The sequence below is a fragment of the Sparus aurata genome, chromosome 20 (assembly GCF_900880675.1).
Source record: "Sparus aurata chromosome 20, fSpaAur1.1, whole genome shotgun sequence".
NCBI classification, from domain to species: domain Eukaryota; kingdom Metazoa; phylum Chordata; class Actinopteri; order Spariformes; family Sparidae; genus Sparus; species Sparus aurata.
The window spans coordinates 6,399,770-6,622,434 of NC_044206.1; the positions used below are offsets into that span (position 1 = coordinate 6,399,770).

At 41.7% G+C, this 222,665-nt stretch overlaps 16 protein-coding genes, 1 long non-coding RNA gene, 2 other non-coding genes and 1 pseudogene across 35 annotated transcripts; 12 read left to right on the forward strand and 8 right to left on the reverse strand.

Moving 5' to 3' along the window:
* Positions 1 to 279: 279 nt before the first annotated feature.
* On the reverse strand, positions 280 to 42,861 carry spag9b (sperm associated antigen 9b). 4 transcript variants are annotated; one of them, XM_030399770.1, is made up of 30 exons: positions 42,562 to 42,861; positions 32,852 to 32,972; positions 29,920 to 29,990; positions 27,359 to 27,456; positions 21,717 to 21,864; positions 18,283 to 18,700; positions 18,073 to 18,163; positions 17,367 to 17,491; positions 15,990 to 16,047; positions 15,636 to 15,788; positions 15,484 to 15,541; positions 15,131 to 15,261; positions 14,717 to 14,773; positions 14,594 to 14,596; positions 13,401 to 13,580; positions 12,422 to 12,551; positions 12,212 to 12,301; positions 11,876 to 12,037; positions 9,992 to 10,163; positions 9,636 to 9,845; positions 8,053 to 8,209; positions 7,589 to 7,717; positions 7,426 to 7,506; positions 7,267 to 7,334; positions 7,023 to 7,171; positions 5,958 to 6,129; positions 5,751 to 5,864; positions 5,222 to 5,401; positions 4,037 to 4,168; positions 280 to 3,946 (listed from the first exon to the last, which is right to left on the reverse strand). In XM_030399770.1, exons 1-30 carry the CDS (start codon positions 42,859 to 42,861, stop codon positions 3,837 to 3,839), a joined length of 4,068 nt encoding a protein of 1,355 aa, XP_030255630.1. In that variant the 3' UTR covers positions 280 to 3,836. The 4 variants fall into 4 exon arrangements, with proteins under 4 accessions (XP_030255630.1, XP_030255632.1, XP_030255631.1 ...); XM_030399772.1 differs by lacking the exon at positions 14,594 to 14,596 and having other exon boundaries at positions 13,401 to 13,574; XM_030399771.1 differs by lacking the exon at positions 14,594 to 14,596.
* Positions 42,862 to 44,111: 1,250 nt separating this feature from the next.
* Positions 44,112 to 53,965, reverse strand: daglb (diacylglycerol lipase, beta). The gene is made up of 15 exons (XM_030400762.1): positions 53,346 to 53,965; positions 53,084 to 53,235; positions 52,064 to 52,238; positions 51,707 to 51,974; positions 51,433 to 51,555; positions 51,178 to 51,305; positions 50,326 to 50,452; positions 50,111 to 50,194; positions 49,358 to 49,435; positions 49,160 to 49,240; positions 48,703 to 48,830; positions 48,242 to 48,310; positions 47,705 to 47,777; positions 47,367 to 47,620; positions 44,112 to 45,162 (listed from the first exon to the last, which is right to left on the reverse strand). Exons 1-15 carry the CDS (start codon positions 53,438 to 53,440, stop codon positions 44,967 to 44,969), a joined length of 2,031 nt encoding a protein of 676 aa, XP_030256622.1. The 5' UTR covers positions 53,441 to 53,965; the 3' UTR covers positions 44,112 to 44,966.
* Positions 53,966 to 54,034: 69 nt separating this feature from the next.
* Positions 54,035 to 57,300, forward strand: mrpl58 (mitochondrial ribosomal protein L58). Its single transcript, XM_030400763.1, has 6 exons — positions 54,035 to 54,576; positions 55,826 to 55,850; positions 56,270 to 56,329; positions 56,491 to 56,573; positions 56,819 to 56,988; positions 57,087 to 57,300. The coding sequence occupies exons 1-6, from the start codon at positions 54,415 to 54,417 to the stop codon at positions 57,169 to 57,171; spliced, it is 585 nt and encodes a 194-aa protein (XP_030256623.1). The 5' UTR covers positions 54,035 to 54,414; the 3' UTR covers positions 57,172 to 57,300.
* trnaq-cug (transfer RNA glutamine (anticodon CUG)) lies at positions 54,174 to 54,245 on the forward strand. The gene has a single exon. It is a non-coding gene; the product is annotated as a tRNA-Gln (tRNA).
* A 1,357-nt stretch (positions 57,301 to 58,657) lies between the features above and the next one.
* Positions 58,658 to 58,730, reverse strand: trnar-ucg (transfer RNA arginine (anticodon UCG)). The gene has a single exon. It is a non-coding gene; the product is annotated as a tRNA-Arg (tRNA).
* A 243-nt stretch (positions 58,731 to 58,973) lies between these two features.
* LOC115571376 (cerebellar degeneration-related protein 2-like) lies at positions 58,974 to 71,605 on the reverse strand. The gene is made up of 6 exons (XM_030400761.1): positions 71,141 to 71,605; positions 64,008 to 64,120; positions 63,581 to 63,729; positions 63,331 to 63,495; positions 63,023 to 63,230; positions 58,974 to 62,410 (listed from the first exon to the last, which is right to left on the reverse strand). The coding sequence occupies exons 1-6, from the start codon at positions 71,217 to 71,219 to the stop codon at positions 61,634 to 61,636; spliced, it is 1,491 nt and encodes a 496-aa protein (XP_030256621.1). The 5' UTR covers positions 71,220 to 71,605; the 3' UTR covers positions 58,974 to 61,633.
* Positions 71,606 to 78,248: 6,643 nt separating this feature from the next.
* On the forward strand, positions 78,249 to 82,657 carry LOC115571183 (uncharacterized). Its single transcript, XR_003981883.1, has 4 exons — positions 78,249 to 78,269; positions 79,903 to 80,112; positions 82,001 to 82,128; positions 82,227 to 82,657. It is a non-coding gene; the product is annotated as an uncharacterized LOC115571183 (long non-coding RNA).
* Positions 82,658 to 84,728: 2,071 nt separating this feature from the next.
* sap30bp (SAP30 binding protein) lies at positions 84,729 to 102,618 on the forward strand. Of its 3 annotated transcripts, none has more exons than XM_030400329.1 (10): positions 84,729 to 84,869; positions 85,499 to 85,605; positions 87,532 to 87,576; positions 90,376 to 90,415; positions 94,389 to 94,477; positions 97,903 to 97,994; positions 98,105 to 98,217; positions 98,296 to 98,354; positions 99,091 to 99,181; positions 101,779 to 102,618. In XM_030400329.1, the coding sequence occupies exons 1-10, from the start codon at positions 84,776 to 84,778 to the stop codon at positions 101,958 to 101,960; spliced, it is 912 nt and encodes a 303-aa protein (XP_030256189.1). In that variant the 5' UTR covers positions 84,729 to 84,775; the 3' UTR covers positions 101,961 to 102,618. The 3 variants fall into 3 exon arrangements, with proteins under 3 accessions (XP_030256189.1, XP_030256190.1, XP_030256191.1); XM_030400330.1 differs by having other exon boundaries at positions 101,782 to 102,618; XM_030400331.1 differs by lacking the exons at positions 84,729 to 84,869; positions 85,499 to 85,605; positions 87,532 to 87,576 and adding an exon at positions 89,932 to 90,249.
* Positions 102,619 to 105,627: 3,009 nt separating this feature from the next.
* Positions 105,628 to 130,666, forward strand: itgb4 (integrin, beta 4). 3 transcript variants are annotated; one of them, XM_030400641.1, is made up of 42 exons: positions 105,628 to 105,786; positions 113,132 to 113,214; positions 113,677 to 113,759; positions 113,954 to 114,055; positions 114,178 to 114,382; positions 114,471 to 114,567; positions 114,698 to 114,869; positions 115,103 to 115,366; positions 115,476 to 115,565; positions 115,692 to 115,814; positions 116,529 to 116,696; positions 116,793 to 116,869; positions 117,007 to 117,215; positions 117,454 to 117,557; positions 117,650 to 117,745; positions 118,017 to 118,149; positions 118,278 to 118,403; positions 118,632 to 118,750; positions 118,844 to 118,877; positions 118,979 to 119,173; positions 119,265 to 119,368; positions 119,461 to 119,519; positions 119,654 to 119,677; positions 119,776 to 119,924; positions 120,023 to 120,202; positions 120,392 to 120,540; positions 121,020 to 121,227; positions 121,333 to 121,650; positions 121,835 to 122,007; positions 122,120 to 122,300; positions 123,070 to 123,207; positions 123,299 to 123,481; positions 123,564 to 123,692; positions 126,201 to 126,368; positions 126,460 to 126,606; positions 126,991 to 127,125; positions 127,478 to 127,627; positions 127,815 to 128,003; positions 128,137 to 128,292; positions 128,430 to 128,594; positions 128,903 to 129,022; positions 129,116 to 130,666. In XM_030400641.1, the coding sequence occupies exons 2-42, from the start codon at positions 113,139 to 113,141 to the stop codon at positions 129,244 to 129,246; spliced, it is 5,829 nt and encodes a 1,942-aa protein (XP_030256501.1). In that variant the 5' UTR covers positions 105,628 to 105,786; positions 113,132 to 113,138; the 3' UTR covers positions 129,247 to 130,666. The 3 variants fall into 3 exon arrangements, with proteins under 3 accessions (XP_030256501.1, XP_030256499.1, XP_030256500.1); XM_030400639.1 differs by lacking the exon at positions 105,628 to 105,786 and adding an exon at positions 105,821 to 105,840; XM_030400640.1 differs by lacking the exon at positions 105,628 to 105,786 and adding an exon at positions 110,493 to 110,870.
* Positions 130,667 to 130,740: 74 nt separating this feature from the next.
* LOC115571298 (butyrophilin subfamily 1 member A1) lies at positions 130,741 to 137,326 on the reverse strand. The gene is made up of 10 exons (XM_030400646.1): positions 137,156 to 137,326; positions 135,460 to 135,551; positions 135,250 to 135,348; positions 135,047 to 135,154; positions 134,356 to 134,514; positions 133,999 to 134,139; positions 133,622 to 133,673; positions 132,949 to 132,975; positions 132,323 to 132,349; positions 130,741 to 132,228 (listed from the first exon to the last, which is right to left on the reverse strand). Exons 2-10 carry the CDS (start codon positions 135,520 to 135,522, stop codon positions 131,669 to 131,671), a joined length of 1,236 nt encoding a protein of 411 aa, XP_030256506.1. The 5' UTR covers positions 135,523 to 135,551; positions 137,156 to 137,326; the 3' UTR covers positions 130,741 to 131,668.
* A 543-nt stretch (positions 137,327 to 137,869) lies between these two features.
* Positions 137,870 to 144,263, forward strand: LOC115571297 (uncharacterized). The gene is made up of 16 exons (XM_030400645.1): positions 137,870 to 138,165; positions 138,485 to 138,592; positions 139,286 to 139,361; positions 139,469 to 139,625; positions 139,785 to 139,830; positions 139,927 to 139,985; positions 140,193 to 140,228; positions 140,415 to 140,467; positions 140,570 to 140,702; positions 142,259 to 142,473; positions 142,572 to 142,617; positions 143,117 to 143,182; positions 143,290 to 143,349; positions 143,452 to 143,537; positions 143,988 to 144,082; positions 144,173 to 144,263. Exons 1-16 carry the CDS (start codon positions 138,129 to 138,131, stop codon positions 144,205 to 144,207), a joined length of 1,308 nt encoding a protein of 435 aa, XP_030256505.1. The 5' UTR covers positions 137,870 to 138,128; the 3' UTR covers positions 144,208 to 144,263.
* A 62-nt stretch (positions 144,264 to 144,325) lies between these two features.
* On the reverse strand, positions 144,326 to 146,497 carry LOC115571299 (histone H3.3). The gene is made up of 4 exons (XM_030400648.1): positions 146,341 to 146,497; positions 145,403 to 145,540; positions 145,140 to 145,293; positions 144,326 to 145,032 (listed from the first exon to the last, which is right to left on the reverse strand). The coding sequence occupies exons 2-4, from the start codon at positions 145,528 to 145,530 to the stop codon at positions 144,904 to 144,906; spliced, it is 411 nt and encodes a 136-aa protein (XP_030256508.1). The 5' UTR covers positions 145,531 to 145,540; positions 146,341 to 146,497; the 3' UTR covers positions 144,326 to 144,903.
* Positions 146,498 to 146,576: 79 nt separating this feature from the next.
* Positions 146,577 to 157,438, forward strand: unk (unk zinc finger). Of its 2 annotated transcripts, none has more exons than XR_003981899.1 (15): positions 146,577 to 146,963; positions 147,506 to 147,715; positions 149,224 to 149,400; positions 149,511 to 149,641; positions 151,563 to 151,698; positions 151,798 to 151,915; positions 152,007 to 152,091; positions 152,197 to 152,498; positions 152,622 to 152,687; positions 152,844 to 153,027; positions 153,113 to 153,214; positions 153,351 to 153,536; positions 153,617 to 153,802; positions 153,940 to 154,200; positions 154,503 to 154,667. XR_003981899.1 is itself a non-coding variant. In XM_030400644.1 (15 exons), exons 1-15 carry the CDS (start codon positions 146,815 to 146,817, stop codon positions 154,656 to 154,658), a joined length of 2,445 nt encoding a protein of 814 aa, XP_030256504.1. In that variant the 5' UTR covers positions 146,592 to 146,814; the 3' UTR covers positions 154,659 to 157,438. The 2 variants fall into 2 exon arrangements, 1 of the variants encoding a protein (XP_030256504.1); XM_030400644.1 differs by having other exon boundaries at positions 146,592 to 146,963; positions 153,617 to 153,798; positions 154,503 to 157,438.
* Positions 157,405 to 170,597, reverse strand: unc13d (unc-13 homolog D (C. elegans)). Of its 2 annotated transcripts, none has more exons than XM_030400642.1 (34): positions 170,461 to 170,597; positions 169,575 to 169,601; positions 168,153 to 168,209; positions 168,010 to 168,066; positions 167,821 to 167,928; positions 167,645 to 167,704; positions 167,039 to 167,105; positions 165,992 to 166,172; positions 165,864 to 165,908; positions 165,703 to 165,774; positions 165,553 to 165,622; positions 165,361 to 165,465; positions 165,046 to 165,138; positions 164,853 to 164,953; positions 164,202 to 164,319; positions 163,333 to 163,454; positions 163,153 to 163,243; positions 163,010 to 163,066; positions 162,789 to 162,886; positions 162,564 to 162,615; positions 162,327 to 162,457; positions 161,661 to 161,778; positions 161,404 to 161,556; positions 161,223 to 161,318; positions 160,932 to 161,138; positions 160,737 to 160,811; positions 160,577 to 160,656; positions 160,355 to 160,469; positions 159,025 to 159,096; positions 158,835 to 158,918; positions 158,637 to 158,757; positions 158,426 to 158,549; positions 158,061 to 158,278; positions 157,405 to 157,574 (listed from the first exon to the last, which is right to left on the reverse strand). In XM_030400642.1, the coding sequence occupies exons 1-34, from the start codon at positions 170,518 to 170,520 to the stop codon at positions 157,462 to 157,464; spliced, it is 3,348 nt and encodes a 1,115-aa protein (XP_030256502.1). In that variant the 5' UTR covers positions 170,521 to 170,597; the 3' UTR covers positions 157,405 to 157,461. The 2 variants fall into 2 exon arrangements, with proteins under 2 accessions (XP_030256502.1, XP_030256503.1); XM_030400643.1 differs by lacking the exon at positions 157,405 to 157,574 and adding an exon at positions 157,583 to 157,993 and having other exon boundaries at positions 158,031 to 158,278.
* A 2,748-nt stretch (positions 170,598 to 173,345) lies between these two features.
* On the forward strand, positions 173,346 to 182,334 carry wbp2 (WW domain binding protein 2). Its single transcript, XM_030400073.1, has 8 exons — positions 173,346 to 173,607; positions 174,754 to 174,862; positions 175,058 to 175,193; positions 177,107 to 177,199; positions 177,292 to 177,438; positions 179,235 to 179,357; positions 180,107 to 180,183; positions 180,924 to 182,334. Exons 1-8 carry the CDS (start codon positions 173,549 to 173,551, stop codon positions 180,969 to 180,971), a joined length of 792 nt encoding a protein of 263 aa, XP_030255933.1. The 5' UTR covers positions 173,346 to 173,548; the 3' UTR covers positions 180,972 to 182,334.
* trim65 (tripartite motif containing 65) lies at positions 182,324 to 190,990 on the reverse strand. Of its 2 annotated transcripts, XM_030400070.1 has the most exons (9): positions 190,976 to 190,990; positions 190,577 to 190,672; positions 189,681 to 190,132; positions 189,455 to 189,550; positions 188,440 to 188,670; positions 186,731 to 186,899; positions 186,525 to 186,614; positions 186,064 to 186,281; positions 182,324 to 185,333 (listed from the first exon to the last, which is right to left on the reverse strand). In XM_030400070.1, the coding sequence occupies exons 3-9, from the start codon at positions 190,107 to 190,109 to the stop codon at positions 185,025 to 185,027; spliced, it is 1,542 nt and encodes a 513-aa protein (XP_030255930.1). In that variant the 5' UTR covers positions 190,110 to 190,132; positions 190,577 to 190,672; positions 190,976 to 190,990; the 3' UTR covers positions 182,324 to 185,024. The 2 variants fall into 2 exon arrangements, with proteins under 2 accessions (XP_030255930.1, XP_030255931.1); XM_030400071.1 differs by lacking the exon at positions 190,976 to 190,990 and having other exon boundaries at positions 189,681 to 190,123; positions 190,577 to 190,653.
* Positions 190,991 to 191,034: 44 nt separating this feature from the next.
* mrpl38 (mitochondrial ribosomal protein L38) lies at positions 191,035 to 195,567 on the forward strand. Its single transcript, XM_030400072.1, has 9 exons — positions 191,035 to 191,170; positions 191,790 to 191,978; positions 192,110 to 192,241; positions 192,337 to 192,539; positions 192,758 to 192,830; positions 193,180 to 193,225; positions 193,916 to 194,074; positions 194,361 to 194,497; positions 194,655 to 195,567. Exons 1-9 carry the CDS (start codon positions 191,086 to 191,088, stop codon positions 194,789 to 194,791), a joined length of 1,161 nt encoding a protein of 386 aa, XP_030255932.1. The 5' UTR covers positions 191,035 to 191,085; the 3' UTR covers positions 194,792 to 195,567.
* A 3,016-nt stretch (positions 195,568 to 198,583) lies between these two features.
* LOC115571518 (putative nuclease HARBI1) lies at positions 198,584 to 199,735 on the forward strand (annotated as a pseudogene).
* A 5,888-nt stretch (positions 199,736 to 205,623) lies between these two features.
* Positions 205,624 to 207,894, forward strand: LOC115570714 (uncharacterized transmembrane protein DDB_G0289901-like). 4 transcript variants are annotated; one of them, XM_030399407.1, is made up of 5 exons: positions 205,624 to 205,780; positions 206,018 to 206,083; positions 206,156 to 206,242; positions 206,573 to 207,337; positions 207,380 to 207,894. In XM_030399407.1, exons 1-5 carry the CDS (start codon positions 205,726 to 205,728, stop codon positions 207,784 to 207,786), a joined length of 1,380 nt encoding a protein of 459 aa, XP_030255267.1. In that variant the 5' UTR covers positions 205,624 to 205,725; the 3' UTR covers positions 207,787 to 207,894. The 4 variants fall into 4 exon arrangements, with proteins under 4 accessions (XP_030255267.1, XP_030255266.1, XP_030255265.1 ...); XM_030399406.1 differs by having other exon boundaries at positions 206,573 to 207,063; positions 207,094 to 207,894; XM_030399405.1 differs by having other exon boundaries at positions 206,573 to 207,894.
* A 12,603-nt stretch (positions 207,895 to 220,497) lies between these two features.
* LOC115570798 (circumsporozoite protein-like) lies at positions 220,498 to 222,308 on the forward strand. Of its 4 annotated transcripts, none has more exons than XM_030399545.1 (5): positions 220,498 to 220,652; positions 220,873 to 220,929; positions 221,002 to 221,088; positions 221,513 to 222,045; positions 222,085 to 222,308. In XM_030399545.1, the coding sequence occupies exons 1-5, from the start codon at positions 220,598 to 220,600 to the stop codon at positions 222,151 to 222,153; spliced, it is 801 nt and encodes a 266-aa protein (XP_030255405.1). In that variant the 5' UTR covers positions 220,498 to 220,597; the 3' UTR covers positions 222,154 to 222,308. The 4 variants fall into 4 exon arrangements, with proteins under 4 accessions (XP_030255405.1, XP_030255406.1, XP_030255403.1 ...); XM_030399546.1 differs by having other exon boundaries at positions 221,513 to 221,635; positions 221,735 to 222,308; XM_030399543.1 differs by having other exon boundaries at positions 221,513 to 222,308.
* The last annotated feature ends 357 nt before the right edge of the window (positions 222,309 to 222,665 follow it).

A 222,665-nucleotide genomic window follows, 5' to 3' on the forward strand; every position in this document is an offset into this window, starting at 1 on the left:
AAAGGTCAGATTTTAAGTACAGCCCACGTCAAAAAGAGAAATCACAATTGGACTCATGCTCTCATTGCAGCAGTAAAGAGGAACCTGTAGGGCAGAACTTTGCCTGATTTCACCCTCATCTCACTGGTAGTGTTGATTTTAAAAACATGCCTTTAATGGGTCAGAGATTGTCTATCGTGGCGCCGCAAGGTCACAGTCAGCAAGACAAGCTTCACATCTGAAGTGAATCCCAAAACCTAAAAATAGAAGCTGTGGATCAATGAACATTAAAAGCAGACAAACCTTGCCCACAAAAGTTTTAATTGATTGTTAAAAAAAATAGGTAAGGCTATAGATGTTGCAGAAGTACAAGGTGGTGAGTGTACTGGCAACAGGGAAGAGAGGGAGTCCCCGCCAATCACATGTGTATGCAGATGAGAGGGATGATACCAGCCTTTGGAGAGAGCGTGACTCTCCATCATGCTGTGATGGGATGAAATTGCCCACTTGCTGACTTAAATTTCACTTTTTTCCTGCATTGGAGCTGAAGACTGAATGTCAGGGTCTGCGGACAGGCTGCAGGGCGTCTACTTAAAAACAAACAACCAAACGAACCAGTCACACACACACACACTCTTCTGCACTTGCAGACATAGTGCATAGCAGGATAAGGTTAACCCCGCCAAAACAGATTCATATCATTTCAACAGCTGTTTGTCAAAGCAATAACCCCAAACCATTTTCATGTTTCATACATATATAATCATATATATTTTCATATTCAATGTACAAAGATACATTCTGAATTGCAAAGGCTCAATCATTGTAAATAAATACTGCAATGGCTAAACTGCAATAACATTTCTCTCCCCTCCTGAAGAGAGGAGACACACGCATACATACTCACACACTCTGATGATGAGGACATGCCTCCTCTGATACTGTTCAATACAAAGTACTGGTATACAGAGACCAGACACACAGCCTTATATTATACCCAAAATGAACATAATGTGCACTGCACTCAGAGAGCAGTGTAAAAGAAATACAAAAAAGAAAAGTTAATAAGAAAGACTTTTGAACATTTTGATTTTCAGCATCATCTGAAATAATCAATTTGCTGAGAGAAGTGTGGCAAAACAAAACATGTTAACGTTTGAATTTTTACCTCTAAATGTCGAGGTAAGTAAATTAAAGTGGGATTATGAAATCCTTAGTGTGGCTGCTTTCCTCTCATAGTAACAGGTCAAGCACGTTCTCCTCTCTCATATGTAGAAAATATTACAATTTCCTAATATGAAAGTCTAAAAATATATCTCATCTATTAACCAGGATTTTCTGTTACAAAAACTTGCATGTTATCTGCATGGAGGCAGACTCCAACACGCTGCTAGAGAGTGCCATGTTAAAATGTGACACTAGAATCGTTTCAGCATGTAGCAAACTATCCATCGCATTCTTTAACCTTTGGTAGCCAACATCACATTCTTTCAAGAAAAAATAAATACTTTGTCACACCTGAAAAGCCTACAAGTTAGTCCTTTCAAACTTTGATACCGAAGGCATGTTTTTAAAGTGTCTACAAGCTGGGTGTGGGTGGACTGAGAGCAGAGGACTGACAGAATGCTGCATTAATGTTGGATTTAATACCAGTCTGTGGATTTTTCAGCATTCCACTCATAACTCACTCAAAGGAGGACAGATTTACAGTGTGTAGTGGTAGATGTAGCAGCTGCTGCATTACAAGTTTTGTGAATGGAATTTTGTCAGTGAGTTAGTTAGGCTCCAGTTTGCACTGCTCATGTTTTGTCGTTACATCCAAGTCACAAAGCTTACCATCTAATTTTCTGAAAAAAGCATTACCTGGTGATCTTTGAACAAGACTAACAGTATATATTTACATTTGCTGCTGTGCGAAGCTGTGTTCGTGCACAGTGGAGCTTATGGAAATGCGAGCCTGTTAGTGTTTAGCTGGCATAATGCTGCGTTCCAGATAACTTGAAACTCCAAAAGGTCTGACCTCCTACTGGTATTACTCCAAGTTGTAACCTCAGGGCAAATCCCTCTACCCCGACTTCGTATGGGAGCAGTTGTCTGACATCAAACAACAATGGCAGCAGCCATGGAGAGGTGGTAGAATGTATTTGTAGATGACTGTGATTGTATAGGTCTAGTGAATAGAATATGCAGATATGTTGGTAAGTAACAAAGTACAGTGAAGTAAAAATGTATCCACTTTTTTCCTAACACATATGATTCCTTGAATTACAGGTGTTACTTCCAGCATTACCAGAACCAGTGTTTTCATATTAACAGCACATGAATCCTCTTTCTTAGAGTGATTGGTAAGTTGCATCATACATTCAGAGATCTTGGTTGCTATCTTCATCGAGTAATACTACTAACACTATAATTATTGCTTAGCCCACTTAGCTAACGCTGCTAAAGAGCTGAAAGTGCCACTAGTGTGTCAGTTATTCTGATACTTCGTTAGCAGTGATCTCCACTGAGCACCGGAAGTATCAACCATAATCGCTTTCCCAGTCCGACTACTGACATTGACTGGAATGCAGCGTTAGGCACAGCAATGCTTTGGGCTGAATGCTAATGCTAACATGTGGACAATGAAAATACTGAGCAGGTATTTTGTTAACCATGTTCACTATCTAGGGTTAATGCTAACATTAGGGTTGGGGCTGATGGGAGTGTCATTAGTTTTACAGGTGTTTGGTCAGAAGTCTTGAATGAAAATCCATTTAGACCTGATGATGGCACTATAGGAAAGTTGGAGGATCACCAAATAGTATAATACATCCTGAGGGGGCCATAAATGTGATGGATGGTTAAAAACCCAGGAGGTATTTTAACAACTGCACTGAAGGTATTTCAAGAATTGGAAATGGTTCAATTTTTTTTTTTCTATTATGAAGCAGATGGAATATTTTTTCATTTAGATGGTTAGGAGAGGAGTCTTTAAGGATTTTGGGAACATATCCAGAACAATGGTAACAATCAATCTGGGTTTTCAAAAGATTGCCAGTTTTAGGAATCAGATTGCTTAGCTCTTTGACTGAAATGTAACAGTAATACATGCATGAGAGGCATAAACTGGAGCACAACATCTAGGCTATTATGATAAATATGGAGCCATCCTCTGCTCAAACAGATACCAACCACATGAATCTGATGAACTGCATTCAACTAAGAGAAAACTGGCGATCAATTAAATCTGACTTGCATACAATCAAAAGCGGAGTTCTCAAAGGATGAAAAACATGGAATCGGTCCAGAATCCCACATGACTTGCTTCCACATGGTTGCACCAGCCTTACATTATTGAATGGCAATAAGGGAGCTCACCGGTGATTATTTTCAGGTCTGACCAACTGATTTAGAATCAGGTCTAGTTCAGCATGGGCATACAATAAGTGAAGGGGAACTGGAAATGTATGGAGTAAAATTCATTGTATCTGCTGAGCAAATATAACAAACTAAAAGTTCTGTAGCCAATAACAGCTTTACCTCAAATAATATTAAAATGAAAGAGGCATAATAACAGATTGTAATTCAAATCCACAAAATATATATATAAAAAAAAGAACAAATAAGAGCAAACAACTTAGAATAAAACGATAACATGCAGTTGAATCTGTTTGCACTGCTCCAGTCCAGTTTACCACTGAGTAGCTCTCAGAGCAGTTTTTGCTTGTTTCACTCTTATTGTTCAGGTGTGAGGAAGAAAAAAAGTGCTGATCAAACTCGTGCCTGCAGAGGGAAGTCGTCCATCTGAACTCCTCCTGCATGGCAGCAGAGTTTAAAGAAAAAGGCAAATCAAACCCCGGGTCAGAGTTCAGTCCTCAGTCCTCGTTGGCCAGGACCTGCCAGACGATGAGGTGGCTGCGCTCGGCTTTACCCTGCAGTTTCATTGGGGGGTCCTCGCCTTCCTCCACCTCACCGTCCTCATCACCTAAACACACACAGAGACATCCTATTTGTCTCTAGGATCTGCTGCAGTGATTACAGGGATGTTTTTATCTATTACATGTAGCTAACTCACCCATCCTAAAGTCGATGTAGCCTTCTCCTCCACTCATCATCAACATGGACTTGGTTCCTTCCTGAGTTGTGGCATCTGTTGCCTTGTCACCTGCTGCCTCTCCTCCACAGGACACAGATGGAATAGCGTGACCTAAAAGCACAGAGCCATGAAACTGTGAATAACAGCAATTAAGTCCAGATTGTGTTTTTTTGGCACAGACCGTCTTTTCTGTGTACTGTATTTAATGATATCTCAGTTCTCTGGCACACTAGTTTTAATCTGCATTCCATGGTATGAGAAGCAAACCATTCCCCCCCCCCCCCCCCCCCCTAACATTTTATACATATATAGAAGGTCTCTGTTTACATGGATCCCATTAATCCACTAATAATCAGATTAATAGCCCAATCACAATAAAAACCGGCTCATGTAACCACCTCGGAGAAGACTGATCCGATCTGGCCTGATCAGATATCAAAAAGTGTATAAACCTGTGATAATCTGTTCAATGGAAAAATTTAGCTCTTAATCTGATAATTTCTCTGGTCAAAATAATTATGTTCTCTCCGCGTATGTGGCATAAGCAAAACAGAACTGGTCACTGGCCGATTCAACTTTTTCGTTGGAGATATTAACAGATGTATAGATTAAACGCCTTAATGGTCAGAAGGCTCGAAACCACTAGTTGTTCACACAACTGCTTCAAAAGATTAAGTCAGAAAACACTGAACCAGAAAAAAAATTACCTCATATATTGTTTGCAGTACATCTTGAAAAGTGTTAATTTCTTGGGGATTTGACCCTTCACAGTGAGTGGAAGCACTTTGTGCATATCAAAAAAGTTATATTCTGATTCAGTGCCTTCGGGCATATAAACACACATCTTACTGGATCACTTCCTTTAGAATCCATGAAAAGAGTTCCGTTGGAATCTCTAATAAGCGTCATCTCAAATGAAGACATATTCTTCATGTAATCACAGCAAGTGTTAACTCATTTGATATTACGCTAAAATCATTTTCATCACATATCGCAAGAGTACGTCAGTAACAACTAAATGGACAGCTTTTCACAACTATTCCTAAATGTTTTAAATGGAAAATAACATCCATCATGAAGGAAAGATGAGGTGCATCTAAAAAGTTTGCTAAAATCTTAAGAGTTGGAGAGCAAAGTTTAGAAATAACAACGTGGACTGTTTACCTGGGACAGCTGTGAAGAACTTGACAGCATCTCTGTGGCCATGGAAAGAGAGCTGAGCATGAATCATGGAGCAGTATGGAACAAATGTCCCAGCTGTCACTTTGTCACCGCTGTCATCCCCGTAGACACGAACTACACTTCCTGGTTGGTTGCTCGCTGTCTTGGCTACCTTGTTGGCAGCTGATGGAATGGAGGAAATATGAGAGAAACGATGGAGGCAAAACAAATTTTATAAACAAATAAATCAATTTCAAGACACAGAATGCTCTTTGTTTAATTAATCATGTTGAAGTGTAACTTATGCGATATGATTGTTGGATGTATTATAAGCATAATACCATCCAAAATTACAAAACCAAATATTCAGTATTAATATTCTGCAGTACTAACTTGTAGTGGGTGGATAGAAGAACATGAAGATAGGTGAAAACATTTCTCTACAGAACTGTGCAGTGTGAATGCGTGTCCCCAAATGAGTCTAACCCTCTAAAAAATGAATAAGGAGAAACATCTGTCAGTGTGAACTTACTCTCTGTCAGAGGGATGGAGATGATGACTCCATTGCCAGTGCCGATCCACAGACGATTACATGACACCATGAGAGCTGTGATCCTCACAAAAGAGAAGCCTAGTTTTCCTGTACCTGTAGAAAAAGGTATAAAGGACACATTCAAAACCAAATCTGAGTGTTTTGTGTGTGTATCCTTGAGGGTGAATACTTGTGTTATGAACGGACCCAGCATCTTGCTGACGTAAGGCTCAATGTCAACGTCCTGAAGGTGCTGGAAGGTGTGAGCATGGAACAGCCTGAGAGTGGAGTCCAGTCTGATGGACACCCAGATACCATCGCCATCCCACGCCAGCTGACGCACCTGGCTATCCTTACGAGGGTGGGCGTCAAATGACTTCTGCAAAAGGAAATGAGAATACGCAGATACGGACGAGTGTAAGAAGAGTGCAGGAGGAACAACATTATTATCAGGGCTGTCCAGTAAACCATGTTTAGTGCTTTGAAGCTTCAGTGACAATTTCCTGCAAATATTTTGAGCTTTGAGAAACCAAACTGACAGTCATTATTTATTTAAATGCTGAGATGAAACATCCACACGTTTAAAGTCTTAAAAGTCAACCTGAAAAGCAAGGGAGTGTTGAGCTTGCATACGGAGAGTCAAGCCTGCACTTGTCTTAGCCCCTGTAATCGTGGATTGCATTTGGAGCACAAAGTCTTCTTTGCTAAATATGGTTTTCCGCTTGAGGATACTGTTCTGTGCACTTATATCATGTGCAGGCACCTGTTTTTTTTTATGTTGGCTGGTGTTGAGGACTAATTAAAAGCCACAGAAGATTTCCATGTCTTGCTCCTTATTAGTCTTTTGCATTCCAGAAAAAAAACTTGGCAACAGTAAAAGTTTTGGGTCAGCCCTTATTACTATCACACTGTCAAGTGAAGTTGAGACAGAGCGAGGTTGAACAAAACTGTTTCCTGCCTCAATAAAACCTTGACAGTAATAAAATAATTCTGAATTTCTTTGCTTCTATTCTGCCTTTCTAAATGAATGGAGTTCAGCAATAACAACATGATGGGATGTATTTCAGGTGAGCTGTGGCCCACAGAGCAAAAACTTGCAAAATGGGAGCTTCTTAAAATCCCTAATAATCTGGGGGAGGTGAAGATATTGTGGAAACATTATGAGTATGTTATGGAAACAGATTTTTAAAAAAAGGGGGTTTGAGTCATGCAGAACTCTAAATTGGACACACTAATATGCATTCAAATCAATGAGTGAGGGATAAGTTCTACCTCTATCTTCATGGCTTTGGGCTGCACCACACAGATCTTGTTCCGGTAGCCACACCACACCTTGTCGTGTACTACTGTCATGCAGCGGATGGAGTGGTGTTGTCTCCCCAAGTCTAACAGGTGGTAGTTGGTCAAGTCCCACTGTCCATCTGACACAAACAAGAAGTCAAAGGTTAGATTTGCAGAAACATGCTACATCAGTTAGATTTGACTTGTTTATCTGAAGACACTTGTATTCCCTCACCTACTCCTCTGTGGAAAATGGCCAAAGTGCCATCAGAGAGACCCACCAATACACGCCCTTTCACATGCCTGTGGGACAGACACGAACATTTAAAAAAACCACATGCTGCATATATATAAAAAAAAGAGGAAGATCCATCATTAATTTCACTCTACTTACACTATGCCGAGCACAGCATCCTTCAGCTTTATAGAATGGAGGCACTTCTTCCACTGAGCCACAGATGAGTGCACATACACACTAGAATCACAAACTCAATCATTAGATTTCTCGAATTCTGGCCATATACATACAGTAAGTGAAATGCACATTCTACACTCACCATCCGTTCTGTGCTCCGAGCCACATGGTGGGCAGAACGCTGCTCATTTTCTGAGCCTCTTCCCTCATCAGGTCCTGCTCCTCTGCTGTGGGGTTTGAACTCACACCATCTTTTACTAGGTCACTCTCCCTGGTCATCAGAGACACACAAAAAGAGTGAATAAGTCCCAATCTGATGTCACCATACTCAGTCAATAAACAAGGAAACAAACAAGTGTAGCTCTTAGCCTTATAAAGAGTCAAAACACACACAGCCATCCAGTGATGTAACAAAGGTATTTGACATTAATTCAGTACAAAACTAATCTACAATCACACAATTATGTATTACATTATGTGGTTTACATCAATTAGATGTCGTTGCTCAGTGGGTTTGTTAATAGTTGTACTGATAAAATTGGCAATGTAGTGGAACAGACTGAATGGTAATAACGTTGTGTTGGGTAACGGGCCTCCTGATGTTACCTCTGAGAGTAGTTGGACAGAGCCTCTGCAGTCTGCTGAGCTCCCAGTGGATCAGTGAAGATGTGCTCTGTGTAGGCTTCCCTCAGGCTCTCCCTGTGGTCTTCAGGCCCTGCGCTGGCCTCTGTCGCCTCTGTTGCTTCTTCTGCTGGTCTGGAGTCTGTACAGAGAATCATTTTTACTGGATGTGCCAGAATATGAAGCATATCCTTCCCTCACTAAACCAGAGATTGTGACGCATGTCTCTTTCTTTTATGTGCTTTAGAACTGACAGTCATCACATCATCTTTTCCAATTTCACTTGATCACATGCCCAAATGAGGTTGAATGCATTTCTGCTTTATCAAAACATAGTCTGGGATTAGTCCCAACTGGCTTAAAGCTCTCAGAGTAACACATTTTTGGTTCTATTTTAAGGCTGGACTCGCATTGGATCAGGCATGATGGCATTCATTTTAATGAGGGCAGTGCATTTTGGCTATGGTGGTGCTGGCCGCTGGGGGCTCCAGAAAAAATGCAGCCCGTTATGAAATAGCTGAAGCCAACTCAACGTTTGGAGAATCGCAGCCCGACGTCACATTTCTGTGGCCCGTCACATAAACTGCCAATCAAACCTGCAGCATGAATGACTGAAACCACAGTGGATTGTAATGTAATGTGTTGTGTGTATTCAGTCAGTTTGGCATTTTGCACCACTTTAAGACAAGAGATCACTGAGTCATGACAGCAGATCAGAGGCAGAGCAGAAGGGTTCAGGAGCAGGGCACATTATTTAGCATGGCTAAATGCTCCAAAGGGTAAGCAACCGACATTTCACTGTGTAACATGATTTCATTTGTGATCACTCAGTTGGATCCTGTGCCCCAGTTTAAAACACACATTAATGATCTGCTTGGCATCCTGGTTGTTTACTTTTAATTTCAATCCATCGATGGGGAACCCTGCCTAATATTTTGCCAAACAGACTCGTTTGTCCTCAACACCTCACACACTTGGACCACAGACTGACACCCCTACACCGCCACACAACCAGAGTTCATGTGAATGTACCCCAAGGCCTTGAAGTAAGAGCTATATAGAAACGTTCTGAACTGAAGACTCCTCACTCTAATCTCTTTAATTTCTGATTTCTCTCTATTTTAGTTGAGTTAATGTTGTTGACTTATTCAACCAAAAGGCTAAATCGCAGCTTGTACACATCTCCCAACTGAAACTACAGTTTTTGAGGTGTGAAGTGGTGTTATGAGACACAGCGGTCTGGGGATGGCTGATCAGTATGCTAACTTCAGTGGACATCTCCTAAATACAATACATAAATGTTTTTGACAAAATATCAACACTGTTCTTTCTTCACATTCTGTTAATAATGTTTTAAACATTTTTCGGATGTTTTAAACTAAAATTCTGACCATAACTTACACGTGTATTTAATTTGTAAACAATCTTGAAAGTGGCTTATCAAAAACTCAAACCACTTATAGCCCAATGTGAATGGCTTATTAGTCAATAAGTCATAAATACAGGCCCTCATCACCAACAACAAATACGATTAGGTCTAATGAGATTATACTGTTAACATCTCTGACCAGTTTCTCCATCTTTTCCTGGACTGGTGGCTGTCTGAGGAACTGCTGCTGCCCCTTCAACTTCACAGCCAACAACAGTGATGCCTCCCAGCACGGCATCGCAACCTGTTGAGCTACTACTGGTTGGTTGTGAACTGCCATCTCCTGCAGGACCAGTCTCAGAGTTTGGAGCTACCTCCTCACCAGCAGGGTAGTCAGTCTCTCTAGCACCTGAACAAAGACAAATATAATCACAAGTAAGAAAACATTCAGTTCCTCATGACTGGTGCAATTCCACTGAATGTAAAACAAATGCTCTGCCCACAGACATCAGTAAAAAGATCCTACTTCATGTGCACATGTGTTCATTTGCTGACCTGGTACACTGGCGATGCATAGGACATGGGAATTGCACACAAAGAAGCTCTCCAGGATGTTTCCAGGCTGGTTGGCGTCAATCACGACAGCTTTAGTGGTGGCCTGGGTGCTGGTACAGATCCAAACCAGCGACGACATCTCTTCCTGCTGCCGCAACTCTTTCTGTTGATCCTGCAAACAAAACAAGACACTGAGATTGAGATTTTGTGCATATGTCATGAGTCTCAAACTCTGCCACTGCTGGTACCGTCATCTCACAGGAGGACGCCTACTTATATGTTGCGCTTTCTCACTCTTGTCAGTAAAGCTTAAAAAGGAGAGGACTTATACCTTTAGAAACTAGTGTTGTACTTGTTGTACAACGTTGTGTTGACGCTTCATACCAACATCAACTCGCACACACACGCATTAGTACAAAAATGTAACATATTAATGAGCTGATATTGTCTGCTTACGTTATCAGGTAAGTGTAAAGCTTATAAGCTTGTAAACGATTATAGCAACAAGCATCAGGCAAAAAGTCAACACTAAGCAAGCAATGATAAACATGATTTATGACAATCATTCTTGCAGAAGGAGTGGAAAAAAGTGTCCTGCAACTCGCACAGTGACATTACATCCAAAGCAGTCATAATTCTAATTTGTGAAATTAACATTTGGTTGATCCATGTTGATATAAAGACAGTAGGCATTCTACATGAATGACTGTTATCTTCAACCTTGGAGGCCAACTTACTGTGCGTGAGGGGCACTGTGATGCCACAAGTGTCAAATCAATGACAGTTGACAGATTTCCGTAGAGAAATTCATGATAATCAATAAGTATTCATAAAAGATCATCATAAATGTAAGGTATTTTATTACTGAAAATGTTGAATTAAAGTAAATTAACACAGATAATATAACACTGTTGATGCAAGGTTACTTTAGAAAAAGGAGTTTAAAGAATTAATATTTTAAGAAAAACTGACAGCTAGCCACACCCAGTGGATGTAAATGGTCACCTAGTGGGTGACAGGGAACACACATTAAATAATAACTGTCAAATCACATAGACATATATCCCAGGGGGGGGGCAGGGGAGCATGACCCCCTTCATCTTGGGAAAAATTTCACTGTAAATACAACTAACAGTGTTTGCAGTAGCAATGAAATTTTTCTTAGCTAGGACAATTGTCCCATACAAAACTGATTTTGGCCCTACATGTTAGAACTTTCAGATGAGTTTAAAAAGCTGGCTCATCACACCCCCTATGTACTGTACATGCAGCCCTTAAGCTGCTAGCAGATTGATAGAAACCTCCCAGATGTACTACTGAAAATGTACAAGAAAAATGTGTTACACCTCCGCTGCTACGGCTCCATCCTAAGGGAAACACTGTCTTGCAAGACACCTGGCAGACATCTGTACGCACTAGTTTTTTTAATAAATAATTGATTTACACCTTGAACTAGGCTTGTCCCAGTAGTCATTTCCGGCAGTTGGGCTTACCCCAACAACATTACTTTTAATTACAATTACTTGCAACACTAGTCCCAGACATATGTAAAATTGATCCACTGTCAAAAAATGCTGAAATTGAACACTGTTTTGCTCTGTGGAAGCATTTTGATGAACGACAATGGTACCAACTGAACACATATTTCCTGTGACAACTTTACTTCCAAATAAAAGTCAATTTGTTGATAATAATAATAATTTTGCAGGTCGAATTATATTATATTTTTGACATCAGGTTGCAGGCCGGGTGGAAAAGAGGGAGCCGGGAGTTTGAGACCCCTGTTGTATGTCAGTGTGTGTCTTCATAGCTCTAGGTACCATATGATTATTTCTATCACCTCATGGAATAAGACAATGAAACAACTAGAATCTGTGTGTCTACCTTAATTTCCTGATCCAGTTTATCAAGGCTGCTTTGAGACCCTATTTTCTTTTTAGGGCTCTCTGGTCCAGGCACATCACTGTAAAACACACTGGCTCCTACGATGGAACCTCCATCTCTGGTTTTACCTCCAGAAAGGTTCACACCAGCAGCACACCACAGCTAAAGACACAGTTAAAACAGTCAAATACAATAAGATATATCATTGCATCCCTCTAACATTGCTTAGACAAAGTACATAAAAGCTACCAACACCTTCAGTCAGAACATACCAACATTACTGTTCTCGTGTTGGTTAAAAGAATAGCAATTACACCAACAAGCTGGAGGAAATACCTTCATAGAAGCATCTTTTTCATCCAGTGGTCTGAGGAAGACAGGAACAGGTAGATTCTTCACCTTACCCTCTGCCTGACCACCATTGGCCTAGAAAAATAAAATAAAAACAGCACTACTGCATTACAACTTGTTTCAGTTATAGCTTTTGATCACAATATTTGAACGTTCATCTGAACACATCTTAAGTACCATCACTCATCTCCTTACTTTGTATTTCTTAGGCAGACTCCAGCCATAAGCCTGCACTCTGCCATCCTCCTTCTGGACGTGGGCTTTGACCTGCTGGTACTGAGCCCTCTTCTGCTCTCGCCTAGACACCACATTATCAGCTGCCACTCTGCAGGAAAGAACAGCAGCTCACTGACAAAGATGTCTGTTGTTGGATAGTCAGGCTTAAAAAATAAAACTTCAACTTAGACAGTTATGGTGAGCAGTTTTTTGAGTGGGTGCTTTCACACCTGTATTTTTGGTCAGGAAAGAATAAATTACCTTTAATTATTAATTAAAGGTGTTGACATTAAAGGTCCCACATTGTGGAAAGTGAGATTCCCATTTCTTATTTGATTGCACAGCATGTTTATATGCTATACTAATAATATTAAAAGTGTCAAAATGCTCAGTCTATGGAGAAATTCACCCAGCTTGTATTCAAAAACTGTGCCTGTAAAGAAGCAGTTAACATTTTGTAATGTTGTAATGTCACAACTATACAGCCACATCCTCAGGACAGCTATGGTTGCAAAAACATCAGCAGAGCTAATGCAGAAACCCAGTAGGCAGTGCCTGCTTATGCCTGTGAGAGTTGACCATTTTGAGTTGACCAAAATTAAAACAAAGTGTTACCGTGGTTTCTAGGTGATTTGAGAAGCTATGGACTGGGTTGTACATTGTTTACAGCCTACAGATTGTGAGGTCACAATTCTTAATAGTTTAGTTCGTTAGCTTTGGTTATATTTAGTTATGTGTATTGTAGCCTTTTAATTTAGGCTAAAAACACATATCTGCTGTCAAAAACTCCTGTTGGTGTGTCCACTGAGACCCAGCTTCTCATGCAATCTCTGGTTAAGCTGTTTTAAAGTTTAATTAAAGTCTCATATCCTTTTTAGAGGTGTAGATAGTTGACGAGTGGCCTGTTATTCCCAATCAATAGTGCCTCAGCATTACATGTTTTTACTGTCCGACTTACTCCTCATTGAGGAAATCAAAGGCTTTGCTCTTGTCAGTGGGCAGCTGCTGCAGGGTGCTGCTCCTCTTCTTGACGGATGGCTGAATCTGAGAGGTGGGTGCGTTGTACTTGACGTTCACCGGGGCTTCAGTTGCCGGCTTCTTGGCTGCTGCGCCCGACGAACTAAACAAACGGCTGAAACTGGAGGTGTAAGGATGGGGAAGTGGGGAGGAAAGAGAAAAAGAAAGCAGACGGACAAACATATAGAGGGGTGGACACAAGCAGTAGCTCCGGCAGCAGAGGAACATTTAAGGGTAAAGAGGTACCTTTCCCATGCCAACACACCATGCCAGCTTTCACACAGGTCGCAATTAGACATTGAATTCTAGACTCAATTGACCCGTCTTACAAAGAGCAATGCATCAGAGTAGCTGTCCTCCTACAGTGCTGCAGGGCAGGGTTAATATTGTACTTGACTAGGACATTAGTCAGCAACACAGAACACTGGACAAGAACGCTTCTTAATTGCACCTAACTCAGATCACACTGTGTTTATCACATTACACGTGTTTACATATACATACATATAGCAACACATGTTAAGCATGTCTCTAATGATTACTTAATCAGTCATCTATAACTTAAAGATAAGAAATAGGCTTTGGTAGTTCTATCTTTATGAGCATATTTGCGTTGTTTAACCAACACACTCCACCCATATTCCTAACTTCCCTCTCATCTCCATAGCACTGTTCCCAACACACCTCCTGCACACAGACACCACAACATCAGGTAGAATATAGAGGGACACACAGAAACAGGGCAGGAGAGATGGTAGATTTATCAGATTTTGCTTCTCTTACACACAGATGTCCCATTCTTGATGCCAAAAACCTGCCACCGAATGAATGTCCTTCAGTCCAAACCAAACTCATTCCTTATGACACTCAAGAAAGGAGAGCCGGGGTCACAACAACAAGTCAGATTTAATTCCTCTATTAAGGAAAGGGTTTTCTTCCAACCTCAGTTCTCTGAAATGTTTCACATTTTATGCATAATACATTATTCGAATAAAGAGTTAAAGACAGTTGTGGCAGCAAAGCAGCTCAGATCTGAGATCAGAGCTTCCTGGCTGGCTCTCCTTTGTTGTCATGATGAAAATAACAGAAGCCAAGTCAAGTTAGACACCGTTAACATGTCAACGATTTACCTACATGCTGGAGGAATCATCCATACAACATGGAATACAAAAGAAAAGCAAAACGAAACACATAAATAACAGTCCTTGTAGTCGGATGGTATCCAAGAGCTGAGGTGAAAAGAAAAGAGAAGCTTACAACTGCCAGAGGCTGGATTTCTTCTTCTCTGGAAGAGCTGGATTCTCCTTTGAGGCCCTGTAGAAGACAATTCACTTTTAATTAAACTGAATGTTTTAATAGGGTTTTTATAGACAAATCTTCGGTTTTCTGTGAAACATCAAACCACACTCTGACAGCTTTTATTGTACAGTATGTCTTTTGTGGACGCTCTGTGTGGATGTGTGTGTCAAGGATCAAGACACAGGAACCAGGGAATTATATTAAATTGCAGCTGTATTTCATGAACAAATCAAAGCACTGTGTAAAAAGTTTGACGATTGCCTATTTAAAATCATTTCTATCAGAAGGGACCACAGTTATATATTGTCTTCCGTTTCTTCAGCATTACTTCATATTGTCCACTTCTTGCAGCCTCTGTGCTTCCTGTCTTACCGGATCATCTCTGTCCATCTGACAGCCTCCTGCAGCTCCATCAGCCTCTCCTTGTACTGGTTCCTCTCCATCAAGACTCTGGCCATCTCCACCCTGGTGAAGCGCTTTCTCTGTGCTGTTGGCACATCGCTCTGCAGACATAAAACCAGTATGATATGCCTGTACCACTACTCAATACATGTGCATATTATACAGTACATTTAAAATTAGAATGAATCAGATTAATATGATGGCCATGAAGCTTTTAGAAAGGAAGCATTGCAATGGAAATATTAGTTATTTAAAACAGGTTCACTGTTAAGGTAGCATTCTCCTAATCCGATACACTCTCAGAAATTTAATCAAGGGCTTACATCATCCTCGTTGTCTTGCTTGACATTCTGTTTGGCCTCCTCAAGCTCAGTTCGAATCCTACAAGTGAGTAAACAAAGTCTTTAGCCTCCATCTTTCAACAGTATACACTTGATTCAATGTGTAGAGTGGCGGATAGTTAACAGTGACTCACTTCCTGAGTTCTTCTTCTAATTCTTTGTTCTTCTCCTCCAGTTTGGTCTTGGCCTGAGTGACAGCATCTAACTCACCTCGCAGGCCCTCCTTCTCGCATGTCAGTTCATCCATGCGTGCTATCAGGTCATTTTTCACCACATTCAAAGCGTTTCTAGAAACAAAAGAATACATGAACATTAACATTCTTCTAGTCTAAGATCCATATTAAACACAGGGTGGCAGCATCCTGTTTCATAATAATACGACAGGAAGGTTATTTATGTTTTGATGTATTCATGTACTAGTTAAATCCCCAGTGATTACATTAGAAAAAAAGATTAACTCTTCAGTAGTTTTACAAATTAGTACTAACTTGGTCTCCAGCAGCTGGGTGTTCTCATGGATAAGATGTTCGACTTCGCGACCCATACCTGAAAATGATCACCAATAATGAGAATACAAGATAAATGTTTCCTCTACTCATTTGCTCTGAATTGAAAGGGAAAAGGATAGAGATCTATCCTACATATTATCTTATTGTTCTCACAGTCTTACCGAGAAAGTTGTAGTCTGAGAGCCATGCAAGAGATGATGGAAGACTAAATAAGTTAAATGGTCTCATATGAATCACCAGTCTATTATGGTATTACCGCCCTTCACAACACAGTAGCACCACTCTAATCTACTCTGTACGTAAATAAAGAAGTCACAGAGGGAAATAAGCACAGAATTAGGAACACAAATGTTGAGAATAAGGAATTGGTAACAAGATCTGAGGGGAATTTATTGATACACACCGGAAAACTCATCTGCAAGGACGATAATGCTCAGCAGCCAGGAAAAAAAAAACAATTCAGAAAATACAGCAGGGGAAGAAAATTGTTGACTGTGTTGAGATTATAGCAGTGTTTCCACTATATGCATCTAGCAGCAGCGCACCTCTGCTGGCGATATGTGACCACCACTGCTGATTTTTTTTTTCTCCAAGAGGAGAGGCAAGGGCAAGGAAGGGGAGGAAAGGAGGGGGGGGAGGCAAGAGGAGAGAAGGAATTTTATCCATGCGTTTTATCTGTTACAGTCTATATTATTTGGCACTATGGACGCTTCATATAGCAGGTATCATGAGAGACTACCACTGAAAATGTTGTTAAATTCAAGTAAATTAGCACTTGATGATAAAACACTGCAGCGATGCAAGTTAATTCTAGAAAAACAGACAGTTGTATGAATAATCGTAAGAATGAGTGACAGTCAGTCGCTAGCATCCAATGGATGTATATGGTCACCTAGTGGGTGATAGTGGTCACACATAAACTAAAAATGGTTTGTTAAATCACACAGGTGTAAATCCCAGGGGGACAAGAGCCTCCTTCCTGGGAAAGTATGAATTCCCCCATAAACACAACTAGCAGTGTTTGCAGTTGCTATGCAGTTTTGCTTAGCTGCCAGGGTGTTCAGTGTTCATTGTTCTTCCAGCACTACATTTGGTTTTCCCTTCAGGAATTGAGAGAATATCATGTAATTATCCCCTCCAAAGCAGATCTTGTCCCTGCATTTTTTGGGGAATTTTCAGACGAGTGAAAAAAAAGAAATTTCACTATACTTTATGCACTTACAACCTTTATGCTGTTCGCAGACTGACAGAAACTTCTCTGACGCCGCACTTTGCCAACAACATCTCAACTGCTATAGCTCCACACTAGGGGAAACGCTGTATAGTATCAAGTAAGGAAAGAGTGAGGCATCTTACCCAGCAGGTCGGCTCCTTCGTCCATGTCTCCTATCATGTCATTTCCTGCAGACGACAGCTCCTCAAACAGAGACTCTGTGTTGCGATCAAATGCAAGATTCTCAATGCCACTTTTAGAAGGCGTGCTGCATGGACAGAGAAGATAGAGGGAGAAAGTGAAACAAGAGAGAAGGAGAAAATGATAATTATCATGGTGAATGAAGCATGTTATTGCAATATAACCATCCCCCCCACTAAATGTGAACATGGCTTTAAGCTAATTCTTTGAATGGATACCGATTGGATTTGGAATATAATGTGAAAAGGAATGCACACAATACACACAATGCCACACCTGGCACTTATCAGCGATTCAAACTAGAGACCCTCTCTACGTTTTTCTGCAGAGCATGCAATTATCAGTAGCCTAGAGGAGTAGAATGAGGGCATATTTTTCACTACTTATATGATTGCGTATGGGGTTGTTCTCTCAGTAGGATAACAATAAAAGAAAAAGATGCTAAAATGGTTTGCTAAATATACTTTGGCGTCTGTTTATAAACCTGAGCAGCCCGCCAAAGAAAAGTCTATGTGTAGGAAACACTGGCTTGTCATATGATTCAGTGAAACATCTACCTGCTTCCTCAAACACCACCTGCACTACATGCAACCGGGTGTCAATGTTACAAACTAATGATAATAAAATATCTATACATCAGTTCTGTACCTTGTTCCTCTGGGATCAAGGTCCATGTCCAGCTCTGGAGTGGATTCTATGATGGCCTGCACCTCAGACTTTTCCAGGTTGTCTGCTCCATCTAGTACAACCAGCAGAGACACCAAACAAAATAATGACTTCACTCAAACAGCAGGTAGTTGATGTCAAATTGCTACTTGTCTAGTATTAACATGATGGTGTTTTAACTGCATTACTGACCATCAGGACTCTGTTGTCCTTCCTGCACCGCTGTAATATTCTTACTGCTCTCTGGTTTCCCATTGTTTCTGTCCAGGTTCTTGTTGAGCCTGTCTGAAACTTCCTGCTCGTGCAGCGGCATATCCACAGACTCCATGGTGACATCAGAGGCTGCAGTAGATAGGGATGTGGCAGAGGCAGACCCAGCTCTGACAGCTGACACTCCATCGTGAGGAGATAGTGGTGTGGTGGACTGAGAGTTAGCATTGTATGTAGATGTGGGGGTGTTTTTAGAGCTGCCGCCCTGGGAGGACATGAGACTGTTGGATTTGGATCCTCCAGCTTGTGAAGACACAGGCGATCCACTTTTGGAGGCACTTCCCTGGGTGGCGGGAGAACTGGACTTGGAGCTTCCACAGTTCGAACTGGACAATTCATCCTGATGACGGAGAAAGAGAAAGGGACAGAGAGGTGAACAAGAACAACAAAAGATACAATTATGATCTTCAAGAAATCAACATTATATGTTTTTGTTGTTCAAAATCATGAACCTCTCGCATATTTGTAAATATACAAACCAAAGAAGTAAAAAAAAGAAGAAAAATGTTAGATTATCATAACTCTATTGCCAAAGTCAGCTAAAATATAATGAAAATATAAAACTAAAAATATATAAAGAAAAACATTATAAAGAAATAAGTGACAGAGCTGACCTTGATTTTGTAAACTCAATATCTTTATTTGAAGCTTTCAACTACGTCTTAAGTTCCATACGTACTGTAGATGACGTGACAACTGAGCAAATATAAGTGTTGGCTCAGTAAACAGTGAGATGACCTTGAATTAATGGTCTCCAAACTTCAAGACTCTTTCAGAAAATGACATTAGCACATACATTTACAATAACTTTAAATAAAATGAAGCCAAAAAGAATTGTTACACCTTGTTGTGCAGTTACAGCCAACACAAACACTAACCAAACCACAACATGCGAACAGGACACTCCATCTTTCACAAATATAATCCATTCTTCTGGTAATCCATAACCTTTTTAAGAGAAGTACATAACTCCTGACAGTTAAGAAGCTATAAAACCTTTTCCACAGGACGAAACACATTCTGTCTCAGCAGCATCAACTGTCACAGTAAGCCACTTACTCTAAAGTGAATGCAGTACATTGAATGTTATCAATTACACATGTGCTTTTCCTGCTATGACTCATTAAAAGGCTGTTTAATGAATGAATTTTGAGGCCAGGTGAAGATAAAGAAATTGAACAAGTCAGCATTATGTAGTTTCAATTTGATATGATGTATTTCCAGTATACTAGCATATGTCTAATCACACTGCAGCAAAGTCTGAAACAAAGCTACCAAGGAAGCCATGTTTGGTAGATGCTGTGGTAAGTTTCTCCTTGATTAACAGAGGCAGGTCTACTTGCTCCTGATCAGGATCCTGATTGGGGAAATTCTCCTATCAACTTGAACCTTCCACTCTAACTGGGGAGAACTGTTCATCTGTCTGAGGAATATTGAAGACCTTGCCCATTAATATTTCCTTAAAACCATTTAAAAGCAAACAAATAATCAAAACAAAGGCTTTATGTAAAATACAGATATGAATGGATGTTGCAGGAATGATCGGGATTTTCCATTAGAAGCTATACTGATTCCTTTATTCTAAAAGCTGAAGGACTGAACTATGTACTTAGCAGTATTTATGGCTTTTGCTGCTACACATGGTGACCTGGTTGACAAAGGCTTTCTGTGTAGGTAAATGAAAATGAACTGGATTTACAACAATACCCATCAAACACTCTAAGGTTTCATCAGCTCTAAGCAGCCCTTTGTAGCGGCTTCAGTCCTATAAATAGCACGGTGCCTGATGGGGGAGAAAAAATCAATCAGGACACCAACAAAGCATCAACACAGATCCCTAGATCACACTGACAATAGAGCCGAATTTAGGCTTTCACACATACTGAATAAGAAACTATTAGAAAAATTAAAGGCCATACTGTTGTTGTCTCCCAACATATGTCCCAAAACATATCTCTCTCAGCACTGATGGGAGTATTCTCTTTCACATCTTTTGCTGCAGTCACATATTTGCTGCTATCGTAGCACTGAGCAGACAATAGGGGGGAAGCTTCCCTCTGCTTCTACTCTGCTGATAATGGCTCTTCGCAAACTCTCTAAAAAGCACACACACACACACTCACACACACACACACTCACACTCACGCTGGCTCGCACACGCACACACGCACACACACACAGGGAGGGGATCATTGGCTGTAAATCTTTGGAGAATGTCAAGTCAGAGAACATAACACAACGGCACTGAAGGGCCTCTGCTCTGAGGGTGCCTGTGTGTGAGTATAAACTGAGTGAGTAACACCTACTGATTAAAGGTCAAGTATACAGCATTCAGTGTCACTAGATGTCCGGAAACAAATATAAGCTATGTAAAATTTTTGTTGAGTAAAAACGTCCTGACCAGATAGTGATGTCACCCTGTGTGGTGTTGGTGTTGGTGTTATTATTGAGCTTCTCTGTATTTTGTTTTGGATAGCAGGTCTGGCAATGCATGCATGTTGGCGCATATGAGATCCCGCCCCTCAGAGCTGTAGGACCAACCGGTTTAAAGATCTTGTTTTGGTTTTTTTTCACCCCTGGCGACAAACATCAGAGTCAAGACTACACTTGCCTCTCCTTCAGAAATCAGCCTGTTACTGAAGCAAATAATAGCCAATGTGTTAGTCCTCTAGCTTGCCCAATGTACATTTAACAGGGTCCACAAAAGTGGAACTTTATTCCTTTCTCTGTGCTGCTGATAAGGCTGAGGTAGAGAGGGTTATTTTGTGTTTTGTGGATATTTTAGGTCCCCCCCTCCCCCATCCATGCTCATCAAATGGGTTAAATGGTACACCTCAGCTGCCAGTTATGAAACACAAGTCCTGATAATGGGTCAAGATAAAGGTTACCAAAACTCAAATTACTATTTCTCACTGACCCTTTTCTAGTATAGTAACAGCAGATGAATACTTATTAGGCAGTCATTAATATTCATGATGGCGCTTTGCTTGCAGCATGGTTTCCAACAGCAACAATGTGAAGACACTCTGTCCTCTCCACCCTCCCTTGAGGTTACAGGCATGCCCCCAAATGGTACCACTTCCTCTGCTTGCTGGGCTCCAAGCCACCCCATTAAACAGCCTGATAAAAATTCTGGACACACTGAACAATCCTTTCTCTCAGAATAGAAATGTACTCTCTTTCTTTTGTGTTTGCGGGCATTGAACATTTGCATTTTGTTTCTCTTTTAAGTGAGCTGGGGATGATGTCACCAGTCTGGTCCGTGGGAAGCTTAACAGGCCAACTTCAGAATGTAACTTTACACTTCACAACTAGTGAAATAGAGAAGCCCTTTTTTTCTTCACAGTGAGTCATACCTTGAGGCTTGTGTTGGACATCGGATGGCTGAGGTTGTTGAATCTCCATGGCTCAGAAGGGGTGTCAACAGGTTCCCTCTGGACATCAAGGGTCATACCATCGGTCCCAGGAAGTTGGAATATTCCCATGGAGATGGGACGCTCCTTCCTGGAAACAGAGAGAAATGTATTGAAGCACGACTCAAACGGAAAAGGGCAATTCTGAAAGAAAGGTATAAACAAGTGTGTGAGAGATTAGCCTGTTGGTCAAGTCATTCTTACTTAATTATAGGAAAGACAAAACAAAACTCAACTCTGAGGCTATATTGAGGCACATTGATGCTTTGAGCTAAATGCTAACATCTGCATTTTAAGATGCTGATACTGGTATAATTTGAAGTAGCAGTGGTCAGGAGGACACTAGAGGAACAGTGAGGGGGATCACCAGTGAGTAGGATACATCCCATCTTGTAATAACACATAATTATTATGATATATAGTAATCATAATTAATTATAATAATCTTGTACATGTTGAGTTATGTCACGGGATACTAGGCTTGCCGCAGTAGTGTTCAGACATACACAAATCGCAAGTTGCGACTGCCGCCCACCATTGTTTTCATGTTCTAAAGAGAAATAAAAACCTGTTGATTTGAGCATGTCAGTGTTATCGTTCATCAAATAACAAACCTTTAATTGACAAGGAGCTAACTTTACCTTATTTATATTTTATAGCTCATCGGCTACAGTTGTTGGGGTCACTTAAAGGAAACTTTGATAGACCTGGTAACTCAAATCTGACATTAAAGATAAAAATCAGCGCTCTAAAGAAATTGAGCGTCAATGACGAATATCTTTACTTCAAAAATGTCCAGTGTAAATGGTAATGGCGCAAGAACATACGATTTAAACTGGATAGTAAAAACTGGGATATATTTCACACTACAAATTATATTGGACAGGTTTTCATTAGTTTGAATGTTGTGACCCCCTCTCTCATGTTGCGATGAGGTTTCTGGAGAGAAAGTGACACATAGTCGAATAGGCTACATTGTCAAGTGATGAAAAAAGTTTTGTGTAGCAGCCACAGTTCTTCAGTAATCCGGTTTAATCAGTTATGCTAGACAATCTGAGAAAAGACTTCACACAGAGGTGTTGTTGCAAAGACTCCCTCGAGACAGTTTGGCACTGAAGTATGGGAAGAGAAATAAAGCTGGTTGTCTCATAAACTCTATGGCCTCCCACCTATGAGCTCAGGCAATAACACAAATCCATTTGATGGATATGTACTCTGCCTGCTGAGACTCTTCACACACAGGCAGGGACACATCAGCATCTTCAGCTCTCACAATAACTCACAGACCAGCTCCCTTCTGCATGGGCAAGTTTATATTCTAACTTTCAAGCCATTTCTCAACAACTCTGAGCACTCAAGACTTTCAATATTCAGTAACACATTGAAATAAATACACTGCATCACACCTGCAGCAATTTCCCCTCCAGTGACTGGGTATGACAGAAATATTGTACATTGCAAGCCGAACAATGGCTGCCATGGTGAAAAGAGCAGCAGACAGGCAGCGGTGAAAAGCTGCAGCTCAAAAACAATGGACACACCACCATATTGAGAGGGTGAGGTCACACACAGGACACTGATGGTGACCAATGCTGCCTTTTGTTATTTGAACTGATGGGTGAGGGGAAAAAATCCAATGCTCAGTCATTCCTTCATTACCATTTCATCTCAGGAAAGATGTTAACTACTGTAAATGAGGAGAATAATCGCAAACAGGTATACAGTTGTTGTAGTCTTCTAGGTATGACTCTGCCATTTTTCCCCATCCTCACTTGACCTACTTTTAGTGTGCAGTCTCATACCATCTGACTGTAACACACCGACATGGCAGCAACACTGTGACTGCATGGCTACAGAAGACATAGATTACACCGGGTTTACAAACATAAAGACAATATACATACACATAGACATAATACCTGCTGGGTCTGGGTAAGGAGGGTAAGGAAGGCAGGGCAGGTAAGCCACCAGTAGAGACAGAGTAGTGAACTAGCAGCAGCACAGACAGAGAGACCAGTACAGCAGAGTTGATGACCACGGCTCCCCCTACAAAGCCAAAAACAAACAGCAGCATACACCCGGGGCTCATGGCCCCCCCAGATCATGGCCCAGTGCCTCAACGGGGACGTGGCCGTTGAGGGGGCACAGACGATGACTGCAGATGAGGTCAAAGCACCAAATTCACCTTGGCAGACCTCTGATCGGGCACCAACCACTTTAAGTTACATATAGCTGAGGGTAAAATGCTGTTTCCGTCCAGTCGAGAGTCAGCACCAGAGCAGTGGGTCTGTATACCGCAGCTGAATGGTGAGGCAGACAGAGAGTGGGGGCAGGTTAATCTGCCAGTAGCAGTCACAATAACAGTAATCCTGGTGGCTTCAGCAGCAGTGACTGATTAAAGCAGCAGCAACAGAGCGGCAGATCATCCAAATAGAGCAGGGAGAGGCTGGTGGCAGCAGCAGCGCCTCTCCCCAAGTGTCTTTCTCTGGCAGGTGATTCTGTTTGCCTTCCTCCTTCACTCTTCCTCTCCTCTGACGAGATGCGACGTAGCTGCCACTGCGCAGCCTGGAAAGCTCGGATGGTCTCTCACTCCGATAGCACCCACCACCCCTCCCTCTCTGCCTCACCGCATCTCCCTCTCTCTCTCTCTCTTTTGGATGCTGAGGCAGCTCGTTCCATATGCCTTTTCTCAGGCTGCAGCTTATTGGCTGCAAAACACGGAGACTGATCAAAAAACTGTGTGCGTATGTGTGAGTTAGTGAGGGAGGGAGGTTGACGGTATATCTGCATCAACCAGAGGGAAAGCGAGGGGCTAGTAAATACATTGGGCTACCCGAATGCACACCAGTACTCCAGTCCATGGTGCATTCGCATACATAGTACAGTGACATTCTATAAACACCCTAATCCCACCTGTTGGACTGTTTCATCTTATATAGTTTTACAACAGTAAATCTCAGCTATGTAAATGGTTATACAAAAACAGCAGTTGGAAGTTCACTCTTTTTGACAACAAGACTCAACAGTTAAGGGTGTCAAGATTCTACAAATCCAAGATTCTATCAGTTTTTTTATTCTAAACAGTACATTACAGTTTTAACCAAACAAAAATGTATAACTAGCATGGGTCAACAGGAGATGCATCTTCATTGTTTAGCAACCATTATTGTCAATGAAAATCTATATGTGACTCACTGACTTCTGCAATCTTGCGCACTCTCTGATTTCTCTCTCTCAGCCTCATGCGGCTCTCATCGCCACACCAACCCCCTTTCCTGCATAGATGGCAACAGCGCAAACACTTTAACAAGCCGCTTTCAATTAATAACGCCATGCTGTTACGAGTTTCTGTGTAGCTGGCTGCACTAACATTAAAGTAAAAAAGAGAATATCTGACTTATTTCCATGTCATGTCTTAAAAAGATTGAAATAGAAAGGCTGTACGGTTCCAGGTTATATGGTAAGCTATGGGAATCTGCAAATCTACACACTAATATGTGTGGCATACTTTTTTTTTTTTCTTTCAGTAAACGGCTAACTTAACTAACGCTATGCCTGATTAACTAGTTATACATTTTACACTAGCCCTTTCACACAGAGACGCTGCTTTATCTCCGCAGTGGAGGTTCGCCAATTCTCTGGCTTTGTTGGTTTACAGAGAATCAAGCAGCTTCCATGTAAAGCCGCACCAGTGTGTAATTCACGGACAGACGCTGTTTTTTTTATGTGACGACATTATTCTGGTAGGACAGACAAGATGACAGACACTTCTCTACGTATAACTGTGGTATTTTTTTCCTCATATAAGGTTCCAAAGACACTACTGTTGTTTGGTCATGGAACTTTGCTTTGTGGGTCAATTCTCTTTATTTTGTTGAGAGGCGGCTCTGTTTGGTTATCAGGCTGTAGATACCACGAGATGAACATGCCCCTGCTCTGCACTTATCCATTCATACAGGTACGCTTCACCTCTGCTGCGCCTCTTACAAAACTGAAGACTGCGATCAGAGGGCAGTATTGGACAATGTCTCTAGAAAATTGCATGGCAATCATTCAATAGTTGTCCGGACTTTTCAGTCAGGACCAAATTGGTTGACTAACTAAGTGACCAACAGACCGAAACAGAGCAGTGCTACTAGCTTAGCTTTAACATTTCCATCTTAAAGAAAAATGTTACCCCCCAAAAAAGGATGCACCGACTATTGAAAAGAACCAATTAATCAGAGAACAAATATCCACCTTATTCCTAGCCTCCATGCCTCAATTATGGGCACGACTTCTGGCACAGAGGAGGGATTTGTGTGTATAACAACTGTAGCTCTGGTATTTACCACAGAAAATTTTTATGGATAAAAAAACACAACATCAGGGATGGTAGGTTTTTTGGTCTGATTGGACATGGAGCTTTTTGACCACTGAACTAAACACTTTATATGTCATAAAGCAAACACTGCACATTAGGAAAAACCAACCTTTCCCAGCAATAAATGTGGTGAGGAAAGAATTATGCTGTGGAGGTGCTTTTCTGTGACCTTGGATTTTCCTCCATCATTTTTCAGTATTGTGATGAACCTTCTAATTAAACAGAATAAACACTAATGCTAGCTGACACAGAGGCCTCCACCAGTATCCTTGCAGAAACTACAGACTGAATGTAAAACAAATATTAAGGTTACCTTGTGGCTCCCTACAGCATAATCTGCTCTGAAAATGAGCAATCAGCCACAAAGCTCATCCTCCCATCAAGTAGATTAATCTGACGACAGCCAAACTACAGTCCTAACTGACATATTCCCAAGCATCCTGAAACGGTCTCAAGTAAATGCAATTTAATTGCATCTAGCTGTTTTTTTTTAAATGATGGTCCCTCTTCCATGGGCCCTCCGTCCTTTGTCTCATTAAAATTGCTTGTCAAAATCTTCACTTAAACCTTAATCATTACCTACAAACAGACAATGTATTCTTATTTTGTACAGTTCTCTTTTGCATTTAGATGATGTTGCTTTCCTTTTCCTGCATCTGATCTCTTCTCATTTTCTCTGCTGAGACAGGTTCTCTGACCCAGTTCTGCCTCTTCCCTGTAGGGAACATATATGTGTGGGAGTCGAGGAGGCTGCAGTGGTTAAAACTGTTTCAATACAAGGCTGCGGAGGAGAGTCACCTGGAGAATGACTCGCATACAGTACCTTGTCAACACTGTCACGTCTTGAACTCCAATACATAGTGCCCTATAAACTTAACTATTAACATGGTTATCTACAGGGTGAGACATTTGCATTTTTTTCAGTCTTGAAAGTCTTGAAAAATGCCAGCATAACTTTTCCAATAGTTTATTTTGTCCAACCAACAGTCCAAAACCCAAATAATCTCATACAGGAAAAAGAAAAACACATTTTTACTTGAAAATGACTCAAACGTTTCATTAATTTCAATTGCCTAATCGATTAGTAAACTAATTGTTACAGCATGTGGGTCAAGAAATAAATTCCCCACATAAATTCAACATAATTTGACACCTTTAAACTGCCCAGCTGCTGCTCCAAGGGCACCAATATCCCTTTTTAAAACCAAGAGATTAAACTCACCGTGTTCTGGCTGATGTGCTTGTATCCGAGGGCTCTGCTGCGGCCACTGCATGCTGGTGTTTAGTGCGCTCCAGATGTTCCATGTAGTTGTGGATCATCTGCAAATAACACACACAGAGTTATGGAATAAGCAAAAATAATATAGAGATAAAATAAGGAGAGTGCTGCTCTGCTGTAGATGCAAAGAATCAGGTGCTCTTCAAGGATGAGGACAATGGTTGAGCATAATAATGACTTTTCTTGTTGATGTACAACCATTTTGTAATCTGAAATTCTGTTTGCATATTTTATGAGCTGAATTAGAATATACTCCTGCATTTTATGTATTACACTCTTCAGAGACCCTCTACATCTAAAGAGACAAAAATAGAAAACAACATAAGTATGTTGCTACCAATTACAAAATATTTCACCGTAATTAGTCACTATGGTTAATCACAAATGAAGTATATTGTGTCCAGGCACAGCTGTGACAGTCAGATTCACAATGAAAGGTGTAGATGTCCCAGCAATGTGTCGGTGGCAGCTTTTATTAGACTTTGAGCTTCTCTATTCAGCATTATTCAGATCAACAGTCAGCAGCTGAAGCCCGACCGGCTTGTGTGGACACTGAGGCATCTGTGAGTGATGCATAATGCAAAACAGACCAAGGCAGATCAAAGGGACACAACAGATTTGGATGCTTGGAGACTAAACCATGTGTTCTTTATATTAAATCAACACATTTGATTTCCTTTTTTTGGAACCGTTTATATTCTTTCACACAAAAAAGTTCTTCTCTTTCTTATTTAACCTTAATGTCAATCACACTGTGTTCAGCCTTTACTGGAACAGCGTCAACCCAAAACACTTACAATTATCTTATTATTTTTCTGAAAATAATGCATGTTGAGTGGGCTGGCAACAAATACATGTGGTACGTTTCATGCTTGGTTCTGTATTAATCTGTTGACTCTCTATGGTTCTCTCTCTGAATTCTATACATCCTTTTTCGGATTTCATGTTTTTCCCTTTGCTTATTCAGAGCTCCCACTCTTTTCTACAGATATTTTTTCTAGGACTTTTCCAGGACATTTTCAGTGACGATCTACCTAATATAACAGACGGGGATTGTGCCAGTACACCAAAATGTTCCTTTCTGTTGAAGTCTGATTAAAAAGATGTGCTGTCTATGGCTACAACTAGGACTTCTTACATGCTTCGATAATATGACAGACAGATATTGGTTTTGGCATTTAACCTCAGCTTTCTTATTTCTCTTTCTCTCCTAGTTCTTTCTCTAAAAAAATAAAACTAGGCTAAAAAAACGGAATCTGGCACCTGCCTTTCTCAAAATAATTATGAGAATAATAATAAAATTCAGGAACATCAGTACACGGATCTATCTAAATGGCTATTACTCATGAAGTGTAACCAATCAAAACTGAAGGCCGTGTCAGACAGACAGGCTGCTTCGATCAGAGAGATCATCGCTGAACTTAAAATAAACATCACAATCTCATGATCTATTGCTGTGACGAATAGTAGGACCAATTTCTCTAAGTCATAACCTACAGGATTTCACACAATGGAGGCAAAAGCAACAATTTATGAATCTGCCAGAAGACTCTGTGCCACAGTGTTGCCTTTCGAGTAAAACAAAGAGCATATCTGTCTACTTTTCCACTTCAACTCTTCATCGACATTCAGCCAGTTATGAACATAAAAATAATGGTGTTAGAACTGTATTTAACAATGTGACAATTAAAAACTAAAGCTAGATATCAAAGTTAAAGTCCAATTTTGTAGCATTGTGGTATTAACTCCCACTGACTCTTTATCGGTTTATTACAACATACTTTAGCCACATTCCTAGTTATGTTAAGTGAAGTCTTATGCAAGTCTAAACACCACCCACTATATGAGACACCATTTAGCATTTCATACCATGATGCAGTCTTTTTAACCATAACAGTGCAGCACTGCATTTGAAGAGACGATGCTTGTGAAGTAAAAAAAAAAAAAAAAGCCAGTATCCAGCTAATGTTTGACTCGCATAGAGTTGGGCTGCCATTCATGGTTTTAACCTTGGCATCCCTTTCATAAACATATCAAAATGTCATTAATTACCAGGGCCCTGGTTCTACTGTCAGTCCCCCAAAGATGTCTTGGGCATAGATCAACAAAACATTGTGGTAGGTTGTTGCCTATTAAAAATCCGCTGAAGTCAACAGGAAAACGGGCTCATACTGTACATCCCTTGAGTCCCGTCTCAAGGGAGGGAAAGGAAAGAGAGATGCCACAGGTTCACAGATGGTTCTCTCAAGCTGTCCTGTCAATAAAGCCATAAAAAGGCAAAAGAAAAAGTTGGGAGATGGGCGAGGTGAACAGTGTGCCCCAGTTTTTGTCCATCAAGGTCTCTGTACTGAAACGTTATTATTAAAATTAATTCTTGGTTGCATGTGAGGTGAACAAGATGCCAGAGTTTTTGTCCTAGATAAGGTTAGGGTTAGTCATCGTATGTTAGTGAAAGCAATGTGTAGACGAACAACCTTACAATGAACTGGCCTAGACCAGCTTACCTCTGTGTGTCTCTGATGAAGGGCATTGTACTCCTTCTTGAGCTCTGCCTCTCTCTCCTCAAATCTGCTGACTGGATGAAAAACAGAACCAATGACTTAAAGTGCACAGGTGCACTGCAGCAAGATTTACTGATTACAACAAAACAATACTGCAATTGTTCTACATGAATGAACATAACATGGATCAAACTGTTTTCTATTGACAAATCAAATTAAATCAATTATTTCCACCTCACATTTTGTGTGATTTAATTATGTAATTATGCACGGTGTGGTAGTTGCTGTAATAACATCTTAATGCCAGAAGAGGGCCACCATGCATCGACAAACCCCTCTGGAGCCCTCACCAAGCACAGAGCCTCCAGAGGAGTATTTAACCTCTCTGAATCACAGCTGTGTAATCAAACTCTTATCACTGTCATTATTGTTTCAACCTATTTGGAAGACTACTATCAAACTTTCAATTTAATTTACAGCTGATCTGATTTAGAGAAGTATAATCATGTAAACATCTAATAGAGCAGCAACAATTACTTGATTAACGAAAATAAATATCTTTGGGTTATGAACAAAACAAAATAACTGAAGTCATCATCTTGAGCTTTCAGAAACATTGATCGATGCTTCTCACAATTTTAGGACATTTCACTGAACAAACAACAAATCAATGAATCAAGAAACCAACAGATATATTGTTTGACAATGAAAATAATCCTAGTTGAAGCCCTCCTTGGGTCTCACCTTATGGTGGTTTCAGAAGTTTATAAAATTACTTAAGATTAAGATTATGTAATAATTAAAGTTCAAGATGAAAAATAAAACCGCCTTCTTCAAGGCTTTAGACAAGTTAATCAGTTCACGTTTCATGTTTTCATATCCAACCAAAGGAAAAACACAGGTTGTAAAGAAACCACACACCTATTGTACAGAGCAACCACCAGTCTCAGTCAGCAACAATGATAATCAATTTTTTTGCAGTTGATAAAAGGTGGCATTGGTTCATAGTCAAAACAGTCCTACAGTGTTGGTGTCCATTTTCAGATGCCGACCAAGAAAAAGGAGAATAGTGGCACCTAATTCAGTGTGTTGATGAGACGGCTTAAACCTGATACTCGCATCAGTATTCAACTATAATTAATGCATTGTGTTGTATGCCTCTCACACCAATCATGTTGCTGGTCCAGAGCTGCAGCACTGAATATTGGTGGAGGCGTACAAATAATTTACAAATACTTCTATTTGTTGGATATCTGGATCACACTAATTTATTATTCTTACAGAATAAAGAAAAATATTAATTATTTTTGGATCTTGTGGAATATTGAACAAATAATGTTCAGGGCTAAAAATACCCCACTACCAGGAAACATTCAGATATTCTTCAAGGATCAGGATGGGGGAATATAATTTAAGGAGGAAATTTACCTTAACTAAAAAATTATAGTGTTCATACGGCAAGGAAAAGTATTGTATATCAATCTGGGGAGTGAAACTATGTAACAGTTTTGATGTGGCGCTTAAACAATGTACAAGCATAGAGCAGTTTAAAAATATGGTATAAAGACTTGATTTTCACGAAGCACAGAGATGGGCTTGACAATCACCAGGTGTTTACAGGTTACTTTATATCTATTCTTATGTTCTTCTACTTATGTTTATTCTATTCTGTGTGTATGAAAATAAGATATAATCAACATATTGTATATATCATATACAACAAGATAACTGGTAAATATGATTAAGACAAATATGATTTAAAAAATCATTAAAAAAATGAATTAGTACATCAGTAATTCAATTTTTTGTATGACAAAGATAAGTAAGTAATCAATATTATATTAAACCAAGTTTAAGAAAACTATAGTATAGATATAGGTTTAGACCATTAAGGTGGTTAATTATCATTCAATGGTTTATGGAAAAGGGCAGGGATTAAATACATTTATACTTTTTCCTCACCCCTTTACTAAGATGTAAACAAAGTCATCAAGTGTTTGACAGTTTATTCTGCTTTATGCTTTTCATTGTCCGTAAACATAATTTTTTTCTGTCTGTCCGTAATGCTTTTTATTTATTTTTTGTCATTTGTTATTGAACAATTTTTCTCGTCTGTCGTTTCTTGTTCTTTCCATATTGGAAATAAACATTTCAATTAATATTCCCATTTGAGAAGCTGAGAAATTGTTGCATAATTTTACCATTTTGCTTGATAAATGACAGAAACAATGAATTGATTACCTACGGTAATTGTTTCAGATAACTTTTTAGTCCATCCAATTAAGTCAAAATTACATTCAAATGAATACACATTCATAAACAGAAAATTCACTTGACAGTGTGTTTGCATTCATCAAAGTGTCCTTGGTTTTACAGAGCATGTCTGTGTGCGCTCTAATGGCATGATCAATCACACAGCTTGGTGATCCAACAGAAAAACGGGAAGTATCAAATAGAGGGAAATAAAAATAAATTGCTTGGCATGAATGAGGTGCATGTTATGGTCCAGCGGTGGAACAAACAAACAGTAACACACATAGTCAGTCGTAGTCAGTTGTGCACCTATCATGAAGTCTTCAAAGTCTTTTCTTTTTCAGAAAAAGACAGCGATCAATTACTTCTTTTTGCGACAAAAAGAAAATATGAATATTAAAAGGCAGGTCAGGACCGTAGCTCCCAAAAATTCTCATTTAGCAGACTTGGCAAGCAAACACTCATAGTATGCACTCTGGCACATCAGGCAAACACACAGTCACAAGACCTGTAAACTGTTGTTGCTGCTTAAAGGGCCTGCTTGTATGATGTATGTGTATGTGTATGTGTGTGTGTGTGTGTGTGTGTGTGTGTGTGTGTGTGTGTGTGTTAGACTTTCCAATAATAGAGCTAGTACAGTAAAACCTGTGCCTGTGACCGATGTACAATGCTAAGGACTTACTCTGATCTGCATAGTTTTTAGTTTTCAGCTCTAGCTGACGTGTCTGTGACTCCAACGTCACCAGTCGACACTGGAGCTCTTTCTTCTCACCATCCTGGGAGTCTTCAAAGGCGATATACCTCTGCAAATAAAGACAGGGAACAGAGAAAAGAGCTTTTTGTTTAGTGTTTCAGAACATCAGCATTGTGAACCTCACAGTGAGGGATTGAGGAGATCATGTGTCTATGACAGCAACATGTGACAGTCAGCTCTGATTGACCTCACTATCATCATCATCATCATCATCATCATCATCATGCATGACATCAAATCCATGTGATAAAGATCCTCTTGTGCCAACAGTGTTGATTCCAGTTAAAAATAAGAGTATACTGTATCTTTCTCCTGCCCATTGTGAAAGTCACCTTACCTCTCTGCACAACAGGTGCACAGCGGCAGTTTCCCCACCGCAAAAAAAAAAAAAAAGAATCAACAGCTACAGCCACAGCCTGCGTGTGGTGTGTTCTGTCTGTGTGTTTGCGTGCACACACACACACACACACACACACACACACACACACACAATTGCACGGGCAAGTCTGTAACACTAAACATAAGAGTTCCAAAACACTCTACAACCACTAACCCACCGTGCTGCCCAAATCTGATCCATTTAATGCTGGGTTAACCACTACTTTCTGATAGCAATTTGCACTTTGTTTTTGAATACATAGATGGATTTGATTAAACTTTCTTAATCGCTGAGGGAGAGCAGGTCGCTGAAGGGACACATCTTAAGATAAAGTAAGGAAAAACTAGAACAAAGTAAACGTGGATACTAACATAGCCTGTGAACACTGGAGGACACTAAAAATATCTGAAAAGACTGTGTGCATTTACAGTTGAAGTAAAGCCTACTGAGGCAAAAGTAAATTAAGTTCGTGAGGAACTTTAGATTTTTACTATATTTACAACCTTAGGTCTGCATGACAGCAAGCTAATGATTGCAAGTTAGCACTAAAACTCAATAATTTTGTAGGCATTTAGTATCTGACAACTAAAATTTTGGCCTGACGATGGCGCTAGACGGAATGTCAGGGAATAACCAAAGTTGAGCGCTGAAGGCAGCACAAGTTTCTCGACCAAATTTCATGGCTAATCTATCGATCAGTGTTGAAGACATGTCATATGGTGGTACTAGATTTAGAATCAGGGGATCATCAAAACCATAAAGCTATATCCTCCTCAGAGTTGACATTTAAGATGCTTTGACAAATACATGTGGTAACAGCTACAGCAAAAACAATGAAATCTGGCTAATAACTATACATGTTTGTGTTACTCTTTGGGGTAGCTGGTTGTGTTATTGGAATGTACTGATCAGCTGAGTCAAGATTAACATGCCATCTTGTGATGTGGGTGCTCAGTGGGTCAAGCCCTGGGCAGGGGGAAGATCATCTGCAAGGGCATGAAGATCACCTGTGCGCCCTGTTACAAGCAGCCTTTTCTTTCTACCCACGTCACACTGAGACTAGAGGTGTCTAACAAAGGTTATCTCAGGATGCTTTTTTGACCCTCGAGGCCCGTTTGTTTTTATTCTTAAAAAAAAAACCAAAAAAACAATTCAGGCATTGATGGCTGGAGATGTTTTTCAAACAGATTTTGCCTTATGATAGATTGCACTTTTTTCTCAAGGGTGCAAAATGGGGGTTATCTGGGATTTGGGTTCAGAGACTTACAGAGGGCCTAGTGGGGTCCAGAAAGCCCAGAGAGCATCATAGGAACAAAGGTAATAGCAGTAATGCAGCATTTTCAGTGTAATTCTACTAAGAGCCTTAACATAGCACTGGGCTAAACTACAGACGGAGTGTAAATAGTTGGAGTGCCCCCTACTCTGCAACTTTATAGAACACAAGGTAAATAGTTACTGGGTTTAATATCTGATCATTTTAACTGCCACCAGGAATAACATCTGAGGAGGTTGTATTCTCCTTAGATTTAGACCAATTGACTCTACTAAAAGACTAACTAATTGTATGGATGACTGTATCAACACATTCATTAGAATAACATCTTCCCTACATCCTCCTCCCTTACCCTGCTGCTCATCATATGACCTAGGAAAGAGGCTTGTGCATATGACAACGCTCCAGAGAATGAGTGTTCCAGTGTTTTTTTGTGTGCGCTCTTCCCTCTATGCTTCATGTATAATGCTCCCTTTGTCCCCGAGTGCCAACACACACTCACACACAAAACACATGTGGCTCCCACACAAGTGCGAACACATCCGCACAGACAGGGCACCACTGTATAGGCACTCAATTGACAGAGTAAAATTAACTCCTCTTAGTGTTTTGGCTGTGGGTTGCTACTGGGACATTTGGGAAAACAGGGGTGTGTAAGTAAGGCCCTTGTTCATCAGATGCAATAAACTGACAGAGGAACTACTTTATTGAGACTGTGAGGGTCAAGTCATTATAATGATATGGTTAACAATATGGATGTAACAATCCATGCAAACATTATAGGAACCTGTACAGTGTATCATGACACTCACAGCTGCTGATAAACATAATGGCTTTGTAACTGCGAGACTCTACATACAGGATGCTCTGAGAGACTGAGACACAGTGCTGATTTAAATTAGGGCTGGGCAGTATTGCCTTAAATAATTTTACAATATTTTTAGGCTAAAGCACTTCATAAATGCTTGGATTTAGCGACAAAATCAAATATCGTGACATTCTAGACCAAATACTTGTATACTCTTGTGGCCTAACACACGGTGGATTAACCAATCAGCACCTCTTGAAGAACCAGCGACAGCTTTGGGCATGGTTTAGGTGAGATGAAACTTGGAGAAGTGACTCTTTGTTTGAAATCAACAATGGAGGCTCCTCATGAGTTTAGGGTAGCTGTTTTGGCATCAGTTATTGCAGACCTGGGGCCTCACTTATAAAACTCTGTTGAGAAGAAGCACACAGTTTTGCAACGTAGCAAAAAAAGAAATTTTTGTACCACAAAAAATATTCTTATTTTATAAAACCTGGCATACGCCCAACAGTGTGCAATTTCTTGGAAATGTGCATACATTAATCAGCCCCTTATTCTGCCCCCTCCACATCCACGTTCAACCATAAATGGTCAATGCAAAGATCCTTATAAATGGAAATGGAGTGAAGCCACTGATCTATACAGTAAATCATCATGAGGAAGACATTTTATTTACTTTTTTATAGAAAATTAGGTGTTTCTAGGTGAGGTGAAGGTAATAAAACACTGTTAAAGTGGCATTAAATCAGGAGGACAACCTGAAGACAGTGAAAGGCCATGGATCCATAATTTAGCATCACGCAGAAGTGTCTGCGCAGTATTTATACATTTACAGCAATCAGACTGACTGCTTCACCAAAGTGATTGCGACAAGCAGTGGTCTTGCCCACCCTGAAATATCATTTAATAGTTTAATATGTGCACACTATTTATTTATAAATTCAGTTCTGTTACGGGGAATGTTGTGCATTACGATTAGGGCTCATAATAGGGATATGAAGTGCAATGATTGTATGGAGCTGTTAATAGCTTTATTTCCAGGCTCTGATAATTAATACAATCCATATGTGCAGGTGGTGCGGGTGCACCGGTTGATGTTCTTGAGTAGGCAGTGTGTATGGCAGCAACAGTACAGCACAGTCCCTTTTCACTGCAGCAAGTTAGCCACCGAACAGAGCGGTCCTCTCTGTGCACTCCAGGGGTCGTGAATATGATGGTGAGACAGTGCTGATCAAATTCTGATTGAAGATTTGAGTTGGCTTGTATCTTTCACAACGGAATGTTTTTAATGATCTAATCATCCTTCACTTCAAGCATAAGTACAACCAACTACTGTTTTTAATCATTATGCATAGACTAATGCCCTTCTGAGGGAACATTTTTTGTTGGTATTTTGTCAAAAGATCTCTGTTAATATCATGGGAGATCTGAAGTTGATCTTGTAACTTAATTAAACCACAGAAAATGTTTTCGTTCACAAGCTCTTCTTCTGAGAGAAGCAAATTTAATCAAGAATGAGGTTACATGATTGGTTGAAGGGAGTGAGTAATTCCTCAGTGGGTGGTGAGGCTCTTTATGCAATGGGAAACAGGCTAGCAGTTGGACTGGTGAGGATGTGGGGGCATAAAGGACCACTTTGTACAGGGGCAGAGGGGGAAGTAGTATATCAAACAAAATTGCTTTACGTTCTGAAACATATACATCATTAATCTGTACAATCTGGCTTCTATTTATGTTGAGATATTCCTCACTGGATAAGTGAAAACATTTTCCTTGGGATCACTACAATCATAGATGTTCATCCTCTGGGCACAATGAACACCTGTCTCAAATTTCATGGCAATCCCTGTGAAAGTTGTTTTTCACTAAGAGTAACAAATGTCAACCTCATATTGATTCAATTAGAAAAGCCAGTCGACTACAAAAGTCTGAATGATTCTGGACACCATGACTGTAAAAAATTTCACAGCAATCAATTCAAATTCTTGCACTCAACACTAACTTTGTTATCTCCAGAGGGACGATGCTAGCATGACTAAAATCTTTCTCATCCTTGAGCGATTATCTTGCTCATATCATAAGACTGTTTCAGCAGTTTACCATGTGCAAATGCAGTCTTTTAAACATTTCATGTTAATGATCCATGATGATCAATCAGCTGCAATTAAATGTGAATAGGCTGTGGTCTCTACCAGGTCAGCTGGCTACCTTGAGAGGACAAAAGAACTGTGGGAAGTGCTGTTTTTCCCCAAGAATTTCCTGCCATGCCTTTTCCTCTGCTGTGCTGAGATAAACCAGTGGAGTGAGTGGAGGTATTCCTCTGGGCTTGGAGCGGCAAAAAGCATGGCTTGGCTCATACAAAGTGTTTGTTTGGTAAGCTTAATCTGCTTCTTTGATTCGTGAGTAACTTGTTGCCAAAGTGAGCAGCTTAGTAACTGAGTCCTTGCCAGGCTACTTATTTGCCTCCATTGAGCAAGTAGTTGTGTTGGTGGAGTGTGCTGGTCACACCGAGTCAGCCAGGTGAGACCAGATCGATACCAAATTCCAGAGCTAACAAAACAGTTATTTTACATCTTGCCTACAGACCTTTTGAAAGTTATGTTAAATAAACACACACTATCTGGTAGTTGTTTAGGACCGAAATCTTGTGGTGCACAATGTTAAAGTTGTGGCTGGGGCAAGTGTGTCTTATCGCAAATAAATGAACAACCTGGCAAAATGTAAAAGCTGTGTGGTGTTGCAGAAAACCTGTCTGAAAGTTTTCTGAGATCTGGTTCCTATTGGAAAAAGACAGCTAATGTGGAAGACTACTTTCTCCAGTACTTCAATCAGGAAAGGAAGTTTTGAAATAGGTCTGAAATTGTTTGGTGTTCATGGATCAAGACTTTTTTTTTTTTTTAAATAGGGGTTGAACCACGGTGTGTTTAAGTTAATGTGGAACATTTCCAGTAGAAGAGAGAGCTTTTAGTAATATTTAGTATACTTGGACTAATTTCCCTCGGACGAAGGAAGCGTTTTCAGTGAATTAGTAGGAATAATATCAAATAGAAATAATATAGGCAGCTGGTGGTGGACTTCATGCAGGAAATTATTTTGTCAAGATGATGAAGGGAGATGGGAAGAAAATGATCAGTGGATTTGCAAAAGCCAGAGAGAGTGAAACTCTGTCTGATATTATCAAATATCTAGGAAGAGGGTTAATTATCAAGTTAACAGTGATGAAAAGGATTCTTGGGTTATGGCAGCTGCTTTTAATAAGTAGAAGTATTTTGTATTTTTGTTGTATTTTTTGTCAACATATCTCTGTAAATATGGGCGATGTCAATATAATGTAACATAACATCGCCACATAAAATGGTTTGCTCTTCTTCTGAGAGAGGCACATTGAATCAAGAATGAAGCTTCATGATTAGTTGAAGAGAGTTAGGCATTTCTCAGTGGTTGTTACTGCTCTGAATGGAAAACAGGATAGCAGTAGGACTGGTGATGACGCGAGAGCATAAAGGAACAACTTTGTACAGGGGCAGAGGAGAAGTAGTAGACAAAATTGCTTTATGTTCTGAAACACACACATCGTTCAAGTCAAAGTTAGTGAGGGAGAGACCAGACCTGGTTCCAGGTTGTGGTTATGACATGTGTTGGGCTCGGCAGCCCAGCAGGGCAGGGATTTTCATTTCCATAATTTTTCACTAACTAGGGAGGCAAAAGAGGGTTAACTTAATTGTTGTCATTTATATGTATGTGCATACATGTGCACTGTGTGTATATGAATTAAGACGTTGTTTGTGCAGATGCAGGTACATATGAGTCAACAACTGGTACACATGTTCCAAGTTTGAGTATATATATATGGATATGCATACTTGTACATATCCATATGATTAACTACCATACAAATGAAAATAATATACAACAGACCATAACATCACAAAGTAAAGTAAAAGTTAACTATTTCAAAAAGTATATAGGTGTATGCATACATGATCTTTCTGTCAACATAGACTTACTAAAAAAAGTTCACAAAAAACTTTTAAAGATGACCTATTTAAACAAATAAAATGAAACCCAAACATACACCTAATATCAGCAATAACATGTTCAAGCTAGTGTATTCATTTTTCAATCAGATATTAAGCATTTTTAAACATGTCCTGTCCTATATCTAATGCCATAGGCCAGTCTGAATAGCACGGCTGGTATGGTGAACAGTTCTGTTCATTAACCCCATCCTGACACGGTCATGACTTCCTACACCCATAAATGCCACATCCTGAAATGTAACTGTCCATTCAAGGTCCTACACTGACATGCACAGAGGCTGACCTCTCCTATAAAATAGAATGTAGAGTCAAAGAACGAAATCTGTGTCATCATCCCAGCATATGAATTACACTGGTCACACCAACATGACAGCTGCCAAGTGGCCTCAATGAGTGAAGAGCAATGGGATGCAGTATTTTACACACTGCAGCCAGAGGAACAAGATAAATGTAAGCCCATTACAAACCAGTGGATCTAGAAGTTTGGCAAAATGTTGCGACATGACAGAAATGATTAACATAGTGTGACCTATTGCGCATGTCATTCAACATTTAACTGACAAGTAAAATGTCAACAACTTGACAAATACTGAGGAGTGGCAAAAATGACATGTACAAGCATCACACCGGGTTTCACAATCCCTTCCCAGTCTAGAGCATGTTGGCCACCAATCTTTTTGCTAGGATTAAATGGATAAAGGCTGGGAAAAATAAGCCAGATTAAGTGCAAATCCCTGCAGTATTTCAGGGTTATTTAAGATGCTTCATTGAGGGGCTGCTTGCATTAGGAACAGAGAGGTTTAAGAAGGAGGAATTCTGTGGGTTTGAGCTTTACATGTACAATAACAAACCTCAATGCAATCCCTGAATAATAATGTGGCAGTACTATAGCTATTGCAATATCAATATAGTGACACACAAACTGTTTCTATTTAAAAAATTATAAGAACATTATAGATGATAGATTTTAACATACAATTATTTCAAAAATCTTGATATATGAACCTTTGTTAAGTTTTGGTTTTCATAGTGCTGTTTAAGTTATAAGATTTCATGTTGTTTGTTTTCTTATAAAGTCTGTTAAGTAGTTCTTGAAAATTCAATTCCTGTAACCAATATTGATCAAGGACTGAAAAGAACAAACCATGACCTCTGGGTCCTAGTGCATGAGCATGGTAGAATACATAATACACGTTACATTCAATCAGCAGTTTTCTTTGTGACTCATTTGTGATTTTTTTTCCTCTTGAGAACAGTTGTAACCAAATGATTCCTGGAATTTTGACTGCGCAGGGAGATAGTCAAATGACTGCAGCAGCAGTCATTCAACATAGTACATAGTAGTGAAAGAGCCACATTACAACACTAAATAAGCCATTAATATTTAGCTTAGTTAACCCTGAAACAAGTACGGGAACTATAACGTCAACTGGCAGCATTGTGTAAAATGTTCACTGATGGAAATTATTCTGGTCATTGAACTCCTGTGTTTTGTATAACTACACCACAGCTGTAGGTTTTATGATTACTTCAGAGATTTTCACATTCTAATTTTGGGGCATTTGTGTTTAAGAAATTCTTCTTATAGAGATATTCTTTCATCTTTATTTTTTACATGCATTGTTTTGTATCACAGACATGTTGCAGACAATCTCACTGTCACCTGCATCATCCAGAATGACCCTAACATTATGTTACTGTGGGCAACTTATTGTGATAACAGTAACAGAAGTGACTTGGCCTTTTGTAGAGAGTGCAACACATTACATTCTCACCCTGACCTGACAACAGATGGGAGGGAAGTGCACACACATACATACAGGAGCAAAGCTGAGAAATGGTTTGTGCTAACAGACTTCTAAAGCAAAATACATAACACTGTGGATCCTAATAGGGCTGACGGTAAAATGACGGCAGAAAAGCATGAAAAATGTCCATCATTGTTTTCCAAACCCCAAGATGAAATTCTTACACGTCTTGTTAGTTTCACAACCCAAAGAGATTCAGCTGACTGCCATAGAGGGGTAAAGAACCCAGCAAATGTTCACATTTAAGAAACTGGAATCAGATAATATATGACTTTGATAATTTAGTTTTACAACTAATAAAGTAACCCTTGCAGCTCTACAGCCTACAGCTTTTATCTCATCAGTGTGCCTGTTGTTACTATGGATTTAACACAGGCTTAGTGTCAAAAATTAATACTGGCCGACCACTGTGAAACAGTAGCCAGTTATGCAGCATCCTAAAAAGTCACATACAGTGCAGTAAAACAAAACTAGGACAAGCACTGACCTAATACTGGCGTAAACACACTGTTAAGTTTCACCCAGATTGTTGGTGCAGCACAAAAACACCTGCAAACATGTCACTTTCCAAACACAGACTGCTCCGTAGTGATTAAGTAATACTTGGGTTGAGTTAAATGAGGGGGCTGTGAGACAGTCATTAATCGTGAAGCTGAATGTGACCACTGACTGATTTGAATTTGTTGTAGGCAGGAGTCCGCAGCATCCTGATAAACAAATCACTGGGTGGTTTGCATAACTGATGCCTGACTGGAAATCAATGTTGTGGTCTTACAAGGTAAACCCCCCCGTGCTGCGTATTAAGCTTGATGCCGCATCAACTGCAACTGTGGGTCCCGAGAGTCGCTGGCCAAATAGTGTGTGTGTGTGTGTGTGTGTGTGTGTGTGTGTGTGTGTGCACAGGCGGTCTTTTTAAAACCTTTTTTCATGAATCTGCAACCCATCAAGCTGGTCTTCTTTTAACAGAGTTTAAACTTGGAGAGACGGTCTGCCAGCATTCCCTCAGTCTGGGGTATCTTGGCTCCAGCATAAACACTCGATAGCTGGCCGTGGCGGGTGTCAACAACCAGTTTATAAAGTGTAATTCTTCATCAAGCACTTGCTTTATGGGACTCTGCAACTACGCCGAATTAAATGATGGTTCATATACGTCATGGACAGTACTTATTCTTGAATACTGAAACGCGATATTTAGTTGATGGGCATCGCAACAGGGAATTGCCAGATTTTCGAATTGGGTTTGGCGTTTTATCTTTTTATACCAAGGCTACATGAAACGAGCTTCTAATCTATAATACGGGTTATGAATCAGTTTGGGAGTTAAACCCACCTCTTCTGCGTGTTTTCTCAGTGCCTTCTCTCGCTCATACTGGGTGACGAGCTGCTCGTTGTCCTCCTTCAGCAGCTCCAGCTCCACTTCGTGCTCCTGGTTGACAGCGAACACCGAGTCCAAGTTCTCCAATACGGCGACGACCAGCGGCATCAGCTCCTTCACTACGTCCTCGTCGTATTTCTCGATTAACCGTTCAAACTCGCGGTATATAGAACTGGCCAGCCCTGAGACCCGCTCTGACATCATGGTCGAGCTGCCAGAATCGTCCTGATACAGGACGACGTCGTCCAGCTCCATTTTCCTGCCTCCGCTTCCACTTATTTACCAGCTAACGTTAATGAGCTAGCGGCAAGCTTCAGCTGGCCAGAAGCTGTCCGCCTTGCTACTTTCAGCCCAACAAAGCGGTGTTCCTAAAACATAGCTTGAACGTTAGGTATTGTACAGAAGATACACTGTACTTCATAAACAAAGTCTATAATAAAAAGTCGTCTGGACGGCTGACTTTTTAAGCTTGCTAGCCTGGTAGCTAGCAGTCCTGAAAAGTCTTTACTTGGTTCCTGATTAGTTTCCCTGTCCAACAGATGAGCCCTTGCTGCCGCCTTCAAGTGCTGTCGGAAAGATGGCAATGAACACAATTAAACAACGTAGCACAGTAGTAAACACTGCAGAGACAACGTCAGATTTGATCCCACTGGTTACCGCATGTATAGAAAATGAGCTACCTTATTTCGGAAAATGACTTTTTTTAAAAAAACAAAAAGGCAAAAGGTGCAATCAAAGTGTAAGTTGAAATCGCTAGTGTTGAAAAAGAGTTTGAAGGCTACAGTACTAAAATATAACGGATGAGTGCTGATAATCAGAAGAAATTATCTCTTTAGTTCAAAATCTACAAGAATCATTTCTCCTGACCTTCTGCTATATAGTTGCTGTTGTGTGACGTTTAGAGGGCGGACAACCACCCGTATCATCTGATTACAAGAACAAACAGTTTATGTGTGGCTCGCTTAAGTTACAGCCGTAGGTGATGTGCACTTCTCATCGTTTATTTTCTACTTTTCACAGTCACATTTAGTTACCTTGCAAATGCATCAGATACTGGTTTACTGCATCTCTCTGTTTCATTCTAAAGCTACAGAACAAACAACGTGGCCACCGGTTTGTAAGCCTACAGCTCGATTTCACGTGTAAATTAATTAGTAGCAACACGTTGGTCAGTCAGCAGCAGCGCTTGGTTTGCCATGTCCGGATGTAGAGACATACGAGGATCACTTGAAGATGTCATGTGCTGGTGACGGGACGTCGCGGTTACGTCACATGCTAAACGGGGTTGATGTAGTATGGAGTAAAAACTGTGGCTAACACCGAGTCATCTGAATTATTTACACCCCTCCCATTGACTCATGTGGCTTTAGTCAAAAGACTCGTCCAACTTCCGAGCCTCCAACTGTCCTCAAAATTTGGTTTACTTGCATTCAGTTCAACAGGCTGCTGTTTCTGGGGTTATGCTTGTGTTCCTCCTATTTAAAAAGAAATCCAAGGATGAGCAGTGCGCTTCACAAAAAGCATTTATTTGCATCAAGGAGTCCAATCCATTGTACTGAGGATGGGAAACAATTATGCAGGCATCAGATGATTCTGACTGAACTTATTATTATACATTACCTGAATATTTTTTTTTTGATATCCATGGCAAGTAAACAGGTTCCCACAAAATGTACAAGTACAATCGATCTCCCTTTTTTGTATATCGTTGTTTGCCGAACACCATGCACTATTAAAACTGTATTGTAGGAAATGCAGAAGAAAACTTAATGTAAACACGCCGCACTCAGTCCTTTTCTGTAAACCAATTCTGTTCACTTGTTTGTCTGTAATGCATAGGCACTGTTCACCCTGATGTTTGAAAGACATTAAACACAAGACAGACTAACTACAGCCACAACACGATGAAGACTTAATGCTCCGGTCAACCCCTATATCCTCGCATCCTGGACCAGACTGCTCTTCAGTCCTCCCCACAGATGAGGAAGACAACATCGGCCGCTTCCAGGGACCGCCAGGCAGCCTCTGCCAGCCGTACAGCCCTCACACAAACATACAATGTAGAACACTGTCATAACAGTAAAACTTGCGGCACTGTCAAATATTGTACACATCGCACATTCAAAGATCACAGCATGTGGTTGCTCATGGAGTAACTCAAGAGTTGAGAAAAAAACAAAACAAAATACAGGAATTAAATAATTAAGAAAGTGCAATTTAACATAGTACTATTTGCTCCAACATTTGAAAGAAATGTCATTCATGGAGATCACAACAGGGAAATGTCTATGGTTTCATGTCTTCCATTACCATTACAATCCTTAGAGCACATTTGTAAAGAGTCAGTCTACGGTACATGTTCAGATAGTGTGGTGCTGGCTGTTGTTTGAAGACGATGGGCAGAGGGAGAAGGGCCTGTCGGTGGTAAGACTGCCGAGTGCTCCGAGCACAGCGTCAGGCATGTGATCCGCGAGCATCCTGGGACTGATCAAAATACTCCTGAAGGCCATTTCATTGGACCAGTCTGCACGGTACCGGACCTGGGAAAAACAAGACCTGAGGAGAAAAAGATAAGAGAGAGGTTTGGAGGCAAATCATACTTCTCATCTGAGGCCTCTTTTTTTGGGACTGACTGAACAATACACCACCTTGTCAGTCAGCTCTCCTTTCTCCAAGCTAAAAGTGAAATGTGACTCCTGTTACTGTGCTACGACTCTGCTGCTGGCCTGTTGCTGCACAGAGCAGACACCTCTGGTAGCTTCTAATCCCCATCAGACAATTAATTAAAAAAAAAAAAAACTAAATTATGATGGAAGTTGTGGGCATATAATGTAATCAGTGTAAAGAAGACCACCTTGTAACACTGGGAACATCAACAAGCCCAGTGCACTGTTAAAAATGTATGTGCATACAGATGTAGACTTCTGTTTGCATTTCATTTGTTAAATATGAAGACATTATTAGCCGAAGATTTCCACAAACTACTGAAAACTAATCATATGAAAGTGTATAGAAACTGCTGTTTTTGTTATATTATATATTATAGTGAAAATTACAAAAATTAAGTACATTTTCAAAAATAACTAAAAACTAAACTCGCTCGTCTGGTGCACACGGCCATGAAGGTGATTGAAAAAAGTGACTCTCAGACCTTGCAGTTCACTTATGAACAAACTGATCTTAGGCAAGCCCAGAGGATAGTGACTGACCCATCCCATATTCTTCATTTAGAATATAACCTCCTACCCTTGGGCAGACGATATAGAGTCCCTCACTGTAAACTCAACCGTTTTAAGAATTGATTTGTTCCAACCTCCGTCAAACTCCTAAATAATGCTGCTTGAGGCCAATACTTGTGCAATAATTTTTAGAGTGTTTTGATTATTTATTATGGTGATCTTTTAGCATGTATTACTTATGTATAGTGTATGTATGTGTTATGTTATGGGATATGTGCAATACTGTTATGTATTTGTCAGTGATGGTATGGCTGATGATGTATTGTTTGTTGTCATTGTGGCTGTCAAGGCATTTATGGCGCAGCTGTTGAGTCCAAGACAAATTTCCCTGAACGGGACAATAAAGTATATCGTATCGTATCGTATACAACAAAAACTGAACATTTTAACCTTCTTGAATGTAGGATTTATTTGCTGGACTGTTGTATTTAACCACACTACTTTCGGCTTGGTCTACCCAATAAAGTGTGTAAGTGTGCCAGCATCACAATAAAATCTGTAACTAGCCGGAATACTTAATGCTCCACTCCAGCCAATGTTGCTTCCTTCTCAATGGTTAACATTTTTTTTCAAACAGACAATTGGGTGTGGTTAATAATCCAAAGTTATCCATGGCCATAGCAACCAGTTTGCCAAGGAAGTTGAAATGGCAGTTAATGTGGAAGCACTGGGTGGAAGTTCTTGTTTGGGTATAAGCACTTAATAAACTTGCAGAGTGAAAGTGTAAACACTGAGTGAAATTGCAGAATTAGTTGATGTGGGAGTGCCTAAAAAGCTGGAAGTTTAGTTCAAGTTCCAGCACTGAAGAGAGTTAAACTGTGTTTAAACTGAAAGATGTTGAAGTGTCAAGTAGTGTAAGCCATGAACGCAATTGGAGTCTATTTTGTAAGTGCAAGAGCTGAACTTTTTTATTTGACAAAAACAAACTCAAAGAGGGTTTGAAGTGGTAGTTGATATACGCATTGAAATGAGCTGAGGCGTCAGTTGAAGAAAAAGTGATGAATGGAGTTGAAATATTAGTGCGTAAGGTACTACTGTCATGTACTCCAATATTTCCCACTGTCAGGTGTGACATATTGAGGCCTCTAGAGCGGTATAAATAAATTAGCCAAGTCGATTTATTGGCTAACATTAGCTCATTGCAGATAAACTGGCACTGCGGTATAAGCTTATCAGCTTATCAATGATAAGATATGAAAGTAAAGACATCCCAAAGTAAAGTAAGGTATTATGACAGTGTCACCATTCAATCGTTCACAGAGCAGAGTAGTGTCAATGTTTATGCTTCAACTGTAAAATTTCCTGGCCAGTAAATCTTTTAGTTGCAGCTGCTTTTTTTTTTTTTTTGAGGAACCTTATCAAAAACCATTATCAAAAATTGTTTGGGTTGTAAAGAAAATTAATAGCTCTCCCGATATCCTACTTCTACCTCAGCTACACTGCGCACATTTGTCCTACTCTGGTGCTCATAATTACATCAAATTTGTTGTGAAGTAAATGGAAACTGAACAGTAGACAGACCTCCGTGACGGCCCATCTTCTGTGATATGCAGAATGCGTCCGGGCAAAAACAGAGGCAAATGTGCGGCTGTGTGGGCAGGAGAGTCATCTGACGCCAGGCTCTGATAGGACGACGAGTGGCGAATCATCAGGGACTCTTCCCCGAGCAGCGGCTGGCTGAGCTCCTCCTCCCTCCTGTCATCCATCTCTGTGGGAAAGTCGTCCGGGTCTCCTCCAAACAGCTCGTACCAACACCCCTGCAGCAGGATGCGGTACTGGAAAATACAGAGAAAATGACTGTCTGACCTAAGATAATTACCAATGTTGTCAAGGTGTAAAACTATGTTGTTTTTTTTTACCTTTGACTTACTGCAGTTGGAAACTATCTTCAGAATCTTTCTCTTCAGATCCTCCATATTAGGCATGCTCAGTCTGTACAAACAGTAATAGCTGATTGATTAAATGCTGCCATGGGGGAACTAAACTTTAAAAGAACAGAGGGAAATGGAGCATGTGAGCTGCACTCATTATCTCCTTCTCTGTGAATGTAATAACAGGGCAGAGCCAAATATAGAAGGGCCATCACACACTAGTCTATAATAGTCTGTGCACCACATTCATATTAGCCATTTGAAGACAAGAGTCTACAGTGCTGCTAACACAAAGAAACATATCTGCCTTACATCATCCACAGTGAGTATTGCCACAACAAAACTAAACTGCTACAAAGATGTAAGTATTAATATACAGTTACATTTACTCATCAAGACATACTTGTTTAAAGGGGCATTGTGTAGTTTTGGAAAGAAGTTTTATCTCGGAATTTTAATATTTACAATATAATAATATGTTCTAATGGCTTTTAACAATTTACAGTACAAAAAACTTTGTCTTACCTGGGGACCAGATCCTTTCCAAGGACGACCGAGACCACAAAGTCCTTGGAGTAATCAGCTAAAGCTTTACTGTACATAACAGTCAAAAAACCCAGTTACAATGGAAGTTGTGGCCAATATTTGACAGTGCAGAAAGTATATGAACATCACATGTTTCAAGTTAGACCTGTAAAAAATACATTTGATAACAAGGCTCTGATGATGATATATGTCAAGACTGTTTCAAATATATTGCCCCTATGTAATACATACCATAACTTAAAATTGAATGACTCAAACATAAACATCTTTATCTTATGCTGGGTGCCAATGAACAAGAAAGGAAAAGACATTTTCAACCTGTACCTTAAATAAATGTCTTTTTTTAACTGTACACAAAAACTGACCACAGGAATCAGTCCATGTCTGTCCACTGTGAGCTGTTTGCACTTGGCACAGTGCTACTGTCCAGTTAGCCTTACCTCAAGAGTCCCCCTGGTGGAGAGAATGAGTAGCACTGCAGGGTGGGAAAGGAACTGCGCAGGAGGACGGCCAGCACTGAGGCTGTGCCTGCACCAAGACTGTGACCAGTGATGACCAGTTTATACTCCTAGAAATACACAAATGTGGAAACTCATTACCATTATATGCCAACAACATCACAACTGAATAATAATTACTTCAGGGAAGTAATTAAATAAATAATTACCACAAAAAACATATTCAGTCAACATAAAGTCAGCAATTAAAAGTTTCAAGTGGACATATTAGTGTTACCAATTAGCATCATCCCTGCCTGAACACTACCATCCATGTAAAACTTTCCCACTGATAATATATTGTTGCTTCAGATGTGCCAGCTATGATGGAATTACAGTGAAACACAGTTGAGTCTGCCTCAGCTGAAATGCAGTCCTTGACCTCTGTTACACTTCTTACCGGCGCAATGTTGAAAGCCTGGTTAAGGATGCCGTCGTTGATCAGCTTCTTGTAGATATAATTGGCCGCCTGGCAAATGCCCTGCAGTAAGAGACACATGCATGCATTGATCTCTTGGAAAATCAATAATCTTCCCCGAGAGTGGTGTAAACATCTACAAAGACAAGTTGAGAGTATTGAGTTTAAAAGGACAATGACCTTGTGAGCGTAGCAGGCTCCCGACACTCCTTCTACAGGCAGGTTCTCACATTCAGCAGACAAATCTGTCAGGACATCCTGGGGGACGAGATTCAGACACCATGTGAGACAGAATAGCCTGCAAATCTGATTACCCATGTATGAAACCAAATGTCAAAGTCAACAGTTTAAGGCTGCATGTAGAATATTACTTTGGTAGAGAACAAATTGTGCTCAGAATCAATGCCGGGGGGCAAGATTCAGACTTGTAGATGATCATACAAAAGGATCAGAATATGTTTCTTTCTTTCACCCTCACTGATTATGACTGTCACATGCGTTGATACACTCATTCAACGGCCCTCACTTGTGTATCACTGTCACTTCATACGCAAGTCTTCTATTTTGATACAAACGTTATTTTTAGTTCTTTCCAGGGGTGGCTCATGCCATTAGAAGAACGCCAACTGTGACCTATATCTCTCAGTCTCTTTCAACGCTCTCCTTTCAGTTATCAAGTCGTCCATAAAAAAACAGGGAAGTGATTCAAACAGTAAGCGGGAATGGAAGGAAAACAGCAAGCACTGCAAATTTACGGCATTTGAGCAGAATGACTGATGAAAATACTGACCAAAAAAAGAACAACAATCACATCTCTATTAAACATTTGGACAACAAGTGTCAGGTAATTCTTGCCTGGTGAATACAAAAACAGTTGTCTTTTCCCCAAAAAATCATATAAGAAAAAAAACATTTGTAAAAGGTGCAACTCACCTTCAGTGACAGTGTTCCTCTGACAGCCACCAGAACAGCCTCCCTCTTATGATCCAGAGCCACAAAGAAGGGGATCTCATAGATCTGCAACAAAAACAGTTTGAGTCACAGAGACTGTTGGACAGCTGCTGACCTCTAAGGAATACAACTGAGAAGATCTTAAAATATGAACGCAAAGGAGCACTCCTGACAGTGACAACTGATAAAATGCTTACCTGGTTGTGGAAGCTGACATAGATGAAGTCTCTGTACTGCAAACCGGTGCTGAGCAGGATGGATGAAAAGTGACAACCGAGGTGGTCTCCTCCGACGATGTCATACTCACCCGCTCGGCTCCTACAGCTGAGAAACACAGTTTGATTTGGGTGTGAACTTTAATAAACCAAAGGCAACAAAAGACAGCTGACCAAAGACAAAGATACTGTTGCAGTTCAGTAGCCGGACAAGACAAAGGCACTAAACTGTACACATAACCTCTATTTATACTTATGGTTTGCTTGTTCCAATTACTGATTTTATCCTTTTGGTTCTCACTATCATATTATTATTAAGGCTACATATTTGATAAGGCTCAATTGAGTAAAAATATCTAAGAATCAATTTCTATAATTTCTATATTTATTATTTTTCTTTGATGCTGAGATTATGTAAGTTGTAGGCCAAGTTATTTGCTGTCGTAAGAGCATCCAACCTTTGACATGACAAAATAATTTGTAGTGTACTGTTGATGCTTTTTGAGGCAGCCCACTTCTACCCTTAACAGCTGTTGAGCGACAGTTCTATGAAGGGTCAATGATAAGACATATAACTGAAAACCTATAATGATCAATTTGAGAATACGGGAATCGGAAATTAAATGCAATATTATTTTAAATATAAAACTGTAAATTACATGTATATAACATAAAAATAGTTTAAATGCGTAATTTAAATAAAAAGTGTTATCGCGTCAGTTTAATTGATATATTGCAATTAGCGCTTCTTTCTTGGACATTTTACTTGGGATGAGCTTTTATTTTGTAAACTGTCCCTTTAGACCAACTGACTCAGACAAGAGTGCATCTTACCAGTCTCCACTGAGCTTGCAGGGCGCTGTAAGCAGGTTGGAGTAAATGTACAACGGCCAGCCATAAGCTGCTGCAGCAAACTGCATGCAGTGAGCTGCTTTCTCCAACTCTGTCTCCAAATCCTCTCCCTTTAAACAGTTAAAGATATACAAAGCAGGCAAAAATATTGAAGAATTAGGTATTCAGACTTGCATGACTTTGATGGTTTTATTGGCTGGTTTGCCAATATTCCTGACTGCTCTGATGTTTACTTACGATGGGAGAGGAAGGGCTGTGATCAATTATGACCTCTGGGTCTCTGCTTTGCTCCATTTTATCCTGCTCCTGATGCAGGAGAGCTAAACCGGCTGCTATGTCACTTGGGACCAGGTCTGTGTCCTGAAACACACACACACACACAAGCATTATACCACTAGATAGTTCTTGTATATGTCACACTACAAACTTTGTTTTAGTTTATGATCTATGATCTTATCACAAACCCACAAACTGCCAGACTAAAAGCAAAGGAAGAGAAGGTGTCCCCTACAGAGAAGAATCTGGTGAAGAGCTGTGCGATGCTGGAGAACGCTGCACGGTGACTTTCGTCCTGCGGCAGACAGCAGCACAGGAGCCGCAGCCTGCTCTCCCACACTTTGACGGCCAGGGAGCGAGCTGTGAAGAGGAACTGGGCGCCCTCGTTGCTCTGCATATCTGGTACTCCCAGCGGCTCCATGGCAGCGGGCTGAGGACGGGGGTTGCCCAGCGGGTCGAACACAAATACCACGCCTACCCCGGTGAACAGCAGGATGATCCAGCTGTTGCGACACAAAAAGAAAAACGCCGGATCGAAAACAGGTTTTTGATAAATTACTAAACTGTGACTAAATAGCCTTACAGAACCTACCTGGCAACCACCGCTGCAATGACAGCACCCACTGTGGCAGGATCGCAGCCTTGACTGTCATCAGACACCCAGACAGCTCCCAAACAGGCCCAAACAAGCTCAGGAAGGTAGAGGAGAGCTCGCAGGTACACCAGTGCAGGGATAGAGCGCCGGGGGCCGGAGTTCGTAATGGTACCTGAGAAACAATCCCAGAAATTACAGTAATTAATAACAACATATAGCTTTGCTTTGCACTTGTGAAAGGGAAATGTTTAAGAAGCTGTAATACAGTAGTAGATTATGATGCCACAAAAAAATTATCCTCAGTTGAAGCCCGACGCCGAAATGCAAATTCTAAGTTGCCTCAGAATACTATCAACAGGTTGTCTCATTAAATTGCAAAATAACCAAAACACTGTATAAAATATGACACTGGATACTGTCCTATACTGTAAGCAGCGGTGTCACCTTCCTACCTTCCTTCCTTCCTTCCTTCCTTTCAACAGCTGGCTTTCCAACCATTCAACCTTTTGCGAGTTTATAACAGTTTTCAATATTAAGGATGGCAAATGTGCACATGCTGCTTTAATATTTTCATCGTCGACTCATCTGTCAGTTATTTTCTTAATTCAGCTGATCAGTTGTTTGGTCTTTTAAATGTCAGAAAATAGTGAAAAATGTCGATCAGTGTTTCTCAAAAGCTCTAGATGACTCCCTCAAATGTCTTGTTTTTGTCCACAACCCTAAACATATTCAGTTTACTGTGATTGGAAGAGTAAAGAACCCAGGACACCATCTAATTTAAGAGGCTAAAATCTAAAAAATAAATTACTCAATCCAATCAATCGACTGAATCAAAGCTGCTGTTGTGTAGGCAGCAACTGTCTTGCATTTTGCATGCAAACTGTATTTTAACACTTTGGCTGATGTGACCAAAAAGCCACCCACCACCACAAAACGTTATTCATGATCAGTCACAGACAATGTATTGCTTGCACCGAATTTTAAGTAGTATGTTAATTGATATTTGATTTGATTTACCTCGGGCACTGACATAGACAATAGCCAGTAGTGACAGGATGATGAGGGCCAGCACAACCAACAGTCCAACCAGATAGCTGTGAAGTACTCCTCTGCCATTACAGTCAAAATGACCCCTGTGGTAGGTGTACAGGATCATGGTGCCAATCCACCTGAGGAGAAAATAACAGTATGGACGATGAAAAGAGCAGTCAATGAATGTTATTATGTAGCTGGATGAGTCCACAGCGAGTAACTGCCATTTATGAAGGGAAAAACATACCAAAGTACACGGACAAATAGTTCGAAGCAGCCGGGGAAAACTAGGTCGTCACTGGCGATCCCCCACCGCCGACCAAACACCACGAGTCCGGGCATTTTGCAAGCTGACAAGCCCAAATATCTCTCTTGTGGCAATCTATCTTCTCACCACTAGAAAGTAGACAGGACTCTCTACAACAATGGATACTTCAAGCAATGCATGTCTTCACTGCCAAAGCAGCAGCTACAGTGGCTGAAAACGAGCCGGACCCGTTGTTGTCACATAGTAACGTATTACCCTGCGTTGCCTAATTAATTGCGATTGCCAAATGGTTTTGCCAGTGTTAGCTAACTACACGGTAACGTCAAGCTGAGTAATCAAGGAAATGTGTGCCCATCGACGCAACCTATCTCTCCGTTAGCCAGGAACGCCCAAGTAATAGACAGTGTTACGATATCTCAACACACAGCTTGACAAACACTAGGCATCACTGGTACCGTGAACGACAGCCGGTAGAATCATTGCGTGACAGTAAGCTAACGTTACTAACACTAAAGCTAGCTAAAAATACTCCGAACGATTTGAGCTGGTTTGTTTTGTTATGCTAGAACGAGCAGTGTCCGTCCGCTAATGGTACACTGTTGCAACAGAGGCTATTGTACAGGAGTTCCGGTATTTCTTTCTTCCACTAATAAAAGCGCCCCTCTTACCAAATATAACTTAGTACACGGCGTTTGCGAACTACACAGTTTACTTATTTTTGCTTGGATATATCGTTAACTAAATGGCAATTTGAGGTAGCTATGACGAAGACGTAATAGCCTCTAAAGTTTGGGAGCGACGTAACTGGGTTCCATGGTGTAATGGTTAGCACTCTGGACTCTGAATCCAGCGATCCGAGTTCAAATCTCGGTGGAACCTGTGTGATTGTTTTTCTTTTAAAACCATAGACAAAGGTATATTAATGTGGAACACTGCGCGCGCGTGTGAGTGCACTTGAGCAGTTAAGCCCATGTCAACGTGCACAGCTGACGAGCTGACGTAGTAACATCAACATTACGTCACGTGGCAAAAACAACGTCAGTCCAACATGGCGGCGCACATAGCACGACGTTCTTATTTATTTTGCTGTAGAGCAGTAGTAAATGTTATTTCACAGCATGTCAAACAAAGGAGTGTTGAAATAACAGACACACGCAACGCTCTGCATCCGAGAGCTGGTTACCGGACTCGAGGGACAGACAGCTCACAGGTTAGTTGCAGAACAACGAGGGCAGCTGTAATCCTAAAACGTTTCCCCTCTCATCCAAAAGGTTTTTCAGTTCAGTTCAGTGAACTGAAGGAGCCTCTTGGATGAGAGATTAAATGTCTTCAAGAAACTCAAACAAGTCCAGTTGCCTACGATATAGCAATTACACCATGACCTGGATGACTGACAACATTCATCAACACACTGCAGCCATATTTCCTAACAGCATGTAGGGGTTAAAGCCTTTATGTACTTGCCTTTCAATTCAAACATCTTTAAAAAGGTTATAACATTTAGCATAATAGCTTAGTAAGCGATCTAAGCTATTGGCTGTCCTTCCTTCCTGCTGCTGTCAGACTCTACAATCAGCACTGCTCCCAGTAGCATACATAACTTATTTCATATTTTTAATTTGCACTATCTGGCCATTTAAAAAAAAAAAAAAAAAAAAAAATGTGCTGCCAAACTGGTTATAACTCATGTTATTGTTAATTTTGTACAATATTATGTTTATTCTATTTCTTACCTTTTAATTGTATTGTTTATTTCTTACTATTGTTATTGTTTGTTTTTTAAATACTACTGTCCTTTGGCTGCTGTGGCGAACAAATGTCCCCGTTTGTGGGACAGTAAAGGAATACTGATTCTGATTCAGATTCTGAAAGCAAACCTACAGTACTCACTGTATTTTAACCAAGGCCTTTACTTTAACCTCATCTGGGTGAAGTTAGTCGCACTGAAATACTCGGTAAGACAAAGAAGCACTCCGTTTATTTGCGGATCCCACCTTTCAAATGGCAGCAACACCACACATTTGAAGATCAAAATGCCTAGGCTCTGGTCATGACTGGAGTAACAGAGAATGGTGGGATGATGGCATGTTATCCCAAGGAAACCTAAAAAAGGAGGAAGGGTCATTATGTCACCAAATTTCCTTTCGGGGCCAGGTCGTGGTGATGATGCCTCCAGAAAATGAAAGACCACACTTATGATATTGTGTTGATTTCAATACCTCTGCAGTCTGGCCCCAACGCCAGATTCAGCCACCACCATTCCTTGTATTATACTAGGATGTGCTTCCTTTAGATATAAGCAGTACTAAGCCATTACCTTTTCCAAATGACCTCCAGAGGTCATTGTTGTGGCAATGTGGTCAGATGTGTCAATGGACTTTCTGTGACATCCTCAAGCAAAGCAATACATTCATAAAATGGCTGATGATGTCTGATTTATCTAATGTTTTCTCTTTCAGGACACCAAGGTGCACATCCCAGTCGGTAACTATGCAAGTCTATGTTTGCCAAAGCAGAACTGGAAAGTATTTTCATTCCCGTTTTGTATGTTTCAATAATAATATACACTGCTCGAAAAAAATGAAGGGAACACTTAATCATCACAGTATAAACACCAAGTCAGTTAAACTTCAGGGATATCAATCTGTCAGTTAAGGAAGCACAAGTGATTGTGAGTCAGTTTCACGTCCTTTGGTGTAAATGAAAGTGACAACAGGTGCAATGGAGAGGCAGAAGCAAAACTATTTTGGTTGATCGACTGTTATTTTGTCCTCAACCAATTGTACAATGTAACTCAGTAAATATTTTCATCTTGAATAATTCGATCATCAAGATCTGATGTGTGGTTAAAGTGTTCCATTAATTTTTTTAAGCAATGTATTTCAACTCCTGTTGTCTTCTAGATCGTCTGACCGTGTCTTACAGCAGAAGCAGTGGTCCTGGCGGTCAGCACATCAATAAAGGTGGCCAAAGTTTAACTGTGTTATTCCAAAAAATGTTCCTCTGTTGAAAAGAGTATGTATTTTAAGTTGACAAGTGACTTCCGACATCTTGAACAAATAGTTCAGTCTGTTTTTTTCATTAACATTATATTCCTTTTCTTTAATGCCATCTCATTCCATAGTCAGCACAAAAGCAGAGGTCCGTTTCCATGTACACACCGCGGACTGGATCCCGGAAGATGTTCGACAGAAGATCTTTGAAAAGGTTTGCTTTTAAATGCTGTGGAATCAGGATAAAAGCCTGAATAGTTAAGTACAAGTACACAGTTGTTTTACTGTATTTCTTAACTTGACTATTTTATTGTTTTCTCCTCAAAAGCTGTTACATTGTCAACAGGAAAGCTGTACATTTCATATTTCAAGTTACCTCTGGATACGCTCATTTTTGTCCCCGTCCTCTTGAAACGTAGCCTAACCAACTGCACAATTTTCCTTTGCTTTGTGGCACAGAACAAAAACCGCATCAACAAGGCCGGAGAGCTGCTGGTGACCTCGGAGCTGACCAGGAGTCAGCAGAGAAACCTTTCCGATTGTATCCAGAAGATCTCTGCTATCATAGCTGAGGCCAGTGAGAAGCCACGTGAAGCGACAGCAGAAGACATAGCTCTCAGGGAGGACAGGTATAACGAGTAGAAGCTGCAGTAGAGCCCGATGTGTTTCTATCCATCTCGCTGATAAACGTGTGTTATGTGTGTCTGATGTGAAATGTGTTGTGCAGGTTAGAGAGAAGGAACAAGGAGCGACTCAACCAGAAGAAGATCCATTCAGCGGTCAAAAAGAGCAGACGAGTGGATTTTGACTGATTGATTGATTGTTACTTTTCTACCTCTTGTGATTGTATTGTCAATAATCATGTCTCAGTTGTGTGTGTAGTGTTTCTTATTTTGTCTTTGGTTTTCTGAAGAATAAACTTTTTACATTTTAACTAAATACACAAATCGGTGTAAGATGTTTTAAAGTTGAGCTCATAGGACTCATAGGATATTTATTATACTCTATCACCCACTTTATTTTTTATAGCTGTTATACCAAAAATTACAGAGACTGTGGTGGCAACATTTTTGCCCATATACCTATCCCTCAGTTATGTATGCAACGCATCCATAAATATACCGTACAAACCCACCTACTTCATGTATTTTTATATTTGTTCCTCTGCAGTATTTGTATAAAAGTAACAGAAACACTTTTATATGGCATTGTTTTGTTGCTTTTCATATGTACACATATTTTTTTCACCTATTTGTATTTATATTAGTATTGCAATGTAAAACCTCCTTGTATATGTGTGTACATAAATGTGCACATACAAGCAATCCTTTATTTGTAAAGTTGATTCTAATTCTAGGATTAACTTAAGTATTAGTTAAAGTGTGATGGAATCAATGACAGTGGCAATATTCCTATTCAGGTCACATAATACACTGGCGTTATACAGAAGATAATGACAAGAGGGGTAGAGAAGGACAAAATAGTGCAGGATTGAAGCAGTAATTGTAACTGTCAGTGTTACTTGTGAAAGGTTGTCATTATATTGACGGACAAAATGAAAAAAAAACATAGCAGAGGATGGTTTCGATCCATCGACCTCTGGGTTATGGGCCCAGCACGCTTCCGCTGCGCCACTCTGCTTCATGATATTGCCGATTCACTTAATCTGTAAATAAAGGGTTAATAGGACTTTTTGGAGAAACTGAGTTATTTTTGCCACATGAAGCGCACCGCTTGATTAAATTACAATAAAGATTAATACTCTCAAGTATACGCCATATTTATAATACCTCATCCTTGCCTTTAGACATCTCTTACAAGGAACTGAAGCCGTTAAGATAAATCGATACTTTCTCGAAAGTCGCCAGACCCCTTCAACAAAAATGGCTATTTTCCAACTTAGAACAAGGGAGTTGCTATTCTACGGCTGCCTCGATTAGTTCTATTGTTTCAGTTGAGTACCACGTAAAACACTAACAACATTCAAAAATCCAAAGCAACACTTCAAGTTTCGCAGTTGTTTAATGTGTTTGTAACATCACAACAACACAGATTGCAAATGCTACCCGTATCAACAGCTCTGTTCTTTCCCTAAGGTGTGTCCATTTCTGTGACTATTAAATGTAGCTACCATTAGCTATCCTAGCTACATTAGCTATCCTAGCTATGTTAGCACAATGATAGTGTTGGCTGGTTTAATAAAGATTCCAATCTAGATGATTCTCATGAGTGTTGCTTGCCAAAAAAAAAGCCATAGCTACCGTGTTAATCCGGCAAAAACCTGCTATCCGCAAAAGACGACCACGAAGGGACTCGAACCCTCAATCTTCTGATCCGAAGTCAGACGCCTTATCCATTAGGCCACGCGGTCGGATTGACTTCATGTGAACCACGATCTCTACATATACCTACAGTACAAACGAAAATGGCAAAAGTACATCTCTGGGTTGCTCCTCAGAGCTAGATCTGCTCCAACGTCACTTCGACATTTTGAATTGGCTGTTAATGTTGGTAAAAGTGTATGTATTCCATGGTTGTTATTTTGGTGGTTTATTTGAATTGCGTCTTTAATGTCTTGTTTTTCATTAAACACAGTAAACGCGACAACACAAGATGGCTTCTTTAAATGCTTTATTAACAAGGTTAAGCAGGTCTTAGTTCAATAATGATATGAACTAATACCAGGGCAGACTAAACTGTAATGCCAATATCTTATCTACTAATAATGCACACATTTAAACTGGTTAATATAAGTAACGAAAATTAAAGTTTTATTCTGACAATTTGTTAGTGACATGACTTATAGGCACTGAAAAAGTAAACGTACGCACGCAAAAATGTAAAAGAAAAAGCCAAGAAACATTCACGCAGAAATAAATAAACAGATACGGTTTCAGATGAGCTATTCTAAATATGCAAAAGATGAGGCATCAAACATTTTCAAGTGCAATAGGTAAGACATTACAGTACAAAAACCCCACGAGCCTTAAAATAAGATAACAGGCTCTGGATTGGCATGGTTTTGTCTAGGCTAATACATATTCCTCTCTCCTCATGCTAGAATCATTCTAATAGACATGAGCATTGACCTCAAATGCACTCCATACACCACAATTGCTGCAACAGTTAATTCACCTCGACTTCATAAAACAATTTCTCTCTGATTTCAATACCAGGTTATAGCCAGACATCCACCATCCCCTCCTTTTACACTCAATAGCCTCAAACACAAGTGTAGGGTCCCCCTGGTGCGAGCGGTGCCACGTGTGAAAGCTTTGCTATGTTTTCAACTTTGCTGAAGAGTCAGATATAAAAATTAGCTGTAATAACATTCATTATAACAAAGGTTTATACATAGAAGGTTCCCAGAAAAAAAGGCATAGGTAGGCTATATAATATTGTGAAAAAGGGTGCAATATGTTTGCAGGTTAGTTTTATAGTTTGGTAGTAAGACTGCTAGGTGTTAGACAAAGCCCTGGTTTGAAGCCTTACACTGGTTACAGTTTGACTATACAGTGTTTTTCTAGCTGTAATTAAAGAAAAATAGTCTCAACACTTGTATAAAAAAAAAAGCTTTGAAGAATATTTCATTCACCTGACCGGACCAATTTCTTTGAAAATGATCCACATCCCCGTGTGTTTTTTATGTCCATGCTGTCTCCATTCGGCGGCATTTTTAACAATCCAAATGTCAATCGAGAGGTATGCCTCTTTTGTGTCTTTTTTTGCCATTTGTTAAATAGACAAAATGATTCCCCCAGAAAACAGAAAAGCTTGTACTGTATATAGTATGGTGCAAAAACCAATTATTAGACATCTCAACATTTGTATATTCTGTATGATGAGCGTCCATAATGCCCAGAAAATTGTGAAAATAACAATCTGCAGAGATCGTCTTTTGCAAGACACCAGCTCAGCAGCTCTTCGGATCATCACTCCCACACATTCAGATCACAACAGGCACAACTATATAAACTAGAGTCTATATTGTAGATGCCACACACTACTATGAAATAATAATCCTTCCTATATCTCACTGAACAATGAATGGCAAATAAGGTAACACTTCTCATAAGAGAGATGAACCGACTTAACAGTGCAGGGAGAAGATATTTATTTTATGAATGTAAATTGAGTTTCCAGTCTGGGCTCCTTTCCTGAAGTTTAACAGTTAGCATCCTATTTTCACTTTAACTCCAAAGGCAACTGAGCACTGAGCAGCAAGTAAGTGTATTAGTTCCCCATTTCTCAACATTTTGCACAACAACCATATTTGCTTTCTTCTAACAGTTAGAAGAAAATGTCAATACCGCACTTCTAATTTATGCTAAATGAAAGGCTAACTTTAGTAGCAGCCAGTTAGCTTGCTGAGCTAAAGACAGACATGCAAAGAGCTAGCCTGGCTCTGCCCAAAGCCAGATACTATGCCACGCTAAACCTAGCTAATTAACATCGTATTTGTCTTGTTCGGTTAATTTATCAAAAAAACACAATTCGTCAATGGCAACAGCATCAGGCTAGCAGTTTTTCTGTTTTCAGTCGTTAAACTAAGCTAGGCTAACTGGCTGCTGGACCTGTGTGCTGGTCACAAACAGAGTAATGCAGATGTGAATCCAGACCAAAGGCTTATTTAAATTTTGAGCAGTGTTAATTTCTTTAGCGATATGGGATGGCATTTGATAGCACCTGGAGTTTAATTTAGAGACATACAGGACAGTGGCCTGAGAGGATCAATCTCACTTTTTTTTACTGCAATTATATAAATGTTAGTAGTCCATTATAATAAACCTTACAGCTACAGTTCATGTTACTATTAGATTTAGATTTCCACACGCTTTCATCAGAGATGCAAGTTTGTCAATGTTTTTTGTGAAGCTTTAACATTTAGTGCATTTGTGAGGCTCATGAGAGGCCTATTGCTTTTACTGTAGTATTGTGGTATATGCCTAATGTAGTAAGGCAGTGAAGCCAGTATATGTTTAGGATTACTAAATAAAAGGATGTGAGGGGGGTGAACTAGCTCTTAACGAACCACGGTTTACATATATATATGACTGAATTATGCTAATATTTAAAATAGATCACATGCTAATCAGATCCTCCTGTATGCAAGAAGGTTTTGCACTCTGTGTTGACTGCGACTGAGCTTCACTGTACTTGAATTTAGCAATTTTTGAAATAGCACCCTCTGTAAGAATTTTAACACCAAGCGTCTGCAAACACCAGTACACTAAAATAGCACACATTCATATTCTAGAGCCAATCAGTGCACCATTACTGTTTACTAGGTTTACTAGATTTGCCAGATTTGCCAGGCTTGCTAGCCTTAGCAGCTTTGGTAGCTTTGATGTCCATCTTGGTCTTCTGGATACGAGAGAAGATCTCCTTAAAAAGGGCTTTGTACTCTGGAGTGTTCTGTCCCAGCCTCTTATCCACTGCCTCCACCTGCTTGCTGATGCTCTCAATGGCCTCAGGGGTGGAGGGCGACTGGGTGGGCGTAGGAGGAGGCGCCGGAGTTGGCCCCATAGCACAGTCTTTCATGGATGGGTCCCGGGAAACGGGTCTGGAAGTCTGGACACCGGTGTGGCACAGGCTCTCCTCGTGGCGCCTACACTTCCCTAACAACTCCTCATATTTCTCTAGTAAGGCGTGGTACTGCTCATCCACCTCCCTGAGGATAGACATCCCCCGCTTCCTCACGCTGTTGGCGTGGAGAGCGTAGCTGCCTCTTCTGCGGCCAGACGCGTCACGGGCCACGATGGCGTTAAGCGCCGTGTCGCTGCAGCTTTTCCTCACAGGGCTGGAGTCGGGGAGAGCCTCTCCTCCAACACCTCTACCACCTTCACTTTCTTCCCTCACGCCTCCTCCTGTCTCGCCAACTTCCACTTCCAGGAAGGTGTCAGTCTCTGGGGTACTATTTAGGACGGTCTGGGTAAGAGTCACACCGTCGTCCTCGCTGCTCAGCAGCAAATTCCTGGCCCGACGTAGCTGCTGCAGCTCCTGCAGCTCCACCTCCAACTCCCGCACCCTGCCCTGGCAGCTCTCAGCATCCTAGGACCAAAGACAAAGAATTTTTTTAATGAGATCTGACCGTTCATTTGATTTTGATCACCGAATGCAACGTCCAATTCAAATTCAGAGGTGCAAGATCTTGCAAATACATCTCGTCAGTCTTCACGCTATGCAATAGCTATGCAATAGCTATGCAATAGTGGCCAAACACAGTGGTTTAATCAACCAGCGTCCTGGAAGAACTACTGTCAGCTATGAGTGTGGTTAAAGGTGCAACAACCAGTGAGAGAAGCATCTGTTCGTTCAAAGACAACGATGACAGCTCCTCGAGAGGTTAATGCAGCTGCTATAGCAGATAGACATAGAAGATGGCAGAAAGCTCTACTTTGGTAAGACTTTGATTTACCAATGGGCACTGCTGGTGGTAGTTTGTCCTACTGTTGATCATATGTACGGAGATAGACAGGCGGTTCGTCCAATCATCTGCCAAGTGTCTGCCCTTTTCCAAACAGACTCTAGGACGGCCTTCCCCGATCTTTCTGAATACAGAACCATCTGGAGCGTCTGGTTCCCATCCTAGGCCAAGGGCACTGCTGAGTGTTACACATATAATCCCACGGCTGTGATACTGTTTTCCTTTCTGGACCTTACCTGGACTCGAGTCTGCAGCCTGGAGAATTCAGCAATTAAGAGGTTGCACTCCCTCTCCACGCCCTCTCTACGCCCCCTCTCAGTCCGGACAGCCGCCCTCAGAGCCGACACCGCCTCTCTCAGGTGCTGGTTCTCCTCTTCCATTGGCGGAGGTTTTACATCCACGGAAAAGCTCTCCGCCCTGCCCACTACGAACTCATCCTCATACCTGGCAACATGACACACAAATTAGCGATGACTGGTAGCATACAGTATTTCACTGTCACCTGCTATCCTCTTTTAGAGACTATGGACAAAGAAAGAAGAACCTGGGTGCTGTGCACAGCTCCCTGAGGCAGGGGAAGGAGTGGATGGTCTTGCGTCTCTCCCTCTTCTCCCTCCTGACCCGGAGCTGCTCCATAGAGTGAAGCTGCTCCACCTGCCCTGAGAGAGACTCCACCTGGCTCTGCAAGGTGTCAATGGTCCCCGTTAACCTGGTCCAGGAAGAAGGGCACATGTTAAAGGATTTAAGGAGGAGGATGCGGGGGCAGAGAAAAGGAAAACTTTAGCCCCAGTCACCTCTCGATTTTCTGCTGTGAGGCCTTGCTGTCTATCACCAGAGTGTGGTTGGTGCGCTCCAGCTCTCTGGCGGTCCCGTCCAGCTGCTCGTACACTTTGGCGTGCTGCTCGTTCATGTCCCGCAGGACCTCCAGCTGCTTGGATAGGTACTAACGGACAAACACGTAGATATACACATACAATGTATACACACAGTCATACACAGCAGGACATTCCGATCTTTCACAGTACGACCCCTCGGCGGCTGTCCCAAGAATTTGGCTGTACTTTGTGTAACGCGATGAAGTGACCCAGAGTCAGCCACTAAATGGAACTTGAAATTTTGAGATGAGATTGTCAACTGCACTTCATTACATTTATGAATTTGGCTAATGGCTTGGATGAGAAAGAAACCCGCCTCGACACATTCGGCAGGACTCACTCATACCTCGATCTCCTGCACTTGCTCTTCATTAGTGATGTACATCTGCTGCAGGGAGTCCTCCAGCTCTTTGTTCCTCTCCAGCAGAGTCTTTCCCAGCTCAGCCGCCAAGTGGAGGTCTAGAAGATCAGACAGAAATTAAGAAAGGCGTGAAGAAAGTAAAGTCGCAAGTCCAGAAATAGCGACGGAGATGGAGACAAGCGAACGAGGAGCGGCGAAAGGTAAATGATGGCAGAATAAAAATAGGGGAGGAAGGACTGAGGGGGGAAAGTTTGGGGAATTTAATCTCGAAGAAAGAGATGTAACGCAGCCATGCAATTTAGATTAACCCACTGTGACAATTAATGGAGCGCTCGGTTCTATTTTAGACGAGGTTATAACAGGGTGTGGGACGGAATGATCAGAGGGCCTATCGTGTCGTCACAATATGCACTGGACCGGTTCAGTTATAGAGAGAGAGGAGCAGGAGGACAGAGGCAGCACTTCTCCCTGCAGGGCCTTTCCTCTCCGCCAAGAATGTCACAGATTGGTGCCGAGATTATTTTGAGAGACACCTCTCCACTGAGATAAGAACAGAAATGTGATTGAATTCGAGAAGCTGGGATGTAGGAGACTAAGGCAGGAAAATTCACATGTTAAACAAAAGTGCGTTGATGTTGAATATCTGCAGTCGATCACAAACACATACCGTGTTCGACACCAGCCGTCGCTTTAACCTTTATTTCACCATGCTGTCCTGTTTGTACTTGTGCTTCCAGACCTCTAAAAGTAAGACGAGTCACTGTCACCATTCGTTATTCTAACTGCGCTCTGACTCAGTGCTATTGACGGCCCACAGTGTTGGGCCTGAGTCAGCAAGACGTGGTTTGCGACCTTTCAGAGAGAAAGCAGAGGGCTAAACTGAGCAGCCAATAAAGTCATCTCTCATGCACTCCTGGCTCCGTCTTTAATAATTAATAGTTATCGCTGGGACGGATGCCAACTCCTGACCGGCATCACTGCAACATTTAGCTGTGCCATGGAGTATGCCATGAATGGAGTAAAAAGAGATGTAATGAGAATGTGCAGGTAGTGTAACAGAGGTAATCAGCCAGATAGTTGCACATCTTAGATTGAATCACTGTCAGATTTAGTGCCAAAAATACAGAGTCGATTAATTCATTACTTGATCAATAGAATGGATCAAAAACCATTTTGATAATCAATAAATTGTCGTACATCAAGCAAACATTTCCATCATTCTCCAGGTTCAAGTATTGATCGGTTGTTTTTCTCCGTTTCATGTCATTGTAAACTGAATATAAAACATTAATCATATTTGTCATCAGAATAATCATTATCATGCAACTCTGCTGTTCCCCTCAGCTCTATGGAGAGTTCTAGCATCTTATAGCTCATCGTTTTGGTTTTACAACCTGCAACTTGACTGCTTTGGTTCACTCTCAACAGTGTTATAGTTTCTCAAGTTGCAGGAAGCTGCGAAAAAGCTCCGATAAGTTCAGTCTACACTGGCTGCCTGTCCCTAAACAGCAGACAGACAAATTAGGGAGAGAGACAATATTGAAATATTAAATTCACCAGACAGCCAGAAACATGACTCGAAATTAATGCTAGTGTTGCTCCATATCTGCTGGATGTGTAGATAAGCTACTGAGTAAGTTGGTAACATGTCAAACTGTGTTTACAACTTGTTATGGCACCCTCCAGTGGCCAAAAACTATGGGACATAGGTTTAAAGCTCCCCAAAGAAATGCAATTATATAGTCAATTGGAATGATTATTAGCTCATAACAGATACACTGTACTGTTGGAAATATCTTTGCTGATAAGTAGCAAGAAATTACTGTAAAAAAAAAAAAAAAGCCAAAGTTTTGCAGTAATTTACAAATATTGCTGACAAGCCTTGATGTTAATTTCTTTTTATAAGCTACAATACTGAAATTAATATTTTGAATCCAATTTTATCCAATTTCAATATTGCTTTTAGCCTCATAAATCCATTGTAAGCTATCCCAAAGTCAGTGCATGTTTTGATATATTATGATGATGATGATGATGATGATGATGATGATGATGACGACAGAAATACATTTTTGCACTCAAAGTTAGCAGCTAGCTTATATAGCATTTGCATGTCTTCTTTCCAGAACTTAGCGGTGAAAACATTTTTTTGAAAATACATTGTTAATAGCACATTCACTCCATCAACTGTATAAGTTGTGTTTACGCTTGTTGCACTGCTCCCCAAGTGGCCATAACATGAACTAATGCTAGTTTAAAGTTGATATCTTTGAAAAACTTGGGTGTCTGTGATTTCATTTCTTATTTTCTTGAATAATAATCCCCAGATACACAAAAAAGTTCTTTGTTTGAAATAGGCTGAGGATGAACTGCATAGTAAAAATTGGCAGTGCTAGAAACAATGGCTAAACAGAAAGAAGGTCCACTTTTTCTTTAACGTAAACCAATCTAGTGTATTATCATGCACCAACATCGTTCTCTCAAGAACTAAAACAAATTGTAATAGCAGACTATATGGCTAAAGACTTCTGACAAGCTCTTTAAATCTCTGCCTTCATGGATATATCTGATGCATCTAGACCAAATTCCAGCAAGAAAACCAGACGACAGACACAGTGAATGGGGCTACTGTTTCAGTGTCCAGATTCAGATGTGGGTTTCTCTTTGGCAGCCACAGAGGGAATGTCAGCTCTCCACGGCCAAAAGCCTCAGTGACAGGAGATTACAGGAGGAGAAGGACGGCCAATCGACAGCCAACTCACTGCGCTAACTTAGCTGGTCAATACTTGCCACAGATCGCAGACCTGAGGCTTGACTCGCATAAGATGAAACCACTGAGGCCGGAACTGCATCGTAATCACATCATTTCTGACAGATACATTTCCTGCATGCTGCAGAAAACCGGCTGCAACCAGGCGGGAGTGTGTTGGCGTGTCCAAAGAATTTCTGCTGCACTTCTCACACAGTAATTATATCAATTCTGTAAGTGTCTTTGATGCAGTCAGACACTGAATCTGTGTTTTTTTTGGCAGCTCATGGACGTGTGCAACATGATGACAGGCATATTCAGTCCGTGTTGTATGTGGCGATCTCTTCCACAGCTAGTGTTGTTTTGATAGGTGAATGTCACCCGTGAGGTTTACAGGAATGTGGAAAACAAGACTTCTCCTCTTGCTCTTTTCCTGAGCTGCAGACTCGAATTCTTGACGAAAAAGGTTCAAGACGTATCCAGTGGCCATAAATACATTTGTATAGCAGACTCGAAAGTGACTGAGTGGAATGATTCGACAATACAAACACTTACTGTGCTGTAACATGAGCATGTAAACAGTCGAGGAGGCCTCTGATCACATGTACTGTAGGTCAAGCCAACAAGCCTTCAGTTTCAGCTGGTAGAGCCACGTATTTTCTACTGGCCTTGGGCCAGTGGAGGCTCTGGCTAACACACAATAGGCCCAAACAAAGACGCATCTAAATTAGGTGTCGGCAGCCCTCCTGTTTTTCAGCTTTGAGAATTACAATGTAAGCAGTAACTGAGTCATAACATCTCTTACATTCCACAGGGGAACTCTGCTTTCCAAGTTCCACATCTGCTAAATGTCCACGCAAATGAAGAGCTCCTTCTCAAATGACTTCAGGGAGGAGTTCAACTCCTTCATAAATAAGCTTATCAGCTCTCTTGCCAACAAGACTGATACCATTCTCATGTGTTCACACTATATTATGAATCTAAAGCCAGTTCCCTTATGTTCAATTAGTTTAGCCTAGTTTTGCTAAGCCTTAGCGCAAGGACTAAAAACCAGATGAAACAGTTATCCTGGTTTTCTCCAAGTGTAACAGAGTCCCCCCCCCCCTTTCTGGAACCTCTTCGACAACAAGACACCGTTAAGTAACTGCAGCTGGCCAAAACCAAGTGTGAACCCATTACAATCAGCACTACAGCCATGGCTGCATCGTTTTTTGCGGAGCCAGAAGTGACCATATTTGGATGAGAGGGTGGAGCTGCTGAAAATTCTGATAGTGATTCTATCTGGCTGGCTGTCAATTACAAAGTAGGAACATCCTTAACGCGAAAAATCTCGCCAAAATGCAACCTGGGCTTTTTTTGTGAATGTATATGACGACGGCTAGCGGAACAAGCTATTGCTAAGGTGAGTAGTTCAAAAAACTCAATGCTCGTGTACATGTGAAGAGACCCTGGACACTACAAGCAAAGTTTCATGTTGTGTCGAGCCTTCTTACTGTTTTAAAAATAGAGATTTTGATCCTAGCGTAAAAAGTGCCCGTAGCACTTCCACTGAAAATGAGTTTGAGCCGAAAACGAAAATACGGTAAATCTTGAAAAGTGCCTCTTTTGTCGTAGTTATGCTTTTACACAAAGGTTTGACTCATATACATTCATAAAAAAAGCCTAGGTCGCATTTTGGCGAGAGTTTTGCTTGAAGCTTACCCTGCTGAATCATCTATTTCACTCCGCATGTGATCATCATTTACTAAATGAGCATCATGCTGTATTGAAGAAGACTTGAAACTAGTGACTAAAACCATAAACTCATTAGGAAACTCTTTACTGAGGTAATAAAGTAGTAAGGTAAGAAGTGCGTTCATTTTCTCATAGGCATATATACAATCAGACCTCTTTTTGCAACCACTGAAGTTGCCGCCCCTGCTGGCCATTAGAAAGAATGCACGTTTAAGACACTTCTGAACCGGGTTAAGTTTTCAGACCCAGAAGCTCTGTCCATATATTTAACCGTTAATAAATTCAGACAGGGCGGCTGTGGATCAGGGGTAGAGCCAGCATCTGGTTACCGTCCGGAAGGTTGCTAGTTTTGATTCCGCTGGTCCCCTGGTGTCCTTGGGAAAGATACTGAACCCCAGACTGCTCCTGATGTGCTGGTCAGCACCCTGCATGGCAGCCACCGCCATGAATGTATGTATGAATTACTGCAAGGACAAAAGTGTCTGCTAATGGAAATCCTCTCATTTGAGAGTATATGGCACGTTTTCACTATTTTGGCTTGAAATAATTAAACTAAAAGTTAACTAAATTAAAAGTTTCTGACGATTTTTCTGTCGTCTAATTGAAGAATGTATTATTTGTTTCAGCTCTACACTATTTGGAGTAAAATCTATTAGTAATCTTTTAATTTCCCACATCTTTTTAAGATGAAACCTTGCAAAAGAGCCTTCTTCTCCCGCTGCAGTTCAGCCCTGACTGCCCAACCTGCCAGTGACTCCAGCGTGACAAGCAGGTACTGTACCGCCATGACAGCAGCGTCTCTTTTTGAAGGACTCGTGGCATCCTGAAATGTCACACCACAACATTTGAGCTCAGGTAGTCAGCACTATGAAGCAGAGCGCTGCTCTGAGAGTTGTGACATCATCTTTGCTCCATCAATTACATATGAAGACACTGCTCATTTATACACCGGCCATCTTGACTTGTAATGAATGCTTGTCCCCTCTGCTGCTGTGTCTCTGACTCTTTCCTCCTCTTTATTTTGAAGAAAAGAGTACTGAAGGTCCCTTTCTATCCTCAGGTCCACTCGTGTGTGACAGGAAAGAAGTCGTCTCATAAATCAATGACGCCATAACTGCAGGTACATGTATCCCTGTGTGTGCATGCATGTTTCTGGTCAAGTAAAATCCCTGCATCAGCACCATTTCACTTCTGAAAATGTACTATTATAATGACTTGCCAAGACGAGAAGTGATGGAGAAATGCCGAGAGACAGGAAGTGAAGCAAGTGGCGCAGAGAACAAAGAGGAGCCTTTGTAAGAACTGCATTCAGGAGCATGACAGTGATCCCACATTTTAAAAATATCCTGTTTTTTTTTAACTTTGTTTATCCAAGATTTTGAGATTATCTGCAGTACACTACATATTCTATTCGGTAATATGACTTGCACATGTTCTGAATGTAAAAAGTACATCTATTTTGATGTATTCAATTATCAGAACCATGAATGACTAACATGTACCTTCATAAATAGATGGAGGTTAATAAGCTGACTGTGAATTAGGTTTATTAGACAAAGACTGGACAGTGAGCCCTCCTGCTGGCTTGTTAATGCAGGATCTAAGCTGTACACCATCAGTATGACTGACTGTTGTAAAACTGAGAGATCTTTGTTCTGTTAATGTGATTTTATCTTATGGAAATATCTGGCATCGCTTCAACGCATAAGTATAAATCAAGCTTAGGGCTGCTAGCGGTTTTATTCTCCACCAATATTTAGACCCCCAAAAATTAGATTTGCATGACATTTTGGTGAGCACATTAGGGCAAGCAATTCATTTCTGTGCCTCTGTGCGAAACTACAATTTGTAGATATAAAGTAAAAAATCAGAAGGTGGGTAACCCTCAGCCTTTCACTCTCATCGACACATTTTTAAAGAGGTTTTTTTTGCTTTATCTCACACTACTGAATATTTTGGTGTTTCAGACTTTATGTCAGGTCAAGATTATGAAAAGGTGCACAGAGCCTGAGCCTTTCATTATAATTCGGTTCTGTGTTATTAAATGGTTACATTTCAATATTGAACAAACGGTCACATTATTCCAGGGCTGACGGTGACATCTTGAAGTTGTTGGGGATTATTCTTTTTATTTTTTCCCCCCACAACCCCATGATATTCAATGTTCACTTATATAAAGCTGACAAAAGTAGCAAATCCTCACATTTTAGAAGCTGCAAAATTACAAACCTTATGCATTTTGCCTCATTAATGACAACTGATGGTCCCAATTGAGGACAATTAGGCCTAATTTCCTGCCAAGCTGATCGATTAGTCGACTCATGATTAGACAAAACAGATCTTTGCTTCATAAACCACAGCGTGATCACACAGTGTCTGGTGCCATCTCCGGCCGCACAGGCCCTGCTTGGCATGCTTTCAATGCATTGTTGTCAAAGATGGTCGCCTGCTCCTCAGCTACTTTAACATGTTGGAATGATTGTTCTCAGTAAAGAATACTAAATGACATCTCTGTCGTGTCTTTACATGACAGAGAGCCTTTGTTTTGGGGGGGGAAGGCTAGCTGACCGGCCGGCGCCAGCAGCTGACGCTGGGGATGCTGCGAGGAGGGAGGATGGTGCCTGCCTGGTCTTACCCTGCTCCAGGTCCTGCTGGTCGTACCACGGCTCTTCCTCTTCGGTTACGAATTCCTCCATTTTCCCTGAGCTTAGCATGGGTGACCCCGGGAGAAACCGCAGAAACGAGCCCCTCTGTGAGAACAAAAGAGCTCCAGCCAGGCAGCAGGTCGCTCCTTCAAGTTGGAGTCCTCAGCCAGGGAGTGTTGTGTTGTGGCTCTCTACGTGTTTCCTCTTTCCTTCCTCTCTCATCTGTGCTCCCTCCGTCACTCCCACTTCTTCCTCTCATCCCCCCACCGCCCAGCAGCGGCCCGTCCCGGTGCTCAGAGCCGCTGCTCCTCCCGCTGCTACAGAGGAGCGTACAGACGTGGCAGAGGTGCTGCAATGACAGCACTTCCTTTATCAATGTTATCAGCAGCACCATGAGCAGCACGCTCACGGTGCATTTAGGTACCGCTCGTAAGACACAATACTAACGTCTTGTCCCGTTTCGACAAAGTGCGCCCTCTAGATTTGTGCACCTAAAGATGTCATGACATCATACATGTACAGTAGGCCCATTCATCGTAAATGCACATCTGTTAATATGTAACCCAGTACTGTATACCACAATGCTGAAATGCATAGACGAGGTCACGTGCCGATTTCACACAGAAGCGCTATAGCACTTTTAGCTTAGCAGCTATAGAGAAGATTTCTGCTTCAAAAAGGTGCAAGTAAAAGTCCCAAAATGTTTTATGGACCACAAAACGTCACCTGATTTTTCATCAGCATCTAGCTAAGTAGATAATGACTGAATTTTCATTTTGGGTGAACTCATCCTTTAAGTAATGTAGCATGTTGATAGGGGTGCCTAGGTTGCAAAGACAACCTGGTAGCTTCTCCGGAAACCTGGCTTCTTCCACTGTTATATACAAAATAAAAGAAGACACAGACTGATCATGTACAGCACATCTGTCTGTTGCAGTGATGCTGGGTTGTAAAGGTGGTGATTTTTTGTGTTGGGTATACGGGGGATGTGCTACTGCTGAAGCAAGTTTCTAAATGTCAAATAAGTTTAGTCGACATAAGTGCTTTCTCTGAAGGGAGAGTTGCAATATCAATACAAAAGGTCTGTACCATTTTGTGTACTAGCTACTTGAATATGTTCTGAAGGACTGCTGTTTCTTGAATCTGAAGCAATCACATGAGATTGTTGATCATAGGATGTGTGTGTAGGTACTTGACATGGGAGGAGCAGGACTTGATCACATCCTATTTAAGTGATCAGGTTCAGGTTTGACTTGTTTTTTATCCCTGTCAGTTCATGTTGCCTACCTTAATGTTTTACCTGTTTAAGTTAAGTTAGATTTAATGTTATTACATCCAGATATTTGCTCCCATATATATATATATATATATATATATATATATTTCATGCTGGTGGTATATTGTTAAGTGTTCGTTAATACAAAGTACAGCATTTTTTGTTTATACAAAATCTCCTTTTGATCAAGACTACATGAACCCCAATTCAAGTGGACCACTCCCGGTGTCTCATAGTGCCTGTAGTACACCCACAGTGTTCACCATTATTCTCAGAAATCGGTCCTTAATGATTATTTTACACATCCATATTTGTTCTTTGTGGAATTGCATCTATGTGTTACCCGGAATTATTTTGGTGTTTTTCGTACCTCCCAATAAATGAAACCACCTTCATTATGTCTCTTGTCTTGACAATTGCATGTCAGTTTTGTTTAAAGTTCATATAGGGATGGGTATCACTTGATATCATTTGTTTTCAAAAGTAGTGTAAATACAATACTTGAGTTTTCACTTGATATCAATACCAAACCATTGTTATGATAATTGATTATCAGGTGTTAAATGTGAAGGAGTTAAATGTTAAGTTAAAATCCGATTTTTTAAAAATTTGAATCAGGAACTGTCTACATAAAAACAGGACTACAAATCTGACATTTGTTTCCAGCTTTTCTCAGCATCACTCGATGCCACTGCTGGGAGTACCGTTGCCTTGAGTGGGTGTGTCAAGTAGCACCCACATGAATGCCGAACCCAAGGTTTCCCAGCAGAGCATTGCATTGCAATGAGATGATCAATTTTATTCACATCAGCTGTCTTTTCATGTTGTGGCTGATAAGTGTGTGTTCAAGGCTGGAAACAATGACTAGCAATGCATTTTATTGTGAATAAATGCATTAACAACAAGCCCTCCAAACCCATTGGGGAAAAAACATACTTTCCTTTTTCTCATCATCAGACTTAGTATAAAAGAAATGGAATTAAAGATTGAAATGAAAAAACCCAATATAGGGAGAGCAGAAAGCAGATAATTGGTATGCTGGTAGGATGCTGTTTTCTGGCCAAATGGTCAAAATACCCATTGAGTGAATCACTTTTATTATTCAGCTTCCACTGAATTTTTGGACATTCAGAATGACATGGCTTTCAGTGTTTTGCAAACCTCTAAGGTTGAGGAGTTTGTGAACAGCATTTATTGAGAGGAGTCTAATTCTCATTATTGACATGGATGGCATTATTGTAACCCCTGAGTTTAATAAAGAGCTAGAAAAGGCCATACAGTCACTTTAATACAATGTGACTCAAGTTAAGCAGAGTCCCTAGAAAAGCGAGAATCACCTTTTCCCCCACAAGATACTGCAGTTTTACCTGCAGTATGTAGCCTTTTATAACAAGAAAAGACAAGTTCTCACCCGTCTTATAATGATTTTTCTAACCTGTTAAAAAGGTATGACAAGTAATTGAAATTATTATTAGTAGTATTCAGGGAAAAAATCGTCATCAAACAGAAAACTAAAAATCTTAATTATTATAAAATTGGTGGCTATCAAAAAAAACTAATCCCTATCACTTTTAAACAATGAAATACTGAAAAAAACTATACTGAAAACAAAAAGGCATGGACAAGTCATTCGAGTCATCGTGTTTAAAGTCTTTAAATCAGTATCTTCGAGGTCGAGTCTCAAGTCACTTCTCAAGACCCAAATAAACTTGATTCAGAGTAACAATGAGCAGAACTCTGCTTCATAAGAAAATGTATCGGAAAGCATGACCTTATTTAAAGTGTGGCATAATTCCCTTTCAATTATGAAACAAAAAACAAAACCACAGCAAACCAAAGCCAGTTAAATAGACAGGACTGAAGGAGTGTTTTGTTTCTGCAATGTTAACTAAGGAGTAAATCAAATAAAGTATTCCAGCACCTACGACAATAAAAAAAAAAAAAACAGACGTCTGATATCATTGTCAAAAGAAACAGCTTCCTGAATCAATTGCACTGGAACACATCCATATTTAAACCCACGAGGACAGCATTTCATGACTGACAAGAGGTAAATGCATGAACTTATTTTGCTGCATCCACAGTGACAAGACACCTCTTACTTCATGTATTTCTTTCCTTTTCTTTCTCTAAGTACACAAGTCAGTTTTTCTCTACAAAGCATGATCTTTGCACATATTTCTTGCGAGGTAGATTACACACAAATGACAAGCAGACCTCAGTGCAGAGGTTTGCCTCAGTATTGCATGTATTGGGCTCAATGAGGCAGCAGATAAGGGATTAAGGGGTGCAGTGCTCTCTGTGTCTGACGTCGACAGAGGTCACAAGGTTGAGGCGCTATCATGTCACACACTGCCTAAAACAAATGGAGACCTGTCTCGACTGGTTATCATTCACAAGACCTTCCCACATCCTATCACGCAGGGGTCGACACAAATCACTCCCTTACTCATAAACCACTGACCTGTTGCATCAATGGCGATGACATCCCCACAATGAATCATTCTTGTCCCGTACAGCCACCAGAACAGAGATGACATGTTAATTCACAGGGAAGGTTGATGTGTGAACACTTTAAGGCTGAAAAGATACTTCCTAATGTAAGCTGCTTTGGACAAAAATGTCTGCTAAATGCCCTAAATGTGGATGTAAATGTCCTGTCATTGCTTTCAGGGGAACTGAAGCCTGTCTAGTCCATAATCCATGCCGTGAGGTCCTGGTCCATCTGCATTACCGAGTGGCTGGAAAGTGTCGAAAGCACAGGAGAAGTGATCCTGACAGTGTTGTGAGGTTTTTCCCGGTGTGTGTGTGTGTGTGTGTGTGTGTGTGTAAGGTCTGTGAAGCAGGCAGATGATGGCTTCCTCCGGGCCTAACTGAGGTCTTTTCGTGTTTACAATTGCCTGTGTTGTTTAATGGTAACATCAGCCGACTTCTATTAATGAGAGAAATGTTTATGTTTTGGAATGTAACCCATTAAAACCACACTTTTCTCTAAGACTGATTAAAGTACATATTTCACAACCATATAGCCACTAAATTTGCCCGCAAATGTAACGTGTACATAATAAAAGCATCTGTAGGCCACCATGCCCACGAGGAACTTCAAAACTCAACGCATGGTCATTTGCGTTGCTAAAAAGCACAAGACATCAATTCCTGTAGTGCCCAACTCAAACCATACAGTTGAACTATTGACGGATTGATGCGTGTCAGTAACACATCTCAATACTACCAGCTTGTGGCCAAAGTTTGTAACAGCGTGTGCGATATTCCCAGCCTGCTCACAGTTTCCTTGCATAGCAAACCACATCACACGCAAACAAAACAAAGAAGATATTTAATATTAAAATGTATTCTATATCTATCTATCTATCTATCTATCTATCTATCTATCTTGGAAAGTCCATATCTTCTGATGCTTAACCCTAACCCTACTGAAAAGATACACCAATTAAGACAAATATTTCAAAAATATTCAACAACAGACAGGGAGGAACAGCTTCATTTTTCTTTTGTTTCATTATTTTCTTCATGGGACCCTCTCCAAAGCACAGGAGACCCCCCACCTCTGACTTAGATGGAGGAGGACACCACGGGGGGGAAAATGAGCCTCCAATGGTTTTATCAGTAATGTCTGCTGTACGGCTTCACATGTATACACAGAGAATCGACGGCAAATGCATACGTGCGTCCTCTTGTGAAATATGGGAGTGAGCTGGCTGGACACCAGATGGACGCACGCACACACACACACACACACACACACACACACACACCACCCCCCTGCTCCTTTTAGGAGCCTTGTCTCCACGGTGACGGAAGACAAAAAAGGAGGCCTTGGCACAGCTGGTCTTCAACAACTAGAGACAGAGAGGGAGAAGGGAAAAAAAAAAACAGTGAATGGGTGTTCAGACGCACAGACAGGACAGAGGGTGAGGGGGAGTGGGAGACAGGCTCAGCAGCAGTGAACAAGTCGACTTGTGAGGGAGGAGGGAGAGAGAGGGTGAAAGAGGAGGAGAGGGAGGAGGTACGCAAACTACCCGAGAACTGGAGTTAGCAGTTAAAGAAAAGTAGGAGAGAACTGAACGCACGGAGAGGGAGGAACAGCAAGCAGTCTGCTGATCTGCTGGAAGGGGTCAAATTACCTCCAAACATCCAGAGCTGCTCTCTCAGTCAGAACCCGGAGCAGGCTAATCAGATGAAGAGCCCGCGACCACAAACAAACTTGAGAGAAAAAAAAAACGAATGAGAGCAGAGGGGTGGGGGGGGGGGAGGGTGGAGACGAGAAGCAGTAGTCTGTGAGGCATTTCGGGGATGGTTTTTATGTACAGCTGAGTGTGTTTTCTCCTCTCACAGAAGAGTTAACAAGTGGAAACAGTGACCCGGACAAAGTGAAGTCTCTGACATTCACTGCAGAGGTAAGAGCATGTTTTTGTTATTCATGTGTTACATGTCGGTATTTATGAAACTCAGTGTGATCTTTGAACTTGTTTGCGTTAAAATGGCTGTTGTAATGTAATGCAAGTAAAAAAAAAAAAACACAAAAAAACAATGTAGGTAATGAAATATTGATGAAGATTCTCAGTCACCCAGGTCATGTTCATTCCAAGTGCTATATCGTAGGCAACTGGACTTGTGTTTGAGTTACTTAAAGACGTTATTGTTTTCTTTACTACAATAAGGTTTCTGCAGCATGTTTTGGTCTCTGTGTTCTGTCAATTATGAAATATGACGTGGGAGTAGAGTGGAAGGAGGACAAAGACACGAGGAGACTGCAGAGATGTGAGGGTCAGCGGCAGAGGTCAGGCAGTCTTCAGACTAACTCTGGCAGGTGGTTGAGATCTTTCAGCTGGAGAGGCTTCCAAGACACAACAATGTCCACATCCATGAAAAATGTCTAGAATCAGACTGAGTTAAAGAACTACGTGCGTGGAAGTATTTCTCAACTACACAGTGATGCCAGGAAATTCGTTTCTTCCTGTGAGAGCTGCTGATTGTTGTTAATGTCTGAACCAAAACCCTGTCACAGTTTGCCAACCACAAAAAGACAAAAAAAAAAAAGCTTCGATCATTGTGAGACAGCAGTCTGGCACACATACACTTCCTGAACGAGTAAATAACATCAACAACTGTGTGAGCTAAAATCACTTGTTTCTGTTTAGCTAATAACAGTTTCCTTAGCCTTATATTGCCCACCAGTGTATTTATCATACCTGAATTTTGTTGCTTTTTTCTTCTTGTCACTAATTGTTCTTTTCAGAACCTGCCATATATGTTGTTTGCATTTACTGTAGCCATGTGTTATAATGTGTCCATGTTTACTGATTATTATACATTTATGTTAATGTTACTCGACTGCACGTGGACGTAAATTGAGAATGGAGTAGCCTTAAGTAAAGGCTAGTGTAGTATTGCATGGCATGGCATGGCATGGCTTGGCATGTACAGCACAGTACAATAAAGTACAGTACAGCACAGTACAGTACAGCATACTATAGTACAGTATAGCATGTATAGAATAGTATATGGTAGAATAGAATAGTAAAGTATAGTATGAAGAAGTATAACATAGGAAAATATAGTATAAAGCATAATAGAATATTGAAGTGTAGTATACAGTAGTGTAGAATGGTTAAGTATAGTATACAGTATTATCGAATAGTAAAGTATAGTATACAGTATTATAGAATATTAAAGTATCGTGTACAGTAGTATAGAATAGTAAAGTCTAGTATACAGTACAGTATGTAGTATAAAGCAGGATGAGCTGGTAGCCAAGCCAAAAGCAACATTCCCTTCCTTTTTAACTGTTGCCTAGCAACGCAAGCGCCAGGACGTCTGAGGTACGCTAGCCGCCGTCTCTCCTGATATTAGACAAAAGTTAGGTTAAAGTTAGCAATTTCAGCAAATGAGCAGCTGATATTTTTTAATGTATTTATGACATTTTTTTTTAAAAGTGTCCAGCCGTGTTATACCTGCTTTGCGTAGCAAGTGCTAGCAATAAATTGACGTCATACCAAGTGAAAGCTGTTTGAAGTAGACACGGCTAGCATTCAGCTAGCTTAGAGAGTTAATTTCAGTTAACGTTATTCATTGACTAGTGACCTTAAATCAATGTTTCCTTGCCTTGATTGATAGGCTAACCGAACACGAACGTTATTTTCATGTTAGTCGGTTACTCCACGATAGGCAGCAGCTAAATCCGACCATGACGGAGAAAGAAAATCAAAAATCGCCAGTTTAACCTAATGTTAACTACTTGAGTAATTGTAGCAATCACTAAACTGACATCTTAGATTTTGACTGGTGGCGTTCACATGGCATGGCATGTTTAAGCTGCCTTTCAACCACCAAATCGTAAAAGTATTTTATTATATTGATTTTAAAATAGGAGTGGATGGATTTAGAGATTTAGATTTAGAGTTCCATATAAAAACATTCAATTCAATATGATCTGTAGACTGTAAATGATCAAAATTAACCATAATTTCTATAACAAGCGTGTTCAACGACAGTGCTAAAACAACATATATAATTGTTAGTAGCTGTTAATTGATATTTTGTGATATACAAACTCACATTATCCAAAGACAGTGCATTATCTGCAGTTCTTAAGCTGTAACAGTAGGTTCTATGGCAAGGTTTGAGTGTTTATTTGTTTTTTTGTGTTAGATAATACATATTATATGATAATATATAGATAATATATTATGAAAACCATCAGCCTGAAAGGCATGATAAGTTGTTACTGCTTTCTTCTTTTACATGGCAGTATAGTGTAGCATATAGTGCACGATATAAGTGTGACCCTTGTTCCATTTTATCTGAAGTTGTAAATAAATCAATACAGATCCTGAATGTATTATTAAGTCACAAATGTCCATTTAGAGTGTTTCTCTCATGACTTGCTATCTTCAGTGTGCTGTTGTGTTGCCACTTCACAGCCCTGTGTCCTTTTCCCCCCCATGTTCAGCCTGTCTAGTAGCCTGTGGGATCTCACCCACACACAGCTGCTCCGAGCAATGATGACAGGCCTCAGAGTTGAAATGCCATGCCTGAAATAGTCTGCCTTGTTTATAATTAAACTGAACATGCAGGATGGTGCCTCCTGTGTGTGGATACAAATTTTGCCCAGGCTGGAGCAGGCACACACTCTGTGTCCGTAATCACACACAATATAGATACATGTTGTGTCCACACACACACCTACAAGTGCAGGAAGTTAATAGGGGAGCTAATTAGGGGTGCTGTTATATAATGACTACTCACAAAGCACATAGAGTATTTAGGGATAAAGGGTATATATGCTTAGCAGGCCTGCAGTGTAATTGCAGGGTGGAAGTATAAGACGTGAAGGGTGGAGCTGGAGATGAAAATAACTTTCTATCATTTCTACTTTCAGAACTTTTCCCCACGAGACAGCAAAACTTTTATTCATTCACTGCGTTATATATATTTTTTGTTTTTTTTTGTCAGGTGTAGCTGTGTGAGCTCTGTTTCCCCTCCTAAAAGCAAAGCCTGAGGCATTTTGTCATATCTCCCTGTGGGACTTGCATCTGAGAGTCAGAATGGATGTGAAAGAAGAGGTGCTGGATATTCTGCAGAAGGTGTGGACCAAACTGCAGGGTCTGCCACAGGCCACCCCTCTGGAAGTGGGAGCCTTCTCTGTGCTTGTCCTGTTTGTTGGTAAGTATCTGTTTGCGATAGGGTGGGACACAGACACGTTCATTGATGTTCAAACAACATAAAAACGAGAGCACGACTGATATATAAGCTGGCTGATATCATTGGCCAATCACAATTCAATCTGTGTCTGCGTATATGTTGCCCAATATGCGCCGATTTAAAAAGATTTATTTAAAGAGATTATAATGCAAAAAAAAAATAAAAAATGCTTGAGTAATTTATAATCCTGCACGTATAGCAAATGTGCTTGTGCATACATACATTTAGGCATTTGTCTACAAATAAAAACAACACTTTGCTGTGGCCCGCTGTCATTAAAGGGTAGCTACACCAATTTTACACGTTAAAGTGTGTTTACAGTTCTTAGGGAGTACTAGCAGCACTCGTAGTGAAAATCCTTTTGTGGCTGTAGAGGAAGCAGCGTGTTATCTGATGAATTCCCTCCAGTGATGTCACTCCGTAGCGAAAGGCCCACATGCGCTGAAAGTAATAACTTAACTTAATAATAACTAACTTGAACTCTGCCTCTTTCTTTACATCGCTTATGTTCTTCAAAAGGGCATGATGTGGAACAACAATTATTCTGTCCATAGACAGTAGTCCTATTAGTATTCTATATCGTGTTGGTTGAGGAAAGTCATCATATGGACACCGTTTTTGTGTAGACTTTGTTTTTTGTCATGTTGAGTAATAAATGTCAGTTCTTTACTCACTCAGTGCCTCAGCACCGGATAGTCAACCAAGCAAAGTTGTCCGCCTCCAGAAAGGCTGAAGGGAAGTGGACACGGTAGACTAGATGAGTCAGAACCCTTATGGTTGTGCAAGACATGGCAAGAAAGGTTTCGTTGCCAATACGCAATGCAAGTATTATGGAACTGGGATAGGTTTTCACAATAGCTGAATTTGGCCATTACTGATAAGAGATTTGGCAGCAGTGTGTCCTCAAAGGCTGCGGCAGTCTGCAGCACATCAGCTGTGAAAGCTCTCTCTCCCTCTCACTGTCTCTCCTTACATTTTTGCTTCCTTTTAGCTCCCTCCGAACAAGCACTGCGGCTGCAGAAAAGCAGCTGTGGTTACTGGGCCCTCATTTGATGCTTCAAAATTCAAACGTGCCTCAGAATGCTTTCGAAGCGTGTTCCGCCATTTAAAACAGTCGGCAGGAGTGTTAGACGCTTTCAGTGCATTTGGCCCTTAAGTTGCATTGCGGGTAATGTGGGAATCAGTCAGAAGAGACACGATGGGCATGACTTTCCAGAACACTCGCTCAGCATGAGTCTTTTCACCACATACCAAAATCACAGTCTCTTGTATTTGGATTTTTTTTTTTTTTTTTTTTATTCAGTTAGTTCCTTGCTTTACTTACATTGTGAAAGCCTTTATATCTGCTCTTTTATTGGCCGACAAGTATCAATTTAAAACCCGCAACAATTGATTCCTCTTGGGGGCCGCAGAACAAGCTATAAACACAGCTCAACAAATTCCCGAAGGAAATGTCTGTCTCTTTAGCTGCCAAGTGTGTCACTATGTCCACGATCATTGAAATGGGGAAAACAGAGTAAAGTCAGCTTATCAGAGCTTTGTGGCTGAAACCAACTACCTGCTGTGGCTGGAAGAATGGAGAAAGTGAACCAAAAAAGTCAAGTTGTGGGCTATAAACCAAAAGAAATAGCTGAAAGAGGTTAAAGCACTTCACAGAGCTGAGGGGAACTGCAGGATCAGGTGTTAGATCGCTTCACTGGTCAGTTAGTTCAACCAATGTTCAGATAGAAATATAGTTAAATGCAGCTTTAGATATGATACATAACTCTTTCCTTTAGCATGCGCTAATCCATCTCCCACCACTCTCCGCCCCGTGTCATCTGTCTGCTCCTCCTCTGTCTCCTCTCAGCCACGTTTCTCTTCATGATTGTGCTGTCCTGGATCCACTGCTGCTGCTGTGGAAAGCCAAAGTACCAGGTCTCCAGGGTGCAGCCTCTACAACCCATCTGAAGCTTAGACAGAGACCAGACTCCACAAGTAAACCAACATCCATCCTTTGTCTTCATGTGATGACCTGAATTCAATACACATGGTCTTTATTTACGGTTAAACGTGTATTTTCTTTTCTTCTTCAGGGTCTTCGAATCTCGGAGGGAATGATAAAAGGGGAATCATCAAGGAAAGGATGGCAACATACTTCCTTGATATTCCCAGTAATGAGATAAAGACTGGATCCACATCCAGACTGTCATGCCAGTGGAATCCATGTAAATCAGCAGAGTGGCACACATCATCAAGACTCATTACACGCCGTGACAATGAAACACTGTGCGGCAGCCTTTTCCAACAACAAAAACCTCACTGTGGAGGAATATAATTAAAGTTACAGTAAGAAAGCTGATTTTGTGTTTGAATGCCACAGTGGCTCCGTTATTATCAATGATCGGTTTGTTATCCTGTCGATATTCTTCAGGAATGTGAAAAAATACGTGGAAAATGTACTAACATTCCAACTTGTGTGCAGTGGACTCATACAGGTCCATGTTTTCAGCAGAGACTTGCTGGTGTAAAAAGACAGAGCGCCCTCTGCTGGCTCAGTGTAGACAATTTCTTTCTTTTCTTTTCTTTTTGTTTTTGCAAATTGTGCCAATAGAAAATATGAGCTGCTCATTGGAGTTACAAATGTATTCTCTTTGTATTTTAACATAGAGGGGTTTTTTTTGTGTGTGTGTCTTTTTACAGAGGCAGTGCCATATTTCCTTTGTGGATGTACCTGAAATGTAAAAAAATGTTCAATATATAAAAATAAAAAAAAATATACAACACTGACATATTTATTTTTATTTGCTCAAGTGGAAATTGCATCTGCAACAAAATGACAACGTTTATTTCTTCTTAAAATGCTTTTTTTCGAATGACATTTAGATTTTCAAGTTTAAAAAACAATTTTTGATAAAGTGGGCTTCCATTTGCGACAGTAAAACACTGCCCTAATGTTTGCACACCTTATCACCAGGTCTCTCCTTTGCCTCCAGCAGTCAATATTTTGAGTAAACATTAACCAGGAGCCGTTGCCTTCCTGTTGCTCCTGCCCATACAGAGCAACTGAGGTGTCACCTGAAATGCAAAATAGGAGCCACCGGAGTTACAGGAAGCCTCTTCTGTGGACATACTGAAAGTAAAGTGAAATGTTCGGGCTGTAGTCAAATAGCTCCAGGGTTGTAAGTGGATCAGAACAGGAGCTGAAAACCATTTGTTCTCACACACTCCAACATAACCGCACACTGTTGGGAGTCACTGAGCCGTGAGAGGATAATTCGGACATGGCCGTTGTCAGGTGAGTTCCTGAAGAGGAATGTTTCGGTGACAATGGATTTTAACATCAGCAGATTCATATGCCGTGCACTGATTAAAGCATGTTGGCTTTTCAAAATGTTTCAGAGCTCTTTCACCAGGAGATAACGTGGTTACATGGCTTCGAAAAGCTTTGTTTGTGACAACTAAAGGCGTGCGCTTACGTGATCTCATCAGTTTAATAATATTCCACCACTTGAGTTTTCGTCTGGTTCATCTCTCCATGTGCAGTGTACCAGAACTGCAAAAACCCGCGGGGCCACCGGAGGACTGGGTGGAATGGTTCCTGCATCGGGTGCATCAGGGTCCGTGGGCACTCGGTGGTCTTGTGGTCATAGGACTGTTCATGCTGCTAACTGTGTGTCTGATCCTCTTCGCTCTGTTGTATGGATGCTGCTGCAGCCCACAGGAACAGAAGAAAAAGAAGGCTGGGGTGATCTAAGCACGTATGAACGGGACTGACTCCTACTTATACTGTAAAAGGAATGTTGACAGGATGGAGAATTTGTGTACATTAAGCTGCCCATCTTAGGGTCATCTTTCCAGTGTAATGGATCACTGCTATATATCAAAACTTTTCTAATGTGTGACTTTTTTGGGGGGGCTGTTTTCCCTTTCTGTATATGTACTGCGTGACACCACAACAAACACCTTTATCAGATTTTATTTTCAAACTGGATTCAGTCATTGACTTGTAGTGCCTGATATGATTTTTAAATACTCAGCCCCTCTCTGTCAAACAAGTGTCCAAAATCTGCGATTATCTTGGATATTTTTTAAATTGTAAACACAATAAAGGTACTTTATGGAAAAACATACAAATCACTGAATGTAGCAGGAAGTCCAAGTGCATGTATAATGTGTTTTATTGTGTAGTTATTGCCTGGGTCACATTTAATTGCTGTTGAAACAAGTTTAGTACTACTAACTTATACGTAGTTATATATAGTTAAACTGCAAATCATTGAATCAGTATCCCTTCAACAGGAAACAGCCTGCGGTTTGTTTTTGAAGACACAACAGCAGTTGGACATAAAAAAAAGCACCACATTTTTGAAAATATGTTTTTTAAAGATATTAAAGCTGTTAAATTAAATTTTTTTTCTTCTCTTTACTCTTTCTGGTGGTGGGGGACAAGGCATTATCTTTTTTATTTGCATAATTGTTGTGTCGTGGGTGTCTAAAGACGTCTAAAATGGAGAACATGAGTACTTAAAGTTTTAAACCTCAGACTGGACTACATTGCCCGGTGCTACGCTGGTACACTGGCGCCTACAATTCTCCTGACGTTATCACTCTGCGACCAGTCGTTTATGCGACGTACACAGCAATGGCGAGCGGTAAAAAGAGTGCTCTGCTCTCCTCTTTGGCAGACTATGGAGACGATTCAGAGCCCGACTCTGAGCCCGAACAGGACGAGCCAGGTATGTGATAAATATGATCAAGTTTTTGGCTCTTAGAGGCTAAAAACGCTGACTGCTGCTTTGCGAATCTTAACCTTTACTTCCATGTGTTGGCTAACGCTAGCTTGTAGCTAACTAAGCTAACGTTAAGTTTACAGAAAATGTCCTAGATGTTAAACAAAAGCGCAAACATACAAAGTGCAAGTATGTAAAATTATTTCAGCAGTATCTTCTGGTTTGTGTTTTGGCCTTTTTGATGTTAGCCTAATAATATTGGCTATAGAAACGTTAAACGTCACAACAACAGAGGTCTTTTTGTTTTGCTGTAAAATGTGTCGTTTTCCTTTCGCCAATACGTCAGTGTAACGATAAAGTTAGGTCTTTTATTTTAAAACGGGAGTTGTTTAGCAGGGTGTCTGTATGCATAGATAAACTATATTCTTACTATATGCGTGTGTCTCTGTGGTTTCTTCCTGTATCACTGTTTCACTGTCATGTCTGACATGCATTAACTTACAGCTGATCATAAATAGAGACTTTGAGTCCCTCACCGTCAGTGCCGCTTGCTAGTGATCCCTTGTGCCTCCTCTAGTTATCTGACATATGTGTGGTGTACCTGTGTTCCTCTATCTTTTCTTGTCTGTCATTAGGGCGTGGAGGAGGTCTGGTCTATGGCTATGGTGATGACGACTTGACCCGCATTGAGGATCCAGATGACAAAGTGTCTGGAGATGAAGAGAGCGGGGAAAGCATCTCGGTCAGTATTTTGAGTTCTGAAGTTTTGAAAACGTGTTACCCACCAATGCTGTCGTGATCATGACAGCAGCTGCATCTTATTTGCGAAAAAAGCATCAGTACATGGTTGTTCTGATGTGGGTTGATTAGTGTTAGTACTGCAAAGTCTTAGTATTTTCTCGCTCAACATAGTCTTAATATAGGTAATTGCTGAAACAATAAATTGTATTAAAAATGCACTACTTAGGCTCTAATGCAGCATCCTTTGTCTGTCACCACCACGTTGTTTCACTCAATATCCTGTCCACATCACTATTTGATTAGTTACACATCACAAATAACAGCCGATCAACATCTGAATATGCAAATAACTTGTAAATTAAGTTATCAAATAAATATAGTCAACAGGAAGTATTAAGTTGCAGAAAATGGTAATACTAGACTAAAGCACCTCAAAAATGTACTTAAGGACAGTAAATTGTAGTTAGTTACATTCAACTGGTTAATTTCAACTTTGACACTAAGATTATTATTTTTCACTGCAAATGTGTATCTGTTCCAGTAACTTGTTATCGGTCTCGTTATCAGTCCTGAAAAACATATTGGTCCATCACTAATAGCTATTCTCTGCTATTACATTTAACCACGGGTACTACATGATATGAATAGCTTTACTTTTGGTGCAAAATTGACGTGTAAATTTACTAATGCTCATAGAACCAACAGATAATTGATGAGTAATAGATAATTAAAACAATGGTAAGTTGCATATTTTTGCTCAACTACCAAAACTCCTATGTCCAATGTAAAATACATTGTTATAACTTATCATAACATTTTGTACACAGTTTGCTCTAGATGGATATTTTTATATTTTGATCATGTCGTTTACATGTATGAAGAAGCAAACATTTATTATAATACTATGTATTGAATCGGATACAGCAACATAATTACCTCCTCAAAACCCATACAACTGAGTTAATGCATCCCCGACACATCGTCAACAACAATGAAATAAGGATACACTTATTATGAGGCTCTAACATCATCATGATAACATGCAGAGTGATGATGCTAACAGGGTCTGGGTCAACACAGATTAAGATCACAGTTTAGCTGATGGTGATGGGTTTTGTTTTGTTTTGTTTTTTTTGTTCGTTTTTGATTTTTTTTTTGTGCTAGAGAAACAAGTAAATGTTCAATATAATTTACCAATTAAATTGTCAACAAGGTGAATGAGGGCCTATACCAATTTTAAACTGTCATATTGGTGAATCCCCACAATAAAACATTATAATTGTCACACTTATTATAACACAATATTATCTGGTAACATTACAGTAAACTGGGGTTTAAGTTCTCTGATTACAAAGTATAGACTTTTACAGAGATGTACAAAACACTATATTCTATAATATGTTCTAATATTTAATACTACTATTTAATGGGCCACTTAACCAGGAAGTAACCGTGGAAGCCAGAAAACTTTTGTCGCCGTTTACGCTTGGCAAGCAGTTCTCATTGGTTTGATGGGCACCATCTTTTCATTTACCACTAAATGTCTACATCTGTCAAATGCTCTATGTACAGATTAAAATGCAGGTTTTCTGTTGAAAAACTTGGAAGTCTCAACTCCAAGCCAAGATGACCCAGATGACATTATTAGGGTTAGTTTTTCAGGCTTAAGAAACCTCCTGAAATAAAGTCTTGAGAAGAAATTTTCTCAATCTGTTTTACTAATTGAAACTTTGTAGTTGAAACTTGTTTCTAAAACACTTTGGAATGTTCCTTAGATAAAGACTTACTAGAACTAGTGTAAACCATCTAAAGGGGTGAACAGTTTTGCAGTCCTTCTCTGGGTCTCTATTGCTGCTTGGTCCCCCTCCCTGGTCTAACCTCTTTCTGATTTCTAAAGTGTTAACCTTCTGCATTTTTGTTTTTACAGGAAATGGACGAATCTGACGAGGAGAGGGACGCAGATGATGTTGAGGTATTTCAACACCCACCTTGTGTGGGATGGATAGGATTTGGAGAAGGGTCAAGCCTGATTAATTTATTCCCATATGTATTGTTACTAACTGCAAGGAACGGCACTTTTAAAGCTGCCACCAAATGCTACGAAGGAGCATGTTCACTAGATGGTGCTGTGGGTTTATATTTTTCAGATGATCGCTCAAAGAACAAACAAAGCACTTAATGTAGGTGAGATCGGGTCAGTGACTTGTACTTGTGTATGTATCATAGTCTGAAAAGTTATTTTTCTTGAAGTTTTGTCTCTTCAGTATGCAAGGTCATAAAGCAGAGTTAAAAGCGCTGCGACTGCAAAGATTTAATGATATGATGGTTGTAACACCGTGCGTCATGAGGTGAATTCCCACTAATCCACATGTGGAGCAATCTTCCCTTGAAGCGCCAACATTTCCAGGGAAGTCATCGAAGCGCTGCTGTTTGTAAGATGATATTCAGTAATCGTTGACTAAGTTACCCTCAGGGGTTGACTGACATGCTTCATAGGTACTGTAGCCTGGAGTAGCAGAAGTCCTATGTTTACTCTTATCTAAAAGTCCATGTACCATTTTAATCTTAATGGTAAGTGTTTTGGATCAGTTTCAGATATATTAGTTAACAAGACTGTGAAAGAATGTTTATATTGGATCACTTCTTCCTCCTATTTCATTATTATTCCTCACACTTATCTTATCTATTGGCTTTGAAGCAGCTGCGGGTTGCTGTTCTGATACAGTTAAGGCTAACTGGAGATAAGAAGGTTACCACACGATACTTGGGGCTTATTTTAGCGTTCGACATGAATGTTGTTGTTGTTTTTTTCACTAACCCCTGTACAAAGTGTTTCATTTATTACTGGTTATCAAATACCAACAAAGACTACAGTTAATTGTCATCTGTTTTGCAGACCAATAGCCACCCAACAATAACAAACTAAATTCCTGTTCCCAGTGTAATGTAGATAATATTTGCTAAACATTTTCACCTGTCACAGATTTTCTAGAGTGCCAGACTCATTTACTGCCATACATGACAAAAGCCAGAACCAGCAAATGGTCGTCATTTTTGCTTGCAACATGATGAATTAATTATCAAAATACTTAGCAATTCATTTTCATTTTTCAATTATTCGATCAAACAGTGCAGCTGTGATTGTTATTGTGATTGGCCGAGATACCCTGACTGTTCTTAGTGTATTCCAGATCCTATATTGCCCATAATGTAATAGGACAGCATTTTTTTTCATTAAATCCTCACTGCATGCTCAATGCACACCTTTTAGTCCCCACACCTCCAGTTTGTGAAGAAGACATAGAAATCTTCATCCATCCCCAGCAGAATTTGTGTTTTTTTTACAGTGCAGTGCTGAAAATGTGTGGTGCTGAAAATACGAATGGGAAGATTTGAACAGCTGTGCAATCTGATGCAATCTATTACAGCAGCAGTGCAATTAAATGTACCAAGATGTAAATAAGCTTTCTGTTTTTGTTAAGACTGTTAGATGGCTTTATGCCACTCTATGGTGACTATAATTTGTTGTGCTGTTAGAATGGACTGAATTACACTTTGTTTTTCTTTATGTTACAAGTCGCTGTGGCTCTGGTGTTTATGAAAGACAGAAGATGGTTAGATGATGTGTATGGTATATGCAGCGCCTGAGATGAGAAGAGGTTTGGTGGTACCCAAAGATTATTACCTTGATTTTAAGTCTTAGTTATTTTTATAGATTGGTCTTAAATCCAGTAAACAGTTGTTTTGTCATGGTTAAAATGTGAGCGAAAGCTTTGAAATGGTTCTCTGGAATCAACAATTTGATGACATTTAGGCTTTTTTTAGTAATGGCTAAATATCAGCTTTTTGATTCTACAAATGTGTTGTCACTGCCATCAGCCACGAACACATTCAGATGAACATCAGCAGTTTCCAGGGAAGCTAGCTGCTCCTTTTAACACCTGTGGTGTTTATGTGATCAACACAATGTTTTTGGTTTGATTATTCAAGACGGAGTTGGATTTCGATAAAGTCAACTTGAACTAGACCTAAATGAAAATATTTTTTTCATAAAAATCTTATCATTAAGGCTCAGGAGTGCAAGCTTCCTGTGAAGTGTGGCCAGATGAGAAAGAAACGTCAGATGTGGATCAGTGAAATGAAGAGCAGTTTATTGGTTCTGTCTCAAACAGCAGGTGCCAGGGGGCTCTGCTGTGCTTCCATGCCTTTCAGTCCACCCCCTCCTCCTCCTCCGCCTTGTGATTTGGCCAACTTGAGGACAATTCTTTGATGTGCCTGTGCAGTTGCTAGGTGACAGCATGATTCATGTGAATAACAGCACTGTTCCTTTGTACTGAACCTGTGTAATGCCCACAGTCCTGGCACAACGGGCGGCATATTTTAGAAGCTGTACAAGACTCCTCCTCCTGCTGAGCTCCAGCATTCACTGGAAACTGCCAAGATTTACTATTGTGGCTACTATTACTTCTTAGAAACTGATCAGCTTCTTTTCTGTGCAGACTGTAGCACTAGCACCTGTTTGATTTGGAGGTTTAGGGGACCAATGGAATGAAATGAAATGTATTTTTCTACACATCAGCACTGCCAGTTAATCTCACCAGCCCGCGTGCAATGCACTGCATTTAACTCCATCCAAGCTGGTGCTGTAAGAAATTCCCTACATCCGGGGTTGATGATTAGATTCTCCTGTTCAAAGGAGACCTAAATATCCCATGTGTCTCTCTCTTTCTTTCTTCTCCCTCTCTCTTCTCTTTTCTTCTTGTTTTTGCAGATCCCAGAAGCTGAAAAGAAGGACCCCAATGAGCTAGTCGGTGAGTTCACATACTTTTATGTTCACACATATGTTTGATCAAAAAGGAAAAAAAGCCCGGCTCTTGTCAAACCAAGAATTAATTTATGCTCCTGACAAGCTTGAACCCAACTGTTGTCCAAAAACTATTCAGAACCATACTGGAGAGCCAACCTGTTGCACTGGGTAAGATGTTCCTTAATTTATATGAAGGGCATTGTAGTTTACTTTGCATCAATCCCAGGTACAGCAGATACAGGGTATCTGCAGATTTTATAAAGTCTCTGCTCAAAAAAGGCCAAAAAATGTATTATAGTTAAGAAAAGTGTAGCATTACACACCAATTAACTGTAAAGGTGCTGTATTCATGCAACAACGGACTCTCCTGCAGGAGGCCTGAAGGTACTGACCTTCAGTCCTTCAGTTCACCCTTCAGTCGAGTAGAAAACACTTCAGCGAGCTACAACAGCTGGGAAGTATCAGTTTTGGCAAGAACATGAATACATTTAAAACTGGAGCCGGTTACATAGTATGTTAGTATTGGGAAAGTTTCACTTTCTCTGCCATTCTTATGCCACTAACTGACTAATGGCTTTATCAATACATCTGCCCAGTCTTTTGGAAGATTCCAGTCATAGGCAATGAGTGCTTGTCTTAATTACTTTTCCTTGTTATTGTGCTTCTTGGGTGTTGGTGCTGTAAACGTGTGACTCACTGACTAGACTCAAGTGAGTTATAAAGGCCTCTTTATCCACAGAGTGACTGATGGGTTATGAGGGTTTAACTCAGGGAGCTGGGAGTGAGTGATGACTGACCAGTACAGGTGTGTGAGTGTGCATCAGACAGGATGTGAGTGATACAGGTGGGTGCAGATGATGGCTCAGGTCACGCGGTGCATCACTCCATAATCATCTGAATGCAAAACAACACCTGCAACTGATAAGTTAGTTAATGATGTTCTGTAAAACTGATTATAATTAAAATAATGAGATGATTAGAAAAAATATTTTATTGTTGATAGGAATGTGTGAATGAATCCAAGTGGGAGATTTTAAATCTGACGTCTTAAACTGAATGAAAACGAAATTAGATATCGTACTAAAGTAAGAAGCCTTTCTTTGGACTTTCCTCTGACGTGCTCCATGGGAGGGATAGCAGAGTAAACTTGGTGGCTTCTGATAACATGTTTGCTTCCTCCATCATCCCCGCTTCCACTATTTGCTTTGTTTTGCTCACAAAAAGAAGTCAGAGAAGGAGAAGCGCTAGAGCATTTTCCAATTTTTCCGAACAGCCGCCATCACCATCAGCGTGCTGTAGTGGCAGAGTGAGTCATAGCCGGGGCCTGGACGTTTGACATTACTGCAGCGGAGCTCGGCTTCTCTGTCTTGTCTGTCAGTAAATGTCACAGTGCGTCTGGCAGAAGGCCGCCGTCAGCAGGCTGAAGACGGCTCTTTGTCCGCTCACAGAAGGGACACACATTGTCTGTCGGTCCAAAAAAGACCCTCAGGGCACAGATTGTGACTTTCTGTCTGGTTTTTCGGGGAGAACAGATGCTAATTTTGATGCCGAATATAATCTTCTCTCTGTCTGTCCATTACTGTCTCCATCTCCTTTGTGACAGTGCTCCTGTTATATGAGGATATCCTCTCACACTCTTCACGCGTTAATGAATTGATGTGAACAGGGATGTTTATTACACAGGCTTTCATTTATACACACTTCCAGAGTTTGTCCAACATCGCTCCACAATTATCAACTAAATCTCCTGTTGTCTAGAGAGGATTTGCAGGCTTCCACATTACTAACCAGCTGTCGCAATCTGTATTTGCCTGTGACTCGTGTGTTAGTGTGTGTGTGTGTGTCTGTGAGAGTCAAGTGGAATACTAAGTTCCTGTGACTCATCTGACTTGCCTTGTCAGGTTTTTTTTATTGTCAGAGGCTACAGTATTTTGAAATAGGCAGTGTGCAAACTACATGCTGTCAAAAAAGTGTGTGAGCCTGCATACATGCATGGTAATTTATGGTCTAGCCAACAAAGGCAACGCCCTGCTCATCGCTTCACGTGGTGGGGGAGGTAAACCAGAGTTATATCAGCGATAGAGTGGGAGGAGCTGCTCCTGCTTTGAACTCAGCAGAGAAAGTGGCAGGTTGGTGTCCACATGTGTGGAGCTGTCGTCCCACTTGATCAGCAGACCGAGGTAAACAGCAAAGATGGACAACATTTCCAACAGTCAACATTTTCAGAATTACAAAGACACGGGGGAAATCAGATACATATATGTCAGTTAGAGCTGTATCTAATGATCATTTTCATTTTCATGAATCTGCTGATTATTTCACGATTATTTCTTTAGTCTATAAAATCTGAAAAAGTTGTGATAAATGCTTATTTCAATTTCCCGGAGCCCATCGTGACCTAGTGTAAGCTTTAGTGTAAGTCAGTCATAATACAAGAGGACACACAGTTTACTGAAAACCAAAACAACATGTTTTCCTTACTGGACTTACCTGAGTGTTTGCTATTGAGTCCTTTTTTTTCATTATTTCAAATCAAGCCACATTTCTCAGTATTTCAGAAACACAGGCATCCACACAACTCTTTCCCAAATAAAATAGAATCTATGATATAAACAAGATCACAAGTTGGTGCAGACATTTGATGACAGCATTCAGTGATTGACAGTTTTCAATACTTGCTGCTACAGCCCCATTTCAGTCAGTAACAAAAGAGTATTAAGCAGATTTTGTTTATGTAAAATAAAAAAATAAATACTAATTTGATAAAGTTCTCAATTCTTGATGTCAGTGTCAAGTTGGGATTTATTGACAAATGATTCTGTGAAATGTTGGAAATTGTAAACTCAAGTGAAAGTGAATAATGTAGTTCAAGACCAAAACAAAACAAAATTCTAATTGCTGACACTCAGCAGTGAGTTACGTGACTATGGAATTTCCCTCCTATGTTTTTAAAGATAAAGTGTTCAGCAAAGCTCAGCTTAAAAGAAAGTGATCCTCTCCTGTCCAGTCAAGTTTCTTCTTGTCGACATGCTGCGGACGAGCTCCCGCGTTTGCACACTCGCATACACATACGCAGCATGCAGAACTCATTCAGAGTGCGATTGATAGCTCTGAGCTGTAAAGACTGTACGTCTGACACTGAAGGAATGCCTGGCCTGCAGTCAGAGAAAGCGGAGAGAGACAAGTCGAGCATGGAGAGGGAAAACAAGGGACGGGTCCAGAGGGAGGGGAGAGGAGCCTCCCTTCTCCTTACAAGCCCCAACAACAGCCACTCCCTGCCTGGGACGTGCACTCCTCATACCACACTGCCCTGTAAAAGCACTGGCACATGCGTAGGACCGTGATGAACAACAGGATGCTCAGGAATTCAACAGCAGCGTTTTCTTATCACACAGCGAGCCTTTGTTTCATCAAAGGAGGTCGCTCTCCAGTGCATATCCACATCCCACTGTCCTTATAACGCATCCTCTGTCCATTAGGGCCGCAACTGACAGCTGATTTCATGATCGAATAGGCTTCCGATTATTTATGACAAACGTATTAATTGTTGAGTCTATAAAAGGTAAAAGTAAATTCAAATAACATTTTTTTTTTAAAAAGTGAAAAATGCTGAATACAATCTCCTAAAGCCCAATTTCCCAGTCTTCATATTGATTTTTGTGTCCAACCAACAGTGGAAAAACCCCAAACAGTCTTGAGATTCTATGATAAACAAAAAAAAGAAAAACAGCAAACACTTACATTTAAGATGCTGGAACCATCAAATGTTTGACATTTTAGCTCGAAACAATCAGTTATCAAAATAGTTAGCGATTAACTTGGTTTCTCTTAAACGAACAGTTTTGGCTCTCCGGCTTGACTTTGTTTGTCTAACAAATGTTTCTCAGTTGATCCTTATTTGGCGTGTGAAGACCTGCGAGACCGAGCGCAGGGCAAACATACAAGTGCTCATGTTTACATTTCTGTCTCCTTGCCAGCTCTGTTCTCAGAGAAAGTGAGGAACATGTCACCTGATGAGATAAGGATCCCCCCTGAGCCCGCTGGACGCTGCTCGAGCCAACTACAGGTAGACACACCCCCAGTGATATACTGTATGAGCTGTCCTTGTTGCACACTACTTATCTCAACGCAATATATGCTGCCATTGTCTCGTGCAAGCAGTTTTTCACCGCTGAAGCCACAGTTACGTATGCTAATCAGACCGGAGAAGAAGAGTGTATGGGTATAACTGGAGTTGTGGGTTTTCTATGAGCTTTACAGAAAGTCCTGGTGTCTTGGGTTGTGTGTTGTGGCACGTCTTTAGGCATGTTTCATTTGCCGGATAAACGTTTTCCAGGTAGTAAAGTCATCCTGCTAAAAGATGAAGACTTGTCATTGGCTCCTAGAGGAATATGCTGGTTTTATAAGCAGACACACAGACGCACACACCCCTCTCTTTGGCATGTTTACAAGGGTTAGAGTCTAGAGTTCGAGATGAGGAGTTTAAGTTAGGAGAACTAAAATGTTTCTCGTCCAGAGAGTATTCATCTGGATGCATTCAAAATAACCTGTTATCCATGCCAAAAGAATCAGTTGGAAGTTTCCCTCCTTCCCTCTGGGGTTAGAAATAAATTCTGGTGGCTACATAAATTCTCCCCCTGTAATTAAACCAACACACAGTGTCATCTTCTATCAATTTACCATCACCGGCGCTGCTCTCTTTCTGTGTTGCTGCTGTGAATTTGTTGTATGCAACTGCATAAGGTTTTCTCTCAGAGGAGCTGAGGCAGGTCAGGACACAGCCCTGGTAAGTGAACAGCTCAGCAGTAATACCCGCTGGGCGGACACTCCCTCACCTATCAGATGAACAACTAATGAATCACCTTGACTCGAACACACTAGATATCCCTGCCTTGAGGTCATGGAGGAGCAGAAACAGATTCAGTCTTAGAAAATGCTCTTTGAAAAGGTTCCTCACAGGTAAATAATTTCACAAGTCTCCTGGAATGTTTCCACTTTATGAACGATTTCCAGACCACATTCTGCAATCATGGTCTTGAGATTAGGACACAAGTTCTAGCTCATGCTTTGAACAAGTCTCAAATGTGTCCGTAGACAAACAACAGAACTGGCTGTTTGTTTCAAAAATGACCCATGTTCATATTCACCTGACCTCAATGGCCTCATGTTGCCGTGTGTGACTCTTGTCCAAGAAAATGATGAAGTAGCTTGACACTATAACAGCATAGACCTCCTAGGACGGATGTACAAGTGGGTGGTTGGGTCAGCAGAGGACATGGGAGACCTCTGTTCACTTCCTGGTCACAATTAAAACAGCAGAGGCCAAGATATTCTGACTTTCAGTCTTTACTTTGGCTCAAGGCTCATTAACAGGCTCTATATTTCCCACAATGCCGCGCTTTTATCTTTAAACCCTTCCTGCTTGAAAAACATCTGCATCTGCGTATAAAACAGTCTTTCTGTTATAAAGGTTTATTCTACAAGCCAGAGTTGAGATAACCCTGATGTCATGATCATAATGAGGGTTATGGTGAAGACGGCATCAGGCAGATTTTCTCAGACTTCATTCAGCTCCATCAGACCAACAGAACACATTATACAGCTCTTGTAACAGAGGGAGTCTTTCTATAATAACTAAACTGAACTTGATGTGTAAAATCAGTGAAGTGCCCTTTAAGTAGTCAATCAGCAGAACGTTGATTGGCATCAGTTTTGATAATAGGCAAGTCAGTCCTTCCAGAGTATTTTTGTGATTGTTGCGGGCAAAAATCCTTGATTATGCGGCACGTTTTCTTTAAAATATGATCGAATATGCGGGATATTTATGCAACGAAATTGCAGGAACTTGCAAAAATTGTGGGAACTTGCAAAAGCTGCGGTTTGATGAAAAAGAGAAAAAAAAAGTGATTCCCCCAACACCCTGTTCTCACTAGGCTACTTCCTTAATGTAAAGAGTCATTTCTTATTACTCCCTATGATAAGCAGCATACTACATCACAGAAAGTGATGGAATATTTAAATTCTCATCTTGTTTTATTTCAGACCTTAATAAACACATGGCTCAAACTTACAAACATTGATGAGTCAAACAAGTTCTGTAGCTTTACAAAAGGAATATGCAACGACTTCTGTAAAAATGTATTAATGAAATATAAAAAAATAAAATGTGTTTAAAATTTACATACCACTAATATACCTACAACTGTAAAGTTTTTGAAATTAGTATGATTTTTTTGTTGGCAAATGAGACTGAGTTGCGGGCTTCATGATGGCTTCATCAGGGGGTTTGCAGCTTTTGATGATGTTCAAGTCACGTAATTACGTCACTTCATAACGTTCCCATGGCAACAGGGGAAAATGGCTGCTCTTGGGTGAAGTAAATGCAACATTTTTCAACTTTCTGCTAAGATATATGTGACTTTTTTGCAACGAAAATGCAGGGGATTATGAAATCATGCAAGCCCCGCATATTTTGCGCTGAAATCGGACTTTGGCTGATTTTGCATTGAATTATGCGATCGCATAATCGCGTTTTTCTGAAGGGACTGTCAAGTCATTTATCAACAGAAATGCCAGTCAAAGGTCTCAGCCAATTAAATGTAAGCATTTACTTTTTTGTTATATCATCGTACATTTTAGTTTGTATTGGTTCTTTACTGTAGAGTTGGAGTAAGTAAAAGATCCAGTCAAAACTAGCAATTTTAAAGAGTTTTAAATATATTTTAGTATTTTATGGTCTAAATTATTAATATCAACTTATTGTTAAATTCATAAATTATATATAGGTAACCAATGTGTAGCTGTTATAGAAAGGTTTCGCTTTCCTTAAAGGTACTCAGTGGACTGTTCGATCTGGACTGCTAGCAACCAAACGTAGATGTAAACAATACAGGTTTTAAAACATGAAATAATAAATACATTGCATTTGCCAATGTTGTCATAGCAGGCTTGTTAGACTTCAGGGATGCACAGGATGCATTTCATTTTGTTTTTAAGAAAGCTGAACAGGGCAGCTTTTAAATCGGGTAGTTTTTGCACCTAGAGTGAACCAAATCTCAGTCACAGTGGTGGCTGAGCAAAAAGCACTCATATCCGCAGTTCTTAATTGTCATTTTTAGTAGTTTAATACACTTGTGTTGGGTGGTTTTGGATGGACAAAGGAGTGATAGCTCATCATTTTTAGCAGCATTCCCTGCCCCCATCTTGTTCCATGTTAGCCCTCATTCAGCGCCTTAGGCTACATCTGCCAGCTCCCTGTGGCCCAGTCGAACGTGGTTGTCACATATTTCCCAAAGGTATCAGAGCCTTTATATACAATAGCTCAATTCACGCTGGCCCTTGCTGGAGCTGATCGTGTATAGGTTGTGTTTATTTATTCAGTGTGTCCTGCCAAATACAGAGCGTGGAGGAAGCTGAGTCAAAGCAGGAGGCGTTCATCTTACAGTGAGAGCTGACCCGCTGTCCTCCATTGATTTGTTTGTTTTGTAACAGGACAAGATCCACAAGCTGTATGAGAGGAAGCTCCATGGAGATTTTGACACAAACAGCCACATCCAGAAAAAGAAGGAATTTAGAAACCCAAGGTATGCAGCTCAGTCAAAGAATGCACCCAAACCAACACACATACGTAGTGTTTTTGACACATGATACCTCTCGGCGTAACATTCATATAGTTTTTTTTTCTTTCTCTTAGCATTTATGAGAAGCTCATTCAGTTCTGCAGTATCGATGAACTGGGAACTAACTACCCAAAAGATATGTTTGATCCTCATGGCTGGTCAGAGGACTCTTACTATGAAGCTTTGGGTAAGCTACTTTACTTCTTCTCCAAAGCTCTGTGAATAAAACCCAGCACTCATGAATGTTTCTGTCTCATCCTTCCAGCCAAAGCCCAGAAAGTAGAGATGGACAAGCTGGAAAAAGCCAAGAAGGAGCGGACAAAGGTGAGTCCAACAACAAAAAATAAGGTGGATTATACCGCTGTCAGTTTTGTTCTCTGTCTGCATCAGGGGCAAGTCTCCACCAGTTGTTGATCATTTCTACTTCACGTCCTCCATCAGACACGCAGAAACCAACACTGCCAAGTTCAGCTCCTGTAGCAGCTCAGGCCCAGCCCCGTGCAGCCTTACAGCTCAGCCATGCCCATTCGTGTAATGAAAAACACCTTCTTTTCTTTCTTTGCCAGCTAATTTTTCTTTTCCTATTTACCTCTGAAATAGTCATTGGGAGGGAGGTAGTGTGTCAGTGCGGGGACTGAAACATCACAGTCGTCTCCTAGAAACCCGCAGATGTAGTTAGAAAACAGTGTGATGCACGTTGCTGTCATCAACAGCCGCGTGATTCCAGTGCTTAGACTTAGAAACTGGACTTGAATGAACATGTACCTTACAGCTGCTCTATGATTCTCTACTGCAAAATGTATTCAGTGGTGTACAGCTGTTAACGTAACAGGAGTAAGATTCTGGGGTCAGAATGAAACCAGACGAGGGGGAATGTGTTACTTTCTTCCCCTCGCTCCACAAATTATGTCGATGTGCCCTTGAGCACCAGACGCCCCAGATCCTCCAGTAGAGCTTCAGGAGGGACCTGCAGCTGTAGATTGTGGTTGTTGACAATCAATGACACATCGGGCAGTCCCAGGAATTAAATGAGTGCTTTGATATTCTGTGTGTCTCATAGATTGAATTTGTCACGGGGACTAAGAAGGGCACCAACCCCTCTAACACAGCTGCCTCCACCACCAGCAGCACTACCACCACCACAGCCACAGGTAAACAGCTTCCGATGCAGCAGCTTACAACTTGAGCTCCTTTCAGAAACGCACCTCGCTCCATTAATGTCAGTTTTACAAGTGTAAAAATACTGTTACGAGTAAAAGTCCTACATTCAAAATCTTTAAAAGTAAATGTAAAAAAGTGCTAGCATCAAAATATACCTAAAGGTCATTTTGATAACATTTTGTATGTGGACAAATACTTTTTGAGAAATAAAACAACTATTGTAGAAAGATACAGAATAAAATTTCCATAAAAACATTATTATGACTGTTAATTAATATTTTTTTAAATGTGTTCTTCTAACAAGGTTAGCGGGCTAATAGCTTAACGCAGTTAGGATCACGTGATATCTGTGTTTCGTCGCGGATATAAAGTCTTTGTGGTCACCAGTTTATGGGGAAAAATATGACTGAGCATACTGCACTGAATAACTGTCCTTACATTAGCAATTTAAGGCTAACTAGCGTTAGCCTTCTTAACCTTAGCTGGCGTTAGCAAAGTTAGCATTAGCTAGCTAGCATTTGTAACATTAATATTTACTGCCGAGCGTTGGAATTGTAAGCTAGTGCAATAAAACTGGCAAACACTTGACCGGGTAGGTGATTCGAACAACAGCTGTGTTGTGACGTGAGTGGGGGAGATGGTTTGCAACATTTAGTAACTGAATGTTTGCAATAACACCTTTAAAACAAGAAGTACCCAGGGCCACAGTAGCTCAGCTGGTAGAGCAGGTGTCCCATGTAAAGAGGCTTTCTGTGGCCCTTTGCTGCATGTCATTCCCCTTCTCTCTCATCCCATTTACTGTCATTTCTCTGAACTGTCCTGTCAATCAAGCCATAAAAGGCTAAACAAATACTTTTAAATGTATTTTTTATTACTTTGAATTTCTTTGGATACTGCTGGGAAGTTTAATCTATAATTGTACGTCATTGTTTATTAGTGTATTATTTTGTATTAATAATCTAAATCTGTAAAGTCACGTGTAGGTTAAGTTATCAAATAAATGGAGTGAAGTAAAAAGTACAATATTTGCCTCTGAAATGTAGTGGAAAAGAAGTAAAGAGAAAATGGAAATACTCTAGTATAGGTACCTCAAATGTGTTCACAAGAGCAGAATATTGTAACGAATGTGTCCCTTATCCTGAACGAAAATTAGAAAAATAAAGTTGTGAAAGAGATTCGTCTCACGTCAGATCGGCCGCTAAAAGTGGGCTTCACTTTTTTCCCCACTGGTGGTGCAAAATTTCTGAATAATTGTTCAACCAACAGTTTCCCAAAATGTTCATTCCTGTCTTCTGAATGCTCACAAAATGAATGTCCAGCAGGCACCGTTTGAGTACAGGCTATGAAATATGCAGCAGAATTCAATGCTTTATAAAATACAATATGACATTGACGAGAAAAAGCTATTAGGAGGCTCAGCCAGGTGGAATAGACTAGTGAGCGATAAAGGCAACTTTCCTTTGAGCTCATGGTCATTAATGGAAAAAAAAACGGTCAACAATAACCGTTTAACTTTAAAAGCTTTAGCCAAAAATTCTGTTATTCTGCTCCATCAAGTCTGTGTGGTTGTGGTTTGATCAGATTTGTTCACAGTGGTTGAGCAGCACAAGCAAACAACTCCACATCTGTCATTACATTTCAATTTAATTGTAGTTAAACCGTGATTTGTGCATTGAAATGCATGACGTCTTCTTTATAAAGTGGAAAATTACCCATTCATGTAGGACCCCCACTGCCTCTAATTAAACGTTGATTGAGAGGACTTTCAGCCAGGGAGAAAAACAATCATTCAACTATAAAAAATCAATTATTTGGTAACATTATTTATTCATATGAATTGTACTCAAAATGCTATACCCATAATAATCCTGTCAAGTTTAAATGTAGCCTTTATATAGAGGTTATAGGACAGAGACCTGTGTTTGAATGCCAAAAAAGCTATGGATGGACAACGATGGATTAAAGGAGCTCTGTGGTGCACGCTTATAAACAAACAACCAAAAGTTATATTTACATAAAGTGTTTCTGACCAGAACATGTAGTATTTACCACGGATGTCTAATGATTGTATAGCCCATGAAAAAGTGCCTTATTGCATACATTCTTTCTAATGGCCAGCAGGGAGACACCACTGGTTTCAAAGAGAAGTCTGAGCACTAACAAAATATGTCCTCAAGTTTTAAGTCAGATTCAATCAAGATCCATCCTCTCATTCAGAAATGCTCCAAAAAAACAATATGTGACAGCCCTAATGCCAAACTCGAACCTTTAAAACGGTAGTTTGTTATCCAATAGTTAATGTCAGGGTGGGTTGACTCTTAATTAGCTTCATATTTGCGAGCTAGCAGTCCTCCTCTGTTGGTGCATTGCTTCATGTGTTGCTGCATTTCTGCCTCCAGCTGTTGCATGTGTGTGTATTATGTCCGTGCACTACACAAACAAAGCTAAAACAAAACAAAAACTCCACTGGGTGCCTTTTAACTAGTGATGTCAGGCCTCTCACCGGCATAGTGCCCCGCCTGTGCAGCTGGGGATTTAAGTCCCGAGCTCATATCACTCACTCCTCCCATATTTTCACTCTCGTCAGCAGAGGCTCAGAAGAGGAAAAGCAAGTGGGACTCTGCAATCCCTGTGACCCTGGCCCAGCCCACCATCATCACAACCACCGCGACCCTACCTGCCGTCGTCTCCGTGACGACCACGGCCAGCGGCACCAAGACCACTGTCATCTCTGCAGTAGGCACCATCCTTAAGAAAGCAAAGCAGTAAACACAGAGCGGGCACAATCATGTTTGTCTGTAAGAGTGAGCGATCGAAACATGACAGACGTGAAGCTGGAAGACCTGTGCTGTCCTGTCATTATACATGTAAAAAGATGCAGATAGAGGACAGATGAACTGACGGGGACACGATGTACTTTTTTTTTCTAGAACCAACCTAAAAATGTCCTCTGCTGCACATGGATCATGGACCGATCCAAAGACTTTACTGCCTTTTTTTTTCTCCTCCCTGGGATTGAATCTGCACTATCGCATCATAAAGCCAAACTGACGCTTTAGTAGAATACTCATAGATCCTCTGAAAATCTGAATGTGTGATGCTTGCAGATCTCATGCTGCTGAAACTTGCCTGTCACTCAAATGTTGGCAACATTAGTTCAAAACAGCTGAGGAAAAGAAGTGTACGGCAATGTCAATAAGAAAAAGGGAGAGATATCTGAAAATGTGTTTATTTTTGTATTCATAGTTCGGGGGCAGTATGTCCATGCCTGTAGCAGTTGTGTGATAGCTCGACATGTGCATCAGTTTTTTCAGCTTTTTCTTCCCCCCCTTCCTTGGCATATTGACGTCTCCATCGTAAGATTTTTTACACTTGTACATACATATTGATGATAAGGTGAATAAATGGATCAGATGTTGCCTTTTCAGATGGGTTATCTGTTTTTTTCTTTCCCACAAACCAACACACTGAGATCTCTACATATTGAAAGCAAACGCTTCTTCTGTGCATGTTTGTTATGGACGTTTAGCTCGGACGAGGACGAAATAGCTTCCACTGTTTCAGTTTTATCACCGCTTTAAATCTTTTTGGTTTACTTTACTATTTGAATTGGAACATCTGTTGAACACTATGCTCTGCTGACTGAAGACATTGCCCTAATATCGACTGAATAATTCCTTCTCTTGGTCATACACACACACACAAACACACACACACATACACACACACGGATAACGCATGCATCTGGGATACATGTGTTATCCAGGTGAAGTCCTGACAGATGCTCTTCATCAGCTCAGTCTTGACATCTGACTTATGTTTGCGTCAGGAGTTCGGCATACTTCTGAAGCAACACTCAGGGTAGAGCGGGCCAAAGGTCCCCGAAGTGAACTTGGAAAACAGTGAGTAGGGGTATAATTTTCTTTCTTCTTTACAGGCTGTCAATATTTATAACTTACCTTTCACACTGCAACATTATACATTTGGGTGCAGTCTTTTAACCAAGCTCTGAAAATGTTTCTTCCTTATACTGAAATTGTATTTATCTAAATGAAACCCTGTATTCTCAGAGATTAAGGTCCTGTAAAAGATGCATGATGGTCAGCAAAAAGCTAAGACTTGTTTGAAATAGAGAGATAAGAGATTATTGCATAGCCCACGGTCATTTATGACTTCCAGTTGAATAATACAGACATTTGGCCACCGAGTGGTTACAGTAGTCATGCATTTAGTACAGTAGATGAACAAATGTTCCTGTTCTTGTATTTCAACATGTTGCTGCAGAGCCTGGAATTCCAATAGACCATTAAAAGAAAGTGCTGAGGTGGCATTTTTTGGTTTCACACATCCTCTTCGCAGAACAATGAGTGTGCATCCATACATTATTGCCAGCAATTAGATGGTTCCTTTTACCTCTTAATGAACGCCCCCATTTTAAGGTTCTTTTTCCAAAACGACATACCGAAATTAAAAGCATGACAGCTCCCACATTGAGACTCGGGGATGTGCTTGGTGCCATTGGAAAGGTAACACCCTCAAGTTTTTTCTAGAAGCGTAAGTGGGATTCTATGACGTACTGACACAGAGTTACAGAGGTTGGGACACAGGTTTTGGTTTGCGTCCAATTCAAATGTCAATCAACTGACTAAGATATAAGGGTTCAGGTATGTCTATGGACACAATTAGGCCATAGCCACAGGTCTCAGCTTGCTACACTCAACATTTGAAGTCAAAAGACTAAAAATTAGATTTTTCACAATTTTTTTTCTAAAGTCATGTCTGTGCATTTTGCTTGGGTCCTTTCTTTCCAAGAGCGCCTACTGACATTCTAAGGTTTATAACTGGAGAACCCCTTTACCTAGAAACATAATCCTGGTCTCAAATGAAAGCTAAGACCCTGGGGTTTCTTGCTTGTTGACACTTGTAGCTTGTTTTGGGTAAAATAACATGGATATTCCCATTCTATGGACTCTTGGCGAACTATGAAAAAATATTGTGGCATGACGTAGCTGTGGAAAAAGGGAACACTCCGAAGGTATGTAGGCATTTTTGCTTCTTGCGGTAGAGAGATCTTTCTAATGTTGTGTCATGGTGAGTTTAGAAGGCTATTAAATGGTCTGGAAATAACTTTTTTCCTTTGTGTTTGGGCTTAAAATAATCACGACAGTCTCAGCTTTCCAACAGTGAGTATATACTGTTAAGATCAGATGCTTAAAACTATTAGCAAAAAAACCAATTAGTTTTTATGAAGGGTGTTCGTTTAGTGAAGGGTGTTCCTATGTTGGAACGGTGTTTCTTAAGGGGTTAAAGCATTGTTAGTTTCAGTAACATATATAAAAAAAGTGGCCTATGAAAACTGATGTATTTTTCTCTCAATTTTTATGTGTTAGTTATGGTAAATTACAACTATGTGGAGATGCTCAAATTGGCTATTGCATGTCGGTCAGGATACTCTGAAAACTGAAATGCAGAAGCTGTAGACATTCACTCGACGGCATTCAAAGTTATGTACGTCTGTACTAAAAGATGCTGCGTTGAATAACAGTAAGCTTTTTTTTTTTATTATTCCTCATTTCTACACGCTGGAGAGCAGCTGCTGTGGAAACATGATACAAAAAGTACGATAAGTTTTATAAACCGTAAACAGTGCACAAACAGAAACACTGTGTCCCTGGAGGGATGTTATGGAGATGAATCACCGCGATGAGATCCGCATCACTGCAGGGGCGCGTCAGTTCTCGCGGCACACCCAGTGTTCAACCTGCGCCGAACAGGTCGCAACATCCCCCTCAGCAGACTCCATCCATCCGCTATCGTCACACACATTTAACTCTGTGTGGGTGTTGATGTAACATTTATCAGAAACGTGAACAAAATTTGAGATTAGACCTGTAGGCGGTTGAGTCCATGGCATTGTTAACTCTACTGTAACGAGATACTTAATGAAAACTTTTATGACCTGTTGTCATTATCACCTTTGATTTACTACTTGTTTGTTATCGTACGGGCCTTTTTTAACCGAATTAAAACTTACAGATGGTTAACATTGCATTCTGTGGCATTCCAAAACATGGCACACCGTTACAATTGCTGTGATGATGACGATGTTCATTTTCACACACAACTCACACCAGCAAACACCCTGTTTACCTTTAATGGTATTTTTGTTATCAAGCCAGTTAAGGCTATACTTGGCATATTATTCAGTCTTTATCATTAGTCCATATATGAACTGCTCTACATGACTGGATAAAAAAGGGCACCGTTGTCCCATGTGCTGAGGGTCTGCATCACTCCAGCAGATTTATTGTCGGAAAAAAAAGAAAAAAGAGAGACGCCTTTATACTGCAGGCTCTGAATGAACTCACTGATCCAAAAAGAGCAGTTTTTGTCATGTAAATTGGCGAGCAGCTAGGCACAGACTGGACAGTGGGGCTGAGAGTGGAGACATTCTTGTCTGGCTCTCCCTCTGTATCTAAAGGCTGTGCGATTCTTCTTCCTTTGGATTGTTTTGGTTTCTCAGCAGTGCCCGCAGAGAGCAGCTCAGTGTTTTCTGCTAATGAGTCCAGTTCACCACGGCAGCACCTGGTTCACGGTAAGCAACGTCCTCCTTTACAACATCATAACGTCATAACATACTTTTAATGAGGTAAGTGCAAAGTATGCTACAGCTGCACAGTGATGTGTTTGTTTTGGTGTTCAACCGAAGAGTTTCAGGCTGTCAGTTAATAGTTTAATCTGACTTTCTACATGACTATAGAATTATTTCGTTGAGTAGCCGTTTTAAATGTGGTATTAGGTAAAGTAAGGAGGTAACTGTGGTCCTATACAGTATGTTTTCTGGATGTCCCACATAACAAATGTCAATTGTTTATGGTTGAGAATGAACCTTTTACTCCAAATCAGCATTTTTATAGCAGTCTTTTTATCAGAAACATTTTTATTTCAATCTACATACCTGCCTACAACCATCTTCCCCAACAAAATACAGAAAATACAATGATGACTGAGGACACTCAGGTGTATGTGGACAGCAGAGCCTTGACCTAAGGGGTTGGCCCTCCTGTCTTGCGTCATTGGTTTATGGAGAAATTGTTTTGTCTCCCCAATGTACAAAAAAAATATGCTTTCTTCAACTCCTCCAACTGCCCAACCTTCTCCTCATCTCTCGACAGTAGCATGTCTGCATTTGCGTATTATCACTTCAAACGCCGTGGATGCCTTTTGTAGGGTTTTTGTAATTTAATTTTACTTATCAATGACATGGAACTAATAAAAACAACATTGCAGACCGCCACTGTAAAAGTATGTAGGATTGGCCTTAGGAAAATGACAAAGGGCTCAAAATGTCAAATTCACAATCAGATCATCATCTGTAGGAAGCTGGAACAAGTCAGAGCCTTTAGGGCTCCACCTTGCAACCCCACAGGACTTAAGGGCCAACACTGCCATTGTGGAGTGCCATTTCAAAGTAAGAGTGTACGTGGTCTGCTAGGATCTATGATTTCCCAATAGAACACTGTGTTTGAATAGACGATGAACGTTATTCGCTTCACCTTTTAGTTCTTTTAATGTTGTGGCTGATCGGTGTACCTGTGCCTCTTCCCATAATGCTCACATTAGCTGCTAGGAGTCATTAACTGTGTTTGCCGAAAGCTCCAACAAGTAGAAAATTGTTTATTCCTTGCACCATAGACAGAAATGAATTCAGTAGGTGGGCCACTCCCTTCCAGCGCCTCCTCCACCAAGTGAAAGGGCTGTTTGGACTGGCATCACTGCAAAAGTTGTCAGCCAAGAAAGCAGAGAGGGGGGAAGAGTTGTTTCTGCGGAAGTTTTGCACTCATTGTGAAACTCTATTCAAACAGCGCCTATCAGGCAAGAAAGAATGCAACACAATGCAACAGTTATTGTTTAAGGTATGATAAAAGGGCTTCAGTCATGGAAAAGGGCGAATATCTAGAGGAAATGATATGAAACAAATAATGATAATTAATGTGAATCCTGACCTGAACCATGTCTACAATGTGCTAACCCCCCCCCAAAAAGGAATGTAGGAATATAAAAGGTCAAAAAAACAACATTCTTATTCCAAAGTCAGCCCGTTCTCACTCCCAGTGGTCTCAAGCTTGAAGCACCCCTCTAGTGCAATGGTATAAAAAGTTGGAGTCGGGGGTTGATGAGTTGTACCCATGACGTTCCCTCCGTAGACCGAGTTTGTGTCCCATTTGTGACCAAGATTCAAGAGTGATTTGTTGTTCGGTTGTGTAATTTAAGTAAGTTAACAACCTCAATGTCAAAACTTACGTAAGTTAGAAGACTGAACGTACCCATCTTAAACTAAAGTGTGACCCTAACCAAGTTGTTTCGTAGCCTAACTCAACCAAACTGCAACCATTCCTAATAACAATCATAAAGTCATAACATGATACATACAAACATTTCGTTGTGTATTGCTAATTAGACCAGACTGGACTGGACACGTGCAAAATGTGTGTGTTTAATGTGAGAATGTGTTGTCCAAAACAGATATCTGGGGATGATGGGACTTGCAAATAGGAATAACAGGCTCTCTGCGTGGGGTGTGTGTGCTGCCTATCAGTTTTCTTGGGTAAATTAGAATAAGAGCTGTGATGATTTATCGTTTAGTCAACATAAAAATCAATCAGCAGCTATTTGGATAATCGCATAATTGTTTTAGTGCATGCTCATGCAAACTTACCAAACATTTGTTGGTTCCAGTTTCTTTAAATGTAAGGATGTTATGCTTTTTTTACAGACATTATATTATGATATATAACATTATAAAGGACCATTGGTCGAACAAGGCATTTGGAAGTGATTGTCTCAGACTGTTAATCCTAACAGGCATTGTCACTATTGGTCTTTGCAGACAAAACAATCCAGCAAGAAAGTGAATATCAATCAATATCAATTCATTGGGATAGTTTAATTGTTACTTATTTAGTTTGTTTCTGTGATTTTACTTTAAGAATGTATATGCTTTATATCAATTTGGCAGAAATGTATCCAAAAGGAGGTTACTAAATAGCAGCTATCACAGCCAGAGAGAGGATGATGAATAGGCAAATGATTCACCACCTCACTATGTTGAGACGAATATAATTAAGAAGAAAGAATGCTGGATTAGGGCGTGTGTTTTGTAAATTTCTTATCCGAACATTTTTCGATAAAGAACAGCAAGCAATGATGCTGCAATTTAGGGGTTCAATGTCTTTCTCAAGGCCACTTTGACAGTACTCATGGTGGCTGATCAAAATCGGTAATCTGTATTAGTTGGTGGGTATTTAAAAGGGCCTAAGTAGAAGATTTGGAGTTGGAATTAAGGAAATATTTGTTGATCTTGTTTCAGTGCCATTGAAAAGAACTTTCCCTTAAAATCTGAATCTCTGAGACTGTCCTCACCCTAAAAATAACCTGAACATGGCACTATTGGTTGTCAAAAGACCAATGGTAAGTTTTCCTGAGAGGTGAGCCTTTGTGATTGTCAAAAAAGATGACTGTTGTGTCTTAGAGTCAAGGTGGACATGGATGTTTTTTATATTTACAAGATCTCTCAAAGCTGATTTAATCTATATTTTTACATTGAAGATATATCAAAAGACAATGTGTAATGTGAACATGGTCACTCATAGTAATGGACTTAAAAAAGATAATAACCCAACTCTGCACTTCCCCCCAAGCTAAATGGAGCGTTTTAGCCTCTTTCAACTCATTGTTTTGGTTTTTGTGATCTACATCTTTGTGGTTTTGATTCAGTCTCACTGCTTTCGTCACCCTTGTTTTCATCTGAAGCAGTCAAATAAGCCAGATATTGGTGGAAGAGCAGAACAGAACAAAGAGGGGAATGAATGTTGCTGTGGCTCTTCTCTAATGGAGCTACTGTCTGCCAATTCGTCTACCACAGCAACTTTACGAGGTGAAAATATGTCAGTGTTGAGTTCACAGCTGGTTGCGCTCTCCCTAATTGGCCAAAAGCGTTTTTTGACCTCAGGTTCAAGGAACCAAGTAGTGTCGGGAGTCTGAATCCAATACAACCTTGTGGTGACGTATCAGAAAACGCTCATTCTTTCGTAACAGTCATAGGGGTGATTTGTAAGAAGCTCACCAACCATGCACTGACGAGGCCAAATCAGAAAACGTTCACATATTGGCAGTGATGGAATGTAACCACGTATGTTAAAGTACAACACTGAGATGCTCTACTTATACTTTACTTGAGTAGTTCCATTTTCTACTATGCTATTTCTACTCTATTACATTCTGGAGGCAAATACTGTACTTTTTACTCGGCTACATTCATTTGATAACTTTAGCGACTAAGTTACTTTCAGTGATCGTGATCGTATTTCAAAAAGAACAAACAGATTCCATCAAGCAGAAAAATGCGGAATATCAGATCCAGTGATTATAATGGTATAGGTAAGATTATTGCGAAAAAAGTTACTTTATTACTCAAGTACTACTATTCATATAAGTGGCTAATATTAAATTTTTTAAAACTTTTATTTAAGTATGCCTATTTGACTTGACACAGTGGTAAGAGGACACTTAAACCTGTGGATCCTGTGGTCTCCACAGTGTAGTCCTTTTGTAAGCTCCTGTGTAAAAGGCCGTGAAAACACAATTAAACATAGCGAGCATGAGGAATGAATGCCGGGGTCACCGTGCCACCCTGGTTCTTCTGCTCAGGAATGCAGACTCCCGTATTGGTACTTTACATCTTCTACAGCGTACAGGAAGTGGCTTCCCCTCCAGAAAAGGAAGAAATACATGTGGCAATCATAATGATCACATAAAATGCTCAGCTAGTAAAAAAAAAAAAAAAAAATGTGCCCGTTGGTGTGAGCTCACGATTGTGTAAACACAAGAGTCACATAGCTGTTTCCCATAGCCTCCAGGCAAGTGTTCTGCTCCGTGTGCCACTCCCAGGAGCCTGGAAGGAGGCCATGGAAGGAGGGGCCTGATGTCCCTCTCTCAAGCCCACACAGGTGAACTCCTGCTGGGGTGGAATGCAGCAGGGAGGGGGCCTTGACACATAGAGGTGTGGAGCTTTTGATTTCAAACAGGGTGGGGAAGAGATGGAGGTACAGGAAGGGAGTTAACCCTCTCCGTCACAGCTTCTCACCTGGATAGGGAAGGGAGAGAGAGAGTGAGTGTGTGTGTGTGTGTGTGTGTGTGTGTGTGTGTATGTGTGTGTGTGTGTGTGTGTGTGTGTGTGTGTGTGTGTGCGTGCGTGCCTGTGCGCAGAAGCTAAAGGAGGGATCAAGTCACAGCACCAGCATTCATATCCACCCAGCCGCTCTGAGCCTCACTGTCTCTCATGACTCTCTCCTCTGCACACTTCAAAACTCTTGCACACACAGAGACACACACACACACACACCACAGAGTTTGAGGGACGAATAAGTCAATATTTGACCAGACTGAGCTGTACAGGAAGGAAGAAACAAAGGAGAGAAAAGAAAGAGTGGAAGTCTTCTCTCAGGAACATTGAAATTGGACACAAGGATTTGGAGGGTTTTTTTTTGTTTTTTTTTACAGGTGGATACAAACTTTTCCAAACCTCTTGGGCCAAACAAAGCAAACGGGGATCTTTGTTTTTTTTTCTTATTAAGTGTTGGACTTTTGGACTTGGACTGGGCGAGATCGCAGTAAGAGGTTTGTTTGATCATAATCTCTTTGTATTCAGTCATAAACTGCGTCTCCATTGTTTTTTTTTCAATGCCTGTCACCTGTTCGTCTCAGCCTGGCAACATTGACTGATTGTTCTGCTGGTTCATACTTTCGTGACTTTTGAGCAAGGTGAATAGCTCTAAAAGTGTGCGTTATGTAACGTTATATCTCACCATGTGGTTTCAGAATTGTATGCCAGGCTGAAGACTGAGCTGTGGACAGATTTGGATTTGGCTTAGCACTCGTTCTCTTATTTTCCTCTTCGTTTGTGAGTGATTGCCCACATCAGAGCAGAGACTACGATGCAGCACGGGTGAAAGAAACTGGATGTGAGAGCGGTGGCGATAGATTTCCTAGCGTTCCTGTCATTAAGTTTGCTATCGTCCACTGATTTAGACCTAATATAACCCTCAGAGCTGCTGCTATATTAGTTTGCCTTGTGTTATTTGGGCCTTTCAGGTGATAGCTTCGACAGCTGGAATTTTCCAGGTGTGTGAGGCTGCAAATTAACTCAGTGTCAAAGACAGGTCCACTGCCATGACCCCTCAGACTGTTATTAAAGACCTCCATCCCCTCACTGATGATGTCAGCGCAGGGGTCAGACCCACACCCAGCGGTGGTATGCTCACCTGGCAGGCACACTGCAGAGACAACAACTGTGGCTTTCAACCCCGGTGAAATGTCCCCTCACCGTCGCGCCACAACGTTATTCAGACAAAAGAAAGAGCAGCGTGAGTGACTCAGTTCTATTTTGGATCTCTCAAGCTGTAATTTGTGTCACCCAGTTTACTGTCAGTGTCATAAAAGCCTGCGTGCCTTTGATTTCATCTGAGATGTAGGAAAAACACAGAGCTTTTTCCTCCACTCAGCTCATATGCCGTGACTGATGGTCAAGTTTGGAGCATAAGAGCTGGTCTGTCCTGTCTTCTCCCTGACCCATCTCGGTCAGTGATTAATGTGCGCCTCACGGCATGAACCCGCACACACACCTGTATTCACATTTAGCTCACAGCGAGGTGCTAAGGTGCCATTCCCATGTGTTTTCAGACTGTGTTTTGAGCTTGGAAAGGTCATCCTCTCACCTCATGGAGAAATTCTTTCTTGCAGCTGTAAATCTTCAAAAGACAAATCATCATATTTTGTGCACTATGGTGACACATACAGTATTCAGTTTTACTGCCCACTGTGACAATTACTGAAGCATTTCATGCCACATAGTGGCCTTTGTTCACTCCCCACCTCCTGTCTTTAGTGGAGATTGTTTTTGTGGCTTCCTCTATATCAGATTGTCTTCTGTCCAAGATTCCAGCGTTGAATTATAAAGTGGTTTTATTTTGAAATCTACACAGCATGCTGCACAGAATATTTCCACCATTATTTACTTCTAATACACTGTGTCATGCCTTAGCATGCATATAAATATGATATGGCTCTGTCTGACCAAGGCTACCTGAGAATAGCAGGTGGTATACCACTTGGAAACTTTATGAAAAACGAGCTTGACCGCCTGCCACGGGCATAAATGATGTTTTTTCAAGTCAATTGCAGATCTTGGGGCTTTCTGAGACTTGGATTACACCTGACAAGCTGTTTTTTATTTTTTTTTCCAGCCTCTTTCTTTATGTTTTAAAGCAAGTCCCCATTTACTTCAGTTGTTTAGGAGAATGCTGTAACGCTGTTTCACTGTGAAGCGCCAGAAATGTTCTGTAGACTCTGCAACTTCACCTTCACTGTTCCATCTGTTTTTTTTGGATGAACTGTTCTTTTAATATGTGGTGCTCAAAACATTAGACAACCATAATCTAACGATTCCGTGCACAAATCTGTTTACCAATACCATATAACTGACTGAATGTTGTAGCCAGCGTTTGGCAGGGGGGAAAAAATGAATCCATTAACCTCCACTGTATCTCAAAACTTGAGTACCTAAACATTTGCGTGGCGAGATACCAGAGATGTTTGTGTTCCTTCGAGAGGTTTCTTTCTGCTTCGAACGCCTCTTAGTTTGCAGCTCTTTTCACAAACTGAGGCGAAGGTAAGGGGAGGAACCAGGCCTGTTAACTTTCCCCGGAGGCTTGACCGAGGGAAAGTACAGGTGGTTCGTGTTACAATGAAGTCTGCGGAGATGAAAGTCTCTCTCTCTCTCTCTGCCTTTTTTTCCCCTCCCTCGTTCTCTCTCTCTGCAACAGTGAGTCTCGCCTGCATGGCACATGTGCATTTATGAATACGCTTGTGTGTGTTTACAGGAGGGAGATGGGGAGATGGACGTTACATCTCTCAGTGGGGCTCGGGCTTCTAGCCGTCCTGTTGACCTGCTGTTATGCTGAAGGTGAGGAAGCCCAGAGTCATAATCAATGGGTTTTTTTTTTCACTTCAAGTAATTTGTTGACATATCATTTTGTGTGTTAATAGCCCATACAGGATACATCCCGATCAACATCTTACTTAGTTTTAGTTTCAGGGATTTCTCTTTAGTGCTAGGCTTAGGGTTAGGGTTAGGGTTTGGTAGGGTTAGGTAGACGTTTGATTAATCAACGCACATATTCCTTAATTGAAATGCTCTGAATAGCTACTCTCCTCAAATTAATCGAGCTCAGTTAATCCACTCTTTCAGTATTGGTTTCATTTGGACTATATAGTGGATATGAGATGTTTCGCCAAAGTCTGTTCGGTGGTACCGCAGATACTCTAGCTATGTTTCTTGGGTTCCACTCTCACTTGGTTGTGTCTCTGTCGCCGTGTCTCTTCCTAACACTCCCCCCTCCCCATCTCCCTCCGCCCTCTGCCACAGTGAACTACTGCCTCGCTTCCAAGGCCAAGACCTGCTCAGAATGCCTCCAGACTGGGATAGGCTGTGCCTACTGCCCTGATGAGGTGAGAGTACAAAAGTTTAAACAGTTTACCAGTGGTGGATTCTCATCCGTCAGTCCAACACATAAGGGCTGAGGCATTCCTCAAGGAGAGGTCTGCCCTTTTTATCTACACAGTATTTGATAAGTTTTTTGTTCTCGTTAGGGTTCAATTCTGTACTCATCAAAACTAACTAATCGAACCTCCTGTTTGCTCAGAACTTTGATGGCCCTCGCTGCGACCTGGAAAACAACATCATTGCTCGCGGGTGCGGCGCTGCGGCTGTAATCACAGCTCAGAGCAGTAAGATGATAGACAGTGTAAGTCTCCAACTAATTTCTCTCCGAGTCATCCCACCATTCTCCGGGCTTACATTCACGTTGTTGTTTCTCATGAAAAATGGGAATTCTCAACTCGACGTCTGTGTTTCTTCACTGCTCAGGCGGAAAAAATCAACGTGGCACTTCAGAAGTCTCAAGTGTCCCCGCAGAAGGTGACCATGTCCTTCCTGCCAGGAGAGGAGAAGCTGGTGAATGTGGAGGTGTTCGCTCCAACCAAAGGCCCTCTGGACCTGTATATTCTTATGGACTTCTCCAACTCCATGGCTGACGATTTGGACAACTTGAAGAAGATGGGCAACGAGCTGGGTAGGCGTCTTTGCACTGGCCATAGTGATGACAGGTGAGGAGGTTTTTTGCGGTACAGTAAGACTGATGGTGAATGTGCTCCCTGCAGCCTCCCTGGTGGGGAACCTGTCAGACGACTACACCATCGGGTTCGGAAAGTTCGTGGACAAAGTGATCGAGCCCCAGACCGACATGAGACCCTCCAAGTAAGAGAGAAAATGTGACATGAACACATAGACGAGACAAGCACATACATACGGGACTATAATCCAATTTCACACGCCATTTTCCTTTTTCTCTCTTGTCTTTCGTCCATCCTCCCTCCAACCCTGTCAGGCTCAGTCAGCCCTGGCCCAACAGCGACCCTCCGTTCTCTTTCCAGAACGTTATCAAGCTGACCAGCGAATTAAGTGACTTCACCAATAAGCTCCAGAAGGAGAGAATATCCGGCAACCTGGACGCTCCTGAAGGAGGTTTTGATGCTATACTTCAGGCCGCAGTTTGCCGGGTCAGTAAGAATATTGACCACAAACGGGATAAATTTGGCTGAATTTTGCCGAAACATTCAAGCCTGCAACTGTTTCGGTTTCGTTCTCATTGCTCTCTTAGCATTTTAGCAAAAAAAAAAAAAAAAGCCAAAATATGCTGGCACTGATGCAAATTTTGCACTGTGCCTCTTCTTATTCTCTGCTAACCACTGTATTTTTTTCTGCTCCCATTTGATTGACATGCTGATTTTAGGATAAGATCGGTTGGCGCGACCACAGCACGCATCTCCTGGTTTTCTCCACCGAGTCGGCCTTCCACTACGAGGCTGACGGCGCCAACGTGCTGTCTGGCATCCTGCCGCGCAATGACGAACAATGCCACCTGGACGCAAATGACAAATACACAGAGGATATAAAACAGGATTACCCTTCCATACCCACACTGGTCCGTCTGCTGGGCAAACACAACATCATCCCCATCTTTGCTGTCACCAACCACTCCTACACATACTATAAGGTCGGTGGGCTTCGGTTATTCAGCTGTTTTACTGCCTGCTCCATGGTGACGAGCGTCAGAATCTGGGTTATTGAATAATTGTTTGCATAATGTGTGCTTCTCTGGGTAGAAACTCCAAGAGTATTTTCCCATCGCTGAGGTTGGTCTGCTGCAAGAAGACTCAGCCAATATCCTGCAAGTCATGGAGACTGCCTTCGAGGTAAAACACCACCTCTTCTAACACCCGTCAGGTGTAAGAACATCTCTTCTGTGTGTGTTTTTATTTTTTGCAGTTGCTGTAGACAATCGAGTTGTGTTTGCTGATGTCGTCTCACGTCCTTTTCAGAGTATCCGTTCCAAGATGAGCATTCGTGCGGAGGAAAAACCCAAGGCTTTCGAGACACAGTTCTTGACCACCAGCGGAAACGTGGCTCAATACGGGGCTTTTGATTTCAGACCGGGAACAATAGTAAGAGGAAAAAACGACATCGAAACAGCTTATTCAACACAAAATCAAACACGCATGGGTTTAGACCCAAACGCTTGATCTATACCACGTCTATTCCTGTGGCTACAATCGACAAAAATGAAAGTTACTAATAGACTGTGCACTCCACTCCCTACTTCTGACAATAAATCACTGGGGGAAAAGAAAGACAATATCTAGTCACAGTTTCTATTTAAACTCTTATTTATCCTCGAATTTTACACCAACGTAAACTCTGTCACATGAAATCGATCCATTCTAAGGAATTTTCTGTGCAGTACTGCAGTACTTACATGGAAAAGTACCTCAGGTATCTCCTGCAATCATAAGCAGATATATGCAATTTCACTATACCTTTTAGCAAGCCTCTTAAATATGTAAACATGGTAAGACGGGGGCTGGATTTGGAAGAATCAGTGGAAACGCTTGCTTATGTAAATTCAATGTACACATATTGTCATAAAACGAGTGTGATTCAGTCCTGAGTCCGACTGTAATTCTTGTCAGGATGACTTTACACTATTACTGTCAAGTGAATGATTAATATACACTCATTCTTGGCCAATTAAACTGATACAAATCTGTTTAAATGTTTTTACGGGTTATTTTGTGTGTAGTAAAAATGTCCAATAGTCTCCTAAATGCAGATCCTTGTGTGTGTGTGTGTGTGTTTGCGCGTGCGTGGTACCCCTCCAGGGCAAGTTCATGATGAAGCTCACAGCTCAGCGCCTGAGTGGTGAGCAGCCTGTCTGTCAGATGCGCTCAGATGAAAAATCAGGGACGATGAAAGTCAAACCTACGACCTTTAACGCCGGCGTCAACGTTGAGGCTTCGGTTCTGTGTCCGGTCTGCGATTGTGAGAAGGTAGAAACACAGATTAACGCTGACGTTCTCACGTTGAGAGTACTTGCACCAATTTATGAGAAATTCATGCGAGTGTTTCTTTTATCTGTCCCCCAGACACCCCTGAAGAAAGCAGCGAGATGCTATGGCAATGGAGACCTAGTGTGTGGGAAGTGTCAGTGCCACGATGACTGGTGAGACCTTCAATTTTTAGTTCTTATAATAAATTAAAAAATTCCATATATGCACCTCAAGCAAGCACGGACTGTTTCAGGCCTCTGGGTTTAAAAGTTTTTGTTTTCCGTTTGTTTGGTCCATCGGTCCTTTCCAGGCTGGGCTCATTCTGTAACTGCTCATCAGCTGATTCAGCCAAGTCCACCAGCCAGTGTATCGCTCCGGGCGAGAAGGAGCCTTGCTCAGGCCGCGGAGACTGCATGGCGTGTGGAACCTGTGTGTGCTACAACCCGGAACAGTTTGAAGGACCCTACTGCCAGTACGACAAGACCCAGTGTCCGAGACACGGAGGCTTCCTCTGCAATGGTGTGGCATTTTGTGATTGTCAAAGTGATCAAAGTAGTGTCTATGTAGTGAAAGAAAAGCTGGGAATCGCCTGCCACAAGAGCGTTATTATATCATACAAAAACCCTTCTCGCTTGTCTTTCATGCTTTTTGGTTGTTTTAAGTCCTCTTTCCAAATACATGGGATTTTGTGTGAAGGGTTTTCAGAAAATGTGTGTTGTACACGGAGAACCGATGTCATTCTTTCCTCTCCTATCAGACCGCGGCTCTTGTGTTATGAATCAGTGTACGTGTGCTGAGGGCTGGGAGGGCCCAGCCTGTGAGTGTCCCAAGAGCAACCAGACCTGTATGGACAGCAAGGGCGTGAGTACAGCCAACAGTTTTCATTGGAAGAGGAGGTTATAATGGCACCTTGAATCTCAATTAACGCCTGACTGTGTCCATATCCGTGCCAGGGTGTCTGCAATGGTCGAGGGGCATGCGTCTGCGGCCGCTGTATTTGTCAAAGCTCTGGTCTGGAGTTGACTTCAACCTGCGAGCCAAATTTCCTGGTGAGTGGACATGATATGAATGTGTATAATTTTGCCTCAATGGATTTCTGGTAGAGTGTGTGTCGATACAAACTCTGGGTTCGGACACAAGTTGTGTTTTTGCTTTTTAAAACTGCTCCCAACACGTTATATTAAACCTCAGAGATTTTTATACATACTTTTAGCTTAGCTTAGTTTTGGTCGATGTTTCTGTGCAATCCTGCCTGACACCTCACTGTGTGTGTGTGTGTGTGTGTGTGTGTGTGTGTGTGTGTGTGTGTGTCTTGTCTAGGCCCAGTTGCAAGTGTGTGAGGCTACAAGGAGTTGTGTTCAGTGTCAGACCTGGAAGACGGGAGAGAAAAAAGAAGATGAAAAGTGCAAACTGTGCCCCTTCCAGAGTTACACGGTGTCGGAGCTCAAAGAATGTAAGGGCACGAGAGGAGCAGAATGACTTGGCGGTTCGCTTTTCATCAAATAACACTGCAGTGGCAAAAAAAAACCCCAAAACACATGATAACGGTTCATATGTGTGTGTGTGTCTGGCGTGTCTCAGCGGACAAGGTGCTGGATTCATGCAGTTTCCGTGACGAAGACGACGACTGCACGTACTACTACACTGTCGACAACGCTAAAGATCCGGCAGGGAACAGCTTTGATGTTCAGGTGCTGGAAAAGAAAGGTGAGCTGCAGGTTGCATATATATCTCACCTGTGCTTTGTGCTGTCACGCTTCCATTTAATCTAAATGGAGGCGTAGTGTTCTCAAGGAAGATATTTTGTGTGAAATAAAAGGATGAACCTGAAAGTGAGCATAATATTGCTAAATGTAGTACAACCGCCCAGTGCCGGAAAACAACAGAGGCATTGTCGTGGGCTAACTTGATTAACTTTTTGCGACAAACCCTCAGAATGTCCCCCTGCGAGCCTCCTGTGGCTGCTCCCACTCCTCCTGTTCCTCCTGTTACTGTTGGCACTTCTGCTGCTCTGCTGCTGGAAATACTGCGCCTGCTGCAAATCCTGCTTCCAGGTATATTCACACTCACAGCCGTAGCCATCACTAATCTATATTTCTAAGTCTTAGTGGAAGTAGTGCTGAGTGTGCTGTCTCCTCTTGTCACAGAGCTGCCTGGCCCTGCTACCTTGCTGTAGGAGAGGTAAGAGGTTTATACGTTACTCGTGACTTTTCTCTTTTTGTTGAACCATTTGTCCTCCGACCATGTTGAGTATGAGTCACCTTATGTTGTCCTCTCTTCAGGTCGCATGGTGGGCTTCAAGGAGGATGAGTATTTGCTCCGCCAGTCCCTGCTCACCTCAGACCACCTGGACACACCGATGGTGAGGACCGGCCCACCCAAAGGAACCGACGTGGTTCGCTGGAAGGTCACGGACAACGTGCACCGAGCCCCCATGCACCCCCAGGCCCTGATCAAGCCCAACCCTAAAGAAATGAGTGAGTGATCGAATGTTTGAGCAACAATAAACTGACCTTTGAGCTAAAGAACTCCACTTTATTGTTTTGTGGTTCCTCTTTCGCCTTGTAGTCCAGTTCCCGGTCTCACTCAGGCTGAACAGGCTGTTCTCCGAGAATCTGTCTCGCCCTGAATCCAGAGATGCCGAACAGCTCCGCAAGGAAGTGGCCGATAATGTGAGCGCGCTTTTTTGCGTTTGTCGTTGGGCACACATATTGACGTATGAATGACGACTGTATGACTGAGCGCTGTTTGTTCCTCCGTCCAGCTCAACGAGGTGTACAAGCAGATTCCCGGAGCACAGAAGGTGCAAAAGACCTCATTTAGGTAGGATGTGTTCAACTGCATATCTAGTCATGCACAGTATGTTCCTTCACCGACCTGATGTTCCTGAATTAAAAGAACAATGGAGATGTGATGCCTGTTCTGTCCCTCTTTAACTCTTGTTTTGGTTCTTGCAGAATGCAAAGGAATGCTGGAAAAAGGTAACATTTTGATCAGTACTTAAAAAGACAACACCAGAGGTTATTGTCTCTTTGAAGGACCCAAAGGTCACGCATGTCAATCTCCTTGTGCTCCTCAGGCAGGACTACACCGTTATGGACACCGTCTTGTCTGCTCCTCGTGCCAGCTACCCTGATATAGTCAAACTCACGGAGAAAAACGTCCAGTCTGGCAACGTACGTGACCTCAAAGTGGTGCCCGGCTACTACACTGTGGCCACAGACCGAGGTGTGTCTCAACAGTTCGTGTTAAGCTAATCATTCTCTTATCACCTGCTTGTGTCTGTCAGTCTTGTCATAAATCTCGATCTGTTCTTCCTCTTGCAGAGGCTACGGGAGCCGTCGAGTTCCAAGAAGGTGTGGAGTCAGTAGATGTTCACGTGCCACTCTTCGTCAAGGATGAAGACGATGACAAGAAACAGCTGCAGGTGGAGGCCATCGACGTGCCGCTGGGCATCGCTGAGATTGGAAAACGTTTGGTCAACATCACCATCATCAAAGAGCATGGTGAGAAATCTCAGATTTCACAGATCAACAATTGAAAATCCGATTTCAGCTTTGCATGTAAAAAGTTTTCAATCAAAGAACATGAGATTATGGACACACGATAGCTACTGTGACCTGAACCAGTGTCAGAGTGTATGATCTTCACGTTGGATTGTTCCAATGGACTCTACCCTTCCTCCCCCCCACCAGCCTCCAGCGTGTTCTCATTCCTCCAGCCAGCCTACACCTACAGCAGGCAGGACGGGGTGGCCAACATCCCTATCAGCAGAGAGATCATTGAAGATGGACGCACACAGGTCACCTACCGCACACGGGACCTCACAGCCAAGGATAAGAAGGTGAGCTGACTGCTGTGTACTGATACCTGCCCTGTATTTAGCTTGATATCCTTACACCTACAGAAACATTTAGGGTTGTTGCCTACAGTTGGGCCATAGCACCAAAACAAAAAAATGAATTGTTTTTTTTGAGTGCCTAAACATGCTCAAAAACTCGTGAAAATGGGAGAATTTTCAAAAGTGTTATTTTAAGGGTGCTGGCCATGGGCGTGGCAAAATGACCTGTAGAGCAAAAAAGTGTCTTGAGGCCATGACCTACACGCAACAGGAAGTCGTCCATTGTGAATTTAGCCCTCATTTTTTATTAGTTATTAGAAGCTTGGGTTTTCGTTGGAGGGCGCCACGATGTTTTGTCAGTAAATCCACAGCGCAAGGTATGGAGGTGAAAGGGGCTTCAGAGGACAATTTGCACTGACTAGTAGGTGGGCTAAAGGTCTCAAGCAAGGCTATTGTCCTCACCTTTTCTTCCTGTATTTTAGGACTACGTGACTGTGGAAGGAGACCTGACTTACGGTCCTGGCGAGACCCAGAAAACAGTGCCTGTTCGTCTGCTTGAGCTGGGCGAGAAAGATGGCCTCCTGGAAGACAAACAGGTCAAGCAGTTTGTCATGGATCTCAGTAACCCGAGGCAGGGCGCAAAGTTGGGACGCTATCCCAGAACTACTGTTACCATATCAGACCAACCAGGTGAAGGCACGCAAGAGGCTTTTAACATCCGTATGTAACATTCCCCTCACTCCCAGCCAAAGCACAGATTGCACTGATTACTCCCCATTATCTTATTTTATCCAGAGCCCAGTGTGATGATGTTCAAAAAGGCCACCCAGAACTTCACCACGTCTGACCCAACCTACACCATCCCAGTGGTCCGGACTCGCAACCAGGACAGCCCCGCCACAGTGAAATGGCGCACCAAGAAGGCCCAGCGCTTTGAGCTGTCCGGCCCACTCAAGTTTGGCCCTAAGGAGACAGAGAAGAACATCGTGATCGACCCGAAGTCACATCCCGGCCCAATCCAGCCTGAGACCTTCCAGCTGGAACTGTTTGACCCAAGTAGCAACGCCTCTGTTGGAGAGAGGAAGACCACCCTCGTCAATGTCACCGATGGAGGTATGACCCAATGGGCAGACCGTCATTTGTCGCAAAGACATTGGAACTAAAGAGAATGTAAATGGCGATTGGAAAGTTTCTGGAGTTTCAGATTTTATATGATGACAGAAGGGATCATTCATAAAAAAAAAGGGCTTGGTATCTGGTAAATGTTTCATTTTCTAACCCCTTCCACTTCCTGCAGTTACGAAACCTCCAGAGATTGCCCAGATGCAGCAGAAGGGCTTCATAAACCAGAAAGCGTCTTCTCCTACTGGTTACCTTCCTGCCCCAGGAAACCCTAACGCCAAAGCCACCGGACCCAGAAACATCCACCTCAACTGGGACCCTCCACCTGGTAATCCCATGGGGTACAAGGTACACAAAATTTACATGCTGAGGAGTTTCAATTTGAATGAATAACAAAATAACCACTTACAACAGGCACTGTATTTCTCATATGCTGGGTCTTTTGTGTCCTGCATTGTAGGTCAAGTATTGGATCTACGGTGACCCAGAGAAGGATGCCCAGGTGTTAGATGTGAAGACTCCTCAAGCCGAGTTGACCAACCTGTACCCGTATTGTGACTATGAAATGCGAGTGTGCGGCTACAATGCGATGGGAGATGGCTACGAAACGGATGTTGTTACCTGTCAAACACTGGAGGATGGTAATTAGTTCCGTTAGATGTCAGAGCTCAGTTAATGGCTCTTCACTTTTATCTTGTAGAGAGAATTCATGTTTTTTTGTTTTTTGACAAATGTAGTCCTTTGGACTGGGCAGCACCACCAACTGTTAAATGCGTCACCAAGCGTGTTTGCGAAAGTTTTTCTGAGGTTTTAACTTTGATTATTAAACAGCAATGTGGCATCTAGGGCTGCATGATATGGTCAAAAAGGGACATCGCCATTATTTTTGACAGATACTGCCGCTGCGATATAATTCATGATTACAATGGATGATTCAATTTTGCATCACGATTTTCGTCGTCATTGAAAAACTCATGACGATGTGGCATTTCTCCCGGTCTCTGCCAAACAAACATGTTTTATTGCATCTGGAGAACAAACTTTGTAGGCCAGAGCATCTCTGCAGCACTGCAATATTTCATTGGAACACTGTTTGGTGACACATTTTACCTTTATAAAATAACTGCAGTTCTTGCAATTTTGTGATCAATTGTGGAACCCTAGTGCCAACCACCATATTCTATGTAACCTCCGTCAGGTACAAAAGTAACAACTCAGAATGAGCCTGTGTTGTGCAACCAGTTTGACTTTAGTAATGCATAAATCTCCACTTTGTCAAAACTTTTGTGGTCTTCCTCAGACTGCTTTATATTTTCTGAACCAATCTCATTGGGTTTTGGGATGTGTGTGCCTTTTTTATGATCTTTTCAGTATGTTTGAATATACAGTTCCTGTCCTGTTTTCCTCCAGGTCCTGGTGAACCTGGACGTCTGGCCTTCAACGTCATCAGCCCAACTGTTACTCAGGTCAGCTGGGCGGAGCCTGCAGAGACCAACGGCAACATTACAGCCTATGAGGTCATCTACACACCCATCGATGATGAAATGAGTAAGAGGCAGAGGCCAACCTTAAAAACTGAAATAATGTACATATAATTGCATTACGTGGTCATCATCATGTCCCAATACTCCTCTAACAGAGCCAGTGGGGGCTGCTAAGAAAGTGAAGATTGACAACCCCAAGAAGCGAATGCTGTTGATCGAGAACCTCCAGAGCGCACAGACCTACCAATACAAGGTCCGTGCCAAGAACAGCGTGGGCTGGGGTCCCTTCAGAGACGCCACCATCAATCTGGCGTCACAGCCTGCCAGACCTCTGTCAAGTAAGTCAGGGGCAACAACATCTCTAGAACACCTCCGGTCAGCTCTGAAAATAAATTAATTTCCCGCTCTTTCTGCCCCTAGTTCCTATCATTCCAGATGTCCCTATTGTGGATGCAGAGGCAGGAGACGAGTACGACAGCTACTTGATGTACAGCAATGAGGTGATGAAGTCACCCACAGGCTCGAAGACACCCAGCGTCTCTGGTGATGGTGGGTACCAAAGAGCCGAAACCACAAGCTAACCTCCAACAGCTTGCAGCGTAAACTTCATTGCGCTCGTGTTTACCAGAGCGTGAGCTACCTCGGCGTCAGTGCTTTGTGGCATCCTGCTTCGTTTTTGTAGCCAAAGTGTTAAACCAAGTGTTTGTTTGATGTACGCTGTGGTGTCATTGCGTGGTGAGAAGGAGAGAGACTTGGCAACAGGAACTGGAGATGTTGATCAGATATATGCTGCACAAAATCACCCAACTAGTGCGATTGGGATGGCTTCTCCTCCTCCTTCTCCTTTCTGGCAACTTCCTTCTTCTGTGACATTAATACTTTTCCTCATTTTGGAAGAGTGACAGTAAGGGTGAGGGTAAGAGTTCATGGCTGGCATCAATTTTCTCAGGGCTTTGCCTTTTTTTTTTTTTTTTTTCCGATCACTTCCATCTGTCGGGCAAATTCTCCTGCAGGCAACGCCCCATCCAGGCCGCAACAACATGTGCTTCCAATGCATCCCCAGGTCTGCAATAGAAGTGCTTCACAATCGCAAACTCGCAAGGCCTCATTCAATCTACTGTCACTCTCTTTTCTCACTCACTTTTCTTCTTATTCCGATTTCTCTGAAAGGATAATGCCAGTGTGGCTCCTCGCCTTCCAAAACAATTTGGACCATATACATGATGTACTTCCATTTATGTGTTTCATAGTTTTTAGGTCATAATGTATAGTAAAATCACTTCTTTCACACTTCGCTTCAAACCCATCCATGGCCTGCTTGCTTCTCCCCCCCTGTGACCCTGAATACAAGGATGGAAACATGTCAAGTTGGTGGGGTCCAACCTCGATCTGCGTAAGGTGTCGTGGAAAAAGCGGGTGGACGTCATCCCCAGTCGGCACAGCACAGACACAGAGGCCAGTTCAGATGAGGCTCCCCACCCCAGCTCCACCCAAACACGCGTGCCAGGTGAAGACCACTCCATCAGACCCGCAGATAGACAGACAGGAAGCTAGCATGCCAGCTATTGTGCACGGCCTGCCAGATGCCCCTGCAAAGCCAACAGAACGTTTCTCTCTGCCTTCCCCGAATATCAACGTGTGTCTGATCGTTCAGTTTTCGGGTTTCAGTCCTTGTCCCCTTGCCCCTCGCTGGCACCTATCCCAGCTCTCCTCCCGCCACCTGCCCCGAGAGGAGCCCTGGCATCAACTGCTCCTCCTCCAGTTGATGATCGGGGGCAGGGTTTTTTTTTTCCAGGTGCCTGTCTCTGTCTGTCCTCTCTCCATCCCACTGGGGAAGTAGTGATCTTGAGGAGGCTTGTCGGGTGTGTGTGAAGGCTGAGTCACTGCGCAGCTGTATGGAAACTGTGGCTTCTTAATGAAATTCAGTCTCACCTCTGCAGGGCAACTTCGCCGACGACGTCTTTCCTCGTAGCTGTTAAATCGTTTTCTCTTGCAGCTGTGTTTGTTTTTTTTTTTTTTTTCAGATGTGCCGCTTTTTAGATGCGAAGCACCTTGTGAACTGGTTTGTAAAAAAAACTCACTTATTCACATTTAGCAAGCTGCAGATTTTCCACAAGGGGAGCTGTTCAGCCGGTGTTGCCCAGTTTGCCACCTGCCATAGAGAGAGCAGCAATAGCAACTTAAGGGTAGAGTCACACACACACGACTACAGGCGAGTGAGCGTCACTTGCAGAAGCTGGATGTGAGGCAGACGGAACAAAGTTTGCCGGTTCGTTGCCCGTTTTAGCCACATGCAAGACTTTGCTATTGGTTTAGTTTGTGGCACACTGACGTTGAACTTCACACAAATTTTCTTTCTTTCTTTGATTCACCCCTTCACTCTCATAGACAGGAAGTGAAAGACACATATTCACCACGTTTAATCTTGCACGTGCATGACCGTCACCATCGCCTGCCGATTGAGGCCTGTACATGTCGCCGCCTACAAGCAAATCAAGTTAGGACTATTTCATCAGCAGCAAAAGGACATTTTAGTGTGTGAACATGCTGACATTGTAAACATGTGAAACGTTACACCTGTTCAGCGCGTTGCCATCATCATTGTAAGCATGCTGATGTGATGTCAGTGTTACGTAGAGAAAGCCTAACCCTAACCCTAAACCCTAACCCTAACCCTTGGAAGATTTGATAGCCACAATTCTACGAAAACTAGAAAAAAAGAGTTGTGCAAATTCAGCAGCTTCAAAAAGAACACCACCCTACTTGTAACACTCAAGTCCTGGAGCTGTTACTTTCCCTGCCTGTGGACGGAGCACGCCTGCCTGTCTACACCGTTGTTGCAGTTTCTATAACCTCTAAATGGCTCATGTGGAGCCACAGGTCTAACCCTACACTGCAGGTGCTTCCTTTAAAAAATGGCTGAGCCTAAATGTGGGTGCTTGACATCAATCAGTGGCACTGTGTTCTTCCAATCCATGTCAGAAAGCTTGAATGGAAACTGCCAAGCTTCCTACGATCCTGTCTGCTGACAACCACTGTGAAATCTGTGTTTTACAGATTACACGATGAACGGGAAGTGGGACCAGAACTTCCTCTTCCCGGGGGGATCAGGGACGCGCAACATGTCAGCATCGTCCTCTCCGATGTCCACTCTGAGCTCCAACTACAGAGGGGGAGGCGGCTCATTCACCACGGAAACATCCACCACCTACATCACAGGGCCGGGTAAGATGGGTGCCAGTGATTATACGGATTCATACGAAAGAAAATCAAGATATTATTTTTCTTTATCCTTTGTATTTCTGTCGTCCGGCAGGAGGCTCTCGTAGACAGGACATGGTTGGAGGAGTGCACACCTCAGAGGTCATCATGAGGAAGCGCTCAGAGAACAGGGGATACGCCGATGAAAACATCCGGGACTCTATCGTCATGGGAGAAGTGTCGAGCAATTTCTCAGATCTCAGTAAGCTTGAGACCTCAGCAGTCTTTTTAAATGTGTTCCTAAGTAAATGTGAAAGGACGTGGCTTTGTCTTTCTGGTCAGTGACTTTTTACTTCAGAGTGCAATATTTGAGATGCCTCAGCAGGTAAACTGTGCGGGCGCATGGAGCCAATGGCTTAGCAGGTTTGGGGCTGTTGGCTGCGTTGCTATGCTGACTATCGCTCTTTCTCCGTCCCTCCCTTGTCTCAACTCCACCCTTTTTTGTTTTGTTTTGCCTCTTTTTTTTTCTTCTACTCGACTCCTTCCCCTGCCAACTTTCCCCTCCCACTGTCCTACTTCCATCATCTCCTTTATTACCCTCCCTACATCCTTTCTCCTCTGCCCCCCTTGCTCAATGCGCCATCAGGTGGGTTCGGCTACACTGGGATGCAGAGCAGCTCTCACAGCCAGTTCAGCTACAGCCTGCCTCGGGTTCCGAGGGGCAGGAGCCAGTCTTCGGACATCAATGAAGCCCTGTACAATCTGGACAGGGTGCTCCAAGGTAAGTCCGCGGCATCCAAGCACGGAGGCGCCGGATACGTTGGCTAGGTGTTTTATGCATGACGCACCCCTCTTCTGTCATGTTTATTTGTGCCTCGTGTTTGTCTCACACCTTTTCTACCTCACTGATCTCCTCTTTAAAGACCTCACATGCTCTTTTATGTGTTTTATCTGCTTTAAATCACTTACATATTACAATACTTCACCATTTTTTTCAGACTATACCATACGTTTTTTAGTTGTGTTGTCTGTGTTTTTCACTCTTTATACTCTGTGTCTAAAATGAGGTAGACCTAAAATTATAATAATGTCCAACGGTATTTTGAGTCATGTCTCTCTGTGTCACCCTTCAGATGCTCGACTCTCCCCCGGTGTTCCAGACACCCCCAGCAGACTGGTGTTTTCTGCTCTGGGACCCACTGCACTCAAAGTCAGCTGGCAGGAGCCCCACTGCGAGAAGGACATCATGGGCTACTGCGTTCTCTACCAGCTGCTCAACGGAGGTAACTCTACGCCTCTAAGGACCTAACTGCTGCTTCAGTTATTGTCTTTATTTTCATCTTTTCTGCATTAAAGGACATTCTGTCACGTCAGGATACAGACTGTGTTCGACAAGCATGAGAAACAAATCGAGCTGAGACACAAACGTCACACGTGCGTGCCCTGAACAAACTCTGTCCCTTCCTGCAGGTGAGGTGAAGCGCATTAACGTAACGAACCCAGCGGAGAACTCTGTGATCATTCAGGACCTGCTGCCCAACCACTCCTACCTGTTTAAGGTGAAGGCTCAGAGCCAGGAGGGCTGGGGTCCGGAGAGAGAGGGAGTCATCACCATCGAGTCTGCCGTCGACCCCAAGAGTCCCCTCAGCCCCATGCCAGGTACTCATTCTGTGGATCTGGGTGAACAACACCTTCGTTTGACCCACGGACACACAATCGCTGGGTTTTTATGTGGCTAACAGAAAAAAAGCGTCCCGTCTAATTGATTCGTCTGTCTCATGTTTCACCGAAGGCTCACCGTTCACTCTGAGCACCCCCAGTGCCCCCGGCCCCCTGGTCTTCACTGCACTCAGTCCTGATTCCCTGCAGCTCAGCTGGGATAAACCTCGTAAACCCAACGGAGACATCCTGGGCTATGTAGTCACCTGTGAACAGCTGCACGGTGGAGGTAAGGCTTTTAATGACTGCCGAAAACAAAAAAAACAAAAACATTTGAAATTGATTCATATATCCGGTTTTGTGCATTTCCCAGAAGCCTGCGAAAGTGTGACATTTTCTCACCTCTGTTTCTCGTCGTTCCTCCAGGAGACGTGCGTTCCTTCCAGGTGAACGGCGACAGCGCTGAGACCAGTCTGACCGTCCCGAACCTGACCGAGAACGTTCCCTACAAGTTTAAAGTCCAGGCTCGAACCACGCAGGGCTTCGGTCCTGAGAGGGAGGGCATCATCACCATTGAGTCTCAGGACGGAAGTAAGATGAATCCTTCCGACGGAGTTTTTTTTCCGATGCGAACGAAACTCTGGAATTCTGGCCCTATGTTGGCATTAAAGAATTCATATATTAAATCATATTGACCTCCTGGTGTTCATGAATATTTCACGGCAGTCTGGCCTTTAGATTTTAACATCTGGTATATAATATCTCGGTACCAAAGGCGAGTTTTAGAACAAGTAGAACATTTTTGATAAGTTCTGAAATTGCTTTCTCATGATTTCTGACATTCTAGTGTCCAGCAGTGTGCTTACGTCTGTATTTAATTACTTTCTTGCCCCTCACAGGTGCTTTGTCTCAGTACAACAGCCAATCGCTGGTGAGGAGAGAAGTTTTCCAAATGCCAACGGAGGTCAGCACGCGAACCAACGTCTCCCACACGATGCTCAATGACCCCTACTTCTCAGGTACAAATGTAGCCTCAGTTTCAATTCTCCTCCTTCTGTTCTCCATTTATGAAAGACATTTACACATTGATAACAACTGGTCCTTCATTGCAGATGGGATGATGATGACGACCTCGCAGCACACAGAGACCAGTGGCATGATGACCCAAATCACCAAGGAAGTGGTTCAGAGGAGCGTCATGGGAGGAACCACTGTCACAAAGAAGATGTTTTACGAATCTTAAAGAGCTTATGTCAGTTAATGATCTACTCGGGGCCAACATGATGAGGAATCATATGAGTCTCTTATAAAAAAAGAGTCATCCTCAGAGCACTCACTCACACACCGTTAGAGTGTTTTTATACGTGTGTGTGTGCGTGTGTGTGTGTGCGTGTGTGTGTGTGCGTGTGTGTGCGTGTGAGTGAGATTCTGCAGCCAAAAATCTTTTAATATAATATATGGTCAGAGGGGAGGCCGCTCTTTTGTGTCTGTTACAAAATGTGGATACTTTCCCGCTTGGATGAGGATCATTTTCACATTGTCGCCTCGAATGTTTCATTCCAGTTTCTGCCCACTCAGTGAATCATTTATCGTGAGACTCAACTCCCTCTGCGGGCCCAGATCTGGTAGGACACACTGGGGCTTCAATAAGGCCAGCGTGGCGCAGTAATCTGACTGCGGCACAGTAATCCAAAGTCACCTTTTCCTCTTGTCTCCCGTCCTCCTCTTCTCTGACAGAGATGTGCGCGTCTGGTGTTCTGACTGCTTCAGCTTAGACCGACCAAATTTCAACTCTCTCTCCGACTTTGAGAGACTGGCTCGACATCGTTGTGGGTCTTTCTTGATAAATGTCCGTCATTTTCACCCAAGTGGTCTTATCCTAAATGATTGAGAATAAAGAAGGGGTGCCTTGAGACTTTCATAGATTTGTATTATATTAAAGTGCTTTTTCAAAGCATATTTAATGCTTTTAAGGTTTTTACTTAATGCTGATTTACATTATATTTAATACCAAATATAGAGGTCATTCCATGTCAACTCACCCAGACTTCTGAACTTTTCCCAGTTCATGTCATGGATTTTCACAAAAAAAAAAATGATGTGAAAACTTTTATATAGGATAAGAGGATTTTTGCTAGATTCCATGAATTTAATAGAAGTTGGCATGGAATAACCCCGGGGTACTTCTATAAGCACAGGTTGGTGCTTGTTTTGCTCATTTATACACACATTTCCTGCTGACACGCAAGGGGCATGATTTTGCAATACAGACAAGTGATCTAAACTCTATTATATGTAACATCTTTTTACATTTCATGAGATGTTTTTCGCTCAAAGATGTGGTACACAGTAAACCGCTTTAAATTGAGTCTTAGATTTAGACAATGAGATCTCAGTATTTTGGAAAAAGACAGAAAGATTGTATTTGCTTCAATGCAAGTCCTACTGTATTTTGGCTTCCCAATTTGTTGCTTTTAAAATTTTGAGAGGATATTTTTGTCAGAAAAAACCTGACGTGGATAAGTTTATGAACTTTTCACCAAAAACTGACTCAGTTGAGAATTGATGTACTGATCATATTGTTTGACGTATCACTTACTTTTTTGCATGTTGTTTTTGTGATGTCAATTCTGTTGCACTTAATAATAAAGATTTAAAATAAATACATTTGTATTACTGTTAATTAATTAATTAATTAATTTCTAGATCTGTATATGTTATCACTGAGGACAAGATGAAGCATTTACAGTTCATTTATTGATGTTTGCAGAAAAAAAGCATCAATATCTCAATATTGCACACATAAACAAAAACACAGCTGCAAAACAAGTTCATGCCTGTCAAATGTTTTCAGGAAGCTTGAGACACAGAAGCAAACAGAGTGAGAATTAATTCTTCACGTGTCAGCCCAGTCTGTAATTATCTGCCTGTGTGTTCGCAAGCTCTCATCAGCTGCACTGATCCGCTGCTCTGAGGCTCTGAGTAGCTAGTTGCACATCCTTTCACAGTGCCTTCATGCTTTTTTAACATTTGTAAATGTTGTTCTTGTTTTTACATCCCAACGTAATCAAAAAAGTGATTAAAAAATACATTTCCATATTGTTGCCAACCCACTGAGTGTTTTTATGTTTTAACTTTAAACAAAAAAAAATATTGTTCCTCTTTAGGCTTTTTTAGACTTCTAAACCCTCTGAAACCTTAATGGACGGAGTGGATAAAACCTTTTCACTCAGCTAAAAACAAAGCTGTCTTTGTGGTTTTGACACAACAGCCTTAAAATATTCATCTTTACAATACAAATTGTCAAACACTATGTCTCCATGAAGGCAGAGTAACACAAATTGAAATGCAGAATGATGGCATTTGTTGCTCCTGATCTTACAGGGCAACCCACAGAAAGAGTCAGACCTTTAGTCTAGAAACAGCACACAAGAGTCAAAACTCACTAAACAATGGACTAGAATAAAAGCACAGACTCTCAAGGTTGCTGAGGATCGGGACTGATTGATGTGTGTTTAACGGACAGTTCACCCCAAAATCAAAAAAACATATTTGTCCTCTTACCTGTAGTGCTGTTTATCCATCTACATAGGTAAACATCAATGTAGGTAAAAGGAAAAATATATGTTTTGGATTCTGGGGTGAAATCCCCCCTCTCCCAAGTTTCAGTTCCAGAGGCAGGGCCCTGGACAGAGGCACGGCTGTCTGAGATCTGCAGGCCTGATCACCAGGTCTTTCACCACCTCCACAGTCCCAAACAAGGGGTACAGTTCCTCTGTGAACTTCTCGTTGTAGGTGTACAGGTGGGAGCGCTTCTCCACGTCGTAGAAAGACAGCTGGCTCTGCTCATAGTCCAGGTATACCCCAACTTTCCTGGGAACCACGCTCTGTGACAGCATGGTGGCGGGAACTGTGAGGGCCTTCAGATCTGAGCCCCTCTCCAGACGGAGGGTCAGGTAGCCTGTGTCTGTGTTGAGTGAGCGGAAGCCTCGCCGCACCGCAGATGCTTTGGCCACGCCAAGCCGCCAGTCGCGCTCACCCACCTCCACCTCCCAGTAATGCCGTCCGCAGGTGTAGCCCTCCTGGCCCACGGCACACCACCAGCCATTGAAGCGCTGATGACTCTGCTGAACTTCGCGATGTTCCAGGCCACACCGCATGCGCTTCTCATCGCTAGAGATAAGCAGGTCTGGGTTGGCTGAGTCTGAGTCCAGAGTCACATCGTCTGTGGAGAGACAGACCAGAAGGGAAAGATGACAAAATCTGTAACAGATTACGATGAGGAACAGAAATGATTTAATTGGATTTGGTGTTCATACCTGCAGCATCACAAATCCAATTCCACACTGTAAAGAAAAAGAAGAAAAAAGTCATTAAACCGAACGTACACAACCTGCAAACTGCAGACACAGTTAGAAACAAGCTTCACAGACCAAAATCAGAACAAAAATGAGAGAGAATATTGAACCTAAATTAATTAGGTGAGCTCAAACACGACTGAATATGAATATCAATGTTTCTCCATGTCTGCTGGATGTGTAATTAGGAAAATGCTGGCAAGTTAAACACATCAACTTTAGGTGTAACCTTTATTCTGTTGCCCCCAAGTGGCCGAAAAAGTAATTCAACAAAGGGTTTAACCATCAAAACTTTAGTTCTGAAGTTAGAAAATCAACTAAAATGAATATTGCTTTTAAACCAATTATGCCAAACAATTAGTAATTTCAGCTTCTCTCTTGTGAAGATGTGTTGCTTTTATCTGTAGTTTATTTGGTACATTGTTTTTTAAATGATGGTAGGGCTGGAACCTTAAAACAGTTATCAAATTACTGACATAATGGCCCTTCTACCGACCTACATTTACAACTGGCGCTGATTTCCATACAGTGTCAGAATTCCACATGATTAAACTGTAAAACATTTCAATGACAGTCAGTCTACTCACCACTGTGGGGGATGTAGCGGACAGCATCTGAAAGAAGAAAGTGATTACTATGATTACTATCATTTACTTAAGTACAGTTACAAATTCAATGTGCAAGTGTTTCCATTCTATACTATCTTATACCACAACTCCAGTACTTGCCAGAAGCAAATTTGGCATTTGTCTGACAGATTAAATTACTAGTTACTGTTTACAAATTGTCATACCCTCTAAGTCCATATATATATATATATATATATATATATATATATATATATATATATATATATATATATATATATATATATATATACACATACATATATATACACACACATACTTCCTCCAACGTTGCTTCTACATGCTACTTTCCCCACCTGCACCATAATTGAATCACTTATCGATCCTGATTAGTTCTAACAGAAAGGATTAATCAACTTTCACTCTGACTAAAGATGTTGATGCAGTCGATAGCACTCGTGTATGCAGACATGCTGTTATAATCAATAGCAATTAACACATTATGGATGGCTTGTAATCATCTAAAATGCTGACTAACTTCTCTCTCTCTCTCTCTCTCTCTCTCTCTATACATACATATATATTTATTTTTTTATTTTCTTTAAATGCAGGGTTTTCGTTATCTTTTAAACTTCAACAAAATTAACATGTTACTGTTTTTCAATGAACTCACCAATCTTCTGGCTCCGCTGCTTTCTCACCAGCCATTGCTTTGTCACGTCCTCCTAAACACACACATACATAAAGCAATAGTAAAGACAAAGCAGGCTGAGGTGGGTCTAACAATGACATAAAGAGATTAGCCTGACTGGGTGTCATGCAGCACAGTATACATAATTCTTCACATTGCTTACTCTACCGAGCTGACAACATCATGCTAATTTATCATGTTTTCAATCCTTTTAACTATCTAATCAAATCCAATTAGCTGCTTAAACTGATTATCTTATCATTCATGATAAATTCGAGGAGAGAAAAAACTTTGATCCTGGAAAGTGACGAAGATCCAACCCAATCTAATCAAGGAAATATAACGACAGACGTCCACACCTTGACAGGGCTATCAGCGTTCAGCACAGCCAGCAAGATGAGCTCCATGGCTGGGAGCAGGTTGGGCAGGCGACCCCTCTTCCACTGGAACTCCAGGTCGTCTAGCATCATGAGCACGGGCTCACCCGGCCAGACGGTGGGCTGGAATAAATGAGTAAGAAACAATGAAGATGGTGTTTACTCATTCTTGTGATCACTGCTCCAGCACGGCTCTGAAAATGGTGAGATGATTGCCAAGGGCAGGGTTTATCTTAATCATCTTTATCAGATGCAAGGAGGGAACTGGGTCAGATTGTAATCACCAAGAAGCCACCCGGTGGCACACATTATCCACAACATCCACCATCCTATAGTCACCTGAGGTCTGCTTTTCATCTCCCGTGTCCAGTCCATGATGACTCTCTTGTGGGGCCCCATGTCGCACTCACCCCCTGCCTCCAGCATGCACAGGAGGTGTCCCTTCCAGTCTTTCTTCTCTGGTTTGTCATTCTGGTAGTCAGACAGGATGACCCTTGGCTGAAATAGAAAAATTAAAGTTGATGTGAAAGAATTAATTAATTGACAGATCTGCAACTGTTTTTATAACTGATTCAAGTCATTTTATTGCAAAAATGGAAAGCGCTGTTTAACATCATATTCAACAGAACATCCATCTGGTCTACTGGTCAGACAAAACAAGACATCTGAAGACGAAGACTCGAAGTCACCAAGGACAACTTTCACTATTTTCTGATATTTTGTATACTGAATGACTAAATATGAAAATGTTCAGCTGAATCGAAAGCAAAAGCACAACATCCAGAAAGCACTGTATTGGGCTGAAAATAATGATTATTTTCATTGTCTGTTAATCTTTCTTATTTTCTTGATTAATCGATTAGTTGTTTGGTTTATAAAATGTCAGAAACATTTTTAAAATCACACTAAAAAAGCTGGAATCAGAGAATTTGGACGCTTAAAATTTTGTCAAAAACAAAGAATCAATTATGAGTGCAGATGCCGCTTAATTTCATAGTTGCCAACTAACTGATCTCTAGACTGTACCTACCTGCACTCTCTTCTCCAACACAGAAGCCCATTCCACTATAAAATCCCGACACACACTGGCCGGCCAGATGTCCTCACTGGTCCAGATATGGCCGAGAATGCTTGACCGCTAGTGTAAATATACAAAATAGTATTAATGAGATATATAGAGTAGATCCATGTCTGTCTGTGTGAGAAAGAAAGCATAGGAGGAGGAGAGCTTACTTGGCAAATTCTGTTGAGTTCTCGAGCCAGCTCCATAATAAATAACTGACTCTCCACCAGCGGCTCTTTCTTCTCATGTTTCACCCGCTTACGAGACTCCTGGAACAAGAAGACAAAAGTTAAATAAGGAAAAATATGACTTGATGTACAAAATGTATGACCTGCAGCAAACTTGTGCTATCAGAGAAGAACAGAATCTTAAACCCATACCTTGAGTCGAATCTTGAGCTTTTTGGCCGGCTCGATAAGGAACTGCAGGCAGTCCTTCATCATGCTGGCAGCTGTAGAGTGAGGGAGATGCCCTGTGGTACGATAATAAAAAGCTTTAGTGCGCTGGCACTCACTCTGTCAAGAGCTGGAGCTGAAGTGTAGCTGACTGCGCTCACATAAGCCACACACATTGATGAGGGCGCAGAAATCGCTAATTCATGAGTGGTGGCAAAAGGTATGTCTGTGTGTGAAGAGAGAGAAAAGCACTGCAGAACCTTCATCCACGGTCCACAGAGAGCTCATTATAAAGCACTCTGAGCTATCAGTAGGTGAGGAGGAGGGGAAAAAGAACCCACACATTGGGAGAGGAGAGGAAAGGCACAGCCCACCTACTCAACACACCCGCACACAGACAAAGTGAGAAACAATGTTGCAAAAAATATTGCAAACTAACAGGATTTCCTGGTGCGTGTGGGGCAATGCATCCCCATCATGGCCTTTAAATAGGAAATTAATTCCCAAGGAGATCTGAGACAGCAGTGCAGAGCCCTTTTTAAAACACTGCGGAGGGTGCGGGGGAGCGTTGGACCGGTTTGCTGTTGATTCAGCAGCCCGCCCCTGCACGCCAGTTTGATGCGCCGAGGGGATTTGGTGTTCTTTCTGTGATGAAGGGGTGGCAGCTGAGCCAAAAGGATGCTGGTGCTGACTTTCCAAGGACTGAATCAAAGACATGGTGGTTTTATGTTAGGACTGAATGTTTACCCTTTAATTTAATCCACAACAGACTTTTCTTTGAGGAAAGATGACACAGGAGTTGATGATTTTCTAAAACATAACTCATTTTGGTTGGTTGTTTGCTAATGATGATGATCACTTAAAACAACGGCTTGAAAATGCACACTGTGGTGAACCATATCACATAACTGAATAAGCCCCGACTGAGTCTTGTGTCAATACATGTAGTCCTAGTCAACGTCAGGCCATCACACGTGCTGGAAAGGAAGAGGACATGCAGAGACGTGCCACTGAGCCTCTTAACTAATTAAGTGGATACATTATTGTTCAACTTGAAATACATTCAGATAAGAGGAAAAATATGCCATTGCATGGCTTGTCTATTAAATTTTGGATAGAAATATTTGAATATTCACTTCTGGATAGACAGTAGGTTTATTTTTTGGTAGTGAAAACTCTGGCTGTAAGTGGTAGTGGAGCTGGGTGTGTTGGATAAGAGCTTGAAAGATTAGAGGAAATCCAGGGATTATCACCGGTGCCATTGCTGTAGAAACGCAGGTAGTGACTTTCTATATTGGGACACACCGACAGAGCAACCGCTGCCTGTCAGCATCAAAACATAGTGCAACGCACACAACAACCGCCAAATAACAAGAAAAGCATTGTTTTATAATATCTGAAAGAACGCCTATAAAAAGACTGCATAATTTAGGGGTTGTTGTCTACTGTCTGCCGTCGTCAAAATTGAGCATTTTTTAAACGTTTAAGACACGAATGAATAATTAGAACTACCGTCGTGCGCATGAGGCTAGCTTTTTTCAAAATGGATAACAATCACTATCAGGAACACAAATAAGGCTATTTCAGGTTACTTAATTACGCCCTAGACCGGCGGCATAGTTCAACCGATTTTTCTCCGTCAAAATTGGCGTTTTAAGGAGAAAAAGAAAAAAAGCCTGACCTTGTTATGCGAGAATTTCCTTATAGCGGACAACTTTGTGCAGCTCCTCCGTGATGTTTCCAAGCAAAACTCGCAGCCGTTCAGCACTCCGCCATCCCTCTGAGACGCAGGCTTCATCCGCTCCTCAACTGCGGCAGCAGGCACAGAGCGCGCGCTCTAATCTGTCTCCACCGAGCTGCAGTTCGAGAGAGGAGGCGCGCGAGGTCGCTGTAGCTTCCGTGACCCGAGAGGACCGCAGCGTTCCTCTCCAGGTGCCCTCACCTTCTGTTTAATGTCTTTCTTGTGGCTTATTCGAGTGAATTTAACACCGTTACAGGCCAAAAGGTAACTTGATGCCAGTATTCATTATCTTTCTCTCACTAATATTGCTTCACACTATTTGGCGGTTTTACTTTTAGAAATAGTGAAGCCTTATTAGCTACAGGTAAGAATCTTCTGTTAAGTCCAAGAGGTGACGTATGATCATGTATCGTTTCACATCAGCTTGGAAAAAAAATAAAATCCCACAAAACATACAAGTCTCTGCAGCATATGAATTAGCTAACGTAGTTAACCCGCTAAACTATGAGTTAACTACTTTAACTAATTCATATTGCAATAGCACTCGCAAGTTTACCCTCAATATGGCCTACACTGAGTCCCTGAAGGCAGCACAGCATGTCGTGAAACAGAACGGCAGATGTCACCACAGTCAGTAAACACATCATATCACATATGTTTATTTCATTTTGAGAGCGTCCATAAGCGCCGATAGCTGTCTGATAGATGTCAAAGACCAGTCACAGTTTTTAATCCGCCTCCCTCCCCTCCCCCGTCTGCCCGCGCCAGGTACTGTGGAATGGGAAGGTGTCTCGGTATGTTAGGTAGGCAGGCTGCGCGGAAGTGTGATTCCAACGCGTGTCGCTGTGCTTAAATGACAGGAAGCTGCCTGTGTCAATAACGACAGCCTCTGCTCATAGCTGTACCTCTCAATATGGCACCTAAAGACCCTCTGCTCGGCACTCTCAAAGGTAAGGATCCTAGGGAACGCATTATGCAAACGTGGTTTAATTGGATAATTTCAGCCTCAGATTCAGCTCATTGCTTCCTCCTACTGTGCGCTTCTTGTGGCTCACCAAGACAAACGACTGTCTTGGTCGTATGAGAAAGGCATTACCTTTTTTATTTTACCACATAAACAACACCTTCCAGATCGTTAATCGTGTGCAGTGCTGTCGTGCAGATTGTTGATTAGTGAAATGTTCGAATGATCACGAATTGTAAACGGGTGGCAACAGCGGGCTCACAACACGCCCACTGTCAATTGCTTGTTTTTCTCCCACCTCCCAGTGTGTGTCCTGAATCTGCAGTCGGGTGGAGAGATGGTGACGGACGCCAACCCTCATCTCGCCTCCTGCTGTGAACTCCTGGAACTGGTCCTCAGGAAGGGGCTCCAGCGTCAGTATGATATGATTCACCTGAAAAAACAAACAAACAGTGCTGTATTTGTTAAACTGCAACGTTCTTTGTCACTACATTGCAGAGATAACATGCTTAGAAAAGCCTTTGCACCTGGCGTCTAAAATGCATGCTTAAAATAGTCTTAATTGTTTAAACCGGAGGCTGAATTTATGTATTTTACTTTGTATTTCTTAAAGGATGAGTTCACCCCAAATGAAAATGTAGTCATTATCCATGCACTCCCAATGGAAGTCGGGTGAAATTTCACAGTCTAAAGAACATTTCTGGAGCTTCAAAGAAAAACATTAATATTTACTTCCTTTTCAAAGGAAGCTGCTAAGTTAAAACTCTCTCAGCGTGCAGTCTATCTGCATCTCGAACCTTCTGAAAACCTGAACTACGCTGATGAAGATTTTTTTTCAATGTTTTGAACAAGTCCCCATCTCCTTCAGTTGTTTGGGAGATTACTGCAAAGCTCTTTTGATGTGAAGCTCTAGAATTGTTTTGTGGACTACACAACTTCAATCAAGTCAAGTCAGACTGACTTTTCATCTTCATGGGGGTGAGAAGTTATTGATTGAATTTTCATTTTTAGGGGAACTTTTCCTTTAATAATAAATCTGCTGAAGCACTACACGTCAAGTATGTTTTTTTGTGGTAGGGACTGAGTGTGTGTTTGCTCTACCTCAGAGCCAGTCATCAGTCTGGTACACAGAGACTACTGGCAGAGTTTTGAACAGCTCACTCACCACGATGCCTGTGGCAGGTAAAAGCACCCTGCTTGTATTAACTGACAGGAAGTGTTATAACAATTCTCTTTAATAGACAATACTAAGCCTTGTCAATACCTGTTGTCTCTGGTGATGTGTGTAGATTGTCTGCTCTGTCCCTGGCAGTGGAGCAGACCAGAGTTTGCAGAAAGCTGCTCTCAGCTCAGGGCAGAGGCCGCTACCTGCTCAGACTGGCCCTCAGCCGCAAGGCCCTGCCACAGTTCATCTCACACCTGCTGCACACACCCCGAGTCCTGGAGGTCAGATACATTGACCAGATACAGTTTCCAACATGCAATTATATAGAGTTTGCTGCCTATATTATGTAATTTCTTGTTAGGTGCTCAGTACTAGAGTTGGTTGAAAATCTTTCTAATTCACTAAAACAGCTTTGGGAATACTGTTTCTAACCCCTCCAGTGGTACAGCCCGGCAGTGTCAATTCTCAGGAATGAGGAGTTTGTGGGTGAGACTTCTTACTTGATCTCATTGTTTTCACTAAATGCTGAGCAAAGCTGTCATCACTGCCGTTCAGTGTCCAACAGCGTTCTCCCTGTTTCAGAGCCGTTCATGTCGCTGCTGCTGGTCCTCTCTCACATGGAGTTTAAACTGAACATGGAGGTCAGAGCTGGTCCTTTATTTATATTATGAAAAACTAAAAACGTACTATAATCATCCATTTTCAGTATTTTCAAGCCAGACAGGATTCTCCTTCAAAATATAACCTTGTCCACTCTAATGCCAATTATCACGTGGCAAAAGCAGCTATTCTGTCAAAACACTTTGAAATCAAAGGACTGTACTCATACCTGTGGTCTCTTTACACAGAATTGCAGTTTTCTTGATGAGAGCTGGCTCCTACCGGTAAGAAACGTGATTATTATTTAGTAATTCACAGCATCACAACAATATGATTACGGTTTATGTGGCCAAAGGAGCTTTAAGATCCTTGGAAAAATACATAGACAAATCTCCCAGGCAGGACACATTGCTTTGAGATAACTGAACAGAATGTAGCAGACAGCCTGTTAATTATTTGTGTGTTTCCAGGTGTGTGAGACGTATGAAGTAGTGCCCTGTCGGGAGGTAGGGATGGTGTTGAGGTTTGTATATCCCCTTACAAAGTTTGTATTTATCCGTCAAGTCTATCCACTAATAAATAGATCTGTACAACCTGCTGCATCATTGGCCTGTCTGTCACTCAGGTATCTCGGTGGACGCGTCTTCGTCCTTGACCTGACGCCTGGAAGTCAGGCTCACATGGACAAGTTTATCTGCCCTGGTGACATTATTGATGAGATCAATGGAACATCTCTCAGGAATTCCAAGAATGGACAGGTATCTTCAACCGTGCAGCGTTATGCTGTATGCTGACGCAATAACCAGTGTCCGGTCTATTCTCGTTGGTATGAAAGCCAAAACAGTGAGCTGACACGAGTGACGCAGAATTTAGAACTCTGTAAATTGCACCTGTGCTTTTCTTCCGTTTAAATTGCTCTGTGAAAATGCATATATCACGTGAGTAGGATGTGTAATGCTGCTACTCGACAATCCCATAGGTGTTCTCACTCATGGTGCCTGATGAGACCTATTCTCACACCTGTGTGTGCGTGAAAAAAAACCTCCCTGATTCTCTTTTTAGTTTTGTCTCACCGGTTCAGTTGAGACGACTTTCAGTTTATCCTTTTTACCAATAGGTGTCAGTTTGGTGGTCATCTCACTCACTCCTGTCATAGCTGCAACCAGTCCGACAGAAATCACTGAAAAGGCCTGTGCAGATGTGGGCTGGATGAAGATAATTCAACTTGTGAATAAGGCCAAAACGTCATTCTAAGCAGGTGCAAAAATGAGACCATGGAGGAAGTTATTTGAAACTACAAACCAACAGTCCCATTCTCTGTGAAGGCTATGATGGTGTTTGAGGTTTCACAGCAGTAGGACATCAGTCTTTGTACATGGAGAACCAATTATGATTTCCCCATGAGCAGTGTGCACACATAATGATGATGTTCAGGCACAAATACTGTAGTCCAACCCAAATCCTGTCTATCCTCCTGACTACCAGGAAAAAAAATATTGTCCAATCACATTTTTTTTTAATTCCCCAATCTTTGTAAGGTAATTAGAATACTGAAAACATTTTCTTTGAAGAAAAAGCTTTTATTTTTGCGATATCATATGTCCATGTTACGACCCTCTAGTAACAGTCCACTACAGTGGACATTGGAATGCCATACATGTGAAACTGAACCTTGATGGCAACCAAGGTGCTTCTGAGAATGACTCCCTTTCTTTTCATTTGAAAAAACAGAACAAAGTGGAGGAAATAACTACAAATGTCCACTACAGAGGACATTTTTAAACACTTAAATACTATGCTAAAATACAGTTCAAAAAATTCAGACAATGTTTTAATGTGCTGTTAAGAGACTTATATAAAATATGCCAACAACATTTCAAGCCAAAATTTGCTCAATAAAAAGTATTATGTGCTTACTTTTCCTCTTCCCATAAAATGTGCTTGCCATTTTCCTAAATGAGGAAGAGAAAGGTACCAAAGCCCCACCCCTTCACATTTGGTATCATTGAAAAGCCCTAAATGTCCTTTGTAGATAGCAAAAGGAGTTAATTTAGTAGTATAAAGTGGGTGGGAGATATTCAGGTTTAGAAATGTCCTCCACAGAGGACAAATTTGAACTACTGGTAGTCAGGAGGCTATTAACCTATTAATCCAAGCATAAATCACTGGCGAGTCACACCTTTGACAAACCTGATAAACATTTGCATGATAAAAAAAACCTGCCACTGTCAGAATTCTGTCTACATTTGGGACTGTATATGCCTTCAAAGTTGCTGTACGGAGAGCTACAATATAATTATTTCTATTTTCAAAGGCAGGTGTGGTTCTGTCTCGGCTGAAGGGCTGCCCCCTGACCATCGGTGTTCTGCGATGGAGGGCTCACGATGGAACAGTGTATCGGCCCCTCATCAAAAGCCTGCGGGCCCTAAGGATGGAGAACCCCACCCTGCAACTTGGTCCTGCTCCCTCCCAGCAGTCAGCTACCAAGGACCAGAGAAGCTCTCTGTCACAGTGTCTCAAAGAGGGAAGGCAAGTTGGTAACTAATCCATGATTATGATTTGAGGATCACTGTGTCGTATCAGTTGTATTCTTGACATTAAGACACTGGCCCACCTCTTCTCAACAGGATTGTTTACATAGTGCAGTTCTTGGGAAAAACAAACATTGGAATGGTAAGTAATCGCTTTCACTTTATAGTTTAATAAATGTTCAATCTCTGTTTAAATATGTGCTATGCCGTTTTTCCATTACATCTGCCGGCCTTGACTCCGCACAGCTGGTGGTTTGCCTTTCTATCAAAACTGGGCCTGAAGGTGTGTCTTAAAACAACAACGCGCTTGTGCAGATCCCTGCAGTGCTTTCTAAGAATCAACAAAGTTGTTAACAAACTGGCTCCAATAATTTATTTGAAAACAAGATTAATTTACCATAACTTCTTCACAATAAAAGCCCCCGCTATTTAGTCATTTCAAAACATTTATTATGAAGCAGTATCACAGGAAACATTGCAGTCACAAGACGTCACACCGGCTTGGCCTGCACGGCTCGACTAAACTCGGCATAGTAAAACCGGTCATGGAAATGCAAATCGGCGCGGCTAAAAGTGCAAGTGAAAAAACTGTATTAGTCTCATGTATTATTGATGTGACATCCAGTCTTCTCCGTTTGTAGTTTGGAGGCAAGGAGGTGCTGCAGCACGCCATTCCACAAGTGTTGCAGAAAAACCAGCCAAGCAGGGTAATGTAGCTGATGTTGCGTCAGGCATGTTTGTTTCTGTTGTCATGCCCCTCTAAACACTTATTCCACTATTAACATATTATCGGTCATTGTAATTTGTTTCATAGGAGGTGCTTTTAGATATGAAGGAAACACATTTGACTTGCACAGACAGCTGCAGTAAGCAGGTCAGTGGATACATTGTTCCTATCAGGAATAATCATTGGTGTCCGAGTGGCTTTTTGCTAATGCGTGACAATAACAAATACATTATATCTTTGTTTGCTCAGGAGCTGTTTCAGCATCACTATCCTGAGATTTCATGTGTTGGGAGATTTGGTCAACCAGACTACACAGTATTTGCATTCTGTGTGGCGTAAGTATCAAACACATATTATACATAAATTCTTTATGCATCAACTATCATTCATTCCCACAATCATCCGACTGTTAAACTCAAGCACTACCTGAACAATCACTTTCCACTCAGTTTTTTGTAATCTTATTTTTTCTTTTTAACTTTATGCATATTCATCTGATTTTTCCCTCTACTTGTTTCATCTTGAGCAGTTGTAACAAGAGAATTTCCCTGTTGTGGGGATAAATTAAACCTATCTAAACAGGCTTTCTTTACATTTGTAGCAGAGACCAAAATAGGTGAGGTCAGGTGAACAAGCATATTTCAATCTAGCAAAGAAGCACCCCACATCCCTGATAGTTTAGGCCACACCCTTCCAATGACATGATGCAATACCCAAGCCATCACAGCTGTTGTCATTGGCTGGACCCACATGTTATCTAAGCATATGATTGGCTCTGTTCACAGGGACTCCCCAGACACCCCTCAGTCTACTGGCTTCTGCTGTGTGGCACTCCGTGCAAGCACCATCAAGGAGTGTGAAGAGATTGTCTGTCGTATTGGTGAGACAGTGATTACTTCATATGAATTACTTTTCCACATCTTTAAAAGAAAAAAAAAACAATCTTACATTGTGTGTTTTTTTTTTACAGCAACCGGTTTCAAGCATACCGAGTGGTTTGTATGACAGTGATCAGCTTATTTGAAGTGGTTGTAAATAAATGCAATGCCTGTGACAACATACCCACTGCAATACTGTCTGAATACCACAACTACATTTAAAAATCAAGGGCAGAACACATGGATTTTCTACTCATAAAGACTTTAATAGAAAGACATGTGACAACATTTCCATAAATAGTATTAAATGTAGCTGCCAAGATTTTATGTTGAAAAACATGTAAAAAGCAGTCCAGAAAAATACAGAGGGGGCCATGCTTCTTGCCACCGAGTGTTGAGTATCAACTGTAGCAGCCAATAGCCTGACACTGGTGAAACCTGATGAGCATGACATGCTGGCATTTTGTGGTAGATGGTAGATTGTTGAAGAAACCCTGGACCCTATGGAAGATGTGAAGATTCATCCTTGCTTCGTCCCCAGAATTTGCCTGTTACCCACAAAAAAACTTGAGGGGTGGCATAATGGCTGTAACATGTAGTAATGATGACCCATGATGGATACTCCTACTGCACAATACTTCCAACTACCGTACATGTACTCAGGCGTGTGGAATGACTGATGAATTGTCCCAGTCTAAAAATACAATACAAAATTCAAAAAAAAAAAGAATGTATTAAAAAATACCCAAGAAATAAAAGTCCACAAGAATGGTTAAGTATGATAAATAGAATCATTTGTCTTGGCAATGTTGCCACCAACTGCTTAGGCCCTCTCTCCCCTTATCCTACGGGCCAGCTGGATGTCTTTGGGCATGATGGTGACACGTTTGGCGTGGATGGCGCACAGGTTTGTGTCCTCAAACAGACCCACCAGGTAAGCCTCACTGGCTTCCTATTAAAAACGAAAAAACATGGAAACACATTAGGATTATAGAAACCACTACTCATTTGCCCACAAGTGCTATGATTTTACAGATGTTTAATTTAAGTCTCATTTACCTGGAGTGCTCCAATAGCAGCACTCTGGAATCGCAAGTCAGTCTTGAAGTCCTGGGCAATTTCTCTGACCAGACGCTGGAAGGGCAGCTTGCGGATGAGCAACTCCGTGGACTTCTGGTAGCGACGGATCTCCCTCAGAGCCACAGTTCCGGGCCTAAAAACAAAAACAAAAAACGCTTGAGCTCCTGGTATTTGGACAAGGGAAATATTGCATATAATGGCAGTAGACTCAAAACCCGTTTAATGATAAATATCCCACACACCTGTAACGATGGGGCTTCTTCACTCCTCCAGTGGAAGGGGCGCTCTTCCTGGCTGCCTTGGTGGCGAGCTGCTTCCTTGGCGCCTTTCCTCCGGTAGATTTACGGGCAGTCTGCTTGGTACGGGCCATGGCGTACTTGCTAAAAAAAAACCAGTCCAAATAGGAGATTAAAATCGTTGATAGTAAGTGCATAAATAAAAATTAAATGACGTAGAACGAAACTGACGCAGCCGGATGGGTCTGATATCAATAGCCACGCTAATATGCTAGCCTAGCCTACAATTACATTCAGCTCCCCTCCCCCATGCTGTAACAACTGGGAGACGTCGAGTGAGCTCCGGTTCCCTCTAACATCGCTTTACCAGTCTAAGAACAAGATCGAAAATAAGACGCCATTAAAACCGCGTCGGCTTTGCCCCTGTCTCAAACTAAGCCATGACCAGTTAAGACAACGATTTAACTGGTTTGGGAGACTACTGTAACGTAATCATTGAGTCCCGTCACAACACTCTGTGTCTACACCCTTCCAACCCCGGCCAGTCAGCCTTTGCTTTTCGACATCGCCATTATCACAGGCTCTCATGTCACCCCCAGGCGACATTGCCCCGATCGGGCTCAACCACCATTAGCCTACATACAATAAGCTTAATTCATGGTCACTTACCGTTTACAGAATATCAATCTCAATCTCTAACTATAGACAACCATGAACTTGATAACGAGGTCTAGTATCAGTTTAGCACCTGACGGTGACGTTTAACTAGAACCGTCAAAAGGTAAGGTTCCATTGTTCTATTTTTAGCTAATGTTAGCATGTCGACATGTTAGCCTGTTTGCCAAATAATCGCTGTAGGCAGAACCAGGATCCTCACATACATAGTCACAGTTGTTAAAACCAGTCCACATAGATAACCTACATATAGTGCCAGTAATAATTACCTTTAGACCGTCGGTTGATTTGAGGAACTCGCCGTGCCAAACAAGATGTCGAACGTCACTGCTGAAAACGCTTTGTGGTGGGAGGGGGTTGAAGCCGAGTATTAATACTTTGCTGTGACGTCATGTCCTAAACACTACGCGTTCATTGGTTCCAACAAGCAATAGATAATATTCTATCTAAATAAAAAACACACAGCTAAACGCTATGGCTCATTTTCCCATGTTTCACTTTTCTTCCGACAAATTGTATATAGTAAATGGTTAAATCTCGTTTATGTTTCATGAGGTGCCCAATCGTCTGTGAGGTTATAATTGAACTTCATGTCCCATAGTTCCGTGTTGTCCTCTTGCTACTACTTCCTCCTGCCTTGCGCAAGCTCACAACGTTGTAGAATGCGGATTTCGAAGCTAATGAGAATACCTAGCTACTAAGCTAAAAACAAGGTTCTTGTTGTTAGGCTTCAAACGCGTAAAATGTCTAAAACACACTCACAGCCCCCGTCATCTTCGGCAGCGACGACTACCGGGGGACCCTCCTCGTCCTCTTCGTCTTCGCCCGCAGGGGGCTCGACATCTCCCGCAACCGTGTTGAACGTGCAGCCCGAGAAACCTCAACATTACACGTACGTAGCTAGTTAGCTGGATTAGCTAGCGAAATGTACACAACCTCACGTGTAGTTGCATATAGCAAAATACAGCTAAATTTATCTAAAAAAATGAGTGAATAATACACTTGTTTTTCTGTGCAATGACCGTATCAAGGCTATTTAGCGCTATTTTGCTTATTATCTGTAGTGGGTACCGAGAAAGAGGCCTAACGTTACTTGTTGACAGTAGCCATATCTTACATTTCTTTCAAGCTCTGTGATGCTGCATAGCTAAAGTTCTGTATTTGTAAATAAGTCTCACTGCTGCATAAAGTCAATGCTAGTTTATATACACGATTAGTTTTACAGGGAATGAGGGTCGTCATAGCAGTACATGATTAGTAACAGTCAGACATCTATCCGTAGAAAAAACATCACCAAAAGTAATTATTGAATGTAATGTAAATAAGTATCAATGCACTCTTGCTTGTGTAAGAAACTGTAAAATACACTAACACTGTCCAGTAGTGTATTCCACTTGATTCACTGATGCTTTGACTTGTTTCCCTCTCTCCCAGATATCTAAAGGAGTTCAGAACTGAGCAGTGCCCCTTGTTTGTACAGCACAAATGCACACAACACAGGCCGTTTTCCTGTTTTCACTGGCACTTTCTAAACCAGCGGCGGCGCAGGCCCATCCGAAGACGGGACGGGACCTTCAACTACAGCCCAGATGTTTACTGTACCAAATATGATGAGGGAACAGGCACCTGTCCTGATGGAGATGAGTGAGTGCAACTTGGATTTCAGTTTTGTACAAGACTGCTTCACGTCATGTTTGCCCCTCAGTACACCCTTACATGTTACAAGTTCCATAAAGAGGAAGTGCTATTGTTGCTCTTGCACTGAATTGCTTAACTCACTCAACACTGTTTTTGGAATGCTGATAATGGTGACTGATGTTGACACATCTGCATGAAGTACATTCCAGTTGTTGGTATTTTGTGTCTAACTGCAACACGGTGACTGGGGCTGAATATAAATTGACTTATTACATTGAAATTGAACTCCTCAAGTGAATCAACAGAATGTGCGGATCACTGCTTTGCAAAAGGTCTTTTCTGTCTTTTGGTTGAAAGGCAGTGGAGTAGCTATTGAGGATACACCCTATCCTCAATTGTAAGTCAAGTTGAACACCTGGGAAGATTTGTGTTTGATGCATATTCTTTGCCAGTTGACATTAGCATCTGAATATGCTCTCTGTGGGACTCTTTTAGACTGAAATGTGCTGAGCCTTTGTGTTATATATGACAGCCTCTTGGTAAAAACACAAGGAATCACAGAGTGGGAGGGGGTGTCACACACTGACAAAGGGAATGTTAATGTCAGGCTGGAAGTCGTTTCAGGGTCATTCTTGGATGTGTTTGATACATGAGTGCTAAGCGAGTGCTTGGAGTGCTAAGTGAATGTTTCAGACTCTTCCAGCTCTCATCTAAAAATGCTAGTTGCACTGAAAACAGTCAGCGTTAAACGAAGGTTGGAAGATTCTAAATAGATATTTCATATGTAAGACCTAACACTTTTTACTTACCTACAGAAGTTCAGCTGCTAAGTTGTTTTGTGTCAAATATTAACCTAGTTTGGGCTTATAACCATAATATTTAATTTAGCAACTGTTGTACTCTTGCAGTGTATATTTAAGAGTGCCATTGTTTTGTGCTGGGTTCTCATATACCTCATATCAGCTGGGATCATAGCTTTGCAGCTTGGTAGGGGTCAATTTTTGGTGACGTGAACTCCAGATATATACGATCTTTAATAAAGCTGTCCTTTAATCAGGGGGTTTTATTGTTATTGGCCCAGTGATTAAATAGTACAGTTTGCAATTGGCAGAAAAATGAATTGGCAAAAGATTTGAAAATGGATTCATTGTGTTTGTCATTTTTCAAGCAAAAATGTAGCTTTTTAAAGTGAGAATTTGCCCCTTCACTTGTAATATTCGGGGGTTTGGGGATTGTTCTTTAGATTGTTAGGAATCAGACATTTTACAGGCAAAACATCTCTTGATAAATCACTACAATAATTATAAATTGCTGCCCAAGTGAAAAAATACATGTACAAAAGAACTGTATATCTGTTCTCAATATGTATATATTAATACTACTCTTATTTTATTGTTATTCTATTAGACAATGATGGCAGAATGGACTCCTTTTACACTTTAAGCTTATGTTTAAGTGTGTGTATTCCATGTTTTTAATGGGTTTTTTTGTGTGTGTGTGTTTGTGTGTTCCAGATGCCCATTTCTACATCGGACAGCAGGTGACACAGAACGCAGATATCACCTTCGTTACTATAAGACGGGATCCTGTATTCATGAAACAGATGGAAAAGGCCACTGCAGCAAAAATGGCTCCCACTGTGCCTTTGCACACGGATCACATGACCTTCGCAGCCCTGTTTATGATATTAGGTGCAGAAAGAACTTAATTGTTGTATAAAACCAACTGATCTTTGACTTTATGTGAGTCTCTGTGTCTTTGCTGTAGTTGCTTACACTATGTTTATACTGTGGCTTTACAGAGAAGTGCAGGTAATGGAGTCTCAGGGAGGCTCTGGGGCCACAGAGGGAGGCGGAGGAGACGGACAGTCAGGACAGGCTGCAAGTACAGCGCTTATAGAGAAGATCCTGAGTGAGGAACCGCGTTGGCAAGGTAAATCTTTAGCCCGTCATACACAGAGATTTCACAAGCAAGGAAAGCTCCCCTTACACCACCTTCTTGTTATTTACACTCAACCAAGCAGCACTGGTACACTGCTGCCCCAGTCTATCACAGCTCTGCTATTACTGCCACTGGCAAATCAGAGGTGGAACGAAAATGTCCCCTCACTCCACCTTTATAACTTTTATACTGACGCAAACGCGGAATGACAGTGTAAAAGAAGCTAGTGTTACAGCACTTCACCAGGTGAGCAGAACCAAAGCAGCCCAGCGTTAAGATACAAAAGGTGCTGCAGGGATGGGGACTTGTTGTTCCTTTACCAGTGAAACTTTAGATATGTTACAGGGAAGCCCAGATTAAGTAACGGATTCATGAGTTTGTAAGAAGATGTCAAAACACTGCACAATATATATTTTTTTGATATATACATGAATTCTGAAAGTTGAAAACGGTTCCAGTAATGTTGATAAAGGTTCTCAGTCACGAAGTGCTATATCGTAGGCAATTTGATTTGTTTCAGTTTCTTGAAGACGTTTATCCTCTCATCCAAAAGACCTCTTTACTTTTAACTGGAAGGGAGTTGGAGTCTGGAGTTTTTTTACAGTAAATACCACTGTATCTAGTGGTGGGCAAAAAAATGTATTCAAATATGAATCGAGATTCCTACCTCCCACGATTCAGAACTGATTCACAAATGTCAAAAATCCATTTGAAAAAGTTGATAGCGTGATGTTGACGGAACGAGAAAAGGCAGAACTGAACTGTGAGGGTAGTGCAGCGCCTGGAAAATGTACAGCATGCATGCATTACTTTGAAGTTCATCTCCAAAAGAAGCGTTTGTAAGCATTTCTCTCAGTTATTGACTGATTGATTACCTTTACAAAACACATAGGGAAGTAGGCCATATATTTGTGAATCAATGAAATCGAAAAATTGTCTTGAATTGCAAATCACTTCCAAATCCGATCGGCTTCTTGCCAGAGAGCTGGTGCCAGCCTCACTCTCTCATCTTCTCTCTGACAGCGAGTCAGAGAGCAAACCAAAGTTTCTAAAGAGATTGCAATATTTAATGTTTCCTACAGCTGTTTTGCTTTTCTTTGCTAATCTCGTCATCATGTTATAGCCCTGTTGTAATTATCTTTGAAAAGATGCCCTGAATGTTGTGGCCATTTGTTCCTTGGGGTATCAAAATTTGTTTCAAATATCCATGCTCTTCAAGGTATTGTATCGAAGGTAAAAATTCAAGTATCTTGACAACACTACACAGCATTTTATGACACTCTGAGACGAGGTTTTACAGCTCTAGATGGATATCACTCCGTTTTACACTCCATTGCAAAAATTGTGAAATGAACAGTAGAAATATGCTTTTCATGCAGAAAATTAATTTACCAGGAATGTGCAGTTGCATGCATTTAACTGGCCAACACAGCATCACCTCGGATAACTTTTCATACCAGTCCAGCAAAAGTTGAGCCAGGTTGTTCAACTTTTTGGCTAGATGACTTTAGGTATTTGTTTGTTTGCTTTTTTGGCTCGAGCTCCCTGTTTTTGCAGCCACAACGCTTTGTCAGACCGGCCTCATTAAAATGAGTGAGAAGGCTGTGGTTTTTAGATGTAGGGCACTCTATTTTATGTCAATATTAACCATGCAGATGTCTTATTTTCCTTTGTAAAACTATTTCTTTAAAGAACATTTTGTAAGAAGTGGGAATGTGTTGGTGACTGTGCTAATAAAGACATAACACAGTAAACCCTTTTAAACACTGTAAAAAAAAAAAAAGCACCCTCACTGTGTTGTGTCTGTCTGCAGAACTTGACTGTCAAGTATCTGAGCTGAGGACTCTTGTTTAGTCCTCACCATCTGCCTTCACTCCCTCATTGTTTGCTTCGGTCTGTTATAAATCTTTAGATAACAACTACGTGCTGTCCCACTACAAGACAGAACTCTGTAAGAAACCCCCTCGTCTGTGCCGTCAAGGTTATGCCTGTCCATACTACCATAACAGCAAAGACAGGAGGCGCAGCCCGCACAAGCACAAATACCGGTAATCCCTTATATCATTTAAAAGGAAAACATTAAAGATGCATGTTTGCCTGCTTGTGGGTGTGTTTAACAAAGTTCTTGTTTGCTCTTGCCGCCACAGAGCATTGCCATGTCCAGCTGTGAAACAGAGTGAGGAATGGGGAGATCCGAGTAAATGTGAGGGAGCAGAGGGATGTCAGTATTGCCACACAAGAACGGAGCAACAGTTCCACCCAGAGGTTTGTCCATTTAGATGTGCCCTTAGAGAATGCAGACCAGAAATCACAAGCGATGAAAATCAACATGTGCTGACTTCTCCCTCTGTCGCAGATCTATAAATCCACTAAGTGTAACGACATGCAGCAGTGTGGCAGCTGTCCCAGAGGGCCCTTCTGTGCCTTTGCTCATGTTGAAAGTGAGTCTTTGCAATAGATTTTTGACCACATCTCAAAAACCATCTGATCTGATTAATTTTACAATTTAATGGATTTTTTAAATTTCTTTATAAAACCTTCTCCAGAGCCCTTTGTTCCAGAGGAAGCATCATTCCCAACACCAAGCTCCCCTCCACCACCCAGACCTCCAGACCCTCTTCCAGCCCAGGAAGCTTCTTCTAGTCCCAGCAGACACAACATGGGACCTGGTTCTGGTTCTATGTCAGACCCCTTCTCTCCATCTACAGGATCATGCGTTACAGAGCAGGGACTGCTGGGAAATGTTTTGTCCCTGTGTGAGGACTTGAGTGGAGGAGCAGAGCCATTGTCTCCCTGGGCAGGAGAGGGAGCGTACTGCAGAGCGCCTGGATTTGAGAGGGAGGATCAGGTGAGAGGGGCAGAACATGGGCATTATGGGTTACTTTTAAATGGAAATTATGAATGAATTCATACATAATACATAAAGGCTTATCCTGCATGTTTTCATGTCATCATTCTTTTGTGTTTTCAGGCTAAGCAAAGGAGCTTTGCTCTTGAGCAGCGCAGTAGAGAATTAGCATCAACACAAAGCAAACAGGTACAGTCTACAACTCTGCATACTTGGAGCTAGTCCACATATTGTCTTTAGGAAGTAAACTTTTCTTGGTAATGCATTTTTTTTTTTGCAAGGAAACAGAAATAAAGTCACATCACTTTTGCCAAACAACCACATTCCACATTGGTTCTCCCTCAGGACTTGTTAGTGTTTCTGCCTGTGGGCAGCCCTTTGAGTCTATCCTCCAGCATCCCCTCCAGTCTGGCTGCCACACCGCCCAGTCCCGCCCCTCTAGGACCACCAGGATCCAGCATCTCCTCAGGCATGAATGCTAACGCCCTGCCTTTTTATCCCACCAGTGAGACTGTAGAGTCAGTTGTTGGTAAGTATATGACATTTCAAATAATTGTGACAATACAAATCTAAAACAAATCTGACCCATTTTTCTGGTCTTGTATGTATTGTAGAGTCGGCCCTAGATGATCTTGACCTGAATGATTTTGGCGTGTCGGCATTGGAGAGGAGCTTGGAGAGCAACTCTGCTCTGCCCAGTGTGGGAGTTATGCTGGGTATTTGAAACAATGAAAAAAAAATACATACAACAACAATACACACAATTTAAATATGAGCAGAATTCACAGCGTTTAGCAGTACTATGCATTTGCTCATGAACATTACAAATATTTTGTCTCTTTGCTTTTCCAGGAGGTAGCCAGTTTCAAAGTTCTGCCCCCGTAAATATCCCAGGATCTTTCAGCAGCTCTGCTCCTTTTAGCTCCCCATCACCATCTCCCCCAATCAGGCCGCATGCTTCACCATTCTTTTCTACTCATATATCACAACCTGGCCAATCAGAAAGCACCTTCTTGGGACCATCTCATAGCTCTTTAGGTTTGTGAAATTTGATTCAGGACATCAAGTGGTGTAGAGTGACTGTATGGTTTTGTCAATATTTATTCTTCTTGTCGCAGGTCTTAATGGTATGAGCAGTAATATCTGGGAGCATTTTCCATCAGGCCAGGGTTCCCCTGGTACACCCCCCACCCTCCTGCCCACTGGCCCCTGTGCAGAGACTTCCAGGCTTAAACAGGAGCTAGAAGAAGCACATAGGGCACTGAAGCAGTGGGGTCACAGCTGGAGACACACAGCTCAGGTAGGTAGGTAGTGGGGCAGTGCATGCAACGTTGTAAAATGGCTATTTGAGTCAGTGCAGTGACCTGCATGATTATGCACATGGCAACTACTGGAAAAATGAATTACAATTGCAGTGAATTCTGTATTGTGCCTCTTATAGTCATGGGCTGCACTAAAAGCAGATGCAGAGGAGTCCCGTGCCCATGCAGCACGGTTAGCCATGGAAGCAGAGAGAGCGCGGCAGGCTGAGGAGGAGGCACAGAGACAGGCTTCTCTCCTGCAGGAGGCACTGGAGAGCTTAAGGAATGGAGACAATCCCCATCTAGCACTGCATCAACTCCAGCTACTACATCGACTGCCTTTGGAGTCAGTCCTGAGTTTGCAAGCACAGCTCTGTAGCTGCCTACATGCGGTGGAACAGGTAATACCACAACTTACATTCATGTTAGTCAGTCTAAAGACCTGGTAAACCTTAAACTACAGTATATGGATTTTGAACCAAAAGAAAAAAATGTTTTGAATGACCTTTTGCACAGCCTTGCTGACCTAACAGATGGTTTTTTTTTGCACACTAGCTATATTTGTTGGTCTTTGTTGAACTTCATTTCGAGTTTTCTTGTGCTCAAAATATTGGTGAACATCTTATGTGGTTGCTTAAAACACCCAACTCCTTTCAGTCTCAGGTTTAAGTTTGACGTCTAAATATTTCCCTCTTTTGTCCAGGTGGTGTACAGAAAGCAGAGACAGTGCTGTGTGACGTGTGGAGAGCAAGGCTCCGTTTCCCTGACCTGTGGTCACGGACTTCAGTGTGAGAGCTGCTCCACCTCTACAGAGTGCCCACTCTGCCCTGAACAGACCCCAGAGCAGCAGCTCTCTTGACCTCACTACGCTGCCAGGCCCACCACAGATTCCACAGATACCAGCCTTCAATCTCAGCATCCATTTAAAAAATCATGCCGAGGTCATTTTATATTATGGTAACGACACAAGCACTGACCTGATCTTTGTATTTTTAAGATGACTTTTAATGATGAATGACCACTTTGTAAAGCACAGGTCATTAAGTGGAAGCTCCTAATATAGAATTTAGGATTTATGATTTCTCCAGTGTTACCCATGGAACTACAGTACATTTTACTAGTTATTGCTCTTGACCAGCAACACTGTTCTATACCTTGTTCTTGATTAGTGAAGATAATTTGAACACCTGCTGTTATTTCTTCTTTAAAGGGGGAATTTCCGTATTTTTCAACCTGGGCCCTGTATTTAAATGTGTTGGTGCGTACATGATTCATACTTGCTAAAGGTTTTGGTTATCCTTAATTGCAAACTCAGGCTGTCAAAGTTACCTCTATTAAAGTGCTTGTGTTTGCCACTGACAGGCTGAGGTTGTTATTCTAAGTGTCTGACAACGTTCCAAAAAAACGATTCCTACAGAGAGACCTTTTTGTTAAATATAAGATCTTTTTTGTAACCAGAAACAGTTTTGCTCAAGGAGAAGTCTCGCTGGGAAATCTCAGAGGAGAGGTGAGATGTTGCAGGAAGACGTATGGAAAGAGTTAAAGAGATGAGTTTGGAGTTTACTTCAAGAAACCGCCAGCAGGAATTTATTTCCAAAATCACGGCTGAATATTTAACTGATTTTGGCACTGTAGATGAGGCAGCAGTGTTATACACTCAGCTTGCGAGATTTGAGATCGTCATTCCCCCATGAGCGAGTCCCTTGTTTCCTGATAGCAAAAGGTTTATCTCCGTAGGATCCGTTTCCGTCGTGTTGTCAGACACTTAACAATAACAACCTCACATACTTTTTTGTAGTCTTTGGGAGTTCACTGGTAGCACGATGGTAACACTCATGATGAAATGTATGCCGGAGATGAGGAGTAATTATCTTACTCCTCATTGGCTGCTAGTAATCGTTTCATATAACCCTAACTGCCGAGGTCGGGCACCTGAGCCTGGCTGTTTGAGACAGTTTATATGAATGATGTCAAAATGTTTGTTCATGCAGCAAGTCTTGCTGTCAACATCTACTGCAAACATATGGACATAAATGACACTATTCACTCGTTCCATAAAGATTCTTAACGAGATACAATTATTTTGTATCTTATTGCATCTAATCGCACCGAATCGTCCTGTATCAGAAATGTATCGTCCCTGAATTGTATCGGAGCCCCTGTATCTAGATGTGTATTGGATCGTCTTATGAGGGAGAGATGAACACCCCTGGAAAATATGAGTCATTTACAGACCAAAACATGTTAATATAGGGCCTGGGTTTAAAATAAAATGGACAGATTTCCCAGATTTATTCTACCATGAAACATTTTCACACATGGTTCTAAAACATACTCTGATATGTTCTGAAATATAAGCTTGGCTTCATGAAAACACATTTCCAGCGTGTTATTTATCCATCTGGTTTGTGTGATCACCCTCCAGAAATAAAGACAGTTACTCATGATAATCCACATTAAGGAGCAATCTTCATTATGAACTGTTTAACTGGGAAGTATTTTTTACTAAAGTAAGCCACTAACTGTATAGGCTATATAGACTGAAGTATACTTCTTATGGATGAGGTGCACATGCTCGTGACAACACGGAAGTGAATATGAAACTACTATTTTCTTCTTGGCCGTGGTGTTACTAGGTGATGCCTTGTTGTCTGGTACTATCACTCTGGTTCACTACATTGTGTGATCAGGGTATCAAAAGTAACTGTGTTAGAATTTCTGGAAAGAGGCAAATGTAGCTGTGGAACAGCAAAGTTCTGCACAGGTTAGTCTCTTTTTTTTTTGTTTTTTTAAGGATATGAGCTGTCTTAACTAAATCAACAGTTGTGACTGAAAACACTTAAAGGGCATATTTAGTTTCATCCAGACAATGATCCTCCAAAGTCAAAAGGGGGACGTTATACCAGTCTGCTGCAGCGATTGTTTAGATTATATTGATATCCTTGTTCAAGTTTTTTTTTTTTTTATATCACAATTTTTTATTTTTTTTTAACAAATGAAATTTGAAATGGTCAATTACTGTTAATGGCAGAAAATATTTAAAAATGTGGTAATATTTGTTTAAATTGACAACAGATGGCCTCTGTTAAAGCACTCAGGTTTTCTCTAATATTCTTCTAAATAAACTGGAAGAGGAAAGCATATTATTACAATCAAGGCAAATGTATACAGTCAACTTGTGTAGTCTTTTAATTTTTTTTCAGCGCTTTTCATGTTAACCCACACACATTTTTGCTATGTTTAAAATCAATGTGTGACAGGTTTCTCTGGCAAAATTTTTACATTTGTAGTCATTTTTGACAGTTCATTTTGTCTATATATATATGGTGTGTAAGCATATATATATATATATATATATATATATAGCCATACAAAAAACATACACATATAGTTAATAATGATGTCATACTTATCTCTTGCACTGATTACATTAAACATCAGGAAGCAGACAGATATCTAAAGGTGTGTGAGGTTTTAACCCAGATGTGAAAGTGTTCATGATCACTGTGATGGTCTTTGGTGAACCCATGCTCAGCATACTGTCCACACACAGCTCATCCAACACCAGTGTTTCCTTCTGAGTGGATTTCTTCTTTGTTTTTGGTACAGATCATTAAAGACAAATCATATATTTTTGGAGGAAGACGTTGTCTGTGTGTTTGTTACGTCTGAGTTCCCTCCTGGGACTGCTTCTCTCTCTGCCTGCGCTTCTTCACAAAGGCCTGAGCCTCTCGCTCTCCTTTCCTGGACTCCAGTAACTTCAGAATGCTGTCCTCTGGGAAACGTCCAAAGAGAAACAAGTCAGGCATTTAGATTGGATTTTTGCTATTTGGATGATGCCAGTATCATTTGAAAGAGAAAATTCATTCATTCATAAAAGAAGAATTTAGCCAATTGCTTATGTTGGATTAAAAAAAGACTAACATTTTTTACTTAAAGTTTGAAAGTTTTCATGCAAATAAAATGTCTTAAGGGGGTAATTTGACTTGAGATTCATATTGGGCACTGATTCTGCATCAAATTCAAAGATACTGACAAAAACCTGACCAAGTACAAATTAGTCATGTGAGCAAACAACTCAACAAAGTAAATCACATAGATCCAGTTGTTTTTATAAATTTTTAAGTTGACTTACGATGCCTTTAAGAAAATGTTCCTTTGTCACATATCTGGGGCCAGAGAGTAGTCTTTTTTGACCGAGGATACAGAGAAAAGATTTACAACCCTGCGTCACTGATCTAAACCCGCTGTCATACCATACCATTAGGTTTGGGATGCATCAGAGGCAGTCGGATCTGAGCAGGGATGGCGTCTGGCTGTGTGCTGACTCCATCTCCTTCCTTTCCTCCAACCCCTGGTATGGCTTTGAGGGCCAAGAAGGCCTCGCCTTCAAAGTCGTCTGTCCTCAAAGTGTCGTGGTCCAGAACCGTCACAACCAGGCATGTCCCCTGAGTCTGGCACTGGTCCAGTGATACCAGACTGCCGTATAGAGGAGACAGAGAGCCGAGGATGGAGATAAAGGAGGTCAGAAATATCTGGAAAGCAGATGGCTGCCCCGATTCACTTGTGAGAGTGGAACCTGAGATGCTACATAGAGTGCTGACGCACACAAGACCAACTACTCACAATTCAAAGGCTTCGTCAAAAAGAGGGTTGAGATCACAGCTTTTGATCTGAGTGCAGCGAGGCTCCACCTCAGGAAAAATGTGGTAAGGCTCCAGACACAGGTGCACAAACGGATCGCTTAAACCTGCTCGAAAACATCCACGGTCATCAGGGGAGGTCACACAGCAATGAGCAAAGTGCATTTTGAATTAATTGTACCGCATGGGCTTACCATTAGAGTCCATTGGCAAGAGATTGACTGCATTTAACACCTCAACTCTGAGCCTGTGGTCTGATCTCCTGTAAGACGCGAGGAGGGTGACTGCGCCGTACTTCTCCCCACTGTACACATGCTATCACGCAACACAGAAACACATAGCATTAGTTGACAGCAATCTGAGGGCCACACCTTGCGGGCGCGCTGTCTCACCTGCTCCCAAATTTTTCTTTCAAGAAACTTCTCGACAAGCTGCTGGCTGCTCAGAGAGTTGTGGGTCAGGTGAGCTTTGAGAGCCTGGACACAGAAGAGAAAGATTAAACGCGCTGTCTTTTTCATTGAGGATTTGAAAATAGATAAGACTCGATTAAATGAAACCCCCCCGCTGTCTTCAGTTACTCACCTTGTACTCATCCGAGTGGAGTGAATTCAGAGGGAGCCCATTCCCCTCGGCGTGGAAGCACTGCTCCAGGCACTGGAATGAACACAGCGGGGAATAAAATGTGTGTCCATGTAAAGCTCCCTGGGCAGTGATGTGCACAAGGAGGGGGCTGCCCCCCCTGGTGGCCCAATTGTTGAAAAACACGTACTAAAGTGCCCTCCTGAGAGCCCAAAAAGCATGCTGAAGTGCCCACTTGGTTGGCAAAACACACTAAACTGCCCCCTTGGCTGGTTAAAACATGATAAACTGCCCTCTTGGGAGCCAAAACACGCACTAAAGTGCCCTCTTGGGAGCCAAAACTCACACTAAAGCACCCTCTTGGGAGCCAAAACGCGCACTAAAGCGTCCTCTTGGGAGCCAAAACGCTCGCTAAAGTGCCCTCCTTTTCACCCCTGCCCTTCAAAAAGTCTGCGCACGCCACTGTCCCTGGGAGTGTGATTTTGCGGCGAAACAACTATTTGACTTGACTTGACCGACTTGACCATGACGCTATGTCTCCCCTGTAAACCAGATTATCTTGTTTTTGAATAGATCTAATCAATGAATATAACATGTTACTGAGGCCGTATTCTTAGCTAGGTGGACAGGCGGACAGAGGATGGATCACTCACAGCAATTTCCGAGGTGGAGCCCCAAAGGATCACATTCTATCTGCGGTGTGTAAGCAGATGTATCCTGGGCCACAAAGAAGGACCAGCAACTCTACTGCGTTCTCATTCAAACACCAACAGCATCAGAATAAAGTGTTTAAACAGCAAGAAGAGACCACAACAAGCAAAATGTATACTAGTGGATACATTGCACACAAGATACAGTGTCCAACTTCCATTCTGGCCAAATGGTCAGTACTGTGCGTGAATGCATCATAGACCTGGGGATATGGCTGGTTTTATTGTGAAGGAGTTACAGGAAATGAAACGTGTTTGTGATCAGAATTAGTAGAGCAGGTAGCCCGGTTGTGTTCTGAAAAAAAAACAGCCTTCCAGAGACAGGTGTGGACTGATCGGATTCAGAGCTGTCCACTTGGGATTTGATCACACAAGATGCATGTTGATGTGTGTGTGTGTGTGTGTGTGTGTGTGTGTGGGGGGGGGGGGGGGGGGGTTAACAGGTAGGTAGATGATGATGATTGATCACGCCCCTAACTACATTTCCCCCCCGTCTGCTGTCTTTATGCTAAACTAATCTAAGCTACAGGGCCTTCTATTCTGGCCACAGCTCCGTCTCAGAAACAAACAAAAGCTTTCTTTTTGCCCGGGTAGTCAAGACAACCACATGGCTTAGGACCAACCTGCAGTGTGTACAGCAGTCTCTGGCAGAACACCATGAGCCCTTCTTGCTGCGGATGCTGAGTAGCCACCTGGTAGAGGATCTTCACCGAGTTATTCCACAAAGGAGTCAGGAGGCTGGGCGTGAGAAGAGCGAGGGGACACAATTTCACGAGGTGACGCAGAGTGAATTGTCAGATGGCGTTTTTTTTTTTCTTTCGGGAGGCGATAAGCAGGCACCGTACCTGTTGAAGTTCTCTTGAACCAGGTTTTCGTTCATATACTGCAGCTCTTGCTCCAGGTAGCGCATCAGAGGAGCCGCAGCCTAAAACAGAGCAGACGCTGGAATGCATAAGAGTGTTAAGAGTAGCGATCAGTATTTGTGCCAAACTGGCAGTCACCTACGTCCTCTGTGGACTTGGAGGGAATCCTCCGCCTGGTCGACATGCTTCTGACATGCGTCTCAATGTCTGTGTTTAACTGAAGAGACGGAGGGCAGAGAGAGAGGTCATGTTGAATTTTGTTCTTTTCATACAGTATAGCATCACTTTGCTTGAAGGGCTTTACTGGTGATCAAAGGTGACAGGTTGAGCGTCACACCTTTTTCCCAAGAGTGTCCAAAGCGGAGCGAATCTCTCGGCCGAGCACGCTCTGGGCCTGCTGAAGCTGCAAGGGCAGGGTGTTGTTGAACTGGCTCTCCCCGATCACGTTTTGGGTACGGTCTCGTAGCCCCGTCCAGTTCAGCTGTGTAGGAAGTCGGGTGAGCACTGACCGCAAGTGCTCCAAGTCATTCACCACTACACACAGCTACAGACAGGGAAGTATTAGACATCAGGGAAGATCAGTATTTTGTAGCATCAGAAACGTTTTTTTCTCATTGCCCGGGCTTACCATGTTGATGGCGCTGCCGTGGTCGGAGTTCTCAGACAGCACTCTGACCCTCTCCTTCAGGATGTGACAGTAATTCACCACAATCTTACACACATCCTGAAAAACACAAAGAAAGTTACGGTGGACCACAGCCAACAATCTAACGTCTGATAAGGACTGTGTCAGCGGTGCAACACCGCACCTCAGTGAGTTTGACCATGAGCATGAAGGCCTCCTCAGGGTCAGGCCAGGACAGCTGCTCCCACAGCTGGCAGATAGGCTGGACACACGCCACCAGGTCCACTGCTGAGGAGCTGTGTTTTATGGGCACAGCGCCAGACTGCAGGGGCTGGAGCTAAGAGGGGAAGTACAAAAAAAATATATCATGAAAATACGACCTCTGGATGAAAACAGTTATGTCTGCCATCATAATTAAGCTTCAACAAACACGGGTGTTACCTGGTCCACCTGCACAGCCCTCTCCACCCTGTCCTGAGTTGTGCTGAATGCCTGGTTCAGCCAGTAAGGCAGAGCCTCTCTGAAGCCCTCTTGAAAGTTTGTCAGCTCAAGTAATCCCCTGGAAGCAATGGAAGAAGACGATTTAGCTGTATCTTGAACAGCAGACTCCCAGAGGGAAGACTGTGGAGTAGCTCAACTAGTTTGAAACAATACAAACGACGGTTTGATTAAACAAATATAACCAGCCAGACACATGTGCACAAAAGTTAGGAGGAAGTTAGCTGAAAGTAATAGCTGAGCTTTTTAAATGTTAGCCACAGCCAATGGAAACTGTTGACATAATTACCTTAAATGAATGGATTAATAGGTGGAGGGGAGGAGAGAATTATCGAAATGTTATTGATAATCGTAGGACTTATTATCTAAAATTGATGGGTAGATTGTTGAAATAGTTAGCTTCAAGTAAACAGTTACAATTAGCTAGGAAATAAGTTAAGTTGAAGTAGCCTACTGCATAAACAGTTTAAATAATCATCTTAAGGAACACAAAAATGGCAGAAATAATAAGCTGTTGAAAGATTTAAAAGCAGGTCTAATTAATGGACAGAAATTGAAACGTGTCAGCAACATTTAGTTTCTTCCAATCCCAAGCAATGAGTAGCCAACCTTTTCTGCAAGAAGGCCTTGTCTTTGTGGATGGCCTGTAAGCTCAGGTAAACAGGGAACAGGCTGTTGGCCAGAGTCCGCTCCATCTGACCCTCAATCAGAGATAATGTTTCCCTAACTTCCTTTGCGAGCTGCGGAGGAGACACAAGGAGAGGAATGGAGACGAGATGAGATAGATTACAAAGACGTTTCTCGAGTTAAAACTGCTGGTCGAGGGAACTTCCACCCGCCACTCACCAGGGAGTCGAACTTCTTATAGACGACAGTGAATACATCCACCTGCACAGCACTATAGTGATGACAAAACACATCATTGCAGGAGTAAAAACTATTGCCCATGCAATACTGGGAACATGAAACTGAAGAACCTGAATGGAATGCGTCTGTGATCAACCACAGGCCAAAAATGTCTATTGATGGAAGAAAAAAATCTATGCTTTCACCTCTGATTGTCCGTCTCACCTGACAAATACCCTGTTCCACACATCCTTGTTGTGTTTGATGTCTTCCTGCACCTCCCCAATCAACCTGGAGAGGGCGCCCACAATCTCTGACAGGTCCTGTATGTCAGCACGGTGCGAAATATGAACACGACTTTAGTGCTGCGACAGAAATGGACAAACCATAGCATACTCTCACTTCCGAATACAATGGGAAGGCCTCCATAAGGTGCCTGTCTTTACCTTAGTCATTGGCTGATGCAAACCCTTTTTGATGGTAAACCACTCCTGTGTGCCTGTCTGATAAACACGTCACGTTATAAGCAATTAAAGACGTATGGGATATATATACTGTTGGTAACGATCTCATCAGTATGATAGCTGACCTGTATGGCATCGTTGACCTCATCATGCAACTCAACCTGAGCTGGGTTCAGTTTCTGGAATGCCTGAGTCTTACAGATCTGGACCAAGATTCTGAAAAGAGCACGCGCACATATTGCTTAAAAATGGACGCATCCATAAAGTACATCAGCAATTGAATAAAAATGTAGAACTACGTGTACCGGAGCAGTGTGTGTAGTTTGGGAGTTGCACTGGGAGTCGGGGGGAATATGTCTCTGTATTTGGCCACCAGACACAGTCCGTACTGCAGGAAACCATGAAGAGAGTCGCCAAGTTCCTGTTTCTGTTGACAGAGTGCAATACCTTTCTCAACACTCATGTGTGCTCAGAAATGTACTTTTGATTTCTTTTTGATATATCAGCGGAGGAACCCGAGACAGTAAGGCACGATAGAGCTCGTCACCAGTCGGCAGAAATTCCGATCCTCTGCTATATCCCATTGTAAAAAAAAAAAAAGTCCATGCATCCAAAATTTTACCCTTTAAAGATGCAATATGTAAGAATTTGCCACCTGTCGAATTCACACTGCAGTTGAATACTGGGCCTGAATTCACCAGAGTAACAGCTGCAACCAGCAATCTTATTAGTGAACTCTGCTAGGACGAGCTGGGGCCAGCTGGTTAGCATGCTGACTTTATCAGATATAGCCGCAACTAAATACATAAAGGCCTTTAATTTGGTGTCACACCTCTTATTTTATAATGCTTCAAGCCTTAACTCTTACATATTGCGACTTTAACTTATATTTGTATGAATTATTATCACTGAAACACACACTGAATTATTTTTATGTCATAGCTGCTCATTGGACTAATGTTTGTATGTATATTCTTCATCTGCAAAGTAGCTAGTAACTATAGATGTCGAATAAATGTTGAAGAGTTATAAAGCACAGCATTTCTCTCTGAAATGAAGTAGAATACAAGTATAGAGTAAGATGAAATGATGCAATCCTTAATTAAAGTGCCTCAAATGTTACTCAGGTGTCACAGTTGAGTAAATGTATATAGTTATTAGTTAGCACTTCTACCTGTTGGTACGGCAGAGCCTGCTGATGCCAGTGGTACTCTATACTGGTTAGCTGCTGGAACAGCACGGACGAGTCCACCTCTAAGCTCTGGTACAGCTTACTGTAGGCCACCCACTTCCTGTCAGGGAAGCACACGTCCACAGACACACTCAGAGGAGCACCGCATGCACCCATGTGAAGATATTCATACAAATGTTTGTGGATATCAATATATTTTGACAGGCAAAAAACTCTTATGCAGCTCCTAATTAATTCAATAATATTTCATGAAAAATGCAGTAGCTTGTTTTTTTTTTTTTTATGTAAATTTGTACAGTAGCATTTTGTAAAGCTGACAATAATTCAAGCAGACAACCATTTAAAAAGAGCAATGATGCATTTTTATAGCACATCTGCTATATAAGTTAACATTTATATGCAGTGTGTGGTCCCTGGAGGACCCACTCCCTCTGATATAAGAGGCTCATTTAAAGGTAATGAAAAACACAACGGTCCTCAGTTTCAGATGATTACAGACTCAGGGAAAAATATCCGACACTGATATTTAATATTAATTTATGTTGTTGGTTTGTCTACTTTGCTTTTTTTTTGCCAAAACACTGGTGTACTCTCATCTGCTCTAAGTCTGCTGAATGTTAACACTGTGCTTACGCCAGGTCCTGGAGAAAAGGTGAGAGGTCGTTCTGCGTAGCGTAGAGCTCCAGTAGAGTCTGCGCCTCGCCACACAGCGCCCCTTTCCATGGAGCAGAACTCTGAGAGAGACCACAAGAAGATGTGGGAGTTAAGAAAAGAGGAAAGTAAGAGACTCAAACACACAAGAGCTAAGAGTGCACTTGGTCTTCACCTGCTGCTTGGAGATGTAAGCCTGAACAAACTGCTGCAGAATCCCACAGTAGTTGATGTAAGCGCTACGACCGGCGCTCAGCGTCCCATCTCTCTGTCGGCCACAAAACACAAATCAGGGGTTAAAGTTGCCATTTTTTATTTCGCATATCTTACGTCCTGACACACACATTTGTATACCTTTATTGAAAACTGGCGTTCAAAGTGTTCGTAAATTCCAATTTCAATTTAATTGTTTGTTTACATGCGTTCATGCATAAATGTTACATAAGACATCAAACCAACAAAGCGTTACAGGATGGTGTCCCGCGCTTACCGATTTATGGATGAACTTGAGATTCAGGTGGCACTGGCCACGATCAGGATATGTCTCTGTTCGGGGCTCCAGATTGTACCAGTTGTCCTCAGTACAGTGGAGATCCTGAAGTGAGACGTTACAAATGATTATTGAACTGGAGAAGACAGTGACTGATAAATAGACAGATATGAAAATAAGAACATTTACTACCTGTAGTTTTAGGACAACCTTTCCCAAAAAGTCATCTGTTCCCTTTTCCTTTTTGGCCTCCTTGATCATCCTAAGCAAGCACAAGTAGAAATGTTCACCTGCTTTGTTTGGCTAGTTCGTTGCGCGCGAATCACAAAGACAGTTTAATACCTTCTTAAACTGTTAAAGTTGGTTTTGATCTCCTCGAGTTTCTGAGAGAGAGAAACCTCTTCGTCCTTATCCCTGAAACAGAAATGACTTTGTTGAGGTGAATGTAATGTAGAGGAGCAGGGCAGAGGCAGAAACAGTGGAGCTCTGGATGTTTGCCTCACCACATCTCGAGGTGAAAGCTGGCGCCGGCAATGTCTTCGAACTCTCTGAACCAGAAAAGTTTGAGAAAATGTTAGCCTGGCGAAACTGACACAAATACACATATTGGACGCACATTCACACAACTCACAGAACAAACGTTTGGTTCCATATTGGGTTCAGAGTCTGCTTCTTTATGTCTGTTTGGTAGATTTTGTCATCTGACACAGCGTCCTTTACAACAGATTTACAGGGTTTGGCTCTGGACTGGCGTGTTCGACTCTCTTCCTCGTCCACCAGTATGGTCAACAGACAGTATGGGTCACTAAAACCTGTTCAAATTACACAAGAGATCTGTTGAAGACGCAAGTCATAGAGTGCAGTGACATGTAACAAACCTTTTTTATGTAATGCAGAGATAGCAGGGATGACACTACAGGTAGGCACAACAAAAGACCACACACAGTTTCTAAGAAGTAAAAGTGGAGGATTCGATTTCCACATCACAGAACAGAAAGTCACTTGGAATGCAACACTTCACTCTGCGAGGGTTGGGAAACAACTCAATTCTTGATTGCATCCATAGAATCACTTTCGAAATATCTAATGTTAAAGATACAGTATGTAACATTTCTGCCTTCAAATATCTAAGCACGACTAGACCTTAGATAAAACCCAGAGGAATCTGTGAGCTGGTTCAAGGTAATGATGCCTTTCATTTGGTTGCCTGTTGCTTTAACTTCTGGGAGAGAGTCAGAGAGTGAGGAAGGAAGTTGTTAAAGTGACTAAGCACAATTTGATCTGGGGCTGATACGATTGCAATTAGCTTTGCTGCTAGGCTCGTTTGGGTAAAAAAAACCCGACAGATTGGACAGTTCGGAATTTTGCTTGAATGATGGTGCCGGCAAAAATTAAGCCCTAGGAAAACACTAATGGCTGTACAAAAATTAAACGGCAATCCATTAAATAGTTGTTTGAGACATCTCATTGTGTACAAGAATGTAAATCTGATGGTGGCGCAAGATGAAAAATCAGTGGGTCACCAATGTCATTAAGATTCATCCTTAGAAGACCGCGAACAAATACATCCAAAGTCTGTCGCAATCCATTCAATAGTTGTAGAGATACTTAAATCTAGCCTGAAGTGGCCACACCATAGAAGAATATCAATTGCATGGTGTGCTGAAGTAAAACTCACCACTGACGTCTTTTCCCAGGATTCCTTTGGCTTCCTTTACAGTGGCCATCAGGCAGTATACTGGGGACTGTAGGGGTCAAACAGTTATTTAGGTAGTTCGGTACTCAGAAACCCACTAATTGCCAAGATTTTCCCTCCCATTACATGGCTTAGGTACAGCACCCATGCCAATTTGAGTATGGCCTAAGCAGAATGAATGTAAAATCAATGAGGAGAGCACAACAAAGCTAGCTAAATTACCTTTACCACTGGTTGTAGTTAGTCCTTAGTTGACTTATGCTGCTCCAGCTTTTTCAGTTTCTTGTACACCAATATGGTTGTAATGATAATGGTCCAAAATTATGCAAAATTCCATATTGTTGTACTGACTAGCGTACAAAATTCTAGGGTTCGGAGCAACAAACCCACCGCCAATAACATGAACCTAAGTCTTCCATGAACCAAGGGAAAACACGATTGCCGATGACACCATTTCTGCCACTAACAAACGGCAAACCAAAAAGAAGGTGGTGGAAAGTAAGATCCTTGGTATGCATACAACGAATAGATGTGAGGGGTCTAAGAAGACACATTCATTGGAACAAACATGCTGACTTCCTTTCTCACCTCTGTGCTCTGTACTTTCTCCATCAGGCTGTTGTGCTCCGACTCTGTCATAGTGAAAGCCTGGTAGATAGGACAGACAGAGCGAAAGAAAAAACACACGCTCTGTAATCAGTCATCACACCAACACCATAGCGCAGTTGTGTTACGTGTGAAGCTGAGTTGTTTGTTTTTTTTACCTCCTTTATATACTGCTGCAGCTGTCTATCTGTGAAGACCTCAGTTGAAGACGGGTTACCCATCTTGTGAGTGATGGTGTACAAAAGCTCCTTATACAGAGGCTTCAGCTTCAAACAGAGATAATGAGAGTGAGAGTTTGGTTGGGAAAAAAACATTTCATGCTAATATCAACATATGATTGATGATACCTCCAGCTCCTTGTGTCTTCGTGCTTTCTCTTCAGGGTTTTCATCTTCCTTAAAATCCTAGAGGAGAAGAGTAGTACCTTTTGTCCATGATTCTGTCAGATTCGTGGGCTAAATTAAGTTATCTGTGTCATCTCATCACCTACCCTTCTTTCACGCAGTTTCCTTGTTAACCCCAGTTTGCGTACGTGGCCGGGGGACAACTGCCAGAGGAAAGACAGAAAAAGCCAAAAAGCCAAAACAGATACTTAAAGGAAGGACCATACTATCTTTCAAACCATCCTGAATGAGTGTGTCTTCTCTGTTTTGTCATTGGTTTCTATTTTTTTTGTGATTTTTTTTGTGATTTTGTTCAAAGACTCTTGAAAATTGTTTAACTTGTGCAGTCCATTATAGTGAAAGTTAAAGGTCTACTGCAGCAATAAGCATTGCATGCATTCCATAAAACTGGTTACCTTGCGAGGCATCTGGATTTGTGAGAACACATGATCTCTCAAATCCATTAAATCCATCCATAGAAACATATCCCAAAAATTGGATCTTACATTACCCAATAGGTAACTCAGTGGTGTCCTTTGGTTGAACCTTAAATGTCCATGTCTTTCAAGTCTTAACATGCAGATATAACTCATTACACATTCATGTTCATTGTAACTTATTACATAACTCAGATACATTTTTCAGGCATTTTTTAGGCTTCATTCAAAGTGAATCATGCAAAAATGCCAGTCCTCCCATTCATTTTGAGTGTGGGTAGAGAGTTTAGCAGACGTTGCTGAAAAACACAATGCAGTGGCGAAAAGTTGAAACAGATCAACTGTTGTAGAAGCTGCGGTGGCTACTCACACTAGCCTGCGTTCAGACCAGCTGCTCTGGTTGTTTAAAGGTGCACATTTACATATTGAATTATTGTCAGTGATTGTCATGCCTAAACAAGCTAAAAGTCAAACTGTTTTGATTTCCATGACCAAAGAAACTGATTAAAGAAACTGAACTTAAAGGAAAACACAATTTCATACTGTTTTTCACTGTTTATATTTGGCCGACCCTGACACATCTCTATCTCCAAATGGTGATCCCTTCACATTTTTTTCCTCCTATCATAACTAGTCAGTTATGGAAAAAAATATTTCTGGGTTTGTATCTCTAACTCATTAATATTGTAAATAGAACATTTCTGACTTTACATTTATTTCCCAAAACTACATAGTGCCCCTTGAGCAGTTTACACCAAAATTACAAAACGAAATGTTGGTATTAAATGAAAAGATTTATTTCAAAACAAATAATTAACCTACTGAATTTCCCATCAGCCTCAGCTGTACTTTGTGTTTAGTGCACAAGTGCAAATGTTAGAATGCTAAACTAACATGGGGTACATGCTTATACCTGCTGAACATCAGCATGCCATCATCAGCATGCCTCACTAAGCTGCTAGTTTAGAATGTTGTCTTTTTGTTGAGTTTCATGTAATGAAAATATAAAACAAACCTTCTATAGTTAATAGGCCAACAGAATGAACTATACTTTGAAATGCAAGGTTAGAGCTGGCAGCTGGTGCGTTTTACCTGTCTGAGTCTTGTTAAGCCATGCTCCTGGAAAACAAAAGATAAAGGTGCTTATGTTTAAATACAGTGAATCATTAAGAAAGTTCAATCAAATCAAACAAACCGTTGTCAAAGGTTGACCTCATCTCACAATCAGCTCATTCAATGTGCAAAGAGACCTTGAAATACCTTCATTTGCAATAACAAAAAACATCACTAGGCTCATTATTTTTTTTCAATTCCTGATAAGACCTGCCTCCGTAAGGGACTTCCTCTATCTCTGATAATGAAGAGGACTTAAAGGCAACAACCCACTCAGCATTCAAACCGAGGAAATACACTTGAAGGGGAATGACTAGCAACCAAACCCAAAAATGAATATGCAAATACACCTGTCCTCAACCACGTGGCACACGTTACTGTTTTTATTGTGTTTGCATATAGTAGCAATACTGTACGTTTCCTATGTGCTGAAAATAGAGTCCGAATGTGCTGCTTGCCAACAATTGCAACATACACAGAAGCACGTTGTAAGGCAGTGTTCCAGAACAAATATGCGTCATTTCTCATCACCTGACCTAAGTATACATCTAAAACAATTATGATTCATAGTCATGGTGTCTTCAAATAGCCGTTTGGACAACATGACTCAGTGTTCTGGTGCAATTTTTTAACACTATTGTAACTCATCTGAGAAGTCTAGGTTTGGGCACAGGCTAAAAGCTTGAAAATCTGCACAGAACTGGTAAAGACAGAATAGATTTTCATACATTTGACAGCATCAATTGTTTGGCCATCAACAAGGCGCTTCACTTTATAAACAAGATGGTTAGTAGTTGGCAGCAAGCCAGAATGAAACAATATTTAGTCTACCTCAGATATGTCAATATATAGTTGTAGTCCATACCTGTCCAGGTGTTTGAAGTAGATTGTCTCCTGTGCTGGTGGGCTCACTTTGACTTGACATAATGATGCTAATATTTGAAAAGTAGACTCCTGTCTGTTAAGATGGTGTGCTCTGTGTGTGTAATATAAGGAAGCTGCGTGTGCGATGTGTTTCGACGAAGCATCACACAGCAGCCGGAAGTCATCACTTCCTGTAGAAGTTGGTAGCGCCAATAACTGTGACTTATGACTTTTTTTTCCCTTTCATCCAGTGCCCTACATTTTGTCTGAATGCAAAACAACAGACCTCTCTCTGTTGTATTTGTTTGAGCAAACAAAACTGTGCACAAGACCCATGCTAAAGTGCAGCTGAATGAGGTAATGAAACTGCGTGTAACGTGAGATTGTGGTTTGTGTTAGCCCCATTCAAAAGGTTATTTACTCTATTATAGTATTCTGATCACTGCACTGAGTTAATGTCTGTCAGTACTTCATGTATTTACAGACGTGTATCTACACTTAGGCCTACATCTTTATCTGCAAGGCCTTCTATATTTACAAACCTTTTAACATTTTGCCAACACTATGCCGTTGTGCGTTAAAAATGTTTCGGGGGTAAACTTTTGGCCACAGAAAAACACAAGACGGTATATTACAAACATAGGCATTATTAGCTATCTAAAGTCTACAATCGGAAATAGCCAGGCAAACCCCTTGATACAATTACTTAACATTTCACTTTGTTGTAGTCTATCTTTAGTAGATTTTTGGTTTTAAATGGAAAAAATGGTTTGAATGCAAATGGTTTGAATATACTGTCATATCTTTATGTTTTGGAATATTGTTTTTTGAATACACGCTTGTGTTAGAGTTGAATCAGTTGAGCTAGTTTGGCTACCTAGTTTAGCTAGCTAGCTAGTTCAGTCTAGTGTAGTGTGAGTGTAGTATTGACGTAAGAATATAAACCATACATATATGCTGTAAATAGAAAAAGTAGGTGTACAGCTAACGTTTTTTTTCGTTACCCATTCTTCGTTGGGTACGAACAAATCGTTGATTATTTACTGGATTAATTGCTTCATTGTGTTGCCTATAAAATGTTGCACAATTTCCCGAATCCCAAGTCAACAAATGCATACCACTCTCTTTGACTTCTCAGGCCAAAACTCTACTACAGCTAAGGCTACTACCATAGAAGAAGAAAAACAGCACATATTTACCTGCTTTTGAGAATGAAGAACAATGGAGGTTTTAAAATGTTCATCTGAAGAAAATGTGTTAAAAGAATAACTGGATTGCCTAAATAGTTGCAGATGAATCGTGATGGATAAGTTGGTTAATTAGTTTCAGCTCTAATTTTCAGCATCAGCTAAACATGAATCCTAGTCAAACAAATGGATGTAGCTTTTGAAGTGCGTGTGTAGGCATAAAAACATGACCTGTATCGTATTATTTTACTTACAATCAGTGCAATTTTGGCAGTATGTCAGAATGTGGTTACCCCATATTAAAAAAAAATCATCAGTAAATGGTAAATGTATAAGTTAGTTAATTAAACTTTAGTTAATAGGGATTTGACTGTTAACAAACAATGGAATGCCTTAGAAAACAATTTTTTAAGAAATATAAGGCTTACAAACATCAGTTGCAGCTTGCAAATGTCCATCCAAATAATGTTTATAGATGATCCACCCAGTATTCATTAACCATTTATAAAGTATTATTAAAAATATTTGTCATTTTACAACGCACACTTGCTCAATGAATGGTAAATAAAGTATGTCACTGTTTGTTAACAGTGAGTTAAAGAAAAGTCACTATTTATTTATTAATGATGGCCATTATAGGTGTTATGTAGAATTTAGATAAGTGGACAAGTGATCTGTGCTGCAAGTCTAAGGCCCAGCAATAGTGTCATTGCCTAAATGGCCTCCTATGAACTGCAGACTTGGGCAGGAGTGATAATAAAACCATGTCCTGTGTATTATACATAGAAGTGAACAGCTCCTATATGTGACCCGGCAATGTAATCCAAGCACAACATTTACACAACCTACTATATGTTTTTTTTTATATTGTTTGCATAAAGAAGTCTAATTCAGTCTGTCCTACATTGGGGTTGAAACAGTGTGTGTGCGTGTGTGTCAGAGAGACAAAGAGAGGGCCAAACAGACAAAGACCTCCACTATTGTTTGCCAACTTACACCAATGATTTGCATCTTGTTGCATCTTTCACAAGCATGCGGGTACTTTTGCAACCTCCTTTTCTTGACTCAGTCGGAGCAGCGCTGTGCCTTACTGTAAAAGTCACAGGCCTTATACTGGATATGCATAAGTGATCACAGATCAGGAAACAACTGTTGAGCCTTGCCCATTCCACTGACATAGCAAGTGCAACGAATAGTTCTATTCCATTTCTGATTCACCCAAACAGAAGAAACGTCAAGAATAAACTATTTTACAACAGATATAAATCCAAGCAAAAACAAGACATTTACACGTGAAATGTGTCTAAATCCATGTTCAGTAGATAATATATACAACCGTATATATATACAGAAGCAAGTACAGAGTACAAGGATACATGCTGTGTAATAGAACATTAAAGTTGATATAGTAAGCCTACACTTTACCTCTCTTTTCTTCAGTTTGGTTGCCAGAATGTAGAGTGCATTCAAATACATCAAGAAGAAGAAGAAGAGGAAGAAAAAGAAGAAAAAGAGAGGAGACAAAAGTGTGGAATGAAAACAAACTCTTTGTCCAAAACTGTGTATATAAAAGTTACTAAAGATGGCAAATAGTTAGAAGATGTAGAATTTGACATGGACTTATTTGGCACTTTTCCTTTAATATGCAGCACAGTCTCCCTTTTCCCTTAAACGCATATCGTTTCTTAAAAGGTGCGTGACGTCACGTTGTGGGCGTTTTCCCACGTATGGCGGAAGGGCAGGTGCAACCGCAAACTCAGCAGCATTATCACAACAACCGTTACCATCGTAGAGTGAAAGGCCACCGAGGCTGCAGCTAGGCCCGGAGATACGTTGTCTGGTAGAAGAACGCAACCTTTAAGATAATCTTTTTGTTGGCGAAGAGTCTGGAGACCCGTCGACATGACTCTGAACCAGAACAACTCTGAGTCTGGCGGAGTCATCATCAACAACAGTGAAAGGTAACTAACGGTAGCGGGTGCAGCTAGCTAGCAGGTACCGTTAACCGAGCACGTTTTACACTCTCCGTTGAGACCGTCACTAGAAACTAATTTACAAGTAAAGACAGATAACGTGTGCTTTGCGTGCCATGAAAACAAGCAAATGTGACATTTCTGACGTAATGCACAAAGGATAACAGCTAACAGACGCCAACTTCATTCAAATGATAACTTTTAGCCTCTGTTAGCTTATTTTTGTCATATAACGTAACATGAATAGTCTAAAATGTGGTGGCGATAGCTAGCACTTTGATTGAGCAACGTGCTTTATGGTATATCACATATCAGACTGAATGAAGAGTGGCTCCTATCAGTGCTGAACGACAACTATTAACGTTAGACACGTAAATGCCAAATAGCAATTTACGCTACATGAATCGTTACAACGTCACGTATCTTAATAGAATATTCGCGTGGCATTAACGGAACCGGGTCTCGGATTCGAAGCCCAAACATGGCCTTCAACCTGTTATATCATCACTGCAGTCAACCATATCAGGCTACACATGATTACATAAATATTTACTTGTTTTATATTGGGACAAACATAACGAGGTTAAGTAGTTTAATCATACTTTAACAGCAACATAGAACGTATCGCTGTTGCATTGCTTGTTGACTTTGCCATCAGTGCTCTGGCCTGCTCTGTTATAAAAGGGTTATTTTGTGTTGTCACATGCAGACCAAGTCACCGTAGTTTAAATGATCTAACATCAGTGGTAGGTACTTCTAGAACATGCTGGTGCGTAATGATAAACCTCATTACAGCTCACCCATAACCAGTACTTAGCCCTGTCACTAGATGGCATGTAGGAGGTAAGCCTAATCCTTTTACTATAGTACTATTTACAACAACAGGCTAGCACCTGATGAGCCGTGTTTCGTAAAAGTAAAGCCAATGCCCAATGACCTTATTTTTAAGCTTAGTCAAAGGTTATGCAAGTGTGTAAGTCATATTGTTCATTCAAAAAAAACCCCCATGTGAATAATGTCAGTTTCTAATAATATGATGTGATGGATATGTCATAGAGAAATTGGATTATCTGTCATCAATGTGTTATGTCCTGTGATTAATGGTTGTGTTTTTGTGTCTATTTTTGTCCCCAGTGTGTTGATGAACTATGACAACGTAGAGCTGGTTTTCTGTGATGCGGACAGTCTGCCCGAAGCCTTCAGAAAGAGCAAGAAGGGCAGCATCTACCTAACTCCATACAGGGTGAGAGACAAGATCCAGATGTCTAATTTGTCATTCAGCGACAACCTCAAGCCGACTTAATGCTGCCACAGCAAGCACACAACAACCGGCAGTACTCTGATACCACTTAAGCTTTCTGCTCGTCTCCTAAGTTGGTAAGGAAAAATTTTGACTGCCTGTTGAATTAATGTGTTAGTTGCCATTGTTTTCTTCCAGGTGATCTTCGTGGCGAAAGGGCGGGATGCACTGCAGTCCTTCATGATGCCCTTTTACCTAATAAAAGGCTGTGAGATCAAACAACCTGTATTGGGTGCCAACTACATCAAGGGCACTGTCACTGCAGAGCCTGGAGGTAGGTGTACTGTTTTACAGTAATGGTAAAAAGCATACATATACTTATATCAACTTAAACAATCAATTTGGTTGATTATAGAAAGTTGTGTGAATCAGAATTGCTCTGTAGCATGGCCTTTTAACTTCTTCTGATTGATATCTTCTGACGACTTGACTGGGCCCATTTAAAGAGTGCTTGTTCAATAAAGCCATCAGACTCGGCCACAAACTCTACAATGGGAAGTCTAAGAAGCTCAGCGTTGATCTGAAAGAGTGCATTATTGATATGATCAAGTCAGGAAAGTTAGTTGGAGCCATTTCAAAGCAGTTACAGATCAACTGTGCAAACACATTTTTGTAAGTTTAAATTGCAGGAAAGAGGCCCTCACTCAAGATGTGGCCCCTTAAAGCTAGATGGAAGTTTGTCGCTGATCACATGGACAAAGAAAAAACCTTCTGGAAGAGAACTCTGTTCAGATAAAACAAGAACTTAGTTGTGGCCAAACCAAAATGACCGGCAATATGTTTGCAGGGGAGAGGGTGAGGCCTTCAATACTGTCGAGCATGGTGGTTGTAGTATTATGCTGTGGGGCTGTTTTGCTGCCAATGGATCTGGTGCTCTAAAGAAAGTAAATGGAATAATGAAGAAGGAGGATTATGTCCAAATTCTTCAGGACAGCCTAAAGTCATCATCGAGAAAATTGGGTCTTTGGTTCTGTTGGGTGTTCCAACAGGACACTGATCAAACACACATCGAAAGTGGTAAAGAAATGCCTAGAATCAGTTTTGGAATGGCCTTTCCAAAGTCCTGACTTGAACCCAACCGAAAACATGTGGACTTTGCTGGAGAAACAAGTACATGCTAGAAAGCTAACAAATTGAATTGAATTTCACTGATTTTGTCAAGAGGAGTGGTTATAAATATCCAGAGGACCAGCAGAAGCTTGTGGATGGCTATCAAAAGCACCTAATTGAGGTGAAAATGGCCAAGGGACATTTAACCAAAAATTGGAGTTACTGTATGTTCTGTATGTTTTTGATCCAGCAGATTTGGTCACATTTTCAGAAGACCTATGAAAAGATATAGAAGCAAACTTAATGACTGTTTTTGTGACAAAGTAGTTTATTCCATCACAGAAAAGTGAGACTTGTAGAAATCATAGGAACTCATGCCTGCCATGATATACATGTTCTTCCCAAGCATATTTAAACTTGTGACCACAACTGATATGTGTTTGCAGATGCAGGGCATGCTTGTTAATTAGGAAGTGTTGTAAAAAATCCAAATGTCATACTAGAGTAGAGGTTAAGATATTGCACTACAGTATGACTTAAAAGTGGTAAAAGTGAAAGCTGGCCAGTAATAATAGTAAATGTCTGTGACTGGTATTAAAAGTACTCAAGTATCAAAAATAATTAGATAACAATAAGTGCACGAAACTTAAGTACATTTACTTTTACTAAAGTAGCACAAGTAAAGGTAAATTATACCTATATGTACATGTATGTACATACTGTATACTGGGGTCATCTAATTACCAGCCTGGCCCATAATTGGATTATCATTATCAGTTAATCAGCATTTTTCTATCTTATTCGACTGCTTATGAATTACATTGATTCTAAAATGTGTTGCTTTGGCTCTGATGCAGTATGCAATTTGCAAAGTAACTTAAGTTATCAAAACAATGTAGTGGAGTAAAAAGTACAACGCTTGCCCCCTAAATATAGTGGAGTACAAGTGTATAGTAGCAGAAAATGTAAAGTATAAGTACCTCAAAATTGTATTGTACTTGATTAAATCTACTTAGTTACATTCCATTACTGCACTTAGGTTGTATGGTATACATGCCAGCACAGTATTCTGTGTCCGTAAATGTCTTCGGCACTTGGTAACTACATGGATTCCTCCTTGTGTTTCCTCTGTAACAGGTGGCTGGGAGGGTAGTGCTACATTTAAAATTGTCTTCGCTGCTGGAGGAGCTATAGAGTTTGGCCAGTACATGCTGCAGGTCGCAGCTCAGGGTATGTGTTACAGATCAACACTAGCAGTATCATAAAATTTGTGTTATAGCACTGTTTGTCTCTTCTATTTCTTAATCTGTTATGTCTTGCAGCATCCAGAGGTCAGCCTGTGACAGCTGGGTTTGGTGGCTGTCCTTACATGGCGAACGGGGCCTACGCTTACCCTCCTCCCCCTGCTAACGGGATGTACCCTGCCGGACCTCCACCAGGCTATTCATACCCCAACCCACCTCCACAAGGTAGGGGCTGTAATAATTGCCATAGTTATCAGTATCACCTTGATTCGCACACGTCAGAAAACAACTGTTATGAGCCTTCTAAGCCTTACTACACTTTTCATGGTGGCCTGTAACCTCATCTCATCTCAGCAGTTTCTCTGCACCAATAATGGATGGGATTCACCCTGCCAGATGAAATGTCCCCATCCAAGAAGAGTATACTATATTATAACTGATAATATATACAATTGGACCTATATGGACTACAAGTATACATTTTGTGTAGTATACAGTCTTGGTCAACATACACTAGTAACGAACATGGTAGTCTTGTGTGCCAATGATTTCTACTTTGCCACAAAAAACATTCATGAAGTTTGTTTTCATGGTGAATTTATCATAGGTGTTCTGAAAATGTGAGCAGTTCTGCTGGGTCAAAAATATACATAGAGCAAATTAAACAATACATTTAGTTGATTACAGAAAGTTGTGTGAATCAAATTTACCTTGTAGCATGGCCTCTGATAACGGCTGATGACTTTTCTTGGCCTGCTTAGATATGGCTTGCGTGATATATTCATTAGACTTGGCCACAAACAGTAGAATGGGAAAGAAGGTAAGCATTGATTGATTGCATTATTGATTTGAACAAGTCAGGAAAGTCACTTGGAGCCATTTCAAAGCAGTTGCTGGCCCCACAATCAACTTTGCAAACAACTGTTTGTAAGTTTGAAGTGCAAACTATCACCTGCTGCTAAGTGAAAATTGGTCAGGGTTGTCAAGAACGTCAAAAACCACCAAAAGAGAAGTTTGCAATGAAGTAGAAGCTGCTGGAAGACAGGTGTCAGTATTCAGAGTCAAGCTTGTTTAACACCGCAATGGGCTGAGAGGCTGCCATGCAGGAAAGAAGCCCTCGCTTCAGACTCTGTACCTTAAAGCTCGACAGAAGTCTGCTGCTGATCCCCTGGACATGGAGAAATCATCTGGAGGAAAACTTTGTGGTCAGATGAAACAAAAATTGAGTTTTTGACTAAGCAATATATTTTTAGGTGGGAACAAGAGGCCTTTAACCCTAAAACACCATGCCTACTGTCAAGCATGGTTCTGGCAATCATCCCAAACACACATCAGAAGTGGTTAAGGAATGTCCAAATCAGGCTAGAATTGATATTTTGGATTGGCCTTTGCAAAGTCCTGACTTGAACCCCATTGAAAACATGTGGACTGTGCTGAAGAAACAGTACATGCTAGGAAGCTAAAGAATTCAGTTGAACTTCACTGATTCTGTCAAGAGGAGTGGTTATAAATGCAGCCAGAGGACTAGCAGAAGCTTGTGGATGGCTATCAAAAGCACCTAATTGAGGTGAAAATGGCCAAGGGTCATTTAACCAAATATAAGAGTATGTATGTTGTTCCAGCAGATTTTGTCACTTCTTCAGAAGATCTATTATAAATTCATTATGGAAACAAACTTCATGACTGTTTTTTTTTGTGACAAAGAAGTATGTGTTCCACTCATTCCATCACAGGAAAATGAGTTACAGAGATCACTGGAATTCATGACTGCCATGATATACACAAGTGCATATTGACTTTTGACCACGATTGTAATATTGTACTGTTTACATGTCCTTAAAGTTAATATAATAAGCTTGCACCCTTTCTCTCTTTTCTAGTGTGGTTTTGTTGGTAGGAGCTTTTATATTTGCCACAGTTGTTGTTATTACTTTGATTTCCTGATGCAAAGCTCTTTCGAGTCTAGTGAACATGTTCACTGCAGCTGGTCTGATCCACAACTCTGTGCTCCGGCTATCCAGGTGGATTCTACCCCAATCCCCCAGCATTTGATGCCTCTGCGGCCTACATACCTCCACCTCCTTATTCTGCTCCGCTGGGCCAACAGCCCCCACATGATCCAGACCTCCCCTCCTCAGCAGCAGGTCAGTCTCTCCAGCCCTATTCACACAGAATCACTGCATTATCTCCGCATTGGAGATTCACCAATTCTCCGCCGTTGTTTGTTCACTCAGAACCAAGCAGCTCTGGCGTAAAGCCGCACCAGTGTGTAATTCACACAGCAAGCTGGCTCTGCAGATCCAAAAGAGGCGCCTGTGTGTTTTTTTCTCTGTGTTTACACCGGTGTCTATCTGTTAATCTAAAAATGTACCTGCTAACTGTTTATAAGCATATGGATAGTGTTATAATGTGTAGTGATTGAACCACCATGCATCCTTGAAAGTGACAAAGTTATGTTATTCACTCTTAATTACATAATTACATAATTACCATCAGTAAACGGTACCCTGTCTGACTCTCTCACTCATGGGGATGGATGGTGTTTTCTGGGGGAAAATTCACTGAAGTCTCAGTCAGGAGGTCTGAACGTTGTGGTGATTATTTTCAAGACCGTAACTACAACAACACAGTAGTGTAAGGATACAAAAAATCAGTTGAAAATCCCTTCACTCAACATAGTAATAGTTTTATGAGCTGATGCCACAGAATAATGTTGTTTTAATTCTGCCTACATGTCTTTAACCCCCTCCTCATTACACCACCACCGTAGCTTTGATTAGCTTGGTGTATCTTGTGTATATCCCACGCAATAATGGTACAATCATGTTTAATTAACACTCTCTCCCCTCCCTTCCCTCACTCTCATCTCTTTCTCTCATAATCTCTTTCCCAGCGGAGGCAAAAGCAGCTGAAGCAGCAGCGAGCGCCAGCTGTGCCACCCTGCCTCCTACACATGTGTACCTACCACAGGTAGATTCAATTACCTTGCTACACAGCTGATCTAGCAATTTACTAGACATTGTGTTTGATACTTACTTTTTTATTATTATTATTACAAGTATGAGCTTATCTGTGAGACTCACCTTCAATGCAGTAGAACGGCCACTTGTGCCCATTATGGTTTTAAAAAAGCACTCAGTTATTGATTCATTTCATTTATCACCTGACTGTTATTCTTATTGTTTCCAGTGCTTCTATAATTTTTAAAGATATCAAACAAAGAGTTCTTTCCATCCCAAGATTTTTCGGGGTATAAACTTGCGTGTCATTTGAAGGTATTTACTGAATTTGAGCTGAAACAAATAGTTGAGTAATTATTTGTTTTGAGGCTGGATCACTTACATTTGTCCTTTAAAGGTGCAAGAATTGTGTGGAAGTAAACCAGACAGATGGGAAAGACAGTGCTGCAGCGCTCGACAGTATGAGAAAACTGATCTCATCAGCTTTTTAAACATTGAAGCATGTAAACCTATTCTAGCAGTAATCCAAAATAAAATGATGAACCTGGAAATGAGCATGTCTCCTTTCAGTAAACAGTGCGATCCCCTCCTAGCAGAAAAGAGGCAGTTTGACTGCATCTTCATTGCGTTGTGTTTGAGCTCTGTAACTAGTTACTAGCGAGCACTGGCACCAGTGATATGCCACTGATGCTCAGATTGGCCCATCGTACAGTACTGTAGTCTGATAACCTAACTCTCCTCTCTCCATAGGACAAGCCTCCTCCATACTCTCCTCCAGAGGACAAGAAGAACCAGTAGACCATCTCATTTCACCCTCATTCCTCACTGTCTCCCGTAATCTCCATCCGACTGGATCACCTCTTTTCTCATTCCATTAACCGGACTTCAGGAAGACCAAAGTTTTCCTTTATAACATAATGCCCTCTTTTTCATCCTAATCCCCTACTATCTCAGTCTTTTTGGTTTCACTTTTGCCCATTCAATCGCTTTCCTGCTTCAGCCTTTACTTTTACATTCCTTTTACTGATTAATGTATTGTAATCAGCTTCATTCTCTTCAGAATTACCTGTACTTGATGGAAACTAGAAGTATTGGTTGATAGAGGAACAAGAAGATTATTCTGGCCAAGGATTTTGGGGCTATTTTCAATGTAGTTGCTAAAAACTTTATAACCTGATGAGCTATTTTAGCATTTGTTGCCTTGTAGGTGTCCCCCACCACTCTAAACTTTAATATTCAAGTTCACTTTTTTGCTATACCTGTCTATCAAGCAAGACTGAATCGGATAATGTTAATTACTTTGCTAATCCCTTCAGAGACGAGCTGAATCCAGTGTTTTATTTTTCTATTATTTGTGTGTACAGGCTTTTAATATGTAGACTTCAAAATATTTTCTCAAGAACACTAACCTAGAGAAAAACTAGCTTTTGTAAAAGAGAGCATATTGCAGGGTGGTCCGCTCCGCTTTGACATGTTGTAGCGGATGAGAGGAGCACAAAGATTATAGCCCCAGCGGTGAATCCCTGATCCTGGATTAGAGCAGAAAGCGAGGGCCACCAAGGCCCGGGGGGGGGGGGGGGGGGGGAGCTACTGCCAGGAGGGATTATCTCCATGATGTAAAAGAGCAGAGCAGTCACCAAATGATGTCACTTCCTGTTTGGTCATGCCTCTGAACATTCGAGAACACCCGTGGTCCGACTCACCGCCAGCTCGCTTCACCTTTCATTCTTCTAACAAATAATTTAAACATTAACAAGACTGTCAGAGGATGTTTTTGCTGTTTCTACTCTGTGTGGTTGTGATCTTAAAGCTCCGGTTTGAGATCAGTCTTTAGATCTGATCCGACAACAGTATCTGAGCCTCTACCCTTCCTTCCTCTATGGTCACTAATCTATATACTGTATCTGTTGCACATCTGTGGCTGATTCTTTGCACTTTCAGAATGCTATGCATCAGGCTCCTCTTTGCTCTGTCATGGCTCTGTGTATAATAATAATAATTATTATTATAATAATGATAATAAAGCTCTGTATTTATTTCAAACCAATTTATTGAATAATTAATGTAAAATGGCTCAAGTAAGAAAAACAAAGCATGACCTCAACTAATGCATGTACGCATTGGATTTGATTTTATTAAATGGATCTTGATTGATGTGAAACAGACCTGTCTTTATTTCTACACTGAGCATGTCTTATGTCACACAATGATGGGTATTCCACTTTGAACACAGCATAGTGCATTTGTATAGTTAACAAACATGTTCCAGAGTCAGCAGGAGGGGAAAGAGCCTGGAAATGTGCTTTTTTCCCCCTTCTCAGAGTCAGTAGTCCTCGTCTGCACTTCTGGACACTTGTGCAAATCCACAGCAGTTTCCCAAAGAATAATTAATGTCCTGAACCCCCGAGTGCTTCGACATTCCAGAAACGTCACAGCTATGCCCTCAAAGTACTCATAAGGATAAAGGGCAAAAGTAATTTTTAACATTTGTACAGTACAGCAGATTCCGTCACAACACTGTCAGCATCACAGGCTTGAGACTGTACAGACGGGGCGATTTGTTTGTGCAGTCATACTCAGATCCCAAGATGATTAAAAAGTGGCACTCCATTTTCAGTTTTGTATCCTCAGTAGCGACATACAGCCCTCAAACATTGTTTTGTTGCCCGTGTACAACAAGCAGGTGTTGTACTTTTACAGAGACAGTGTCTCATGACGTTAATTGTGGACAGTGGCTGCTATGCCCTGCCCTGCATGTCCGTGTATTGAATTTGAGCAAGTGATGAAAACCTGAGTTTGTACACGCATGATTCTAAATGTTCTTCTCTTTCTCGAGGCTGCAATTGTAATTTTTCAAATTCAGGTATAGCCGGTAGAATTGCCAGCTTGGGCGATATTGTGGGACGTAAGTGATTCTCAGTTCTGCTTTTGAAATTCCTCAACAAATGTCTTCTTATGGTGTCGCAAAACTGTCTCCTACTCTTTCTCATCAGTGTTATAGTGCAATGACTGGTATATGTGTGTACACTGTATGTCTCAGGTGAGGTTTCAGCTATTTCCATCTTCATTTTAGAGAAACCAGGTTGGATTAAAAAAAAAAAAAAAAAAAAAGGCAGTCATTATGAAAATACCCTTATTCGATTTCTTGCAGAGTTAGACGATTGGTGCCATGATACCATTCCACGGCTTCTGCCGAACGCATTACGTCCTGTGTCTTTCCCCAAACCCTTTCTCTTGACCTTACAGGAAAATAAGGCCATAAGGTCATGGAAAGAATTCAGAACCGCAGCGCTAAGAAAATCCAAGGAATTATAAAGCAATTGCGAGATGGCATTACCTGGTTTTGTAAAGGATGGTCCAGTGTACCCTATGCTGAAAAGGAAAAAGAAGGCATAAAAACACCTCCCCTTAGCATGTAGAGGATTCAAACAGGTCTAATCATGGCTGCCACTTCCTGCCAATACTTATTCCACTTGCAGCCCATGTCTGTAGGCTTAAAGGTAAAAATTAGCCAATTGTGTGAATTCTCACTCCACACAAATAGAGAGCAGTATGTCATCAGAGAAACAGCTACCTGCTAATAACTATTCTCTTAACCCATCCATGGCTGTAGCTGCCATGAGCTTGTTAGCTTAGTCCGCTGTGCAGGGGGGAGTTTCTAGGCCACTGGAAGTGACACTGGTAAGAGTGTCGTACTGAACACCAAGATGTATAAATTCATATATACTGCACCTAAAGCCATGAGCTTAAAATAAAGACTGGAGATGGGGAAACACCTAGCCTGACTCTGTCCTAAGACAACAAAAGCCATCACCAAAGCTGCTCACTACTTAATACATTAAATCGTGTTTACACCATAAATAAACAGAAGTGTACAAACAAGGTTATGATTATTCATGGGTGTAGTGATTAGCTGGCGTATCTGCAGGTTGCCAAGCAACAAGGTTCAACACATTTATTAGTGAGCCTTAGGGGTGCTGGTAGGCTGATTCACCTGCCTGGAACAGAGCCAGCCTGGCCGTTTCCCCCTATTAGCAGTCTTTATGCTGAGCTAGGGAAAGATGATATTTACCGTACAGACATGAACTCTCTCACGTCTGCACTCGTGCCGCTCGTCAAGAAAGCGGAAAAGCCGATCTCAAGAAAATAACTGTTTCATAGAAGCAGTTTGGCAGAGTCGGGCACAGTCAAATCTGACTAGTGCTATACACACTTGTTAAGACCAGCCAAATTTGCCACATGTGCAGGGGGAACTGTGGTCCTGCACCCTGAAAACAACACAATGGACAGCACTGAACTCGTCTGTTTCTCTGAAACTCTCTGGTGTCTAAATAAGCACACAGCACACAACAGCTTGATCCCCGCATGTATGTGGATTCAATGGATCATGATCATGGTTCATGAGTCACTTGCTGTGAAAAATGTGTATTACCTAGCAGAAGGAGAACAAGGACATTGTGTGTTCTGAAAGTACAATAGTCTGACATACTGAGTTGTTCTTTTCCAACCTGAAAGCAGACATCTATCTAAATTTGAAGGGTATTTCCTACATACTTAAAAGAAAAAAAAAAAACAGAATGAAATAGTGTTGTCCTTAAACTAGTCACTTTGTGACATTTTCCTTTGTTACTGTTATGTGGTAAATGATGGTGTGAAAAAGCCAAGTGCCAGTTTTGGAGGAAAGAACTCATCAGTTCTTCTGCTTAGAACAATGTAGGAAGGCAGTCAGTGTCAAGAGGGAAAGAAACTCCTAAAAGGTTAAGGGGGATCCTCTATGAGTCTGCTAGTGCCCATGTTTTATAGTGCTTCTTATCACCAAGCTCAGTTTGCAGCTTCACTTTCTGAGTCATTTCATGTGGAGCAGAGGGTGATGCTGACCCCCTCTCCAATCCAGCAGGCGGGGAACAGCTCCTGGGTGAAGGCACAGTGGAAGGCGTGGAGCCTGATCTGCCCGTCTCCATAGTAGGTGAGTGTCCCCGCCTCATAGTCCAGCAGCATGCCGATACGGCTGTGCTGCGAGTGGCCGACCAGAATTTCCCGCCGGCCGTTGTGCCAGGCGCTGATCTGGTGCTCGTCCAGCTGCAGGCTCCAGGACAAGTCGTTCATACCCACCATGCACCTCTTGCCCTTCTCCTTCCTGGGGATGGTCTCGTAGGTAACCTGTCAAGAGGGGGAGGGAGAGGATGTGGGTGAACTGTGCCCAGCGCTAAGGAAACCAGCAGGCTGTGGAAGGGTGTCAACAATACAATTTGATAGATGTCATACATACTTTCAAGTTCTCTTTTAGCATGAATTGTAAGAACTGATGCACCCCTGACTTGTCTTCTTTTTTCATCGTCAGGGAAACATTTTAAGTTGTCCAAAACTGTTTTATCTCAAAATAAAAATGTAAAACTAATGACATCCCCACCAGCTTCAGCTGTATGACGTGATTAGTGCTAACATCCTAAACTGACACTAAAATGACCAACACGATAAATATACCTGATTCAACACCAGCATGTTGGTATTGTCATTTGGAGACTCTTGGCGTGTTGATCTTAGCATTTACTTTAAAGCCCCCCTGTGCCTAAATACAGCCTCACAGAGTTGATAGCATGGCTGTGGGATCTTTTTTTTCATTTAAAGCACAACAATTGCTGTTCATTCTTGCAGCCCATGTAAGTAAAAAGCAGTATGAGAACCACAGCCCTGAGTCAAAAAGGTAATGGTTGGGTCATCTAAATGACCATTACATCACAAGGAATGTTTAGCACCTAGTATGCGGGACACATCACAACAACTAGGGCCAGAGATGCTCTTTATCGGACCAACACTGGCTGACCGACGGCCGCTGGCTGGTGTGTCAGGGCCCAAACAGTTTATAAACACAACATGCGTGCTTCTTTACCCCGAGGTAGGCCCAGGGCTTAGACACCTCCAGCTCCCAGTAGTGTTGTCCGTGGGTGAAGCCCTGAAAGCAGAGCACCTGCCAGGTGTGATCGAAGCGGGCTTCGTGAGCTGGGACGGGTCGTGGGCCAGAGGTCAGGTGCTCCGCCCTGCGGTTCTCCTGGGACAGAGACAGGTGCCCGTTGGCGGTGCGGGGGTCAAAGGTCAGAGAACATCGGTCTGTAAGGAGACAGAAAGGAGTTTGACCGATTGAAGCAGGAACTCATATCTTCACGGTTTTTTCCTCCAGTAAGACACTGTAAGACTTCTGCTATCCTCATTTTTGACTGCTCATAATAAATGTCATCCACGCGCTGAAGCTCATTCCCCTTCTGCACTTTTTCAAATGATTCTTTATCAGAAGAACCAGAGAACATGGTAAATAATGCAAAGCTGCAGTTTCAAATATAAGACAGGACTTACAAGCATTGAGGCCCTCCTTCCCGCCAGGGTAGCAGGGAGCAGCTGGACTGGGAACCACAGCCAGGACTGGCCTCTTGTCCTGAGGAGAACCTGAAGACCAATTACAGGCGTGAGAAAACAATAGAAACAATCAAGGAAGAGACTGCTGACGGATCGTGATACCGTCAGTTGCTACAGAGGGTAAATCAATCCTGAAGGCAGGTTACCATCTTTGTCCAGACCCACAGCGGTGCTCACAGCTCTCTCGAGGTCCTCAGACAGCAGCTTGGAGACCCGGGACAGGACGTCTGTGACGCCATTCAGGCGATCTTGAAGGTTTGGCGTTACGTCTGTGGGAATATCCTTGAGACGTGGAACTTCTATGACCATTGATTCCTGTGAAGAGATCAAACTTTTGACCACGACTGTGATTTATTTATCTATTCATTCATTATTGAGGTTGTAGCTTACAGTAGTTTAATGATGGACTACATTATATTGAAAGGTGTTACTACAGAGTTGCCCACCCCACCTAGAGACATGGGGGGGAAAAAATATTTGAAATATCTACAGATTATATCTATAGCTATATCTAGAATCTATGGGGTGTTGTCAAGAGGAAGAGGAAGATGCATTGCTGCAGTAATTAGTGCAAGAGGAGCCCCGACCATTATTGGGTATTGAGTGCATACATCAACACACTTTTCATAAGGTCAGCGTTTCTGTATTATAAATCCTATTTCTTGATTGGTCTTATGTAACATTCTTATTTTCATGAGCTGTGAGCCTTTATCATTGAAATTAAAACACAACAAGGCTCGCAATGTTTCACTTCATGTGTAATGAATCTAATATATATATATATGAAAGTTTCATTTTTTGTAATTAAGTTACAGAACAAAGAGGGACTGTACATGTTCTTTACAAGTGAATGTAAACTTTTGAGCATGACTGTAAATGAATACACCACCAATGGTGTCAATTAAAACTGAGCATTTTCTATATCATGATCAACATCAAATGTTTGAGTCGACATCGTCACATTTGACAATACCAGAGTCCAGCTCTGGCAAACAGCATACATGCAAGAGTATCAGCAGTAACAATAAACAACTTGTGTGCTGCACTTTGTGTACTCTTATTCTAGTTTTTAACTGTTTGCTGCTCTAGTAACTAACTGTGCTTCTTGTTCTGTGTAGGATGCTGTCATGCCCTACATACGTAAACATGCTGCCAAAGCTACACATAACTTATTCCCTTAACAAGTGTTTTTCAAACTTGGGCGAATAAGTTAGAAAAGCTTTGTATCAGTTGCAGTGCTGCCATCTAGCAGTAGAAATATTCACCCTGCTGAAAGCTTTATCCCCGCTGTTGGGTGTGGTCAGAAGCGCAAGGCGATTTAAAACTCTTCACACACAGCGCTGTTTTATAACCACGGCTTTGTTATGAGGCACCTAGGCATCTGACCGTTTCATTGTTGTTCTTTTTCTTAGTCCTGTGTCACAACAGCAGTGTTTGTGTTCATTTCTCATGTGCACTGCAGACAAAGCATACAGCGTGTATGAACTTCAGAGGACAGTAGCTAACTTTGGTACGAAGAATCTTTCCACTTTTTTGAGATCGACGCTTTAAGTAATTAGCACCTGGGATAAATACGTTCATTAAACTAACCTAAGGAAACAAAAGGTGATCAAAATCCTTCTTCATTGTACTTTATATCCACAACAGCCTGTGGATGGAAATCTGTTTTTGCCATAGTCCCCGATGTCAAACTCACTGACAGATGATGCATGACTTATGGACAAGCATTACTCCGTTTCCCAAGTGTCGAGCCCACAGGACAAATACCTTGAAGTGCAGTATAGTCGTAGTGTTAGATTACAATTTTTCCATTTAAGCTGAATGAATGAGTTTAATAATAGCAGGGGGTACAGACCTTGATGAGCTCGGTGTCAGAAAGGCTATGCACATCTGCTATCTGCCCCTGGCTCTCTCGCAGCATCTTGGAGCGCTCCTCGAGTTCAGCTAGCCACGCCTCCGCCTCACTGATGGCACCTTCCTGCTGCACCTCAATGAAGTGCTCTGTAGCCTCCTGCTTCTCAGCCAGTATTTTCATCAGGGTGGAGAACTTGACATTTACCCAGGTGGACGTCTGCTGAAGAGTCACCTGTCGCCGGAAAAAATACAGAATCAGATACCTGCTCTGAGGAAGTGGGAAGACATTGTAAAGGTGACCAATCCTAACATTCTCTTTTCCTGTTCTTTTGCTTTATCTCCAGCTTTATTGTTTCTGAGCTGTCGATTTGTCAGTCAAGACCTGATACTGTCATGCCAACACATTATAATTATTTTGATATGCAAGGAGAATAATCAATCGCCTGATTTCATTATAAAATTGTATTGAACTGGGAGACGATTGGAGGGAGTGCCAATGTGGTTAGCCACTGAGAATAAGCACTGCTGAAAAAACAAAACACTAGCTTAAATTTCCACTTTGGATCAGTTTGAAACATAGCATGGGATGACTGAACTTCATTACAAATCCATCAATCATGGTAAAGAGGAATGGAGGAATGTTCGATTATTGGAAAACAGAGTAGAACAAAACCCTGAACCACAGGACTCCCAAACTATGTATCATTTCCAAAACTTTGCGTTAAGTCACATTTCTAAAATGTTGACAAAAATAGTGAAACATAGTGAAACCTTAAAGGAAAAGGTCACCCCGAAAGTGAAAATTCAGTCATAATCGACTCACCCCCATGCTGATGGAAAGTCGGGTGAAGTTTTGTAGCCCACAAAACATTTCTGGAACTAAAGTAGATAGAGACTTAACTTAACCTTGACTTTGGCATGAGCGTGAGTAGCCAATGACAACATTTGCATTTTTTGGTGAACTGTTCCTTAAAGGGTTATTTTCACATAAGAAAAGTCTTCTATTGAGAATTCACCTTGGCTTGATCGATGTTCTCAGCCAAGTCCTTCATACTTTTCTCCGTCTCTTCGATGAGTTTCCCCACCTCCTTACTCTTCCTTTCCAGCATCAGCTGGAAAGAAAACACATCAAATTGAGACAGTAGGTTCACGTAGTCACAATCACAATCACCTCTGATGCTGGAGAAAAGCGGACAGTGTAATAACCGGGTCCACTCTTGTTATAGCAATGTGTTGCTTTACCTCTTGAGTTTCCCTCTCTGCCTCCAGCAAGACCTTGTCATGGCTCTCGCACGTAGAGATGCCACACTCACAGCACACAGATGTTCTGTCCTGCCTGCAGTAATAAACCAGAGGCTTTTTATGCCGATCACACAGCTGCATGGCTCTGGCCCCTTCACTTCCCCTCATGTGCAGCTCTCTGCAGGAGTGGCTGCTGCTGTTCGCAGCCTCAGTCAGGACTGACAGGGACACATTACGCTTGAGGATGGGCCTGGTGGCAAACTTCTCATTGCAGATAGGGCACTGAGGTCCGATATCACACCTGCTCTTGGTGTCCCAATGCATGGTGATGCACGCTTGACAGAAGGTGTGACCGCAGGGGATGGTTACAGGGATTCGGAAACGCTCCAGGCATATGATGCAGGTCAAGTTGGAATTCTGGGAATCCATCACTGCAGAAAGAGCTGACACCTCTGTGATAAATAGAAGAAGGGGAAGAGGATGTTCCATCCACCAGACCACACATTAACAGAAATGTCACTTTACGGGTTAACCCCTCAGTACTTACAGATTAATATCACATTTTAAATTGTATATCAATACAATGTATCAGACAGGGAAGGAAAAAACATAAAATTGCCCCAGTTATGTTAGTGCCAGACAGTTATCAGACTGGGCAATAACAAAGCCAGGATAGAGCAGTAATATCACACATTAACTCATCCAAGTGAAAGGAAAGGCTAACGTAGCTAACGCTAACGCTAGCCTGGCATCAAGTCTGTTAACGTAAGTTAGGACGCTTGGGGACCAATAATAGTCTAAATATAACACGGTCTGGTGATTTAACTGTACATTAACACACAACTTCACGCTCACCGTCTAGATATAACAGCAAATAACAAAACATTCATTCTTACCACTTCAACAGATACATTCGTGCACAGCGTAAGTGTGACTCTCGTCAGATGAAGCTTCCCTGATGACGGCATACGCAATAATGATGCTTTCACGTGCTGTTGGGAATATAGACAAACACACAAACGACCCAACACGACCTGATAGTTGACGTTCCTATGTAATGCTGCTACTGTTACAATCTTTACATTCGATTTACAACAATAATTTTCACCGTTTACAGTCATTCATTCATTCATTACATTGTACAATAACAGTTAATACGTTTTGTTTAACAGTAGCTAATACTTAATCACAAAAAACAAAGCATTATGTTACATATCACATTTTGTACAATAGAGGTGTGTGAAAATGGCTTGAATAAAACAAAAAAATGCACTGAATATGCGAGCGAAGCTTACCAGAAGTAATGTTACCACAATTTAACTATATTACAGTCAGTCGGTCCTACGTGCGCCGACTCACTTTGCTCCTCTCGGCCACCGTATTTTCTGCAAAGTCTCCCTCCAAGATGGCGCTGCGCACGGTTTGTGTCGCTTCCTTGCGGGCTGGGACAGATTTAGGGGTCAATAATGCGAGGACATTTGTCACAACAGGTATTGTAACGATTTTACATGATGATATTGTGTTTATGATACATTTACGAATTATGTCCCTGAGCTTCAGTACTGCGTGTGCGTGTTTGCCGTGCAAACAGTTGAAGCAGACCCTCGTTAAACGCTGTTGTGAAAGACATCCTGCCGAACTCGCAGAAGAATGTGACAATTTAAAATGTGAACTTAGTGACTCTATGTGAGGAGAGTAATGTTTCTTGATACAAGAGACGAGGCGAAGCTCATGAGTAGTAACAGTGATACTGTTCTCCATCTCACATGTCAGTTACCATTATCAGTCGTTACCATCACATAGCCTATCAGTTACCACTATCAAAACTGGCTAATATTTGAATTGAGTTTAGTGGCATAGATGTTAAAATGAAGGCGGTCAATGACATGGGACATAAGATATGAACAGCAGCAGAAAATAAATATAATCCAGAACAAATGCAAAAGTTTAGTAGCACTGAAACTGAAAGTAAAGTAGCAAATAAACAAAAATGTAAATTCACAAAATCAATAAAGAAATGTCAATAATGGCAGTAATAAGTCGACGTCATGACAAACTATTTGTTTTGTTGTGCGATAAAACAAACTAACCGCTGTTTCCACCTGACAGCCTTCCTGTGCAGACGGTTACAGCCTCTGGGTCCAATGCCCAATGAGGAGATTGATGTGCGAAACCTGGAATCGGTAGAGAAGTACCGCAGTTACACTCGTTACCTCAGACAAGCTGAAGAAGCAAAGAACAAACCTGCCTGGTGGAAGACCTACAGGAGCTATGTGGAACAAGCTGATCCTGAGCATGGTGAGACAAAAGGAGGAAAGCTACTGTTGACTGTGATTCTGTGGCGGTGTGAAACTTGCTGGCCAACGATTTTGATCATCGTTGAAACCTTTTGACGCGTCACGGTTTAAATCAACCTTGTTTTGTTGCAGGCTCAGAGCAAGTGGACATTGGCCTGCCATACTATCGCCCCAAAAGGACCAAAGAGGTGAGGGAGAGGAAGCAGGTGATGAAAGACAACAAGAAGAACGTTGAGCTGGAGAGGGCTTCTCGGCTGCGCACTTGTAAGCTCATACACACTCACCAGAACGGGCATGCGTGAAGTGAATAAAGTGAATACATTGTTTCACCTTTTTATTTTCTCTCTTTGTATCACCAGTTAAAATCCCTCTGGACAAAGTGCAGGAAACCTGGGAGAAGAGCAGCGGCCCGTTTCAAATAAAGAGACTGGCAGAACACTACGGGGTCTTCAGAGATCTCTTCCCCATGGCTTATTTTCTACCTCAAGTCCCAGTCCAGATCTCCTATGGCCAGGACAACAGTGTTGAAGTGCATTATGGGAATCGGCTGACACCAACCGAAGTATGTTAAAGGGACAGAAGGTCTACAGTGTCAGGATCTAGCTCTGGTGTCAATATTCAGGGGTGAAGGCCACATAAATTTCAAACATCCTCCTCCATTTTCTGACAGTTTATCCTCTCCCCGAAAACTAAATCTGTATTGCATTTTATTTACTTGTTCGTTTTCTTTCATGCTCACCTCTAAATAACTTTATTTTTTGCTGTGCTTTTTATCTCCAGGCAGCATCTGTCCCTCAGATAAGCTTTGATGCAGAGGAGGACTCCCTGTGGACCCTTCTGCTCACCTGTCCAGGTTAGGGTCAGCTGTCACAGGAGGATCAGATCACTAGATTAGGATCATTTACAGCTCTCCATTATAGCTCCAACCTTTGATTAATCAATTAATTTACCAAAAAAAAAAAAAAAATGGCTCATTTTTTTCATAATCAGTTAATTGTTCCAGTCATTTTTGAAGCAAAAACATCAAATATATGCTGTTTCCAGCCTCTTAAATGTCGGGATTTGTTACTTTTCTTCATCATTTATGAAAGTACATGCATTTATCACAATTTTCTGACATTTTATTGACTAAATGATTACTTTATTATGCAACATGTAATCGACTTTCAGGAATGAACCAACACATAAATGGTCTCTTTCAGATGAGCATCTTTTGGATAATGAGGCAGAATACATCCACTGGCTTGTGTGAGTACTTCTTTTTTGTAGAGCACATTTAAAAACAAGATGTTGACCAAGTTGCTTTAACAGGGAGGTTTAAAAGTGCAATTCATTCATTCATTCATTTATTCATCTAGGTTTATTTTGCTTTTTTCAGTGTATAATTTCCGACACATCAACAAAACAGAACACAATTATATTATCTGCCCCTTTCCTAATAATAACATTAGTAGATAATGATTCTGTCGATAAAGGTGGCCATCCGTTTTTGTTCACCTTTCATCAGAAATCATATGAAAGTTCATCAGTACATACTCTGAGACAATATATAATGGTTATCTTCACATAAATGTTAATCAGTAAATTCATGTGTCATTTTCTTCCTTTATAGATTGTCTTAAGTTGATCATTATTTTTGCAGCATTTTGATTCCTTGTCGGAGAGTTCTATAGTTCCACCCCATATACTGAAATACATGTCCGCTTTAATGTAGAGCATGCATACAGACTTAATTACATTTCCTTCTATGATTCTTGAAACGTTTTCTGTGTGCGCATCTTAAGTCAAGGTTCAATGCGTGGACATACCGGCAGGATTTTATGACCTCACAACTGGAGAACATTTTCATAAAAAAAATTTTTTGAGTGGTAGAAAAGAGTAAATACAGTTTTGATGAAGGTTAACCTCTACAGCCTGTTGTTACCCACGTTTCCATAGAGGGAACATACCAGGTGGAGCAATGCATGCTGGGCAGGAGCTGTGTCACTACCTGCCTCCCTTCCCTGCCAGAGGAACAGGCTTCCACCGCTACATTTATGTCCTCTTCAAGCAAGAGGGAAGCATCAACTTCCAGGAGGATGTCAGGCCGTTGCCGTGGTGAGCAATAAATACCTGTGACTTCTGCAGGGTTTACTGACTCAGGAGTAAATCCAGATCATTTACATTCACACTGTATGCAAAAACCAGGTGCCAGCAGGTGTTGGTGGTTAGTGGGTTCAGCTGATCCCTCTAAAGATGTCGTTTAATCTACAATCACCTTTTATCAGGCATAAGAGTTCAGGTTCCCAGGTTCATTGTCGGCTGAACTATATTTGCAAGCATATGTGGTGTTTTCTGTGTCAAGCATGAAGTAAGACAATAAGCTCTTGTTGCCTCTCTCTAGCCATTCTCTGGTGGATCGCACATTTAAGACGTTGGATTTCTACAGAAAGCACCAGGATAACATGACACCTGTGGGTCTGGCCTTCTTCCAATGCCAGTGGGATGAATCTGTCACCAACACCTTTCACAACACACTCAGTGAGTCATGCTAAAGCTCACAAACAAAAACACTGCAGGAACTGAGATGTTGACTTTTTTTAGATTTTGAAAAGGTTGGAATTGAGTCAAGAAGTTTCTCTGCCAATATTCTGTCGGTTTAATAATAAAGCCTGTCCGTCATCTCTTTTCCCTGCAGACATGAAGGAGCCGGTGTTTGAGTTTATCAGGCCTCCAGTGTACCACCCGCCACAGGTCAAATACCCTCATGGACAACCCCTGCGCTACCTGGACAGATACAGAGATGGGAAGGAGCACACCTATGGAATATACTAATTATGAGAATGACAGAGACACACACACAGAAGAAGAAAACACATTTCTTTGCAAATGTGCAGTTATGTTTGCCGTATTTGTGTTAAAGAATAAAGCATTTTTCAACTGTGCTGGGATTGTAGTTATGGTTACGTCTGCTGAGGACAGTATGTTAATGGTCTTATTTGGCCATATGTCCGTCTGTTAGTTGGAAACAGACAGCAGGATATATCAGTTACTTGTTACAAAACATTTGAGTTGAAAGTGTGGATGACTAATTTAATGAAGTGATTGACTTCTGGTCCTGTGTTTGTCAAAATGCCATCAGTACTACAAGACAAGCCATTACAAGCTGTAATGAACCATGAACCAATTAAATACAGGCTCAGTAGGAATCGCACATATACATTTTAGTCAACACAGTACAAATATATATCTGTGAAATACGTGTGATCACTGTCACTATTCTGCAAAATCTACTTAAATTAATGCATTCTGCAGGTGTACAAATTGAATCCCTATTCACTGAAAAATAAGTGATGAGGCTAAGAATGCACGTACTGTATGAAGAATCACAAAATACTTTAGTTCAGAGGATAAAACTTAAATAATTCATAACTGAAGGTATTAAGAACAGCTACAGGATTTCACAACGTCACTTGAATTTAATGGAAGTTTTTAAATAACCTTTTCCAAGAAAATCCAGGATATGATCTGGGAGGGCCTTGGTGACTTGGTATAGAATGACCAATGTGGTAAAAATCCAAATAAAGTTGACACTGATTACACATCAGTAACAATAATCCACTATTTAAATAATTTACAGTCTAAAAGATGCTATTCTAAATAAGGAACACTGAGAAACTCTGAATCCTTGCTGAAATGTTGAGTAAAAGGCACGAGTTCTCTCTGTCTGTCAGACCGCACAGGGGCTGCAATGTGCTGCAAACGTTTTGCATTTTTTATCACTCTGTTATGTTCTCAGTTCATTGATTAGTTGTTTGGTCTTTGAAATCTCAGAAAATGGGGACAAATGATCAGTGTTTCATGAGGCCTAAATCCTAAGTTAAATCCTTGTTTTTTCCCACAAAGGAAGGATATTCAATGTACTGCCATGGAGGAGTAAAGTAAATAAAAATTAGAAATATTCTAATGAGCAGAGAATTACAAAGAAATGTGACCTGACACCTGACGCAGTGTTCATCACTAAAAACTAAACCAAGTCACCGATGTTGTTTTGCAAAAATGTGATTTCATCATTTTTAAATAATATGTGAAATGAACAGCCTGATATGTTTGCAATGTATCACTGTGTTCAAAATATGGGAAATTAGCTGAGATAGAAACAACAGAAAGAGGATGAAAGAAAAGCTGCTGCTTGTCGCCGAACTTGGTCAGAGCAATCATATGTCAAGGAGAATTTAGTACCAAACTGACAGGTGCAAACCACGACAATGCATGAAAAATGGCAGAAAACCTCCCAAAAAGGGCAGAATTTTAAAATGAGCTTATTGAGAAGGATTTCTTTTGAACTATTTTACAACCCGCAATGCAAAAATGTTGGGGTGCGGTGTAAAATAAATATGTAACGCAAACCTTTGTAAGTCATTGTTGAGTGTTGTAGTTTGGTAGTTTAAAGAGTCCCACTCAACTCCCAAAAATGTAATATAAACAACTTGAGGTATAAATACATTGGTCCACAGTGGACACTGGGCTCAATGCCACACCAATAAGGTACATTCATATTTAGCGTAAACATGTATAGACATATGTAGATGTCTTTATTATTGCACTGCAGCATTGCAAAATAGTGTGTTATTGCAGCACTTAAGAGCAATAGTATTCTAGATTTTATGTAGCGCTTCAGCTCCAGTCTTAAAGGACTGCTATATGTTTTGTATACCACCAGATGTCACTGTGCTTTGTGCCTTTGCCAATCCTTTTGAGAAAACTCCTGCTTTCCCTGCACCCAACCTGGTGGTTTTGGTTCCTGAACTGAGCTGTCCCGAGGGTCTGTCATGTAGTTGATGTCTTGAGCCCTCAGACAGACTGACTTGGTATTTTTGGCACAAACCCACAGAAAGTCCCTAAATATTTCTAGGGCTTCATCGGCAATAGTGCATTGGTACAATCATTACCCGACCTAAATGCATGAACAAATTATGAGCCATGCTTACCTCTCTACATTGGCTCCCCAATAGTTGTTTAATTGATTTTCAAATCAAATTACTTCCTTTTAAGTCTTTCATGGCCTCGCTCTTAAATACATTTGAGATCAGACCAACAATCATAACGTTACATTTGGCGTACCTCCAACGGTACCCGTTAAGCTGTTCAGAGTATTGCAGTTGGTTGCTAATGAATTCAACCAGTACGCTTTGCGACAAGATTCTTCAGATGTCTCTCACCTATGAGAAAACCGTGTCTATTGCTAAGCACTGATTTAATGTCTTTATATTTGAGGCCAATCTCAAAATAAAGCTCTATAAACCTCTCCCACAGGTGTGCACGCTCCGTGTTTGTATTTGTTTGTTTTGTTTTCGGTTTACCTGGCCTGGAAATACATTGACCTAATTTAAAACATTTTTGCAAGATCTCGCTAAAATTTAGCGGGATCTCGCAAAAGTACATGTTTTTTTTTTTCCCTTACGGGGCTCCGTAGGTTTCAGATCTCTCCCTAAAATCGTTCTTTTTGTGCAAGATTAAGGAAATGTGCGATGCATGACCTTGTACTTATTTATACTGAATGTTATATCTTTGTATTTGCATTTTATTGTTTTTACGTCCTGCCTGTGTCCACGATGTGGCGCTAGAGATCACCCATCAATTATATGCCATGTTGTAGTGTATGATGTACAGTACTGATGCATAGACATATTCAGGGCAAAACCCTCTAGATGTGTGCACAATTTGGTGTAGATGGGAAAGTGTATGTTGGAGTCATAAGGACTTCCTGCTTTAAGGGGAAGCATCAAAATCGACCACACTGCCACAACTACCAGCGCTAATAGAAGCGAAAGATTTTTAAAGTTTTTCATCATCAAGATCTGAGGATGATACTGACTGAATGTGAAGTCTGAGGTGCGAGAGCTGTCGGACAAGTGTGTAGGAGTTTCTCTGTACGTACAAAATGGGAATAAAGCCATTAGGGGGCACTACTGAGCTGTTGTGTCACACCTGAGAGCAGTTGTGGTATCAAATTAAAGTACTCATTAGTTTGAACCTACGTGCCAAATTTGGTGACTCTGTGAACATCCTAAAGTTCTCTAAACAGTGTCTGAATAATGACAATCAGTGCAGGCCTGACCTCCTGTTGGGGCAAAAAAAATACCCAAATTAATTCCTGGCTATATCGATGAAACCTGCAAATTTCATGAAACTCAAAGGAAGGTTTTTTGTCACATGACCCGGCCTTAGGGGGTACTATGGAGACCCCTGGCCACACCCACACCCAACCATTTTCACTAGATGTGATGTGTGTGCAGAGTTTTGAAAGTTTTGGGGTATGTTTAGACTGCCAAACATGCGCTTCTTTTGGAACAGGAACATTTTGAACTTATAGAAACCATAGAGTCTGATAACAACAACAACAACATGTCCTCCTTCAAGCTGAGCAGATCTGGGGCCCGTTTCAGAAAGCGGGTTTTGTGAAAACTCTGAGTTTGTTAACCCTGAGATGAGGGAAACTCAGGTTTTCCGGTTTCACAAAGCCAGTTCAGCGTAACTCTGAGTCAGTTACCCGGGCAACATACTCCATGAAACTAACCTGCTCGCTGGCAGGTTTGCTTCAACTAACCCTGAGTTTCCCCTGCTCTTAAATTGAAGCCTGCAGACTGAAGGCAGTGGCAGACATGGCATGTCCGTTTCTCGAGGAGCCGGTTGATGTTGAAGCGCAAATACTCCGCAGAAATCTCCGTCGGGAGAGGATTATCAGACCCCGATTGGATGTGTTATCATTCCCTGATGAGTATCTATTTGAGCGTTTCCGTTTCTCTGCACCATCAATGATTTATTTAAACAATATTCTCCGCCCTCACATGGCTCACATGACACATCGTGGAAATGCACTCAGTTCCAAACAAATTCTCTGTATTGCGCTTTGTTTTTTTGGCCAACGGCAGTTTTTTATACAACATTGGTGATGCAGAGCAAGTGTCCAAGGCGACTGTCTGTCCGGCTGTCAGAAATGTGACAGAGGCACTGAAACGCCTACTTTACGCATCATAAAGCTTTGAGACTCTAAGCACTAATCAGTCAATTGAACATATTTTAGGGTTTCCAGGTGTGATTGGCTGCATCGATGGCACACACATTCCCATAATAGCTCCTTCAATAAATGAAGGAGATTATCAGAATAGGCGATCTGTCCGCAGCATTAATGTACAGGTAAGCCTAAATAGTAGCTTTTAACATTTCAGATGAAATATACTTCAGTACAGCTAAGGCAGCTAATTACTGTTCCCCACTGTGCAGATCATATGTGATGCAGCCAACATGATAAACAATGTGGAAGCAAAGTGGCCTGGGTCTGTGCATGACTCTCGGAATTTTTCGTGAGTCTACACTGAGTGATAGATTTGCCCGTGGTGAGTTTATATACAGTAAAGCTATATCCTATGATCAATATTTTGTTTCCTCCTATTGCAACTGAAACATTAAACTGTATCTTGTATTATCATAGGAGAGTTCGATGGTTACCTACTCGGAGACAGAGGGTACCCCTGCCAACCCCATCTGCTGACCCCTTACCCTGACCCTGAGCCCGGCCCACAGCAACGCTACAACGTAGCCCACTGCAGGACACGAGCCAGGGTGGAAATGACCATTGGGATGCTCAAGGCCCGATTCCAGTGCCTTCGTAGGCTCAGGGTCACCCCAGAAAGGGCGTGTGACATCATTGTGGCCTGTGTTGTTCGCCATAATATTGCAATTATTAGAGGAGAGCAACACCTGCCCTACAAATAAATTACCCAGAGGATGACCACCCCATCCAGCCTGCAGATGTCCGGGATGGAAGGGCTGTAAGGGACCTAATTACCAGGAATTACTTTTGATTCAAACAGTCAAATAAAGACAAATTCACATGTGATTTGGTTCTTCTTTATTCCCTACAAGTACGAAAGCAACAGGTAGGATTTGTAATATAGTTCCAACCATTAACATATTCACCTATTTCACCAATGCACCCGCCTTAACTGGCATTCCATTAATAGAATTTCAAGGTCAGTTTTTCTTATTTTACGATCCAGGTAGACCATTTTCTTTTCCGTTTTTTCGATTGTCTTCATTAGATGCACTCCATATAACTCCTTAACTGGTAACTGGGAAACATATGGACAACATTTAATTGCTACAGTTCTACATACAGATTTAACATCTTATTGACCGAAACTCTCACTGTATCAAGCTGTGCTGTGGAAGTGGAAGGACCCTCCTTGTGATGCCCAGCAATGTTCTGTTGAAAGACAAGAATGTGCTAGTTATTTGTCCACTATCCATGCTCATCACTTCAGTGTAGGCTACATGTCAAACTATATTCCACTGGACAATGTAAAGGAATGTGATTGGGTAGACCACTGCCAGTAGCTATACATAATATTTAGACACACCTCAGAAGGCCTCTCTGGATCTCTCCCTGTGGTGGCAGCAGACAGCGTTTCTTCATCATCATCACCATCCTCCTCCTCCTTGTGATGCAGGAAAAGAAACAGTTTAAGATTACTTTGAACTACCATCTGAGCAAGGTCTGAGTATGGAATACTTACAGCTTCAGGGTGCTCAATTGTTTCAGTCGGAGGCTGAACTACGCAAATGACACCATCCTCAACTGTTGGGTGGGGATAGATATAAAAATGAGGAATAATATACATACATACTAGGGGTGTGCCAAAATATCAATACTACGATATATCGCGATATTTCGTCTTGAGGTACGTTATCGATACACTGGTGCCAAATATCGATATTAAAAAATGTAAAAAAAAAAAATTCTTTTTTTTTTTTTTTTTTTGGCCCACCACCTCCACCCCTCTTCAGAGGACAGCTTTATCTTTATTCAAACATCGGTATACAACCAAATAAAATTTAAAAAATGGTTTAAGTAGTTTTGAAACCCACGCATATAGATATTTAATGATAGTTGTAGTCAGTGTGTGTGTTAAGAAGAGACACTGTTTCTGTTTACTTGGCTGTCATTTATGTGAAATTGATTGACAATGTTTTGTCATTCCTGTGAAATGGATTCAGTGCAGTCAATAAATTCTGAATTTCTTCATTGACACAGATATCGTGATGTAACGTAGATGAAATTTCTTGCAATATATCGATTATCGCAGAATCACTGTATCGTGATATTATCGTTATCGTGGGCAAAATATCGTGATAGTATCGTATCGCGTGGTACCTGGTGATACCCAGCCCTAATACATACATACACATTTTTTAATTTTTTTAAAAAGACACAAGTGTGTACTTACATCTGATGTAGGCACTTGTGTCATGGGGGGTGACAGGCTCAGATGAGCTTCCCCCTGGCATGCCTTCAGCCACCGGTCGGCCATAGTTTTGGCTGAGGGCCATCTCCTTAGCCTCCGTCAGAGGTGGTAGAGGTGGCCCTTCCCCCTGTTTTTCGGGCCTCTGCCTTCTTTCTGTTGGCTGAGCAGAACTTAAATGTTAATTTTTTTTTAACTTAGTATTTTATTGAGTGTTCCTGTACACATCGTCACATTTTGAATGTAGCCTACATATAATATAAAAATCTGTAAACATTGTATCAACTAAGTGGTGTATTAAGTGGGAGGACGTGTTAAAACAGAATTTGATTAGGGGTTTACATTACTATTTGAAGTAGCCACTGAATTAATATTTACTTTAACAGCCCAAGTCAATTTAAAAAAAAAAAAATCAAAGTGAGGTGCAATCGCCTAGCAAAACATGCCTTGCCTTGTTGGATGATGTTTTTATATTTCAGTTTTAGCTGCTTCCAAGTCCTTTTTTCCCCTGTTGGACAGCACCTAAATGGAAATCCAATCGTATTCCTTTTTGCATTCATAGCTAGGCATCTGTGCTACATTCTTACAGTTAAATGTTAAGTCAATGGAATAGTTCAAACTTATGCGTTGACTCGGGCAGCAATTTCCTCCCATGCCGTCTCTCTCTCCTTTGCTGCTGCAGCGGTATTAGATTTTCTCCGAAACATGTGTTCATTCTACGTATGCCTGCATTAGGACCTCCAGCTCTATTTGAGATCTCTTTTTTTCAGTTGTCATGGTGACACTCGTGATATCAGGGCTCTATTGACTATGGCTTTTTATAGTGGTTGTGCACGCGCGTAACTCGAGGTGAACATACTCAGAGTTGATTGAACTAATTCATATCAGCTGTTCTGGAACCGGATACTCAGAGTTTCCCATCTCAGAGTAAGTCAACTCAGAGTTCAGGGATAGACTCAAGAGTTTGTTAAACTTGCTTCCTGAAACAGGCCCCAGGGCCTTCCATTTTGTTTTTGTACTTGCCGTCGTCTCCATTATGGCCTTTAAGGGCTTCCATAGCTGTCTGAAGAGGAGAGATAACTCTTCCATTTTTTCCTTTTTAGTGGAGCTTTATCAGTGTTTGGACCTAATGTGAGATTGAATTTAATTAGGGCCGTCAGTTTAACGCGTTTATTAGATTAATTAATTACACTGCAAATTAACGCGTTATAAAAATTAACGCAATTAATTATGAGATTCTGAGTGGCAATTCGATGCGCAAGCATTTTAAATTTGGCCCATTGAATGACCCATAGGCTAGTCGGCAGTGGCACGTCACGGTAGCATTAGCACCGAGGAACTTGTCAGGACGTGTTCGTCACTTCTAGAGTTGTCACGATACCAAAATGAGTAACCACGATACTATACCAGACAAAGTATCACGGTTCCGGGTATTATCGCGATACTGCAGCCTTTTTTTATCATCATTATTTTTATGAACTGCAATGTATTTGTACAAGTTATAAATACTTATTAATTACTTATAATGTTGTTTGGTGCATGATAAACATAATACTAGTGAAGCATGAATTAGACTGAAACAAATACTTTTATGAATAACATTTATTATAAAGTTAAAATAAAAAAAAAAAACGGTATGGTCTTGGCCATGGGTTGCTTCCCTTTTGGGTTGGATGGCTTTCTCTAAAATACGGAGTGGGAAATACATAACAAATTAGCCTAATGGTCCTAATGGTTTTAGTTCATAACTGGGTCAATAAGAGTACATGAACAAAAGCATACGAGCAATAAAAAACAAATAAATGAAGTTAGAATTGATATGGTTGAAATCATATAATCATTTAGTTTCCTTTGCACATTATTTATGTTTAACTAATATAAATAATCAATTTAGGATAACAAATCCTCTGTCTTTTAAAAATATCTATTTGACAATAATATAACATAATAAACCATAGAGGACAAAATACAATTTTCCCTGTGAAAACTATATTTTTATGCATTTTCTAGGTGCTTTATACTTTGACATCCTTTAACTCTTCATTCCTCAGCCTGTCCACGGAGCATATAGACTAATATTAGCCAATGAGAAAATAAACAGGGCATACTAACCTGGTATTCGACATATAAATCTGGGTGACGACCCTGCAGGTGTTTATGAGGTTGGATGTGTTCCCTCCTTTGGCTTCTATAGCTTGGTGGCAGCGCCTGCACAGTGGACGGCCATCGTCTATTGCTTTACCATCTGTGCCTTGTTTAAAGCTAAAATAGTTCCAAATGTGACTTTTGGAGTTTGGTTTTTTGAGCAAAATTAGTGGTGCCACTGAGACGCCGCCGCGGCAGACTCGCCGCTCGGGCCTGGTGCTTCTGCCATGGTGAGTGTTTTGTCTCGTGTTAGTGACTGTAAGCTCGCATCTGGGTGAGACAGAACTTTAGCTTGTTGTTTGTTTTGAAGCGAATTTCTATCGAAGCGGAGCTGTCTTCATGGAGTTCGTTCTTGCCGGCAGAAACACACGAACAGCCAATCAGCTAACAGACAGGCGGACCCAGCGTGCGGAAACAGCCTATCATATCCCCGGACATCACCAGTAACAGGCAAACAGCCAATCATTCAGCAGCTGTGTAGTTCGGTTGCAGTAGTTAGCATGTGGGTTTGTTTACAAGGGAGTAGCATGCAGTGAGAAGGAGAGTAGAGGCGGCCGCTATGTAGCGGAAACTGGCACCGGTAGTATAGTAATCCACGGTAGTACCGTCGTGTAGAATTTCTAGTATAGTAGGAACCGTTAAGATTTGGCACCGCGGGGTACCGTGGGTACCGCGGGTATCGTGCAACTCTAACGTTAGTCACTTCCCACTCGCGTCGCTAGAAGGACCCTATGATTTCCGTGATCACGGAATCGCGGAATTGGCCGATTAAAACGGAATCTACTTTTTAACGCGGAATATCGCGGAATTTGACATAATTTCACTGAAATGTTGTTCTCGTGTGGAAGAGGAACGTTTGTCTGGGGAAAACTGCACGGGGGAACCAAATCTGGGTGGCACAACAAGTCGCGCCCCCCTCCCCACAGACTGAACTCCCCCGTCAAAACATTGCAAGCATGGCGAAGCGGCTGACAACGGCTCCGTCTTCGTCGGCGAAAAAGCTGAGAAACTTGACATTTGCCCCTCAGTATAGAGCCGAGCAGTTCCCGAACGACTTGTATGTGTCAGGTGAACTGTGGTTTTGCAAAGAAGCAGACCTGAGAATCATAATTAAAGGTGTAATGCCGCTGCGTGAGAGTTAGCCACCTGTCCGATTCATATTATCGGCATATAATACCAGAGTGACTGCTAACTGCTGCTAACAGTAGCTGCTGTTAGCTCGCTAGCCCCGTTAACCACAGCCTTGTTAGTTGACTCTGCCTGGGCTGGGAGGCTTTTCTGGATCTGCCTGAGAGCTGACCATGTTTTTATTCAATGAAACCCATAAAAACACAAAATATACTATCGTTACTGTATGAAGACATGATGAAGTCAAAATATTGTTGATGCACTTTACTGTACGGTACAGTATTGAGGAAATATGTTTGTCCCTTTTAAGGTAATTTCTATTTAATTTGTTTACATTTTAGTTATTTACATTAAAAACACACTGTTTTTGGTAGTATAATAAGAGTAAATCAGGATTCACAAAAATTAAAACGGAATTTGAGAAAAAACAAAACGAATTTTATAGGGCCCTACGCTAGTCAAAGCAGGGTGAGAACAGACATGGACGCAACTCAGGGGAGCGAGGTGAGCACATCGTTGCTAGGGCCTTTGAACGGCAAGTTTATTTATAAAAAGAACGTGGTGATTTGTAGCTTTTGTAAAAAAGAATTCTCCCATCACCGAAGCTGCTCCAACTTGACTTGTCATTTAAACGCTACATTTTATTTATTTAAGTGTATTTGTACTGCATTTTTGAATAATGCACCTGGCCTAATTGGTTTGCTGGGATGTGCTTGACCATTTTCTTTTAAATTTCATTTATGAAACGCGCTTCACCAATAAAAATGTGGATTTCAAATCTTCTCTTCTTAGTGTATTCAATTGATTAGTCACGCAACACAATTTTGTAATGTCCTAGAATTCGAATTCTTTATTTGGGTACCTTTAGCAGATGTGATTAATTAGATTAATTAATTACAAATCCTGTAATTAATTAGATTAATTTTTTTAATCGCCTGACAGCCCTAAATTTAATATCATAATTTCTCACAAACATACAACCAAAGCAAGGAATAGAAAATAAATAAATCCAAAATGTATTATTATAAATAAATTCAAATGAACACATGCTTGTTACGGGAGGAGCTGAATTGCAGCACCTCTGTAGAAAGCTAATTAGAGCTGATTAACAACAGCTGTGCCACCTGCATGAGAGGCTTTTTCAGACCCAGTGTGTGGCATAGGTAACACTTCCTGTTGGTGACTGATGCAATGGGAGCTATTTGGGCCTTTGTCGTTTGTGTCCTGACTGTTTGGCTTGCCAAAGGTTTTCACATTTCTTTCTATTTCAAGCTTCTGTTTTTAAAAAAAAAAAAAAAAAAAAGATGGTAATGGCGTACAGAACTGTAAGAGTAAGTTCACTTGATTTCAGGCAAAAACTTGACATACTAGAGGATCCTTTGGCATAACTTGGAGTGTGAAATTTTAGTCGTCACTAGTCTGAGATATATAGTGCCATCAAACCACATGAACATTTGATTAACAGCAAGTTTACTATCCATAGGCTCTTGTTTGCCAGTTGATGGGACAAATAAAAGGAATGATCATGGGCTTCAGAGGAAGATGGAAGGTAAGAACATGTGTACCCAAATCTTTTCTGAACTACTTTCTGGCACTAACTTAATTTCCTTTTGTACAACAGATTTGTCTCCCAATGGGCTCTCATTAAAGAAGACCGTTGCACTTCTCCAGTCGATGGAGTCCATTTTGGAGCAAGATGCTAAGGAAGGTGAGCAGGTTCAACAAAATCCTACTGGTGGAGTCTTGTATCAGTCTCACAATGAGCCTTTTCAGTTTAATGTATTTGTCTGGTGTTGCAACACAATGCTTAACTTAAACTACATTGCCATACAATGTCAAGTATACAGCTGCTTTGACATCATGGATGCACTAAGGGCAAAATGTTCCGTCCATTAGACTTACTGGTGGCCAGGAAGTTGTTAGGTGTAGCTTAAGTTTGATACAAATGTTTGAATTCTCAAAGCACTGTTAGTGTAGAGAACATCACTCAATTCCTTTGACTTCAATTGTTTTTGTTAACCAGCTCTCTCACTTTCAGTACAACTGGAAACCAATGGTGTGGAAGCTGAGTCATCATTTGGCCATGTGAGACTTGTACAGACCCTGAACAGACCAAAACCACTCAAAACTGAGAAGGTCCCTGTACACACTGCCATGGACTGCGGCACCTTCCCTGGTGCGACCAGTGGTGGCAGCAGCAACGGCAGCAGCGTGGCCGACGGCGCTGGCGGCGGCAACAACGGCAGCAGCGTGGCCGACGGCAGCAACAATGGCGGCAACAACGGCAGCAGCGTGGCCGACGGCAGCAACAATGGCGGCAACAACGGCAGCAGCGTGGCCGACGGCAGCAACAATGGCGGCAACAACGGCAGCAGCGTGGCCAACGGCAGTAACAATGGCGGCAACAACGGCAGCAGCGTGGCAGACGGCAGCAACAATGGCGGCAACAACGGCAGCAGCGTGGCCGACGGCGCTGGCGGCGGCAACAACGGCAGCAGCGTGGCCGACGGCGCTGGCGGCGGCAACAACGGCAGCAGCGTGGCCGACGGCAGCAACAATGGCAGCAGCGTGGCCGACGGCAGCAACAATGGCGGCAACAACGGCAGCAGCGTGGCCGACGGCAGCAACAATGGCGGCAACAACGGCAGCAGCGTGGCCGACGGCAGCAACAATGGCGGCAACAACGGCAGCAGCGTGGCCGACGGCAGCAACAATGGCGGCAACAACGGCAGCAGCGTGGCCGACGGCAGCAACAATGGCGGCAACAACGGCAGCAACAATGGCGGCAACAACGGCAGCAGCGTGGCCGACGGCAGCAACAATGGCGGCAACAACGGCAGCAGCCTGGCCGACGGCGCTGGCGGCGGCAACAACGGCAGCAGCGTGGCCGAAGGCAGCAACAATGGCGGCAGCAGCGTGGCAGACGGCGCTGGCGGCGGCAACAACGGCAGCAGCGTGGCCGACGGCAGCAACAATGGCGGCAGCAGCGTGGCCGACGTCGCTGGCGGCGGCAACAACGGCAGCAGCGTGGCCGACGTCGCTGGCGGCGGCAACAACGGCAGCACGGCAACGGCGGCGGCACCTTCCCCGGCCACGGCAACGGCGGCGGCACCTTCCCCGGCCACGGCAACGGCGGCACCTTCCCCAGCCGCGGCAACCGTGGCATCTTCCCCACAACTGTGGCAGCAATCAGCCACAGCAGTAGCGTGGCCGTCACAAGTGAACCCCAGAGCTGATCACAAACTGCTGTGACCACACTGCTAAAGTAGGGAATAGGTTTGCGGAATCATGCAAGAGCTCAGTTTAAGATATTTCTGTATGTCCCAAGTTTTCTACTTTAAATAAAACTCTTAACTGATATGTTTCCCTATTTCTTCTTTCCCAGATGGGTTAAAAGACCTTACTGGGTTTTTGTGCCAAGCAAATGAAACTTGGTTTTGTTTGCAAACATTGAGACCTTATGGCCAGAGTTGTCAGGTAAAGTGTTGCCAAGGTAATGCTTTGATACGTTTGTGGCCTTTTCCTGGTCAGTTTCTGGAGAGCAGTTTGCAGCAGTGATGTCAGGCGTACAAACAATGGCAATATTTCCACCATGAAAAAGCATGAAGCCAGAAGCCAAAATTCACCATGTAGCTATGAAGCTGTTTAGAATTGATCAAGGGGAAATAGAATTACTTTAATGATCCCAGACTGGGAAATTATTTTGTTACAGCAGTAGTGGGTCTGCAAATAAAACACTTCGTACATAACATAAATAGAATCCAGTGTGTGTATATATACAGTGCAGTGTACTATAAACAATGTATACAACAAAACAGACCAGAGTTCTCTGTCAGGCAGAGGTGAGAGAGTTGTATAAAGTGATGGCTTGTGGCAGGAAAGATTTCCTGTATCTGTTGCTACGACAGCGAAGCTGAAGCAGCCTTCTGGAGAAGGTGCTCCGCTGTCTGACCAGTGTGAGTTGGAGAGGGTGGAGAGGATTATCCATGATAAAAGTTTTTTCAGTGTCCTCTCCACCACAGCCTCCAGAGTGTCCTGTTTGCAGCCAATCACAGAGCCAGCCTTCCTGATCAGTTGAGTCTGTTGGTGTCGCTGGCTCCGATGCTGCTTCCCCAACAAACCACAGCAAAGAAAAGTACACTGGCCACCACAGACTGATAAAAGATCTCCAACATCTTGCTGCACACGTTGAAGGATCTCAGCTTCCTCAGGAACTAAAGTCTGCTCATCCCCTTCTTGTACACAGCTTCAGTGTTAGATCTCCAGTCCAGTCTGTGGTTGATGGTAACACCAAGGTACTTATAATCCTCCACCGCCTCCACATCCCTTCCCAGAATGCACAGAGGTTGGAAAGCCGTCTTCCTCTTCTTCCTGAAATCTATCACAATCTCTCTGGTCTTGCTGATGTTCAGCCGCAGGTGATTCTGTCCAGTCCACTCCACAAAGTTGTCTACCAGTGCCCTGTACTCCTCCTCCTGTCCCTCACTTATACACCCAACAACAGCCGAGTTGTCAGAAAACTTTTGCAGGAGACACGACCCGGTGTTGTACTGAAAGTCAGTGATGTATAAGGTGAACAGGAAAGGAGACAGTACAGTCCCCTGTGGAGCTCCTGTATCACTAACCACCGCATCAGACAGAACACTGCCCATACAGACAAACTGTGGCCTGCCTGTCAGGTAGTCAGTAATCCAGGAAATCATTGTGTCGTCTACACCCATCACCCGCACCCAGTGATCTGCTTCATACCAGTCCACACATCCCTCACATTGTTCTGCTGGAGTTTGGCCTCCAGCTTCCTCCTGTAGGCGTCTTTACAGGCCCTCAGCATATCCCTGAGTTCATGCTGCACTCTCCTCAGTTCTTCCCTGTCTCCAGACCTGAACGCCCTCTTCTTCTTGTTAAGAAGGGCTTTCAGGTCATTGGTGATCCACGGCTTATTATTAGAGAAGCAGCGTACAGTCCGGGTTGGCATGGTGGTGTGTTCACAGAACCTGATGTATTCTGTGATGCAGTCAGTCATGCTGTCAAGATCCTCTCCATGTGGCTCAACAAGTGCATCCCAGTCTGTTGACTCAAAGCAGTCCTGTAGTGTGTCAGCAGCCTCCTGTGTCCACCTCCTCACGCTCCTAGTGTGGACAGGCTGCCGCTGAACAAGAGGCATATACTTAGGGGTCAGCAGAACCAGGTTGTGGTCAGATCTTCCAAGAGGGGGGAGGGCTGTGGGACTGTATGCTAATACTCCAACTGTAATGCTACTCCATGACGGCAAGAAGTCATTTTATTAAAGCAATATTACTCGAGAGGGTGTGCTTTAACGCCATTTGAGCACAACATGATGCAGTGGCAAGCAGCACTGAAATAGTGTTGTGAATCAATATATTGTATTGATGGATTCAAAATGGAGGAGATAATGCCATACATTTCATTTTATGAATTGTATAACATTTGTCACTTTTTATTACCCCATTGGTACAGGGACTTGCATTGTAATACTTTAAAAATGGCATCCATGATAAAGAAGTAAAAAATAATGCCTGACGAGGTGTCCATAAACAGGAATTGATGGACGACGCGGAGGCCTATGAACCATCCGACGTGCAGCAGAGGACGGTTGCCTCTGCTAAGTCCATTAATTCCTGTTTATGGACACCTCGAAGGGCATTATCCCGCTTATACCATGGTCACTTGCCCAAAAAAAAAAGACTGTTGATTTATATTTTCATGCGTTTTACAATCATGATATATACATTTTTTCACAAGCCGTAATGCCGGAGGGTTTGACTAATACCTGGAACAATCATTACACTCCCGTAAGGTTCTCATGCAACGGGAGCGTTGTTCACTCCTCCAGTAAATAGGACGGACCACAGATACGACTTGGCAATGGGAGATATTCTAGTCCACTCAGCCATGAGCCAGAAAGCTAACGTTATGCTAGCAAGATTCAAAGTCAATAACAGTGCGTACGGTTGACAAACAGTAAATATAATTTGAGTATGTTTAACAACAAGACTAGCTAGCTATCCAGTCATGTCATTGTCCCCAAATCAATATCAAGATCTTCACAAAGATCGGCCGGTTCGGGGGGGGGGGCCAGCAGGGGCCAGTGCCCCCGTAACTCTGAGTCTGGACCCCCCTGTGGCCCCCCTGACAGGGAGTCTGCATTAATAACACAATGACAGATTTCTTGCAATGATTTTGTTCTGAAGGGAAAGGCAGAAATAAAGTGTCTCAGCAGTTTACTACCCAATCAAAATTGCTGAAATTGTAAACACTGCTTTGAATGAGGGATTTGTCCTTTTTTCCCGGTTGTATGTGCCCCCCTTACAAAAAAGCAGGCCCCAACCTGGCCCCCCTATTAAAACTGGTCTAGAACCACCACTGCTGTACCCGCAGCCTCAAGTAGAGAGCTGAACAGCGAACGGGATGAGAGATTATTCGCCTATCAGTAGCCGTTTTTAGACAGATCACCAAGCCGCCAATTTGCCCATCCATTTTGGTGGCTCGGTCCGCGGTTTTAGATAGAGGGCGGAAAATTGGGGGTCTGTTGTGGTCCGCCGATTTTACGCCTCGGAATGTGCCGGCCTCTGCGTGAGGTGGGCGGAGGTGTCAATGACCTGCACTGTTGTGCGACCCACAGCCGGGGAGTTTTAAAACCAGGAAACAGCTGATCACAGCAGTCAGTCCTTCATTTCACCCACGGACATTAAGATGAACAACTGGACAGCCGCTGCGATCCAGGAGATGCTAGCGTCTCCTCGGTCTCTGTAGCTGTTTTGTTGTGTTAGCTTGATGTTGTGTCGGAAAAACTAAGGACGGTTGCTACTTTCAAATTAAAAGCCCCCCGCTAAGAACCCAGTTCTTAGTAGTTGCTCCAATGGGGTGCAATATAAAGCTCTTATTTTGAAGACAAATTTATGTCACCGTTCACAGCCCAACTTCGAGCTTCACATCCCGTCACATGCTTACGCCTACCTCAGAGGTGGCTTTTGGAAAAGGAGGAATATTAAGCCTCCGTTTTAGAAGGACAGGCCGGCACATTGCCACCCTTACCTTGGAGCAAATGTGCCGCCTTTTCTATCTAAAAAGGGCTTGTAAGTTTAGAGGGGAAGTGTACTTTCTGCAGCCTGTGTGTTACAGTCGCCATCCTGTGGTGTTCAGAGGATAAGACACTGAAGGACTGACGGACTGCACTCAGTGCTGGAAATAAAATATTCAGATTTGATACGCCAGCTAGCGCATTAATTTACAGCGGTGAACAGACAATTTGACTGGAACTACTTAGTAAGCGTCCATATATTAGGGGTTAATGGACACCCTGCAGCCAATCAGAATCGAGTATTCCCCCAGACCATGGTAAAATTAAGCATTAATATTGCGATTATACAACTAATACCAACACAAATAAAATGTATAATCAAAATATATCCATGTTGTTAGACATTTTGCTCTCATTATAAAGGTTTTTGCGAGTGTGCGTCGCGTTTCCATTGAAACACATGGGGTCTGACTAATAACTGAAACAAAATCAGTCACGTCAGAAGACTCATATGTGTAATGGAACGTAGTTTACCACTCCAGCAAATAATCCAACCCTTAGTAACGACCTAGCAACAGAAAGGATTTTCTAGTCCCAGATGAGTGAACTCTGAGTTGACGTTAATGTTTTATCGCGGTCTCGGAATTTCCCGAACTAAATCAATACTGCACAGATAAACAGAAAATGCTTAGTTTTATCGCCCAAGTTATAACAAGATGTTGATTTTATTTTCTTTTATATTTTTTATAAAACTTTTTCACCGCGGTCACAATAGTGTCTCTTACACTGAAGGGAAAATAAATAATAGGGGGGCGTTTATTTGTTTCAATCACTTAACAGACCAGGCATTTATTTGGGACCAGGCGGCAATTTCGGACAGGCGTTTAATTCCTTCCACTCAAAAATCCGGGATGAAAATGTCACAAACTTCTCCAGCTTCTCGGTGAATTCTCCGGCATCCTGCTTCAACTGGGCAATAGTTGCCTTCTGCAAGTGAAGTTGTTGCGGCGGAGGAAACGATTCAGCCGACCAGCACTCACAGATAACTCCTCATCTCTGCTGTCATCCACGGTGGCGTACATTTGTTTCTCCGTCGCCTGATCATTTTGCGGGACACTCTCGTGGCGTGCCCGTTTGCTGATAAGTAATTCCCGCATGTTTATCTCAGGCTCCTCGCTGGCCTTCTTCCTCCCTCCAGCAGGCAGCCTGGCCCTGTTGCTGTACACCTCCGTTTTTTTTGTTTATCGCCAATCTCTCACTCTCTTGGGGGTCGACAGAGAAACGTCTAGCGGCTGCTTCTCCCGACTTTTCCTCTGCATATTTTACGGCAGAAAGTTTGAATTTCAAGCCGTTCTTATTATTTTTTTTGCTCCAGCTCTGACAGTTACTATGTTACCATGACTTGGCGGTGTGATATTTTGAGTAATGAGTCAGGCGTGCTGTCATGCTGATTTGAGCACGGTCTAAATGTCTTGTTGACTAATCAGATTGCTTGGTCGGAACTACTTGTTGTATAATATAAGACTAAACTACCCCCTACCTTAATGTGTACAATATGAATTCAGTAAAATATCACTTTGGGATGTAGATGTTTTTACAATAGAATTAGAGTGTGTTGCTGCTGTTGCCATTTGCTGTGATATCACAGGTATTAGAGATGGAGTTAGGTAAAAATGAAGATTTACCATGAAAATAGCTCTTCAACATGGCCAAAAGACACATTTAGTCCAAACCAACATACCCCTAATTAGCTTATGGAATCCCACATTTGTGTTGGTGAACCCAAACATGTTGCAAAAATGTTGCATTTTTATTTGGTTTCCTTAGGCTTAGTGCATATAAAAAGCATTACCTTTAAATTTCACATTTCACAATATCTTAGCTAAGTGTAAACAAAAAAGTGCATATAGCTTTAAACTTTAAAGTGACCTTTCTTGTTGTTGAGGAAATATGGGATGACAACAGCAGGACAAAGGCAGATTTTCAACCTATTTGAGATTATGCAAATAATAAACACAAACACAACCCTCTTCAGCATGTGTGAATATTTGGCCATTTGCAAGAAAACACTGTCCAGAAACTTAGGGCTAACTGGGATAGCTCCTCAAAGGAGGCATATACTTTAAATGTTGCTATGTAGGAACAAAAGTGCATTCACATTGTCTGGATCAAGGGAGGTACGCCTCTCCTCAATCAGTCTCCCAGCAACACTGAAAGACCGTTCGGAGGGAGTACTTGTTGCTGGGATTGCCAGCAGCTTTTTGGCAACTGGCACTAGCCCACCTGACATGTCCTGCCAGAAACTGAGAAGAGACTGACCGCGGGTCATCTTAGGGTTGTTCTGTAGCATGTACTGTAGCACAACCTGTCGGCCCGATGGCAGCTCTTCTTCATCACCACTGTCTTCCCTCTCCTCCTCTTCAACACAACTTGCAAAGAAGTTGTGGACCTCTGTGGTCCCTGCTGGCCCTGCCTCTGGTGGTGTACCTGGAGAAAAAAAAAGACATTGTTATAGAACAATGCCATGTGTGAGAGTGTGTGTGTGTGTGTGTGTGTGTGTGAGTGTGTGTGTGTGTGTGTGAGAGAGAGAGAGAGAGAGAGAGTGTGTGAGTGAGTGAGTAAAACATTTTGTAATTATGTTAAGAATGTTCAGTGAGTGCTGCTTCTATTCTGGCTCTCTGTTCTGTCCCTGTCGTCATGAGTGCTGCAAGGGTGTTTATGACCTCCTCATACTCCTGAGTGTTGAGAGTTTTCCTCAGGAAACTCCTCAGGCAAGGAGAGAGAGCAGTGGCTACCTTATGATACAGGTGGATTTTGAATTTCACCTCCACTGCCTGGGCTAACCTTCCTTTCAGCTGGGGGGCAGGGGAGTGAAATTGCATAATGATAAATGCAATGGTGTCACAATGATATTGCAACATCATTATTGCAGGGCATATACATTCTCAGGCAGACAGGTATAGTGCAGTTTGTGATAATTTTTAAAATGCTTTCCTGGTTATGATGGGTTAAACCCTGTTATTGGATGGGACAAAGCTCCTGTTAATACCTGCAACTTGAATTACCTCCAACTACAGTAAAAATCAGCACTGTACTAATTTATATATTACCTCTTTCACAATTGCACTGTCTTCATCCTGGATCAACACCCCCCTCAGCAGGGTTGCCTTGGATGGGAGAACAAGGTGAAGGGTAGGTGTCTTGTCCATGGAGAGGTGCCTGGTAGCCTCATCAAAAGGTGTCAGGAGTTTGATGAGGTCCTCCAGAAGGTCAGAATCAATGTTGTTGAGGAAGCGGAGCTCTCTTCGTTGGAGAAGGATCTTGTATAGCTTACCAGACTTCAGAGCATCATTTATAGATTGAAGCATCAGAAGTTTGGAGTTCCACCTTGTCTCTATTGCCTGCTTCAGTGTCTGGTCCAGCTCCTTTTGTAATCTGAAATACATTAAAAAGAAACAGTACACAAGAAACATAAGGCTAAAGTGATTACAAATACCACTTTCCAAAATAATTATTAAATAAAAACAATATAGAATTGCTGAAATTAAGCTGTCAATTGCAACAGCTCATTTTTTATTGCTGATTTCACTTATACTTTAAATTTATTTTAAACAGCCATAAGAGGTAGGCCAGGCATGACAGGATGTTGTGTCTCCATATTTGGATCCAATATCCAGCAACTCCTGGGCAACAGTCATAAATCCTTGTCCCTCTACCTTAGCAAAAGGTCTCAAGTCTTGACTGCACATCTGTGCAATTTTGTTTGTGACACGGGTCTTGACACCGACAGGCACTTTACGTTTAACAAATGAAGTAATTTTTTTCCTGGTTCTCACCGGGCTTTGCTTTGCATGAGTGTCTCTTCAGACCACTTGTCCCTGACTCACTTGAGTATTTTATCAGTGCTGCGCAAGTTTTACATGCTGCATATGAAATGCTGGCACCATCACGTTCGACTCTCATGAACTTTCGCAATATTTCAGACTTTCCGATTAGTTCTGTCAGTCTCACCGAAAAGTTACTCCTAGTCATTACTCCTAACTTTATTTTGAAGCTCCTGCTTTACGCCTTCATCTCCTCTATGTTCATCTCCAGCTCCCTCCATTGTTGTGTTGTGTTTCTTCTTCTTCTTCTTCTTCTGTGTTGTGTATTTCCCGCGCCAGCTTTGCATTTCGGTAGTGGCCAGCCCGGAAGTCAAAGCACTGTTGGATGTGTAGTTCTTTTGACTTGCGAGTTTTGGCTCACTGAAAGATGACTACAAAAATAGACGCGTCTGTCCTTTTGGTTGTTTAACACGGCTGAAAATCATCATTAATGGCGTTCACGCTCCTGCCCGCTCCCGTTGAATTTTTTTCCCGTCCCGTCCCAATCACGAGATTAATAAAATTTTGACTCCCATCCCGCGGGAATCCCATGGGAATCACGTGACCTGCGGGAATTCCCGACAAATGTCATCCTCTAGCAGAGACCCTGGTGATACTACGAGCAAAGTTTCATGTTGTGTCGCGCCATCGTAGTGTTCTAAAAATAGCGATGTCAATGCTATCGTAAAAGTGCCCCTTGCACGGAGAAAATGAGCTTGACCCGAAAACGAAAACACAGTAAATCTATAAAGTGCCTCTTTTGTCGTAAAAATGCTTTTACACAAAGGTTTGACTCATATACATTCACAAAAACAGCCTAGGTTGCATTTTGGCGAGAGTTTCACTTTAATCTGTGCTCCCGCAGGCTGTTAATTTGATGTGATAACATTATTATAGGTAACGTGTGTGTGTGTGTGTGTGTGGATTTGTGTGTGTGCTTTTGATTCTCTTTGCTGATTTACTTATTTTTGATAAATAAAGTGTGCTCTCTTTAATTTGAAAACCATCTCTCCCGTGGTATCATCGAACTTGTGTGACCTTGTTCATTAAAAGCTTAGAATTTCCTGGGGGTTAAATTACCCCCGATGGCATTGTCGCAACACCTTCCACCACGCCACACACTCTTAAGGATAAAGAAGAGCAGGATGGAGACGGACAATTTCCTTATGCAGCACATTACTTTTTACCGCACTTCAGCTTCACAACAACAACAACAACAACCTCATGTGCTTGTTCTGACTCACATGTGAATAAACTAACCAATCAGCAGCTAGAGGGACTGATGTAAATGTACGGTAACCCAAAAGGTACATTCAACACATTACTGTAGCTGTCTCATCTGTGCTACTGAAAAGATTTAAACATGAAAATATGTAAATAATAATAACTGTAAATATGAACAAGTAAATAGTTACCTGTGTAAACATTACCACATTTAAAAAAAAAAAAATCAATTAACTCAAGAATGAACTAAATGTAAATTAACTTCTAAACTTAACAGTTCCTCCCTCTACCTGAGGGGAGAGGTGGCCGGGTTTGTGGTAGCTCGTCAGTGCTGCAGAGGTTGAAGGTTTAAAGGACAAAGCACCTGACAATGCAGTCAAGCGAGGAAGTTGGGGCTGCAAAGATGAGTCACAATTTGGGCGTCTTATGTCCACAATCCGGTACAGGAGAATTGTATAGTCTGAGACTTGTCAGACTGGTCGAGGAGGTAATGTATCCTGTATGTCACTCCAGGAAAAATCCACATCAGAGTCAACTGTGCGACATAGTCAGCAGGAGAGCCTGGAGTAGATGAAGATGGCATGTTTTTTGGTAACAGCACGTTGGCAGGCATTCTGGCTTCATGACCGTTTGTGAGGAAGAATGGAGTGAAACCTGTTGTAGAGTGACGGCTGGTATTGTAAGCCAAAGACACTAGGTCGAGGCAGTCATCCCATTCACCAGGCTGCTGGAGAAGCATCTTGGCTAACTGATCAATACGTGTTCTGTTGAATCTCTCAATCATGGACAGCACGAATAGCAGAGCCTGAAGCATCTGTGTAGAAGGAGAATGGTAATGTGAAATCGGGGAATGAAACCACTGGAGGGTTTGAGAGTGCATGTTTCGGGTAAGTGAGTGCCTCCTGACATTGAGAAGTCCAGCAGAAGGGTGCATTCTTTTCAGTAAGTGCATGCAGTGAAACACTGTGATGTGCAAAGTTCATGATAAACTCGCAGTAATATGAACAAAGTCCCAAGAATGCTCTTACTTCTGTTGCTGAGCATGGAGTAGCCTTGAGCACTTTTCACATTTTTTAGGGTCTGGCTGAATGCCGTTTTTGAAGCATTTTAGCTTCACGCCACTTGACTTGAATCCCCTATGCAGGTGTAGCTGCTGATACACAGGCCGTGATGAGGGTCTCACTCGTAGCTGGAAACTTAACGGGTGCTAACACAGACACATTACAGCAAGTGGCCACTTCATGTCCTTTGGGTAATAGAGGAATTTTCATATCCCAAAGTTGCAGTACTTTTTAGGGTTTCTTACATCGAGGAGGGCATGGTGTTTTCCCAGAAAATCCCAATCTGGTATGACTGGCTGGTATGCACCTCAAAGAGCTTCAAATTCTGGCTGCCACATCTGTTTTCCAAGTCTGACTCCAGTGGTTAACTTGCCTATGATGTCCATTGACTGAACAAGCTGGCACGGAGGAGGCTGTCATGGGTCATTTCTTTAAAGCTGGATGAGAGTTTAGCTTTTAACAAAAGCAAAGATGTTAGAAGAAACAGAGCCATCAGGTTGTGAGTCACTGTCATCAGGCATTAACTGTGGGGTGTCCTTCTGGGGCTGAGCAGCTACTGAAAGTTTCTCTGACGGTTGGAGCTGGAATGTGCAGGCCTTTCAGGACAATGGAAGCGGACACTAACTTTCACGTGTGGAGCTGCATCTCTATTTCTCAGTGGAGCTGGACTAGGGCTGCATCTGTGTCTGCTAGCCTCGTTGTCATGGTGACCATACCTGGAGTAGTGTCTGGTAGGAGGAGCGTGATGGTGATTGGTGCCGGTCACGTGTGTTATTGTTGTCCCACTCGTGGTATCTCTGATAAACAGGGGGAGGAGGACAGTGCTCATAGTGGGATTCTGGATCACGGCTATACAGCGGTGGACAGTAACGGAGTAAATTTACTTGAGTACTGTACTTAAGTACATATCCAGAGGATTTGTACTTTACTTGAGTATTAGATTTCTTTGGTACTTATGACTCTTACTTGAATACATTTCCAAGACAAATGTTTTTACTTTTACTCGAGTTAATTTCTAGGAAGGCTGAAAAGTACTCGCTACTTTCAGGTTTGCTCTTTTTTTTTTTTTTTTTTTTTCTAAAATACTATTGGACACAAGCTGTGTTTGTCAAAGAAGGAAACCTATCACAGTGCACGCTCTCCACTGGGATCTACGTAAAAGCGGAAATACGTCATCCCTCCCCATAAGGATACCACCAAAGTAGCCACGCTCTCGACTGCGTTTGTCAACACAAAACCGCGACAATGGCTGCATCAGATGTAGTTTTTTGTAAAGCAGTGATTCTCAACCAGTGGTCTGGGGACAACATTGGTCTTTGAGGGGGTTCCAGTTCCCAACTTAGCTAAATGATAGAGAGTTATTTGGACGGTGCAGGTTCATTTGGTTACAGTTTTAATGATTGTTAATAAACATCTGCATCTGCAACATCTGCTGTCCTCCTGTGATCCCATTCATTTTATGTGTTTTTATAGGTGTTTCTGCAGGCTTTATATAACATTGTGGTTCCAAAAGCAAGCACATTAAATTCAAGAGTTAAAAGGTCCTTAAATTCATTTAGAAAAAATTATAGTAATTCATTGATGTGAAAAATAAGAAATGTACTCTTACTCTTACTTTTACTTAAAGTAAATTTAAAAGCATGTACTTTTGGATACTTAAGAACCTTTAGAAGCAAGTACTTTTTTACTCTTACTCGAGTAACATGTCGACTGAGCTACTTTTATTTGTAACGGAGTAAATTTTGACCAGTAGTATTTGTACTGTTACTCAAGTACTGGGGTCGAGTACTCTGTCCATCTCTGCGGCTATAATACTGTTCAGGTAAGTAAAAGTCTCTCTGGTGTTGTCTATAGGGTGAGGGAGAGGGACTGTGTACACTGTATCAAGCATCACTGGTGGAGGATCTGTCAGCTCTGGAGTCACACTCAGAGCAAGGTAACTGTGTTTCTCATGTAAATGCTGTACTTCATGTTTCAAGCTGATGACAGTTAGAGTCAAAGTCTTGTCTCTAGGCTGACCAAGTTCAAGTGGATTGGATTAAAGTCCTGGGAGGAGTTCAAGTATGCACCTGAAAAGGGCCAAAAATGCACAAAATTTTCTTAATAAACTCAAAATGGCAGACAAATTAGTAAAATGATCTTAAAATAAATTCTAAGACTAATGGGCAACCAGTGCAGCGACTTTGAAATAGGCGTTATATGTGTTCTCTGTCATACAGGCTACCTAAAACAACATGTACAAGCTACAAAGTCATTCGAGCCTTGCAGAAGTGTGCAGGACCAAGATAAAAAAAGAAGAATGTGTCACCAACACAACCACAATGTCTTAAATTGATGACTTATTTTCCTGAGTTCTTGTCAGGGACTCATCAGGGCATTTATACTACACGAGATGTGCAGTCACATTTGTACCAGACCACCTCTGCAAGTGGTTCGAGTGATCGGATCAACCTGTGCCTTGGTGCTTTTTTACCCTTGTGTTAAATAACAATTATAAAAACAACAACAACATGTCCTCCTTCAACCCAAGCACATCAGGGCCGTGTATTTTGTTTTTGCACTTGCCATCGTCCCCATTTTTTTCCTTTTTAGTGGAGCTTTATCAATGTTTGGACCTAGTGTGAGAATAAATTTAATATCGTAATGTCTCACAAACATACAACCAAAGCAAGGAATATAAAATAAATAAATCCAAAATGTATTATTATAAATCAATTCAAATGAACACATGCTTGTTACGGGAGGAGCTGAATTGCAGCACCTCTGTAGAAAGCTAATTAGAGCTGATTAACAACAGCTGTGCCACCTGCATGAGAGGCTTTTTCAGACCCAGTGTGTGGCACAGGTAGCACTTCCTGTTGGTGACTGATGCAATGGGAGCTATGTGGGCCTTCGTCGTTTGTGTCCTGACTGTTTGGCTTGCCAAAGGTTTTCACATTTCTTTCTATTTCAAGCTTCTGTTAAAAAAATGGTAACGGAGTATAGAAACTGTAAGAGTAAGTTAACGTGATTTCAGGCAAAAACTTGACATACTAGAGGATGCTTTGGCATAACTTGAAGTGTGAAATTTTAGTTGTCACTAGTCTGAGATATATAGTGCCATCAAACCACATGAACATTTGATTAACAGCAAGTGTACTATCCATAGGGTCTTGTTTGCCAGTTGATGGGACAAATAAAGGGAATGATCAGAGGAAGATGGAAGGTAAGAACATGTGTGCCCAAGTCTTTTCTGAGCTACTTTCTGGCACTAACTTAATTTCTTTTTGTACAACAGATTTGCCTCTCAGTGAATTCTTATTAAAGGGGGCCATTGCACTTCTCCAGGCAATGGAGTCCATGTTGGAGCAAGATGTTAAAGAAGGTGAGCAAGTTCAACAAAATCCTACTGTTGGAATGTGTGTGGACCTTTTTATTAGTCACACAATGAGCCTTTTCAGTTTAATGCATTTGTCTGGTGTTGCAGCACAATGCTTAACTTAAACTACATTGCCATACAATGTCAAGTATACAGCTACTTTGACATCATGGATGCACGAAGGGCAAAATGTTCTGTTCAAAAGACAAAAGAAGTTGTTTGATACAAATGTTTCAATTTTCATTTGGGTGTGAATTCTCACAGCAGTGTGTCAGTATAGTGAACATCGCTCCATTCCGTTGACTTCAATTGGTTTTGTTAACCAGCTGTCTCAGTACAACTAGAAACCAATGGTGTGGAAGCTGAGTCATCAGTTGGCCATGTGAAACTTGTACAGAACAAAACAGCTCAAAACAGACTGTTCCTGTAGGTACGGCCATGGACTGCGGCACCTTCCCTGTTGTGGCTGGCGGTGGCTGCAGCAACAACGGCAGCCACAGCGCTGCCGACGGTGGTGGCGGCAGCAACAACGGCAGCCACCGCGCTGCCGACGGTGGCGGCAGCAACAACGGAAGCCACAGTGGCGGCGGCAGCAACAACGGAAGCCACAGCGCTGCCGACGGTAGCGGCGGCAGCAACAACGGAAGCCACAGTGGCGGCGGCAGCAACAACGGAAGCCACAGCGCTGCCGACGGTAGCGGCGGCAGCAACAACGGAAGCCACAGCGCTGCCGACGGTAGCGGCGGCAGCAACAACGGAAGCCACAGCGCTGCCGACAGTAGCGGTGGCAGCAACAATGGCAGCAGTGCTGCCGACGGCGGCGGCAACTATGGCAGCATCTTCCCCGGCGGCGGCAACTATGGCGTCATCTTCCCCGCAACTGTGGCGGCCGGTGGCAACGGCGTCATCTTCCCCGCAACTGAGGCGGCCGGTGGCAACGGCGTCATCTTCCCCGCAACTGAGGCGGCCGGTGGCAACGGCGTCATCTTCCCCGCAACTGAGGCGGCTGGTGGCAACGGCGTCATCTTCCCCGCAACTGTTGCGGGTGGTGGCAATCGGCCACAGCAGTAGCGCGGCCGTCACTAGTGAACCCCAGAGCTGATAACAAAACTCCTGTAACCACACTGCTAAAGTAGGGAATAGTTTGCGGAATCATGCAAGAGTTCAGTTGAAGCCATTTCTGTATGTCCCAAGTTTTCTGCTTTAAATAAAACTCTTAACTGATACGTTTCCCTATTTCTTCTTTCCCAGATAAGGGTTAAAAGACCCTTAAAGATTTAAATTATGACAAGTGCGACTGCTTGAGTACTTTGTACGTTTGCGTAGATTGTGCCGCTTTTCTGGTCAGTTTCTGGAGAGCAGTTTGCAGCATTAACACACTGACCGGGTAAGTAACAGTGATATCAGCCTGACAGGCATCAGCAATATTATCTCAACCACAATAAAGCTTAATTAATACAAACTTGGCCAAAAGGCACCATGTAGCCATCAGAAACTATAATTGAGCAAGGGGAAATGCTTCTCCATGACCACAAGAAGTCTTTTTATTTAAGCAATATTACCCGAGAGGGTGTGCTTTAACG

Coding starts and splice junctions, on each gene's coding strand:
- spag9b (XM_030399770.1), bottom strand. CDS start 42,861: ATGGAGCTGGACGACGTCGTCCTGTATCAGGACGATTCTGGCAGCTCG. Junction 32,973..42,561: donor TGAGAAAACACGCAGAAGAG/GTGGGTTTAACT, acceptor CTTTATTTGCAG/AGGTATATCGCCTTTGAAGA. Junction 27,457..29,919: donor TTCATCAGAGACACACAGAG/GTAAGCTGGTCT, acceptor TGTTATTTGCAG/ATGATCCACAACTACATGGA.
- daglb (XM_030400762.1), bottom strand. CDS start 53,440: ATGCCCGGACTCGTGGTGTTTGGTCGGCGGTGGGGGATCGCCAGTGAC. Junction 51,975..52,063: donor ATTGCAGCGGTGGTTGCCAG/GTAGGTTCTGTA, acceptor GTGTCGCAACAG/CTGGATCATCCTGCTGTTCA. Junction 51,306..51,432: donor ACAGCCCTTCCTCTCCCATC/GTAAGTAAACAT, acceptor AACTGTTTAAAG/GGAGAGGATTTGGAGACAGA.
- mrpl58 (XM_030400763.1), top strand. CDS start 54,415: ATGGCGGCGCACATAGCACGACGTTCTTATTTATTTTGCTGTAGAGCA. Junction 55,851..56,269: donor CAAGGTGCACATCCCAGTCG/GTAACTATGCAA, acceptor GTTGTCTTCTAG/ATCGTCTGACCGTGTCTTAC. Junction 56,330..56,490: donor CGGTCAGCACATCAATAAAG/GTGGCCAAAGTT, acceptor CTCATTCCATAG/TCAGCACAAAAGCAGAGGTC.
- LOC115571376 (XM_030400761.1), bottom strand. CDS start 71,219: ATGCTAAGCTCAGGGAAAATGGAGGAATTCGTAACCGAAGAGGAAGAG. Junction 64,121..71,140: donor CCAGCAGGACCTGGAGCAGG/GTAAGACCAGGC, acceptor CTGATCTTCTAG/ACCTCCACTTGGCGGCTGAG. Junction 63,231..63,330: donor GAGCTGTGCACAGCACCCAG/GTTCTTCTTTCT, acceptor TCATGTTGCCAG/GTATGAGGATGAGTTCGTAG.
- sap30bp (XM_030400329.1), top strand. CDS start 84,776: ATGGCGAGCGGTAAAAAGAGTGCTCTGCTCTCCTCTTTGGCAGACTAT. Junction 84,870..85,498: donor GCCCGAACAGGACGAGCCAG/GTATGTGATAAA, acceptor GTCTGTCATTAG/GGCGTGGAGGAGGTCTGGTC. Junction 97,995..98,104: donor AAGGAATTTAGAAACCCAAG/GTATGCAGCTCA, acceptor TCTTTCTCTTAG/CATTTATGAGAAGCTCATTC.
- itgb4 (XM_030400639.1), top strand. Junction 115,367..115,475: donor ACTCCTACACATACTATAAG/GTCGGTGGGCTT, acceptor TTCTCTGGGTAG/AAACTCCAAGAGTATTTTCC. Junction 117,558..117,649: donor CCTGTATGGACAGCAAGGGC/GTGAGTACAGCC, acceptor TATCCGTGCCAG/GGTGTCTGCAATGGTCGAGG.
- LOC115571298 (XM_030400646.1), bottom strand. CDS start 135,522: ATGATGAAGGACTGCCTGCAGTTCCTTATCGAGCCGGCCAAAAAGCTC. Junction 135,155..135,249: donor AACTCAACAGAATTTGCCAA/GTAAGCTCTCCT, acceptor TATTTACACTAG/CGGTCAAGCATTCTCGGCCA. Junction 134,515..135,046: donor TGTTGGAGAAGAGAGTGCAG/GTAGGTACAGTC, acceptor TTTCTATTTCAG/CCAAGGGTCATCCTGTCTGA.
- LOC115571297 (XM_030400645.1), top strand. CDS start 138,129: ATGGCACCTAAAGACCCTCTGCTCGGCACTCTCAAAG. Junction 139,626..139,784: donor ACACACCCCGAGTCCTGGAG/GTCAGATACATT, acceptor TAACCCCTCCAG/TGGTACAGCCCGGCAGTGTC. Junction 143,183..143,289: donor AGAAAAACCAGCCAAGCAGG/GTAATGTAGCTG, acceptor TTTGTTTCATAG/GAGGTGCTTTTAGATATGAA.
- LOC115571299 (XM_030400648.1), bottom strand. CDS start 145,530: ATGGCCCGTACCAAGCAGACTGCCCGTAAATCTACCGGAGGAAAGGCG. Junction 145,294..145,402: donor AAGAAGCCCCATCGTTACAG/GTGTGTGGGATA, acceptor TTTTGTTTTTAG/GCCCGGAACTGTGGCTCTGA. Junction 145,033..145,139: donor CTGCTATTGGAGCACTCCAG/GTAAATGAGACT, acceptor CGTTTTTAATAG/GAAGCCAGTGAGGCTTACCT.
- unk (XM_030400644.1), top strand. CDS start 146,815: ATGTCTAAAACACACTCACAGCCCCCGTCATCTTCGGCAGCGACGACT. Junction 151,699..151,797: donor CCGCACAAGCACAAATACCG/GTAATCCCTTAT, acceptor TTGCCGCCACAG/AGCATTGCCATGTCCAGCTG. Junction 151,916..152,006: donor AGCAACAGTTCCACCCAGAG/GTTTGTCCATTT, acceptor CCTCTGTCGCAG/ATCTATAAATCCACTAAGTG.
- unc13d (XM_030400642.1), bottom strand. CDS start 170,520: ATGTCAAGTCAAAGTGAGCCCACCAGCACAGGAGACAATCTACTTCAA. Junction 165,466..165,552: donor AGGTTGTCCTAAAACTACAG/GTAGTAAATGTT, acceptor GTCTCACTTCAG/GATCTCCACTGTACTGAGGA. Junction 161,557..161,660: donor GGGCTGTGCAGGTGGACCAG/GTAACACCCGTG, acceptor TTCCCCTCTTAG/CTCCAGCCCCTGCAGTCTGG.
- wbp2 (XM_030400073.1), top strand. CDS start 173,549: ATGACTCTGAACCAGAACAACTCTGAGTCTGGCGGAGTCATCATCAAC. Junction 173,608..174,753: donor ATCATCAACAACAGTGAAAG/GTAACTAACGGT, acceptor TTTTGTCCCCAG/TGTGTTGATGAACTATGACA. Junction 177,439..179,234: donor CCCCAACCCACCTCCACAAG/GTAGGGGCTGTA, acceptor CCGGCTATCCAG/GTGGATTCTACCCCAATCCC.
- trim65 (XM_030400070.1), bottom strand. CDS start 190,109: ATGGATTCCCAGAATTCCAACTTGACCTGCATCATATGCCTGGAGCGT. Junction 189,551..189,680: donor CAGAGAGGGAAACTCAAGAG/GTAAAGCAACAC, acceptor TTTTCTTTCCAG/CTGATGCTGGAAAGGAAGAG. Junction 186,615..186,730: donor TGTGGGTCTGGACAAAGATG/GTAACCTGCCTT, acceptor ATTGGTCTTCAG/GTTCTCCTCAGGACAAGAGG.
- mrpl38 (XM_030400072.1), top strand. CDS start 191,086: ATGGCGCTGCGCACGGTTTGTGTCGCTTCCTTGCGGGCTGGGACAGAT. Junction 192,540..192,757: donor ATCGGCTGACACCAACCGAA/GTATGTTAAAGG, acceptor TTTTATCTCCAG/GCAGCATCTGTCCCTCAGAT. Junction 194,075..194,360: donor GATGTCAGGCCGTTGCCGTG/GTGAGCAATAAA, acceptor GCCTCTCTCTAG/CCATTCTCTGGTGGATCGCA.
- LOC115570714 (XM_030399405.1), top strand. CDS start 205,726: ATGGGAGCTATTTGGGCCTTTGTCGTTTGTGTCCTGACTGTTTGGCTT. Junction 205,781..206,017: donor GACTGTTTGGCTTGCCAAAG/GTTTTCACATTT, acceptor TACTATCCATAG/GCTCTTGTTTGCCAGTTGAT. Junction 206,084..206,155: donor GCTTCAGAGGAAGATGGAAG/GTAAGAACATGT, acceptor TTTGTACAACAG/ATTTGTCTCCCAATGGGCTC.
- LOC115570798 (XM_030399543.1), top strand. CDS start 220,598: ATGGGAGCTATGTGGGCCTTCGTCGTTTGTGTCCTGACTGTTTGGCTT. Junction 220,930..221,001: donor TGATCAGAGGAAGATGGAAG/GTAAGAACATGT, acceptor TTTGTACAACAG/ATTTGCCTCTCAGTGAATTC. Junction 221,089..221,512: donor GGAGCAAGATGTTAAAGAAG/GTGAGCAAGTTC, acceptor CTGTTCCTGTAG/GTACGGCCATGGACTGCGGC.